The 274854-nt window shown below is 45.2% G+C and overlaps 9 protein-coding genes and 1 pseudogene across 19 annotated transcripts; 3 read left to right on the top strand and 7 right to left on the bottom strand.

The window, feature by feature from the left end:
- Nucleotides 1–4299: 4299 nt before the first annotated feature.
- LOC125446202 lies at nucleotides 4300–8784 on the bottom strand (annotated as a pseudogene).
- Nucleotides 8785–18299: 9515 nt separating this feature from the next.
- HDC (histidine decarboxylase) lies at nucleotides 18300–35058 on the bottom strand. 2 transcript variants are annotated; one of them, XM_048481849.1, is made up of 12 exons: nucleotides 34963–35058; nucleotides 32097–32269; nucleotides 30011–30124; nucleotides 26707–26829; nucleotides 25730–25864; nucleotides 24085–24228; nucleotides 22399–22465; nucleotides 21152–21314; nucleotides 20766–20856; nucleotides 20109–20207; nucleotides 19254–19355; nucleotides 18300–19059 (listed from the first exon to the last, which is right to left on the bottom strand). In XM_048481849.1, the coding sequence occupies exons 1-12, from the start codon at nucleotides 34988–34990 to the stop codon at nucleotides 18355–18357; spliced, it is 1944 nt and encodes a 647-aa protein (XP_048337806.1). In that variant the 5' UTR covers nucleotides 34991–35058; the 3' UTR covers nucleotides 18300–18354. The 2 variants fall into 2 exon arrangements, with proteins under 2 accessions (XP_048337806.1, XP_048337807.1); XM_048481850.1 differs by lacking the exon at nucleotides 20109–20207.
- Nucleotides 35059–52796: 17738 nt separating this feature from the next.
- On the bottom strand, nucleotides 52797–74725 carry GABPB1 (GA binding protein transcription factor subunit beta 1). 3 transcript variants are annotated; one of them, XM_048481767.1, is made up of 9 exons: nucleotides 74599–74725; nucleotides 68034–68141; nucleotides 66166–66333; nucleotides 65340–65534; nucleotides 63060–63207; nucleotides 62470–62583; nucleotides 58470–58655; nucleotides 57291–57406; nucleotides 52797–53504 (listed from the first exon to the last, which is right to left on the bottom strand). In XM_048481767.1, the coding sequence occupies exons 2-9, from the start codon at nucleotides 68139–68141 to the stop codon at nucleotides 53352–53354; spliced, it is 1188 nt and encodes a 395-aa protein (XP_048337724.1). In that variant the 5' UTR covers nucleotides 74599–74725; the 3' UTR covers nucleotides 52797–53351. The 3 variants fall into 3 exon arrangements, with proteins under 3 accessions (XP_048337724.1, XP_048337723.1, XP_048337726.1); XM_048481766.1 differs by lacking the exon at nucleotides 74599–74725 and adding an exon at nucleotides 74517–74535; XM_048481769.1 differs by lacking the exon at nucleotides 74599–74725 and having other exon boundaries at nucleotides 63096–63207.
- Nucleotides 74154–78717, top strand: LOC125446201. The gene is made up of 3 exons (XM_048519756.1): nucleotides 74154–74235; nucleotides 74293–74946; nucleotides 76491–78717. Exons 1-3 carry the CDS (start codon nucleotides 74154–74156, stop codon nucleotides 76589–76591), a joined length of 837 nt encoding a protein of 278 aa, XP_048375713.1. The 3' UTR covers nucleotides 76592–78717.
- Nucleotides 78718–80965: 2248 nt separating this feature from the next.
- Nucleotides 80966–115180, top strand: USP8 (ubiquitin specific peptidase 8). Of its 7 annotated transcripts, none has more exons than XM_048481777.1 (21): nucleotides 80966–81121; nucleotides 87388–87568; nucleotides 88871–89015; nucleotides 89990–90075; nucleotides 92582–92732; nucleotides 93827–93878; nucleotides 94844–94988; nucleotides 96012–96174; nucleotides 97998–98142; nucleotides 98277–98512; nucleotides 100501–101091; nucleotides 103229–103318; nucleotides 104774–104854; nucleotides 106871–107136; nucleotides 107972–108184; nucleotides 108805–109015; nucleotides 109828–109830; nucleotides 111148–111384; nucleotides 111920–112062; nucleotides 113374–113506; nucleotides 114268–115180. In XM_048481777.1, exons 2-21 carry the CDS (start codon nucleotides 87465–87467, stop codon nucleotides 114451–114453), a joined length of 3381 nt encoding a protein of 1126 aa, XP_048337734.1. In that variant the 5' UTR covers nucleotides 80966–81121; nucleotides 87388–87464; the 3' UTR covers nucleotides 114454–115180. The 7 variants fall into 7 exon arrangements, with proteins under 7 accessions (XP_048337734.1, XP_048337733.1, XP_048337730.1 ...); XM_048481776.1 differs by having other exon boundaries at nucleotides 94829–94988; nucleotides 103232–103318; XM_048481773.1 differs by having other exon boundaries at nucleotides 94829–94988.
- Nucleotides 115181–116216: 1036 nt separating this feature from the next.
- USP50 (ubiquitin specific peptidase 50) lies at nucleotides 116217–127753 on the bottom strand. Its single transcript, XM_048519755.1, has 8 exons — nucleotides 127669–127753; nucleotides 126199–126379; nucleotides 123910–124098; nucleotides 122154–122349; nucleotides 121149–121355; nucleotides 118956–119098; nucleotides 117735–117867; nucleotides 116217–116673 (listed from the first exon to the last, which is right to left on the bottom strand). The coding sequence occupies exons 1-8, from the start codon at nucleotides 127751–127753 to the stop codon at nucleotides 116482–116484; spliced, it is 1326 nt and encodes a 441-aa protein (XP_048375712.1). The 3' UTR covers nucleotides 116217–116481.
- TRPM7 (transient receptor potential cation channel subfamily M member 7) lies at nucleotides 127189–199465 on the bottom strand. The gene is given in 41 exon segments (XM_048481851.1): nucleotides 127189–129078; nucleotides 130470–130576; nucleotides 131033–131084; nucleotides 132419–132624; nucleotides 133961–134043; nucleotides 134308–134591; nucleotides 135306–135371; nucleotides 135695–135745; nucleotides 136729–136754; nucleotides 136970–137007; nucleotides 138273–138343; nucleotides 138941–139037; nucleotides 139171–139230; nucleotides 142244–142320; nucleotides 144069–144757; nucleotides 145971–146103; nucleotides 147656–147840; nucleotides 149722–149848; nucleotides 151890–152064; nucleotides 153678–153962; nucleotides 155149–155277; nucleotides 156759–156902; nucleotides 156993–157148; nucleotides 158948–159176; nucleotides 159570–159850; nucleotides 160863–160997; nucleotides 161667–161732; nucleotides 161735–161818; nucleotides 162942–162995; nucleotides 164882–165016; nucleotides 166422–166522; nucleotides 167547–167619; nucleotides 169218–169341; nucleotides 169570–169744; nucleotides 171821–171992; nucleotides 173315–173439; nucleotides 174668–174881; nucleotides 176126–176324; nucleotides 177180–177218; nucleotides 179250–179329; nucleotides 199158–199465. Coding segments are annotated over 41 exon segments (5661 nt in total). The 5' UTR covers nucleotides 199161–199465; the 3' UTR covers nucleotides 127189–128947.
- An 11512-nt stretch (nucleotides 199466–210977) lies between these two features.
- Nucleotides 210978–235978, bottom strand: SPPL2A (signal peptide peptidase like 2A). 2 transcript variants are annotated; one of them, XM_048481852.1, is made up of 16 exons: nucleotides 235680–235973; nucleotides 230922–231041; nucleotides 228936–229118; nucleotides 227916–228005; nucleotides 225925–226058; nucleotides 225634–225785; nucleotides 224092–224188; nucleotides 223020–223121; nucleotides 222524–222605; nucleotides 221499–221573; nucleotides 221170–221226; nucleotides 220789–220842; nucleotides 220203–220302; nucleotides 219584–219661; nucleotides 219303–219463; nucleotides 210978–213209 (listed from the first exon to the last, which is right to left on the bottom strand). In XM_048481852.1, the coding sequence occupies exons 1-16, from the start codon at nucleotides 235731–235733 to the stop codon at nucleotides 213135–213137; spliced, it is 1614 nt and encodes a 537-aa protein (XP_048337809.1). In that variant the 5' UTR covers nucleotides 235734–235973; the 3' UTR covers nucleotides 210978–213134. The 2 variants fall into 2 exon arrangements, with proteins under 2 accessions (XP_048337809.1, XP_048337810.1); XM_048481853.1 differs by lacking the exon at nucleotides 220789–220842 and having other exon boundaries at nucleotides 235680–235978.
- A 7971-nt stretch (nucleotides 235979–243949) lies between these two features.
- Nucleotides 243950–253949, top strand: LOC125424533 (nicotinamide riboside kinase 2-like). Its single transcript, XM_048481854.1, has 8 exons — nucleotides 243950–244216; nucleotides 247316–247406; nucleotides 249880–249925; nucleotides 250118–250301; nucleotides 251079–251150; nucleotides 251812–251918; nucleotides 253138–253229; nucleotides 253761–253949. The coding sequence occupies exons 1-8, from the start codon at nucleotides 244191–244193 to the stop codon at nucleotides 253764–253766; spliced, it is 624 nt and encodes a 207-aa protein (XP_048337811.1). The 5' UTR covers nucleotides 243950–244190; the 3' UTR covers nucleotides 253767–253949.
- A 1185-nt stretch (nucleotides 253950–255134) lies between these two features.
- Nucleotides 255135–274205, bottom strand: SQOR (sulfide quinone oxidoreductase). Its single transcript, XM_048519754.1, has 9 exons — nucleotides 274116–274205; nucleotides 266006–266176; nucleotides 265091–265144; nucleotides 263932–264126; nucleotides 260605–260814; nucleotides 258804–258987; nucleotides 256803–256870; nucleotides 255773–255951; nucleotides 255135–255339 (listed from the first exon to the last, which is right to left on the bottom strand). Exons 1-9 carry the CDS (start codon nucleotides 274203–274205, stop codon nucleotides 255282–255284), a joined length of 1209 nt encoding a protein of 402 aa, XP_048375711.1. The 3' UTR covers nucleotides 255135–255281.
- Between the last annotated feature and the right edge of the window lie 649 nt (nucleotides 274206–274854).

Below are 274854 nucleotides of genomic sequence, written 5' to 3'. Positions count from 1 at the left end.
ATGGGACCACCTCTCCCCCTATACTCCATTATGACAGCTTTGCTCATCTATGTCGGGCCTTCTGCAGATGCCACCGACATGCAAGGGGGCCATATCCACTGCCTGAACACAGACCTTCTCTGCTGTGGCACCCACGAATGGAATAACCCACCCGAGAAGGCCAGGAGGGTTCCCACTCTCCTGGCTTTCCACAAACTATCCAAAACCGAGCTATTCAAAAGGGCTTTTCTATGCAAATAAACGAGTTTACATAAACGTTTAGAAAGCTACTTGGGTAAATGGTTAGCACTGTGGCCTGTACTACTGCCTGGTGCCAGAAGTACGATCTTACTATCCTGCCAGTAAACATAATCCTTCAGTGTAATTTCTGCATTGTTTAACATGCCACGTTTATATCTATGCTTGCTTCACCTCTATTTTCAGATTTCTATCATTCAAATCTTATTGCGTTGTTTAGTGGATATCCCTTCCTGTAAACTGTATTGGCTTACTCTGGTTAATCCATTTTCAGTCCTAGAGAGAACGGTGGAGTATAAGTAACGTAAATAAATAACACTTCAAGTCCATGAGTTGACTCAGTCCTCCCATGGACTCTGAGTGACTTTATTTATATCACAGGGTGGTTGAGAAAGGTTTTCATAAGTTTATGTACATGTTTCAAGAACACAGCGGTTCCACTGGATATGGCATACCGAGGACTTTTAAAAGCTGATGAGGCAGGAGGCATTTTTTTCTCCGGGGGGGGGGGGGGGTACACAAAATCTTCGAAGTCATCTTCATCCTCAAGGTCTATGCCAGTGGTGGCACTCAGAGCCCTCTCTGTGGACACGCGCAAACAGAGTCGCTCCCACCCCCACATGCTAGGCTGGCCTGGGCCTCTGGGCTCAATTATTAGCATTAAACCTAAGACCTAGTTTTGGGGAAGCAGTGTAAGTAACCCTGTTAAGGGCTGTTAAACCCCACTGATTTTTCTGCAAACTAAAGCACAATCCTTTACCTGGGAGTCAGCTCAGTTGCTGACAATGGGGCTTGCTTCTGAGTAAACCCTCCTAGGTTTATGATTCACTCGTTGGAAGAGTTGCACGGTTGCTTCAAAGCAAAGCCACTGACTGCCACCAAGCTTACTCCTGAGTAACGCACGCCTTGGAGTCAACCATTTTTCTAAACTAAAACCTCAGTATTCAGGTTAAATTGCCGTTTTGGCACTTTGTGATAAATAAGTGGGTTTGGGGTTGCAATTTGGGCACCCAGTCTCGAAAAGGTTCGCCATCACTGTATGCAAATCATTGGGCCACTTGACTCTCCCCTGGGCTCTTCACCTCCATTGCAGTCAAAAGCAGTCCGGGCTTTAGCACAATCATCACACAGCAGAAATATTTTATTGGCTTCACACTATAATATAATCCGTCTTCAGAGCCATCTCAAAATATTGCCAAAGGCTTTCACAGCCAGAATCACTAGGGTGTTGTGGGTTAGAATCTTTACACAGAGGTAAGGCCATCTTCCCAGTTCCTAAGTGGCTGGCAATTCTGAAGAATGAAAGCGGTCACCTGATCGTTTCCTTCAAGCAACTTTTGCCCCCAGGGTTTCAGATTTTAGTGTGCTTTGGAAGAACTGAAGCACTCTTCTAAGCCTGCAAAGGGGCAGGAGACACACAGCCAGCCAGCACTCTGCAGAAACAAATTCCCAACAAAGACCCAGCTCCAAGGAGCTGAGGACACACCACCACCCTTGACCAAGCCGCCTGTGCTCACTGACATTTGCTTAGTGCTAATTATGACATTAAAAGGGAACCTTCGGGGGGAGTTCCCCCCTCCCATTTTGTATGTGCAAAACAGGAACCATTTTTTTTTAAAAAAAAATCCATTTGTGTAACAAAGGCCCCTTCCGCACACGCAAAATAATGCGTTTTCAAACCACTATCACAACGGTTTGCAAGTGGATTTTGCCATTCCGCACAGCTTCAAAGAGCACTGAAAGCAGTTTGAAAGTGCATTATTTGGCATGTGCGGAATGAGCCAAAGTAATCTTAATCTGAACCGGGCATGTTTTAAGCTCCCACTCAGCCCCTGCTCTTGGATAAAGAAGTTGCAGCGGTTGAAGGCAGAACTCAAATCCACACCTACAAGTGAGGCAGTAAATAGCGGTGGACAACAACCACAGACCACAAAGATCCTCGGTGCCTCTGGGGCCGGCTGGGTGAGCAGTCTGGCTTGTGAAATGGGAAGCAGTCCACCAAGAATCACAAGGTACTGTGAATACTTTGCTAAAGTTTGCTTGGGAGGGGCAAACGCTGTGGGCATCAGGTTCACCTTCAACTGGGTGCCCACAGCATTTTCCTCTCCCACACACATTTTAGCAAATTTGGCTGGTTCCTTTCAGGAGACTCACACCAGCAGCCCTACAGGAAATGCCCCCACCCAGAGCAAGACCCCTACCACAGTGCCTCCCATTGAAACCTCTATACCACAGAGCCATCTGGTCATAACAGAAATCCCCACTGAAGTCTCTGATGGGAAAAGTAATTTTTCCTACCACAGAACTTGCTGAAGAGTCTGGCAGATTCTGGGGAATTTTTGTGAGTGTGTAAGCACTGGATGCATATTTTTGAAGATAGAGGCTCCAGACTTTCAAGGTGGCTCCAAGAGGTCTCCTGGTAATAGCATCCAAGCTTGGTGAGCTTGGGGTGGGGTGGGGGCACAAGTTGAGAGAGTTCTAAGAGAACCCAGCCAGCAATCTTTATGTGCAGGGGCAGGGAAACAAAATAAGCCTTTTGGGGGGCCATAAAATTGAACCCCCAGAAGCAAAGGTCTCCAAGTCTGGATGCTATTACTAGGAGAGCCTCCTGAGCCACCTTGAAAGTCTGATGCCTCTATCTTCAAAAATGTGCAGCCTGCCTACACACTCAGAAATTCCCCATTGGCTACAATGGAGCCAAAGCATTGCAAAACAAAGAATCTTAGGCAAATATCGTGGGGTGCCTGTCAGAGGTGTATTTTTAAATCTAGTGACACTAAAATTTCAGGGTATCACCTGTTAACTGTTCTTATGATACCACCCAAGTTTGTTGAAATTAGGTTCAGAGGAGCCAAAGTTATGGACTCTCAAATGGGTAGCCCCATCTCCTGTTAGCTCCCATTGGAAACAATGGGGGATGGGGCACCCTGTTTAGGGGTCCATAACTTTGGCCCCCCTGAATCAAACCTCACCAAACTTGGGTGGTATCATCAGGACAGTGTCTGGATGATACCCTGAAATTTTGATGCCTCTAGCTTTACAGATGCGCCCCCTGCAGGCCAAAATGCAAAAAACACTAAAAATGGGGAAAACACACAAATGACCCTGAAATTTTGGCGCCCCCTAGGCAAATAGGCCACTGCAGTGAACAAGATTGGGCCAGCCCTGTTTATTCCTTTCAACTTTATCCCTCCCTAAGAAGAGCCGAAAAATGAAAGTCCCCCGGGGAGCCTTTGCCCAAGTGCTGCTCTTGTGGCAATTGGAAGACCACTTCCTGCCCCCTCAAGCTGTCAGCCTGCCCTGCCGTGGAGAGGGCAGATGACGGGCCAGGACCAGTCTTAGCGGAGAGGGTATCGCGTCTTCTTCTTTCTGCTCCAGTTGTAGATCAGCAAAGCCCAATCGTGGAATGTTTATTCCCATGCGAGAAGGGTGACTTCTGATACTGGCAGGCAAGAAAAATCATGGTGGTTTTGACCCAGGAACAAGGCAGCCAAGCCTTTACCCTGTCACGCATGGGTGCATCCCTAGAATACTTTGCTTTCATTCTAACAAACATGGGCAGGGCCTTGTGGCTCAGGGAACCAGCAGCGCCCTCCCCAGCCGACCTCCTTGGGGGAAGTCCACATTCTTTTCACCTTAATTTCCAGCCTCCAACCCCAAAACAGAAGGGGCTCTTCGGTCCCTGCTTTCCCTGGAAAGAGGAGCCATCCGAGAGTCTGCCCCCGCCCCGCCCGTAGCTCTTTCCAGGTCTCTGGTCCTGCCCAGAGTGCTTCCCGCCCCAAGGGGATTGTTGCGCCTGGTGCCCTTTTCCTTTTCTGATGCTGATTTGCACAGTTGCTACTCACATTTTCCATGGCTGCATGTACCTGTTCAAAACAGGCCCAGAGTGGCATATATGGTCCCCTGTCCTCTCCAGCAAGTAACCATTGGCTGAGGGGTGCCATAATGGAACCATCCCATTATGATGTCATATAGAACCTGAGCGACTGCCTAGTGTAGCATCTTAACTGGCAGGAAGGGACTTTAACTGTCCACTTCAGGAGTGGTTGGTTGGACTTTAGTTCACTGCCTCTTGTTTTCAGTTGTGGACTTGACTGGTTGGAAGGTGAAGGGAGATGACGCTCCGTAAATTCTTGAGAGGCCTCCTGTGCTGTTGCGGTACACAGAAACGGTATACGTTCTTTCTGTTCCTCCAATGTTAAAACCTAATATTTTTAGGGAGGGAGGGAGAGTGGGTGGGTGGGTGGGTGGGGAGTGTCAGCGGAGGGCGGCAGCTGGGAGGAAGAATCCTCCCATAGGGAATAGGAGACCACAAGGCTGGCAGCTGGGAGGGACTGACCCTGTGGCCTAAGGCGTGGTTGGACAACAGGCCCCCTAAAACCGGGGCCTCAGATGGGGACAACACCCTCCCCCCCAGAGGGAAAGGGAAGGAGAGATGGTGCAACCCCCCCCCCCCGTCACCCGGGGAGATAAAACACAAAAAGTGGTTTGCCATAATCTTCCTCTGCATCATGACCCCAGTATCCCTTGGAGCACAGGTGTCAAACTCGCGGCTCTCCAGATCCCGTACCAGCATCATGCTGGCAGGGAATGATGGGAACTGTAGTCCATAACATCTGGAGGGCAGCTAGTTTGACACCTATGCCTTGGGAGCAGCAGTGGTGCAGGAGGTTAAGAGCTCGTGTATCTAAGCTGTGGAGGCTTATCTGGGGAATTCAGATTAGCCTGTACACTCCCACACAGGCCAGCTGGGTGACCTTGGGCTGGTCACAGCTTTTCAGAGCTCTCTCAGCCCCACCCACCTCACAGGGTTTTTGTGGTGGGGGGGAAGGGCAAGGAGATTGTAAGCCCCTTTGAGTCTCCTACAGGAGAGAAAGGGGGGGGATATAAATCCAAACTCTTCTTCTTCTTCCTATCCAAATACTAGCCAGGACCAACCCTGCTGGGCTTTTGAGATCTGATGAGATCAGGTTAGGCTCGCCCCCCCAACCCTCTGCGGCAAGCAAATCCACTTATAGCACGATATTAATTTTGCTTTGCTGCCAGAGCGGGACAGATTTGCCAGTGGGCACAACTTTGCCCCAGACATCTTAAGAACAGAAGAAAGAGCCTGCTGGATCAGACCAGAGTCCATCTAGTCCAGCACTCTGCTACTCGCAGTGGCCCACCAGGTGCCTTTGGGAGCTCACAGGCAGGATGTGAAAGCAATGGCCTTCTGCTGCTGCTGCTCCCGAGCACCTGGACTGTTAAGGCATTTGCAATCTCAGATCAAGGAGGATCTAGCCATAGATTGACTTCTCCTCCATAAATCTGTCCAAGCCCCTTTTAAAGCTATCCAGGTGAGTGGCCATCACCACCTCCTGTGGCAGCACATTCCAAACACCAATCACACATTGTGTGAAGAAACGTTTCCTTTTATTAGTCCTAATTCTTCCCCCCAGCATTTTCAGTGTATGCCCCCTGGTTCTAGTATTGTGAGAAAGAGAGAAAAATTTCTCTTTGTCAACATTTTCTACCCCATGCATAATTTTATAGACTCCTCTTGAAACTAAAGAGTCCCAAACGCTGCAGCCTCTCCTCATAAGGAAGGTGCTCCAATCCTTCAATCATCCTCGTTGCCCTTCTCTGCACTTTTTCTATCTCTTCGATATCCTTTTTGAGATGTGGCGACCAGAACTGAACACAGTACTCCAAGTGCGGTCACACCACTGCTTTATATAAGGGCATGACAATCTTTGCAGTTTTATTATCAATTCCTTTCCTAATTATTCCCAGCATAGAGTTTGCCTTTTTCACAGCCACCATGCATTGAGTTGACATTCCCATGGAACTATCAACTAAGACGCCCAAATCCCTTTCCTGGCCTGTGACTGATAGCACTGACCCCTGTAGCGTGTATGTGAAGTTTGGATTTTTTGCCTCTATGTGCATCACTTTACATTTTGCTACATTGAACTGCATTTGCCATTTCTTAGCCCACTCAATTTATCAAGGTCCGCTTGGAGCTCTTCGCAATCCTTTGCGGTTCTCACCACCCTACATAACTTGGTATCATCCACAAACTTGGCCACCACGCTACCCACCCCTACTTCCAGGTCATTTATGAATAGGTTAAAGAGCACTGGTCCCAAAACAGATCCCTGGGGGTTCACCACTCCGTACATCTCTCCATTGTGAAAACTTCCCATTTACACCCACCCTTTGCTTCCTGTTTCTCAACCAGTTTTTAATCCATAGGAGGACTTCCCCTCTTATTCCCCTCTTCCCTCTACCCACCGCCAGCCCACCTAGTCTTACCCCCCCCAACTCCCTTGCACTGCCTGCCCCACAGCAAACACTGTCAGTCCTGGTTAGTTCTTGCTTGGGAGACCACTAAGGAGGTCTAGGGTCACTATGTGGAGGCGGGAAACGACAAACTGCAACCTGATGCCACTTTTTACCATCAGAGGCAGATTCTGCCCCCAAAGTTGGCGACTGGAGCGGTTGCTGTTAAATCTGGATTCATAACAGGTGCTTGAAAGGCAGCAGTGTGCTGGGATTTGATTAATGTCGAAGGGCAGCCTGAGAGAAGAGAGAAAAAGAAATTGTATTTGGGCTGCTAGAGAACAGGTTATGTGCACACTTTGAAATGTGTCTCTCTTGGCTTCCAGAAATTCTGTGCAGCCGATGAAGGACCTGCCTCCAAGTGGAGAGCAAGTGAGTCGGACCTTCAGTTTTGGGTTACTGCTAAGATCCTCCGCAGCTGAGGGGGGGAAATTCTTCATGTTCATCGGCAAAGATTGTCCAGGCCTGTGGAACATGTGTGCTCCATTGCTTCCCTTGCTGTTAAATAATCTGTGCCATAAAATGGACTCCAGAGCATGGTAGCGTGTTTAAATTGATTCCTGCTCTCGGGAACCTGTGAGAACCTGCTGGATCCCACCTCTGATCTCACCTCTAGGATATGGTTTATCAGTGTTAAAGTATCCACCTTCTTCCCAGTTCACTAGTTTGATTTCACAGCACACCAAGGGAGCTCCCACTGTGCCTGGTGTATAGTCCCAAACTTCAGTTATTGTTCCAGCCCCAGAGGATTCTGTCAGGCCATATCCTTGTCCTGCAGGGCAGCAGAAACAGATGTTCATAAATCTTTGCGTTGCTGCCGAAAGTAGAGCTCCTCCACACGACAAGACCCGAATCTTCCCACCAAGGAGCATTCAGACTTTCCAGAAAATAAGTCTGTCGCAGAGTGGAGTTGTGTAGCCTTTTGAAATCTATTCCATCTTGTAATTGTAAGCCAATATAGACAGATTACACTGGAAATTGGACATTTCATTAACTCTATTCATTACATTTTTGTAGATTCGACCCATGATTTCCAGCATAGCAGCCATTAGAGTTGGCTTCAGGGGAGAAACATCACCTTTATTTCCTTTCTTTATTTTAGATGACTGATCACTTAGAGTCTGAGGTGATGAGTAGCCAATACAGCATCCATGGGCCAAGCAAACAAGCTCAGCACTCAACTCCAGAACATGAGCAAAAGGCAGGTATCTTTCTCTCCCAGGTGAGGAATCCTTTCAGCCATTCCAGTTATACCAGAAATAAGGTTACAATGTGAAATCATAACTCCTTTGGGAATTCCTGTAGAACCACGTGTGTACATAATGGTTGCAGTGTCTGATGGGACTGGTCTCATCTTCTGTTGGTTGAGTGACATATTTTCTGCTTTCACTCCCATAGCTTCGACAGATGTCATAGTATGAACAATTACACCTGGGGGGAATTCTGCTCATGTTGTTGGTTTGCCATCCACAGTAATAATATGATGTAGCAGCGGAACCTGAGATGCAATACTCTTCCATTTTGTTTGCATCAGTTCCCTACTAGTAATGATAGTTTCATTTAATCCATGTACTATTGCAGGGCAGCCCAGAGTGGCATATAGTATAGCAAGCTGATAGTTGTTCATGAAACATGCCTGTGCAGCGATCATCCACTCTGCTCGAGTCTCACAGAAGATGGCGATGGTTGTCTTTGGTTGCTGACCTAACACGGCCAATCCTTTGCCAAAGTTACTGGCTTTATTGTAAACATCTTCATATGAAAGCCAAGGATGACCTTTTAAAAAACTTTCCCAGATGGCTGGATTTCATCTTCTTCCTTTAAGACTTCCCGTGTTCCCAAGAGTTTCTTATCCTTAAGTTTGCTTGTGGCATACTTGAAAACTTTGTCAAGAGTATCACATCCAGGATATAACACAGATGCTAAACAATGCAAACTGTTAACAGATCTGTATGCACTACCTGGCTCGTTATTCACTGGTTTAGCTTTAATTTGCCTTGATTTGGCAATGGTATATCTTGATCCAGAAAATATATACCATGGGATATAGGTTACGATTGTATAAATCAGGACTACAAACTTTATAAGATGATGCAGAAAAGGGTTGATGCTTCTGCTTCTGCTTCTCTCACAGTATGAAGAAAGTGTGAGCCTTGGTGGCAGTATTTCTATCACTTCATTTGTGAGACCGTTGACACCTATCCCCTGGCATTGCTGTGCCATGGGGAGTTGCACCAGGTAAGAACATGGCACAGGTCCCAGGCTAAAAGGGTCTAGACGAGGGCAGGAAACAGCTGTTCCCCTCCAACTCATTTGGCTCCTGGCTGCTCCTGGTCGTGAAGTTACGTAGCAGAGGACCAGAAAGGGAAATGGTTTTGGGGCGGGATATTTGGAAGTTTGTGTGTCAGCGGCCGCTGCCCTAAAGCCTTGCTTGATGTGGCAAACATTGCTGTGCAATGTGATTTCAACATTCTCCCCTTCTTTTCTCCCTTCCTTTCCCAGAGCCTCCCTTGCCATCTGGGGCTTAGGCAGAAGAGGAGGAGAGGAGGAGGAGCCAGGCCCAGGAGAAGGTAAGTGTGTTCCTGCCCTTGGCAGGTTGTGGAGCAAGCCCAGCAGGACTCATGTCTCTGCAACCCAAATGTTCACCTATCTTTTGGATAGGTGAACTTTTTCATCCCTATTTTAGTCTCACAAAAAAAAAAACCCCTGTGAGGTAGTTTGGGCCAAAGGGACTACCTGACATAAGGTCATCTGTTAAGGAGGTTTGAATCTGTTTTTCACATCTGGTAGTTTTTGTTGCCTTGTATAGTGACATCTGGTGTGGTGTCCTAGTGCTATTCCTCTGTGTGTATGTGTATGACATTTTGATGGCCATTTAATTCAGATGAGAGGATGGGAGGGCCAAATGCATTGCCTTCTTGGTTCCATCCACCCTGATAAGATACGTTTATATTATTTTACGAGGCATTACAAACATGCTGATAAATACTTGGGATGCCTTTTTTTCTGCACTGTACTGATTGGTTGGGAAAAGTCCATGTGTGCAAGGGAAATAATGTTCTCGATTTTGTGTGTCATGCATGTGGGTAGATGGCCTACACATTAGGTAATCATGAACTCTGCAGAGCCATTTGGGAAAATGGCTGTTTATGTACAGTAATTCAATACTTACTTAAATGTGTTTTCTACCTCAGCTAACACACAGTGATAATGTTGCTGAACATCTGTAACATTGTTCTCTGTAGGCATGAATGTACATGAAGTGTTTGAGGAGGAGCAGGAGGGACCTGCAGAAATGTTGGAGGAGGAGCAGGAGGGACCTGCAGAAATGTTGGAGGAGGAGCAGGAGGGACCTGCAGAAATGTTGGAGGAGGACCAGCAGGGACCTGCAGAAATGTTGGAGGAGGAGCAGGAGGGACCTGCAGAAATGTTGGAGGAGGAGCAGGAGGGACCTGCAGAAATGTTGGAGGAGGACCAGCAGGGACCTGCAGAAATGTTGGAGGAGGACCAGCAGGGACCTGCAGAAATGTTGGAGGAGGACCATCAGGGACCTGCAGAAATGTTGGAGGAGGACCAGCAGGGACCTGCAGAAATGTTGGAGGTGGCTGCAGGTACTGTTCTGGCATAGGTCACTAACTCCCCCTTATTTTTCCCAAAGAAATCTTTGCTGAAGCAATGGAGACAAAACCACTTGGTTAATACATTGTCCCTCTTGCAGTGCCCACAGGTGCAGAAGGCCAGGAAGTGGAGAGGGAGAGGCCTAAAAAAGTGCCAGCAAGAGAAATTTGTAGGTACCAGGGTTTTTTGGGAGGATGAATGTGTGTCGTTTTGAATGGCCTGTGTGTATCTGTCCAGGTATCTTGGGGCAGATATGGGCACTGTGTTCCACCTCAGTACAGCTTGCCATGTCTCTAATGTCAGCAGGTGCGACGACCCGTTGTGCAGTGAGCAGGGCCAGTGGTGTAATGTCCATTGGGCAAAATGGGCAGCTGCCCAGGGCTCAGGAATTTTGCAGGGCATGTTCCTGCGTGGGGGTTTTTTTTTGGTGTTTTTTCACGTTTTGGCCTGTAGAGCGCGCATTTTAGAGGTATTGGCACCAAAATGTCAGGGTATCATCAGGAGACTGTCTTGATGATACCCCCCAAGTTTGGTGAAGTTTGGTTTAGGGGGTCCAAAGTTATGGACCCCAAAGCGGTAGCCCGTTAGTTCCAATGGGAACTAAGGAGATGGGAGCTGCACATTTGAGGGTCCATAACTTTGGCCCCCCTGAACCAAACTTCACCAAACTTGGGAAATGTCATCAGGACAGTCTTCTGATGATACCCTGACATTTTGGTGCCACTAGCTTAACAATTGCACCCCCGACAGGCACTCCCAGAAATTTACTTCTGCATTGATTTTTTTTCCATTGATGGGGGGGGGCATCAAACTCAGGTTTTGCCCAGGGCTCCGGTTTGCCTCGTTACGCCCCTGAACTGGGTGTACCACTGGCCTGTAGGCGGTTGTGCTGCTTAAGAGACTGCAAGTTGATCCTTTGGCTGAGGGACAAGACAAGCTTACACATGGCTTGCATGTATCCCATCTTCTAATAGTAAAAAAGAATCACCTCAATGGATACTGATATCTTATCTCTCCCTTACTTCTCACTTGCAGTGAAAGATCTCCGCAAAAGAATAGAATGGCTTGAGAAGCTCACAGAAAACCATACGCAACAGCTGAATGACGTGAAGTACATCCTTGCATTGTTGGTGGATGAGCCAGGAGAGATAACATCTGAGGAGGAAGACTAGGCTTGTTTTTTTGTAAATGTTTGTAAATATGTGTTATGTGTTTTAGACAGTTTTGTAAATACAGTTATGAGTTTTGGACAGTTTTGTAAATACAGTTATGAGTTTTGGACAGTTTTGTAAATACAGTTATGAGTTTTGGACAGTTTTGTAAATACAGTTATGAGTTTGGGACAGTTTTGTAAATACAGTTATGAGTTTTGGACAGTTTTGTAAATACAGTTATGAGTTTTGGACAGTTTTGTAAATACAGTTATGAGTTTTGGACAGTTTTGTAAATACAGTTATGAGTTTGGGACAGTTTAACAAATGCAGTTATGTGTTTTGGACAGTGTAATAAATATTTATGATTTAACATCTGTTTAAACAGAATCACTCCATCCCCCAGTCCAATGGTGTGGTTATGATTTTCTGCCTGGTATTGAGCCAGCGTGGGGTAGTGGCAAGAGCAGGTGTACTCTAATCTGGAGAACCGGGTTTGAATCCCCACTCCTCCACCTGAGTGGCAGAGGGTTATCTGGTGAACCAGATGTGTTTCTACACTCCTATATGCCTGCTGGGTGACCTTGGGCTACTCACAGTTCCTCAGAACACTTTCAGCCCCAAAGAAGCATCTGTTGTGGGGAGAGGGAGGGGTAGGCGCTTGTAAGCTGCGTTTGAGACTCCTTACAAGCGAAAAAGGAGAGGTATGCATTCCTTAAATTAACATTGTTTGCTGGTTGTGTGGGAACATTCTTGCTGGGTGACCTTGGGAGGCAGGAGAGGACCTCCCCCGTGCACGGTGCTTGGATAAAACCAGCCAGATTGGTCTTTTGCTGTTATTAGCACACCATTTTAAGATAAACTGTATTTTACGTATTTTATCAAGACATTCTTTCCCATTTAATTTGATCCCCATTTCGTCAATTTCTTGTTTTTACTTTTATTCCCTTTTGGATCCTATGCATGCACATAGTCTTCAGTCCATAAGCAACCAAAAGCCTTCTTAATTCTAGTTTGCTAGATACATGTTCTCTTTAATCAGAATGTACACACTGTTGCAGATATGTGTACAAGAAAATCCAGGAGGTAAATACATAAACATGTGAACCACTGAGAGTAGCAGCTTTGTTTTGGGGGGAAGGCTCCTTTGCGATTCAAGGCAGTACGACAGGCAGACCCTAACCCGAATGGGCCAGGTGACACCGATCTTGTCAGATCTCAAAATCTAAGCAGGGCTCGTTCTGGGTAGTACTGAGATAAGAGACCACTAAGCCAGTCCAGGGTTGTTATGCTAGAAAAAGCAAACCACCTGTTAGTCTCTTGTTTTGAAAACCCTACTGGGTTACTGGAGAGCCAGTGTGGTGTAGTGGTTAAGGGCAGGTGGATTCTAATCTGGAGAACCTAGTTTGATTCCCCCTCTGCTCCACCTGAGTGGCGGAGGCTTATCTGGTGAACCAGATATGTTTCCCCAATCCTACATTCCTGCTGGGTGACCTTGGGCTAGTCACAGTTCTTCGGACCTCTCTCAGCCCCACCTACCTCACAAGGTGTCTGTTGTGGGGAGAGGAAGGGAAAGGAGCTTGTCAGCCACTTTAAGTCTCCTTACAGGAGAGAAAGGTGGGGTACAAATCCAAACTCTTTTTCATCATAGCACTTTAGAAGCACTGGGGATATGTAGAAACATTAATGTGTCGTTGACCTCAACAGTGTGGCTTTCGCTTGCCATAAACCGGCCTCACTGGGGAGGAATGTTTCAACAGCTAGGTTTAGCCATCAGTCTTGTAGAATTGTTACAGGGCTTGCAAGAGATATATCTTGCACTCGCTAAATAACAAGGAACCCAGACCCAGATAGCCCCAGGCTAGCTGCATCCCAGTATACATAGAAGTTAGTAGGCGAACCTTTGGCACTCCAGATGTTATGGACCACAATTCCCATCAGCCTCTGCCAGCATGGCCAATTGGCGAACCTGATGGGAATTTTAGTCCACAACATCTGGAGTGCCAAAGGTTCACCACGACGGACATAGGCTATCGATTCCCTTGTGTCTCTAGTTAATTCTCCCAATTTAAATGGAGGTTGCCTATTCAGGGGAACACTTTGGATCCTCAAAGGAGAGAAACGTGGGGTGTAAATGAAGTCAATAAATAAAAACAAATGATATAGTCGACTCACACCCAAGACACACCTACAATGCAAATGAAACAGTAGAGAGATTCCAAAATGAAAACCGGAACTGCCAACGCCATGCTGAATAACTTTTATTTTTTTATCTTAAACTTATAAATATATCTTAAACTTATCTTAAACTTATAAATATACAGGCTCTTTAAAAAGTGGCACAAGTATAGTCTTCCGGAATCAATGTTCCCATTCTCGTCGGTATCGAACAAGATCATCAGTTGTAATACTAAAGCTGCAGGGTCCAACCAGCAGAGAGGAGTAGCAGCAGAAGAGACTTGGCACAGGAAGAGCGAAAGATTGACCTGTTGGTGTTCATTTTGGAGGGCTTTTTTCAAAGCCACAGCTTTTAAAACAGTGTATTTTAACAGGGGTTATCTCTTTTTCTCCTTGTAAGGCTGCTGAATCTGGAAGGTGGGGCTTACCAGGGGTTAAATAGAGTTCATCTCTTTGTCTTCATTGTCCTAACAGGTGGGGCTTTTGTCCCAGTTAAAGGTGGGGCTTTAGTTCAGTCTCTGGAACCAGCAATTTTAATTTCTAATTTTTTTAAAAAAAAAAAATTAATAAGGACATATTTTGACAGATAGTACGCATAGATAGCTCCTAGGGGGGCAGTGACTAAAAGTTTAATATTTAAATATCTAAACAAATCAGATATGAAGGCAGAAAAGCCAGTAGGGGGACAAGCTTTCCAGTGTTTTGCACTGAGTGTCACATGTATGACTATTATCTGCCACTAGGACAGAAGGTCAAGGGTGTGCCCCTCGCTGTAATGAGCTCCTACACCTCCAAGGAACGTGTATGCGTTCTCTCAGCCAAGGTGGCAGACCTGGAGAAGCTGAAAGAGGCAGAGAGGGTGACAGACGAGGCTTTCAGGGACCTAAACAGCCGGGTCCCACTCTCCCAAGGTGACATCTCTTCAGATGTCAGCGGAGAATGAAGGCCTTGGGGATGGAGGGGGTGCCAGGCTGAGGTGGGGGAAGATGCTCCCTTAGAGGGGATCCCTTCCTTAACTGGTGATCAGCTATCCTCTCGCACTGAGGATACCCCTCGGGGAGGTGGGGGGCTCCTTGTAGTGGGTGATTCGATCATTAGAAATGTAGAGAGTTGGGTTTGTGAGAGGCGTGATGACCGCATGGTGACTTGCCTGCCTGGTGCGAAGGTTGCGGATGTCACGCTTCGTCTAGATAGGCTTTTAGACAGTGCTGGGGTGGAGTCAGCAGTTGTGGTCCACATTGGCACCAACGACATTGGGAAATGTAGCCGGGAGGTTCTGGAAGCTAAATTTAGGCTGCTAGGAAACAGGTTGAAGTCCAGGACCTCCAAGGTGGCATTCTCAGAAATGCTACCCGTTCCACGCGCAGGGCGAGCTAGGCAAGCGGAGATACAGGGTCTCAATGCGTGGATGAGAAGGTGGTGTAAGGCAGAGGGTTTCAGATTTGTCAGGAACTGGGGAACCTTTTGGGACAAGGTAGGCCTGTACAAACGGGACGGGCTTCATCTTAACCAAAGAGGAACCAGGCTGCTGGCGCTCAACATTAAAAAGGTGGCAGAACAGCTTTTAAACTGATCACTGGGGGAAAGCCGACAGGAGCTGAGGTGACTTCGGAATACAGTATCTATGGGGGTGCAGACAGAGAGGGAGGTTTTTCTAAATCAACCACATACAAGCGAGGAACATAGCAATGTGCATGTGACAAGGGATAGTGTCTACAAAAGACTTGAGGGTAAAGCACATCAATCCCAGGTTAAGGACAGAGACAGGGTATACAGGTGTCTCTATGCTAATAGTAGAAGCATTCGACCTAAAATGGGGGAACTAGAGTACAGAGTTTTGAAGGAGGACTTTGATATAGTGGGCATTACAGAGACATGGTGGAATGAGGAGAACCAGTGGGATGCTGTTATACCAGGCTACAGGCTCTATAGGAAGGATAGGATAGGGCGCATTGGGGGTGGAGTTGCCCTTTACATCAAAGAGAGCATAGTATCACATAAAATAGACAATGCAAGGGGAGCTGGTTCCTCTACAGAATCACTGTGGATATCAATACCAGGTGTGAAGGACAGTTTAATATTAGGAATATATTATCGTCCCCCTGACCAAAGTACACAAGAGGATTCTGAGATGGAAAAAGAAATTAGAGAGGCCAACAAAAACAAAATTGTAGTGGTAATGGGTGATTTTAACTATCCCCATATAAACTGGAAAAATGCATGTTCAGGTCATAGTAAGGAGAGAGCATTCCTGGATATGCTAAATGACTGTGGCTTAGAGCAGATGGTTGTGGAACCAACCAGGGGAGAGCTGATCCTAGATCTAATTCTATGTGGGACCCAGGACCTGGTGCAGGAAGTCAGTGTTGTTGAGCCGATAGGGAACAGCGACCACAATGCTGTCAGATTCAGTATCTCAGCATGCGAACAAGTGGCAACTACTAATGTAGTTACATTCGCCTTCAGAAAGGGAAATTTCTCAAAGATGAGGGGGATAGTGCGCAGGAAGCTGAAAGGGAAAATCAAGAGAGTCAAAACTGTCCAGGATGCTTGGAGGTTATTTAAAAACATAGTAATAAAAGCTCAGATGGAATGTGTTCCACAGGTTAGAAAAGGCAGCACCCAGTCCAAAAGAAAGCCACCATGGTTAACAAGAGAGGTTGAGGAAATTATCAGAAAAAAGAAAATGTCTTTTAGAAAATGGAAGTCCAGTTTGGCTGATGAAGAATATGAGAGGGAACACAAATGGTGGCAAAAGAGAAGCAAGTTAGCTGTAAGGGAGGCAAAAAAGGATTATGAGGAACGCATGGCTGCGAACATCAAGACCAGCAACAAACAGTTCTTCAAGTACATCAAAAGCAGGAAGCCAGCAAGGGAAGCGGTAGGCCCGTTAGAGGACAAAGGAACAAAGGGTGTGCTAAAAGATGGCAGGGAGATTGCAGAGAAGCTGAATGAATTCTTTGCGTCTGTCTTCACCCAAGAGGAGGTGAGGAACATTCCTGCACCTGAACCAAGCTTCTTAGGAGGCGAATCCGAGGAACTAGCGAAGATAGTGGTAGACAAGGAAGAAGTTCTGGCAGCCATTGATAAACTAAATGTTACCAAATCCCCTGGCCCAGATTGCATTCACCCAAGAGTTCTTAAAGAGCTCAAGCATGAAATTGCTGATCTTCTCACTTTAATATGCAACTTATCCCTGGAATCAGGCTCCATCCCTGAAGACTGGAAGATGGCCAATGTCACACCAATCTTTAAGAAAGGATCTAGGGGGGACCCGGGAAATTACAGGCCAGTCAGTTTGACATCTGTTCCTGGTAAATTAGTAGAATCTGTCATTAAAGATAAAATTATAAAACATGTAGAAAAGCAAGACCTGCTGAGAAAGAGTCAGCATGGCTTTTGCAGAGGCAAATCCTGTCTTACAAACTTACTAGAGTTCTTTGAGGGTGTAAACAGGCATGTGGACAGGGGTGAACCGGTGGACATTGTCTACTTGGATTTCCAAAAGGCTTTTGACAAAGTTCCTCACCAGAGACTGTTGAGAAAACTCAGCAATGAAGGAATAAGAGGGGAAGTCCTCCTATGGATTCAAAACTGGTTGAGAAACAGGAAACAAAGAGTGGGTGTAAATGGGAAGTTCTCACAATGGAGAGATGTCGGGAGTGGTGTCCCCCAAGGATCCGTTTTGGGACCAGTGCTCTTTAACCTATTCATAAATGACCTGGAAGTAGGGGTGGGTAGTGTGGTGGCCAAGTTTGCAGATGATACCAAATTAGGTAGGGTGGTGAGAACCACAAAGGATTGCGAAGAGCTCCAAGCGGACCTTGATAAATTAGGTGAGTGGGCTCAGAAATGGCAAATGCAGTTCAATGTAGCAAAATGTAAAGTGATGCACACAGGGGCAAAAAATCCAAACTTCACATACACGCTACAGGGGTCAGTGCTATCAGTCACAGGCCAGGAAAGGGATTTGGGCGTCTTAGTTGATAGTTCCATGGGAATGTCAACTCAATGCATGGTGGCTGTGAAAAAGGCAAACTCTATGCTGGGGATCATTAGGAAAGGAATTGATAATAAAACTGCAAAGATTGTCATGCCCTTATATAAAGCAGTGGTGCGACCGCACTTGGAGTACTGTGTTCAGTTCTGGTCGCCGCATCTCAAAAAGGATATTGAGGAGATAGAAAAAGTGCAGAGAAGGGCAACAAGGATGATTGAGGGACTGGAGCACCTTCCCTATGAGGAGAGGCTGCAGCGTTTGGGACTCTTTAGTTTGGAGAGGAGGCGGCTAAGGGGGGATATGATTGAAGTCTATAAAATTATGCATGGGGTAGAAAATGTTGACAGAGAGAAATTTTTCTCTCTTTCTCACAATACTAGAACCAGGGGGCATTCATTGAAAATGCTGGGGGGAAGAATTAGGACTAATAAAAGGAAACACTTCTTCACGCAACGTGTGATTGGTGTTTGGAATATGCTGCCACAGGAGGTGGTGATGGCCACTAACCTGGATAGCTTTAAAAGGGGCTTGGACAGATTTATGGAGGAGAAGTCGATTTATGGCTACCAATCTTGATCCTCTTTGATCTGAGATTGCAAATGCCTTAACAGACCAGGTGATCAGGAGCAACAGCCGCAGAAGGCCATTGCGTTCACATCCTACATGTGAGCTCCCAAAGGCACCTGGTGGGCCACTGCGAGTAGCAGAGAGCTGGACTAGATGGACTTTGGTCTGATCCAGCTGGCTTGTTCTTATGTTCTTATGTTCTTATGTTCTTATGTATTGCATGAGAATAAGCAGGCTTTGGTTCTCACCTACGCGGGGAAGGCGGCGCGCGCTGAGGCACTAGACGATGGCTTGCAGGGGGCAGCAGGGGAGCTGGAGGCCGCACTGAATGGTGCATTCGGGGAAACTCGGAACCCGGTAAAATTTCAAGAATTTCTTGAAGGCACTTTTCTCAAGCATGAGAACCTCTTCAGGTAACTTGGAAAGGAGTTTCTTCCCAGAACCCTCAAGGCTTGCTGACTTTGAACAGCTGGGCTCCCACAGGCCCGCGGTCGGCACGCTAAGGGAACGTGTCTTTTTCTTGTTGTGCGCAGGCAAGTTCAAGAGCCCGGTGGTATCCAGGCCATCTTCCACAAAAGTGTCTTCCAAAGGGGGCACTCGGGCACACTCGGTGGACAACCACCCCGTAGAACTGAGAGACGCCCTTCGCGGCTGTGCTGTTACTCGCCTCGGCAACGACATCCGGCGTTCTCCCTTCTCCGTGAAAAAATGGGAAGCGATGCCAGTCGGTTTAGGACGGGGGTTAGTTATCACGTTGGGGACTTCCTCCGTGATAACAGGTTTGGGAGTGCAGCGCTGATCAAAGACTCGTGCCGCAGCACGTTGGATGAGGGTCCAGTCTCGCAGGATGTCTTTTCGGGTCGTAAACTGAGACGTTACAGTGAAGCGAATGATGAATTTGTCCCGAACCATCGCTGGGATAAGGCAGAGGCTGCCCGACTTGTTGAGATCTTTCAAGACCTTTTCTGTCATCCAGTTAGGACCCTGTTTAAGAAATCGGGCATCTGTAAGAATCCACGTGCCGGTGCGTTTCAAAACAAAGAGGCAGCTTTTCCTGGCAAGGCATGGATGCTTACTAAACTAGTCCCCCCCTTGATTGGCTCAGGATCCGGCTATACCATGACACCTTCCCTTCCCGCCAACCTTTTATAAGAAATGAAAACAAAATGGACTTTTACCTTTAAACGAAATACAACCAATCCCAGGTGTCTCTTGGCTGGGATCTCAAACAGGGGGTCGCTTCTGACCAGTGACTCAAAGTACTTTGCCATCTCCGCACCCTGTCGTTTCCAAAAAGCACAAGTGGTTAGTTAGTTAGTTAGTTAGTTAGTTAGTTAGTTAGTTAGTTAGTTAGTAAGTAATTGATTGATTGATTGATTGATTAGTTAATTAGTTAATTAGTTAATTGGTTAATTGGTTAATTGGTTAATTGGTTAATTGGTTAATTAATTAATTGGGGTGCCGATCCCAAGGACTGGCACAGGGCGATGTACAAACAAACAAAGTTAAATTAAATAAAAACTGTCTCAGCATAAAGTACCCTTGGTTTAAAAGTCGAAGGCAGTACCCAAAATAATTAGCTAAAACCACAAAATCTATAAAATCAATAAATTAATAAAACCAAACTTTGCTGAAGTCCACAAAAACCAAGCATGAGGAGTTATTTCACAGCACCTACCTAAAATAGTAAGCTGTCTTATTTTTGCCATCTCATTGTCCAAAGCAATTTTCCTTTCAATGTTCAAAGCATTTAATATAATAGGGGTGGAGATATCCATATACCCCATAGCTGTTGCCATTTACCCCATAACTTGTTAAGGCGACTGGCACCTGATTGCTGCACAGGTCAGGAGTTGGGTTTCTTCTCACGTTTAGCAACATGAACAAACTGTTGTCAAGGTGAGCATTTTCAGGCAGGAATACCCAATCTGCACATTTAATTATTTACATAGTTGCACCCTAATTGTGGTTTCACGGGCTCAGTTCACCATGGAGATGGACAAGGTCTACACCTGTAAATGTAATTCACTTACGTGTCTGACATGGGCCTGGAGCTTTTTCACGCCAAAGGAACGAATCACAAACCAGAGCTTCAGCGAGCGAAACCTTCGGCTCAGAGGAATTTGCCAGTGCTGGGAATCAAAATATGTGGCTAACTTAAGTCAAAGCTTGTATTTCCAACCTGCCATGGCAGCAAATCCAGAATTGCATCCCACTCCTTCGACAGAAGGAGGCCAATTTACAAATTGTGTTAAGAAGAAGAGTTTTGTGTTTATATCCCCCCCCCCCTTTCTCTCTTGTGAGGTGAGTGCGGCTGAGAGAGCTCTGAAGAACTGTGACTAGCTCAACATCACCCAGTTGGCATGTGTTGGAGTGCACAAGCTAATCTGGTTCACCAGATAAGCTTCCACAGCTCAAGTGGCAGAGCGGGGAATCAAACCCGGTTCTTCAGATTAGAGTGCACTTGCTCTTAAACGCTACACCATGCTGGCCCCTTCCGCACATGCAGGATAATGCACTTTCAATCCACTTTCACATTTGCTTGTAACTGGATCTTGCTATTCCGCACAGCTGCAAAGTGAATTGGAAATGGATTGAAAGTGCATTATTCTGCATGTGCGAAAGGGGCCTGAGACAGAGTTTTCCCCCTACCCAGGAAAAGGTCAGCCACAAATCTACTGGTCGCTCACCATGAAGTCAGTCGCTGATCCCGAATTAGGATGTCTGAGGTAGATGGGATTAACACTGAAGGTTTGCTGGAGCTTGAATTTATCCTTGACCCTGTGGAAATGAAAATGGGCTCAATTCACTGGCCACGGGAAGCAGAAACTGATGTATGTAAACAGAGGCGTATCTAGCCTGATACAAAATCTGAGTTTTCCGCCCCCACCACAACCAAACAACATTTTTTTGCACCAGGTCTTGAAGTGTATGGACCTGAGTGGAGGGAGCGATTTTCCACCCTCCACGTGACTAAATGGCCACAGCCCGGAGACATTTGACCCCATATGTCCCCCTGGGTGGTACGCCCCTGTACGTAACCACACTTAGGGCCCGGCTTTGCCAATTCACTCACCAGAAGGCTGTGCAGTCAAAGTGAACCATCATCCATTTGGAAGGGTTGAAAGTAAAAGAATCGGAATGCTCAACGCCCTTCAGGAACGGCCGGAATTCGGGGCACAGAAATGCCGTTCCTGCATAGGCAGCGTCAATGTGAAGCCAGAGCCCCTCTTTAGTACCTATAGGGAAAAATGATAAAACTTGGGGTTTGTGAAAGTTTGGCTTGGGCCCAAATTCCAAACGTATTGGGGAACAACTGCGGTGGTAACTTGGGACTGTGGGTCACAGAGCCCCTGTGAGCTCCCAAACACCCTCTCCTCCCATTTCTGAGGTTCAACTTCAGACTCATCAAGAAAATTAAGCTGTGTCAGGGCTGTACCACTTAGGTTAGCAGCTTGACCTCCTGTAAATGGGAAACTAGCGCAAAAGAAGCTGACCTGAATTTTTCCTTCCCCCTGTGCTGACCTTCAGCTGCATTGAGATAGATATTTATTATTACGGCCTTTTGGCCAGCCAATAGCTGCATTGAGAGTTTTACATGGGGAGAGCATTGAAAAATGGCATCCTTCCCCCGCAGGCTGAAGGGGTGCAGTCACTCAGCTTTTGGCCTTTGACCCCCCCCCCCCACCAGTCCGGGGTACGGGAGGGTATGTGGGTTGGTAATACTATGGTTTTATGCAGAGGTGGGATCCAGCAGGTTCTCACAGGTTCCCGAGAGTAGGTTACTAATTATTTGTGTGTGCCGAGAGGGGGTTACTAATTGGTGATTTTGCCATGTGATTTTTGCCTTAGTTACGCCCCTCCTCTCAGCAGTAGTGCGCAGAACTGGAAGCAGTCTAGCAGGAGGTACATCGGCGTGCGTGGTAGCCTGCGCCTGCGTGCATTCGTTTCCCGCCCAAGGACCGGCGCAGCGGCTGTGTCCTTGCCACAGCCCCACCCAGGAATGCCCCACCCCCGGAATGCCCGGCCACACCCCATCGTGCCCCACCCAGCCCCATTGGCGCTACGCCACAGTTTGACTCCCAAACTGTTTAATATGCTGATGCCTTTATTGTTGTTCTTACAGTTGTTTTTAATTCTGTAAGCCGCCCTGAGACCTCCATATAGGGCGGGGTACAGACCCCCAAAATAAACAAGTAATAAATATATTCTACGGCTTTATCCTTTTGCCATGTTTACACCAAGCTCTATCAGATGGTGTTTCTGGGTTTATCCCCTTAGTGAGCTAAAGGGCCCTTTTGAGAAGGCAGGAAGATTACTTACATATCGGACCCAACTCTTCAAGGTTGTCGAAAGAACAGACACCTGTGCTACCCAGAGTTGCGCAAACCTAAACAAAAACCAGAGACTTGTCAAGAAAGGACAGCAGACCCTCAGACTGTAAGGATTGGATATGTACTGACAAATGACAATGTCCTGTCTTAGAACAAGAAGAGTTTTGGATTTATATCCCGCCTTTCTCTCCTGTAAGGAGTCTCAAAGCTGCTTACAAACTCCTTTCCCTTCCTCTCCCCACAACAGACTCCTTGTTAGGTAGGTGGGGCTTAGAGAGTTCTGAAAGAACTGTGACTAGCCCAAGGTCACCCAGCAGGCTTCATGTGTAGGAGCAGGGAAACAAACCCAGTTCACCAGATTATGTGGAGGAATGGGGAATCAAACCTGCTCCTCCAGATTATAGTCCAAGTCAGGGTTCAAAAGATTATACCCCAGAAATTTTGTGGTCTCAAACGTGTGACTGGACTCAAAACTAGCTGTTCTCCCGTACCAACATGGCTATCCTCTGAAACTATAAACTAATATTGACTAAACATTAGGCTAAACCAGTGATTCTTAGCAATGATTTACAAATCTTGAGGGGCAAATGAGGAATGTTCAGGATATCAGATGGACCAGTTGTTCCCAACCTGGGGCCAGAAACCCTTGGGGAAGGGGGTGGAGGCTGCAGAGTTATTGCAAGGGGTATGCAAATCCACAGGCGCATGAAGCATTGTCATTTTGATTTTGTTGTCATTATGTGCTTTCTCAGCTGGGTGTGCAATTTGTTTTTATGAGAACCAGCGTAGTGCAATTGTTAAGAGCAGGTGGATTCTAATCTGGAGAACCGGTTTGATTTTCCACTTCTCCATTTGAGTGGCAGAGGCTTATCTGGTGAACCAGATGTGTTTCTACACTGCTACCGGTACATTCCTGCTGGGTGACCTTGGGCTGGTCACAGTTCTTTGGAGCTCTCTCAGCCCCACCTGCCTCACAGGTGTCTGTTGCGGGGAGAGGAAGGGAAAGGGGTTTGTAAGCCACCTTGAGTCGCCTTACAGGAGAGAAAGGTGGGGTATAAATACAAAACTCTTCTCTTCTTCTTCTGTGTTAAAAAGGGGTCCTCCCAATTGGAAAGGTTGGGAACTACTGAGGTAGACTCTTTTCCACATTTGCAATGACTTCTGGCATCTAGTGCAGGAGAATTCTGTTCTCCTGCCCAACCTCCCTTGTAGATAAATCCCAGATTTCTCCCTCAGGCCCTTTAGACCAAGTGAAACACAGCAAAAATAAAACTGAACTTTTAGGAATTGGCTGAGGGCTGCCAGACACAAAAGTCTCATTGAATGCATGTCTGAGATCTATGCCTTGTGTGCATATATCACAAATACACCTATAAAAATAAAAAGTGCCTTGTCTAGAGAGGAGATCAAAATTCCCTCCTGTGACCTGTGGAGCTTTTGATGATAACACTGTACTCTAGAAAGGCAGTAGAGGAATGAAGGTTAAAAAGTACATATGGAAATGATAACCCTGAGCCTGTGTCAACAGCTTTTTTCGGAATGGTAAAAAGTGAAGCAGAGACTGTACAAAATGGAAACCTAATCATCAGTGATATGATGACTACAGTAGCAGAGCTGTGTGTGTTTGAGAGAGAGAGAGAAAAAGAGAGAAAGAGACAGAGAGAAAGCTACTCACAAAAAAAGGCACTAGTCCACAGCTTCTGTCTCTTTCAATGGCTTCTCTTAGGGCTTCGCCTCTCAAGGAAAAATTCTCATCCACTGACAGAAACCTCATCTTCACGAGGGAGATCAACCCTGCTTTTTCCACCGAGGAGTGGGCCTGAGAAGAGAACCAGAACAGATTTCAGCCACTGAATAGGTGCTCAAGAGGCATTCAGGCTGCAGGCCGATTACAATGTTCGAAGGCATTCGGGCATCGCAAATAAGCCATACCCCCATCATGCTTGATGTTTCAAACCATGGGCTAGCTTCACACACACACAAAACCCCACGATCACCTGTCCTCCTTGAAGCCTTACAGGTACATGCGTAAGAAAAATTAAAAAATAGTCCTATAAACCTTCACTATTGTTCAGCAACTGGAGGATTTGGGGCTAAATGTTGCCTCTAGAAGATGGCTTCCTGCTTTTCCAGATTGTCAGCTCAGGAAGTAAACAAAAGGGGACAGAAGAAAATAAATTTGCAATGGAAGGTAATGCAGAATAATGCACATTCAATCCACTTTCACAATTGTTTGAAAGTGGATTTTGCTATTCCGCACAGTAAAATCCAGCTTCAAAGTGCATTGAAAGTGGATTGAAAGCGCGTTATTCTGCATGTGCAGAAGGGGCCTGGGAGAAGCAGGGCATACTTTCCCAAAGCAGTTCTCCAGCAAAAACTTTGGTTACTGACCCTGGGTGCAAATACAAATGCGGACAAATATAAAGCATGTTTCTGAAGTGCTCAATGCACTTCACATTCATTACATCAGCAATCTTTGTATCGCGCTTAGGAGTTAAGCCATCATTAATTATTCATCTTTAATGATTCCAGAGCCCATAACTTGATCCAGGGCTTATCTATTAGATCAGTGGTGGGATCCAAAATTTTTGGTAACAGGTTCCAATGGTGGTGGGATTCAAACAGTGGGGTAGCACCAATGGGGCTGGGCGGGGCACGACGGGGGCGTGGCTGGGCATTCCGGGGGCGGGGCATTAATAATTTCTCTGTTACTGTAAAAAACTCTTACTGAAAAAAAAAGTTCCTAATTTCCAGCTGGTATCTTTCTGTCCATAATTTAAACTCATTATCGCAAGTCCTATAGTCTACTGCCAACAGAAACAACTACTTCTCCTCTAATTGACTGCCTGTAAAATACTTAATACTTTCAAATACTTAATTTTGTTTCTAGAAATCAAAAGAAGGATACTTTCCTTAAACAAGGAACTTTGCCATATTTCTAACACATGTTTTTAAAACAGCCCAATAGGGAGAATTATCCTGTTTTCTACCTTCGCTAACCAGCCACATAGGAAACAACAGGACTTTATGATTTTTGGACCTAATGGAATTTCTAACAGAAAAGCAGACGCAATTAGTAACCCCCTCTCGGCACACACAAATAATTAGTAACCCACTCTCGGGAACTGGTGAGAACCTGCTGGATCCCACCTCTGTATTAGATCCCATATGCTTTTCACCAAAGCATCTTGTCATCTTACTGTTACACACTTGAGATATGGCTGTCATATGCTCAAGCCCTGGCAGGACAGTTTTAGGTCTGAGATGCACATCCAATAACATAACACAAAATTAGTCTACTTGCATCAGCAGCGAGCTACCTGATCTGAGGCATAAGCAACGAGCCGCGAGTTCAGAGTCGATTCATCCATATCTGGCTCCGATGCTTTCATTTCCAGGATTTTATTCTTTCTTGCAGCCAGCAGAGCAACCAGAGTGGATTCGCTAACAGTGCTCTGCAAAGAAAGAACAGATTGTTAGCTGCAGAATAGATCAGAAAATTATCATTTTTCCTCTAGAGCACAGGTGTCAAACTCACGGCCCTCCAGATGTTATGGACTACAGTTCCCATCATCCCCTGCCAGAATGATGCTGGCAGGGGATGATGGGAACTGTAGTCCATAACATCTGGAGGGCCGCGAGTTTGACACCTATGCTCTAGAGAATGGGTGGGGTTCCCAGTGCTGGCTGTGACCTACAAATTGTAAACTAACCTTCAACTAACCAAGATGAACATAATGGATTATGCATCAAGTTTCTATGATACTTGAAAAATGTATTATGACTTTTATATCCAGCCTTTCCTCAGTCACGGAACAACAGGAACATAAATGGGGTTAGGTAGGATTCCCCAAAGGGACCAAAACAGGGACCAAACAGCCCTGGAACTAGATCTAGCAGCAGCGTGGTATAGTGGTTAAGAGCAGGTGCACTCTAATCTGGAGAACCGGATTTGATTCCCCACTCTGCCACGAGCTATGGAGGCTTATCTGGAGAACCAGATTAGCTTGTGGTTAATTTCCAACACATGCCAGCTGGGTGACCTTGGGGTACTCACAGTTCTTCGGAGCTCTCTCAGCCCTACCTACCTCACAGGGTGTTTGTTGTGGCGGGGGGAGGGAAAGAAGATTGTCAGCCCCTTTTGAGTCTCCTTACAGGAGAGAAAGGGTTTTTTAATCCAAACTCGTCCTCCTCCTCCTCCTCCTCCTCCTCCTCCTCCTTCTTCGCAGACTAGATCTTAGGCCCACTGATTTTTTTAAAAACCCACACAAGAACCCTCCAGTGTTCAGCTGTTTACCTGTAATATGCCTCCTCCAATGCTATCTGGATGATAGTGCATGAACATATCAGGAAGACCCAACATTTGAGCCAACCAATCCATCACGTTCATTTCCAGTTCTGTGCAAGCGGGGCTGGATGCCTGCCAACAGGGAAGAAACACAGAATCACTTACACAGCCCAGATTCTCTCTGGTAAGGAATCTCCACATGTCTACACCAGCGTGGTGCAGTGGTTAAGAGCGGTGGATTCTAATCTGGAGAACTGGGTTTGATTCCCCACTCTTCTACATGAGAGGCAGACTTTAATCTGGTAAACTGAATTTGTTTTCCCACTCCTACACATGAAATCTGCTGGGCTGGACACTATTCTCTCAAAACTCTCCCTGCCTCCCCTGTGCCACAAGGTGTCTGTTGTGGGGAGAGGAAGGGAGTGTGTGAGCCGCTGGCTTATCCAAGCTTTCAAATCCAGACTTCCTGGGAACTGCATGTGGTAATTTTAGAAAAGGGGGGGGAAGGAAGATATATAACCCACACACGCCATATTTAGCTCAAGCCTCAAACTCCCACTCACCCACCACATTTGGAATGGTTGATCAAGAGTACAGCTGCCACCATTGCTTTTTATACCAATACTAGCAGGGCCTGGCCACGCGTTGCTGTGGCAATTGTCCTTCTCATCACAGTCCGCAACCCACACAGATGTCCATGCAGGTCCAATGATCCGCAGCATAGCCTTTTGGGGTGGTCAAATGGAATCCCTCTTTCCCTTTTCAATTCACATTGTTATGTGGTGGTGTCTTGTTTTTTTTAGTACAAGGCAGGGGTAGGGAACCTGCGGCTCTTCTGCCCTTGCACTGTGGCTCCACGAGCTGAGCCGCTGGCCCCATCCTTGCCCGCCCTGCAGGCAACAGGGCGGGCGCACCAACTGCCCACGGTCGGCTGCGCCACACTGCGGGCTTCCCCTCTCGCCCACCCAGTTGGAGCGGGCGGGTGCTTTCCCGGCGCCCGGCGAGGCCGAGCCGCCGGCTTCATCCTTGCCCGCCCTGCAGGCAGCAGGGCGGGCGCATCCATGCGCTTCTCAGAATGAGCGGAGTAAAAGGTTAAAAAAAACCCTATATATATAGTGTAATCTTTATTTTAAATGTCAAAAATTATTTGCGGCTCCAAGTGTTTTCTTTTCCCGTGGAAAACGGGTCCAAATGGCTCTTTGAGTGTTAAAGGTTCCCTACCCCTGGTATAAGGTAACCCTTTCCATTCCACAATGGAACTGTCCAGAGTGCGAATCCCGCTGTCCCTGAGGCTGGTTGACATGCACAGTCCTGGCTTGGGTAAGGCAGAACTGGGGCAAGCAGGCTATCCCAGTCAGGCAGCAGAGGCAGGGTGGCGAGGCGCTCAGATCGAGGCCAGCTCCCTGGGTTCTTAAAGGACCACGTGCAAAAGAAGCGGAGCAGGTGGTGTAGGTTCGCCCCCACCCCGTGGATTTTCTTAGAAGAAAAAGGCAAACTCCAACTTCAGCTTTTTTAGTAAAAAAAAAAGGAGAGCTGTGTGGCGAATATGGGTGAGGAAGTGGGTAAGTGGTGGTTGGATGTGAGGGAGGGCAGAGTGAGGTGTGTGAGGATGAGCTGGATGTCTGTTGTGTGGTAGCAGTGGGTGAGGCACAGAGAGTGAAAGTTACCTGCGTGTGAGGGGGGGAACCCCACCTGACGTCTCACACGGCAAAGTGTGTATGTGTTTCACTTCCACTTGTATTACCTAACAGTATTACTTATTTACTGTTTTCAATGCTCATCTCTGCCCATCTGAGTGAACATCCTAAACTCTCATCCCAAGCCCTCAGGCCACAGACAGACAGGCTGCACGAACATTCTAAGGGTGACAGTTAAACACAGCCAGCTTCATGGCCTGGTGCGCCCAGAAAAAGACGTTTTACCTGGCTCAGGTATGGATTTTCGGCGATTTGAAGGTCCGATTACCAGCCTGCAACAGGGAGGGACGTCATGTGAAAATTTGGGGGCGAGCCGTCCAGCCGTTTTGGCTAACAAAGTCACTGTTAGCTTTTTATATATATGGATTATCATGTTCCAGATGTTACCTTTCTCTTACATTGTATATCCTTTCTTATAACAGCATTTTCTCAGACCCAGCCAAGTTCTCTTTCAATGCAACTGTGTCTAGACAAAAAGGCTTGTCCACCTCATGGGGGAGGGCTGGCATGGACCAACGTTTGCCCTGCCCCACAAGTGCTCGTGTTTGCCAAGCTGCTAGATTTTATGCACCAGGGCAGTCTTGTATCTCTCTGGCCTGATAAACAGTGTGTGTGTGGGGGGGGGGGGGAGTTGGGTTGTACTGAGCCACCCCCCTTCCTATCCTTCCCAGAATTTACAGAAACAAAGAAGTCAAGCTGAGCTACAGCTAATGTTCTTTTACAGTTGGCAATAGCTAGACCTCCCACAGCGACTGTATTGTGCAAAACATGGTATGCTCGTGCCATCTAATGTTCGTTTGCCTCATTCATGATAGGAATTAAATAACGTTAACTAGGAAAATTGTTAACACCAATTTTCACCATGCTAAACCTGTATGCTCTTAAATTTTGATTAGTATGCCAAATACCTTCCATATTTCAAAGTTATTGCTTTCTGTGTATGTGAATATATACCTGCTGACCTAGAATTTACATCATACACCTGATGAAATCAGCACCAGCCAATTAAATCTTATGCTTTCATAAATATGTTGTTCTTTAAATTGTCAGAGGACTGGGCGCTGTTGCGTAGATATAAGTTCCAGTGAGCTAAATGGGATTTACTTTCAGGTAATTATGCACAGGATTACGTCTTTAGTTAAAACTAACTCCGAGGAGATTCCACTCCTGTAGAAAGAAATTAAGAGATATCTTCCAGAGATGGGTAACTGTTTGTTAGTTTTGTAGGAAATCTATCCCCTACGTTTCAGCAAAAAGTATAAGAATTAATTTAGTGATGATTGTGTGTGTTTTATATAATCGTGAATCAGTTTTGTGTGTTTTTTAACAGTGAATTAGTTATGAATGTTAATCACAATCTTTTACCCCTTTTACAGAAATAAAATCCTGTGAGAGTAGCATTAAAAATAAGTCAAAAATTATGCCATCATTTCAAAAAGACACCTATAACAAAGTTCTAAACAATTTGCAGAACTTATAAAAATGCACTACAAGGATGCTTTTAAGAGACTAGTCGACTACAAAGATCTCTAGTCAGTCAACAGCCCTCATTTTAGAATGCCAACGAAAGCCATCAAAACAGCATCGGAATTCTTAAAACAAGGCTCGTGATTTACCCAAGTGAATCCCAGGCAGTTAATTGCATCTGCCAGCATGTCTCCCAGAAGAGAAGGCCACGAGGTGAGAGCCGGAAAGTAGGCGTGCATGTGTGGACTCTGCCAATGGACGACCTAGGTTAAAAAAGTCAGAAAAACATGAAATAAGAGCCAGCGTGGCTAAGAGCAGGTGGATTCTTTCATCTGAGTGGCAGAGGCTTATCTGGTGAACCAGATGTGTTTCCGCACTCCTACATTCCTGCTGGGTGACCTTGGGCTAGTCACAGTTCTTTGGAGCTCTCTCAGCCCCACCTACCTCACAAGATGTGTGTTGTGGGGAGAGGAACGGAAAGGAGCTTGTAAGCCACCTTGAGTCTCCTTACAGGAGAGGTGGGGTATAAATCCAAACTCTTCTTCTTCTTCAAATGGTTTGGTCAGAGTGTTAAAGAGCAAAAATCCAGCTAAGAAATGAAGGCAGTTAGGATGCAAAGCACAGTGGAACTCTGAACATTTTATGCAGAAAAGGGAAATCAGTCCTGCAGAGGAAAGAAAATCTACCCCATCCAAAAGTCTATCTTTTATACAACTTGTGTAAAGTGCTGAAGATCAGCTCCTTCTTTGCTAACCGTGCAGGAAAACGGAATACATCTTAGATCTGGTCACTGACTGCGGTAAAGGAAATGTAGTCGTGAGAACAGAAGATAAATCACAAACTTAAGCAAAAGAGTTTATCTCAGTGAAACATATGGATGAGATACAGTTGTTAAAGAGGAAACACCAATCACATTCTCCATCGGTGTCAAATATCTTTTTGTTATGTCCAACGGTTCCTAGAGGTTTGATTTCAGATCTTAATGCAGCAAAGGGTGCTATGCAAAATGAGACATTTATTTGTCACTGTTATAAAAAAAACCAAATCTCAATCTCATGTAGCATGGCATTAACCTAGTCTATCCATTTCCATCTCCTCAGATAATACCTTTGTTTTCGCATCTGTTTTCAGGTGCTCTCCAGTGAGTCTGGAGATTTGGACCAATAGTCATTCTACAAAGACCAGCAGTGGTGTAGTGGTTAAGAGCAGGTGCCCTCTAATCTGGAGAACCGGGTTTGATTCCCTACTCTTCCGCTTGAGCTGTGGAGGCTTATCTGGGGAACTAGATTAGCCTGTGCACTCCAACACAGGCGGAGGACTGGGGAATCAAACCTGGTTCTCCAGATTAGAATCCACCAGCTTTTAACCATTACACACTGGAAGTGGGGGAGTAACTTTAAGTCTTTCCTCCCAATTGCAGACTTTTCTTCTATTTCCATACAAAGCAGTTGTGACATTAACTGGACCAGATGAAGAACAGCATCTGGTCCAGTTGGTTTCTTTCATAAAACAGACATTTTAAAGGCTTTTCCTAGAAAACACTCCTAGAGCAAGAAGTGGTGTGATGGGAATGTGCTTCCAGAGTCATAATTTGCACCAGGGCCATTTTTCCAATGCTATGTCTAGAAACTAATAAACTACGCCTGCTGTGGACCACATATCAGGATGCTTAACTCTGACCTTTATATTGAGCTAGAATTCTTTTTTTTAAAATACAAAACTTTATTAGGTTTTCAAACAAATCCATACAAAATAAAAACTCAAATAAGTTGAAAATTATAAAGAATTTGGACTAAAGAAAGAAGAGGAGGAGAGCAAGCAAGCAAGCAAGCAAGCAAGAAAGGAAGAAAGAAAGAAAGAAAGAAAGAAAGAAAGAAAGAGAGAAAGAAAGAAAGAAAGAAAGAAAGAAAGAAAGAAAGAAAGAAAGAAAGAAAGAAAGAAAGAAAGAAAGAAAGAAAGAAAGAAAGAAAGAAAGAAAGAAAGAAAGAAAGAAAGAAAGAAAGAAAGAAAGAAAGAAAGAAAGAAAGAAAGAAAGAAAGAAAGGAAAATATAGTGTCTTGAGTAGAAAGAAAAAAGACAGCAGGAAAGAAAATTGAAAAAAAGATTTTTAAAATATGCATTACATTAATCAGTCCTTTGTCAATCCTTGAAGATATGTTGAGCTGAGAATTCACAGCCCCCCAAATCCTAGCATCCTAAACATGCCCCCTGCACTGGGCGACTGCACGCTCTTACCCCAGGCATAATGATCTTCTCGATGTCTTGGAAGATATCGTCCCAGCTTTCTGACTCCAGAGGAGCTTTTGGAGGCAACTGGTCCCTCATATATCCCGGCTTCACGTCAGGGGACACTCGTCTCTCTCTCAGCGTGGTCAGGTACTGACAAATGTAGTCCACCATTTCTTTCCCTGGAAGGAGGAGGAGGAGGAGCAAACTTTGAACAAACTCTGTCTCCTGGTTGAGGCCCGGTGGCGTAGAGCAATCACCTTAGCTAGGTGTAATGCCCTGCCTTCTTCCTTTAGCCTTGGACGCCACCTTGGAATCCCACATAAAGAAAGGAAATGCCCGTGTGGCATGGGTTCTGTGGAAACAGTATCTCATATGCTGTTGAATTGTCCTTTTTATGAGATAGGTAGGAAGAAGCACATAATCCCCTTCCTGCATGGAAGTGAAGGCATTACAGATAAACAGAAGGTTATATATCTTTTAAACAGCCACAACTACCAGCTGTTGGAAGCGGTGGCTAAATTTTTAAATGGTGTTATTTTAACTCGTCAGAAGTTGTAAAGGCTGTTATTATCTTGCAATGTTAATGTAAACCATTCATATGCCATTAAAGGTATTCGTAATCGAACAAACTCTGAATCATCATGCGTCAGGTCTTCGACTGAAGTCAATAAACAGGCTCTGGATACTTGACCATAAGTCTTTATTGAACACAAAGCCAGTTCTGGTGGGCTATGGCAAAATGGTTACATTTATCCCTGTAGTTTTCCCGCCAGAAACCCCCTCCCTGGTTCCCATGGAACATGAGAACGTCATAACAGAAAGAAAGATGTATTGTCGAAGGCCTTCACGGCTGGACTCAACTGGTTTTTGTGCACTTTCTGGTCTGGTAGATCTTGTTCCTTACGTTTCACGTTTCATTAATAGCTGGCACCTTCAGAGGTGTATCATACTTCTCTCTGGGATACACCTCTGAAGATGTCAGCCACAGATGCAGGCGAAACGTTTGGAACAAGATCTACTGGACCACGGCCACACAGCCCAGAAAGCCCACCAGGAAAGAATGATGTTTGGGAGTCGAGCATCCCAAGGACAGCGCAGTGATAGAGTCCAGCCACCTGCTGTCTCCCCATGCTGGGTGGTGGGCACCAGGGTTGCGTCTAGCTTCACTACAGTTGCAAGCATCAAAGGAAAACAAAAGAGCAGGAAAGAGCCATTAACATATCAGAGGTGAAGACAACTTTCCCCCTCCCCACAGGCAGGTGAGTCCTTCCACCTTAGTCCCATTCATCAATGTCAGGCCCCATCCTGACATCAAGCGACTTACCTTTGAACAGGGCAGAGTTACATTCCCATGAATAACCCCACTGTACTTTTAGGGTTATTTTCGTCAGCCTTTGTACAAAATGATATGAAAGCCCAGTAGGATTCTTGGGACTATTTTTGTTTTGATTTACAGAGCTTTGATAACCTAGCCCATTGGATGCTAGCAGCGGCACGCTGGGGATGTTTTATTGCGTATTGCAGACTGGAGGCGGAGGCTGGAGTTGAGAGACAGAGGCCCCTTCCGCACAGGTAGAATAATGCATTTTCGACCCACTTTCAATGCACTTGGAAGCTGGATTTTACTGTGAGGAATAGCAAAGTCCACTTTCAAACAATTGTGAAAGTGGATTGAAAGTGCATTATTCCGCATAGTGCGGAAAGGGCCAGAGAGGGAGAGTGCCTTGTTTTGAAAAGTTGAAGGCGAGGTGAGACTTGATTGTCGGGTGCCGGGTAATCATTCAAAGCACAGTTTCTAACATTCTTTCTGCTAGCTAAAGTCAGGAGGTGCCGCCAGTGCGGAAAGCAGGCAGGCGAAACAGGAAAATTTCTGGCAAAATATTTCAGCCCAAAGCCCTGTTGCGTAGGACCTATGAGACCTGAAGTTTACCTTTCCGTTCCCAATAGGGGCCATTCAAATCAGTAAGGAAGGGGGGAATAGAAACCACCGTGATATTCAGGAAAAGATAGAAAACCAGAAACAACTCTACTAGGAATGACCAAAAATAAAACAGTAAATGGAAATATCAGCTTATTTATCAATTAATTAACAACAGCCAAAATAGAAACAGCAAAGATACGGAAAACAAATGAAATACCAAAGTTAGAAAACTGGGAAAGAAATATAACTAATAGGCAAACTTACATGGAAATGGAGAGGACACCCTGAGAAATTTTATAAAACATGAAATTTATTTGTAAATTATTTGAACAAATAAGTCAGACAATAGCAAAAATATGTATATGATGTTTTGAAGTTTAAATTCTGGTTCATTAAACTTTGCACAACTGTAATAATTCAATATATGAAAGAAATGTTAAATTGAGAAGGATTGTAAACTATTAACTGAATATTTGAATGTTATCTGTGAAGTCTGAAATTTTAAATGTTAATTGATATGTTTTGAAATCAACAAATGAAGTTATATATACCCTGTTTCCCTGAATATAAGACATCCCCAGTAAATAAGACGTAGTAGAGGTTTTGCTGAAGTGCAAAATATAAGGCATCCCCTGAAAGTAACATAGCAAAGTTTTTGTTTGGAAGCATGCCTTGCGAACAGAACACAGAAAAATAAGACATCCCCCGAAAATAAGACATAGCGCATCTTTCAGAGCAAAAATTAATATAAGGCACTGTCTTATTTTCGGGGAAACACAGTATATTTTAAAAGAAAAATATTATCTCAGAACAAACGGCTTCACTTTATCTATCAAGGCAAGCTGCAGGTCCATTAATCTGCCTTTTAAAATACCACACAAAGTTCCACTTAGCTTAGGATACCACCCAAGGTGGGTGAGCATTCCTACCTGCAGGCACCTGTTTCCTCACCTCTTTGTCTGTATTCCTCTTGATCCATGATGCCTGTCTCTGAAAATCACTTCTTCCCAAATTGGTGAAAATGGACCACAGACAGCTCAGTTTCCCGTCAGCTAGCACCCATTGATTCCCTTTGCCTTTTATACCCTCTTTATCTGCCAATTAATGCCCCGCCTCCGCATCTTTTGGAAATTCTGACGTCATCAGCTTTTTAGGAAATAGGCATCCAAATTCCCCCCTGCTTTGCATTTTCGGAGTGGAGCAGCATGCCTTTGATGTCGAGCATCACCGGAGCTGCCCTTAACCCTTTCAGTACAAGGGGAAGCAATGACTGAATGGCCAGCGCTTGTCAAACCAAGCCAAAGCAAGGAGAACATCGCCAACAACAGTAAATAAACTAAGGATTTGTTTTTAACTGTGCAATGCAATTTTAAGCTGCACTCAAGTTTCAGCCTCCGTGGATTTTTGAATTGCTCTGTTCAACAGAAAGGCAAACACAAGGTCAGGATTTTTGTTGGCTATAATGAACTACGTTCTCAGACAAGTAGGATTTGCTGTCCTTCAGACTTGGTTAACGGTTTGTTACTGATTGGGACGGTGAAATCTTTTACACTGGAACATAGAGTGAAAACTGGTTGTTGTGGGCTTTCCGGCCTGTGTGGCCGTGTTCTGTTAGATCTTGTTCCTAACGTTTTGCCAGCATCAGTGGCTGGCATTTTCAGAGGTGTATCACACTTATCTCTGTGATGCACCTCTGAGAGATACCAACCACAGATCACAAGCAACAGTTAAGAACTCGTCATTGAACCAGACCACGGCCACGCAGCTGAAAGCCCACAACTTAACTCTCGAGTTGAGTCCCGATACGATGAAGAAGCCTAGCCGACAATACATTGAAAACAAGTTCAGTTTTATATCTGAAACAATGGCCCCTTCCGCACATGCAAAACAATGCACTTTCAAACCACTTTCACAACTGTTTGCAAGTGGATTTTGCCATTCCGCACAGCTTCAAAGAGCACTGAAAGCAGTTTGAAAGTGCATTATTCTGCATGTGCGGAATGAGCCAATGATAACTAAATGGCTTGGGCCCTGCTTACCTGAAGGAGTACCTGCACCTGTACGTACCTACCCAGACACTGAAGTCACAGGCAGAGGCACTCCTGGTTGTACCTCCCCTACTGAGGTGTGAGGGGCAGGCACACGTGGGAGGAGGGCTTTCTTCATGATTGCTCCCAGGCTTTGGAATAGTCTCCCCTTGGACTTCCGCCCTGCACCAACCCTTTGTGGCCCAGGCCTTTGGTTAGCCTCTCTGGAAACCTCTACAGCTGCTGGGTTGGGGAAGTGGAAGGGTTGGGGTTATTTTAATGTTATTTTTATTATTGTTTTAATGGAGAGCCAGCGTTGTATAGTAGTTAAGAACAGGTGCACCCTAATCTGGAAAACCGGGTTTGATTCCCTGCTCTGCCACTTTGGAGGCTTATCTGAGAAACGCGATTAGCTTGTGCACTCCAACACACGCCAGCTGGGTGACCTTGGGCTAGTCACAGTTCTTCAGAGCTCTCTCAGCCCCACCCACCTCACAGGGTGTTTGTTGTGAGGGGGGAAGGGAAAGGAGATTGTAAGCTCCTTTGAGTCTCCTTACAGGAGAGAAAGCAGGGATATAAATCCAAACTCTCTTCTCTTCTTCTATCCACCATCTATATTTGTAATTTGGAGAGGGGAGATCTTGGCCATGTTTCTCTAAAACATCCTTCTCCACCTTGAACCTTGCTTTTAAAAAATCAGATCGTCTTTTTTCCAGAAACCAAAACCAGCTTAAAAATGTAATGGGATAAATATTTACGGTACAGTTGGAGGCTGTGTGGGATATCCCTCCCCCACTTCTTATCCTTCTGTTCTCATTGCTCTTATCAAAATTTCCTCTTATCAACGAATCACGATATTATACCAGTTCCTATCTCAACTTCACAGTCGTACCGGCTCACATGACTTTGCTGTACTAACCCACAGTCTGTGCAGAAAGAAAACCAGATGTTGCAACAGAAGGGTTTAGCCATCTTTTAAAAAAAAAGTACTACTTTTTCACACAATACACAACTGCCACCAATGCAAAATGGTTGGCTGCATACTGGAGAGTGCACACATGTTCATTTAAGATGCATGCAAGATGCCCCCACTCCACCCCTTCTGAGATTTCACTACTGTCATCTATCTTAGGGCCTTTCCCCACTCTCTTCCATCCCCCCTATGCCGCACGCCTGGGATCCCCACGACCCTGCGCTCTGCGCGGGGTCATCAAAAGGCGCCCTTAAGAAGAGTGCCTGGGATGCCGCGCGCTGAGGGGGCGCGGCAGCGGCGGGGCGGCTGCGCTGTTGCCGCCCCAGTCGTGGGGAGTGCCGGGGGACCCCGCGCTACTCTCCTCTAGTAGCGCGGGGCTTAAGGTAAGTGGGGAAAGGCCCTTAGAAAAAGAGGCTAGTAGGCTTGTATATTCCTCCGCCATAGAATTCCAATCTGCCGGACCTTCTTTGGTGTAGAATGCTCCACCTGGGACTTGGGCCTATCTAGCCCTGCTCCCTACCTCCTCATCCGTTTGAAAGTAAAAACAAATGCTCTTGTATCAAACTACCACGTTCAGTAACGCACAAAATAATGGTATTGGCAAAGCTGGCGGATAAAAACGAATGATAATTCTCATATTTGTTTGGGACTATATTTTGATGCGGAAGCATACAATTTTCTCAACTACTTCACCTCAGCTGACCATACTGCCATCTTTTTCTGAGACAGAGTATACTTGGTTAAGTTGAACCTGCCTCAATTTGACCTCCTGTACAGTGGTGGGATTCAAATAATTTCCGGTTTCCGGTTCCGGTTGTGGAATTCAAATAATTTAACAACTGGTTGTTTATGAGCACCATTTTAACAACCGGTTCTGCCGAAGTGGTGCGAATCTGCTGAATCCCACCACTGCTCCTATACCTTGACACTGTGAATTATCTCTAAGCCAGCAGAGGGGAATGATTAAGGTGCTGGACTAAGACTGTGAAACCCGGATTCAAATTCATACTCATGCCACAGAAGTTTGCTGGGTGACTTTGAACTAGTCGCACATACTTAGCCCTGAACCTGGCAAGTGTTTGGGTGGGAGACCTCCAAGGAATGCAAGGATTGTGAAGGCGGTGGCAGGCAATGGCAAACCACCTTGAAACATCTTTTGCCTTGAAAACTCCATGGAGTCGCCCTAAGTCAGCTGTAACTTGATGGCATGCACACACACACACAAAGACGCTGTAGGAGCCAGAGAGGGAGAAATCAAAACCTGAGATAATTCTCTGTGTGTTGGTTCAGGCAGTTAAAGCACCATCTGTTCAAGCTATGGATCAGTTCAGGTTATGTTAAAAAGAAAACCAAGGTTTGGTTCTGGAATCAGTTTTTCAGCCACTGGAATTCTTCATTAAATAAAAAGAAGTCTGTCAAGGGGAGGAGTGGTATCGGGAAATGGAGCTTAGTTCTGCCATTTTGAATGTGGAGCTGTGTCCTCCCCCTCCCAGATTGGTGTGGGCCACACATCCACGTGGATTCTTGACCACACAGCCACTCAGCCACTTACGCACTTGCATTCTGCTTCCCTTCCCTTTGGCCCTTTCTGCACGGGCCATTTACAGTGCCCTAGGGACTGCAAAAACGCCATCCCTAGAGAGCTGTTCGCATGGGGGGCACAGCTGCATCGCAGCCACGCCACCCTCGCTCCCCCCCAGTGGCGCGAAGCCGCTGTTTCCAAACCTCGCTCCCCGAGCGAGGTTTTCTGGAAACAGCAACTTTCAGCCACCGCCAGGCGAATGGCAGCGGCTGGAAGATGCCACCACCCCCCTTTCCCGATCGCCGTAACTTCCCTGTGACCTTCCAGCGCGTCGCCCAGGCCTGGGGACACGCCCCCCGACGTCCCTGCGACTGCGCCGTCTTCCCTGCCCTTACTGGGACCGTTTGTGCGAACAGTCCCAGGGGTGTGTGTCGGCGTTGCATACGCCGACACCCTCCCCCCCAGTGTGGCCATGCGGAAACAACCTCTGATATAGACTTTCCTTTATACAGTATCCTTTCCACTTTGAACAGGAGCCAAGGCGCGAAGGGGAATGCCCCGGGAACCACACGCCACGTAAGTCATTCTTGGAATGGGATAACCACAATTTCTCATGAAAAAAAAAGGGTGTGGAATTTCACAGTTGGGGAAGAAAGGCAGCTCAAACACTCTGAGTGAAAAGGGTCCTGTTGGGTAATCTCTTAATTCTGTTGCTTAGAAAGCAGAAGTTGAAAGTCGAATGCATAAAATGGGGCTATCTAGGGATAAAATTCATGCAGGCCACATGTTTGCTTTTACAGTGATGCTAGAGCAGTGATGGCGAACCTTTTCGAGACCGAGTGCTCAAATTGCAACACAAAACTCATTTATTTATTGCAAAGTTCCAACATGGCAATTTAACCTGAATACTGAGGTTTAGAAAAAACGGTTGGCTCCGAGGCATGCGTTACTCGGGAGTAAGCTTGGTGGTAGTCGGTGGCTTTGCTTAGAAGCAACTGTGCAACTCTTCCAATGGGTGAATCACGACCAGAGGAGGGTTTACTCAGAAGCAAGCCCCATTGCCAGCAACCGAGCTTACTCCCAGGTAAAGGATCATGCTTTAGTTCTTCGCATGAAAATCAGTGGGGTTTAACAGCGCTTAACAGAATTACCTACACTGCTTCCCCAAAACTAGGTCTTAGGTTTAATGCTATTAATCGAGCCCAGCGGCCCAGGCCAGCCTAGATGTGTTGGGGGGGGGACTCTGTTTGCACGTGCCCACAGAGAGGGCTCTGAGTGCCACGTCTGGCACCTGTGCCATAGGTTCACCACCACTGTGCTAGAGCCACTGTAGCAAACCTACTTTTGGTCAAAGTTACGGATTCCAGCTATGGTTGCCAACTCTGGGTTGGGAGCCTGGAGAGGCCTGGGTTGGAGGAAGGGAGGCAGCTGAACATGCCATGGAGTCAACCCTCCAAACAGCCATGTTCTCCAGGGAACTAACCTCTCTAATCTGGAGACCAGTAGTAATTCTGGGAAATCTCCAGGAAGTTAGCAATCCTAATTCTAGCCCGTCAACTAGCAAATTGCTGTTTTGCAATTTGAGTTTTTTGGGGGAAGCGAACCCTCAACTCTCAAGAAAGGAGAAGCTGCAGGAGAATGGGGAAGTTATTTGCATTTCTGAAATTATCTGAAAGATTTTTCTGCAGATTTCTTAGTCACTCACGCATGTTTTATTCTGTTTTATGATGTCTATTAATACCGTAGTACACAATTACATCCTGCCTTTTCATCTCGTTGATGAAATCTACACTTACAAATTTCTGTTTGCAATATGCACATAAGCAGAGGTGGGATCCAGCAGTTCCCGAGAGTGGGCTACTAATTATTTGTGTGTGCCGAGAGTGGGTTACTAATTGAGTCTGCTTTTCCGTTAGAAATTCCATTAGGTCCAAAAATCATAAAGTCCTGTCGTTTCCTATGTTAGCGAAGGTAGAAAACGGGATCATTCTCCCTGTTGGGCTGTTTTAAAAACATGTTTTAGAAATATGGTAAAGTTCCTTGTCTAAGGAAAGTATCCTTCTTTTGATTTCTAGAAACAAAATTAAGTATTTGAAAGTATTAAGTATTTGACAGGCAGTCAATTAGAGGAGAAGTAGTTGTTTCTGTTGGCAGTAGACGATAGGACTTGCTATAATGAGTTTAAATTATGGACAGAAAGATACCAGCTGGAAATTAGGAACTTTTTTACAGTAACAGAGAAATTATTAATGCCCCGCCCCCGGAATGCCTGGCCACGCCCCCATCATGCCCCGCCCTGCCCCATTGGTGCTAACCCACTGTTTGAATCCCACCACCATGGGAACCTGTTACTAAATGTTTTGGATCCCACCACTGCACGTAATGTTTTGGAAGTAGTGACTCCCAAGTTGGTTGGTTTTTCTAAATATATTTTAACAGGCTGAAAGCGTAGCTGTGTCTGTCCAGCTGCCAATTCAGAATTATACTGATAGTTACTAACGCATTTGATGCGCTCTGTAAAACAAGAAGACCAAGGGCCAATGAGGGAAATGTGGAAAAATGTTGAATAGGTCATTTAAAAAAAGAATTCAGAAGTTTGCAGGTCTACTCCAAATTTACAAAGCAATGTTCCTTCTACAAAGAGTTGGCCATTGCCTGCAATTAGGATTACAGTTTGGAAGAACAAACAGGAAGCAATCTCTTAGTCACAAATGTTTTCAGAATGAAAGCACAGCACAGGCAACAAAATATTCGATGTGACATTTCCCCTTGTATCTTTGATTTTGAAAGGAGACACCGTAAAGCCAATAGGGACATTCATTGAAAAAGGCATTAATTGGAAAAAAGAACAAATAACCATCAGAGGGACACATGTAAAAAGACTTAGCAAATATTACCTGATGCAAACAAGGAGTTGTTACAGTTTACCTTCCTTTCAAGCTGAATGGGACACAAGCAGAGGAAGATGTATTTTCGACAATATGTTGACGATGTATTTGCTCAGTGGAAATGGCATGAATAGAAATGCTGTTTGGGGCTAATTGTTAAAAAGAGTTGAGCAGTCAAAGCCCTGGGAAAAATCCCATATGGTCATCCTTTCTGCCAAATCTGTAAGCAAGTATAATAGATGTTCGCTATTCGCGTCAATGGTCCTCCCATATCTTACATGCTGGGTGTGGTCTGCATGCCTTCCCAAAAGGTTAGTGATCGGCCAACTCCATTGCAGGAACTACCCTGTTTCCCCGAATATAAGACATCCCCTGAAAATAAGACGTACTAGAGGTTTCGCTGAAGTGCGAAATATAAGGCATCCCCCGAAAGTAAGACGTAGCAAAGTTTTTGTTTGGAAGCATGCCTGACAAACAGAACACAGAAAAATAAGACATCCTCTGAAAATAAGACATAGCGCATCTTTGGGAGCAAAAATTAATATAAGACACTGTCTTATTTTCGGGGAAACACGGTAACAAGAAATGATGACCACTTTTCAAATCCAAGAAGTAAAAAGCTAGGATTTCCATTTTAAATGAAGGATGACCCAACTGGAAGCCCACAATAGAATTAGCATCCCAGTTACAAAGGCAATGTCGTAATTTCTTTCCTCTTAAATTGTCCCGCAAATATTCTATCATCTGCTATGAAACATCAGAGGTCTTTTCTGGTGTTTCATTACATAAGTGAGCACCAGATCTCTGAATTGCTTGCAACAGTTCAGCGTTTCTGCACCAAATTGACCATTTAAACCCAGCAAGGAAAAATCAGACTGACTTCTTCTTGCACAGTGTATTAGAGTTTGTGGTTGCATTGCACAATGAACCCAACATGGAAGGAAGTAAGAGCCCCATCAATTTCCCAAAATATTCTATTCACAGGGAAAAACCTGATGTTCCTTTTTCTGTCTGGAGGCAACAGCGTATCAATACAGTCACCTCTAATTTGGAGACACTAGACTGGATGATGCAAACAGAATTTTCCTGTAATTGCACAGGATGGTGCCATTCAGACTTAGGGCAGAGGTTTTAGGATTGTCATTGCTCCCTTATTTCATCAGATCTCAGAATCAAAGCAAGGTTAGCCCTGATTAAAATTTGGAAGGCGGACCTCCAAGGACTACCAGAGTTGTGATGCAGAACATGGCAAACCACCTCTCAATGTCTCTTGCCTTGAAAACCCTTTGGGGCTGCCATGGCAGCTGTGACTTGATGGCACACGCACGCACGCACACGCACACACAAACGTGTTTGTTTATGATATGAATGCACCTGGTCTTGCTGGCTCTCACTCTTAAATTGTCCCAGAAATATTCTAGCATCTGCTATGAAACATCAGAGGTCTTTTCTGGTGTTTCATTACATAAGTGAGCACCAGATCTCTGAATTGCTTGCAACAGTTCAGTTCAGGGGCGTACCACCGGGGGGACATATGGGGTCAAATGTCCCCAGACTACGGCCATTTAGTCACGTGGGGGGGGGGGGCGGAAAATCCCACACACACTCCTCCTCCTTCCCCCCAGGTCCATACACTGACTTCAAGACCTGGTGCAAAAAAACATTGTTTGGTTGTGGCAGGGGAGGGCGGCTGCCCAATAATAAGCATAAGCATAAGCATAAGCATTTTTATTGTCATTGTGCACGCACAACGAAATTTACAGCAGCATTCCTCGATGCACACAATTTCAGACTCATACATCGTCCTCACTTTCCCCTTCCTCCACCCATCCCTACACAGCCCCAAATACATCAATATGAAGCAGCGGAGTTTAGCATAGCCACAGCCTCTCTTAGAGTAGAAGCTGTCTCTAAGCCTCTTTGTGTCCCTAGTTCTGAGGGCCCTGTATGCGTCCTGCCAGATGGTAACAGTTCAAAAAAGAGAGTGTGCTGGATGGAGACCAGGGTCCCTCAAGAATATTTTTGGAGCTTTTATTTAGGCTTCGGGAATTATAGTAGATTTCTTCCAAGGAGGGAAGAGGGCAGCCGATAATCCTTTGTGCAGTAGTCATCCCCCTCTCGACCGCCTTCCTCTGCGCCACTGTGCAACTGCAGAACCAGACCCAGATGCAGTAGGTCAAGCCACTCTCCCTCGCACAGCGGTAGAAGGACACCCGAAGTTTCCCATCTAGTTCTTGCTTCCTTAAAAGTCTCCAGAAAGTACAGTCTTTGCTGGAGCTTTCTTTATTTACCACTGCAGCAGTCTATACGCCCCAGGTCAAGTCCTCTTTAATCATAGCAGCCCAGAAATTTAAAACTAGCCACCCGCTCCACTTGATCTCCATTTACATGAGTCAAGGGCTGAATTTCCTAGAGCTATTCCTTCTATAGTCCACTATGAGCTCCTTTTGTCTTGTTGAGTGTTAAGAACCAGGTTATTTTCCCTGCACCATGAGGAGCAGTCGGTCCACTTCATTCCGATAGAGCAGATTCTCATCCCTCCAGAGATGGAGCCCCACCACCGCGTTGTTAATCATCCAAGCAAATTTGGTAATGAATTGTTAGCCTATGATAGACAGGAGTACAGTCCATATGTATAAAAGAAGGGTGAACAGTAAAAGGACTCAATACACAGCCCTGTGGGCGTTCCCATATTTAGAGTAAGAACTGAGGAAACCCGATTTCCCAGTCTAACCCTCTGGGAACGATCCAGACAAGAGAGTCCCTAATCCACAAACAAGATTGAATGCTTGAGGAGTCCAAGATCCACAAGTTTCGTCACTCAGTCTTTGTGGCTTAGAGGGTTGTATTAAATGCGGAACTAAAAAGTCCATAGAAAGAGCATTCCGCACACATAATTCCCCTGATTTTCCAGATGCGTCAAAGAGAAGCAAGTGTGTGGAGAAGTTCTTAATGGCAATGGCATGTTCTCTTGCTCAGTAGATCTATTAGGTCCGATATGCTCTGAACTGATGTTTTATCAAATGTATATCTGGAAGGCAAGAACCTAATATGCCTATGGACCAGTTTTTCAAAACACTTCCATGATGAGTGGGGGTGAAGTGCCACTGGTCCTATAATCCCTGAAGATTGTCAGCAGGAAATCTCTTTGGTATTGGTGAAACAATGGTGGAAGCTTTCAAACAAGATGGGATGGTGGACTGGGATACAAGATCGATTAAAGATCCCAGTAAAAACACCAGCCAGTTAGGTTAGCTGCATTCCAACTTTAACACCCGACCGGGAGATACCATCCGGGTCAGCAGCAGCCTTCCTTGGATTCACAGCCCTCAAGGCACTTGCCTCACCTCATGTTCCTCCACAGTGAGGAGGTTGTGAGCTGCAATCACCTAGTGGCTGTGTGTGTCAATCTCCTTCCCCTGATAGACCTGTTTCAAAGCTGGCAAAAGAAATTGTGATTTTAGCTCCTCTGCCAGAGAGAAGAATCCCCCATCTACAGAAATGTCATTTGATTTGATTTATGATTGGTAATTTGTTGAATCCCTGCCACACCTGCCTCTAATATGTTGTTATTATTGAAATAATCCCTCTAATTTTTCTCTTTATAACTCATCTTGGCTTGTCGAATACCTCTCTTGAGACCTGGCTCTCGCCGCACTATATTTTTGCCTCATCACCAGATCTGAAAAGCAATATTCCTGTCATGCAAAAAAAAAGTCAGCTTGAACCCTCCTTTACATCATCCAGGGTTTTATGGTTGGAGAGTAAATCGGATGCGCTTTTATCCCACAGTAAGAGTGTCTGTGCAGTAGGTGATATAACTCAAGGGAACAGCAGTGGGTATACTCTTCCAGATCTGGGTGGTAGAAAACATCCCAATTTTGTTGTCTCAAAACAATCTTAGAAGTAGTTTAGAGGCATCATCAGGCCAGGATTTCACAGGCTTTATTACAGGCAACACCCGCCTCCCAAGGAATGGAATATATGCTGGTGCTAGAAACAGTGACAAATGGTCTGACTGACCCAAGTGTGGTAATTGTATCACCTATGTAGGCATCCCCTTAATGTTGGGTATACACTTTATCTAATGTATTTAGGATCCTCTCGTAGGGCACCTAACATGCTGGGTAGAGGAGTTTGAGGGAGCACTGTTTTTAAATTAGGTATGATTAGAAGTCTCTCCTCCTACCATAATGCCCAGGCACAGCATCAGGATGCTTTTTCTGCTGGTTGTCAAACAATGTTATTTGTACAGAGAGCTCAAAGCTATGGTAGCATTAGCATCAGGTGGAATGTATACTGCAATGATGATAACCACACTGAACTCCCGTGGCAGATATATGGGTCTACATCTAACAGTCATACTTTCCAAATCCTTTGAGCAGTGACCCCATTGATGCTTCTTCTGCATTGAAGTGCACCAGCTCTTGTTCACATAGAGACTTAATCCCCCTCCTTTCTGCTTGCCAGAATCTTTACTGCTTCTGTCCTGCCAGAACGAAGTGAAGCCAGGTAGCTCAACTGCTGCATCGGGAATGTGTGAGTGAAGCCAGGTTTCTGTAATTAATAAAACGCAGCTGTTCTTGCCAAACCTGCTCTTCACAGTCTGTAGCCTTAGTTCATCCATTTTGTTGTTAAGAGAACGTGCATTAGTAAGAAAAATGCTTGGAAGTGCAGACTTGAATTGATACCTTCCCAGCTTAGTAAAAACACCAGCCCGGCACCCTCTCTTTCTCCTTCTGTCCCGCCTTTGTCTCAGCCTCCTACCAGGAATTGTAATCCAGGGTTCCCCCAGGGTCCTAGCAACTGCCTCTGCCGGTATATTGTGAAGACGTATGAAATCGTCTGTAATAGCCATTTCACATTTCAGCCCAATTTGCATTAAGACTTGCCGACTATAAAAACTCCTTGCTCCATGTAGCATGTTTAAAGAAGCAGGAAAACACAACACAAAAACATAAAATACAAAACATCCACACTACATCAAGGGAAAGCAGCCAGCCGCAGCAGTTTTTTTTTTTTTGCGCAGCCTTCCTTGCCTGGGGATGGGGAACCGGGAAGCTAAGCCTAATCACTTGAGTTGAAGAGTGTCAGTGGCGTTGGTAAGGGCCGTAGTTACGGGGGGGAGGGTTGAGACGTTACCGAGCTTGCCGCTCTTCAAGTTTCAAACTCCCGCGCCTCCTGGCTGGCTGCGATGACTCACGGCTTTGTGCAGCGCGCCCTCCCAAGCTTGGAGAATGGAGAAGGCTCTCTCTCACCGTCTCTCTCTCTCTCTCACCGTCTCTGTCTCTCCCAATCTGGGGGGAGGGGCACGGAAAACTCAAGATTTTGTACTGGGCTACATTTTCCCTAGATACGTCTCTGCTGTCTGGGCATTATACTGAATTAAGCATTATTTCTAGAGAAGCAAGGAAGAAATTGCTTTGTTCCATCTTCGCTTGGGCCAGAGAATGGAGTGGACCCAACCATCCTTTTACTTAAGTGACGCTTCCTCCAGTCCAGAGAAAAAGGCTAGTTCCTCCAATGGAAGAGTTGCTTAATCTGGAGGAAGGTTCTTGAGATTGGAGGAAGACATTAAACTTGAGCCAAAACGAAAGGTGAGGGATAAATATTTTAATAAACAAATGAAGATACTTTGCTTGGTGGAGTGGTAAAATAGGGGTTAGGGTCCACTCTGATTGTCTCTGGTCGATTCCGCACTTGGGTTATCAACCTAAGTTCGAGCTGCGTTCGACCTAAGTGCTCCGAACAACCACTGGGATCGACGTGGTTTTGTACCAGCTTCGCCCCATGTAATGGTCAAATTTCCGACTCCAGTTGCGAACTCAGCTCGATTCCAGTAAAGTGCGGAATCTCTGGTGCCAGGAGTCACCAGCCAATCACAGCTGAGTGTTTCGGGCATGCATACAGCTGGCCAATCAAAAAATGCCACCTTGGTCCCTCCATTCCTGTGGCAGTTTTTTTTATAACGTGTGTGGGGATAGATGGAACATGGCCGTAGAACAGTAGCCAATCAGAACGGAGCGGCAAAGAGGCACAGGATGATTCCACCCTCTGAGCTGGGATCAAGCTGGTTGCAGTGGGGAACAACAATGGCTTCGACCTAGGTTAGTTCCCTTCTCAGGGAACTGGGTCGAACCTATTTTACTCCTGTGCGGAATTGCCCTCTGCCTTGACCTGCCCGGTCTGGCCACATGGATACATGTATAGAAGGAAAAATATGAAGGACACACTTGTGGAAGGCAACCAGGCTAAATGCTACAAATCGAACAGGCATCAAACTGACACATCGTCTGACACAAACCAGAAAGGTGTTTGACTCATGTGGGAAACAAGTGGCTGCATCACAGCAACTTCAAATATCGGTCGCGTTTCTTGCAAAGTCGACCAGCGCTCATAGTTGGTGCCAACGTCCACTTCAAATGTTAGCAATTGAGCTCTTCTTGAGACTAAAAAGTTGGTCTCAGCTTAAAAGAAACAGAATAGACTAGCAAAAAAAACAAGCTTTGTTTTTCTGCTGGATCTTTAAAAAACTATTTAGAAACATACAGGTAAAACTTCTCACAGCATGAGAAGAAAAGAGGAGGAGGAGGCGGAGGAGGGTCTGAGAGAACTATGACCAGCCCAAGGTCACCCAGCAGGAATGTAGGAGTGCGGAAACGCATCTGGTTCACCAGATAAGCCTCTGCCACTCAGGTGGAGGAGTGGGGAATCAAACCCGGTTCTCCAGATTAGAACCCACCTGCTCTTCACCACTACACCACGCACACATTGGTAAAAGTATGCTGGGGAGAGAATTAGGACTAATAGAAAGAGAAACACTTCTTCATAGCGATGCTTGATCAACAGGAGGTGGTGATGGCCACTAACCTGGATAGCTTTAAAAGGGGCTTGGACAGATTTATGGAGGAGAAGTCGATTTATGGCTACCAATCTTGATCCTCCTTGATCTGAGATTGCAAATGCCTTAACAGTCCATGTGCTCAGGAGCAGCAGCCACAGAAGGCCATTGCTTTCACATCCTGCATGTGAGCTCCCAATGGCACCTGGTGGGCCACTGCGAGTAGCAGAGAGCTGGACTAGATGGACTCTGGTCTGATCCAGCTGGCTTGTTCTTATGTTCTTATGGCTCTCAAGGAAGAGACAACAGCCTATAGTACTTTCTGCAGGTTAGGTTGCACGCCTACCTCCCTAGTTTTTGATTATTTAAACATTTGTATCCCACAGTTAATGGCAGCTCAGTGCCAGCTAAGCAAAATCTACCCCTTCCCAGCATCTACCACACTGAATCCTTGGTCACTGCCAGAGGTCCACATGAAGAAGGTAGTCTTACAACACTGAGCCAGGACAATGTGGGTGTCTTTCTCACTTCCCATCAGGTGTCTGGACAGAACTCAAGATCAGGGGCATAAGGGTCAAGATGAGGTTGAGAGTCAGAAGAGCAAGCCACCAGCCCAAACCACTCGAGATAGGAAACAGGGCCAAGATCAGGCTAGGGGTCAAAAATATAAACAAACAACCCAAAAGGCAAGAGTTGGAGGCATCATCCAGGGCAGGTGGGGTTACACCCTTCTAGGTCAGGCCTGGACTTCTCCCAGAATCACAACGGATCTCCAAAATGCAGACAGCCGTCCTCTTGTCCACCCACCCCGCAAAAGACAAAAGCAGCCACCACAAAGAAGGTCCGGGAAGATGTGGCGGATTTATTCGCACAACTCCTAAGATCTTTTTGTGGGGAAAAAGGTATAGTCTGGCACTATAATGATCACACTGACCCTCAAGTGAATGAAGAGCCTTCACAAAATGACTGTTGGAAAACTGTACTCACAACCTATCATAAGAAACTGATGTATTGAGGACACTGAATGTAAACGGGCCCAGAGAACAAACTATTAACTACCAATATATGACTTTTCTTTCAGTTAATGTGAAGATGTTGTTCTTCTTGGTCTACCTAAGCTCAATCCTTCAGGCAGCCTGCAGCCTAGCTGGCTCTGGTTGTCCACCTGGGAGCCCAAGGAGCCAGAAATCCAGTAAGGAAGTAAGAAGATTCTTCTTCAAGGGCTTTTGTCTCCAAAACAGATACAGGTCCATAGGAGCAAATCCCCCAGGAATCCTGGGAGTTGTAGTTTGGCAGTGTCTTGTGCTGAAGCTGGTGTCAAAATGGGAAGAAATGCTGGGAGCCTGCACAAAGAGTGGCCTTGAAGGAGAACCAGGGTTGCCAAAAGAGAGAGCCTTCGTTGTGCTACCAGGTCTAAGTTCAGCTGAAGGGCTCAACAGGAAGACGTTTTGGACAGAACAGGAGCTGCAGGGGACAAAATGCTGACGTGCTCCAGTTAATGTGCGAGGTGACACCAATCACGTTCTCTTCTGCGTATCTCGTTCTACTGTGCAATGGTTGCGTGCCTAATTGCTGCCTCCCGCTCTGTTGAGCCAAGTCTGAAGCAGCCCCCCAGCCTTAAAGAGCTTTCTCTTGAGAAATTGTGGAGCCAAATGCAAGGGCCACACCTGTTCACAGGTGCTTCCAAGTGATTCATTAGTGCCATGCTAAACAGAATCACATCATTCTAGGGGTCAAACTGAGATGCCAGTGGCCACGTGTCCTGCCCTTGGCTACCAGAGCCATTTGACACATTCAACTATTCAAAAATGTTTGCTTCAGCACTTGGAAAGAGTGGCGAAGACATTAAGATTCCCGATTTATGCAGCACTGTGCAGCATTTTTAAATGGCAGAGTTGTCCCTAAAATGGCATTAGTGGTCAGAGGTAGGACAATGCAATGTCTAGTTTTGGTCCTCAGTCTATTGAAGTCAGTGGGCTGAGGAAGGGTCTAACTATGCTTATTTAGACTGTGCTGACAAGGGGCTGAGCACCCTAAAAAGCCATTTCAAGACTCTGATCGCACCAGGCATAAGAACATAAGAGCCTGATGGATCGGACCACAGTCCATCTAGTCCAGCACTCTGCTACTTGCAGTGGCCCACCAGATGCCCTTGGGAGCTCACATGCAGGATGTGAAAGCAATGGCCTTCTGCTGCTGCTGCTCCCGAGCACCTGGTCTGCTCAGGCATTTGCAATCTCAAATCAAGGAGGATCAAGATTGGTATCCACAGATAGACTTCTCCTCCATAAACCTGTTGAACACAGAACGCAAACTTACAAGCACGTGCCGCTTTCTTCAGGTATCATATTTACAACGGAAGTAAAATAAAAGCAATTTAAATAATTATAACCGTGTTCACAGACTTGCAATAATTGGAAAGGGAAGGAACCCAACGCCATGTGTGGAAAAGATATTTAATCGTAAATAGAAAAAGTAGGCCAGAGTACAGTTTTAAGGGCAATTATTTCGTATAGGTAATCTAGCGGATTTATAAAGTTATACATATTTTTCATAAAAGCACTGAAACATAGATACAGCAAAGCACAAATCAAAAACAAAAGTATATTGTGAAACAGGAGCTGACAGCAGTTCAAAGTGTGATGCAATACAGCACTCAATCGTTAAGGCAAGTATGGTCTGAGTGAAAGTCTAGAAGCCACAAATATTGTCTGAAGTTTATTTCCTTGTTTTGCCACTACAGTAGGTGGCAGAACCCTGAGGTGGTAGAATAGGCTATTCCACTTGAGAACGTTTTTTTTTTTTTTTTTTGGGGGGGGGGGGGGGCCGCATTTCAGAATACTCCCCGGCGTAAAACCTTTCTTGCAAACAGAAAATGAATGAGTAATAAAGTAATTAAGGTAGGTTTTTTCCTCCAAGGGGGAGCATTCAAAATAACATCATACCACCTGCAGTCTCAAGTGGTACAGTCCCCTACCATCTAATTCTGCTGTATATGTAGACCATGGGTCTGCCACCTGCAGCTCTCCAGATGTTCATGGACTACAATTCCCATCAGCCCCTGCCAGCATGGCCAATTGGCCATGCTGGCAGGGGCTGATGGGAATTGTAGTCCATGAACATCTGGAGAGCCGCAGGTGGCAGACCCCTGATGTAGACAATGCCTGAGTTGTGGGGCTCCACGTATGCCACTTAACAGGTATTCCCATTAATCCCAATTTGGGGATAAATGCTTACTTACCTACTTACTTCGCAGGGGTATGCTAAAGACGGAGGTCCCAATCCTAAAACACACACACACACACTTCTTTCCAATAATCCGTCAGGAACTCCAAACATGTAAGAGCATTTAGGATTGTCCTCCTATAAGCTGCTATTACAATGCCTTCTTTTTTTCAAAGTCAACTTTATGCTGGAAATGCTAAATATAATGCCTTTGATTACCGCGCAAACACAAAACATTATCATAGAGACAACTGCATGTGACAACATTGTCAAACCAGAACTAAAAAAAAAAGACTGTTGCTTTAAGTGCAGAAATCTGCCTTTAGACCTCATGATGGTTTGCCGAGTAAAGAAATCAACGAAAAGAACATTTCTGTCACTGCTGTGTAGAGACAAAGGGCACACAAGCATCAACAGAAGGAGGCTCTCTTCCGCAAGCCCCACACTGAAACGAACATGAACAAAACTAACGGAGTAGCGAAACAGCAGTCATGCATGAGCACGGGAGGTTTGGCATGCAGTCTCTGTATAACTGAATGCAAGCCATTCTTGTAGGAATCTACAGTCCTGCAAGTTATAAAAGGGGCTCTCTAGAGGGGCCCCTAGTTCACCTTCTCCTCGTCCAGCTTGCCTCCGCCATTCCACTTATGTGTTGCATGCAATGAAATTCATTTGTGAGTGACTAGCGGAATCCAGAGCCACCTACAAATGGCTGTTAAAGAGGATTCCTTTGGGGAAGCCCACAATCCCTGGCACACCACCCTCAAAACAGTAGCCCGTGTCTTTTGGGGAGTTCACCACTTCCGCCCTTATTTGTTATGCTGTAAAGCAAATGGGTCACCAATCTGTGGCAGGGCCCGGCATAGCTTATCAGCCACAGAGGTGGCGTGGCAGGGGAGGGAAGGTTGAACTAAGGTTGAACTAGAAGCTTGCCGACAGCACCTTATTTTGAAATCTGGTTCCCAGGTGCCAGATTTTCAAATGATTAATATATTGCAGGAATACTGATTCAGGTTTTTCTTTTGTTTTCCTCGCCAACATACGTTCTTCCAAGAAAAGCCACTCCCAATTTAAAAAGAAAAACAATCTGCCTACTGACTTGCAGTCCTCCGTGACCTATAGGTTAAACATTTTTTGTCATAATTTCCCCCCACTCTTTCCTGAAAAATAAGTAAGATGTGTATAGAAATTATAAAAACATGCAGCATATGTACAAACTGAAACGTTTAAAAAATATCAGCTTCATATACATGTCAATCTAATTGAATATATCAGAAATTAAATATAAAAAAAATTACAGTTTTTTCTAAAAAAACACACACACTCACACACATAACAAATGAAACATGGTTTTCAGAGGTTGGGGCCACTACTTGAAGCTGTACAAAAGTTTCCCATCAGAAAATCCACTTTTTTTTACAGGCTTAAGCTGCTAGCTTTCCAGATTGGTTGTGTCGCATAATTCGTTTTCACCCTGTCAGTTTAAATCAACATCACCCTTAAAACTGCTCTGCATTTCAGCAATTTTGTACTAAAATCAAAAAAGTCACAAAAACATTGGCTTTGCGTATTTGTGGATCCCTTCAAAAAGATTAAGCAACTAATTTTGGAACTGTAAAAAAAACAACTATTTACAGTATTTTTTTAAATATTTTTGCACAAAATGTCTAAATTTGAGTAAGTTTTTTTTTTATGATACAAGAAAAAAATTCATCAGAGCCCATGGCTTTTTAAGTCCAGTTTCGACCCCCCAGCGTCTTCTCTTGCGCATAATTCCTGGGTCTGTGCCTGTTACAGCAGACAGGTCCAGATCGTACTGAGGGTTTTCTGAACCGGCTTTAGAAAAATGCTCCCTTCAAGCCATTCAAACAGCTTCTTTGTTAGTCTGAAGGCGAGTCATTGCTTCCAGCTTCTGCCGATAGGCCTCCGCCTCCTGCTCTTTCTTTAGTAGTTGCTGGCGGTACTTCTGCGCCTCCCGGTTGGCCTCATCCAGCTGTTTCTGCAAATTTTCTCTTTCCTGTTAAAGCAGAACACAGAAAGATCTCGTCAAGCATGTAAGTAATGTAAAAATAAAAATAAAAAAATTCTGTGGCTGTGTTTTTCCTGGAATCCCCAATATAAACTGTTGTAGGTCTGGTAAGGGGGATTAGGGCCAGCAAAACATCACAGCTAAAGAGGATGTTAAGAACAAGGAAATGAGAGAAAGCTCCATCATCTCTGCTACTCTTTTAATTTTTTGTGAAATGTGTTTTGGATTACTGTGGTCAGACTTGATTCAGGTGTAGGGATACACTTAAGAAGCCCTAGGTTTCTAGTTAGCTTTTCTACACCTAATCATTTAACTCCTAGCTAAAGATACACCACAGTAGTACTGTGTATAGTACACATATATAGTATACAGTATAGTACACAGGTAAATACCATTATAGAAATTCTGCTTTCATGCTAAGCTTGAAATCTGGAGGAACCGACTTTGATTCCTTGCTCTGCCACTTGAGCTGTGGAGGCTTATTTGGGGAATTCAGATTAGCCTGTGCACTCCCACACACGCCAGCTGGGTGACCTTGGGCTAGTCACAGTTCTTCGGAGCTCTCTCAGCCCCACCCACCTCACAGGGTGTTGGGGGGGGGTGAAGGGAAAGGAGTTTTGAGTCCCTTTGAGTTACAGGAGTTTGTAAGCCCCCTTGAGTTACAGGAGAGAAAAGGGGGGGGGATATAAATCCAACTCTTCTTCTTAATAAAAGCATAAGTATTGCATAGGATAAATTTACAAACATTATACCATCCATTCACCATTGCTACATATATAATGAAAGGAGATCAATTACGTGTGTCCATAATAGGCTACTTTGGATTATCCAGGTGAGGGCCGCCACCACCAAAAAGGGTTCTTACCCCCCAAAAAGAGCAGGTCACCGGCAAGGAGCCACTCTGACAAAAAACTCTCAATCAATACAACTTCCCCTATTTATAGGATTTTAAAATCATCTAGCAACAGCTAACTATCCCACTTATCTCACGTTATTGACTATCTCATTATCCTACAACTTTAAACACCACACAAGGTTATCTATACTTAAAATATCTTCTCAGAATATATAAAAAGGTCATTCTTGCCACTTGTAACAAGCCTATTTTGAAAACAACGATTACAAGTTTCTCATATCCACAACTATCTTTTGTTGTGGATATGACAATACCACCATCCTTGAATCATATCTTCACTTCTCTGAAGTTGGATATTCTTGTGATTCTCAGACACTTCTGCATCTGGGTTTCAACAACTGTATCTATTGGTAATGGGATAGACGGCTTCTAATCTACACAAGGGCATATAATTGTTGCCGCTCTGTCGTCTTCTTGCTGATTTTCAAGGCTGTCCTATTACAGGTCTCTAAAATCCATTCTTGATATGCTTCCCTGAGAGGCCAAGTCTGTTCTGTTTATGTGCGCCACAACATCCTATATGTTCTTTATGGTCCAATCCTAAAACCGATCCCCTCTGTTTCTGGCCACATTGGTGACAAATGTATTGCCTGTTGCTGCCCCAGCCTAAGAATTCTAAACACAGAGCCTAGTGAAACAGTCATTCTCATTTTTTTTACAAAGCTTCTGGGATACAGGAAAACTATATCCTTTCATCAGACAAAAGTATCAGCATTTCTAAAACAACAGACAGTGACTTCTGGTGATTCAGACAGCTCCAGCCAGGGATGACAGCAAGATAAGCATCAACTCGCCTGCAGCCTTCAAGGAACAATAAAGTTTTAGGAAGTCACAAATGTGGCAAAATGTTGGGTACTAAAACTAGAAGACCACGATCAGACAAAACTAAATTATGGAACATACCTGCAGCCCTTATCTTCACTCTCAAACCTTGGTCTCTCTACCCTAGCTCCTTCCCTTGCTGCAGGGTTTGATTTCTACCAGGGGTGGCAAACCTAGGGCACTGCAGATGTTCACGGACTACAATTCCCATCAGCCCCTGATGGGGCTAGAGTTAAAAACTAGAGTTTTTAAAAACTAGAGTTTTTATTCTAAAAACTAAAATACTTGAGTTTTTAAGTTTTATCTGGGTGCAGGACATTGGGGGTCCTTGCTATCCTGTTTTAAGAAAATGTGTAGTTTTATTATTTAATTTATAGTGACAAGTTATATATTTCATTGTATTTATTATATAATTGTCTTATTGAAAACCACCCTGAGCCCAAAAGGGGAAGGGAGGTATAAAAACCTTGATAAAATAAATAAAGTAAGCTGCCTGTTGAATGTATTTATGTTTGCTTGCAAACTACTGGAGGATTATACTTGTTGGAAACTTTGTGTTTATATAAGACTGCTTGTATGATTGTTTGAATCACAGTACTAGCATACTTAAAGCAATATTGGTGCAGCTCCCTTTCTGTATAGCATGCTCCCCAATGACGGCAAAAATATTCCCCATTCTTGTTGTAATGATCACACAGCACAATTATCAAAATGTTACTCGGAGGTCCTTCTATATGCAGCCAGGTGGCTATTAACACCTGCTGTGATCTTTGATAATTTAATTGTGTTCCTGTTCTTTTATCTGAGATTCTTACGTCAAGTGATTTTTTTTCAAAGGACCTTCCTCTTAAAATGAAATTTTGTTCAGGTTTTTATTTAGGAAACAAAATGACGTGAAGTCGTTCACCAAGTCATCAGCTGAGCCAGTCTTCCTGGTTTAAAAAAAAATAATAATGGCAGAGAATGGATTCGCATGATACTTGAGTTCAAAGCGACAGATGTTTCCTCCATGCTATAAAATAATCCCAGTTTGGGGGCTTTTTGTTTGTTTGTTTGTTTTTGGTTGAAGACAAAGAACAGATCGTGGGATTCTGTCATTTTACATGATGCAAAAGGCAGCATTTCTACCTTGTTAAAAATAATTGCCTTGGAAGTGGCTCTGTTTTGATCCTTACCCAAAGCAAAATTCCCTGCCTTATTTAAAAGTACTCCATGCTCTTATGAATAAGTGAGATTCAGCCCTGGCTTCCACTTTAATCACGGAATGAAAGCTACTGAGGAAGCTCAGCTGCAAACCCAGCTTTACTGAAATGAGACTGCCAAAATAATGACAATAAATCTAAACCCCTTTCTTCTATTACATCAGTTATTTTAGTCCCTTATTGGGCGAGTGTAGCTGTATTGACTGGGAAGTAAGGCTCATTCATATTTTTCTGTGAGATTTCCTTCCAGCTGACCTGGATGGTCCCAGGCCAGCCTGAGCTCCTCAGATCTCAGAAGCTAAGCAGGGCTAGCATTCAGATGAGAGACTTCCAAGGAATCTCAGGATCACGTTGGGGGAGATAAGCAATGACAAACCACCTCTGAATGTCTCTCATCTTAAAAACCCTATGGGGTCGACACAAGTCAGCTGCAATATGACGGCTGGGGAAAAAAAGCATACTTAGGATTACAGCCTAACCAGGAAATCCCTGCAGTGTTTGAGACCCTCTGCTTATCTTGTTCCCCACTGCTATGGATCTGCAGGGAGTGGTGATGTTCTCTGCCAAATTCCTATTCTATTTTTATTTAGCTCCTATAATAATACTGTGTTCTGGGACAGTGCCACAGATATCTTTTCATAATTTCTTAAGAATCAAAGCTCACGTGAGGGGACATTTGGAACAGACACATGCACTAAATATTACAAACAAATAGATGTCCATTCCTTATTTGGGAGCAGTACAGAGAACCAAACTGCTTCCTAGAAAGCAAGGGAAAAATATCAATATTCACTTGAGAAAAACCAAACAAAGCTTTTTGTAGCTTATCCTTACTTCAATTTCTGCACACTCCACCCGATTTTCAACTATCTCAATGCATTGCCTCTTGAGTGGCGGTTCTTCACTGATCACCGTTTCTTCAGCTATGTCCGTTGCTGGTACTGTAAGTACTGGAATTAAGAGAAGCTTCTATTATAGTTATTTAAAATACATAATATATGCAAATGAAAAACTAGAAGGTAGAGGAAAGTATTGGGGGGAAAGAACAGGCACTCCTAGCTAGTATTAAACCTCCACCAAATCAAGATGTTGCAGATACAAAGTATGGGGAAAAAACACACTGAAAATAACAGGAGCCAAACATTTACAACAGGCTGCTATGAAATTATACTACACTACCATTGTGTTTGTTCAGCTAAAAGGGGAGTAGAATTGTCTGCCAATGTTGATCCTTCCAGTATAGATGGATTTTAGTACATTTTATTGATTGATTGATTGATTGTTGCAGTCAATTGACTTGTAAAACATACATACAGAAAAACAATATCTGATCAACAAAAACAAACAAATCCACAGATTAAAAGAACAGAAGGAGCAAAGTTACATAGACTTGGGAACAAAATATTACAACAGGGGAATGGTTGCGGGAAATCTCTGGTTTTTAATTCTGAAAACCTCTGCCAGAAATTTTAGAACCCCTAAGGTGATCCTAATTTTTTTCTTCTTCTAACAAGAAAATTATGCGGGATTGTTCTGCACTGCCTCTAAATTTTGACAAAAGAGGAAAAATCCTCTGTTGACGCTCACAATGATAAAACTTGCAGATAAAAAGAATATGAGGTAAAGTTTCAATATCCTGCGAGTCACAAAGGCATAGTCTATGAGAATGAGGAATACTTGTGAGCCTACCGCGAAGGTTTTCAGATGAAAATACATTTAGCCTTGCATTTATGAAGATTTTAGTAAATTACTATATCGGTCAGCCATTGCAGCAAAGTGATTGTTGGAAAAAAAGTAATGTAGGGAAACCTTCATGCATTCACTCAGGATGCATTCTGAAGAAAACATGAACTTCCTAACTCTGTACAGCTTGTAATTCTAATACATATGTGTGAAGAATACAGTAGATTCTTTTGAAATGTGGTGACAGGCAATGACAGGATGAAAGCAGATTTCTTTGAAATGTGGGGTTGATTTGAAATTCTCACGTGACTATTAATTCTTCAGTCTCACCTTGCTGGCCATCTGGCATGGTCACAATAATAGGCTGACCCATTCCACTGGTCGGAATGGAATGGAGGTTTCCAAGCTGAATGCCGTCCGTTACTATGGTAATAACCTGCTGACCACCAGAGCTGACAACCTGCTGAATTGCACCATCCACTGATTCTGCAGTCACTACTTCCTCCGTAGCCACAACTGTTAAAAAAACAACAACAATACAACTGATCAGGACATTCATCATCAGCAAGACTGCTTTGAAAAAAAGAGAGAGATTGCCCAATGCTTCCAGAAACTAAGTTTTTTGTGCTTTCATGCTGTGTTATGTTCCCCTAGTCAAAGTATGGTTTTGCTCAGCAGAAGCAACGGCCACATGAGACACAGCCCCCAGTTTTAAGCCTGTGATTACACTATCAAAGTGATGAATAAATAAATATGTAGAAGAAGAGGAGTTTGGATTTATACTCTACCTTTCTCTCCTGCAAGGAGATTCAAGATGGCATACAAGCTCCTTTCTCTTCCTCTCCCCATAATAGACACCTTGTGAGGTAGGTGGGGCTGAGAGAATTCTGAGAGAACTGTGACTAGTCCAAGGTCACCCAGCAGGAATGCAGGAAGACAACTGGTTCACCAGATAGGCCTCCGCCACTCAGGTGGAGGAGTGGGGAATCAAACCCAGTTCTCTAGACTAGAATCCACCTGCTCTTAACCACTACACTACAATGGCTGCAAACGTTTGTCAGCTTGAAATAAATTATACAATTTCTTGCATTGTTTAACATGTCATATTTAATAATACTTATGCTCGGTTTCAGATTTCTGCAATCCTGTTACATTGTTTATTAGCTGTCTCATCCTGTTGGCTCAGCCAATCAGCCAATTGATTAACACGGTCAATGACCAGAGAGTTCCCCTGGCAACACAGTAATAATATACATAAGTTAAAAATTTGCATGAGGCCTAATGATTGCATCCTATTGGTTGCATTGACTCGCATTATCCAATCTCCCTTGAATCTCAGTGAGAAAGCTGGACTATACACGACACAGACAAAGCTGTGATTTTTATCCTCACCTTTCATGGAGTTGTCTGATAGAAGGCCAACTGGCTTGGGTATTAAAAATTGTTATAGTGCCTCCTAAGTTGTGCAAGGTACCTTGAGGTCTGCAAATTTAACGTTTTTTTTCTCTTCCGTCTCTCAAATCCAGATTGGAAACCTACTTTGTAACAGCAGCCAGCATCTGAGGACAATGCCAGCCAAGGCACAGACACAATGGAATGCTGGCCTATAGCAACTTTCCCCTTCAAACACAAGTGGAGGAACTTTCAGTGGCAATCAGGAACATAGCTACGCTTGCAAGGCAAGCTGAATACTCATCCTCACTCACTAGGGCCATGGTGGCGAACCTCTTTACAGCACTCAGATATTATGGTTCTGAGAATTCCCCATCAACCCCTGCCAGCATACACTGGCCAGTGATGCTGGCCATGCTGGCTGATGGAACTGTATCCATAACATAACTGGAGCTATCCAAGTGGGTATCAGTCCACCACTGCACTAGGGGTCTAAAAATAAGTGTTAGACCAAGTCTTTACGGAGGTAATCTCAGTAATAATTTTTAGAAGAGCCCATTTCTCCAGTAGAACGACTGATCTGCTCAGGAATTCCACCACTGTTTCCAACAGCACAAATATTTCGGTAAAGGGCAAAGGAAATCTTTTCAATTTTTTCCCCTAAATTCAGCAGCTACTGACTGGTCTAATTTTGTTTGACACTTCAATTATACCGAGCGGTTAAAATTTTACTGGACCCTGAGGAAACACAATAAAACTCAGCAATAAAGTTCTCCAGGCTTCTGAGAATTTATTAGCCCTTTAAATGGGCATAAGGTAGAGAAACCAGATTTTCTGTGGGTTTTAAAAGAACAAACACTATCAAAAATCAATGAAACAAAGATGAAGCACAAAGAACGTCACACGCAAAAATTTATCCGAGCTTCCACATTTACATTCAAGCAATTTTATACTAATATCAGGAGCTTTGAAGTATTAAAAAACAGGAAAGATGCCCAAAGGCTTTCTATCAATAACAGTAGAGAACGTTTCATGTCAGAAATATCAGGCACACAGCTTTCATCTTTGTCATTAATTACAATTCTGTTTGCAAAAATATTTCCACTCAGACAATCTTTGCAATTACATGCCGTCTAAGGATTTCCTTACCATTGGGACTGTTGTAAGAACCATGCCAACACTGGTCATGATTTTAAGGGACAGCCAATGACATCATGGCAATGCACAGAAATCGTTTCAATTTAAAATCTCAAAAAATGAATATCTACTGTCTTCAACCTGTTTGCTCTGAACATCTACAGACTAAGAATGTCACCAATCGCCTTCTCACTGTTGTATCTTCATGAGTACTAATGTAAAATAACAGCACCTTCTTCAAGGTATCATTTCTGTAGCAAGTTCTAACAGCAAGGGTATATGGAGGAGTAGAAGAAGAGTTTGGATTTATACCTCACCTTTCTCTCCTGCAAGGAGACTCAAGGTGGTTTATAAGCTCCTTTCCCTTCCTCTCCCCACAACAGACACCTTGGAAGGTAGGTGGGGCTGAGAGAGTTCGAAGAGAATTCTGACTAGCCCAAGGACACCCAGCAGGAATGTAGGAGTGTGGAAACACATTTGGTTCACCAGATAAGCCTGTCATTCAGGTGGAGGAGTGAGGAATCAAGCCCGGTTCTCCAGATTAGAACCCACCTGCTCTTAACCGCTACATCACGCTGGGTTTTGCAAGGTCATGGTCAAAAGGTGCACAGCTCCCCTTCCCTTAGAAATCTGCCGTAAACTCAACCTGTGCCCTTCTGCAAATGAGCTGTTGATCTTGCCCCTTCAGGCTGTTACTCAGCAGCCAAGATTAAACAGGGAGGGGGAAACCGTAAGGTGCTTTTTAAAAAAATCATGTCTCTTGTTTTTAAATAGTTGTCAGCGCTGATCATTTGGGGGCCAGAATTATATAAATGATAGTGATCCCATAACAGGAATGACTTTAGAAGACACCACGTTCCTTATCCTGAGTTTTATGCGTTTTTAAAAACAAAGCATCTTTATCTTGTGTTTATACTGCACTGACAATTATACTTGTGAGGAACAAGACAAATGCCACCTGAAAAAACCAAAACCATCCGCTTAAAACTTTGGGATACTCTCTCACAAAACAGTTTCAGTTTTTCTGACATTTACAAATACTTACCTATCTGCAGATGTTAAGGTTTTACTAGCCACATTTCTAGCCACATTTTAAGGTTTTACTAGCCACATTTCTCTGTGACAGCAAAGCCAGCAATACATACAGCACCTTAAAGACTGACATGTTTATCTGGCGACTGGCATAAATTCACACAGGTGACAAAGCGGGTTCTAATCCACAATAAAACTGTTAGTCCTTAAGATGCCGTAATTCAGTTTACTAATTTTTAAGAAGAAAAAGAGTTCGGATTTATATCCCCCCCTTTCTCTCCTGTAAGGAGACTCAAAGGGGCTTACAATCTCCTTGCCCTTCCCCCCACAACAAAAACCCTGTGAGGTGGGTGGGACCAAGAAAGTACCAAAGAACTGTGACTAGCCCAAGGCCACCCAGCTGGCATGTGTTGGAGTGCACAAGCTAATCAGATAAGCCTCCACAGCTCAAGTGGGAGAGCGGGGAATCAAACCCGGTTCTCCAGATTAGAGTGCACCTGCTCTTAACCACTACACCACCACTTAACCACCTGCTCTTAACCACTATTATAAAATATAACCACAAACAAAAGACACCTAATGAACATCTGCCCTGACCTGGCTAGCCTGATCTCATCCGATCTCAGAAGCGAAGTTCTAGCTAGAATTTGGTTGGAACTGCACTGAGAACTGATTTTGCATGGTTGTTTGTTTGTCTTCTGAAAATCAACATGAATGTATTTTTCTGAGAAGCAAATAACACAGACGTTATAGCAGCTGCTTTTCTCACCTGGTGTTTCTGATGAGTTGGACAACGGAGCTGACGCTTCTGCGAGGGCAGCCAGTGTCGCCAGAACGGAAGTCGAGGAATTGCCAAACTGGACAGCTGACATCCCTGTATCGTCTGCAAAGCAGAAACGTGAAGTTAGTTTATGAACCGCATAGAAACTTACATAACACTCCTCTGCCTCAAGTTTAACGTGCAACAAAAATGTCCGGTCGTACCCTGACATGACTTCCACACTCAAGTCCTGCATAAGCAGGCCTCCCCATCCACTTCCACGCCAGCTCTGCGTACATGCCTGCAAGTGTGAGGCTGTAACCGCTATTGAAGGGAACGGGAAGGCACCTGCCAGCAGGAGAACTCCACACGTCTCTGCCAGAAGGATGCAACCTGAACTACAATTCTAAAGCTGAGCTTTTAGCTAATTTTAATCACTTAATTTAAAAAAAAAGTTACTTCAAGAATAAAAATATCTCTAACGTCCAAGAGACAAGAAGGACGTGCTTGCTACAGTCTTACCATCCACTTCGTCCCTCACCGTTTTCCTTAATATTGTGACATTCAAATCATGTACAATGCACTGTGCATCTGAATACCTGTTGCACGTGATGTATGGGCAGAAGATACCAGACCTGTTAGGTTTACCACCCCGCCAGGTCCAATGATGAACTGCGGCGTTGCTGCGTGTATCGTCACAGTGTCGGGACTTTCAGGATTGGTGTTGATTTGGCTCTGCATTGCGATCTACAGCAACACAAAAAATGCGACAATAGTATCTAGGATCCACGCAGTCACTAAGAACATCATGCTTTTAAAAATCAGCATGAAAATGAGACATTTGGAACTCATACTGGAACTGGATCTCAAGGATTGAAACTGGAACAAAGTTAAGTGCTGTGCAAAACCACAGTTCTAATTCTACTGCCATTTGACAGCAGAAAAGCAATGCGACTCAGTGGCCCCTTCCGCACATGCATAATAACGCACTTTCAATCCACTTTCACAATTGTTTGCAAGTGGATTTTGCTATTTCGCACAGTAAAATCTAGCTGCAAAATGCATTGAAAGTGGATTGAAAGTGCATGATTCTGCATGTGTGGAAGGGGTCAGTGATAAAAGATACCAGTTTAAACAGGATCCAAGACCCTTAGATACAAAAAAAATAAATTAATTAAGCAGGCCTATTTAATTGCAAAAAGCATGTACTCCATTACAAACAGCAGGAGTTCTGGCATTCACATCTAGAACATGCCCAAGCCCACATAAAGACACAAAACCACCAAACCTAAAAGAAGAAGAAGAGTTTGGATTTATACCCCACTTTTCTCTCCTGTAAGGAGTCTCAAAGTGGTTTACAATCACCTTCCCTATCCCAAAACAGACGGCTTGTGAGGTAGGTGGGGCTGAAAGGGTTCTGAGAGAATTATGACTGGCCCAACGTTACCCTGCATGCTTCATGTGTAGGAGCAGCGAAACAAATCCAGGTCACTAGATAAGAGTCCGCCGCTTATGTGGGTGAGTGGGGAATCAAACCTTGTTCTCCAGATCAGAGTCTGACCCTCTTAACCACTACACCACACTGGCTCATTTAAGGCTAATAATCCTGTCGATCACCAGCACAGGAAAAGAACATTGTTTCAGAACCAATGAGCAATAGATTTGTTCTTTGTTTGATCTGCAGATTGAAATAATGTCTACTCCACCAATAAACCACGATCTTATTCTGGATGCCACAACACAGCTGAATGGCCTTATCCAGAAAAATCAGAACAGATTTCTCCCCATCAGCACATTAAATCCCTGCCAGAGAAATCTATGGCTTTCAGCCAACCTATTGCTTATAAATCATGTAATAACAATTGTTATTACTAGTCATTGTTGTTATTATACCTAAGAGTGCAATAGGATGCAAGTCTCAAAAACTGCACAACCAGGCTGCCCACAGACAAGGAAGGAGTTCAACTTGTTAAATCCCTGGGTGTACTGAAAAATATGGGGAAAACCCCCACATATACCAGCATGATGAAGTCTGGATATAATCGAACCTGAACAGAACATCGAGAGTTAATAAAAAGAGAAAATGCAGAGAGACGGGGAAATTAACCTACTCAAACCCCTGGGACTTTTTAAAGAGTTGTGGGTGGACAGAAGGTCAATTTCCAAATCATTATTCCCACCCGTCCTTCGTCTGTTCCTTCTAATAGCAAATGTGATCGTCAAACACCTATAGTGCTACCCACAGACAAGGTAACAGATGCCTCCCCAGGTATTCAGGGATACATGACTTAGTAAATTAAAAAGGACAGGGGAAAACTCCAAAATGCCCTTATGAAGAAGTCGAGAATGGTATCATATGCTGAGGGAAGCTGAGGGTATTATATGCTGAGGGAAGCTGAGCATAGTTAAAGTAGGAGGGAAGTATCAGAGAACCTGTGGTATTTTTGAGGGGAAAATTTTAGTCCAGGGAAAATAATCCCAGGGATTTATTCCCTCTATGATTTTCCATGGATTCCAAACATCCAGAGTTTCTGTCAGATGCTATATGGCCGTGGTGGCGAACCTTTGGCACTCCAGATAAAGCTATGGATTGCTACTTCCCATCGGGGCCCCTTCCAAACATGGGCCAATTACGGCATGGCGATGCTGGAAGGGGCTGATGGGAATTGTAGTCCATAACATCTGGAGTGCCAAAGGTTTGCCACCACTGCTATATGGAGTGTAATAGCACCATGTCCCTTTGCTCAGAGATCGACAGACAGCGCACAGGGGAAGGGAGACTGTAGAGCCCAGTAAAAGAATACAGAACGGATCAGGGGAGTAAACAGCATAGGGAAAAGGGTTCACAAGAGACTCTACTGAAGAGATCCTTAGGTTACCTGTAATATTTCTGCCAGGTCATCAAATCCATTGTCCACCGAGATATCTAGTGCCGTTTTGCAAAATTTGCTTTGCGTGTGGACATCCGCTCCATATTTTATTAAGAGTTCCACTACTTCTTGATGATTGTGTTCCGTAGCCCAATGAAGCGCCGTCATCTTGAGCATGTCCTTTGCATTTACATCAGCACCATGCTGCAATTAAAAGAAGACCGAGAACCAGTTCAAAACTGTGCACAGGTTTAAGAGCGGAAAGGCACAGCCAATTAAACTGTGATTGCCCTTCATGCTGCCTTGCATTTTTCAAAATTACAGTAAGCGCTTTTTTAAAAACAAAAATTGGAGGGTGGACTCTGTGGCATTATGCCCTGCTAAGGACTTTCCCTCCTCAGACTACTAAATCTTCAGGAATTTCCCTACCTGGAGTGACAACTCTAGGCCTGGCTCCAGTGAGTCCTCCCTCAAGAACCAATAGGCTTGGAAAGGACCCTTCCCCCTCCCCTTGTCTTTCACTCACAGAAGCTTGAGCCTGGAATGCTGTGACTGCCTAGCAACAGTCACTGAGGGAATCTGATGCTTAAAGCTGCAGGTGGTCCTTTCATCCCTTTTCTGATTTGTTAAAAAACCCCAATGTATTTTTTTTAATTTTAGATTTCACATTTTTCTGCAAACTTGGGGACCTTCTCAGGTTTGTAGAAAGATCTGTCCTGCCCATTCACAGCAGATTTCAGTATATAACTGTTTGGCAGACTTTGCTATAAGATGATAAGGACTGCAGCTTCAATTGTAAGCTGCTGTTCGTATAAAATGAAGAATTTCCATTTACCTTGAGTAAAACTTCTACTATGCTTGCATGGCCTTCAGAGGCAGCCATATGCAAGGGAGTTCTGTCCACTTTGGTCCTGGCATCCCGGCTTACACCAGCTCGAAGTAACACTTCAGTGGTTGAGTAGTGCCCGTACTGTGCCGCTAGATGAAGTGGAGATGTTCCCAACTGAAATGTGACGGACAGTTACCAAAAATTCACGGAACCGGCAAGCAATGTTCAGTTAAAACAAACGGCCATTTATTGTGATGGCTGAGCCCAAACAAAGCAAGAAACCCCCCTTTTTAAAAAAAAGCAGATAATCTTCCTTAGTAGAGGATAATTTTTTAAGGAACCCTGATCATATCAAATTATGCAGTGGTTTCATAATGATGACAGCAATAATTAATAGTGCAATCCTGTCAGGATTGGATTGGACGGCAATCCTGTCAAATTTATGTTGCTCTAAGTTCACTGAAGTCAAAGGATTTAGAAAGATACAACTCTGCTTAGGGTTGTGCTGTAAGATATCAGCAACTTCCAAAGCTGGCAATATAAAAAAAAAAAAGTACAATATAGACAGCAAGTGAATGCCATCAAAGTCCTAGCAGCGGAGTAAGCTTATCAGTAGCTGATTTACAGGCCAATCCTTGGGGGGGGGGGGGGGGGTAGTGTGTGTGGGCGGGGATAGGGGGGAATGGGCTGATGGAGATGCTGCAGAGCTGTGCCAGTGCATTTGCCCCTTCTGCCAGCATAAGGAACACCCCTGCTGGCAGAGAGGGCAAACATGCCAGCATCCAGTCACCCCACAGCTCTGTACCAGCGCAGGGAGGTCAAGCTGTAGTCAGCTTCCTCCCTGCGGGGTGGGGTGGGTGGGTTGCTTTTTCTTCCCCCGCCCTGCCCCACCCCCCCGCGCACTGCCTGAAAGCCCTTTGGCGGCAGCCAGCAGTGCAACAGTGGTGACATCCCTGGCCACCAGAGGTTTGTGGATTGTGTGTGCCTGCCTGTACCTGAAGCAAAAGATCTCCATCTGGATCAACTCAAACTACAGACAAAATTTAAAGAAGCTATAACTTGGGACAAATGAAATCATACCCCAAAAATGTATATTCTGTACATCCATTAAAACAATGCACAAGAACAAAATTTGGGTTCAAGAGAATCTGAACTTTCTTTTTTTTTAAAAAAAAGTGTTTAACCCACACAGTTTGCACTGATGAGCTCAAACAATTGTAAACAATGACAAAAATTTGAGGAGGATTACTCTCAAAAGGAGACTTTGCCCCCTTCCGCACATGCAAAATAATGCTCTTTCAATCCGCTTTCACAATTTATTGTCGAAGACTTTCACGGCCGGATTCAACTGGTTCTGGTGGGTTTTCTGGGCTGTGTGGCCGTGGTCTGGTGGATATTGTTCCTAACGTTTTTGCCAGCATCTGTGGCTGGCATCTTCAGAGGTGTATCACAGAGGGAAGTGATACACAGTGTGTAACAGACTTCCCTCTGTGATACACCTCTGAAGATACCAGCCACAGATGCAGGCGAAACATTAGGAACAAGATCCACCAGACCACGGCCACACAGCCCGAAAAACCCACCAGAACCACTTTCACAATTGTTTGCCAGTAAACAATTCCACACAGTAAAATCCAGCTGCAAAGTGAATTGAAAGTGGATTGAAAGTACATTATTCTGCATGTGCAGAAGGGGTCCAAGAATGACGTGTGCAGAATCTGGACCTTCTTTTTAAACATATACCACATCAGCACTTTCTACGCACATGATTAATTCAAAAGAATTTCCCCCAAAGAACATTCAAGATCAAAATTGCAGAAAACAAAAACAAAACCCCATGTAATTTAAACAACAAAAGAGGAAATTTCCATTACCCAGTCTGTGGTAAACGGTGCCCCATTTGCCATCAAAATCCGAACTTCGTCATCTTGTCCGGCTCGGGCTGCTTCTAAAAGCTTCTTCCCCAAATCTACTAGGGACATCTAATAAAATAATTCAGGCAAAGAACATTTAGGATAATTCAACATGCCCTAAGCGTGAAATGAACAAGCATCTTAGAGACGTGACGTCTGCTAGCTTTTATACAAAATTCTTCAAGTATGAGACAACTTGGAATTTAAGAACACATACTTCATAGCCAGTTTCTGTATGGAATTCTGGACAACGTACAACAACCAAGACCAATCTGAAGACAGAAACTATTGCATGGTGAACAGTTCCACCGTTTCTTATGTTTTTTTCCACCCAGACTCTGCAAATTCTTCCGTAAAGTTATGACCAACTGAGACCTACAGCGACATCTCTTGGGAGGTTTGAATTCTTTTGTTACTGAACTTCATTTATTAATACTTTAGCAGACGAAGGGGTATCTCAAATGCCACAGCAGAAAATCCTTTGAGATGATTTTCATGTATTATTCTGTTTAAAGATTATTCTCTCCTTTAAATGAGGTTTCTTACTTTGGCTGGGTTCAGCCATCACAATAAATGGCTGTTCGGTTTAACTAAACATTGCCTGAAATTAGGGTGTTGTGGGTTTTCCAGGTTGTATGGCGGTGTTCCAGTAGCATTTTTTTCCTGATGTTTTGCCTGCATCTGTGGCTGGTATCTTCAGAAGATCTGATGGTAGTAAAGCAAGTGGAGTATATATACCTGTGGAATTGCACCCTTTTACACTTGTTAACCAACGCAAATGATTCTTTCTCCCACCCTGGACATTCCAAAGGTATATATACACTTGCTTTACTACCATCAGATCCTCTGAAGATGCCAGCCGCAGATGCAGGTGAAACGTCAGGAGAAAATGCTACTGGAACATGGCCATACAACCCAGAAAACCCACAACACCCTAGTGATTCTGGCCATGAAAGCCTTCGACCATACATTGCCTGAAATTCTAACGACAACTTTTCTGGGAGTACGCCTCAATGAATAAAACTCAAAATTGACTTGCGTAGGATTGCTTCCTTTGTTGTACAAGCCATGTTAAGACACCAGGAGCACACAAACAGCTATGGTTTATTCTGATGATGCCTCTTTCCTCTTCTCTCAGCAGAATCCCAGCACGTGACCCTGTTCGCTGGCTGATGGCAAAGGCACGTTAAGGACCGGTCCCTCACTACTGGCCAGTCGCATCTAAAGAATAGGGAAGGTAAAGCCAAGTTCCCTCAAAGATCTTACAGAATGGTCTGCCCAAGGTCAGAAAAGCTTCCTCTCCTGGCTTTCCGCAAACTACACAAAACTGAATTATTTATTCAAGAGGGCTTTTTCTGCACAGGTAATAGGGCTGCCCTGCATAAAATGGTTAGGGCATATTGCAAATGGGAACCTGTTACGTCATTTTTGTACCGCTTAATGTGTCATGTTAGTACAAATGCTAAGCTTCAGTTCTTTCTAGAGGCTCCGGACTTCTAAAATCCTGATGCATTGGTTAGTGAATGTCCTAATGTTGCTGACTGTACTGATACACAATCAAAGGTAATATTTATGGAGCCATCTAGTGGAGAAAACTACTTTGTCACAATATTCTACACAGGGACATAATATGAAAAGCATGGATGTTGTGTGTTTTTTCATGAAGTCACAACTGATGTATAGCTACCCCATAGGGTTTTCCATTGCAAGAGACAGTCAGAGGTGGTTTGCCATTCATTGTCTGCCTCCTCACACTTCTGGTATTTGCTCTTCTATAACTGACATTAAGGTACCTTGGATGCTGCACAGAGGAATGGATGGTAAGTGGGTAGGTGGGTAGCAAGTGGGGGGAGGGGGAGAAATGGTCAACTTGCCTTGACTAGAAACAGATTCATGAAAATTCTAGTGAGTATAAAGGTGCATTCAAGACTGATTTGGTTAAAATAAATCAAATTCCTATACCTGATTTCTAACACTGCCATAGTATGCAATTTACTTCTAAAATATGTCACAAAGATCAAGCCAGCACTGGATTACAATATATCACAGTCCACATAGGAATAACTGAGATTTCATTAACCAATACACAAATGTTCTACAACACGACACTTCAGAATCAGTAATAGATTCCCCTTAATAACAGAGGAAGGATGGGTTTAATTACAGTGAATATTACATGTTACTTACTGGCCAATCTTATGCATTATTACCGGCAAGTAAACATGCAAAAGAATGCAGCCATAGATAAGACCGTTTAAAGCACACTTTTTGGAACCGATTCAGTTCAGTGAATCATCCTCAAGTAAGTTTGGATAAAGCATTCTGAAGATCTTTGTAGGAACAATTCCAACAGCCAAATTCTGTATGCAAAAATTCTGTAAACAGGAGAAAGGAACTGGCTCTTACGACTTGAATTATACTTGATAGCTCCGAAAAATACAAGCCTCAACCATTTACTGTGGAAGGAGTCTTACTGAAGTCAGTAACTCTTCTAAAGTGTTTGTAGATGGCTCCCCCAAGAAACCACAATTTGAGAGTGAAGCATTTATAACATTCATTTACAAAACATGCAAGCCCCTACAGCCGAGGCAGGGGTGGGGAGGACGGGAAGGTCAGCAACTGAGACCTCAGGCAGTAGAAATGGTCGAGGAGTAATTTTGAGTGTATATGTGTTTTTTTCTTTCCAAAACAATCCAATGCCTTTTGGAAGCAGTTAGAGAAATAGAAAGAATCATAAATAAATATAATCCATCACACATTTTAAACTTTACGCTCCACACAAATCCCTGAAATTTATTTGCTAATTCTTGACAACTATACCTCCAAGTGAGTATCTTCCTAGAGGACTAACATCAACATGTACCCCTAAACCAGAAAGGTGCATATTATAATGTATTTACTTTATTTATATCCCACCTTTCTTCCCAGTGGGGACCCAAAGCAGCTTATGTAGTTCTTTGCTCCTCATTTTTTATCCTCACAACAACCCTATGAGGAAAGCTGGGCTGGGAGTGTGTTATTGGCCCCAGGTGACTCAGGAAGCCAATATGACAGTGGGGATCTGAACTCGGGCCTCACAGAACCTAGCCCAACACTCTAACCTCTATGCCACACTGGCTAAAACCCAGTCAAGCAAAACTAAATGAGAGGGCAAGCTTATGTTCTGAAGCTTATGTTCTGAAGAGAGAGGGCAAGCTTATGTTCTGAAGATGCTAGGGATTGCTAGGGATCCAGGATCCAGTGCCAACAAGAGGAAATGCTTTAGAATACATGGCTTCTGTTTTGAGGCAGCCAAAGAACTTCTGTGGAATCATAGTTACCCTGTTACAGGCCTTGCCACAAGTCTCATTTTTTAAAATGCAGCTATAGGGATCTTGTACCAGGGACAAAAGAGGAAGAGGGAATTGTTAACTGAGAGACTGTTGTGGTTGTAATGCTTGTCAAAATTATGTCTTGTTTTACAAACCAAAGGGAGAGGGATGATATTTGATAAGGCTCAGTGGGAACAAGAGAAAGAATTGTCTATTTATGATTATTGGCCCAACAATGAACTCGTTATGGAACAGAGGCATATTTATTCTACAGGGCTCCATGTTCAGGGATTGTCTAAAAATGTGACTACTTACAATATTTTTAAAAAACTTTAATAAAATTGAAAAATATGGGGGGAGCTCTGAAAACAACGAATGGAGTGTATGTTTGTGAATTATTAAAAGTCACACAAGAGGGGCTCCATTTGATAGAACTCAGTGAAGGGCACAGAAGATCAGCAGTCAGTAGCAAAGACACAGCCTTCTGCAGCCTAGTACTAATTGAATCTATGTACAAAGATGCCAGATAAGCTGGCACAGGATTGTACCCTGATCTTCTGTTCCTTTCCTCATCATTTCAACCAGACTGTCTTGTCCAAGCACACCTAGGATCACCCACTACTGAGCCCAACTGCAGGAGCATTTATGGAAAATTAATCACAGTTCTCTCAGCCCCACCTACCTCTCATAAGGGAAAGGGAAGGTGATTGTAAGCCGCTTTGAGACTCCTTACAGGAGAGAAAAGTGGGGCGTAAATCCAAACTCTTCTTCTTCTTTGAGGTTTGGGGTTTTTGTGTTTTTATGTGGGCTTGGGCATGTTCTAGATGTGAATGTCAGAACTCCTGCTGTTTGTAATGGAGTACATGCTTTTTGCAATTAAATAGGCCTGCTTAATTTATTTTTTTAGTATTTAAGCATCTTGGATCCTGTTTAAACTGGCATCTTTTAACACTGGCCCATTCTGCACATGCAGAATCATGCACTTTCAATCCACTTTGCAGCAGGATTTTACTGTGTGAAATATCAAAATCTCGGATGGCTATCAGCAAGACTTGCCCTTTTCTAGAGCTGTGCTCGCCATTTTCTTTCTTGTTCAGTAGGCTCCATGCTGCTGTGGGAAAGAAAATGGTGGGCGCAACAGTAGAAAAAGGCACAATTACTGGTAGCTATTCAAGGCATTATAAATGCTCTTTTACCAAAGTTCTGTTTAAAAATGTAAAAAATAATGGTTTTGGTGAAGGCAATGCTTAAATAAGATCCAGACTCTTTTAAAATGTGGAAACACGCTGCTTTAACTTCCGCTAAAGAGGGCATGACTGCACTTGGATCTTTTCGTGGAAACAAGTATAGAAGTTTTCACAATCACTCCTGATTATTTCAAGAGTAAATGCAGAAATGAATCTGGGCTCCAGCGAGCTACAAAACGATTGTGTAACAAGTAGTTCAAATGAACACACCCACAAACACCCGAAGCTGATTGGTCCACTGAAACTGACTGACATTGGCTCGCTAGGGACTTTCACATCACCTAATCCACGGTTCTCTTAGCTGCAAAGATGCCAGAGATCTACAAAGCCCAGGTTCTACCGATGCGCTAAGACGTCCACCTCCTGAACAGCCAACTTTGTAGAACCAGCGCAAGACTTATTTTAAAGTCCACACTTCAGAAACAATGTGCAAACAGACACGTAAGACAGCTGGCGATCTAGCTGGTGCTTGGTCCCCTTACAACAGCAGTCTGACAAGTAAGCAAGCCCTGACTACAGAGTTTCTGGGGATGGAAGGAGCACGGTTTTCAGATCCAGGTTGGGAAACTCCTGGAGATTTGAGGATGGAGACTGGGAATGACAGGGGTATCAGAGGGTACACTGCCACAGACTCCTCCTTCTAAAGCATCCATTTTTCCCCCAGGGGAACTGATCCCTGTAGTCTGGGAAATGAGCTGTAATTCTGAGGAGTCCCGATATCCCATCTGGGATACCCCAGACTTGACTGCACTTTGCACCACCCGATTTTCAAGTGCCAAAGCATACCTTTCCTCCAGGGGAACTGATGGCTGTAGAAGAAGAGTTTGGATTTATACATGGTCCCCCTTTCTCTCCTGTTAGGAGACTCAAGGTGGATTACAAGCTCCTTTCTCTTCCTCTCCCCGCAACAGACACCTTGGGAGGTAGGTGGGGCTGAGAGAGTTCTGAGAGAACTGTGACTAGCCCAAGGTCATCCAGCAGGAATGTAGGAGTGCGGAAACACATCTGATTCACCAGATAAGCCTCCACCACTCAGGTGGAGGAGTGGGGAATCAAACCTAGTTCTCCAGATCAGAGCCCACCATCTCTCAGCCACTCCACCACACTGTAGCCTGGAGAGGGGTTGTAACCCCAGTCCTCACCAGGTTGGCATCCCTAGCTTTAACTCACCAAAGCTTATGTTGGCAGTGACATTTTGCTTCCTAAGTGGCCACATACACTTGGCACGACCATACATCTACTACGCCAGGCCTCAGCCTTTCATGAAGCCAGCTCTTGCATAAAGTTTTGTAGGTCCTGCTTTTATATATTATTTATCTATATGGCATTTTTACCCCGCCAATCTCCCTACGGACTCCGTGGCAACCCCCCACATCTGCTGCAGATCAAAACCCCGGAGGGAAAAGCGGCGGAGGAGCAGAAGGACCCTCCTTAGCAGGCCTAACCCGTTTCTCCTGCTTGCCACGGAGGCCAAAGGAGAGTTTGGAGCCGGGGAGCGGGGGGGAAGAGGAGAGTGTCGGCGCATGCTCAGAAGGGGGGAGACCCAGAACCCCGACTCGGGGTTGAGGACACGTGTGAACGCCTCCCCCAGGGACAGGGTGCCAAGTACGTTCACAAGTGACTGCGCCCTCCCCCATTAAGGGACGCGTTCCGTCTTCTCAGGTGCAGCCCCCACCCCCCTCGGGCGCTTGCTCCCCGGAAGGCCTCTGCGGGTCCCGCTTTTTTCCCCGACAGGAAATCCTGGCTGGGCTGGGCGCCTGAGGAGCGGAGGGAGCCGCGGTCTAGCGCCGGGTTCCGGGGGAAGTGGAATTATTTTTTACCAGCGAAGAAGAGATCGACTTCCACATCCGGTAACGAGGGCCCTATACAAAAAGGCGCAGACTGACCTGGAAAAGCTTGGCCGGACCGGCCATTGGGGGGAGGGTGGCCGGGGAAGGGGCCCGGCCGAGGCGAGTAGGGGACGCTTACCGTGCCGGCCCGCGCCTGGCTGCCGCCGCCGCTCGCGAGACCGCCGAGCCGGGGCGCCCGAGGCCTCCGCCGCTTCTCATAGGCGCCCAAAAGCCCCGCAAAAAAGTCCCCCGCGCGCGCCCGGCGGAAGAACACGGCGGCCGCTCGCGGTAGTGAAGCGGCCTCTGAGGGAAGGAAGGAAGGAAGGAGAGGCCGAGGGGAGGGGCGGCGGCCTGAGAGGATCCGCGCGGCGGTTCGGGCCTTCGACGGCCGCTCCTCTCACCGGAGGAGGGCTCGACCCGCGCTTCCCTCCCGCTCTGTTGTCGGGGAGCGGGATTATTTTACGGCCTGAACGGGCCTCGGCGAAAGGTGTGGGGGGAGAAGGGAGGGGGGAAGGCGGCGGAGGGATACGAGGGCTCTAAGCGGCGCATGCGCGAAACCCTGGAGGAGGGAGGGAGGGCTGAGGCGAAAAGGGGAGCCGCCATGTTCTAGCGTTTGGTTTTATTTCCCGCCTGAAAAGTGGGGCGGGGGGCGGAGCGCAGCGGCGTCCCTCAGGCTCAACCGTCGCTTCCCCTATCGTGAGGGTGTTTCCATTGACAATTGAAATGACAATTAAAATTGTAATTCTGTTGATTTCACGTTATATCTTCATTTGGCTTTCCCCTTCAAGCAGAAGACGAGGAAAGTTTACAATTTGTTTTGCATTTATCAAGGTCAGTGTAACTAGTTTAAATAAACATGTGACTGTGAAGTCTAGTTTAAATACCAAGAATTTTTACATGAGCTTCGATCAGTCATATTCTGATGGGAATACGAGTTCTAGATCATGGGTACAGCTGCAGCCATCCACATACATTTCCTGTGGACATGACAGATGGAAAAATAAACTACTGCACTTGCAAGAATGAATGCCAGGGAACTGCAGCAATGTCTGCAGACGACCTGGGTCAGACGTAATGTGCATTATGCAAATATGTTTTTGGAAGCAGGCACGATGGACCACATAAGGAACGTATAATGTCTGACCGCCAGTGAATGAATGGTATTTACAAATGGGACATATCCCATTTTTCATGCACAAACTTAATTATGTCTTTAGGTGCACCACAAATATTTTGCTCTGTAGTTCTTTTGCACCGTAACTAGGTTGTTACTCAGGTCTTAGTGATCATTGACCAAGTTTGGGGGATGGGTGTATGTTTTCAATGTGAGTTCCCTTTTCTTTACATCTTGTAGCAACTCGTGTTTATAATGTGCAGGTCAAAGTCTTATACGCTATTTTTACCATTCTTTTCTACTCAACAAGGCTGTTTCAAGGTGGTTTACAGAATCGATATAAAGAATGCGACAAATCAGCAACGCAGGGAAAAGAATCTAGTACCTTAATATGTGTTCCCGCACTGCAACAGAACATTTGCTGTTGCATCTGTGGAGATTACCTACTGGTCATAAGATAAATATTTCCCTACACTTTTGCCCCTAAACTGAAGCAGGTTGTTGACCTGAGATAGGTCACAGTCTCTGTTTCCCCTGGGTTCTGTCACTGCCACAGCTATAGCTATTTTTCCTTCAGACCTTGGGATATGTGCATAAACAAAACAAAATCCAAGCTTATCCTCCGCAGTGTGAAACCCCCAAACTCTCAATGATGGTTAACCAGTAGGTATGCCTGAAAATCTGTTTTTGGCAGGGCCAGGTGTGTTCTTCAGTCAGTTTTCTTCCTGTTTGCATCACTGTCTGCTCCCCGCATATATGATATTGTCAGAGGTTTTATTGTGACACAGAAAAGGTTGCTGTAATTTCACTACTGGGGGCAAAACCAAGTGGTGAACAATATAAACCACTCGGTATGAACTCTGTCTGGGATTAATATCAAAATATCAAATTGCATTTGCATTGCTCTTTTCGTTTAGGCACACATGTGCAACATCGGATCAAACAACTATTGCTGCTGCTGAGGATTCAGCTACCAGCTTTGCTAAACGTGACCCTGAACTTAAGATGGTCTTTTTGAATCTACAAAGGAGAAAGTATTGTCAATGCACCAGGAGCATGAACTTGAAAATGAATTGGGTGTGTTAATGATGGCATAACTGAGCAGATGGAATTAGAAGAATGGGACCTGAATGGCTCATTTGATGACTATTTCATACGGCTGTAATTGCTGCACCTACGTAGCAGAATTTAAGATTAAAAAGCCACCACAAAATCTAACTGACCATATGGCACGAGAATTCAGATTATGGTGACCAGGTTAATTACAGTCTCGTGTGAAGTTCTGGATTGTGCAAGAACTTCTAACATTTGGTGCAACCCTAACATTACTAACATTCCTTAAAAGACACTATAGTTCATGCTTCTCAGGACTGAAGAAGCAGGAACTGGTGACGCTCAAAGAAGGATTGATTAGTGGATATAGTGTGCATTGTTCAGATTGTTGTGAAAGCTCATGTTTGTTTACAACACGGGGGAAAGAAGGCCATTCAGAACAGGTATATTATGGTTTATGGTCTATTAGATTTGTATACCGCCCTCCACCGGAGGGCTCAGGGCGGTGGACAACAGCTGCAAAAATGACAATATCAATAACATAATATCAATGGACATAAATAATTAACATAACATTGTAACATCATCCTAACTACAATGAATATAACATTCTACAGTTAGGATTATAACAACCAACATCATTATAATATCACTTAGAATTATAATAACAAACACCAACATTATAACATATAACAGTATCAATAACATCTTAAATTGCATAAAGCAATAATACTCAATAACAAGCATAATTAACAGCATCATAACAATAATAGGGTAGCTGGTGACTTTTTCCAATTACAGCCACACTCTGATGAGGTGAATAAAGGAAGCCCCTAATTTCAGTCTGCAGGACCTGAGCAAGGGCATTTTGGTGGTGACTAATTCATAAGATCATCATAAATTGGAGGCGACTTATGACACACAATATAGTAATAAACAAAATCTGGTTTACTCATAGATATCAGTACTTGTTTACTGATCTTTATCATAAGTATGAGCAGATCGTACATGAATATTGATAAAGAAGTTAGGGGCAGGTATGATGAACAGGGGTGGGGATTCCATGCTGTCTACCGACTGATGATTCCAAATCTCTTCAGAACTTAATTGATTGGCTACATATTCATGTTGAACATGAAAGGGAACGAAGTAAAAATCTGATCTCTTGGGAAAACCCCAAGGGGTGAAAAGGATCCCATGTAATATTTCTCCACTATGAGACATCTTTGTCAAGTAGGATGTCCACTATGAGACATCCCCCTATGAAATTGACAAAGTGAGGGTTTGCAGATACCTGCCAAATCTTGCTGATGTGGCCATTACCTGGTTAGTATTGTATTTTTATTGATGTTTCAGCAAAGAGAAGGCTAGTGTTTATATGACTGGGAATCGACAGCTAATTAGCACTAGGACAAAATGTATGTTCTCAGATTGCTGAAAGCTTTGTTCTCAGATTGCTGACACTCCCTCTAACCTGGCCAAATGCAGCTACTACAATGCAGAGCTTGCACTTGACAGTAGAATGGTTGATTCAGGAGCTGGATTTGTTAAACCTGATTAACTCAAATGATAAAAAGTTAATCACGTTAAAACCTATGGGCACACAGCTGATGGTCAATTCTTCCTTTTTGTGTAAATTGAGAACATTTGCACAGCTCTTATTTTTATTGGAGGAGTAAATAAGTATTTTGGCATCCTTCTACTTAAGTTCTGTTTATAGTAATTTTTATCTCACTTTAACTAAAACGGTTAACAGCGTTTAAAATCCAAATACCAATTAAAATATATAAAAAGCAGGGAGAGGTTATTGCCAAGTCTAGGCCCAGGAACAACAGAAGAATGGCTCAGTGCTGCTCCTTTCTCTCTGATGACTGACTGTCCCCTCCCTTGATTTTTCAACCCAAAATACTTCATAGGATGGACAGATGAATGTGAATCCTTCTGAGCCTATTCCCTTGGTCCCTCAGTTGTTTTGTGGTTCCCTAAAATGAACCAGATATTACACTGTACATTCTTGCTACTCAAGCACACTCATACCTCTATTCACTGTATTTATTATTACTAATTTTTAAATAAAGAGAAGTAATTTTATTCTAGTTTTTATTCTAACTTTTGTGGACTATATTTGTACATCTGACAAAGGTTCTAAAGGAGCAGCAGTATCGTAGTGGTTAACAGCAGGTGCATTCTAATCCGGAGGAACTGGGTTTGATTCCCCACTGCTGCTTGAGCTGTGGAGGCTTATCTGGGAAATTCAGATTAGCCCGTACATTCCAACACACGCCAGCTGGGTGACCTTGGGCTAGTCACAGTTCTTCTGAGCTCTCTCAGCCCCACCTACCTCACAGGGTGTTTGTTGTGAGGGGGGAAGGGCAATGAGATTGTAAGCCCTTTTGAGTCTCCTACAGGAGAGAAAGGGGGGATATAAATCCAAATTATTATTCTTCTAAAACCCAAAAGCTTGTTCTACAATAAAAATGCCATAGACTTCAAGGTGCAAATAAGACTATTTTGCTCCAACTTGCGTAGCTATGTGCTGGATCCATTTCTATAAAACAGGATTTTAAATTATACCCAGCATTTTACATTTCTTGTCTCTTGTAATACAACTGTCCAAATGGCTCTTATATTCTGTAACTGCTGACAGAATCAACGACAATAATATGCATATGTGAAGGTTTGTTCTACATTAGTTATGTTAAAAATAAATCACTGTTTTATAACAAGCCAGGACATTCAGGATAGCAGGTTGTCCCATTTCTCCACCCATCTCTGCTTCATAAAGTAATCATCATTCCTGAGCTACAATGGACCATCCTCTATTGTTGCAAAAAAATGTTAAGGTATACAAACTACTTGCACAAGTTTCAGTTTTCCCAAAAATGTTATTTTCAACTGTGGTGATGGGAGATTTGTGGTGATACACAATTCTTTTTTTCACATGAAATAAAAGAACAAACCCTCACCCACTGTAAACTTCCCAATTATTACAGACAGGCAGTTGGCATCTGAACTTTTTTTTAATGGCTTAAATGAGCATAGATAAGAGCCCGCCTCATCAAACATGCTGAATCTTCTATGGAAAATTATGATTAGATGATATAAGGAGCTCTGCTGGATCAGACCAGTGGTCCATTTAGTCCAATATCCAATTGCATGCAGCAGCCAACCAGTAGTCCTAGAGGGCAAACAAACAGGGCCTATAGCTGAGATCACTGAGTCATGTCACCTCCTCACACTGCTCCTGGCTGTGGAGGTTTCCTTCAAGAATCTATCTTTTTGTTTGTGGCCATCCTGTCATCCCCAGCTGTGAATTTGACAAAACCACTGACGTGCTAATATTTCCTTTTGTTCTGCCTGCACTTCCTTCGACATTGTCCACTTCATTCGATACAGGCTGCCACACAATTATGTGCTTCTCCATGCTGGGAACCCACAAAGCAGAATTCTCATATCTCCGACAGTCTGCACACTGAATGCTTGGAAAAGATTGATCGTGACAGGCAGAGAAATCCCTCAAAAATTAATTTTATGCTTTTTGTGGCTAGCCTCTCACCCAGCATTCGTGCATTTGCAGACGCACTGTGAATTGAGAATTTGTACACATCTAAACAGTACTTGCAGATGCATTGTGACTGTGTATGCATATAGATGCTTTAGCAAAGAAATGGCAAGTGGTTATATGACTGGGGGTGGACATCTCATTAGCAGTAAGCCATTATAAAATATTAAACACAGCAGGACCCCCAACCCCCCCTCCAAACCCACCTTGGGGTGTCCTTGCAGCATGCACACAAACACTCACACAAACCCCATTAGAGATGGCAAGTGGTTATACGACTGGGGACTGGGGATCAATAGGCCATTATAAAGTATTAAGCACAGCAAGACCCCCAACACCCCCCTGGAAACCCACCTCGGGGTGTCCTTGCAGCATGCACACAAACGCACACAAACACACACACAAACCCCACTGCAGGTTTTAGAGACGGCAAGTGGTTATACGACTGGGGATCGGCAGCTAATTATCAATAGGCCATTGCAAAGTGTTAAGCACAGCAAGATCCCCCAACCTCCCTTCGAAACCCACCTTGGGGTATCTTTGCAGCGTGCACACACACGCAAAAACCCCATTGCAGTTTTTAGGAGGCCACCTCACCCCACTATGCCGTTTGTGGGCCCCTGTGTGACACAGGACAACATGGACCACCCGGGCCTGATCCAGCCCCCACCACTCCTGTCCACGAAGTGCCCCCGACCCCCCAGCGCTCTCTTCCCCCAGCCCCGGAGCTCGCCTCCCGGCCGTCTCCGGCAGCCCAGCCCCTTTCGGGCAAGAGGGCCGAGCAGCTGAGGAGGAGGAAAAAACCCATTTCCCCGCCCACAGGCCGTCTCCTTCATCCCGCCTCGGAAGCCATGGCTGCCTGAGAGGCTGCGTTCCTCCGTCGCCTCATCTCGGGGACATGGAGGGCGAAGAGGGCCAGAGACCCCCCGAGTGGTGAGCGAACGGGCGCCCGCGGCCTACCCCGCGGCGAGGCGACCGTGAGGGGAGCTCGAGTAGGCCTTGTCGCGGGGAAGGAGGCGACAGGCCGGGCGAAACGGGGCCTGGGGGAGGAAGAGGCGGCCGCCGGGAAGCTGGGCTCCTTGCGGGGTCTCGCCGCGGAAGGAATGGGGGTGGGTGGGTGGGTGGGTTGGTTGGGGGGCTGGAGAGGCCCAGGTGGGCCTGCCAGGTGTGGCGAAGGGGGCGGGAGTCGCCTGTATTGTCAATGTCATTGGTCACAAATTGCATTGAAGTGTGTTTAAAAGTGTATTGAAGTAGATATGTTTTTTTTAAAATCCCGGCGTATTCGAAATATACAGAAGTGTATTAAAAAAAAACCCCCAACAGAAGTATCTTAAAAGTATATTAAAACATCCCAACAGAACCACCCTGCGACAGGCCAGACTGAGCGCTGTATCTTCTTGCCAAGTACTGAAGCAGATTTGTGGCGTCAGGTCAATTGCGAGGATATGGTCAAAGACTGCAATTGAAAAGGCAGGGGGAAAGTTTTTGTAAGCGTAAATAAAGTTATAAGGAAGTGAACGTTGGTTCATTATCTTTGACAGTAGATATAATAACACTATTATTCTGATACCAGCTTGAACCCATCATTTTAACTTGCAATTCGTTGCAAGTTAAAATGATGGGTTCAAGGCAGGAAAGAAATGGAATTGTGGGTGTTTTGTTGCATACAAATAATGATACTTATTCATTAGGATATGTATTAGAACATCAGAATCTTATTCATTAGAATATATATTCATTAGAATATATATATATATAATATATGTTCATTAGAATATATGTAGTAAAACTTATATAATGTATGATATATATAGCTAACCATACATAATGGTTTACTACCCTGTTTCCCCGAAAATAAGACATCCCCTGAGAATAAGACGTAGTAGAGGTTTTGCTGAAGTGCTAAATATAAAGCATCCCCTGAAAGTAAGACGTAGCAAAGTTTTTGTTTGGAAGCATGCCCGACGAACAGAGCACCAGAGCATGCAGCTGTGGAGTGGAAAAATAAGACATCCTCTGAAAATAAGACATAGTGCATGTTTGGGAGCAAAAATTAATATAAGACACTGTCTTATTTTGGGGGAAACACGGTATTGTTTTTATTTTGAATTACACATACAGTATAGGGGGATACCATAATCTTCTCGGTGCTTAGGGCCTCTAAAGGTGGCTCTGCGAATAAAATGAAGGCTGGGGTGGAAGGAAGGCAGTTCTTGCCAGAGAAAGGCAAATAGACAGCAAATTGGTCCTGCAAACCTAGTGCCCACCTAGGTTTGCAAAAATGTGACCTTGTTGAATCCCCAAAGACTCTTTCCACACATTACACAGCAACAAACATGAGGTGTTTTGTTTTTGTTATTAACTATGCCTAGGCCACAGCCCATCCTAGTTTTCTTGTAAATTCTCTTGGTCACATTCATTCTTTACCTTTTCCCAAGTGTCTGCTTAAGAGAGGATGACAAATAAGTGTGTTTTGGAAGCGTAATGTGTTTCTGCAATTATGAGAAAGTGCAGTAACAGTTTAAACTTGGCTTAGCAGCATTCACTGCAATAGACGTTTCAAAAAATTCCACAATAAATATGCATAAGTTGCTGCTGGATTTCTGATTAATTTGGGAATTAAATAAACACTAAAACAGTAAGAGATTACCACCATTTTACAGTATTTCTTTTTCGGTCTTTTGCTGCTGTTGATCTTCTGATTCTTCAGGTTTCTTCTGTATGTTTTCTTACTCTGACTGGCTTGTGCGGTTAATACTTTCTGGAGAGTTGTTGTAATGCTGTTTTAACTGTTAAGAAAAAATAAGGAAACAAGTTCACTAATTACGTTTTATTATTGCATAAGCTTTCATGAGCAAGACCCCTTTCATCACATAGGAGGAGATGAAGTCTAATGCAAAAAAAATTATGCTAAAGTAAAATGTAGTTAGTCATGCTGCAAGACTCCTTATTTTCACATGTGTGGAAATTTCTCCCATAGGCACATGACGGTCACACATTTAAGCACTTGTGGGTGCTGCGAACCCACAAAGCAAAATTCTCATATCTTTGACCGTCTGCAAACTGGGTGCTTGGGAAAAAACATGGACTGGTTGCACTAATGTACTGACAAAGCAAAATTTTAATTGGCGGTATTCTGGCTGCGTTATCCATTTGATGGTACGTAAGCCTGTCATAGTGATACAGGAATTGCTTAACATTTCCTCAGTCATATGACCGTGGAAGCCACATCTTTAAAGAATGCAGGAAGCTCTTCCTTTTGTTCTAGTAAAGATTTTGCATATGTGAGTCCAGGAAGTAGCAATAACAATAAGTTACTACTTATTTTAATTCTGGGACTTACACACGTATATAAAAAATGATTCTCCTTCATGTATACAATGTGATTAAGGTATAAGGAGTCAAGTATAGAACTTTTATCTACCAATCTCATTGCAGGATGTATGGTTATCGGTAGTGCATTCATGTAAAGCAGAGGGAAATATTCAGCCTTTGAGAATTGTATATGTTAAAATGTTTTGTGGGTAGACTGGATTTTTTATGCCAGCTCTGAAGTTGCCATGGGTAAATAATTACACTGAATCAGTGTTGGGATTGGTTAGACAGAATTTAGCATTTCGACGTTAGCTTGCCTGTATTGGCATCTTCAGAGGATCTCCTCTGAAGATGCCAGCCACAGATGCAGGTGAAACGTCAGGAGAGAATGCTGCTAGAACACGGCCATACAGCCCGGAAACCACACAGCAGTGGCGTAGGAGGTTAAGAGCTCGTGTATCTAATCTGGAGGAACCGGGTTTGATTCCCAGCTCTGCCAGCTTCGAGCTGTGGAGGCTTATCTGGGAATTCAGATTAGCTCCATGCACTCCCACACACACCAGCTGGGTGACCTTGGGCTAGTCACAGCTTGGAGCTCCCTCAGCCCCCCACCCACCTCACAGGGTGTTTGTTGTGAGGGGGGAAGGGCAAGGAGATTGTAAGCCCCTTTGAGTCTCCTGCAGGAGAGAAAGGGGGATATAAATCCAAACTCTCCTCCCTCCTCCTCCTCCTCCCTCCCTCCCTCCCTCCTCCTCCTCCCTCCTCCTCCTCCTCCTCCTTTCTCTTCTTCTTCTCCTTCTTCTTCTTCTTCTTCTTCTTCTTCTTCTTCTTCTTCTTCTTCTTCTTCTTCTTCTTCTTCTTCTTCTTCTTCAACACGGCCATACAGCCGGAAACCACACAGCACCCCAGTGATTCCGGCCGTGAAAGCCTTCGACAATTACACAAACGTTTGTTTTTGAAAAACATCACAAATAATACTTTTATAAAAATTCCTACTAGAGAAAAAATGGGATGTGAAAAAAGGATTGACATTTGGAAAGTTATAAGAACAGGGGGAGACTGCATTCGCTTGGGTGGATTGTTGACTATGGAGTCCTACACATAGTTATACCCTGCTAAGCCTGTTGACTTCAGCTAACTTAGAGGGGAGTCATAACACTGTATTAGAATTTCTGCATTAACATTTTAAAAAAGAAAGGTGTTGTAAAAATGTCTGGCACAGATGTGTGAGAACTGAACAGCGCTTGGCTTGATAATTTTGAATCATATATAGTTGTGGTCTTCAAGTTCTGTGCAGACTTTTATTGCATGTCTTCAATTTACTGCATTAAGCAGAATAGCTTTTTAACAAGGATGGTGGTTGATATTTATTAATATTTTAACCAGTGTTCTTAGTTTTGTAAATCTTATCTTCATCTGCAGATAAAGAGTATAATCAACATCCTATTGAAGGCAGCCACTAAATCGCCTTTGAACTTAATGGACTTGGGTTGCATTCAGATAGGGTTTTTAACCATACATTTTATCCATGATGTGGTCTAGGTAGGAATAAATGCTAATGCAGGATCTGTGTAGCAAGTCTGTTCCTGTAATCGAACATGGTTCGTAGAGGGTGGAAAGAGTGTTTTAAAAATCAAGAATGGACAAAAAGATAAATGAAGCATAGGTCACGTTATTTTGGTGGAGTGGAATCAATTTTATTATTGTTCTTTAAAAAAATGTCAGATCACCAAGCATTTTCCTACTTCTTATGGGAGTCTTCGTTAATGAATGCACTGCATCTTACTTGCTCTAGTGAGAGAGGGGGAAGGGGGAAGAAGGGTAGCCCAAAGCTTTCCTCTTTTGCCCTTAGGAATGTCCATATAAGCACCCAGGGAGAAAAACTGACAGATTTTGACTTCATTGGAAGTCATTCATGTAGCAGTGAGTGAGAGAAGGTTCTTTGGAGAGGGGGAGATTCACTAATAGGAATTATTCGCTATTTATCTGCTGACTAAATTATTTGTTTAGCTGGCAGATATAACGTTCTCCTTCCTCCGCTGTATGCTGTTCTCCCATCCTCCGTTCTGTCAACCACTCAGTGAAGTAGGTTAGTCAAAAAGAAAGTGATTTGCCCAAGGTCAACCCAAGACCTTAGTGGAAGGCTGGAGAACGAAACTTAGGCCTCCCAGATCCCACTGTGACACTAAGCGCTATACCTTGCTTCTTTATTAGTATGCTGAATTTAGCATTTCACGGTGTGGTTTACACAGATGGCAATTAAATGAGACACACAGGGGCATAGGGGGAGAAAATGGCGTCCGGCCACCGCCTCCCCCCACACAGCCTCAAGTGGCCCCCCCCCACTCTTACTCTCTTTCTGCCATCTGAAAACAGCTTTGTCCTGACTGAAAACAGGCCAGGCTGGTGGCATGGGTCCAGGCCTGATAGGGCAGGGTGAGAGGGAAAGGGGGTGGGGGCAATTTTTCGCCCCCACCAGCATGCGCCCGGTGTGCAGCACACTCCCCATCCCCCATATAGCTACACCTCTGGAGACACATGACGTACCCTTAGTAACATTGGAAATCTGTCACTTAGAAATAGAAGAAATCAGTACCTACAAATTCCCAGGAGTAGAGTGGTGCCCAGTTTGTTTCTTTAAAAAGATTTATGGATATTGAGACAAACTTGAAAATCCTCAGGGTGCCAGGTCTCATCATGTGAAAATCACATTAGCACAACAAACCTTGCATTTGGACACGTGGAAGGACCTGTAAACTTCTGTATTTGCTTCACAAAAGTAGCTCTAGATTTTCGAATGTACGTTTTTGACTGATGAAGTTGCCCAAAGGTTTTGAGGCTGTTTTTGAAGATCAGAATCAGTCTTAATGCTGTGTTGCCTGTTCACAACTTTGGGCTGTGGAATATTGCTTTAAAATGTTCGCTCTGCTTGCCAAGGACACATTATGGTCTCGAAGTAGCATTTCATGTTGCACATCTCCCGTGAAATAAAAGGGGTAGACATGGCATTACGTAAAAAAGGGCAGCTTCGTGTATTGGGATTGAAGGCCTCGCAAACTTGGCTTGTGAATTTCCTATGGGTAGTTGTGATTTCTGGAAACAGCACTATATTTTCCCTCTTAAAAAAAAATTCTCACATGAATATTAATAACTGCAATTCAATTTGATCTTAGAAAAGTCTAATTACCCACTGCCACTGGTGGTGAAGAATAAAAATTACGTAGTGTTGAATCTTGACAATATATTTAGAAAGGACTGGAAGATTCCAGAATATGAAGGCTTTATCAACAATCCGTAGCGTGTTGGAGAAAAACCAGTCAAACGGACTGTCTCCAGATTAATTAAACAAGGAAGACGTACGCATTAGCGGATGGAGAACGCGGGCGGGGGGCGGGGTATGTCCCCATACCGGGAGATGGAGAGAACAGTTCATCACTGTGGATAGCATCGTCTTGCCAATCCATATGTTTCAGAACATTTCTTAATAAGCATCCAGTGCTGTATACAAACCGTTCGTAGCTGGGAAATGCAATAATTAACTGCTAACTCTGAAAGATATTGGGTTGAGTAGAGCCAGTGTGGTGTAGTAGTTAAGAGCAGTGGACTCTAATCTGGAGACTCGGGTTTGATGTCCCACGCGAACTGGATGTGTCTGTTGCGGGGAGAGGAAGGGAAGTGTAAGCCGCTTTGGGATTCCTTGAGGAAAGTGGGGTATAAATCCAAACTCTTCTTTTTCAGGAACAAAATGTGTTTAGAACCATTTTCGGTGCCACGATTTCTGGCTTTCATTTCAGAAACACGTACAAGCAAGCGTTCAGAATGTTGAAAGATGTTGCTTTTTGAATAAGCTTTTAGGATGCATTTTCTTTTTTTTTTCTCTCCAGAAGACAACCATTGTTGACTGTTAATTTAAATACCTGCACTATCCTTATTGAAGAGGCATAATAACCTCAATGCCATCATGCCTGCCGTGGCTTCGGTACCTAAAGACCTGTACCTCTGCACTTCGTTGAAAGATTTGAACAAAAAGACCGAAGTAAAACCTGAGAAAACCAGCACTAAGAGGTATGGGAGTTAGCTTAGCTGACTTGCATCACCACCAGTGGATGTAAAAGGATGTCACTTTGGTTACGATTGGACTATGCACCATCTAGAGAGCCAGCGTGGTGTAGTGGTTAAGAGCAGATGCACTCTAATCTGGAGAACTGGGTTTGACTCCCTGCTCTGCCACTTGAGCTGTGGAGGCTTATCTGGTGAACCAGATTAGTTTGTGCACTCCAACACATTCCAGCTAGTCACAGTTCTTCAGAGCTCTCTCAACCCCACCCATCTCACAGGGTGTTTGTTGTGGGGAGGGCGGGAAGGGAAAGGAGATGGTAAGCCCCTTTGAGTCTCCTTACAGGAGAGGAAGGAGGGATATAACTCCAACTCTTCTTCTTTCTTATAATTATTTCCATTCTATCACTGTTTGGTTAGATTCTGCACTCTGTACATGCACAGTAAAAGCATTTTTACATCATAAAAAGAGTTACTACACCCGTTCTAGCTGTTCCTTTGCTAATAGATAGGCTCTGTTGATCAACATTCACTTTTTAGTAAATAAGGTTTCTTCTCCCTTTATAGTATTACTGTGAGTTTAAAAAGTGAGCTTCTTTGAAGAGGAGCATGTGATCACTTTGCAAAAATGGCACTTCTTGGCAATTTTTAGGTTACCTTTTCAGCATTCAGATTACAGTTCAAAGCATAAAACTGCTGAATATTTTTGTTGATAGAACATTTAGGCCTTTCATAGGGCTAAATAGGCAGTCAGAATCCCGGGCCCTGGTGTACCTGCACAGTGTACCTGGTAGAACAGCTCTATCTTACAGGCCCTATGGAATTGCATCAGGCAGCTGGTGTACCTGCCTGCAAAGCTGAGGTGAAAACTGACTAACATTGGCTCCAGACCTGGGAACGTACCCTGACTTCAGGGTTCCGCTGCTGCAGAACCTTTTTCCCCTTCCACCCGTGGGGGTGCCCCATGGACCAGCGGCAAACAAGTTGGTGTGAGGCCATGCCACTCCCTGAAGCTGTTTCTACCCTTCCCCAGACTGGGCTGTTAGTGTTTAAGTATGTGTGTGTGTGGTAGCTTTCAGTGTCTCGCTGAGGTTTTTTTTTTTCCAGCACTAGAAGAAAATAATCATAAGAGGTAAATAATAAAATGAAAGCAACTTCATCTGTCCTGCAGGAGAATTTGTGTCTTAAGCTTGCTCATGATAAAAGGTTTGCGCTAAAGAGAGAATTTTGCTTAGAGTCCCGCTCTTGTGCATTCTCTTGTTTCTGAAAGCAAAACGAACTTTGAAAGAATTTGCTTGTTTCGATTTCAAGCTATGTACAGAGTGCTCTGAAGATTTTCAAAGCAGCCGAAGAATGCCGCTTGGACAGAGATGAAGAGAAAGCATATGTACTTTACATGAAGTATGTGACTGTGTATAACCTTATTAATAAGAGGCCCGATTTCAAACAGCAACAGGTATGTATCCAGTTCCCAGTAGAGTAACTTATTTTCAGATGTAAAGATAAGCATTGCATTTGGAGATTTGAGGGGCTGTTGACAAAATTGCAAGCAGTGATTTTTTTTAAGCCAACAATATTATTTGCGAAGACTCTTCTACTGTAGTAGTTGCATAGTGGTTAAGAGCAGGTGCATTCTAATTTAGAGGAACCGAGTTTGACTCCCCTGCTGTTTGAGCTGTGGAGTCTTATATGGGGAATTCAGATTAGCCTGTGCACTCCCACACATGCCAGCTGGGTGACCTTGGGCCAGTCATAGCTTTTCAGAGCTCTCTCAGCCCCACCCACCTCACAAGGTGTTTGTTGTGAGAGAGGAAGGTTGTAAGCCCCTTTGAGTCTCCCACAGGAGAGAAAGGGGGATATAAACCCCAACTTTTCTTCTTATGCTACTGAAAACTATTTTCAGTTGTGGTTCCTTTAATTTACTGTAAGCATTCAGGCCGATGAGTTGTATATCCATAATAACCTGCTTATCTACGAAAATCGTGCCACTTATTCAATGCACCCTAACCGAGGGATGTTTCTCTGGAAAGTTGCTAATAGCCTCCTTTCTAAAGGGCCTCTATGGCAGTTTTTAGGAGGAGTTGCAGGGCTGTTTTATTTGCTAGAGCAGGGGTCTGCAACCTGCGGCTCTCCAGATGTTCATGGACTACAAATCCCATCAGCCCCTGCCAGCATGGCCAATTGGTAGCGCTTTTTCATGAGGTGTAAGCTGCAGGTGTTTTCTTGGGGGAAGGTGTTCAAGGGGTTTTATGACATCATGCATGTTTTAAATTTAAATCGTTAGCTGCTTTGAGCTGTGAGACAAAAGGCAGAGTATAAACGTTATTGTCCTGCTAAACCTCCCTCAGCCGTTATCTGAAGACGGTTCTGAGGCGTGTGACTGGGAACAGGAAGTCCACTAAACATTTGGATTGCTTCTTATCATTTCAGGATTACTTTCATTCATTACTTGGACCTTCAAACATTAAGAAGGCTATTGAAGAAGCTGAAAGGCTTTCGGATAGTCTTAAGCTCAGGTGTGTATAGAAAAACATTAAATGGTGATTTGTGCTGCTTCTTCTGTTACATTTTCTCACTAACTACTCAACCTTCAAGGGCCTCTTGAGAATAATGTGTCTTGCCTCGCTACAAACTCTCCTGTCCCCCCTCTCTCCTCTGTCTCACATGCTTGGATTTTTCCCTTCTTCCTCCTTGAGAGCCAGTTCGGTGTAGTGGCTAAGAGCAGGTGGATTCTAATCTGGAGAACCGGGTTTGATTCCCCACTCCTCCACCTGAATGGCAGAGGCTTGTCTGGTGAACCAGATGTGTTTCCGCACTCCTACTACACTGCTGGGTGACCTTGGGCTAGTCACAGTTCTTTGGAGCTCTCTCAGCCCCCCCTACCTCCCAATGTGTCTGTTGTGGGGAGAAGAATGGAAAGGAGCTTGTAGGCCACCTTGAATCTCCTTACAGGAGGGAAAGGTGGGGTATAAATCCAAACTCTTCTTTTTCTACAAACCGTAATTTGCATATTAACCAGGCAAACCGTGGACAGATGCAGCCATGGTTCACCTGCCAGTCAGAATTACAAACCTCAATCAGAACAGACAGTTTGGAAATCACTGTAGTATTTCATGCCATAGGAGAAACCAACGTTAAAGAACTGAAGTACTGAAGAAAAGGAACTTTGTGACTGTACGGATTTCCCTCCAAGTTATTCTGAGAATTCAAAGTATTCTCTGTTTGGAATACTGGTCATATTTTGAAAGGGGGAACTGATATAGCGCCTTTCCCCCCCTATGGCTGGATTATCTCTTTCTTTCTTGAAAAATTGTAGCTTATTGTTATAATTTTTGTCATATGGTGGGGAAGGAGGTAACAGCTAGATTGAAAAAGAAATGAATTCGTGTGCAGATGGTGAGCAAACAGGTTCCATTAGAGCATAGGTGTCAAACTCGCGGCCCTCCAGGTGTTATGGACTACAGTTCCCATCATCCCCCTGCCAGCATGATGCTGGCAGGGGGATGATGGGAACTGTAGTCCATAACATCTGGAGGGCCGCGAGTTTGACACCTGTGCATTAGAGGGCAGAAAATAGTGATGGAATTCGTCTTTGATAAACCCAATGTGCAAATTGTACAAACAGAGGGAATCTTTCCTGTATGAGCCAAACAGACTTCCCATTGCTGAAAACTCAGTTAACTGTTTCTGAATTTATAATGTTTCTGGTGTTGGGCAAACAGCAGTTTCGTTACCTTGAAGCAACTTGGGTGTTCCAGTGAGTTATTCAAATTAATTAGGTACTCTTTACTTGCATAATACCCTGTTTCCCTGAAAATAAGCCCTAGCATGATTTTTCGGGATTTTTGGAGGATGCTTGAAATATAAACCCTGCTCCAAAAATAAGCCCTGCAGATTCCTCAGCACAGCTGATCTGGTCACATGGAGGGTGGGGGGTGGGGGGGCAAAATCAAGGGAAAAAATAAGACATCCCCTGAAAATAAGCCCTAACGCATCTTTTGGAGCATAAATTAATATAAGACCCTGTCTTATTTTCGGGGAAACAGGGAAAAATTAAAAGAGAGTTTAATTTTGTTTTGTTTTCAACTTTAGGATAGTAGCTTTTATTATCTTTTTAGTGAAGGTCTTGGCTTACCCTTTATTCCTGTGAAATATTCACCCAACCAAGGAGACTGCAAGGGTACACAAGGCATATTGTTGGCCTCTGTGTGAACTCGTTCATTGTCCGGTAATTCCTGTTTTTATCCACTGCAGTGCAAATAATTAGACTGTCCTTCAAATCATCATAATTATCTAGCATCCCTTCTGCAGGTGGGGTCACCTTTAAAGTTTTGGCAGTTTATTATATTTTCAAGTCACACATGAAATGCTCTGTCCTAAAAATACTTAGTGCTATTTCTTAACGAAGTCAGAACTAGTTGAGGATTTGCCACCATATTTTGTATTTTTTAACCATGAGGGGGTGTTAAGTGAAGGTTAAGGGGGGACATGATAGCTATGTTTAAATATCTGAAGGGATGCCGTGTCAAAGAGGGAGCAAGCTTGTTTTCTGCTGACTAGAACACGGAGTAATGGATTCAAGGTGCAGGAAAAGAGATTTCACCTAAACATTAGGAAGAACTTCCTGACCATCAGGGCTGTTCTACAGTGGAATACACTACCTTGGAGTGTGGTGGAGGTTTTTAAACCTTCTTCGGAGGTTTTTAAACAGAGACTAGATGGCCATCTGTCAGGAGTGCTTTGATTGTGTGTTCCTGCATTGCAGGGGGTTGGACTTGGTGGCCCTTGGGGTCTCTTCCAACACTATGATTCTATGATTATCATCTGTTATTACCAGATTAGCCTTTGAATACAGTGTCCCAAAAGACTGCTCTGGCCGCTGTCTTCAATAAGCAATGCAGATTTGAAACTACATTCACTCTTTTTCAAAGAACGCTGCTTGTTGGGTTTTTTTTGCACTCAGAAAAAGCAAAACCGTGAGTTAAGTGGGAAAAAAAACCAAATGTTTTTTTTCTTCACTAGATATGAAGAAGCAGAAGTACGAAAAAAACTGGAAGAAAAGGAGAGACAAGAAGAGCTGCAGTTGAAAAAACAGGAAGCAAAAGATGAGGGGAAGGCATCGGCTAAAACCTCTTCAGAACCATCCTCGGATTCCAAGGGAAAAATTCAAATGGTGAATGAGATGGTTCTTCTACTCACCAGGCTAGGAGCAAAGTCCTGGGCAGCAACAGAGTTCCACAGTAACCAGACCTGGTGGACAGAATTCAGCAATCATATTGCCCAGTTAGGGCTCTCCGGTCATTGGAGGAAAACCTATTAGTGATCCCTGGATGGAAGGACATCAGGCTGGCCTCCATGAGGGCCAGGACCTATTCTGTCCTGGCCCCAACCTGGTGAAATGAGCTGCCAAGTATGATCATGGCCCTGCAGGATTAGAACCAATTCCGCAGGGCCTGTAAGACAGAGCTCTTCCGCCTGGCTTTTTCAGGAGGCCAGCCGAGTTAATAGCTGTCAACATTGGCCTCCCGTGGGGGAATTGGGGTTGAAGTTGCCATCTTTTATCTGTTATGTTGGGTTTTATTTCGTTTTAGAGTTGTTATTTATTGCTGTTTTAACTTCATGTCTTTTATCATGTCCTTTGCTGCCCTGAGCCCTTCGGGGATAGGCGGGGTAGAAATATAAAAATAAATAAATGAAATAAATCAGGTCCTGGAGTCACAGTCCAGGGCCAGACAGGGTCACCCAAGGTCCAGGCAGTACATGTTCACACCACCAGCTTGGTAACTGTATCAGCAAAGTTGCACACAAATTTATCCCACAGTAGCTCCAACCTCACTGCAGACTTCTATGGGGAGTTTCCCTGCAGGTGATGTTGAGTCTGGCATTAGGCTTATCTCACAAGCTGAGTCAGCTCCTCGACACATGAGGAGCCGTATGGTCCAGATCCTTCAGTGGTCTGTCCTGGTGCTTCCTCCACAGAGTGGAGGCTTTGAGCCAACAGGTGCCCATTCCTGCTCTGGGCAAAGGTCTTGGCCCTGGCTCTTCACCTTTTCTGCTTCTAGGATCCTGGGGAGAACACCACCACCACCACCTTTCTGATAAGTGGTACAATCCATTTTGCCACTTTTAAATCCCTCGACATCATTCTGCTTCATATAGAGACCAGGTCATATTCACTCAGGAGCTACTGCTTAAGGAAAGAGTTGTGTTCTTGTGTGCGAAGTATATTCACAAAGCGGTTTCTAATGTTTCCCAAAAATAATTTAGATCAATGGTGAGAAGAAGGCTTCGACAGAAAAGAAGGACCAGCCTGGAACTGGTGAGTGACATGTATAAATTCTCTCCTGTCCCCAAATCCTGTCTGGGCAAGCCGGGCTTCAGCAGACCGCTGGCAAAGGGAGCAGGCGTGTTACAGAAGATGTCCATAGAAATGACCCCAGATGCCTTAAGCAAATGAATAAAGCATGCTTGAGAAAAGAAAGCAACTCTCTTCTCCATAAAATATCAGTTGGGACCTAGGGGAGAATTTCTTCCCACCCTGAAATACAGGTTCCAAACCTTGGCTGTGAGCAACTGCTCTCTCATAAACATACCCAAGGCTCCATCTTTATTGGGTTGTTTATCCACGCCATCCAGCATTCTGTTTATACTTATGACGAGCCAGTGTTGTGTAGTGGTTAAGAACATGTGGATTCTAATCTGGAGAACCGGGTTTGATTCCCCACTCCTCCACATGAGTGGCGGAGGCTTATTTGGTGAACCAGATGCGTTTCTGCACTCCTTCATTCCTGCTGGGTGACCTTGAGCTAGTCACAGTTCTTCGGAACTCTCTCAGCCACACCTGCCTCACAAGGTGTCTGTTGTGGGGAGAGGAAGGGAAATGAGCTTGTAAGCCACCCTAACCCTTACAGGAGAAAAAGATGGGATATAAATTCAAACTCTTCTTCTTCTGAAGGCAGTGGAAATAACCCCAAGAGCGGGGAAACAACTCCGTGTTCTCTGGCCAACATTTGGCACAAGGCTAATTTTCCCTTTTCCATGACATCTCTCTTGGGAGGGAGGGATTGCACCTTTTTTTGTTTTTTGGGCTCTGCCTGGCAGTAGACAGAAGCTGGCGTACCTGTGCCATCACTGCCATAAAGGGGTTTCCGTGAGACACCTGAGAACCTTCTGTCTTCCCTTTTTCAGGAGAAACACTGTGTTTCAGTCATTTTCAGAAGTCCCTTTAGGAAACGCTGTGCCGCGCTTTACTTTGCCCTTTTTAAATAGCTGCTGTTCCTCAAGGTGGCATCACAGCGGAGAAATTGTTTACCATGATGATGGACAAGAGCATCAAGCTTATGGTCATGGATGCTCGAAGCATGACGGATTTCCAAGAGTCCTGCATTGTAAACTCCATCAGCGTTCCGGAAGAGGCTATCAGGCCTGGGTACGGAGCAAACGTTTCCTAGTCAAATCTTCAGATTCGTGCAGTGGGTGTTTATCATTTCTCCAGAGTAGAACAGGGAAGAAGCAGAGGCATCAATCAGTTCTGGGAAGGGAGGAATGTTCCAAGGGGGTGAATGAAAGCATCCGTTGGTTCTGGGGGTTGGCTGGCCCGCTCTCTCCCCCCGCTCTTTCCGTCTGCTGCTACAACTCTGGCTCCTTCCGCACATGAATAATGCACTTTCAATCCACTTTCACAACTGTTTTCACAATTGCTATTCCACACAGTAAAATCCTAGCTGCAAAGTGCATTGAAAGTGGATTGAAAGTGCATTATTCTGCATGTGTGGAAGAGGCCTAAGAGTCTCTCTGATCAGGAGCCAGTGGGGGGTGAGCAAGGAAAATGGCAGGCTGATCTTCCAACTCAGTGTAAACTTAAAGTGCATGCCAAAATATAGGGTTGTAGTCTTGGGCCTTATTATCAAGGCCACACCCAATTATTATTAGAAGGTGTTTTAGTACTAGTAGCTAAGAGAGCCAGTGTAGTGTAGTGGTTAAGAGCAGGTGCACTCTAATCTGGAAAGCTGGGTTTGATTCCCCGCTCTGCCACTTGGGCTGTGGAGGCTTATCTGGTGAACCAGATTAGCTTGTGCACTCCAACACATGCCAGCTGGGTGACCTTGGGCTAGTCACAGTTCTTTGGATATCTCTCAGCCCCTCCCACCTCACAGGGTGTTTGTTGTGAGGGGGGAAGGGAAAGGAGATTGTAGGCCCCCTTGAAAAGGGGGGGGGTATAAATCCAAACTCTCCTTCTGAGTAATCTCAGAAACAGTGTTCTCTAGTTGACATGTCATAGTCAGGCTTCCAGATTTGGGCTGGTTTGATTTTTATTTTATTGCATGGTGGTTTAGACTGGAAGCTGGGATCAACTAAACATGTCTCCTTCCCTGCTCTTCCCAATAAGTGGCAAATTGACCTCTTGAGTTGAAATACTACCCTGTCTTCTTTCATTGCATACTTGCTTCAGTGTGACTGCCAGCTGGATCGAGGCTAAACTCCCAAGTGCCTCTAAGGAGCCCTGGAAAGAGAGGGGGCAAGTCACTTACGTTGTTCTGCTCGACTGGTTCAGTTCTGCAAATGACCTGCAGTTAGGAACACCCCTGCAGAGCCTCAAAGATGCACTTTTCAAGGTGAGCAGATTGAGGCTGATGTTTGTCTAATGACCTTGATCAAGGAGAACCCCAGTATATGTAATCTTGTCATACAGACATCAGTATTTTATAAACCCATTCAGCAAAGGCTGTTAAGCAGTAGCGTAGTGGTTAAGACCAGGTGCACTCTAATCTGGAGAATAGGGTTTGATTCCCCGCCCTGCCACTTGAGCTGTGGAAGCTTATCTGGGGAACTATATTAGCCTGTGCATTCCAACACACGCCAGCTGCGTGACCTTGGGCTAGTCACAGTTCTTCGGAGCTCTCTCTGCCTCACCACCTCACAGGGTGTTTGTTGTGGTGGGGGGTGGGGGTGGAAGGGAAAGGAGATTGTAAGCCCCTTTGAGTCTCCTTACAGGAGAGAAAGGGGGGATATAAATCCAAACACTTCTTCTTCTTAATTAAGTGTATATAGATTTCTATATGAGATATTGGCCTCATCCAAATGGTCAAACTGTAGTCTAAGATTGGCCACCCACTAGAAAGTGAGAATAGCTTGAGGTGAGTTTCTGCTAACTGTGGTTAAACCTGTATTAAAGGTAAAAGTAGTCCCCTCTGCAAGCACCGGGTCATTACTGACCCATGGAGTGATGTCACACCTCAACGTTTACTATACTCCGTCTCAACAAAAGAAAGAAACGTGGTTTGCTTGGTGCAGTGGAATTGACAGTTGCGTCTTTCCTCCATTCAAAGAAGTGCGATTCTCTGGTTGCATTTAAAAAGCTATTTTAAGTACAACTTCTGTCCAGACCTTTCTTCTGTGCGCTGTTGAGCTTGCTGTTTTAATAAAAGCATTTCTAGTGCATCTAAAGTCTATTAGCAGAACTTGCCTTTTGCAACCATTGCACTCACCATTTTGAGTGTGTGTTGGGCAGAAATTGTAACCTGGGAACAAGGCAGGCATGAAAAAAGTGCCATTTCCTCCTTCAGCTCCTTAAGGCTTCTGTTCAAACCCATGTTACGATATGTGAGACTCTGAGCCAGCCTTCTGAATCAGCCTTCTTGCATTTAGAATAACCTGCACCACAGACAGAGGTGTAGGGGGCAAAATGGCGCCCGGGGCAAAACCTGCAACAACCCAGCCAGGCTGCTCCATCAGCCTGGCGGGGTGGGGCCGAGAGGATGGGTGTGGGGGCGATTCTCCACCCCCCACATGACCAGCTGGCGTGTGCCCGGGGACATGTGACCCCCACGTGTCCCTGTGAGCGCTCCGCCACTGGCCACAGTGTAGACAGCGAGTCCTGCACTAGCCATTATTTTTGTAGAACCAGGGGGCATTCACTGAAAATGCTGGGGGGAAGAATTAGGACTAATAAAAGGAAACACTTCTTCACGCAACGTGTGATTGGTGTTTGGAATATGCTGCCACAGGAGGCGGTGATGGCCACTAACCTGGATAGCTTTAAAGAGGCTTGGGTAGACTTATGGAGGAGAAGTCGCTTTATGGCTACCAATCTTGATCCTCTTTGATCTGAGATTGCAAATGCCTTAACAGACCAGGTGCTCGAGAGCAACAGCCGCAGAAGGCCATTGCTTTCACATCCTGCATGTGAGCTCCCAAAGGCATCTGGTGGGCCACTGCGAGTAGCAGAGAGCTGGACTAGATGGGCTCTGGTCTGATCCAGCTGGCTTGTTCTTATGTTCTTATGTAAAAACGGTGTTACGCACCTTTTTGTTGTGAGACGTTAAGTCTGACAAACTTGTTCTGGGCCCTGTGCCTCATTTTATATAGCAAGGCGGCCTGACTGAGCTGTGATTTGGAAATTATTTTGTTCGTAAGACATTTCTTCTTTTGCCTTCAGTGGGAAAGTAAAGCGGTCCTGCAGTCCGAGCCTTTGGTTTTAGACGGAGGGTACGAGAACTGGCTGCTCTGCTATCCCCAGTACACCACCAACGCAAAAGTAACTCCACCCCAACGCAATAAGAATGAAGCCGTGTCCATCTCTTGTGAGTATGAAAGACACGTACTACGGAACTGTGCATAGCGCCATATCCTCCTTTATCTCTTTATCTCTGTGAAAGTTTTATCTCTTTTTTCCGACTCCTCTTTTAAAAAACACCTCCTTCTTGTGGTTTTTCAGTGGATTTTACTTACCCATCCTTGGAAGAACAGGCTCCACCTGTGGTACCAGTTGTCCGTGTGAAACCTTCCATCATGGAAATGACTGAGAGACCTGAAACAGCCAATGACAAGGAAGGGAGAGGAGAGCCATTGAAACCAGCAACTCCTACTGAATTGGCGGCTGCTGCTGCTGCTAAGTCAGACGGCTCACCTTCTGTAGGCCAGCCAGCACCCGCTGTGAAGATTATTCCTCAGGTGAGCCATATAGCACTTTTCAGTAAGGGGAGAGGGAGAAATGGGGTGACAGAAGTTTGGTCAGATAGGTTGTTCCTACAACACAAGGTGCTTTTCTTCTTTTTTACTGGGGCAGCTGCTTACCTGTCTGAGAGCCAGCGTGGTGTAGTGGTTAAGAGCAGGTGGACTCTAATCTGGAGAACCAGGTTTGATTCCCCATTCCTCCACCTGAGTGGCAGAGGCTTATCTGGTGAACCAGATGTGTTTCCGCACTCCTACATTCCTGCTGGGTGACCTTGGGCTAGTCACAGTTCTCTCTGAACTCTCTCAGTCCCATCTGCCTCACAAGGTGTCTGTTGTGGGGAGGGGAAGGGAAAGGAGTTTGTAAGCCACCCTGAGTCTCCTTACAAAAGAAGAAGGTGGGATATAAATCCAAACTCTTTTTCTTCTATCCCAAACCACGAACTCCTTTTGAAACTTGAGACCTTCTTTGTGGAAGGAGAACTGCTCTTTGATACAGAGCGGTCTCACCAAGGGTCTGTTCAAGCCTTGTTCCTGTCCCCACCTCCTGGGAGTTTTCCTGAAAAGAAGGGGCTCTGATCTCAAACCCTCCCCCTAGTAAAGAAAGGTCTGAATGATCTTCAGTGGTCCCTCCTGACCTAGAGAAACTGATAAAGGTAGCCTTTTTTTAGCCCTTCAGAGTGTTCACTAGCCCAGTTCTGTCAGAGCTTCTAAGCTAAGCAGGGCTGGCCATAGTCAGTACCTGGATGGGAGACCATCAGGCATGATAGGGGATGCTGGGCGGAGGAAGGCAATGGCAAACCACCCCTGCTCCTCTTTCTTGGAATACCCTGCGGATGAGGACTCCATGAGTCGGTTGCAACTCGATGGCTTCTTCTTCGGAGAGTGCAGATTGCTTCATTTATCTTGTTACAATCCTTACAACAGCCCTGTAAGCAGAGGTGGGATCCAGCAGGTTCTCACCAGTTCCTGAGAGTGGGTTACTAATTATTTGTGTGTGCCGAGAGGGGGTTACTAATTGGGTCCGCTTTTTCGTTAGAAATTCCATTAGAAAGTACAAAAACCATAAAGTCCTGTTGTTTCCTATGTGGCTGGTTAGCGAAGGTAGAAAACGGGATAATTCTCCCTGTTGGGCTGTTTTAAAAACATGTTTTAGAAATATGGTAAAGTTCCTTGTTTAAGGAAAATATCCTTCTTTTGATTTCTAGAAACAAAATTAAGTATTTGAAAGTATTAAGTATTTGACAGGCAGTCAATTAGAGGAGAAGTAGTTGTTTCTGTTGGCAGTAGACGATAGGACTTGCTAGAATGAGTTTAAATTATGGACAGAAAGGTACCAGCTGGAAATTAGGAACTTTTTTTTTACAGTAAGAGTTTTTTACAGTAACAGAGAAATTATTAATGCCCCGCCCCCGGAATGCCCAGCCATGCCCCCGTCGTGCCCCGCCCAGCCCCATTGTTGCTATGCCACTGTTTGAATCCCACCCCCATGGGAACCAGTTACTAAAATTTTTGGATCCCACCACTGCCTGTAAGGTAGATCAATATTGCTATCTCCAGGTGGTAGATGTGAGGAACTGAGAGGGGTGGCTTACTTGAGGTCACCAGTGAGTAACATGTCAGAGGTAAGATTCTGACCTGGCATTTTCTGATTCATAGTGAAGTCTCTGAAGTACTATGTCACGCTAGACTGAAGGTACATTCTTACAGAATCAGGAGAGAACTTGTGTTTCATCTGATCTCCCAGCACAACTGTGAAGACGGAAGGGCCATTGATACCATTCTAAGAGAGCATGGATGTGTTCAGTTAGTTGTATGTTTTTAAATGAGCTGTTTGGTCAGAGGAAGTTTGAGCTGCACAAAAACCTTTCATCTCGTGAAAAATGATAGTAAAGGCAAGTATTTTTTTTTTAAAAAAAGAGAACACAGCAAATAGTTCTTGTGACAGACTTTCATCTGTTTCTTTAAATTTTTTACTATTGATCCAGATTGATCGCACAAAAAAGCCTTCAGCAAAAATTCCAGACGATGCTAATAGGTCAAAAGCTGAGAGCCCGGCCATTGGCAAGCAATCACTTCCAAATGGAAGAGTAGTTCCAGATCGTTCTACAAAGCCCCAGCTGGATGCAAAACCCAGCCCGGCAGAGGAAGAGAAAAGCCACGGGCTGATGGAGAGGGAGAAGAGCAAGCCAGAGCCAGAGCCTCCGGAGAAAAACCAGGAAGAACAGAGAGAGAGGCTCAGACAGGAGAAGCAAGACCAGGGGCAGAAAGCCAGAGAGGAACAAGAAGAAAAGGGAAGCAGGGAGAGCCTGTACAAAGCAAAAGAAGAAATGGAGCGGGGCGAGAGAGAACCACAGGCCGGCAAAGAGGCGGATGAAAAGCAGGTGTTGGAGAAAGCCCACACAGAACTGGTGGAGGCTAAAAAATCAAGTCAAAGCGGAAGCGAAACTCCGGAAGGGAGGAAAAAATCAGCCATCGGGAGCAGCTTTGTCAATGAAAAAGAAAAGGTTACCCGGACACCGGAAGCGCAAAGGCGGAAATTTGCAGAGGAGTCTCGCGCAGCTGTGATCTCCAGTAAGGTGAGCAGCAAAGTCAGCATAGAAAACACAGTAAAGCGCATCGCTTGCCAACTGCTCTTATTCGCAGACCACTCTCTGAAAAGGGATGCGAGCCAGCGTGGTGTGGTGGCTAAGAGCAATGGACTCTGATCTGGAGAACTGGGTTTGGTTCTCCCCTTCTTCACATGAGCGGTGGACACTTCAGATTAGAGTCCACATGCTCTTAACCATTACGCCCCACTGAGTCCCCACATCCAGGGGCTGTAAACCTAATACCAAGGCCAATACCTGTAACCCTAATACCAGGTGGAAGCGTATGGTATTCATCAGGTATTTAAAGCCAAAATTTTAAAACAGCCAGAGGCAATGAAATACACCATGATGGCAAGTACATTAAGACGGCATTATACAGAATGTGTGAAACAGTAATGAAGTGCCTCTGACCATGGACAGAGGACTCTGCCTCTCTCATCACAGACGAAATTAATACCCATAGGCTGATTCCCAGACCAAGGACGTAGGTAAGGGGCGGGGGCGGGGGGGGTTCCCGGGTTTAAATCCCCCCATTACATGTTCGAACCTCCGCCCCCCATTTGTAGGTTTTTTGTATTTTTAAAGTGTTTTTCCAGTTTTTGACCTGCAGGGGGCGCGGTTTTTACGCCAGCAGCACCAAATTTTCAGGGTATCTTTAGGAGACTCTCCTGATAATACCACCCAGGTTTGGTGAAGTTTGGTTCAGGGGGTCCAAAGTTGTGGACTCCCAAAGGGGGTGCCCCCATCCCCCATTGTTTCCAATAGGAGCTAATAGAAGATGGGGGCTACACCTTTGAGGGTCCATAACTTTGGACCCCTTGAACCAAACTTCACCAAACCTGGGTGGTATTATCAGGAGAGTCTCCTAAAGATACCCTGAAAATTTGGTGCTGCTAGCAGTTGCACCCCTGACATCAGGAACCCCCCCAGATCTCCCCAGATTCTCCTTTTAAATCCACCCCCTTCGGCATGGATTTGAAGGGAGAATCTGAGGTCCCCAGTTTAAACACTGAAAGTGATGCTGTTTCAGGGTGGGGGAGAATCCACCCCAAAACAGCATCACTTTCAATGTTGTTTTAACTGGGGACCCCAGATTCTCTCTTTAAGGTGGATTTAAAAGTAGAATCTGGGCTCCCTAGTTGAAACACCATTGAAAATGATGCTGTTTGGGGGTGGAGTCCAGCATCACAGCAGCTGCCCATGGGGGGCATGTGTGTGTGCAAAACTCAGATTTTGCACCAGGCTCCATTTTCCCTAGTTACACCTCTGCCTAGAGGCGAAGGCAGAAGGGACTTCCAGCTGCCGGTTGGGAGCTGGCAGGGGAGTCTGCCGTCCCTGGCCTCGGAGAGCTGCTTTTATAAGCACTAGGGCGGGGCTTGGGGAGGCGGGGCCACGCCCCAGGGGTGGGTGGGGGTGTGGCCCCACCCCGAACCCCACCATAAAAAATCTATACCTACGTCCCTGCCCCAGTCTTCTCTGATTAAGAAAAAGAGTTTGGATTTATACTCCGCCTTTCTCTCCTGTAAGGAGACTCGTGGCTTCCAAGCTCCTTTCCCTTCCTCTCCCCACAACAGACACCTTGTGAAGTAGGTGGGGCTGAGAGAGTTCAGAGAAAACTGTGACTAGCCCAGGGTCACCCAGCAGGAATGTAGGAGTGCTTTGGTTGACCAGATAAGCCTCTGCCACTCAGCTGGAGGAGTGGGGAAATCAAACCCTGTTCTCCTGATTAGAATCCACCTGCTCTTAAACCACGACACCACGCTGGCTCTCAAGGTAAAGAACAGGTCTTCCCACACAGCAGGCATGTATTTGAGGCAGATTACAGCCTCAGTACTTAATTAAGGTCTTCTGAGTGCCTCCAGAACAACCTTCCCATGGCAAAGGGTAAGCAGAAGGTAGCCTTAACTTAAAGAGCAGTGTCATTAAACGTATTCAATAGAATTGTTTGGGTTGTGTCTGTATTCTTTTTAGCAATGAAAATGGGCTCTCCTTAATTTTTTATTAAAAATCTAGACCAGCCGTTTTAAATACAAAGCATTAACCCCAGTGTGGATCACTCTTTCTGAAGCTTGCTAAATTTATATATGAAAACTGAAAGTATCCCTTTCAAAATCTTTTTTTGCAGCAGACTGGGCTTAAAGGACCTCCTGAAACAGGATCTCAAAACCCAGGAGCCAGTAGAGAGGATACTGAACGAGATTCAGAAAAAAATAAAGTAAATGCGTTGTGCATAGCTGAAGAAATCTAGAGCAGTTGTCATAACACCAATTCATTCTGTATCTGTTGTCACATTCTGTATCTGACTTCCTCTTTGAGAATCCATAACCATTTGTGTTATTTGTCATAAAATACTTGTGTTTGCCACACAAAAATAGATTCAGGGGAATTGATTTTGTGGGATTCCTGTAATCTTGCTGCTTCTTTGTTCAAAAGCGCTTTAAAACTTTGGTTTCTTCCCCGTGCAGTATCTTTTTTGTTGGTCTGGATTCTCTTAAAGGCACCAGACGTTCATATAGGAAGTAGTCTGGTTTTATTGTTTTGTAGATCCAGGAGGGCTGATAATATTTAGCATTTAATGTAGCGCCCTCAGGTGGTCACCCTGTTGTCCAGATAACATTGTCAGGTAGGCCAATTTTTACCTGTATTACAGGTGAGGCACTGAGAGAGACATTTTCTGAGGCTAGGCCACCTAGTGAGTTCTGAACAGAGATTCAGTTAGAATAATAGAATCATAGAGTTGGAAGAGACCCCAAGAGCCATCAAGTCCAACCCCCTCAGTGCAGGAATACATAATTAAAGTACTCCTGACAGATGGCCATCCAGCCTCTGTATAAAACCCTCCAAAGAAGGAGACTCCGCCATACTCCGAGGTAGTGCATTCCACTGTCGAACAGCCCTGACAGTCAGGAAGTTTTTCCTGATGTTTAGGTGGGATCTCTTTTCCTGCACCCTGAATCTTCGTGTGCATCACTTCATGTGCTTGTCTCTGAGGCAGCAGAATACAAGCTTCTCCCGCTTCAACGTGACATCCCTTCAAAAGTCTAAACATGGCTATCATGTCACCTCTTAACCTTCTTCTGTTTAAACATCCAAAGCTCCCTATGTCTCTCCTCGTAGGGCTGTGGTGGCGAACCTTTGGCACTCCAGATGTTATGGACTACAATTCCCATCAGCCCCTTCCAGAATGGCCAATTGGTTCGCCACCACTGTATGTAGGGCATGGATTCCAGACCTTTTACCATTTTGGTCGCCCTCCTCTGGACCCGTTCCAGGTTGTCAATATCCTCCTTGAATTGCGGTACCCAGAACTGTACGCAGTTACCCAGACCGCATCTCATTCGCTCAGCCAGAGTTTTCTAACGGATCCTTCTCACCCATAGAGCTCAGATCTTCAGAAATTCACCTCCAGCCTCACCTATCTTGCTGTAGTAGCCAATCCCAGGTTAACAAACGGCCCATTCCATGGCTCAGCCCAGCGTCTCACCTTCCAGATCTCCTCCTGCGCTGCTGTCCGTTCTCTGACTCTGTGGGAAAGTTCCCAGATAGGGTTTTGCATTTGCCCAAATCATTCCTGGCCTCTCCTTTTGTGTGCCCAGTCCCAAAGACAGGCAAAGTATGCAGTGTGTTGTGTTCTTGTATTTTATTCCCCAACTTTCTTTCTTTTTTTAAGTCCCAGCGGGAGCCACTAACAAGGGCACGGAGTGAAGAAATGGGTAGAATCGTACCAGGACTGCCTTCTGGTTGGGTTAAGGTAAGCTGATTTTCTAACAGTCGCATCAGTGACACAGGTATAGATTTTTTATGGGGGGGTTCGGGGCAAGGCCACGCCCCACCCGCTCCTGGGGGCATGGCCACACATCCCCAAGTCCCGCCCCTGGCCTCAGTGCTTATAGAAGCAGCTCTCCGAGGCCAAAGATGGTAGACTCCCCTGCCCTGCCTGCCCCACCCCCATCAGCTGGGCTCCCATCTGGTAGCGACAGTCCCTTCTCCCTCCCCTCCATGTGGAGGGGTAGCTAGGGAAAATGGAGCCTGGTGCAAAACCTGAGGTTTGCGCCCCCCCCCCTCATAGGTGGCTGTTGTGATGCTGAAATCCACCCCCAAACAGCATCACTTTCAATGGTGTTTAAATTAGGGAGCCCACATTCTCCTTTTAAATCCATCTTCTTCTTATTATTATTATTTGTTTAATTTAATATACCGCCCTATCCCTGAGGGGCTCAGGGCGGTGTACAACATAAAAACATCATACATAAAGGGAGAATCTGGGCCCCCCAGTTAAAACAACATTGAAAGTGATGCTGTTTTGGGGTGAATTATCCCCCACCCTGAAACAGCATCACTTTCAAGGTTTAATCTGGGGACCTCAGATTCTCCCTTCAAATCCATGCCGAAGGGGTTGGATTCAAAAGGAGAATCTGGGAAAATCTGGGGGGTCAATTTTCCTGCTGTCAGGGGTGTGTAGTAAGATTTGTTTACGGTCTTTGACCAAAGCATTTACAATACAATTTAAAATAAACCATCTTAGAACCTTCTTAGCTAATATAAGATAACAATTAAAGTAATACTCCTGCATATCTCAGCAGCCAAGATGGCCAAAACTTATAATGGTGTTTCTCAGTATCTATTTAAAAAGTCACTTCACCCTATTTTTCATTGTTCTTTAAAATTCTTAAATTTACACAAGTAAACACAAAATCTTGCAACTGATTATGTAATATTAGGGTCTGTTCCCTGAAGTAACCTTCTTAATATATATTTATTATTATTACCAGCATCACTTTCAGTGTTGTTTAAATTAGGCAGCCCAGATTCTCCTTTTAAATCCATCTTAAAGGGAGAATCTGGGGTCCCTAGTTAAAACAACATTGACAGTGATGCTGTTTTGGGGTGGATTATCCCCCACCTTGAAACAGCATCACTTTCAAGGTTGAATCTGGGGAAATCTGGGGGGTCAATTTTCCTGCTGTCAGGGGTGCAATTGTTAAGCTAGCAGCACCAAACTTTCAGGGTGTCTTTAGGAGACTCTCCTGATGATACCGCTCAGGTTTGGTGAAGTTTGGTTCAGGGGGTCCAAAGTTATGGACCTTCAAAGGTGTAGCCTCCATCTTCTATTAGCTCCTATTGGAAACAATGGGGGATGGGGCACCCCTTTTTGGGAGTCCATAACTTTGGACCTCCTGAGCCAACCTTCACAAAACCTGGCTGGTGTCAGCAGGAGACTCTCCTGACGATACCGCCTAGGTTTAGTGAAGTTTGGTTCAGGGGGTCAAAAGGGTAGCCCCATCTACTATTAGCTCCCATTGGAAACAATGGGGGATGGGGGCACCCCCTTTGGAGGTCCATAACTTTGGACCCCCTGAACCAAACTTCACCAAACTTGGCTGGTATCATCAGGAGTGTCACCTGACGATAGCCTGAAATTTTGGTGCCACTAGCCTAAAAACAGTTTAAAATACAAAAACCCCCACAAATGGTGAGCGGAGCTTCGGACATGCAATGGGGGGGGGGGGGTTTGAACCCAAGAAACCCCCCCTTACCTACATCCTTGAGCCACGTTGATTCTCACTCAAATGGGATGGGAGGGAAATTAGCCAGCTCAAGGCCATGAAGATTTATAGAATCCTGAAGGATGAAGTCTGGAGACGTGGGCCTGGAATTTCCAAATTGTTTCTCACAAGCTTGTCTCCGTGGGTTAACTGCTCTGAACCACCTTCCGAGGCTCCACTGAACTCTTCCCCGTTTCTTTTTGTGCACCTTTCCCTCGAAGTTTCTCGATCTGGTCACCGGCACTTTCCGCTACTATCATTCCCCAACCAACACTGTCCACATGTATCCACCCGAAATGACTCACTCAGCCACGCCTCCTTCTACGCCGCCAACTCACAAGCCAAAGCCTCAGGCCGTTGTGGACCAGCGGGAAAGGGACCACTCCAAGCTGAAACGCTCTTACTCTTCGCCAGACATCACTCAAGCCATTCAAGAGGAAGAAAAGAAGAAAATCATCCTCACTCCTTCAGTTAATCGCGAGAATAAGTATGTCTGTTGCACCTGCCCTGGATAGCCTTGTGCCGTGTTTCCCCAAAAATAAGCCAGGGTCTTATATTAATTTTTGCAGCAAAAGCTGCATTAGGGTTTATTTTCAGGGCAGGTCCTTTTTTTGCGTCCCAGGGGGTGAGGGCGTTCTGTGGCTTTTCGTGGGTGTGGCGGGCACATTCTGACGGTGGGCAGGGGCATGGCGGGCACGTTCGGGAGGTGAGCGAGGGCGCTTTAGGGGCGTGGCGGGCGCATTACAGGAGTGGGCGGGGGCGTGGCGGGCGCATTCTGGGGCGTTCCGGGGAATCTGGGAGTAGGGCTTATTTTTGGAGTAGGGCTTATATTTCAAGCCCCCTCCAAAAATACCAAAAAATCACGCCAGGGCTTATTTTCAGGGTAGGACTTATTTTTGGGGAAACACGGTAGGATACAGCTCTGTGGGGGTTTTGCTAAGCAGCTTGGCAGTTAGCAGGACGTATGAAGGAGCCTAGTTGCCTGACGTAACTGGTTTAGGGTTTTGAGGTGCATAAAATCTATCAGCCACCAAACATAATATTTTAAGATGAGTAAACCCTTAGAGATTGCTCATCATGACCATAGATGGGGATATGCTAATTATATAGTCTATACCACTTGCCTAAAACAATACTGTATCTAGTTATTGAAAGCATGTTCATCTATATTCACTTCTTCTCTTTCCTTCCTTGATATAATTTATTTCTGAGAGATGTGGGAGAAAGCTAACAGGGAGCATACAATTAAAATATGTCGTAGGCTTAAAGACAACCGAGAATGGGGCAGGCGCCTTTTTAATCGTTGTCCCTTTTCCTTACAGACCACTAAACTACACTAAAGCTGAAATATCGAGACTTTCTGCTACTCAGATTCGTAATCTCAACCCTGTTTTTGGAGGATTGGGACCAGCCCTTACAGGACTTCGGAACTTAGGGAACACTTGCTACATGAACTCCGTCTTACAATGTCTTTGCAACACGCCACATCTGGCTGATTATTTTAACAGAAACCTCTATCAAGACGACATCAACAGGTAGCAGAGTTCTTCCTTTCCACGTTACTTTCTGTAACCCACACTTGAGTGCAGAAAATTAATATCTTTTTCTGAAATGCTGCTGTCTCTTTAGTCAAACAGTGTATTTTAATCCCTGTAAGGCTGGTAGCAGGGACCGTAGGTGGAAAAAACTGCATTCTCAAGTAAGTCGGAGGTGGATGAACAACATAAGCTATTCAGTGAAGCAAAGAAATTTTGGGTCTTACCGCTCCAAAGCAGCAGTGTAGTGGTTAAGAGCAGGTGCCCTCTAATCTGGAGCACCTGGTTTGATTCCCCGCTCTGCCACCTGCACTGTGGAGGCTTATCTGGTGAACCAGATTAGCTTGTGCACTCCAACACATACCAGCTGAGTGACCTTGGGCTAGTCATAGCTCTTCGGAGCTCTCTCAGCCCCACCCACCTCACAGGGTGTTTATTGTCGGGGCGGGGAGGTGAAGGGCAAGGAGGTTGTAAGCCCCTTTGAGTCTCCTTACAGGAGAGAAAGGGGGGGTATAAATCCAAACTCCTCCTCCTTCCATTGTTCTACTGTTAACACTTTTTGTTTCAGGTTTTTCACTTTGTTCGGCTACTAGATCTTTGCATTCTTGTGTCTGCTGTAGATCAAACCTCTTGGGACACAAAGGGGAAGTGGCGGAGGAGTTTGGCGTTATCATGAAAGCTCTCTGGACTGGGCAGTACAGATATATTAGTCCAAAGGATTTTAAAGTCACCATCGGGAAGATTAATGACCAGTTTGCCGGGTACAGCCAGCAAGACTCTCAAGAGCTGCTCCTGTTCTTAATGGATGGTCTCCACGAAGACTTAAATAAAGTAAGTTATACTCTTGTCAGCATCTCACATGTTCCGTGTGGCAGTGTAGCATTGTAAAACAGGAGTGTGAAATCTCACACTGTATCTGTTCCCCCCTCCCTTCCTAGATGCTGGATTTGTAAGTGACTTGCATAACTTGTAGAACAGGGTTAGGAAACCTTTAACACTCAAAGAGCCATGGGAAAAGAAAACACTTGGAGCCGCAAATAATTTTTGACATTTAAAATAAAGATAACACTGTATATATTGGGGTTTTTTACCTTTTACTCCGCTCATTCTGAGAAGCGCATGGATGTGTTCGCCCTGCTGCCTGCAGGGTGGGCAAGGATGGGGCCAGCGGCTCGGCCTCATCGGCCGCCGGGAAAGCGCCCGCCCTGCTCCAACGGGGCAGGTGAGAGGGGAAGGCCGCAGCATGGCCCAGCCGGCTGCGGGCAGTTGGTGCACCCGCCCTGCTGCCTTCAGGGCGGGCAAGGATGGGGCCGGCGGCTCAGCTCGTTAAGCCGCAGTGCAAGGGCAGAAGAGCCGCATGCGGCTCTCGAGCCGCAGGTTCCCTACCCCTGTTGTAGAAGAAGAGTTTATATCCCCTCTTTCTCTCCGTGGATCTCCCATGTTCAAATAGCTCACCTTTAAATTCAGGGCTGTCATATCAAGGACGCCATTAGTTTCAGCTCTTCTGAACTTAATGGGTCGGGGGCTAGCTTGACTCATTCAACTTAGCTAATGTGAAAATCGTCTTTGCCTGGCCTGTTAAAGATCTGCTTTTCAGTCTCTTCTCCCCTTCCTATTTTTACAAATACTCTGATGCCTCTTAGAGAGTAAGTACACAAAAAACTGTTTGTTCATCTTGTGTCTGGTGCGTACGGTTTTTAGTGTGTCTGGCCATTTCACCCCTGCATGCCAGTCTAACTACACTTTTCAGCCAGAGGTCGGCTCCCAAACCACATGTAGCCGTGTAAAATGCCAGTTAAGTAAAAAAGAAAGCAGAACTCAGTGAGATCTCAAGGTCCAGGCATATGGAAAGAAGAAGAAAAAAAAGAGAAAGAGTTTGGATTTATACCTCACCTTTCTCTCCAGTACGGAGACTCAAGGTGGCTTACAAGCTTCTTTCTCTCTCTCTCCCCACAACACGCACCTGGTGAGGTAGGTGGGGCTGAGAGAGTTCTGTGACTAGCCCAGGGGCACCTAACAGGAATGTAGGAGTGCGGAAACACATCTGGCTCACCAGATAAGCCTCCGCCACTCATGTGGAGGAGTGGGGAATCGAACCTGGTTCTCCAGATTAGAATCCACCTGCTCTTAACCCACTACACCACGCTGGCTGCTTCATGTTCTCTTCCTGGCTTCAGTGGTGACCGATGGTATACATGAGGTTTCACCCAGCACAGGTAGGGTCTGGTATAAATCATGATTTTGTGAAGCTGATAAATCCCCATTCTTAAATGGCAGCTATATACCATTGACAGTAGAGGAGATAGGTTTCCTAATGCCAGGGTTTAATTGTTGGGGTGGGGGGGGTGTTTCTGGTTTGCAGAACTTCCAAGTAGGTAAGGCACCTTACTCTTATTAACCTTTCTTCCTTTAACCCGCAGTGTTTGACACTCTGTGTGTGATAGTTCTCCAAAAATTTGCTTTCTTCAAAGCCCTGCCTAGAAGAAGGAGAGAGTAGGTTTGGAATATGCTGCCACAGGAGGTGGTGATGGCCACTAACCTGGATAGCTTTAAAAGGGGCTTGGATAGATTTATGGAGGAGAAGTCGATCTATGGCTACCAATCTTGATCCTCCTTGATCTGAGATTGCAAACGCCTGAGCAGACCAGGTACTTGGGAGCAGCAGCAGCAGCAGCAGGCCATTGCTTTCACATCCTGCATGTGAGCTCCCAAAGGTATCTGGTGAGCCACTGCGAGTAGCAGAGTGCTGGACTAAATGGACTCTGGTCTGATCCAGCAGGCTAGTTCTTATGTTCTTATGCAGGTCAACATACTGGGACGACTCAGAGCAGGGGCGTATGCATGCACGTGTGTGTGACATGTTCCTTCTGTCTTTCTACCACTGCACATACTTTTGTTCTTATACATGAATCTGTTCCGTGGCCCGGGCAGGCTTCATAGCATCCTGTTTCTCTGCTTCCCAGGCTGACAACAGGAAGCGCTATAAAGAAGAAAACAACGATCAGTTGGATGACTTCAAAGCGGCTGAACTTGCCTGGCACAAGCACAAACAGCTCAACGAGTCGATCATCGTTGCGCTCTTCCAAGGCCAGTTCAAATCAACAGTGCAGTGTCTGACCTGTCACAAAAAATCCCGGACGTTTGAGGCTTTTATGTACCTGTCTTTGCCCCTCGCATCCACTAGTAAATGCACTCTACAGGTAAGTCCTGTGGGAGAATTTAGGTCGGCAGTTAAGTTAGGCCTGTTGTGGGTTTTCCGGGCTGTGTGGCCGTGGTCTGGTGGGTTTTGCTCTCAAGAGGAGGGGAAAAAAACTAGAGCTGTGTGGGTTTTCCGGGTTGTATTGCCATGTTCCAGTAGTATCTTCTCTTGACAGTTCTGGCTGGCATTTTCAGAGGAAGATGCCAGCGACAGATGCAGGCGAAACGTCAGGAGAAAATGCTACTGGAACACGGCCATACAGCCCGGAAATCCCACAGATTCCAGCTGTGAAAGCCTTCAACAGGAAAAAAAAACTGTTTCTGCCTCAACCATATACCTGGTGGAATTACAGTCAGGCGGACTAGAAATATTCCTCCTTTTTATTTTTTAAAGGAATGCAGAGACAATTCGGTCAGGATGGTGTCCCTAGATCAGCCATGGAATATTCAGAATCTTGGCAGTCCCACACCATACGGATACTCATTCTTGTTCCGAAGCTTTGACATGAGTCTGTCTTTGTCCTTTTCCCCCTTCAGGATTGCCTTAGATTATTCTCCAAAGAAGAAAAATTGACAGATAACAACAGATTTTATTGTAGCCATTGCAAGACTCGAAGAGACTCTTTAAAAAAGATTGAAATTTGGAAGCTGCCTCCTGTTCTTTTAGTGCACCTGAAAAGGTAAGTGTAGATACGGTTGTGAGCAAAATACCATATGTACTCGAATATAAGCCGACCTTCTGCACATTTTTATGCTGAAAAAGCCCCCCTCGGCTTATACGGTAATTCCAAGATGGCGGCCGGAGCTGGGGTTGCTGTGGGGATCCGGTAAGCATGGTGCGTTGCATTCTAGATGAATACAATTCTTCATGCAGTAGTTTACTGCCAAATACTGATGTTGCTGAAGACAAAGACTTTCTTTGGAGCAAAGTTTCGGCTGGCTTGGCTATGAATCCCAGAATAATTCTACATTTGGAGGAAAACAGTGGTTCATTTGTGTTCCTAGAGTGCTGGAAAGCTACTCATCCCTAATGCAAACTCTGTTAAGCAACTCTATCTCATCTTGCTCCCAAATCTTCTGTTTTTAGCTGCTATGGAGTCAAGTTCGAAGGCTTATACTCGAGTCAATAAGTTTCCCAGTTTTTTGTGGTAAAATTAGGTTCCTCGGCTTATACTCAAGTATATATGGTAGGTCAAATCTAGCCTTTCTGAAAATACTAAGAAGTCTGTGCAAGGAAATGTTTGGGCGTTGGTTCTCTCTGTGAGATGTTAGGACAGTTATCCCTTTACCCATCGCAGTTTTGATATATTGCGGGTCGGCATAAGAAATTAAATGGGAAGTTTTGCAGAAGCCACAGACAACACGCAAAGGCCAACAGATGACACAGAAGTAGTTTAGAAGTGCATAAAACATATGTACCGTATTCTATAAAATGAACATATTTTATATTTTAGTACCATAAATGCACACTATGTCTTTTAAGTTAAAAGACAAAGGAAAATTTTGGACTCATTCTCTGGTGCAAAGGGAGGGCCAAAATTTTTTTACATGGATTTCCAGATTGCGAGTGATTCTTCACCTCTCACCCTAGCAGGTGAGATATCTGTATAGGAAATTACCTAGGATACATTTTACTCTACAGGTGAGGAGGGGTATTTGAATGGTGAGGAATCCATCGCTTAACCAGTTTTGCCAGTGGGACTGCGGATGGAATCACACTGCATCCCCGTTCTGTTTTTGCAAGTTTCCATCTGGTTATGACGGGGGAAATGCCTTTTATAATTTTGTTTCTTGATGTGAGCTTTCTGTTCTTGCAAGATATGGATGGGGAGGCTTCTTAAAGAATTATTTTCAGATCCTTTTGGGGGGTATTAGAATAGTTCCCCCCTTTTAAAAAGTACCTTGTAGATTGTCAGGTTGATATTTTTAAAGATACTTTTAGTGGACTCCTACTTCAGCAAACCAGATATTTTTGTTGTTGTTCTCCGTAGGTTTTCCTATGATGGACGATGGAAGCAAAAGCTACAAACGTCTGTTGATTTCCCCCTGGAAAGCCTTGACCTTCAGCAATACGTTATTGGTCCAAAGAGCAACCTGAAAAGATACAACCTGTTTGCAGTATCAGTAAGTGATACTTTACAGTTTTGTGCCTTGCAAAGTATGTTCTCTCCTGAGCTAGGGGACATCTTGTGGGTGGTTCCCAGTGTCCAATCAGGGAGGCAGGAAATGAACTTTCTTCCTTTTCCTGTGGCGTGGGACTGCACGCTCATCCCCAGTTCTGTTCCTGCCTCCAAGGGGAGTAGCACATCTTGGATTACCTGCTTCACCCTGCACGTTTTCTTTGCCCTCTCTGCACATTTGCGCTTTTTCCCCCTTCCCTGGCTGTCCTCATTTCTAATTCCTCCAGCCTAACCCTTCCCAGCTGGCCCGTTTTCTGCCCCCTTTTCCGCCTCTTTCATCCGGAGCCTCTCCATGCAGCAGAGGTTTACCCTCCCTCCCCACTCCGGAGCCTCTTACAATGCAGCATGGCTCTGACTCTGACCTCCTCTCAAAGGATGATGGCAACTGCCCTCTGAAAGCCAGGGCTGCTCCAAAGGCAGGCCTGTAAGGAGACTCAAAGGGACTTACAATCTCCTTTCCCTCCCCCCCCCCCAAACAACAAACACCCTGTGAGGTGGGTAGGGCTGAGAGAGCTCGAAAAGACTGTGACAAAGTCACCCAGCTGGCGTGTGTTGGATTGCACAAGCGAATCTGGTTCACTGGATAAGCCTCCACAGCTCAGGTGGCAGACGTGGGAATCAAACCCGGTTCTCCAGATTAGACTGCACCTGCTCTTAACCACTATAAGAGAAGCTCTCTTATAGTTTCTTCCTATTCCCTTTTAGAATCACTACGGAGGGCTGGACGGAGGACACTACACCGCATACTGCAAAAATGCTGCCAAGCAACGATGGTACAAGTTTGATGACCACGAAGTCTCTGACATCTCGTCGTCATCCGTGAAATCCTCAGCTGCTTATATCCTTTTTTACACTTCTTTCGAACAGCGAGTAGCGGACTTCGCCACATAAAGTGACGTTACTGGAGAACGTTGGCCTCTGCCTTTTTTCCTGGGAGTAAATGCACCGTAACGCACTAAACCACGCCACGTATAAGGTCACCGAATGAGAAAGGAGACGGCTGCAGCGGTTTCTTCGCCAAGACCCTCTTTCTTTTCTCTTGGCGCTGTTGCTTGACACCCCAAAAATCCAGTAGTTAACAAGGCTGTCTAGCGCTAAACCATTCATTTCAACAGTTTTATTTCATAACGCTGCGCCCAAACGATAGATGCAGCTCAGAAATTCTGAAGCCATTAAACATACAGGGTTTTTGACGTGTCCCCAAACCCAAAGCATATCTTTTAATTTTCTCTCTCCACGTTAATGGCCTTTTCACACTTCTAACCTTAAGCTTGATTCTACTGTGAATATCCTAGAAATGATGCAAACAGGTAGGAATGTAATGTGTATATATCGATTGCACAATTGCACATGCAAACTATTGTATATAAGAGGTATGTGGTCCTTTGGCGAACACTACTAGACTGGGAAGGATTGCTTCTTCTGTTTGGTTTGTCGAAATGCTTTAATTCTTACGGACAGGGAAGGGCAGAGCTGTATTTTTCTGTTGAGCTTTTATCAATCTGTGCACATACTAATGTATTCTAAAGAACGGAGATGACTTTTCCTTTTTAATATTTAATATAAGAATTTCATGTACTCCTGCATTAAAATCTTGAAAAAGTTATTTGAAAGCAAACGGTTAGATCTCTGTTTATTTTCAGACTGACAAGCTTAACTCCAGGGATTCCTGCTCGGGAGAAAAGTCTGTATACCGTATATACTGGCATATAAGACTACTTTTGAACCCTGGGAAATCATCTGTAAAGTCTGGGGTCGTCTTATACGCCAGGTACTGAGCCGGTGGTACTGAGCACCCAGGATCTGGAGCAGCAGCTCTGCTGCTGCTACCGCTACCCCGCGCACTGGGTTCAGTTCCTCACTCCTGAACACGAAACTTGCCCTACTCTAGCTTGGCCAGCCGCCTGCCTGCCTCCCTGCCTGTGCAACTGCAGCCCGTCGCCACCACCTGCCATGATCCTAGTGCAACTGTCAGTGCGCCCCCCCCCCCCCCCCCGAGGGAGAGATGATCTGGAAACTTGGTGAATGTGAAAGGGCAGCTTCTCCTCTTCCTCTGAGTGGGAAAATTTCCCCAAGTTGTTCGGGGCACGATTCTTTGGAGTTCTCCTAGAGACGTCCAGCAGCTGCATGCCATAAGCATTTGACGTAGTCTTATACGGCGAGTATATCCCAAACTCTATATTTTAACTGGAAAAGTGGGGGGGTCGTCTTATACGCCCAGCCGTTTTATACGCCGGTATATACGGTAGACCTCAATTCTGTTGAGTTACAAATGGCCAAGGAAGTTTAGCATCAGGAGGGTAGAGCTTTGACTTCTTGCCCGTCCTCTGTCACAATTGTAGCTACTTGGGGAGGCAGAGTAGATGGCAGACCAAGGTAACGATGCAAGAGCCCCACCCCTTTTCTGAGGTTTATGGGATGTGACAATTCATCAAACCTCCCTTGGCAAGCAAGAAAAATTATTTTGTGACTCATTTTATGATACCTCTCATGTGTTTGTGGAGCTCGGTTCTCACTGACCATAATTCTGTATTAAAATTACTTCTATCCTCAACCTTCCTGCCTTCTACATCCAGGACTTGTAGCGGCCAAGTTACTAAAAAGGTGTAGTTCATCTTGGATTCTGTCCCAATAAAAACCAACTCTTCCGCCGATTGTCCGGGAACCATTTATTTAACTTGGGCTATGCTACATCACGTGGCAGATTAACAAACACATGTTCAAATCCTGCATCTGTCCCTTCCCTGCAGAAAGTAGCGGTGCTTCCTGGATCTGGTTTCTGAATCGCTTTCTTACAGCCAAAACACAGGGACAGGAATGCAGACATATCTTCTTTTAACAGTCGTTCAAAACTCGACTCACCAGTTTGCGCACGTTTATGCTAACACTGTCACCACTTCGTTCTTGTTCTGTCTGTTCTTAACAGCTTTGGTTTTTCACTGGCACAGAGAAACTTTGGTTGCTATAGAACAGGAGATAAGCGTCCGGAGTTTGGAGAGCCGACTCTGCAATCTCACTAATGCGAGAGTCGTCGAAGTTGTACCAGTTTTGGGAGATGGTGTGCTTGCAGAAGGCCGTGTAGTGGCCGCCGTCCAGATCTCCAAAATGGTTCTGCCACAAACAACAACAGTAAATCAGAGCTGTGCTAGAGTAGCCGTTTTATAATTGGCAGCAAAGTCAGAGAGATTAGGACTGTGGTGGCGAACCTATGGTACTCCAGATGTTCATGGACTATAAATCCCATCAGACCATGGCCAATTGGCCATGCTGGCAGGGGCTGATGGGAATTGTAGTTCATGAACATCTAGAGTGCCATAGGTTCACCACCACTGGATTAGGATATGCTTGCTGCCCTTAGAAACCCAAGCCATAAGGAAAACAAAGGAAAGTCCAAATGAGAGCCACCAAAAACAGGCAGAACTCAACTTTGTAAGGGGGAATAGACATTTCATGCAGCACTTCATACTGGGATACCGAGCTCTTCACCCCTAGTTCTAAGAACCCCAAGGTTTTTAAAAATCTGTCCAGAAGGTTGATCAGAGATGGGGCTGCCTCCCAGCACCAGCCAGCCTGTTCCACCCCTCTCTTTGTCACAGAGGCCCACCCAGGGACCCTGGAGCCCCCTACAACCAGCAGCCTCGCTCTTGGACTTACTAGCAGGTGCAGGGATCTCCGGGAAGCCAGGAGCTGGGAGAGACTACAAAGAAATGGCAGGAGAACCTGGGCAGCAATAGCAAGCCTCAGCAGTTCTAGGGAAAAGGGTAGAACTAGCACAGCCCTAGCCAGGTTGCAGTCAGCAGCCCACTGCAGCCTTAGAGAATGGGCTAGGCCTGGCAAGCCCCAACCAGGCTGCAATCAAGGAAAGCAAAATAGCAAGGAATGACAGGCAGCTTGCCAGCCACTAGGAGGCTGGAGCAGGGAGCTCCCAGGAGGGAGGGAAACTCCTGAGAAGTAAAAGGGAGTCAGAGAGAGTGGAAGGAGGCTGGTGCAAAAGTGGGGCTCAAGCTTGCAGGAATGCTGTCAACTGCCTGACTAAAGTAAAGAACTTGTGAACAGAAGCCAGAGATGCATTTTGTTTGATCCAAAAGGGTAGCCAAGCTCCTACAAGGCCAAGATGGCAGGGGTGGCCAGCAGAGTGGGTGCTCACAAAGGTTAGCATTGGAATCACTTACCACCACAGCAAATAAGCTGTATTTTGGATTTTTCCGAAAGAGTGGATAGATATAAGGGGACAGATCCAAGTTGTTCAGAGGGTAGTAGATGTCAGTTGTCAGTTTCTTTTTGTAACTTCCTTGACAATCAAATCTGAAAATAAAAGCCTTTTTTTAAACCACCGGGTCATTTGTTTCCCCCCGAGCTGATTTCTATCTTGCAAGCATCCAAATTAATAGATATGATAAGGTATTTGGAAGGTGCCCATTTCTGCCCCTTAATACATGAAATATGTGGAACCATCATACGTTTTGCTCATTTTCACAGTCTTTTCTGCAAACTAGAGCTTATACTCTCCAGCAGAGAGACGTGGGGTTGTTGTCTTGCATGAACATGCTGGTCACATTAAAGTTCTCCTTTGGTGGAAACAGGACACTGTGAATACACCTTTAAAGCACAGCAAGGGCCCCAGACTGCCTCAGATACAGCAGTTCGGCTACTTCTTTTCTGTTTTGAGCATTACAGGGGGGCAGAAATGAGCCTAAAACGTTATATCTTCAAGCTGCCCTACTAATCAGCGTTAGACGAGGTTGTATGCAAAAAGCTGCCTTTAGCTGAAGGTACAAATATTTTACGTTATTCATTCCACATCTCCGTACAGGGAAGTCTAAATTAGAAAGGAAGCGTGGAGATGGAATGATTATCTTGACCAAATGTTAAAAGGACCGCCACAGAGGTGGGATCCAGCAGGTTCTCACAGGTTCCCGAGAGTAGGTTACTAATTATTTGTGTGTGCCGAGAGGGGGTTACTAATTGGTGATTTTGCCACGTGATTTTTGCCTTAGTTATGCCCCTCCTCTCAGCAGTAGCGCGTAGAACTTGAAGCAGTCTAGCAGAGGTGCACCGGCGTGCGTGGCAGCCTGTGCCTGCGTGCATTCGTTTCCTGCCCAAGGAACAATGCAGTGGCTGCATCCTTGCCACAGCCCCGCCCAGGAATGCCCCGCCCAGGAATGCCTGGCCCCGCCCCCATCGTGCCCCGCCCAGCCCCATTGGCGCTACGCCACAGTTTGAATCCCACCACCATGGGAACCTGTTACTAAAATTTTTGGATCCCACCACTGGTAGAGATGGAATGAGTATCTTGACCAAATGTTAAAAGGACAGCCAATCCAGGATTGGTAACACTCTTCCCATCCAGCATGTGAGATCTTGTGAGTAGCCCCCAAGGGGAAGGCCTGTACCTCTTCAAGTGGAAGATCACCGTCTTGGGTGCTTTGGCGATGCTGGCTTTCACGGCAGCATCTTGCTTCGTTCCACAGCTGGAGCAAGTGATCTGGTTGTTCCAAGTTAGCATGTCTTGCTGAAAGAAACATTCGAGGCACTCCTAGGGACGCAAGAAGTTTCTGTGAGACAGGAGGGCCTCCTCCATTCTTTCGTGCTTCACTCATGGGAGATCCTGCCTGCAGGAGGTTGCTATGGTGTAGAAAAGGGGAGCTACCGCAACCTCTGGACTAAGTACAGGGCCACCTTCTGTGTGCCTCCCCAGGGGCCAGCGTGGTGTGATTAAGAGCAGGTGGATTCTAATATGGAGAACCGGGTTTGATTCCCCACTCCTCCACCTGAGTGGCGGAGGCTTAGCTGGTGAACCAGTTGTGTTTCCGCACCCCTACATTCCTGCTGACTGACCTTGGGCTAGACATAGTTCTCTCTGAACTCTCTCAGCCCCACCTACCTCACAAGGTGCCTGTTGTGGGGAGAGGAAGGGAAAGAAACTTATAAGCCACCTTGAGTCTCCTCATAGGAGAGAAAGGTGGGATATAAATCCAAACTCTTCTTCTTCTATATACCTCTGGGGCAGGGGTAGGGAACCTGCGGCTCTCCAGATGTTCAGGAACTACAATTCCCATCAGCCTCTGTCAGCATGGCCAATTGGCCATGCTGGTAGGGGCTGATGGGAATTGTAGTTCCTGAACATCTGGAGAGCCGCAGGTTCCCTACCCCTGCTCTGGGGGAACAGGCCTCTCCTCCAAATCAAACTTAGCTCTGCCAGCGTGGTGTAGTGGTTGAGAGCTGGTGGATTCTAATCTGAAGAGCCGGGTTTGATTCCCCACCCCTCCACCTGAGTGGCAGAGGCTTATCTGATGAACAAAATGTGTTTCTGCATTCCTACATTCCTGCTGGGTGACCTTGGGCTAGTCACAGTTCTTTGGAACTCAGCTCCACCTACCTCACAAGGTGTCTGTTGTGGGGAGAGGCAGGGAAAGGAGCTTGTAAGCCACCTTGAGTCTCCATACAGGAGAGAAAGGCAGGTATAAATCCAAACTCTTTTTAAGGATCCTTCCTACATCCCACTGACCCTTCTTCCAGCAACTGTGACTCTTCCTTGAGAGGAAAGCTCCTTGCTTGGGAGGAAGTTAGTTTTTGAGTACTGATTTTGAAAGATTCTTTTTTAATGATGCCTGGGCGAAATGTCTAAGGTGCCACCATTGAGTGGTTAAATACAGCCTTTCCAAAAGAAAGGTTTTATGCCCTGCTTTTTCTCTACTGTACAGCATCACAAAGCAGCTTGTGAACCCCTTCCCTTCCTCTCCCAACAGACACCTTGTTAGGTAGGCAGGGCTGAGAGAGTTCTGAGTGAGGACGGGAGAACCGTGTACACAACCTGTGCTTTCAGATGAAGGAAGAAGATAAAAGTCTGACAGAGGCACATAGCGTGTGCAGGAGCATGCTCTTTCTTCCATCGCTACCTGGGAAAAAGCTCAGCCTTTGACCATATGAGATGGATCTCATTCTACTGGATTTATTATGCCCACACATGGGCACTAGAGGCAGGACAGGTGCGCAGGATGAATAAGGAGGGAGAGGATGCTTTTGTTCCACCCCATGCATGGATTGGTGCATGGGTTTTCCAGTCTGAGGATGCAAGCATTCTGTTGCATGGAAAAAAACTCCTTCTATGAAAGCACAGGGGAAAACGACCATGGGTACCTACCCGTGAAAGGTCCTTCTCCTCTGGGCGTACAGAGGACATCTTGTGGGTGGTAGGAAAGGTAAAAAGTAGCAAGGAAGGGCAGGAGCAGCAATCCAGTGTGCTACTCCCCTTGAGGCAGGAAACAGACTGGAGCACAAGGAGCAGTTCCACCCATCAGGAACGGGGGGAAAATGTAATTTCCTGCCTCCCCATGGGACAACCTTGGAGGCAGGAAACAAACTGGAGGATGAGGGACAGTTCCACCCACCAGGAGGGGGAAAAAGTCATTTCCTGCCTCCCCGATAGGACATAAGAACATAAGGGGAAAATGGGAACCACTCCACAAGACGTCCTCCAGCCCAGGGGAGAAAATCACAGGGCAGTACAACTATCCAATCATCAATCATCAAAAGAGAACGGGCTCTATTCTAAGCAATATTTCTCAAGCAGGAAGAAGACATACCTCTAGCGAGCATTCAGTCTCGTAAGGGATAGGGAGAGATAAAACGGTGAAGATCTCATTTTTGTAGGTGGTGGTTTGACACTCCAAACACATGACGTAGTAGCTGAGGTGTCCTTCAAAAAGCCGGGTGATTATAGAGGATTCAGTGACAGAAGGCCTGGATTCCCAAGCAGTCGACGTGGTGCCTTGATTTCTCCTTTTACTCGACTACAAAGGACAACAAAATCATACTGTCAGACACCTTCCCCTTCTGGGACGGGCTACCATCAACAGATGGAAACAATTTCTGAAACCTGAGTAAATTCCTCATTCAAAACCTTCTTATTTCAGTTGTGACAAAAACCAACTTTTTAAAAACACCTCTTGTTCCAGTTGACATTCCTCACTGGAGTTTCAGTATGGCTAACTGCTCTCCAAAACCAGAAATCCAGCCCAAATTATGGTAAAGATTGAACTGATGTGTCTTCATGTGCAGTTAACCATGAGGGGGTGTTTAGCGAATGTTAAGGGGGACATGATAGCCATGTTTAAATATCTGAAGGACTGCCATGTCGAAGAGGGAGCAAGCTTGTTTTCTGCTGCCTCAGAGACTAGGACATGGAGTAACGGATTCAAGGTGAAGGAAAAAAGATTCCGCCTAAACATCAGGAAAAACTTTCTGACTGTCAGGGCTTTTCAACAGTGGAATTCACTGCCTCCAAGTATGGTGGAGTTTCCTTCTTTGGAGGTTTTTAAACAGAGGCTGGATGAACATATGTCAGGAGTGCTTTGACTGTGTGTTCCTGCATTCCTCCATTCAACTTGATGGCCCTTGTGGCCTCTTCCTACTCTATGATTCTAAGTAAGAAGGAGAGTTATAATCAAGTTACTACGTGGGATGCAGCCCCTCACATTCCACACTTAAAACACCAGCGACTTAAAAGTTCTTTCCAATTTCAAATTTTAATGCCAGGCAGGAACCTGGAACAATTCAAAAGCCGAGCAAGTGCATCCAGCTACGCTCACCTTCTTGAGAGCTTCGTGTAGTTCATTCAACACGTGAATCAGAAACTCCTGGGCATCTTGTTGGGTCTTCTTGAGAAAAGTGGGATATTGCTCACCAATGACCAGTCGGAATACCTCCGGGGATACACAGTCAAAGTCCCCAAGCCACATTTCGTTCATCAGGTAGGCAAAAGCCGTTGCGATCTCTCCATTATCTCTTTGAGATTAAAAAAAAAGACAATGCAGACTTATTTCTAAGGGAGAAAATAATCCATGTTCATTGAAAAACACACCACCTCAGTGGCCTCTAGATTGATGACATCAGCCAAATAATTCATGGAAGAAGCAGCAGCTAATTCTCCTGTGAGTTACCACACATGGCCTGCCAATTTCACAACCCTGGACTGGAGAAATAAGTCTCCATTTTTCTTCATGTCCAATAAACGTCAGTTGTTAAAAGAGAAAGATGGCAGCGTGAGATGAATCACCAGCAACAGCCAATGTGATTTTCCCAAGTGGGGGAGTTCAGCATCGTTAGGTCTTGGCACAACGTTCAATAAACAGACTCTGGATATGAAATCGGAAGTCTTTATTGGGTTGGCAACAAGGACTCAAATTGCAGAAAGCCAGTTCTGGGGATCCTGGCTTCTGCAGACACATTAACTATGACAGGTGATTATATAGGTCATTTCCCACAGCCCAGATGTGGCCCCTGGCACCTTGGTGCTCAAAGGCAGGTGACACTCCTGACAGCATAGCATTGTAGAGTCTGGGCCTCCTCTCTCTTTTCTAATGCCACAACAGACAAACAGTCAGACTATGCATCTCTGATAACAGATCATCAGTTGTCACGTATCATTCCTCTTTCAAGTCCTGCCTTACTTTTACTGCGTTATTCATCATTATTGCATGAGGACAGAAGGGGACAAATAAATATCCAAGATGTCACAGCGCCATTGGGGAAACACAGCGCCATTCTAGAGCATGATGTAAGCAGAGGAACCTCCAGGCAGGTGATCAGAGCACAGCATGAGATATCGGCCTCTGAACTCTTTGAAAAGTTAGAAGGCAAAGTTTCCTGTGGTCAGCATTGGCCACAATCTTCAAGAGATGTTCATGTAGAGATATACAATGATATGCTTGGGCAAAATGCCAGAAGAGCCCTGATAAAATCAGTGGTTCCTCCAGTCCAGCATCTTATTTTCCATAGCTGAACACCCCCAGAAGGCCAGCTGGCAGAACGTGGGGGCTGAAACTCTCCTCTTGTTACACCAGCAGCTGGTACCAAGAGGCACGCTGCCGCTGAACAGCAACACCAATATCCAAAGAGTCTAGCAAAGGAGAAAGATGGGCCCATTTGCTCTCCAAAAACTCTTCTCTTGAATGCTCTATTCCTCGCAATTAAAAAACGAATTGCACATGAGAAACAGCAGTTCTGAGCACAGGTACGATTCTTCTGGTTACGTCCTTGCAAATTATGTTTTGGGGACTTATCCCATATTATGCAATAGGAAACTTGAATTGGCTATCAAAAGCCAATTTGACAAGCTATCAAAAGCCACTAGACAAGCAGAACCAATCCTGCCCCCCTCCCCAAATGTACCGTAAACACACGTTTATTTTGTTCACATCGTGTATTTTGTTATATACTCAGAACATCTTTGCAGGAAGGAAGGGACGTAATAGGGAACTCAGTCCAAACCCCCTACTGCTCTCCAAAATAAAGGCACTGTAGACCATAAGGGTGCATTCTTGTTACATAACCCAGTTCACTTACTTGTCCAGGGATGTTATATACTTGCCAGAGAGGAAATACTCCACCAGCGGGGATATGCTGCAGAGGCACTGGATCACAGCATTCATGTAGCATGTATTGCCCAAGTTGCGTAAGCCGGTCAGTCCTTGGTACTGTGGATTGGTCTCCTCGTGGGTCTCATTCAAATTCTCGGAGGAAAGGGCATCCTTACTGCATGACCAAAGGCACACTGTTGTCAAACAGGTCTTGTTTTTGTATAGTCACGCTATTAATAAAACCATTACATTGCAGAAAAGTGTTTTCAAACCTAGAACGTCTACTTCTCTGCCAAGGAACCCTGGTCCTTGGAAGAGAATTCTTGGGAACGTTGGGACAAATGTTTCACTCAAATGACCAAGGGCTTGCCAGGCACACGAGATCTCCTGGATGTTATCCTTGTATTACCTGAGTGACCCGTGAGAGCAAAACCGTCATCAAGGTGAGGCAGTGGCTTAGCATCTGCCTGGAATGCAGAAGGTCCCATTTTCAATCCCTGGCATCTCCAGTTGAAAGGACCAGGTGTTAGTGATGCCAAAGACCCCTACCAGAAACCTTGGGAGACACCTCGAGGAGGAAGCCCGGTAGGTGTAGACTGGGGCAGATAGTTGAGAAGAAAAAGGGTAGAAGGTAAGCTAAGAAGGAGCAGGCAATCCGCGTGCTACTCCCCTTGGAGGCAGGAAACAAACTGGAGGATGAGGGACGGTTCCACCCACCCGGAGGGGGAAAAAGTCATTTCCTGCCTCCCCGATAGGACATAAGAACATAAGGGGGAAATGGGGACCACTCCACAAGACGTCCTCCCGCTCAGGGAAGATCTGCTTGCCACTCTGAGCAGACAATGTTGACTTTGATGAACCAATCGCCTGACTCAGCATGAAGCAGCTTCATGTATGCAGAACCCTGAGAGCCAAGATATATGTAGCCCTCCTGGATTAATGAGTCTGCCACCCTGGGGAGAAAAATCACATTGCCTTCCTAACCAATACAATCCTTAGTAACTTTATTAGCAACTTCCACCTTTTCACATGTGTTCTATGAACGTTGGCATCAGAAATGTGCAAATGGTAGACGTTCATCTATTTTTAGGCTCTGACAACAAGTTCAGCATTTGCTGCGGCAAATCTGGTTGGTCACAAACTAGCCAGAGGTTAAAACCAAGCAATTTTTTTTTCTTTTGTCTGAACTGAGCCACTGTCGGAACGAGAACACACCTCGGACAGTGTGATCTACCGTGATAGCACCCTCCAAAGATTTAGACAGCAGAATTTTCCAACTCCAGTAACCGAGACCCTTTTAAACAGAAGTTCAAGCAACTCAACTTGGGACCAAATGTAAGCGCAATAGAAGAAGAGGAGTTTGGATTTGTATCCCACCTTTCTCTCCTGTAGGAGACTCAAAGGGGCTTACAATCTCCTTGCCCTTCCCCCCTCACAACAAACACCCTGTGAGGTAGGTGGGGCTGAGAGCTCTGAGAAGCTGTGACTAGCCCAAGGTCACCCAGCTGGCGTGTGTGGGAGTGCACAGGCTAATCTGAATTCGCCAGATAAGCCTCCACAGCTCAGGTGGCAGAGCTGGGAATCAAACCCGGTTCCTCCAGATTAGATACACGAGCTCTTAACCTCCTACGCCACTGCTGCTCCTAAGGAGACAGAAGGTGGTTTACAAACTCCTTTCCCTTCCTCTCCCCACAACAGACACCTTGTGACGTAGGTGGGGCTGAGAGAGTTCAGAAGATCTGTGACTAGCCCAAAGTCACCCAGCAGGAATGTAGGAGCACGGGAACATTATCTGGTTCAGCAGATAAGCCTCTGTCACTCAGGTGAAGGAGTGGGGAATCAAACCCGGTTCCTCCAGATTAGAATCCACCTGCTCTTAACCACTACACCACGCTGGTTCTTTTAAACTAAATAAGTGAGTACTCAGGCTAGCAGGATCTCATCCGATCTCAAAAGCTAGGCAGGGTCGGCCCTAGCTAGTACTTGGGATGGGAGCCAGTCAAGGATGTCCGGAGTTGCTGTGCAGAGCAAGGCAATGGGAAACAACCAAAAACCTACTAACTTGTCACACAGTGGCTGCAACTTAATAGCAATTTCCACTTCTAAATAATCTTCTCTATTAAAATGCACAAAAATTTGTTTACTCTCTTCCCACACGTGAAATAATTAGTTCCCTTACAAGGAACAGAATACACACAGGCCTGTCTCTTCACTTCATCCCAATCCCTGGAAAGTAAAGGAAATGGTTATTTTTTAAAATAAAACAGACACTCACAGAAGATAATATATATTGAAGTCGTCAGGCATCTTCATTGACCTGGAAGCCATAGGATGGCTTGCAAGGAGACAAGGTGAAGTCTTAACTGGGGTTTTGGGGCACCGGTTTACCTCCACCTCTTCATTCTGATGCCTGCTGTTTCTGCTTCCTTGCGTGGTCACGTCGCCACATCTTGCTCCTGCTTAAGATGGCCCCAAATATATGGACTCTTCACACTTCTCCCCTGGTATTCCAACATGGATTCTTCGGGCATCATCAATGGACTTTTGCCCTGTTGCTAAGCGACCGCGTTGTGATTTTGCAAACCAGATGGAAGGCCAAGAAGTTCCAGAACACAACACCTGCCTCAGAGAAGGTTCTAGACAGTGACCGAGCACATGCTTTGCGTGCAGAGGCGTAGCAAGGGGGGAGAGCGCCTGGTGCACCGGTGCGTCCTCCGCCCCGTCCCACCCCAGAACGCCACGCCCCTGGAACACCCTCACCACACCCCCACAGGGGCATGCGCCCGGTGCATCGCACACATGCGCCTCCTTGGAGCTATGCCTCTGTTTGCGTGACCTCAGGTCCAAACCCCTGGCTTTTCCACTTGGTTAGTGGGTGCTGCCAATGACCTTCTTGTGGCTTGGATGCTGGAGAGCTGCTGGCAGCCACAGCAAACTACACTGAACCAAATAGGACACCTTCCTCCTGTCAAAGCGGTTCTTCATTAAGCCTTTAACTGGAGGGAGGTGCTGGGGAAAAACGCTTCTCTGACTGAGTCCCTGGAGGGCCACTGACAATACAAAGCTAAAAGGCCAGACAAAAGAGGTGACTTAGCATAACAATAGCAATAATCCTATGTTTGTACATGAACTTTTTGCCAATTTGGAAGTAATTCAGTTCAGTGGCCTGTATCAGGATTCAAATGGTTCTTCAACAAATATATTCACTCAAATCCCCCCCCCCTTTTTTTTAATTAACCAAACAAAAAAAAGGAACTCAGCAGTCTAAACAAGAATAAATTTATTTGGAATTGTTTAAAGATTTATTGATATACAAAATGTATACAGTTTTGTATCTTTAATACGCTCTACCATTCCTTCCCCAGCAACATGAACCACCATTTAAACAGCTATTGTGTTCGTGCCTTATCGTCTGTATCTATAAGATACACTACAGAATTTTTTAAAAAATTACCGGGCTTTATGGTGCCCTTCAATTAAAAATTACAATTAGTACCTACGTAACAAAACAAAAATGCAGCATGAAACTTCAGTGGGACAACAAGGTTCTTCGTGTTGAATATTCAACCAATCTGGGACAGGTAAATTATATTTTATTGGCATAAAGTTGAATTGCAATCTCCCGTACGTGACATAATGTAAATCCATCCCTATTTTCTTCTTAAATAAGTACCATATATAACATTACATTAAAATGTGTTCTCACACAATCTTAAATACAAGTAAGGGGCCCTTTGGACATTACTTTTGTGGAGCGAGTGCCTCGGTAGAGTCAAGCTCTTTCCAGTGCCGCAAAGGTCGACGTTAGAAGATGCCCGGGAGAAACCCATGATGGGGACTGTGGCAGTGCGCCACAGAAAAAAAAGAGGCAACTTGGACTCTGCCTGCAATCCCTACCCCACGGATGCCGAATGTCACCTGAGAGGCGGGGAAGGGAACGCTTGCTTGCAGCTTCCATACCACAAAGGCAACATCGCAAAGGACCCTAAAAAAAGTTCATGTGTACATTCAGCTTTCATATACTGGTTTTAAGAGATCTTTGGAAGGCAAAATTTCTGAAGCAGCCACTATTGTAACAGGAAATAGCTCTTCCCTAACACCTGTGGTTTCCCCCCTCCAAATTCTGGACCAGCCTCGTTGCTATTTTTGCTTCATACCATGTGATTAACCCCCCCCCCCCTCGCACCACATCTTCTCTTGTGGCTTTGCTACTATACGACAGTGACTTGATAAAACTGAAATGTATTTAAAAACAGACACACACACACACACACCCCTAAGGGATTTCATGAAGCACAATTCAACCCCATGAGAACTGGCTCCATACTTCCGAGGCTGAATCCTGATACAGGAGACAGGCTCTTTCTGTCTTCATGTCTGAGAACTGGCCCTCCCTGCCCCAGGCACTGAATGGGGACAGGTTCCCTTAGGAGCAGCTTCGTCCCCCCCGGGCCACATAAAAAACATACATGGCACTGAACAGAGAGAATGTATCCCGAAGACAACCTTCGGTATCTGAGAGGATGAAGAGGAAGGAAAAGGGATCTTTCTGCCGCTGCTCTCGCCAGATGACAGAAGCCAGCTGCCCTAGCCGTCTGCCTTAAAACCATCAGATGCAAAACAAAACAGAAATAATCATTTGGTCAAGGGCATATTGCACTACAGAATGGAGGGGGAGGGGATCCCCCTCCAAGGACCAAGGTAAAATTGTCAAGTTATCCTTCTGCTAAAATGTTCCTTTAAAAAGCCATTTCATAAATACGTAATTTCATTCAGCCTTTTAAAAAACTCACTAACTACCGCTCCGGAGGGGGGTTCTCTGTTATCTCGGCTGTGTCTCTCCCCCTCTTCCAAGTATGGGCCAGTTCGCTGTACCGGAGCCATCACAACATTTCATTCCGCATTTGTGTGGTTTCTCTTTCGATGAACTCATTCATCAAGACGCCAGCGCAGTGACAGAAGGGCGAGAGAACCCAACGACTTCTGCACGCATTTGGTTGAGGTCGAGAGAGCCGTGTGTGATGTCACAGCATCAGGTGACTCGAACTCGCTGAGCCCGATTCTTTGGTGCAGCTTCCAGGCTGAATGGTCAATTCTGGAGAATCGTCCTGGGGCAAGAGGATTTTGCCGGGGGTGTAATCGTTCCTCTTCAAATCTATCCCAAGAAAAAAGGGAGCAATTACTCCAACGGAAACCCCCATTGCGCCGGCAATCTCAGCTCCCATTTCTCCCTCCTAGGAACTGGTAGAAGTGTACATAATTTCTACTGCATCTTGTACTAACAACAACCCGAGGGAAATTAGATGTGGCAGAGAGATGGTTACATGGAAATGCGAACAGTAAGAAGTGGTTGTGGTGGGTTTTCCGGGCTGTGTGGCCGTGGTCTGGTGGATCTTGTTCCTACGAAGTGGCTTTCTAGCACTTATGCTGGACGTGTGACAAGGCGAGAGAATTTTGGAGATTAACACATGCAATAATCCAAAGGATTTTAAAGATGAGTCTGTAATGGTGACCAGAAGCTTTGTTTGTTGGGACTCATGGATGGAAATTTGGAGAGAAAACACGGACCTGGTTTTACATATGACAACAGCAGAAAAAGAATAACATATGGACTAAAACGGAAAATTCCAGTTATTCCTACAATTGAAGAATGGTGGATGAAGGTACCAGAATTAGCAGAGATGGTTAAGCTCTCTCTGTCGTTTAAAGAAAGGAACTTTAATAAATGTTTAGACAACTAGAAACCTACGGCAGGCTATATAATGACTAGCGGATTTGATGGTTAGTAGACTTTTAAGATTTAGTAGAGCAAAGGGTGAAGTTTATCAGTAATGTCTATAAAAATACCTATGTTGATAAAGAAAAGAAGAGTTTTGGATTTATATCCCCTTTTTGTCTCCTGAAAGGATATTCAAAGGGGCTTACAATCTCCTTCCCTCCCCACCCCCAACAAACATCCTGTGAGGTGGGTGGGGCTGAAAGAGCACCAAAGAACTGTGACTAGCCTAAGGTCCAAGATCAGGAGATGTATTTTACAGAATTAATACTTGATGCAGACAAAACCGGAAGTCCTCATGATGAATGTACTTAGTCTTACTTATATTTTCTGTACCTGTTTTAAAATTGTTTTAGGTAAGAATAAAATTTGTTGAACCAGGAGGACAGAGGGTGAGTGGGCCAAAGTCGCTAAGGTTGTCTTGTAAACAACATGAGCAACTGAGGATTGAAGCCCGAGTTTCCTGAGCCCTAAGCCAACACTGCAGTAACTTCGTCAGAGTGTGCAGTCAGGAGTCCATGTGGAGGTGAGAGGCAGGGTTTCCCTGACAGTGGCTCAGAGCTCTTCGGCCTGATCCACAGATGTTAAGCAAATGATCAGACCCAACTGCACCCCTCTGCCGAAAAGGCCCAGAAAAAACAGGGCCTGAGAAACCTGGGAATGAGTTGTTTTGTGTGAAGGGGATGTAAAGACAAGAACTGTTTTATTGTTAAACAGAGCTCTGAAAAGACGACGCTTCTTTGCCCTCAGTTGGGCTCCATTGGTGTTACCTGGGAGCTTCAGCTTCCTGCAGCTTGAATTGCAGTGGTGTTTCGCTCTGAAGTTCTTGATGGCGTCTTCGCCTAGATTGGCCGGCCCAAATACCATATCGCTTGACCTTCAAAAGAAAGCGTGCGTTTTGAAAAGGCAGAAGCCAGCTAGCTGTCCGAAACACCCTGCATGGACTTCTACATATCACAAGGGGGGGGGGGGGGGCTTCTGCCTCTTTTCCTGGTACTTCTGAGAAGGAAGTGAAGCTATAATCAAGGTAGCAGTAGGAATGCAGAAGAGGCTGTTCCCTGTGTGAAGTGAGGCCCTAAGCACGCGCTTATTTTGCTTAACAGTTAATTGAGGGTTGGTGACAGCCACCATTCCATCAACACTGACAGTAAGCTCAATTTAAGTGGTTTATTAATCTTTAAATTTGTGAGTCACCTAAAGACCTCACCCCCCCACCTGACATGCAATCTTCTATATTAGGGCTAAAACTGAATGGGTGTGTGTGACCTCCGTGCATGTCACCGAGACAAGCCCTAGCGCTGTAAAGAAAAAGCTGGAAGCTGGAATTGCTAACCTTTTCTCTCCGGCTTTTATCACAGAGGGGTCTGTCAAATTTTCACCAACCCCTTCAAAGGAAAACAAACAAAACCATGTTAATGATCAGCAACAGATCTTAACATTCATAAACAAATACAATATATAAAAGAAGGGCAGTTAACATTGCGTGAGCATCACTTGAGTCTCCCCGAGGCATGCAGGAGGGAGGATTTGGTCCACTTCCTTTCTTTGGACTCCATTATGACAGAGCACTCAAAACATATGTTCATAACTCCTGTTATGTGAACATTGCATGAAATTGCCTTTCACCTAGTTCGACTATTTGGCCATTTGCTTCAGTATCGCCAACTGTGACGGGCAGCAGCTCTCTGGGGACAGAAGCTGAAAACATCTGGGGATAGATGCTCTATTGATTTGTCAAAACTCTACAGCTCTTGCTTTGCCCTGGAGAAGTCATTTATCATGACCAACATTTCAGGAATTCTTTTTTTGCTATATGGAAACTAGGAAGGCTGCTTTATGCCATTATTCCAGCAGAGTCTACTCCAAATGGGAATGGCTTTCCAAAGTCTTGATGCCACTTGATATTTAGCTGGAGATACTAGAAAGACTGAAACCAGAATCTTCAGCATGCGGAGCAGATTCTCCGCCGCAGCTCCTCTAAATGAACAGCTAAATTTTAGTCCAGTAACTTCTGAAGTTCTTAGGGAGTATCAACTTTCCACAGTCAATGCTTGGACTCTTAAATGCTCGAACCCCCCCCCCCCCAAAAAAAATCTTGTTGGTCTCTCCAGTACTACTGGATTTGAGTCTGCCTGTTCTACTGCTGACGAACCAGAAAAAAAGAAGAAGAGTTGGATTTATATCCCCCCTTTCTCTCCTGTAAGGAGGCTCAAAGGGGCTTAGAAACTCCTTTCCCTTCCATCCCTCACAACAGACACCCTGTGAGGTGGGTGGGGCTGAGAAAGCTCCGAAGAACTGTGACTAGCCCAAGGTCACCCAGCTGGTGTGTGTTGGAGTGCACAGGCTAATCTGAATTCCCCAGATAAGCCTCCACAGCTCAGGTGGCAGAGTGGGGAATTAAACCCGGTTCCTCCAGATTAGAGTTCACCTGCTCTTAACCACTAAGCCACAGACTTATTCTCTGGTACGAAGGGAGACCTCCCAAATTTTTTTTACACAGGTTTCCAGATGGGGAGAGGCACTGCATCCCTAACCCCAGTGATGTGGGACAGCTGTATTCCTCTGCATAATCGCTGATGTAATGAACTCAACTCACTGGAATTTGTCAGTGATCTCTTCAATGGAACAAACTTCCAAGCACAATGCTCGACCTCCCTCCCAGTTACCAACAAACGCTTGTGAAAAAGGACTGGCTACGTCCTTCCAAGCCTCTGTTTACCTTGAAGATCCAGGACCAGCAACTCTCCTCGAGTATATTCGTAGGTCCAGTGGCTGAAGGCCAGCATCATCTCTTCCAGCATGTTGGTCGGGATAATCTCATCTCCGTTGTTGTTATTGTACTTCCTGAATTCCCCTGTCATGCACTCCTCGACCGCAAACCACTGTCCAGCTGAGTGGCAATATAAGAGGAACACTTCCAGGAATCTGGTGAGACAATATATCACAACAAGGTAACGCACGAGCAATTGATCTACGAAAACCTTGCAAAATCCCATCTAATAGGTGCAAACGTTTCTTTGTTTCAATCTTTCCCCCCACGCCATTTGGTATTTCTTTACTGATCTTTTCATACCAACGCTTTTTCTGTTGCTCAAAAATGGCACACAGAGGGCCCCCCCCCCTTATTTCATTTGCACAAAAGTCACTAGGGTCATTAAGGCCCCCAATCAAACCAGGAGTGTCTGGTTGCACCCCTATACACAGTGAGAAGTAAGTGAGAAGGAACGTGAGAATGCCATCACTGAAGCACTGATGTTTGGATACTGGGCTCGGCTGACCAACGTTATGGCCGATTGTAAAAGGTTTTGTACCCAGGGGCGAATCTAGGCAAACTGGAGCCCGGGGACAAAATCTGAGTTTGGTGCCCCTCCCACCCCAGGTATGGACGACCACCCTCCCCCACAACGACCAAACAATGATTTTTTGCACCAGCTCACAAAACACCTCCCACCACCAGCAAAACATACATGGCTTTCTCCCCACCAACTCTCTTTCCTTTGTGTCCCCACACCAACCCTATGAGGTAGGTTGTTAGCCTCAGAAAGAGCTCCAAGCCAGTGCAAGGGGAATTAACTTTTAAGCATGTAAATCTCTCACAAGTCACCCCCATCTGAAGGTTTACCAAGCAAACATCAGCATCATCTCTCACAAATCACCTCCTACCCCCAGCAAAACAGGCATGGCTCTCTCCCCACCACTTTCCTAATTGTGTCCTCTCACCTACCCTGTGAGGTAGGCTGCTAGCCTGAGAAACAGCTCCAAGCCAGTGCAAGGGGAATTAACTTTTAAGCATGTAAATCTCTCACAAGTCACCCCCCATCTGACGGTTTACCAAGCAAACGTCAGCATCATCTTCAGTTCTGCTGCTGCTTCTGGGCTCCCTGCTCAGCTTGCCTTTTCCTGTGCCTGCCGGTGCCGGCTGCCGGGGAGAAGGCTTCTGAGCAATGCCACACTTAATTTAAAAGCCGGGCAGGCATGCGGGTTAGAGGGAGGAGGTGGAGCGGAGCTCCCAGTCCTGCTCCTGGGAGCCCAGTGGGACTTCTCCCCGCCCTGGACACTCCAGGCCACCGTACAGAGTGGGGCCGAGGGCCTCGACAGGCACTGGGAGCAGTGGCTGCTTCAGTGCCTGCTTTCTAGGGCTTGCTCAATCCCTGCAGCTGTGTAGGGAGGATGTTTTGGCCCCGTGACCTCAATCGATGCGCCCGGGGACAAGGGGTACCCCATGTCCCTAGGCAGGAACGCCAGTGTTTGTACCACTCACCTTGGAGAATATGGGATCGATTTGGGCTTCATCTGGTTGAACGCAAACGTGAGCTTCTGGGCAGCCCGCTGCTGCTGAATTTCCTAGGGAAAAAAACACACAGGCCTTTGTATTGAAGGAAAGCATTCCAAACATGAACAGATCCAACAGTTATGTTAAGATCTTTTCTAAAGCAACTATTTTTTGCATTTCCATCTTCATGCACACAAAAGATTGAGGCTACAAGAAGCAGGCTGGCCAAAGTGAAACCTCATGGACCAGATGATATATCTCCTGCTAAAATGATTTCATCCAGCCGCAGACATCCCTGCCAAATTGTAATCCATGCCTGGCAAAAAGCCACTTACTCGTAAACAGAGATGTAACACTGTCTCTTCTTTGTAAATGCTTGACCAAGTATTGATAACTTCAGGTAGAAAAGATTTGATGATATAAAGATGGCCAGACTTCAAGATATCGTACTCCGACCAGGTACACACCACCTTGAGGGCTCGTCGTAAACCTCCACCCATCTCTTCCTTGCTTAGGAATTCAATCTTGGCACAAAGACCCAGCTGAGACCAGGAAGACATGCTATTGTTCAAGATGTTGGGAGAACTTTCTTCCAGACGATATACAGTGACTGGTTCTCCTGCAACGGCAGAAGACGCAAATGTTATATGCAGAGAGTCAGCATGGTGTAGTGGTTAAGAGCAGGTGGATTCTAATCTGGAGAACCGGGTTTGATTCCCCACTTTTCCACCCGAGTGGCTGAGGCTTATCTGGTGAACCAGATGTGTTTCTGCACTCCTACATTCCTGCTGGGTGACCTTGGGCTAGTCACAGTTCTTTGGAACTCTCTCAGCCCCACCTGCCTCACAAGGTGTCTGCTGTGGGGAAATTAAGGGAAAGGAGCTTGTAAGCCACCTTGAGTCTCCTTACAGGAGAGAAAGGTGGGGTATAAATCCAAACTCTTCTTCTTCCCTGAAGTCAGGAAGGGGTTGCAGTATGCAATTCAATAACTAGAACTGCCCAAATGCAATTCTCTATCCTAGACAGCACAGCAGGGACCATTGTGTTAACAGATGCTTTCTTTGCAATTGATATAAATTACTTTCGCAGTTCATTATTATCAGGATGTTTCAGGTCAGTTACACTCAAGCATGTGAGTTGCCCACAGAAGACATGAGGTGTAAGGGAAAACAGTTCCAGCAGATCTTTTCATAATATATTCCTGGTATCCTTTGGCAACTCGTGGCCTATTTTTAGAAGCTCTGAAGAACAAACCTTTAACGTTTGGCTTTCGTAGTCAAGGAAATAATCTTCCTGACCTTTGAAAGCCAGCGTTTACGACAAGCCTTCTTACCTCTAGGAGGCACGGGGGTGAATGGGATGCTTTGCGACAACCTCATCAGATTATTTCTCTCAACAGCTGTGGAAAGGAGAAAAAAAATGTTACACAGAGCATTGGGTTAGAGTGGCGGCTACTATCACAAGCTGTGTCCTGGCAGGGTCCCTGGCTCAAATCTCGTTTCCACAACAAACTTACTATGTGGCCTTAGGCAAGTTGCTGTTATTGTTGCTCATTATTGTCTACTTATCTGCAATACAGGGATAAAAATACTGGTCTACCTTACAAGGTTGTTGTCGATGTTGCAAGAAGACAACGTACGTGAAACACTGAACGTGCTATTGTTATTCTTGACAGAAACGTGCTCTTTCCACTTACTATCGTGACTTTTTAAGGATACTGACCTGAGTAGTAGTAGGTGGTGTCCATGATGGGCTTGAAAGGGGAAGCAATACCTAAAAGAAGATCCAGGTGCTATTATATATTTACATATGCATTATGATCACATTTATAAAATGTATCCTTTTTTTCTTTTATTTAAAGAAAAATAATATAATGTACTGGTTGTTGTGGGTTTTCCGGGCTGAGTGGCCGTGGTCTGGTAGATCTTGTTCCTAACGTTGCACCTGCATCTGTGGCTGGCATCTTGAGACTTCCCTCTGTGATATACCTCTGAAGATGCTAGCCACAGATGCAGGCGCAATGTTAGGAACAAGATCTACCAGACTATCGTATAACTTTCTTCAATGAATCAACGTGAAAGCCTTCAACAATACAATATAATGTACGTCTGGAAAGGGAACAGATTCTATGCCACAGGAGGTGGTAATGGCCACTAACCTGGATAGCTTTAAAAGGGGCTTGGACAGATTTATGGAGGAGAAGTCGATCTCTGGCTACCAATCTTGATCCTCCTTGATTTCAGATTGCAAATGCCTTAGCAGACCAGGTGCTCAAGAGCAGCAGCAGCAGCAGGCCATTGCTTTCACATCCTGCAAGTGAGCTCTCAAAGGCACCTGGTGGGCCACTGCGAGTAGCAGAGTGCTGGACTAGATGGACTCTGGTCTGATCCAGCAGGCTAGTTCTTATGTTCTTATGTTTACCATCAACAAGTACAGATGGCGACCACATATATCAATGGTGGATTCCCTTCTTCCCCAAGTAGGTTATGAAACAACAGTCCCCCAAATCAAAGGACAACAAAATAATCATCTGGTGAAAAATTTCAAAGCATGGGAAGGGAGCCCAAGTACTGATGACATCAAGTGGATGAATGCTTCAATGACTGTAAACATAACACGGGACAGAACTACCCTATCAAAATAAACAGCAAAAAAACTCCAAGAATTTCTTTACAACCAAGCATTGAGTGTATGTAATAGATGTAATAAATATACAGTGATATTAACCACTGCCACCTTAATACCAATCAGCTTACCGTTCAGAGCATCATCTTCGGAAGACCTGCCAGTGACAGACATTTAAATTATTATTTGTAACCAGAAACTAGCAGCCTCTAATTTTTAAGCTGTATTTTTCCTGCTCTGTCATAAATTGTGCATGTTAACAAAACGATTCTGCAATTACCACCGCGGCAGCTGGCAGCCTAAGGCACAGCAGAAGCAGCAGAATGGTTGGAACAAACACGGCAAGTGACGGTATCAAAGGATCTTACTTACATCTGATTGCTGTACGAAGGTCGGCCTTGTACCCAATCCTGCAAGAAAAAAATGCATATTTTACATCTGTGCAGTCCCTTGTCTAGTTGCTGGGTTTTTCGAGTGGAGGAGCCTGTTGAGTCTGTTACACATGAATGAACTGTATTTGAAATAGCACGGACTGGATGATAAGTATAATTGCTGGTTATTGTATCATATGTGTATGTGTATTAAGTACTGATTACTATAAATAGAGTATTCCTATATGATACTTCCTTGAGTTGTTGGCAAGTTTATATTGGGGAGTGGCTACCCCCTCCGTGTTTCTGCTTCAGAAGTTCAGTGCCACTATTCTGCAGAAGCTTTACGCACAGGTGTCAAACTTGCGGCCTTCCAGATGTTATGGACTACAGTTCCCATAATCCCCTGCCAGCATCATGCTGGCAGGGGATTATGGGAACTGTAGTCCATAACATCTGGAAGGCCGCAAGTTTGACACCTGTGCCAGGACTGTGTTGAAGATTCAATAGCGATGGGGGTATTTCTCCCCAAGTTGTTTCCCAACATGGCTTTGCTGATCAAAATAAATAATCTGTGTAGCTCGCCCAAAGTGACTGAAGGGGCCAAGAAGTACATCCATTTAAACATTTCAGCAATCTCGAGCAATGGGGATGTTTTAATGTTGCATGACGTAGTATTTTAATGGGGATGTTTTAATGTCATAGCCACCTAGATATCTTGCACACAGGCAGGGTATCAATTAAAAAAATATAAACAAAGGGTTTGACCTAACAATCCTTCGAACCGCAAATGTCATGTTGTCTGTTAAGGTTCCCGACCTATCCTGAGCAACTGCAAATCACATGATCTGGCTACCTGAAGAGTTTTCTGATGGAACTGCAGAGAGGGAAGTAAGCAACCACAGGCTTAACACAGAGTGGATGTCTGGTAAGAATCACACCATTCTGTCAGCATTCAACACCGTAACAAGAAGGTGCAAACGGCTGCCATCCAAAATCTCTATTTGCTGTAGTTTGCTTAGAACTACACTAGATGACAGCCCTCCTATTAAGCAATAAGAAATGGATAGAAAGGACGCGCCCAGCAAATTCTCCACAAGAATTTCAAGATGAACAAGAGACCAGACGCTTTAAAGATGGTCCTCGTTGCAAGGCGACTTATTTATACAGGCATACAACGCAGTGTGCCTTCGTTGAGTGCTTTTTTCCCCTACTGCCACTATGATTCAACTTTACAGGTATTGCATTCCACTGTGAACACTCAGAAGAAGCACCTAGGAGAAGTATCGCTGCCAGTTCCTCACCGTGAGTAGGGCTGCCTTGGAGTCGGCCTGAGAAGAATCTTCAACTGATGTCCTTCTGCTCTTACTGTGCACTAGAAAATTGAAGGTGGAATTAGGGTTGCCACACAACTAAAGATTTTTTAAAAACTGATCGGTTTTTTTAGTGGATTAATTTCATTTGAATAAATTTGCATGTGACCAGTGCTTCAGTATATAGTGAAGAAAGTGTCAGACAACTTAACAGTTTACTGGTGATTTAAAAATATAGCTGAGAGCCAGAGAATTGTGGACACTTTCATAAGCACATATGAGACAGAAGAGCTTGTATTTCTTCCCAAGAATTACTGTACCCTCACAGCCAGCATGGTGCAGTGGTTAAGAGCAGGTGGATTCTAATCTGGAGGACCGGGTTTGATTCCCCACTCCTCCACCGGAGTGGCAGAGGCTTATCTGGTGAACCAGATGTGTTTCCGCACTCCTACATTCCTGCTGGGTGACCTTGGGACAGTTCTTTGGAACTCTCTCAGCCCCACCTACCTCACCAGGTGTCTGTTGTGGGGAGAGGAAGGGAAAAGGAGCTTGTAAGCCACTGTGAGTCTCCTTACAGGAGAGAAAGGTGGGGTATAAATCCAAACTCTTCTCCTCTTCTTCTAGAGATTAAAAACTAAAAGCTTCTTGCAAATACTCACATTGTTCCGAATGGCCGGCGATCAAGCTTCGATGATATTCAGTAAAGCCACCGCATGAACTAACTTGTCTCAGACTGCCTTCAGTACTGCTGGTGCCCTGCATGTTAAATGCACAAAAATGTTATCAGCCACTGCTCTGTTATGATAGTCAAGAAAGCCTCTTTTGTAAAGTGAACCCTGCCACCTACATTCAAGGAAATGGGGCATAAGGATAAAAGCCATGGTTCTACCTGTTGCCCTGTTGTCTCGATGCCTTCCAAAATTGCTTTTTTGAAATCCTCCTGTTGCTCCTAAAAAAAAAAGTGCAATCAAGGACTTGACAAGCTGGAACGGGTCCAGAGGAGGGCAACCAAAATGGTAAAAGGCCTGGAATCTATGTCCTACGAGGAGAGGCTTAGGGAGCTGGGGATGTTTAGTTTGGTGAAGAGAACATAAGAACATAAGGAAGAGCCTGCTGGATCAGACCAGATTCCATCTAGTCCAGCACTCTGCTACTCGCAGTGGCCCACCAGGTGCCTTTGGGAGCCCACAGGCAGGAGGTGAAAGCATTGGCCTGCTGCTGCTTCTGCTGCTGCTCCCGAGCACCTGGTCTGCTAAGGCATTTGCAATCTCAGATCAAGGAAGATCAAGATTGGTAGCCATCGATCGACTTCTCCTCCATAAATCTGTCCAAGCCCCTTTTAAGGCTATCCAGGTTAGTGGCCATCACTACCTCCTGTGGCAGCATATTCCAAACACCAATCATGCGTTCGGAATATGCTGCCACAGGAGGTGGTGATGGCCACTAACCTGGATTAAGAAGGTTAAGAGGTGTCATGATAGCCATGTTTAGATATCTGAAGGGATGTCATGTTGATGAGGGAGCAAGCTTGTTTGCTGCTGCTCCAGAGATCAGGACCAGGAGTAATGGGTTCAGGGTGAAGGAAAATAGATTCCACCTAGACATCAGGAAAAACTTCCTGACAGGGTTGTTCGTCAGTGGAATGCATTACCTCAGAGTATGGTGGAGTCTCCTTCTTTGGAGGTTTTTAAAGAGAGGCTCCATGGCCATCTGTCAGGAGTGCTTTGATTGTGTGTTCCTACATTGTAGGGGGTTGGACTTGATGGCCCTTGGGGTTTCTTCCAGCTCTATGATTCCATGATGTTTCATATTTAAATGTTGTGTTGAGATGAAAAGTAGTAAGGTGTTACATTTGTGGTTGAGGAATTTTTAAAATACACAATTTCCTTTTCCCACAAGTGAGGCACATTATAATCCTTCCACATTTTGTAGCTTTGGGTATAAATTTCTCTACCATTGGAAGGCAGCACGTAACGCACCTCACAAATCAGGCACGGGCTGACAAAATTTTAAAGCCACGATAAACCTGTTAGTTTTTATAGGTGCCACAAAAGTTCTTTGTTATTTTAGAAGCAGCAGACTAACACAACCACTCCAGTGGAACATGCCATCAGTTATGCTGCAAGTCATTTTCAAAGCTACGCGCATTCTCTCTAAGGTTATGCAGACCAATTAAAACTATGCACTGTGTCTGCTAAACATTCCATGTCTTGACAAGTATCTGAACTTCTCGAACCCGCAGCTCAGGCTCTTAGCCACCGTACTATTCAACTTCAGCTCCTTCTGCTTAGTTAAGATAACTGGAACACTGCCATGAGACAGTAATTAAGCCGCATAGTACATCAGCTGCTGGAGTGTTGTCTGATACTTAGTCCCAGAAGAAGATACTTAGACCAGGTGTTCGGGAGCAACAGCCGCAGAAGGCCATTGCTTTCACCTCCTGCAGATGAGCTCCCAAAGGCACCTGGTGGGCCACTGCGAGTAGCAGAGAGCTGGACTAGATGGACTCTGGTCTGATCCAGCTGGCTTGTTCTTATGTTCTTATGTAAGAAAGAGCCTGAAAAAAGCTCGAGGCTTGCTCTCACAACCTGCACTTCCCCATCCCAACCGTCTTGCCTGACGTTAGTTATATCTTTTCCCACAAGATCTCAGCAGATGTGTGAATTAATCCCTTCTTTGGGGTGGAAGGCTCCGCCGGGATCCTAGTGCCTGCCTGCCCCCTTCCGATTCTCTTTTGCCGTTAGAGAATCTTATTTAAGCGCTGGCTTTGTCAAAACCATTATTCTCTGAACTGTTACACGCAGAACTTTTAAAAACGAGCATTTATACTGCCTTGGACGGTTATCAGCAAGACTGGTCTTTTACGACAGTTGCACCTGCCATCTTTTTTCCCGGGGCAGCACGGAGAAACAACATGGCAGGCACAGCTACAGAAAAAAGACCAGTCTTGCTGATAACCATCCGAGGCAGCATAAACACTCTTTTATCAAAGTTCTACCCTGTTTCCTCGAATATAAGACATCCCCTGAAAAAAAGATGTAGCAGAGGTTTTGCTGAAGTGCGAAATATAAGGCATCCCCCGAAAGTAAAGGCGTAGCAAAGTTTTTTGTTTGGAAGTATGCCCGGCGAACCAGAACACAGAAAAATAAGACATCCCCTGAAAATAAGACATAGCGCATCTTTGGGAGCAAAAATTAATATAAGACACTGTCTTATTTTTTCGAGGAAACAGTGCAGTGTTTAACAGTGCAGAGAATAATGGTTTTGACAAAGTCAACGCTTAAATAAGATTCTTTAATGGTAAAGAGAATCCAGGCTTCTTTTAAATGGAAACCACCGACATGTATTGTCAAAGCTCCGGCGAGGAATCCTTTGGGTGCTGTCAAAGGCTTTCACGCTGTATGGCGATGTTCAAGTTACAGGTTTAGCATTCTCTCCTGACGTTTCGCCTGCATCTGTGGCTGGCATCTTCAGAGGATCTGATGTTGGGAAATCCTCTGAAGATGCCAGCCACAGATGCAGGTGAAACGTCAGGAGAGAATGCTGCTAGAACACGGCCATATAGCCCGGAAACCACACAGCACCCACACCGATTTAACTTGTGCTGAAGAACGCACATGACTCCACTTGGACCTTTTAGTGGAAACCAGCAGAACCCAAGAATTTTTAGTTACCGGAAAGGCAGAATTTGCAGTGACATCCCCTTGTCAAACATGGCTTGGATTCTGTGATAAACCTTCTCTAACATAATGAGGGAATATGGAAAAAGAATTAACTAATATGAGGTTCCTTCTAGGTTTTCGGAGGAGGGGGGGGTGGGCCACTGAACTGTGCCCATCAGCCAGTTACACACATCATTTTGTGCCATTACTCAATTTTGAGAACAAATCATGAACCAGGGGTGATGGTGGTCGGGGGGAGCGGGAGATGGTAATAATTGTACACAGGCATTCCCCTCTTACCTCAATTGTGTCGTTTTTTTCTTTGCCCTTAAACTCGGTGTCTTTAAATCGCTGTAACTCCATGCTGTCTCTGTGACCTTTGGGACATTGCCACGTTAAAAAAAATAGTACAGATTTAGATAGGAGTAGCTAAATGTTTAATACAGAATGAAATGCTGTTGGGATTTGAAAGCACAGAGAAAACGACTATGATGGAAATATAGTTAGGGTCTGTGATTAGACTGAGGAACTATTGCTTTTCCTACATAAAATATGTACAGTGATGTCTTGAAGCCAAACCACCCATCCAAGAAAACAGGATGGGGGAGAAAAACCAACTTCGTAGGGCGAAATATATATATTTAACTTGGAGCACGAATAGTAGAATTTTGACTAGCTAGTAGAAAAAGCAGAGTTCGATATGAGAGTATTTTAAAATATAATCTTCACCCTTCTACATGTGTAAAAAAGAATCTGAATGACATGGGACGTGGGGTCCTTTCTCTGTTTGTATTTAGAGATACGTCCAGTGGGGAATTAGGATTCTACTGGTCTGCCATACTGAAACTCCCCACCACCACAAGTTCCTGTATTTGTATCACAGCACAGAGTCCAAAGACTACTGGCTCAGACCACAGAACTAATACACAGTATGACTGTGCAGTAGTGCCAGGCCCCTACACAAACACCAAATCCCATGTCAGATGGAGAGCGGGGCGAACACACCAAGGGAATTTGCTGAGCCAGCACAATCTTCCACCACGTGCACATCCCCAACGTCAAAACACATTGCTGTCAGGTCAAAGAGAAAGGATGAAGATTATAACACATAACAAAAGATCGTTTCCCAACACCAAATCGTTTCTTCCACGATAAAGGTCACTCTATTCATCCCTCAGGACAGTGATCCTGAATTCTTGCCTTCAAAAGATTAAAAGCAGATATACAATAGTTTACTGTTATCGCCGTTAATATTGACAAATATTGGCAAGGAGAAGGCTAGTTGAAACCACATTGCAAATGTATGTGTATTTGTTTATGGTGGACCATTTAACAAGCCCGGTAAAGGCCTGTGCACAGTGCGGGAGATGGGGAATGTTCACATGAGATAGTCCCAGACTAGCCTAATATCCCCGTGCCAAATATTACACCTGAATATAACAGATAGCAAGGCAGATGAGTTTCCAAAACCAGTTTTGAGAAAAGGAGTCTCCTGAATTACAAACACTGACCTGTAGATTTTATAATTGAAACCTTTTTGTTGTTCGATAACCAAACCCGAAAAAAACATTATCCATTAAGACAGAGTAATAAAAGAAATTACGCTTTAAATAAAGAAGAAACCAGACACATAGCTGGAAGGAACTGAAGGGTTAAAAAGCACCACAGTACCACAAGGTCACCTCCAGCCACGATCTACCCAAGGTACCACACGATTCTTGACAAATCAAACCTTGCAATTTAGATTCGATCCACAGTTTCTGCACTCGGGCAAGGGTGCCAGAACATAAACCTTGGTTCTCGGGTGCGGTTTCTCGAGTGCTGCAAGGAAGTCCTTCAACACTCAGTATCCCGTTCAGATGTTTACTCGTCCCGCTCCTGTTCGTGTTAGTAGAAGGCCTCTGCAATTTATGTGTGGCATTATTCTTCACTGTGTTGGAAGAGAGCCGGGGGTCCCACTGCTCCACGCAGCCGTCCGCAACACCATCGCTTTCATTATCAACAAAAGCATGGTTAACATATCCCTCTACTCCAGTGGCAGCAAGACATACAGTGGGAGAAACAGGATAACTACGGCAACCAATGGCAGCTTTAGGAAGTTCATGTTTTAGCTGGTGATACTTACCCACAAATGCACCAAATTCAACAGCGTTATCTGTCTCGGCAGCCTTCTTGTCCTTTACCGCAGTTTCTAAAGGGCTTTTGCAACTAGGCTGGGAGGGAGTGCTAACAAAAAATTTAGCTGTTGGGGACATTAGATGCGGCATGCTTTTTGAGGAACTGCCCGCCTTTTTGCTTTTGTTACTGCTCCTCGGTGAGTCTGTACCCTGTATTCGTTGACGGAGTTCTGGAGGCGAAAGAGCTCTTGGGATTAAGGCACTGCCAGAGGAACCCGCCTCTGGAAAGTTGACTTCATTCCTGTTGAGGAGATCAGTCATCTTATGTCCAGAATCTCTTTCATCTTGCATAGAAATGTTGCACAGTACAGCATTATTACTTTCAAGGCCTCCTTGGGGAAAAGAAGAACCAAACACGTGGCCGATGCTGTGCTTCCTCCACATGGAAGATCTCAGGGGACCGTCATCGATGAGGTTCTGTGCCAAATGTTTCGAAATACTCAATTCCCGTGTGATTTCGTTGTGGACCTTGCTAGCTTCCGAAGCCTTCTGGGCTGTTAGTGTTTTCAAAGTGTCCACCGTGAGAGCTGAAAGGTCCTGTAAGTGGCCGATTTGTGTATCTAGAGAGTGCAGTGAGCGTTTGATATAGTTGACTCGGTCGCCAACTTCCTTGATTTGAATGCACATTTGCTCCACGCTAGGGGCAAAAAGAGATGAACCAGTTTTAAAAGAAAAGGCAGAAAAAACATTAGGCTTGCTAGTAACACCCAAATGGTGTGCCAGAAGAAGATTGCTAGGTAGTACGTGTAGGTAAAGGTAGTCCCCTCCGCTACCACCAGGTCATTACTGATCCATTAGGGGATATCACATCACTACATTTACTAGGCAGACTTTGTTCGTGGGATGGTGTCCCATTGCCTTCCCCAGTCACCTACACTTTAACTCCTAGCAAGCTGGATAAGAAGAAGATTTTGGATTTATATCCCACCTTTCTCTCCTGTAAGGAGACTCAAGGTGGCTTACAAGCTCCTTTCCCTTCCTCTCCTTGTGAAATGGGTGGGGCTGAGAGAGCTCCAAAGAACTGTGACTGGTCCAAGGTTACCCAGCAGAAATGTAGGAGTGCTGAAACACATCTGGTTCACCAGATAAGCCTCTGCCACTCAGGCGGAGGAGTAGGGAATCAAACCCGGTTCTTCAGACTAGAATCCACCTGCTCTTAACCACTACACTACACTGGCTCCTAACCTCATTTTACCAACCTCGAAAGGATGGAAGGCTGAGTCAACCTTGAGATGGCTACCCGAAAACAACTTCCGTCGGGATTGAATTCAGGTCATGAGCAGGGCTTGGACTGAAGTGCTGCCGCTTACCACTCTGCGCCACGGGCTCCTATAAGCTAGCAGGCCACAAGAAATAGCTAAATGGTCTTGTGATCATAAAGAACCCAACAAAGGAGAGGAGAGGTTCCACACAGATGTAAGGGCTTTGGCACACACATGAAACTCTTCCACCATCTCCATCTAATCCTACAGAGTTTTGAATATGAGAGGCTGTACTTTCACTGAACTACGTGAAGAAGTCAGAAGCCCAATGTAAACTAACCATACATATTTACATCTGTCTGGCCCCTTCCGCACATGCAGAATAATGCACTTTCAATCCACTTCCACTGCACTTTGCAGCTGGATTTTAATGTGAGGAACAGCAAAATCCACTTGCAAACCATTGTGAAAGTGGATTATTCTGCACACGTGGAAGGGGCCTCTGAGAAGTGAAAAAGTTACTCAGTTACAAGCTTCAACCACTCCTGAATACCTAAAAAGGGATCAGTGCCCTTTTAAAAAAAGGTGGCAATGGCTTTCATACCAAACTACAACATTTTAAAACGTTCATTCATTCATGTTTTCTACCGTTCAGAAGTGACTCTAATTCTTTCTTCGCTCCCAGAATGGAACTTGTCGTCTTTTTCATTGAAATACATCTCAACACATAACTCTTCAAAATCATGTAGTTTCTTCTGATCCTCTTCCGTTAAAAATAGTTCTGGAGAACGGAAGAAAGGGTGGGGGGGAAACAGATCAAGCCGACGGATATAGAAAAGCACAGGATAAAGGGACAGATACTGTCATGTCAGCGGACTATCCAAACAGAATTAATCCAAACTTAAAAGTGAAACATATTCATATATACACACCCCAATTGCCAGGCAGCCCAAGGCAACATGATGGTTTGGGTTGCCATCCTCCTGGTGGGACCTGGAGAACTTCTGGAATTACAACTGATCTCCAGACTAGAGAAATCAGTTCCCTTGGAGGAAATTCAAATCCAGTCGCACCTTATGCTGGAGAAAATGGCTGCTTTGGAGGGTAGATTTTGGCATTATGCCTTGCTGAGGCCCCTCCACCCAAACTACAGGCTCCACCCCCTAAATCTCCAGGAATTCTCAAACAAGGAGTTGGCAACAAAATTCAAAATGGTACTGACACCATGGCAAACACAAAACTCAAGTATTGAGAACTCAATTATTGACCATATGTTGGGCTTTACTAGTTGCCCAACTTCTACATTGTGAGTTTACCACCAAATCCTACCTAGAAGAAGTAGAAGAGTTTGGACAAATCTTTTCTCTCCTATAAGGAGACTCAAAGTGGCTGACAGTCTCATTTCCATCCCCCCCCCCCCAACAATAAATACCCTGTGAGGTGGGTGGGGCTGAGAGAGCTCCAAAGAACTGTGACTAGCCCAAGGTCACCCAGTTGGCTTGTGCTGGAGTGCACAAGCTAACCTGGCTCACCAGATAAGCCCCCACAGCCCAAGTGGCAAAGCAAGGAATCAAACCCGGTTCTCCAGATTAGAGTGAACCTGCTCTTAACCACTATACCATGCTGGCTCTCTCATACCTAATAGTATGAATAGCTCCCATTATAATCAATAAATTGCATTGAAAATACAGTGTCAACTATGATGTGAATCTGCAGAGTCATTTAAGGAACTGGACTTTTTAGCTCACATCCCTGCTGACTACCCCCACATCCTGTGGCTTCAGCTCATTCTAGTTTATTTTTTCAAAACAAACTGATCCGCTGAAGATGCCAGCCACAGATGCAGCCAAAAGGTCAGGAGAAAATACTACTGGAACACGGTCGTACAACCCAGAAAACCCACAACATCCAAATTGGTAAAAAGTTTAGTTTCGTTTTTTAATTAAGCAAATAAAGCTCCAAGTGCTGGCTCTAGAACACAGAAGACATGACTAGAAGTATACAAACTGAGATTTGAATATGAGTTCAGATTTCTAGGTTTTTTAAATTCAGCTGCGCACACCTGTTAACAAGACTGGACAGAGCACAACTGATTTCCTTCTACAGACGTGCACTTGGGCCCCTTCCGCACATGCAGAATAATGCATTTTCAATCCACTTTCGTTGCATTTTGCAGCTGGATTTTACTGTACGGAAGAGCAAAATCCACTTTTAAACAATTGTGAAAGTGAATTGAAAGTGCATTATTCTGCACGTGCAGAAGGGGCCTGAGCCCTGAATTTGTCATTATACATAAGAACAACAACACTGCACATTCTCTGCCGTGTCCTTACTTGGTCCATCTGAAGTTTTATCCGTCTTCCTTCGCTTGCATACGCAACAGAACAGGGAGGCCATGTGACTAAGGATGATAAGGGGCGGAGGCAGGACAGGCTTCTCGTGGTAAGCCATAATGAAATGATACCGCTGGTATTTCCATACAATGTTGGAAATTGCTTTCACTTGCAAATACACATTGCTAAAGAAAGAAGCCAAAAACAAAAAGGAGAAACGTTTTAGTACAATTCGCAAGACACTGGCATTCAGAACTGTACATGACTGGAAAATATTACACCATCAAAATATTAGTAGAAAAACTATTGCAGGCTATGCTGTGTGAGAAAGGAATTCCTGATCCCACCAGGTGGGTCAATAGACCACCCCCCACCCCCAGCTTGTAAGCCCCCTTAGTGAGCCACAGCTTAGCATTCCCTGGCTTGTGGTTGGAAACAGAGAGGCAAGAAGAGGGGAAAGGGCTCCCTACTGCCAGCCAATCACCCCCCAACCCCCATCTGAGACTAGACACCTGTTATTGGAGAGATTCGTTGATGTAATCAGCCAGAGCAGCATATTGGGAGCAGGGTATTGCATGAAGCTTTAAAAGGGGCTTGAGCAGATTTATGGAGCAGAAGTCGTTCTATGGCTACCAATCTTGATCTGAGATTGCAAATGCCTTAGCAGACCAAATGCTCAGGAGCAGCAGCAGCAGCAGGCCAATGCTTTCACATCCTGCATGTGAGCAGCCAAAGGCATCTGGTGGGCCACTGCGAATAGCTGAGTGCTGGACTAGATGGACTCTGGTCCGATCCAGCAGGCGCTTTCTTATGTTCTTAAGGGGGGTGGGTGGGTACTCATGAGTACCCGGGTAATTCTCGTGAAATCAGGACAGTACTGGAGGTCTTCCACGGACCCTGTCTCCAAGCTGCGCTGCGGTGAAGCCTGAAAGGACCCACAGTTTGCAGAGTTGACCCCCAAGTGCTTCTAAGGAACATTTAAAATGGCACCTTTCAGGCTCTGCTGGTCCACCAAAAGGTGCCTCTTTCTGCTAAGGTGAGCCCCATGAGCACTATTGGGTGTATTAGCACATTAGTGAACATGGTACTTTGATATTTATTTATTTATTTATTTTCTTCGACTTTTATACCGCCCCATCCCCGAAGGGCTCTGGGCGGTGTACAACACAAGGAAAAACAATGTAGAATAACTAAAACATTTAAAAGCAGCGATAAAAACGTAAAAAACTATTTCTAATAAATACACAGTAAATCTCAATAAAATGAATGGCGTTCAACAGTCTATTTTTAAAGTTCCCTCCCCTCCCCCGAAAGGGAGGAGTGGCGTCCAGCATTCCAATTTTAAAATTCTCTCCCCCCCCACCCCCCAAAAGGGAGGAATGGCGAGTCTCATTAGGTGGCAGTTGGCCCAGATGTCGGGGCCAAAGAAGGGGGGGCACCATCAGCAGCCGGTTCCTCCGAAGGCCCGGCGGAACAGCTCCGTCTTGCAGGCCCTGCGGAACTCACCAAGGTCCCGCAGGGCCCGGACAGTTGGAGGGAGAGCATTCCACCAGGCCGGGGCCAGAGCCGTAAAGGCCCTGGCCCGTGTGGAGGCCAGCCGCATCGCCAAGGGGCCAGGGACCACTAGTAGATTGGCCTCAACTGATTGAAGAGGCCGTACAGGGACATATGGGGTGATGCGGTCTCGAAGATACGATGGTCCCAGGCCGCGTAAGGCCTTAAAGGTCAACACCAGCACCTTGAAGATGATCCGGAACTCTACTGGGAGCCAGTGCAGCTGATATAAGAGCATTCATTGTTCACTGAACAACTATAATCAAACTTTCAAATGGTTTTGGGGGGGATGGACAGGGTTGGATAGGTACTAAGAACCAAGTGGAGCATTCTACCACAAAGAAGGTCTGGTATGTTGAGCTCTGCAGGTCTGCCAGAGGAATATACAATCTATTAACATCTTTATCTGAGACAGAGTATAGAACAAATCAGCATCATCAGAAGAGTTTGGATTTATATCTAGCCACCTTTTAAATGTCTATATAGAAAGTAAAAGTGATGTATATACATACTTGAAAAACGCAATGAGAAGGTTGACCATAATTATGTACTGGACGAAGAGATAGACTGACTGAAGGAATGGAGTCAGCCAGGATCCCATCACGCACAGATGTTTAGCTTCAGAATTGTTTGCGCACGCTCGACCAGCAAAAAATGGAAACACGTAGTTAAAATGAAGTTCTTTCTAAATATAATGAACAGTATATTGCTACTGCATTGAACTGCATACGTTCAAGAAGTACTCACTGCATACCATAATACTTTAAACTAAAAAAGTTTTGAACAGATGGGTAGGCAGGCAAGTGCGGGTGTTTGAGTTTAAGCTATTAATCTCCAAATTCAGACATCAGACTATACTGGGCAACACAGAAGAAGAAGGAGAACAGTTGGATTTATACCCCGCCCTTCTCTCCTGTAAGGAGACACAAAGGGGCTTACAATCTCCTTTCCCTTCCCCCCACCCCCCAACAAACACCCTGTGAAGTAGGTGGGGGTGAGAGAGCTCAGAAGAACTGTGACTAGCCCAAGGTGACATTGCTAGCATGTGTTGGAGTGCACAAGATAATCCAGTTCACCAGATAAGCCTCCACAGATCAAGTGGCAGAGCAGGGAATCAAACCCGCTTCCTCCAGATTAGAGTGCACCTGCTTTTAATCACTATGCCACTGCTGCTCTCTGCATAGGAATTGCATGTCAGGTTTTGAACAAGTTTCCCCCCAAAATTATATCAGAGTCTGAAACATACATTTATATTAAGTGCCCTTTAAAATGAATAACCTGGCTCTAAACAATATCTGAATACAACACAAAATACTGAGATCAACACTCATGACTGGTTAAAACTGAATCCATGATCCTCTAAACAAACTTGCTTTTTCCCATCCTTCCCAACCTAGTCCATAAGGGGAAGGGAGGCTGTAAGTGACCGTATAGGAGCTCTGTCATTCTGCAACATAGCAGATTATGCTCTGCCTCCATCCCGGAGTTTAGGCGAATGAGCTGTTCAGTTTGGGTGCAGCATCCCATGGGGGGGGGGGGGGGTTATACTACAGGTACAGTATTCCCTCTGCTTCTGGCCCCCATATTATAATTAGTTCAAGCAAAGTATCTACAGATCGACTCCTGTTCTTTAGAATGTTATTGGATTTTATGAAAGCCTCGTCTCTTTAATGCTCATGGAACTTCAGAGTCCACCGTTTTCTGTCATGGACATTTTTATTGTGGTTCAGTGTGAATTACTAGGCATATATCCGCCTGGTATCAACCTCCTGAAAGATCAGTGGTTTCTCCAAATTCCTCCAGGCCCGGCCTGTAAACTCATGCACAGTTTGCGTAAACCAGGAGAATCGCTTCTTGCCAAATAATAAAATTTAGTTTTAATCTAACCCAAACTGCCTCTTATTGTCTATACCAGGGGTCCCCAAACTACGGCCCGGGGGCCAAATGTGGCCCCCTGAAGGCATTTATCCGGCCCGCCAGGCATGGCAGCGGTGGCTCCATTCATGTGCAGTGGGGGCTCGAGGGAGAGGAGGAACCGGCCCCAACGGCTGTTGATTGCAGTTACATGATGGCACCCCCAAATCTCCATGAATTTTCTGACCCAGAGTTGGAAACCTTACATGTGGCAACGCCTGCTCCGCCTTTCCCTCTCAGCTACTCCATGTGTTGCTCTCAGGCTTTCTGTTCCGCCTCACTCCCATTGGCATCAGCCAGGCTGGTGAATCGCTCGCTGGCTGCTAGGGAGGAAAGAACCCAGGAAGATACCTGATCCTGGGTTAGATGGAATGCTTCATTGGGAAAGTTCTGCTTTTTTTTTTTTACAGGGGAAGGTATTCCACAGCCTCCCCAACAATATTTGGAGCCCACCCTGTACTTTACATACTTTGGTTACTGTTCTAAAAATAGACCATGACAGAAAGGCTGAAAGGTGAAATCAAACATTTTACAATCATTTGTGCATAGGAATTTGTTCATAGTTTTTTTTAGTCCGGCCCTCCAACAGTCTGAGGGACAGTGAACTGGCCCCCTGTTTAAAAAGTTTGGGGACCCCTGGTCTATACAGAGCTTAGTAAGATGACTCAATCTACAGCCCGCCAAAGGCTGATATCTCCTTCCATCAGCCTACCTTGGCAGCACTAAAAGCAAGATAAAACTGCAATTCTTGCCAATTTCCTCTTACCATCTATTTCATAGGCATAAACTTCACCAAAGATCATCCAGTAGGGTTGAAACACGATATCTCTCGCTAAAACCCAGGATGGTTCCTCGTTAGGGTAAAGTATCGCCTTCCTGGGGACTCCAAAACTGAGCAGGACAACAGCCATGATCACTACAATGTAAAACATGTTGGCCACCTATTAAAATACAGAGGCAGAGTCAAAGAAACTGCAATCACCTCTTAAAAGTCATGAAAACACTGTTAACTAAAAGACTACTCATTTCAATGGGCTTGTGTAACCTCTGCTTGTGGGTTCTGTGGGGCAGAACTTGGAAGGAGTTGCAAAGAACTAAATTTAAAACAAAATGGTTTATTTCTCTTAACAAATAACACTTTTAAAACATCAACATTTACACTTTACAGTCCTGTCAAGTTGCATTTCAAGTCCTTATATTTACAGTCTACTGTAAGTCCAATTCTTCTTTGGTGGTGGTTGGCTTTTGAAGACTTCAGAGGCTTGGTGAACGGGATTCAAGATGATGAAGGTCCCCAAAAGAACCCCCATCAACTATATACACAGAAAGCCCTTAAACAAAGTGTTAAGAGCATATAAAGAAATAAATCAAGGTCCCAGCCTGGTAGCCTTGCTTCCTCCAAGTTTTAGAGTTTTTGCAGTCTCCTGCTGCTTTGAGTCTCCAGCCCTTTCTGGGTCAACCCATTCTGAACATAGGGGTTACACTTGCTCAAGCAATGTACTTTCCTTGGGACACAAAATCTTTTTGGACACTTGAACATGAACGTGTTTACTATGTAGTCAATGCTGCAAGTCAGAAGAAAGAAGAACAAAGCAGTTTGGATTTATATCCCCCCTTTCTCTCCTGTAAGGAGACTCAAGGCAGCTTACAAACTCCTTTCCCTTCCTCTCCCCACAACAGAAACCTTGTGAGGTAGGTGGGGCTGAGAGAGTTCTGAGAGAACTGTGACTAGCCCAAAGTCACCCAGAGGGAATGTAGGAGAAGGCAAGCAAATCTAGTTCACCAGATAAGAGTCTGTTGCTCAGGTGGGGGAATGGGGAATCAACCCAGTTCTCCAGATTAGAGTCCACCTGCTCTTAACTACTGCATCACAATGCTAGAACTTTTCTGTGGAACAAGTAATGCTCCCAGGTCTTCGGACTGAAGACCTGGTTCACATCCAAGCCAAGGAATCATTTTGTCATGGTACATAATTTTATTTTTAAATTTCCTAATTCAAGCATCCACTTTGATTCCTGAAGCTAATTCATACCTGTGCATCATTCAATATGTCTGCATGTTAATCACGACCACTGACCCGCATGCTGCAACTGTGGACTGCACATACATTCCATGCCTGTGCATGAGAGTATGGGCAAATGGACAAATCCAGCCCCATCACAAACAGTTATCTCAATCAACCTAAGTAATCCTAAGCAAAGTTATGCCCTTCTGAGGTCACTGATTTCAGGGGAGCTAGAAGGGTGTAAACCACAGGTGTCAAACTCACGGCCCTCCCGATGGTATGGACTACAGTTCCCATCATCCCCTGCCAGCATGATGCTGGCAGGGGATGTCAGGAATAAATCAGGCCATCTTCTATAATCTTCTGCTCAGGACTACACTAAGAGGCCTCATTCACATCCACCGACTCTTTGGCTACAAGGGACAAGTCAACAAGATGAATTTGCCTTTTGCCTTCATTCCTAGATCTGTTCCACCCAGCTGTAAAAATATAACCCTGCTTCAAGAAACACTGCGAGCATTTTCATCTAAGACCACAGAAAAGACTTACCATTTTCCCAATCATCATAACGTAAGGTCCAGCCTGTTGGTTTACAGCTAGGAAATCCAGCAGCCTGACATACCAGAAGATTATATTCAGGCAGTATGTTATCCTTCCAGCAACAAAAACTTGGTTTAATGAATAAGTAGCTTCGTTGAAGTTCCCTTTCGCTCCAAATCTTAGCACAAAACCGATGAAGAAAGTGATGATGGCAATTGTGTCGCTGACATTGAAGTAGTCGTTAAACCACACTTTTATCTTCTGACTAACCTTCCCAGCCTCGGACATGAAAATCTGTTTTAAAAACAATAAGAAATCAGGCACAGCCAATCACATGTTATTTCACAGGTCCTTTGGTCACATGGGCACACAAACTTTAGTTAGCACAAACCAAACCTGGATTTGAAATTAGGGTCTAAAAAGGTTTACGCAAATCTTCAGCACTGCTCACAGTTGGGACATGTGTTATATGAAACTACAGTTAACTATCTGTGTAGGTAAACATCACACACAAGTCAAGATGTCCAGCAGGCTGGGGAGCATATGGCGTCTTCCTCCCCTGTAACAGGTAAGTTGATGCACAATTCATCTTAAGTAGCCCTTTGATTCACACATCTGGCTGTGAATTTCAGCAAGTTCCATGATAGTTCCATGGGAATGTCAACTCAATGCATGGCAGCTGTGAAAAAGGCAAACTCTATGCTGGGGATAATTAGGAAAGGAGTTGATAATAAAACTGCAAGGATTGTCATGCCCTTATATAAAGCAGTGGATGCGACGCGCATCTTGAGGTACTGTGTGTTCAGTTCTGGTAATACCACATCTCAAAAAAGGATATTGAAGAGATAGAAAAAGTGCAGAGAAGGGCAACGAGGATGATTGAAGGATTGGAGCCCCTTCCTTATGAGGAGAGGCTGCAGCGTTTGGGACTCTTTAGTTTGGAGAGGAGACGCCTGAGGGGGGATAGGATTGAAGTCTATAAAATTATGCATGGGGTAGAAAATGTTGACAGAGAGAAATTTTTCTCTCTTTCTCACAATACTAGAACCAGGGGGCATTCATTGAAAATGCTGGGGGGAAGAATTAGGACTAATAAAAGGAAAACTGCGTTCTTCCATGGCGAATGTGATTGGTGTTTGGAATATGCTGCCACAGGAGGGGGTGATGGCCACTAACCTGGATAGCTTTAAAAGGGGCTTGGACAGATTTATGGAGGAGAAGTCGATTTATGGCTACCAATCTTGATCCTCCTTGATCTCAGATTGCCAATGCCTTAGCAGACCAGGTGCTCAGCAGCAGCAGCAGCAGCAGAAGGCCATTGCTTTCACATCCTGCATGAGAGCTCCCCAAGGCACCTGGTGGGCCACTGCGAGTAGCAGAATGCTGGACTAGATGGACTCTGGTCTGATCCAGCTGGCTTGTTCTTATGTTCTTATGTTAAGTTACACGTAACACAGAATTATGCAAAATGCCAACATACCTCACGAATCTTCTCAATGGCCAATGTGAAAATGTAAGCAATGACAATCCATTCTTGAATGGAAGGCAGCTCTTCCATTCTCACGAGAACGACAAATGTATAAAGCATCAAAAATCCTATATAGGCCAACTATAAAAGTAAGCAAAATAGAGCGTTCATTAAAATGGTCGACGACTGAGAAAGGCAACTGCAAACCACACCGTAAACATAGCCATGATTTGACATCACCCCGTAGGTCAGTAATGATCATGTGTTTGGCAGGGGATGACCTTTACCTATCACCAAACAGCCTTTTCAAAAATTATAATACCACAAAGAACTCACAGAATCATAGGCCCCTTCCACACACGAAAATAATGCGTTTTCAAACCACTTTCACAACTGTTTGCGAGTGGATTTTGCTATTCCGCACAGCTTCAAAGAGCATTGAAAGCAGTTTGAAAGTGCATTATTCTGCATGTGCGGAATGAGCCATAGAGTTGGAAGATACCCCAAGGGCCATCAAATCCAACCTCCTGCAAAGCAGGAACACACAATCAAAGCACTCCTGACAGATGGCCACCCAGCCTCTCTTTAAAAACCTCCAAAGAAGGAGACTCCACTACATTCTGAGGTAGTGCATTCCACTGTCGAATAGCCTTGACAGTCAGAAAGTTTTTCCTGATGTTTAGGTGGAATCTCTTTTCCTTCACCTTGAGCCCATTACTCCTTGTTCTAGTCTCTGGAGAAAACAAGCTTGCTCCCTCACCAACAGGGCATCCCTTCAAATATCTAAACATGGCTATCATGTCACCTCTTAACACGGAACAGCTGGTCCTGTGGCAATGTCAATTCTACTTGCTTTTATATACAAGGGGAATTGCTTACAAGGTGTAAAACAGCGGTTCTCAATCTGCTTTTATATACAAGTGGAATTGCTTACAAGGTTGGAAAATCACTGTAGCAAAGAATTGCAATCAGCACAGATTTTAGGACTAATAGTGCGCCAGAACTGTTATTGTTAAATTCTACCATACCGTGTTTCCCTGAAAATAAGACAGGGTCTTATATTAATTTTTGCACCAAAAGATGGATTAAGGCTTATTTTCGGGGTAGGGGAAATACGGTACTGTCACAATTCATTAAGGCAGACTCTCATTGCTTCCCTGTCATGTGTGCTACAAGCTGCATCCTCATTGGCAGGGAGCACCCTGCTGGATCATACCATCCTGATATGTAACTACCGGTGGAAGACTTGTACTGGAGTAGGGCTTATATTTTAAGCCTCCTCCCAAAATCATGAAAAATCATGATAGGGCTTATTTTCGGGGTAAGTCTTATTTGGGGGGAAACATGGTACTAGCAGCAAAGCCTATTGCGAGGGAGATTCAATGGACCCTAGCAAAGGGTGGGGGAGGGGGCATTTCCCTCTGCAATGGGCTTTGTCGGGCCAGTAGCGGCTCCCCCCCCTCTCCCGGCATGATGCTTCCCACCTACCTGGTCCTGAGTCTGTGGCTTGGGGGAGGGAGAGGTCAGAAAGACGTGGCTTGGGGTCGTAAGGTGAGGACTGGGGGAGGCCAACAGCGCAACAAATGAAGTAATTCCTCGTCGAAAAGAAAAACAAGACTCACCGTATTAAACCAGAATTTCACTATTGGTGCGTGATAAAAGGCATAAAACTTCCGTGTCACCGGAAGCCTCTTCGGTTTTATAGCTGTCTCCATGTCATGCATTCCCTCGTGACTGTCTGAGATTTTTACTTCTTTAAACACTTCCTAACATACAAAAACACACACTTTAAAAATCATTTATGACAACACACCATCAGCATTCTTTGTGGGGGGGAAAGGGCGCACATGAGTTACCATTGGTATTTCGTCTGCTATGTTCTGGAAGTTGTTTTCACTGTCTTCCATGGTCATTTGGTGTGCATCTTGAGACTGGGGAATATGGGACATTTCTGCCTTGGTTTTGTATTCCAGCATCAGTATGGCGGGGGGGACCAAGATGCTTAGTATCACCTGCAAGTTGTGAATGCCAAGTTATTTAAAAATATACTCACACTTGATGGCATACTAAAAATATCAAGAGACACACTGCACACGGAATACACCCCACCCCCACCCCCCGGAATGATCTTAATATCTGCCTGTCAGGTAGCAAGTAAAAGATGTAGAGGACCTTTGGGGTGGGGGGAATGGAAATTGCACTTAGCTGAATTGGTTAACAGACCAAAGATCCAAAACTCAAGAGAGTAATAATTTTTATTACAGCCAAGTAATAGAGCACCCCAAAGCAGTGAACAAGCTTTCAAGTATCCTAGAACTCTTCCGCAGGATGGACGGTAAGCAAAAAAGGAGGGATGAAGGAAGGCCGTAATCCTGTGCAGTAATAATGACTAATGAGGAGAGAAGGCAGCATGGTAGAGCCTGATCTTGTCAGGTCTGTGGTTGGATGGGAGACCACCAAGGAAGGCGCTGCAAACCACCTCTGCCTCTCAACTGCCTCAAACGCCCCTTTCTGGGGTCACTATAAGCCGGCTGCAACTTGACGGCACCTCACACACAACAACCACTAATTTCAGCAGGAGTTACTTCTAAGTAAAAATATGCAGAAGTGTGCTATAAACCTATGTCACACCTCCAAATCTCCATCTCAGGACTGTTAACAATTTGCAAACTGCAATTGCCCATCATGCTTAGCAATATCTTTTCTTCCCTCCTCCTCCCGAACCCTCCCCCCCCATCCCGCCCCAGCCTCAAGAAGAGTTCTAGGAAATTTTAAGGCTTGCTCACTAATTTATAGCGCTTTAGCTAATTGTAACAAACATTACACGTCTGTCACTTGTGTGTGTGTGTTTAAATTCATCGAGGACATACAGAACTCCAAAATATCAAAGGAGAAAATATCTGTGATCTCTAAAACCTTGCCAAACCAAACGGGTTCGAATAGATTTTTCTTTCATGATATTTTGCTGTCACCTTCGGCCAACACGCCTTTACCGGAACCAGTCTTGCTACATCTGTTTAGAAGCTAAAAATTCTGTGTCTCTAAGCAGTAAAAATAGGTGTTACTCTTAGTTCACTGGCAAGCCAAGTGAGAGAGGACAGGTTAGTACGCCCGACAGACAAGAGCACATCATGTTTTAAAACGATGCTTGAGGATTTTTGCCATGTGACACAGCAATTTCCACGGAATTATTGTTTGCAGTGTGATACAGGGGGTAAATTTTCAGTTTGACGATCAGAGAGAAATGCTGCTCTTGTCTTGGTTAATCAAGGCTACATGGCTTGGTTTACGAGTGTCCTTCTGAAAACTTACACCCGCTCGCTTCCTGCTGGCTTGTCTGCCTTCTACTAACCTTCCAACTTGTACATGTTTGTGTCAGTAAACTACAAATATGAACCAGTTTCTACATGGTGTTTTACTTTACTACCTGAAGGAAAGCATAATGGCATTTCAATTTTAAACAAGGCGTTTTCAGTCTGTTAATGTTTCACCACTAAATATTTTTTTTAGTAGCAGATTAGTTTCTCATGAAGATCTAGAGATCCACCTCTGGTTAAAGGCTTACTTGCCTGGTTTCTGCCTTCTACCTTTCTGTACCTTTTTTAAAAAGATAATAAAGCATCAACAAAAGAGTTATTGTTGCATTCCCAATACCACCTTCAGACTTGATTTTAAAAAGTTTTATTTAACCTTACACAAAGACTATTCTGATGATGACTTGATAAGGCTGTGCACTCAAAGTACTGCTCAGTTAACTAACAAAGAAAATACACGATGAAGACTATGAAGACAAATTTGCGGGACTAATTACCTTGTACCATGAATTCTTTCTCATATTCAGTCTTCCCATCCACATATCAGACAACAACATTTGCGTGCACGTATGAGCAACAAAAGGCCGAAGCCGTGAAGACACTGCTAGCTTAAGGCGGGTGGAATTACTCCAGTTTTTTAGCTCGTAAGTTAGCAATTTCATAGCCATCGTTTCATCTTGCCGGAACGAATGTTCTAATAGCTCAACGGCCAGCTGTCCAAAGTCACTGGGGGGAAAAGAATCACACACGTGTTAGAGCAGTGTTTTCCAACCTGTGAATCGGGACCCAAAAGTAGGTTGCAAAGCCTCTGAAAGTGGGTCACAGGCCAGCAGAGGTGTATCTAGGGAAAATGTAGCCCAGTGCAAAATCTGAGCTTTCTGGGCCCCCCGCCCCATGCCCCTGTATAAATACAGTATATTTAAAACAAGTTGCAATCCTCATAAATGAATTCGTTTTCCATTTACAGAAAGGGAAAATGAATTCATTTATAATGACTTTACAACTTCGTTATATCATTTACGCCTTGGGAAAATCCACTGAAGAAAACATGCCTGAAAAGACATGTGAATTTTACATCGGTAGCTCAGGCCACGTATAACAAGACAGAAGGGTGTTTACTCGCAATACTGTTTGAGTTCTTCCGAGGTATCGTCAACAAGGTCACTTTGTTTTGCTTCGTAGGCCATGGAGCGGTAGAGCTTGGAGGCCACTAAAGCTTTGGCCATGGACTCCTCCCCGTGTTGCCAGAAGAAGAGGGCCATTTTCTGCCTTTTCATTAGCACCGCCCAAAGCAGCAGCTCATTAAGAGGGCAAGGAAAGCGCCTTGTTTCCGGGTCATCGATATCTACTATGTCGTCTTTGGTTTTTTTCTTTTTTCCTTCTTCTGCAACAGTGTCGCCCTTTAAAACAAATTAAATCGAAAGAAAACTAATGTAAGGGTTACGTGGAATAAGGAAATGTCAGCCCATGCAATGTAAATGTCTGAAAAAAACAGATTCTGGAAACCATGAGTGAAATAAGAGGATATGTTACCCCACAAAATCCAGAAATAGAACTTGAGATATTTCAAGATTATCCATGGATGCTCAGAATATGAATTAATTATGTCTGTTTTGACAATAAGAGATGAATAAAAGGAGAATCACAAACGGTAGCTGATAGGAGCCAGGGAAGTGAGGCGTAGCTTGCACGGGCCTGTGCACCGTGTAATTGGCGAGGGGCATGGCAGGGACATTCCAGGGCATGTGGCAGGGGCATAGGGCACACACGTGCGCTGGGCACAGTTCCCCCTCGCTACAGGTCCGATCACAAGCATTGACAATTGCCATTTTCACCACTGATCACAGACTGGTCTAACAGAGCTTGGATTGTGGCTGTGTTAACAAAAATGGTTTTGGGTGCTGTGTGGTTTCCGGGCTGTATGACCATGTTCTAGCAGCATTCTTTCCTGACGTTTCGCCTGCATCTGTGGCTGGCATCTTCAGATGGATCTGAAGTTCCAGCTTACAGATGCAGAAATAACGTCGAGGAAAATACTGCTAGAACTACTGTTCCTCCCCTTACAGCCCGGAAACCATAACATAAGCAATGATACCCGCGATTCGAGTGAAAAGCCAACCCGACAATACAAAAATGGTTTTACTCTGGAAGCAGCCACAGAAAGAACTCACAGTGCATGAAAAAGTGAATATCATTTACTGATCTCTGGAACAGTGAACTGAATTATAACGCATGGCAATATGAATTGACCGAACTGTTAAATTAAAATGCTTGATTATTTTAAAAATATAAAACGCTATTTAAGTAAGTCTCTTCACATTGCTGAGAAAATTCTGAAAAGGCAAAAGCCCTGGATCCCCAATACCTAAGTTATCTTCCCTGGAAGTGCTATTGTATGATGTATACTCCTACCTTTGGTTTGTAAGGCTGCGCAGTTTTGATGAAGTGGTTGTGCCGCATTTTCTCCTTTTTATCTGCCCTGTTACCAAAAGGTTCGTGGTTTTTACGCAATTGAGGGGTGCCGCTTGCAGCATTTCGCCCAGACCTCTAAAAATTAGAATGTTAAACCGAGACAGGGAGAAAATCACAAATGAAATTTTAAACAAAAATTACCTGTAAGATGGCGCTGATAAATGAAGTTTTTCTGGGTGTAAGGAGTTAGGACATGCCAGGCTGGTAGCGGAGGCTACAGAAAGCACCCAGTTCAACACCTCCTCACATCAGCTATGAGTTCACTGCCTGACATTTGGAAAATGTCAGTCTCCCCAACCTCAGCCCCCATTCCAAAACACAGGGGTAGGCTGGGATTACTGCTTGTTGTAAGGTTTGTTGAGATAGTGAATGAAAAAATGCTGCAGAATGTCCCAATTACCAACATCGTTAAGAGAGAGCCAAGCAGCACTGACTTAACATCTCTCCCCATCAAAGCAGCAACCCGGACTTAAAAGCTTATCTTTGGCTAAGATTGGCCTTTCAGATGAGCATTTTATACGCATGTTTCCTAAAGTGCACTAAGCATAACTACATTGGCAACAGTTCCACAAGTTAAAGCTGCGGCTTTCACTAAAAAAAACCTTCTAGAGGTTTTAAGGCAAATTCTCTTCTTGGAAGCCTCTTTATGCTATGCAATTCGGATTGCTGGAAATTTTAAATACACTTGAGATTCTGAAGCAGTACGTTAAGTTTTTGTCCCGCCGAACTAAGGAAACCACCTACCCGATTGCTGCCGCTGAGACTGTTGTACACCACTCTGAGTTAGCTTCCGTAAAATGTTAATGCGCGATGCATCTGTAGGTTCCTCCCATCAAATATTCGATAACCAGCCCCACATCAATCAACGTGAGTTTGTAACCTGGAGGAAGGTTTCCCTGGAAGCAAGACAGTAAGAATTGAGAATACTTGAAACCACTCAGCCTCTGCCCATCATTTTCATGTGTATGTTATCAGGAGGAGGAGGAGGAAGAGGAGAAAAGAGTTTGGATTTATACTTCACCTTTCTCTCCTGTAAGGAGACTCAAGCTCCTTTCTCCTCCTCTCCCTGCAACGAAATAGACCGCGTGAGGTGAGTGAGACTTGAGGCTCCAAAAAAAGAACTGCTGACTAGCCAAGGTGCCACCCAGCAGGAGATAATAGTCAGTGCAGAAACCATCCCTGATTGCCAGATCGACTCTGAAAGCCACTCAGGTAGGTGGAGGAGTGGGGAATCAACCCCAGTTCTCCTGATTAGAAGCCATCCGCTCTTAACCACTACACCACACTGGCTATGTAAGGCTACATAGCCTTGGACCAAACCTGCCTAATCCCATTTTACCCAAATAATTTTACAGACTGTTTTATTCAAATGTAAGCCTCCTCCCCCAGATAAAATGGAACATACTTCTAAGTAAGCATATACAGAATTGAAACCCTTGTTCATATTTCATCATTTCATGAACATAAAGCAGGAGCAGCAGTGGCGTAGTGGCTAAGAGCAGGTGCACTCTGATCTGGAGGAACCGGGTTTGATTCCCAGCTCTGCCGCCTGAGCTGTGGAGGCTTATCTGGGGAATTCAGATTAGCCTGTGCACTCCCACACATGCCAGCTGGATGACCTTGGGCTAGTCACAGCTTTTCAGAGCTCTCTCAGCCCCACCTACCTCACAGGGTGTTTGTTGTGACGGGGGAAGGGCAAGGAGATTGTAAGCCCCTCTGAGTCTCTTACAGGAGAGAAAGGAGGGGATATAAATCCAAACTCTTCTTCTTCTTCTAACCATTAATAATTTCCAGACAACATTCAAAGTGTACGCTATGCTAAACAGTTCTGTAAGGGACAGGAACGAAAGAAATTAAACTACTTTGAAGTTTCCCATCATGGTTACTACAAAGAGTAGTTGAAACTCTTTTAGAAACATCATTACATGCGCGATGGGGAAGGGGGGGATGAGTTAACATTTATTTTCTTGTTTGAGTGTGTTTAAGCCATTCAAGTATTTTAGCCACTCAACGTCATACCTGTTTAACATCTCGAACAAGGTGAAACAGCGCTGGATTAGTTGGGCCTTGTTTCTTGAAGAGGAAAGAAGAAGAATGCAGACTCTTAGATATTTTGAGACATGCCACAAATACGCCAGCAGTGTACACAGAACATGTTGTATTAAAGATTCTAAAGGAGGGTTCTGCCAGGTAGCTGAATTCCATGGTGCCTGACAGTATTTCCCCTGGCACCTGCTGAGCTCTTTGGGAAGCAGGCGGGGCCAGTGTAAGGCAGGGCTTATTATTGGCTGCTCTCATTTGAGTGAAAGGACTATCCTCTGAAATAGAATCTGCAGCCATTGGAGGATCAGGAGGCACCTGGGCTTTCTCTAATTATTATGTGGTTCCATTCTCCCCTCTCTTCCTTCCCCTCCCCACTGCTTTACTTCCTTCCTTTTTATTCTCCAATGTCCTTCTCCCTCTCCCTCCCACCTTCCTTGTTTCCCTTTTATTGCCCTCTGCAATTCTTGCGCAAAGTACGTAATTTCATTCTCCCTCCTACGGCAGCCATTTTGGTTTGCCCACACCCGCTACGGAAACCACTTGGGGCAATGCTTGGCACCTCCTCAAAATTCTACAGGTGTTCACAGGCTTTAAAATGTTGGGGATCTCTACTCTAAGCTACCTGGAAAAACGTCTATCAAATAGAGATGCTCTCTCTAAGGCCCCTTCGGCACATGCAGAATAATGCACTTTCAATCCACTTTCACAATTGTTTGAAAGTGGATTTTGCTATTCCGCACAGTAAAATCTAGCTCCAAAGTACACTGGAAGTGGATTGAAAGTGCATTATTCTGCGTAACGGAAGAAAACTTATATATATAGCAACACAACGCTTTTGCTTGCAAGGTACTGTAACGACGACTTAGTTGAAGTTTTCAGAAGCAGTGCTTCAAAGTCTCTTATAGGCAGGCGTTAACTGAAGAAACGATCCTATGCAAATGACAAAAACTGTTTTTTTGAAATAATGTTCACCTCAGTGTTCTAGGCGCTCAAAACAATTACCCGAATTTCCCAGTCACATAAGGGAGGTTATTCAGAAGAAGACACAAGTAGGAAGCTTCTAGTGTCTAGCACAGGGGTCTGCAACCTGTGGCTCTCCAGATGTTCATGGACTACAATTCCGAATTGTAGTCCATGAACATCTGGAAAACAGCTATTATGTTCCTAGACAATCTAACAGGAAAAGCTCCTCCAAACATATATTCCCCCCTTCCCCGACCCGCCAGTTTTTCTTTACTAATTTTGAGATCAAACAACTGAAATCTGGGTAACATCTACAAACTCAGACCCCCACTTCATCCTAGTCTATCATAGCTTGAATTTTGTATCATCAAACTGCTTTTAACCTTCCAAACTGGGCTGTACTTATTAGCTCGGTACGAATTAATGCTTTAGATATGCTTTTCACCCTTCAACTATTTGACCCCTCCAAAGAGGCAGCGAGAACTGCCAGGGATTCCTTGCGCAATCTATAAACGAGAGACCGAGAAGATGATGTGCAGCAGCATTAAGTGAAGTGTGTTAAATAATTTATTCTACTTAAGCTTCTATCTTCAGTAAAAGCTTAATCTGGGATTCAGTTCCAGAGGACACAAGGGCCAGAAGCGTAGCTGGTCTGGTAGCTTCATCGGGGATAAATCCATCAATAGCTACTAGCCATAGTGAGCAAAGGCTATTTTACCTGCAAAAGCAATTCCTCTTCCCACCCTGAACTATCTAACTCAGGGGTCTGCAACCTGTGGTTCTCCAGATGTTCATGGACTACAATTCCCATCAGCCCCTGCCAGCATGGCCAATTTGGAGAGCCGCAGGTTGCAGACCCCTGATCTGACTACATAAAAATGTCCATACAACAGAAATTAGAAACATGCACTGGGGTGAAAAGATACCTTTCAAAAGAATTGTTGTAAACTTACAGTGTTGTAAAGCTCTTCCAGTCTGGGAATGGTAAGAAATTTGTGCATGCTTACTCCGTTCTCAATAAGCAGTTTCACAAAGGCAACTCGGTCCATCACAAGGGCATCTAACATAGCCTGCTCTAGAGATCCAACCTGAAGACAAGAGACCATGATCTTTATATTGAAATTAACTGACAAGCCTGCAACGATCTGCGTATCTCACAGATTGGGACATTCCCAACTTTGCCTTCCACTGAAGCTCTGAGTGAGTCCTCCAGCCTACATTTTGTTCCTGGGGGGTCACTGGACTGTCAAGAAGAGGAGGCTCTTACTCATACGATCTTCTTCTGTCCTAAATATGCGAGCATCAGATATTTGCTACCACAAGCTACATTTACTAATTTTCTCAGCCAATTCAGGAACTGCTCTACTTCTAAACAGTGAAAAAAACATAGAGATACTGGAAAAGACTGCAAAATTTCTTCTGCAAGTACTTAAGAATAACAGAATTGAACTTGATCCTGTTTTAATACTCATCTATTTGTATATTTATCCCTTTATTTTTTATGCCTAATAAAGGTTATAAGTTGAAGTTGAAGAAGAAGAACTGGATTTATATCCCCCCTTTCTCTCCTGTAGGAGACTCAAAGGGGCTTACAAACTCCTTTCCCTTTCCCCCTCACAACAAGCACCCTGTGAGGTAGATGGGGCTGAGAGAGCTCAGCAGAACTGTGACTAGCCCAAGGTCACCCAGCTGGCACGTGTTGGAATGTACAGGCTAATCTGAATTCTCCAGATAAGCCTCCACAGCTCAGGCGGCACAGCGGGGAATCAAACCTGGTTCCTCCAGATTAGAGTACACCTGCTCTTAACCACTACGCCACTGCTGCTCCTACAAGAAGAACAAGGAGAACAGTGTAGGAGGCAAAGCAAAGGGTCTGCCACAGGAATTAACACCCCCTTTTCTGAAAACTTAAGCGCCCCTTGAATCTTTGGAACTCTGTGGATGGATACAGGCTAAGAAAAAACAGAAGTCTGAAAACTAAGTAAGGAAAGGCAAAAGCAGCAAACGCCACGTTCTCCAAACATGAAATTCAAACACTGTTGAAACTCAGTAACTTTTACTAAAATGTTTTATTAAATTATTCAAAATAAAATGCACAGTAGTTCAGAGAGCAAGCTGTGAAACAGGACACCCATATCCCATTCTTCTCAGTTGTGCTCTCATAATTAACTGCTGCAGACATAATATTGCCTGCTCAACTGCAATTGGTTAGAAAAAAGTTTTAGTACAAAATGGGAATTGGTATGTTGCCACAGTTACAATCCTGAAGCATTCATTCTGCCCAGGACTTATGTTGTGTAGTTGTAAGATGTTTAAAAAAAACCCCTCAACCCTGAAGCTCTCTGGGGGATTTGGGCCTAACCTACCTTGCAGGGTTTGGGGGAAGATAAAAGGAGTTGTTTAGAAGGTACAATTCTTACTCAAAGCTATATCTACAGTATTAGCAGGCTGCTTCTTAACTGTAATTTTGCTTCTTCCGTCACATTTACTTACCAGCCACTGTTGGCCATACACAAAAACATGATTTTTGGCAATGTCGACTCGGTCCCAAGCAAGAGTAAGGACCAGCTGGTCAAATGCAGAAGCATTTGTTCCTAAAATGAAACCAAAACACAGAAAGCAGATCTGTATTTCAACAACTCATCTGAACAATCTTATGTTCACAAGTACCATTTCCTTTATCTCAACTATAAGATGTCGTTTTTATCATTATACTTTAGCAACAGAACCAGCTTATTACAAATCCACCTTGCAATGCCCTCTATAATTAAACACTGCAAAAAAATTTGAGTTGGAAAAGATTAAAACTTAAAACACACAATATGTAATTTCTAAGTTAGACAGACTCTGGCATTATTACTAAGGACAAGCAAAAAAGATGTATGCGTGTGTGCTCATTTTTGGGGGGGAATCTGCCAGGTTCAAAAGTTCTCTCATTTTCAACAATGTTTCAGGCAGCGAAAAAGAAAAAGAAGAAGAGTTTGGATTTATATCCCCCCTTTCTTTCCTGTAAGGAGACTCAAAGGGGCTTACAAACTCCTTTCCTCTCCCCTCCCCCACAACAAACATGCTGTGAGGTGGGTGGGGCTGAGAGAGTTCCGAAGAACTTTGACTAGCCCAAGGCCACCCAGCTGGCATGTGTTGGAGTGCACAAGCTAATCTGGTTCACCAGATAAGCCTTCACAGCTCAAGTGGCAGAGCGGGGGAATCAAACCCAGTTCTCCAGATTAGAGTGCACCTGCTCTTAACCACTACACCATGCTGGCTCTCGGAAAAAAAGGAGCCAAAGCATTTGCTACTAGCCTCATTCTGAAGCAGCCTTCTGGCCCTGGCAACAGTGTTTTTCTCATGTTCATCATGCAAAAGTAAGAAGAGCTGGGATCAGTGTTGTTAATGACAAAAAGGTATAGTTAAAATAAAGGGAGAAAATCCAGCAGCAGATGCTGAGTGGGGAATGAAACAGCAGCAGGAAAGGAAAGTAGCTTCTCCGTCTCCCTTGCTCCCCAAGGCAGAATGTCTCACCTGTAGCCACCGCTGCTGCAAACACATTCATGGGACCACATTCAGGGCAGCCCTAATTATTTATATGCTTTTAAAGTTGCTGGTTTTTCAACTGACCTTTTAGCAGCGCTGTAAGGATTGCAACATCGATATCTTGATGCTCATCAGACCCAATATGGAACACGGTGATCTGTAATAAACACATTAGCATTTTCGTATATTTTAACAGCTCCTCAACGTAATATATTATTTAATTTCTCGACCAAAGTAACCTTTAAAAATGAATAAAATAGAATCTTAGAAGCAGAAACAGCCCGCTTTATTTTATTCATGGTGTTTTCATTCTGCCTTTCAACATGAAAAGCTCTTGGGTGACTCTCAAAAAATAAGTGATAATATACAACCTAATATACTAACTCACACAAACCACAATAATAGCAGCAGCAGAAGTTGGCATCTAACAAAAACAGTGTATAAAATAAAACAGCAGCATTTAGAAGAGCAAAACGGAAACAATAAAGCATCACAAAACATAAATCTCAACATTATCTATATACAATATAGCAAATAAATATTACAGCATTAATAAGAACTAAAAAAATCAAACAGCAAATTAAAAAAAACATGACTATATAAAATAGGAATGTGGGAAAGAATGAGAAATTTGCAAACAGTCTGAGCAAAACAAATATATCTTTGCCTGTTGCCAGGAGTTCAAGGAACTCAGCACTAGGTGAAGAGCCAAGGAGGCAGCGTAAGAGGTGTAACAACTGAGAAGGCACGGCTTCTTTGCACCGACCCGCCTTACGTCAATTATGGGACGTAGATGGAGGAAGACCTCCGATGAAGATGCTGTTCTGAGCTGATGGGCAAGTATGTGCACAGTTTAAACCAATAAACCCTCACACAGTTAAGCACTTACGCCCAAAGATAAACAGAAATAAAACACACTTGACTGTTTCCCAAATTGTACCTGAAGTCTTTATGTCATGTACTTGGGATTGCAAAAATGGGAAAACCAAACGCTAATTCTCACTTCAACACAGCTTGCTAGACATGTATTCCACAACTGATCAGAAAAAAAACAGGTTTTATGAATTTGGTAAGGAAGCCCCTTGGTAGGTCTAAAGAACTTCTTTGAGGGCACTTTCGCACATGTAGAATAATGCACATTCAATCCACTTTCACAACTGTTTGCAAGTGGATTTTGCAATTTCACACAGTAAAATCCAGCTGAAAAGTGCACTGAAAGTGGATTGAAAGTACACTATTCTGCATGTGAGAAAGTAACCCTAATCACTTACCCCCTCCCACAAAAACCAGCACGCTACATCATACATCATTTCTGAAAAACTACTTTGAGGTTTGACAAAAGAAAGAGGAAGGATCTGCCATTCAACAAGGGGATGGATATTCAGGAAGCACCAGTCCAAAGCATGATTGGGTTCGTAACTCGTTAAGAAGATCTTTTAAATGCTGGCCACGATCCCAAGCAAGAAATACAAAAACCAAATTTCAGCAGTTGACAGAGAACCAAAATGAAAATCAATTACAAAAAGAGAAAAGGTAAGCATTTTTCAAAGCAGATCATTTGACCTGCAGAAAGAAAATTTGCCCTGGCCTCATAAATAAGTCAAAGTTATTTTTGTTTTTTTTAAGTCAGATTGCAGCTGTTATTTTTTTATCCCACATAGCTGGTGAGATTCCTCCTCATTTTCAAAGTGTTTATGGAAGAGTGTAATACTAACAAAGTGCTTCCTGAAGAAGGCAAAGCAGACAATGACTTACCAGTTCTTTTCTTTTCATGCACTCTAGCAGTGTTTGGAACAAGTGAACCGCTTCGCTCTGGCCAAAATTAAACGTCTTTTTGATGGTCGAAATTATTTCGAGTTCTGCCCCCTCAGGAATGCTTCTGAGAAAACCAGAAAGCCCAGTATTATTCACAGAAATATAGTATATTGCTTGGGTGCAAAGGGGGGGGGGGGGCTTTATGCAGCACCAAAACAAAACCTTATCCTCCAGTGGATAAGCCAAAAACCTTATCTTCCAGTGGATTCTAAGCCAAAAACACCTCTCAAGGAAGTGTGCTTCACTTCACAATGTGACGTATTCATAGCACCGGACGTTTCAACAGGCTTACCCTCCTTCTTCAGTTTGCTTATGGACATAAGCCAGGATGTCTGCAGCTCTGCCAGTCCCCTCGCAAACCACCACGGGCACTGGGGGGCTTTCCTGCAGGTAATCCAGAACAGTGAGGATAACGTTGGGACCACCTTCAAAGATGAGCGCCACGACAGGAACACCCTGGCCGATTCCTAAAGCAAGCAGGTAAAAGAAAATTACGTGTATCAATTACGCATACACAGTTCTTGGTCTCGAAAGAATAAGAAGAATCCTACTGTATTTTTAAAATTCAGAGAAGCAGAGTTACTATGTGGGCTGCATACACTCTGAAGTTAAAACACAAAATTAAAAATTTACATTCAAGCATGTTGGATTTTTCTGCACAGAGAAGCAGCTAGCACACTGATTAAAAAGGGTGAAAGAAAAAAGGGAATTACATTTAGGAGGAAGAGGAAGAAGAAGAAAAGGAGGAGGAAAAAGAAGAAGAGGAGGAGGAGGAATAGGACGAAGTTGGATTTATATCCTCCCTTTTTCTCCTGTAAGGAACTTACTAAGGACTTACAATCTCCTTTCCCATCTCCCCTCACAACAAACACCTTGTGAGATAGTTGGGGCTCAGAGAGCTGAGACTAGCCCAAATGGCATGTGTTGGAGTGCACAAGCTAATCTTGTTCACCAGATAAGCCTCCACAGCTCAAGTGGCAGAGCGGGGAATCAAACCCGGTTCTCCAGATTAGAGTGCACCTGCTCTTAACCACTACAACACGCTGGAGCCTGGGGAGGGACTCAGCAGAGTATAAAGTCATTGAGGTCATGCTGTAAAGCAATCATTTTCTCCAGGAGAACTGATCGATGTTAACTGGAAATCAGGCGTAGTTCTGAGAAATCTTCAGGCCGCTCCTGGAAGTTGGCAGCCGCACAACATAATTCCAGGCTCAACACATCCCCGTCAGTTGCACAAACAAGTTAAAATGCTGAGAAAGCCATTTTAAAAGCAGCTAATCATACACAAGGGCTTGAAGTGTGGTTTATCCCTGATGAAGACATAATTAAAATGCAGTCAAGTCAGCAGAGACACAGGCAGAACACAGGCACCGAAAACATGTCATAACATTGCACGGTAAAATGTAGCCCATAGGTACAATAAATGCAGAAGACGTAAGCACTCCTCCTTATCACCCACTTCATCAAAACGGATCTTTTGTTTGTAAGAACGTTAAGTAGTAAATGTGCAAACATAAGTTATCACTGATTAACAACGCAGTACGAAATGACGCCTTTAATACCAAGCTTCTACAGATGACAAAAAGCTCTGAAAAAACCCAGATCTTCCCCTCAGTCCCCTACAGGTACAAATTCACAAATTGCTTCTATCACCACCTCCACCCCAAGCAGAGAGCGGGCTCTGGGCATTACATAGCACCAAAAGAACCAACCACTTCTCCTTCATCTTTCCTGCACTTCTTCTTAATGACTGAAACCACCTCAGGGAAGTCAGTCAGAGGAGTAAATTAAAGTTTACACGTTCAGTAGAACTAAAGCTTTTCAAGGATTTTTCCATTTTCTACTGTAGGTGGAGAGTGGTTGCCTATGTAAATGCTCCCCCTCAAAAAAAAATCAACACAAAGGAAAATAAGCATACCAGCAACAAGACTTTGTGTAACTCTTCTCCACTTCGCTATTTTTCTAGGTGTAGAAGAGTTTGGATTTATATTCCCCCTTTCTCTCCTGTACGAGACTCAAAGGGGCTTACAATCTCCTTTCCCTTCCCCACTCAAAACAAACACCCTGTGAGGCGGGTGGGGCTGAGAGAGCTCCAAAGAGCTGTGACTCGCCCAAGGTCACCCAGCTGGCATGTGTTGGAATGCACAAGCTAATCTGATTCAGCAGGTAAGGCTCCACAGCTCAAATGGCAGAGAGGGGAATCAAACCCAGTTCCCCAGATTAGTGTGTACCTGCTCTTAACCACTACACTAAGCTGGCTCTTATTCTACATGTAGAAGTCAAACTATTAACCCCTAGTGGCCACTGTGGGTTTTCCAGAGGGTGGGTCATGGCTGAACAGATACAGCCACACAGTCTGGAAAAGGCACAGCAGCCAGCTGATTCCAGCGGTAAAAGAATTTGACAATGCAAATTAACCCCTACCTCACCTCCAGCTTGAAGTGACTCAAGTGTCACCACTTTACTGTGCATTTCTTTCAGAGTTCAACAAACCAAACAATAACAAGACCATGCCACAGCCAGGCTGCAAAACACCCACATACTTGCATGGATTCTTTGCAAATTGATTGTTTTTTCCAGTTCTCTTCGAAGTTTCACTTCTGCCCCATATTTTCCAACGGTTCCATCGTCCACCAGTATGAAATGGGAGTGAAGATTGTTAAGGACGTTTAATTTACTCAAAGGGTTCAGCAGGGTTTGATAGGGAGCAACCACCTAAATGTCAAACACGAACAAACAAGACCCCTGTAAAAATCCAGCAGAGGGCAAGGGGGAGATAAAACAAAATTGCTTTGAAGATCTGTTAGGTTTTAAAGGGTCTTTCAAGTCTGCTTCCTGCTTGTTCTGTTTATCAGTCAGCTGTGGCTCGAAAAGAAGCTGCACGGCTAAGCATGATTCCCCTGCCCCTGAGTGGGCTACTATTTCCACCATACCTCACTGAAAGCAAAGTAGATTGGTTTGATTCTGGCATGCCCAAAGTCAGGTTGGAACAGGCCCTTGGCACAGCAGGCATGAGGTACCCCCATTTACAAGACGAGTCTTTACAACACCAAGTCCAAAATGAAGAGGAAGAAGAAGAGTTTGGATTTATATCCCCCCCTTTCTCTTCTGTAGGAGACTCAAAGGGGCTTACAAACTCCTTTCCCTTCCCCCCCTCACAACAAACAAAGAGGCGGGTGGGGCTGAGAGAGCTCCGAAAAGCTATGACTAGCCCAAGGTCACCCAGGTGGCATGTGTTGGGAGTGCACAGGCTAATCTAGTTCCCCAGATACGCCTCCACAACTCAAAGAGCGGAGAATCAAATCTGGTTCCTCCAGAATATGTTAAAGTATTGGACTTGAATTCAGATCAAAGCCTCACACCCCAATCCAGAGGGGTGAATTCACTTATGGAGGCGGTGCAGGGCTGCACCCGTGGATTTGCCCTCGGGTGGTCTGGAGGCGTGGCTGAAGGAGAAAGTGACATTAGTTGGCTTCCACCCAGCCTCTGCTTGCCAGAACGCCAGCACCTTGGGCTTATGGCACCCTTCTGGTGGTGTAGGCCCATAGAGCCCCATGGAGGGAGGGCTTTTTGTTGGTGCAGAGGCTTTTTCTGTTTTTTGCCTCTCCATGGTGCCGAGAAGCTCTAGTAGGGTGGTGCCGAAGCAGTGCTGCCTCCTGCCGCTGGGAACTCTGGATTGGGCCATCAATGCAGTTATGAAGGACCCTTCATAATAGAAGAGTTTGGACTTTTACCCCACCTTTTTCTCCTGCAAGGAGACTCGAGGTGGCTTACAAGCTCCTTTCCCTTCCTCTCCCCACAACAGACGCCATGTGAGGTAGGTGGGGCCGAGAGAGTTCCAAAGAACTGTGACTAGCCCAAAGTCACCCAGCAGGAATGAAGGAATATAGAAACACATCTGGTTCACCAGATAAGCCTCCGCCATTTAGGTGAGGGAGTGGGGAATCAAACCCGGTTCTCCAGATTAGAATCTCTGAACCACTACACCACGCTGGCTCTCGATTAAAAGTACAAGTACAACAAATGGATCAGCTCACATCTCTCCCAACGAGGTCGTTTCTGTTTTCAATCACTCCCCACGAAGGTATTCCAATAGTGCAAATCTTTCGAGATGATCGAGAGGCGTGTTCCTTGAGGGCATCACCAACATGTTTCGCAACACCTGCCAAGAAACAAGGAACATCTCTAAGATTCTGTCCTATCAGCACAAACAAATCATCTGGACCAATTTACCACCTAAAAACCAGCCATGTCTATCAAACCGTCCTCAAAAGAATTCTGACCAGGCTTTCTGTGAAAACTTCCTAGGAAGGTTGGAGAATCCCTCAAATTTCCCTTGCCAGTCAGAAGTTTTACTGTAATTTAATCCCATTGCTGTACACAATGAGTGGTTATTTTCCTCCTTTAAAACACTTGTGGAGAAACTCGGTCAAGATGACCCCCTATGACCTTAATTTCCTCAACTAATCACACACTGTTCTTTCAGCCTTTTAAAAAAACCTTTTCTAAAAAGTTTGACTGGAAGCTTATGCGGTCGTGACGCATCTTAATTAAGACATTACCCAAAGTGATGTTCTTCGCAAGAAAAACACCAAAATATTGTGCCAAATATTGCACGCTATTTTTAGCTGTGGCAGCAACACCCATGCTCAAGTAAAAGGTGTCTATCAACAATATCGAGCCACATCTAAAACTGAAAAAAACAACCGACATGTTTTAGCCAATTCTGAAATATTACTGAATGGATCGCCTTTACGTGTTGAAGATACAAATACGTAAACACTAAAGCTGAGATTTTAGCTTTCCCATATACAAGGCATTCAAAAGAATATGAACCGAATCTTCCAAAGGCAGATCCATAATATGTACCTATTCACATTCTTTATTTATTTATTTATTCTTTAGATTTTTACACCGCCCTATCCCCAAGGGGCTCCTGTTTTTCAAGAGGGAAAAAAATCTCAAAGGGGCTAATGAACATGAATATAAAGTAATGAGATTAGGCCAATGGAAGGACTCTGTCCTCTCTCCTAAAAGTTTTAGCGGGGACCCAGTTTAGTGTTACACTTTGGTCTGAGGTCAGTTATTGGTATTAACATCTATGAGGTCTTTTATCCTGTGGGAATCATAGAGTTGGAAGAGACCCCAAGGGCCATTAAGTCCAACCCCCTGCAATGCAGGAACACAAAATCAAAGCACTCCTGAAGGTACAGTGAAAAGTGTTGCAACTTTAGTAGTATATATGCAAGGCTCAGATCTTGTATGGTGGATTATAACGTTACACCAAGGCCCAATATTCCCTTTGTCATTCATGGTTTCCAAGGCTGCTACCTCCCAGGTCCTGCACAATCGTTGCACCTATGCCATCTGGATACAGAGTCGAACATTACCTGTATTCACCCCTCCAGTTATAATCCAGGCTCCCGTCGTCACCGCAGCTTTAACAAGGCCTTTGCCGAGCAACTGTTTGATACGTGGGTGAAGCTCAAATTTCTGCATCCCTCCGTGAACGGAGATAACAAGCTTGGGCAGTTCCATCTGCCATTCTTTAAGCATAAGCTGGAGGATGGCTTCAGGTTTGGTATCATAGGACAACCGCACATACTGACAACCGAAGAATTAGGAAGTGTTAGCCACCTTCACATGACGTAACAATGCAAACATAATAAAACACTTTTTGTGCAGGATAAGATGCAAGATAAGAATGAGATGCGGGGATGAACAGGTGCTCTTCCCACATCTGTAATTTCTAAGGGGAATTTCAGAACCCGCTGCAAGATTTTGAACAATATACACCTCTGCAGAAATAATGTTCCAAAACTTGGATTTTAATGACTCGCTTACTTCATCATATTCTGTCTGCAAATATCAGGAAAAAAACCAATGAAAAGCCAGAGCCATATACCAAAGTAGAATTTATTAAGCTCACTGCAGCATGCGGTCATACAGAATAGTTCAGAGTCAAATTATGACTTCTGCAAACCAAGAAGTAAAAAAAAGAGAGTTGGAGAGAATGGAATGCATTCGGACCACAGACCCGGTGCACGCTGCCTTTCCCCCTGTAATAAAAGGGGAAAGGGAAAGCCAAAATCTCTGCTATGAAAACCAAAAGACCAAAACACATGCTAAGATTTGTAGAAGACCATCCTTTTGTAGAAGACAGATGACAAAAATTGGAAGAGTTGATAATCATACTGAGAAAGAGGCGGATTTATCCTTCTTGCTTGTCAAGGGACAGAATGCCAACAGTCCACAACTCCATTCATGTCAAAAATTGCAGATTACTCAGACAGAAAATGAGTTTCAGTAATGGATACGGCTTCAATCGAGCAGCCGCTGTGTCCCTTAAGGCACAAGTCAGTCACGTGAGAACTTGATTTCTCTATATGCTATCACTTCTATGGCTGGGTGCTTCACTTGAACATTTCATTTTATTTTTAGATTTGTACCCCACCCATCCCCGAAGGGCTCAGGGCAGCAATTTTTTTTACAAAAGTACCTACCAAGCCCAGGATGAGAAGAAGAGTTGGATTCATATCCCCTCTTTCTCTCCTGCAAGGAGACTCAAAGGGGCTTACAAACTCCTTTCCCTTCCCCCCTCACAACAAACACCCTGTGAGGTAGGTGAGAGAGCTCAGAAGAACTATAACTAGCCCAAGGTCACCCAGATGGCATGTGTTGGAGTATACAGGCTAATCTGAATTCCCCAGATAAGCCTTCATAGCTCAAGCGGCAGAGCAGGGAATCAAACCCAGTTCCTCCAGATTACAGTACACCTGCTCTTAACCACTACACCACTGCTATTAGGTGACAAACACGTGTGGGGCATTGGGAAATGTGAAACCTACCTTAGCTCGGTAAGAATGAGACCCTCCTTGGAAGTTAATGACTCCATAAGCATCTGTTGGACTCTGTTCTGTATGTTTTTCCACTGACCATTCTTCTATCTCCTGATTGAAATTTTCACCCAATTTCACATCTGAATATTTCATGGCAAGACTTGCTGTGAAGCAAGCATGTTGCCGGACCAAACGGCCGCAGCAGCACCTGTAGAGAATTGCAACAAGCCAGGGAATTAATGTTATTTATTTAAAAAATATTTGCACGCCACTTAGTCCATTTTAGCTGTCTCACGCACTTCACATCAAAACGACAACAGACAATAAAATTAATCACCGGCACACGACTTTAAACACAGCAAATAAAAAAACTTCAACACACACACACACACAAACAGCAGATAACCACAGCCAAAAAAAGAGAGAAATTCAACCAAAAGGCAGATGAAACTGAAAGATTTTCACCTGAACCTGAAAGCAGGCAATGAAGATGCCAGGTGGACCTCTCAGGGGATGTGTGTTCCAGAGATACAGCACCACCACTGAAAAGGTCCTATACCTGGTCACCACCTATCTCACTTCCATGGATGGGAGCATCTAGAGAAGACCTCTGAAGAAGTGAACAGGCAGATTCACACCAGTGGAAAGGCCCTTCAGGCACGTTTGGCCCAGACATTGCAGGGCTTCAAAAATCAAATCTGGCTTTGAATTAGGCCCGGAAACAAACTAGAGCTTATGCAGAGCTTGAAATACACGGTCACTGTGGCACTTTCTTAGCAATATCCTTGCTGTAGTATTTTGGACTACGTGCTGTTCCCAAGAGCTCCTCAAATGCACCCCTAAATAGTAAGCACTACAGCAGCCAAAACCTGCATGTAACCAGAAGAGGATAAACATTGTGAGATCTACCCCATTTTCCCCAGTTGAATAAGTTTCCATGCATTTCGTTTCCAGTTATGTTCAAATACCATAGCCAATTTTCTAACATTTCACTAACATCAAAGCACAGCTGCATATTTCAGAGACCAAATTAAAGGGGTAAATTGAACAGAGTTCTACTTACCTGACAAGTTGCTGACAAATCTGACATCCTGGGAGACATCTGTCAAAAAATACAAGACAGTATTTTAGCACTTTGCCCTCCTCACCTTCACACCCAAGAATCTATGCCTTGATATGAAGAAGATTGTCCTTAAATATTTATGTTTCCACTTCTTATAGTTTACCACAATTTTTTTTACATTTATAATTGTGGGAAAAGGCTCTAAAGAGAAAAAGCACTCATTGTCTACTGGTATAATTTTGTAAAGGTGTTCAAGAAGTAAAATGGCTGCTTATACGGATACAAAATAAGTATCACTATGCCTTTAACAGTGCAATCCTAAGCAGAAACCAATGTGTTCAGAAGGGTAGAACACTGTTTAGAACTGCTCTGTACAAGAAAACATGATGTGGTCATGACAAGCCACGAACCTTCATGGCTTGTGACAAGCCATGAAACTTTTTGGATCATGGCAAACCATGAACCTTCATGGCTCATGACTAGCTCATGACTTCATGGGTTTTCAATGCAACCATGACCTTCAGTTGGCAGTCCCCATTTTTATGCTGAAATGTATACTGACTGCAAATTCCTCACAAACTGCTCATATTCAGAAATCACAAGAAACATTCGTTTGCCCACTGGAGGCTAAGACCAGCCTCTTCTTGTGCTTGTATGCTCCCTCACAACTTGTTCCTCTCTCCTCCCCTCACACATAAGAACATATGCTAGATCAGACCAGAGTCCATCTAGTCCAGCTCTCTGCTACTTGCACTGGCCCACCAGATGCCTTTGGGAGCTCACATGCAGGATGTGAAAGCAATGGCCTGCTGCTGCTGCTGCTGCTGCTCCCGAGCATCTGGTCTGCTAAGGCATTTGCAATCTCAGATCAAGGAGGATCAAAATTGGTAGCCATAGATCAGGGGTAGGGAACCTGCGGCTCTCCAGATGTTCAGGAACTACAATTCCCATCAGCCTCTGTCAGCATGGCCAATTGGCCATGCTGGTAGGGGCTGATGGGAATTGTAGTTCCTGAACATCTGGAGAGCCGCAGGTTCCCTACCCCTGCCATAGATTGACTTCTCCTCCATGGACCACAATGGAATGTTTCCTGTCTTCAAAACCCTCCAAAAGCCAGTATGCTGTGACATACAAACAGAAGTAAAACTGGAGTTCTTTTCTTACCCACAAACTTCAATTAAACCTTAATCCAGAATCCCAGTTTTGCTTTTGTGAGAAGGGGAAAAAAATTCCCACACATCTGAATTAGGATGTCACAACAAAATGGGAGTTTGAGCGAAGACTTCCCATACTTGGAAACGCTTAGTCATGCTCCATATATGAGGCGATTGTGGAAGGGGGTGCATAAGAACATCAGAACAAGCTGTGTCCGAGATCATCACAGGCAAATAGGCTTTCAATGATGTCAGAAGGAGGCCATTGTTAACCCAGGTTTGCCACAAATTATACATTCCATAGGGAGCTGCAACCAATCACCTGGATGAATGTCCCTGTATGAAGTATGTGTTTACTGCATTAACACTTTGGATTTATACAGGCATATTTCAAATTTTAGGTCAATCTTTTTTGGAAGTGTGATGAAGCCATTATTGTCTGGGGTGAAAAACGAGAAAAGGGTCAAGAGGCGACCTAGAATTGTGCTTCCGGAAAGGAAAAGATGCTCACAAGAATAAATAAACGGGCTTTACAAATTATCTTTTCTTTTCCTTGGAGCAATTCCTATCTTTATTGAGGAATCTTTTTTGCTTCATTAAGTTTCATTCACAGGAGCACTGTACCACAGCAAAGTGCTGGCTGGGAAAAACTCAACATCAGCTTCTCAATTACCCATTCCACATTTGCAAATTTTCCATGCATTTCAGCCCGATCGTAGCAAAATCTTCTCAGGCTCGAAGGATTCATGAACTGCAGTAAACTCGCTGTGACACTTTTTACAAACTAGAACAATTGCTGGCTAGATCTCGTTCAACTGTAAACAGATTCTGAGAAGCTGACATTCGGGTTTTCCCAGAATGAACAAATATTTCTGCTAGTCTATACAGAGAAACCCTGTACCGTTTTATAATTTACCTGTGAGGGTCCTTTGAACTTGGTATAATATACACACATTCCCGCTTGGTAAAAGTATTTTCTATCCAAGATTTCTGGGACTGCAAAGTAAGATATTCCGAGTGTCAGACACAAATATTGTCAAGCATAATTTAAAACAGCATTTTACAGAGCACACTCTTATAGGGTCAATCCATTTTTACCGGCAACAGATTAATTCTTTGCTGCGTATTTTGGTTCAACAGTTCACACATTCACTGAACCAACAGGATCGAAGCACAAATTAGTAGCCACCACATTTCAAGGTCTGTGAAATGTCCAAAAAAGCTGTCAAAAAGTTTTTTAAAAAAAATCTGTACAATTGAAGGTGTGGAAAGCCTGAGGGAGAAAACGCACGCCAAGCAGTTGTAGGGCAAAAAACACAGGGGTTGAGCCAAACCATTATGAACGGGAAGCAAACAGCTACTACTGTTTTCCCCCAAACATTTGAGCGGGAGCTGGCAAGAGTCCAAGCAAGACTTCTCACACTTCCACTTCCACAGAAGGTCACTCTAGCGCAGAGGTGTCCAACTCTGGCGCTTCAGGTGTTCATGGACTACAATTCCCATCAGCCCCTGCCATGCCAGCATTGACCATGACAGCAGGGGCTGATGGAAATTGTAGTCTATGAACATCTGAAGCGCCAGAGTTGGACACCCCTGCTCTAGCGCAGGGGTCTTCAAACTATGGCCCTCCAGATGTTCATAGACTACAATTCCCATGAGCCCTACCACTTGGCCATGCTGGCAGGGGCTGATGGGAATTGTAGCCCATGAACATCTGGAGGGCCATAGTTTGAAGACCCCTGCTCTAGCGGAACCACACAATAGTCTTTGGATTTATCCTGCAATCCAAAAAAACACACACAATCTAATGGGAGTATACCCTGTGAAAGTAAATGGGATTTGGTTTACATCAGACCTATTCAGGACTGCTCTGGCAGAATACACATTCCACATATGGAGGGGAGTAGGAATCCTATGGTACAGCCAACTGAAAGCAAAAGCAGCAACATGAAAACATGCAGAGACAAACATCTGCCCCACATCATCTCTTGCACTGACAACCTATGGGTCTCCATAAGTTAGCTGCAACTTGACGGCATTTAACACCCCCAGATTTCTTTATGTATATATTTATGGGCCTAGTGGAAACATAAAACAGCTTAAAACACCATTCTCCTCCTTCCCCCTGTTTTATCCTCACAACAATTGTGGTTTTTTTCTTATGTTGAATGTTGGGATGACATTGTACACTGTGTACGGCGAAACTGGCGTGGGTTTTTCTCTCTATTTTTTAAAATGCTGCTCAAAGGCCATAACAAATAAGCAAACAAGCAAGCTAAGGATGAGGGAGACTCCCTGGCCCAAGGTAACCCAGAAAGTTTCCAAGACAAGACAGAGATTTGAAATGGAGGCTCCCAGATCGTGATCTGAAACTCTACCTTGTACCAATATCTAGCACAGAAATATTTGCATTTTCAGATATATCTATAATGGAACAGCACAGAAATTCTATATTATTATGAAATACAGCGGCATATGACAAAAATAAAATGTTCTGTCGTAACAGAGACAATATAAAACTAGAATGTTTAAAACCAACAAAGGGACTTTTTCCGCTGACCACTGACAGTCTCACAAACATTCCATCACTTACACAGACTAAAATGCAACAGTCTAGGCTGAAATCCTCTATAGAAACCGCACAGATACACGAAACTGCTTCATGCCAAATGTGGCTTATATTTCCACCAGCACTGCGCCTATTTTCCAGACATTTGGTACACATTATGGAGAGGTGAATTTTTTCTTGCATCGCCTTTCCAAAACTACAACGCGTCTCACCAAGTTAACAGGGGAACAGAGTGCTTTCAGCAAACAGAAAGTCTTTCTTGGTAGCTGAGGTTTTTCCACACTTATCTTTGTGGCTAAACATAATGAGGCCGTTTTCTATATGCCAACAGGATACAAGGATTGTAAAATGGGATATACAAAAAGATTACAGGAAGTACTTACCACTTGAACTATATCTATTGTAAATGACATAAATGACGAATTTAGAAGCATCTGAACTGAAGGTATGGTTATACCAACCTTTAGAATATTTAATATAGTCTGAAGCACGGACTTAACTGGAAACAAGTCCCATTTCTGAGTAAACATGCTGAAGACTGCTCTATAAATTTTAAAAGTAACCATAAAACCAAGCACAGCACAAGAAAGATTTGAATGTAACAACAACAACCACCACCTTTATTAGGCATATAAAATAGGCTCCAGAGCGTTACAGACATTTCTGAGGTACAAATTAAAAATCACATTCAAAACACAGACAGAGAAACTGTATCTAGCATTGGATGTTACTTAGAAAGTTCTGTCACTTGTAAAAGAAATTTTACTACTTTTTCCAAGAGCACGCATCTGTATTATTTAACAAGAGCTCCACAACAGAGTTGTCAGAGTCTCTTTCAGATTTGTCTAGGACCAGCCCAGGAGAAAAATTCCTAACACCCACATATCTCGGACAGTCGAGTCTCCACTTGGTTTTGCAGTGTGGACCCGATCCTGGAGAGGGATAGATAAGTAGCGACCCTTTGTAATGGCTGATGGAAAAGTATTGCATCTGGCCCTTGTAATAATCCATCTCTGTTGGGGTTCAGTTAATAGTTCAAACAAGAACGATTTTCTAAATTTCAATCTCAAGGAGAAAAGGTTCGTAAAAACTCCGTTTATGGAGTACAGACAAATTTCATATACCTTTTAAAAAGATGCTCTTTATAATTATTTGAATCCGTAAACATAATACCTGTTCAAGATACACGGTCCACCTTATTTTTTCTTTGCAGAAATCCATGCTGAGCCACAACTAGCAAGTCTCCTTCGAGGAGCAATCTTATACCACACGGTTTACTCTAATTTAAGGCTTGGAGATGACAGGTTAGAACAACACGTTGCCTCTAAAGTGCAGGATGAGATCAGACTTTCACAATAATTTCATGTTACATTAAAGGGACAATCCTATTATTGCCTTTGAATGAAATGAATATTCAGACAGGCCAGCTCTAACCACTGCCCCGTTCTCTAGCTGCAGCACTTGAAAGTCAATCCGCTACGAAAATACACTGATGCCTCAGAATCGGTGAAAAACACTAATGTGCGCATTGGGCCAATTTTAACCAAGGCTAGGATTGAATGCATGAAGGTGCTTCCTACTGAGTCAGACCACAGACCTATCAAAATGAGTACTGCCCAGTCTGACTGGCAGATGCACTCCAGTGTCTCAGGGTAAGACCTTTCATATCAGTATTCTTTTAACTGGAGAGGCCAGAGACGCTCTTCATAGAAAACAAACTTTCTACCACTGAGTTACAGCCTCTACAATTTGTGGTGATCAGTTAGTTAATATTTAATATGCAACAGTCTGAAAATGTTCACCGTTACTGAATCATGAAGCGGTGTTGGGCTGTTATGAGGCTTGTGAGGTATCTGTCAAGAAGTACCGCTGACGATACGAGATGGCCGGCTGTCCAGATGGCACCCACCTACACTGTGGGATTACGCATCTGAATCATGTTTAGCAAATAAATTGTTTGATTCAGAAAGGCCTAGGTGAGTTTGTTCCTATATAGTATATATGGATCTTTCCACTTCCAGTACCAAGTGTGTCCCACTTTTGATCAACAAATATATTGTGACACAGTATGGAGGGCTTGTATCATTAGACTATTACTGTGCTGAGAGCCAAATCAGGACTACAACCCTGCTTCCTGTAGCCACTTTATTAAGCTGGCCTTAAAAGAATTTACTGCAATACTACTATGTACACTCCCTCAAACATTTAGAGAGGCACTTCAATAAAATTAAAAGCTGCTTTGTGATGAATAAAACAGTCAAGTAAACCAAATTACGACCCCTATAGATAATTCTCCAATACACGCCATCTAGTACAACTCAAACTTCTGCGCTGTGTTAGAACTGGAGATGCCTCTGTGAATGTTTATGCCTCCTATTGTATCTCTAGGCACACCTAGGAAAGTAGGCTCTAGTTCAAACGAGAGAGGAAGAAGCTACACAGGAAGACACTGGCTGTAATCAGATCACACTGAAGTTAGGAGGAAGGCTGAAAAGCTGGGCAAAATGTTTACTTCTTCAGTCAGTGCAATCTTGTCTGTTCCATAGTCTTGGGACTCAGAAGGTTCTCTGTCAGCTCACTGGGGTTATTCCCAAGAAACCATCCATAAGGCACACAAAGAATTGCAGCCAGTTTCAACAAGACACATTTTATTCCTTCATCTGCCCTTTCCCTAAATGCAAAATGAGCATTAGTGCCCCAACCCTGATCCCAGCAATGAAAGCTCCCAGCTCAGAAAAGAACAGCAGCATGCAGTCAACCTGATGGAAAAACAACAACACAACAACAACAGCACCTTTTATTGGCATGTAAATAAGTTAAATAGGCATAAAACTACCCTCATGATCAACGTAGGTAGGAAAAAGAAAATAAAAAGACAGGTTGTGGTAGGTTTTCCGGGCTGTGTGGCCGTGGTCTGGTAGATCTTGTTCCTAATGTTTCGCCTGCCTCTGTGGCTGGCATCTTCAGCGGTGAAACACCAGAGATGCAGGCGAAACGTTGGGAACAAGATCCACAGCCAAACAGCCCAGAAAACCCACAACAACCAGTTGAATCCGGCTGTGAGTTTGTAATCAGTTGTCGATATGATTAATCAGAAGTGACTTTGAGATTTCGAATCCATCGCCCTCGTTAGAAAAACAGCAACATCTGTGGTTATCAGGAAGTTTTTGTCACAGAGAAAGTATTTAACTTTTCCTTTGTCAGCAGAGCTACGTTCAAATGGGGTTTTACGAACATGTCTCTTAAGGATGTATAACATTTACAGTGTATGAATACATGTTCGATGGTCTCTGTACGCCCCTGTGAACAAGGACAGAGCTGCTCGCTGTTTGCGAATCTTGATGGAGAAACAAAGGCATTTTGGTGGTTAATAAATAAGGTCAAATTATAGTTGCTGTGTGGGCAAGCATGAAGCTCATGCACTCCCTTACAAATAACAAATGTGCACCAGCCATTCACAAAAAGTCTCAGCTGAAGCTCTCAACAGCTTCAGAGAAGATACATGGACTTGGAAAAGTCTATTGTACCTACGGGTATAACAAACATTTCAATACTGTACATAAAAAAAAATACTGTACATCAGTGGTTCTCAACCTGTGGGTCGCAACACCTTTGGGGGTCGAACGACCCTTTCACAGGGGTCGCCTAAGACCATCAGAAAACACATATTTCCAATGGTCTTAAGAACCGAGACACAAATAATTTTGTGGTTGGGGGTCACCACAACATGAGGAACTGTATTAAAGGATCACGGCATTAGGAAGGTTGAGAACCACTGCTGTACATTATCTAAATATGTATACTACTAAACATGGCAAACCAAAACATATCAGCTCTTCTTTGAATACTGTAAAGCAAATGGCAAAACCCTTCTGGAAAAACAGATCTTCATAGTCAGCATGGTGTGCCAGTGTGGTGTAGTGGTTAAAAGCAGATGATCTCTAATCTGGAGAACCAGGTTTGATTCCCTGCTCTGTCACTTGAGCTGTGGAAGCTTATCTGGTGAACTAGATTAGCTTGTGCAGGGATCTGCAACCTGCGGCTATCCAGATGTTCATGAACTACAATTCCCATCAGCCCCTGCCACAATTCCCATCAGCCCCTGCCACATCAGCCACTTGGCCATGCTAACAAGGGTTGATGGGAATCGTAGTTCATGAACATCTGGAGAGGCGCAGGTTGCAGACACCTGAGCTTGTGCATTCTAACACATGCCAGCTGGGTGACCTTGGGCTAGTCATAGTTCTTCAGAGCCTTCAGCCCCACCCACCTCACAGGGTGTTTGTTGTGGGGGGGAGGGAAAGGAGATTGAAATCCCCTTTGAGTCTCCTTACAGGAGAGAAAGGGGGGGATATAAATCCAACTCTTCTTCTTCTAAAACAGTTCCAAAACATTTTGTTGTATATCCCTGTATATATTCCATTTACACTGTCACTGCCCAGCTGAACAGAAATACTTATTAGCCAAACACATGGTTATCATGGGACTGAGATGTGATCCATGCCCAGTTGACTGTAACACCTCAAATGTGTAACAGGCTCCAACAGCAATAGCCGCAAGGCAGTAATTCTGAACATAACCTCCTGTTATCTCCCTATCATCACTTAAAACCAATGCATCTCATTTTAGAAACTGAGCGCCTGATGCAGACGTTATGGCATGCTAAGTTCACACGTACAAAGCAGTTAGTTAACAACCGCATTTTTCTTCCTGCTGCCGGAACACAAACGTGAGTAATTGCTTACAAGGTTCATTTATTTTAAATTAGGATACGCACAAAGTATTAGAACTTTTCCTGAGGTATCCTTAATTGTGCGTAATGTCGATACTACCACAAAACCATACCCTGGGGATGCCCCGGAGAACATTATACTCTTGTAATGTATTTTTTTTTCACTTCAATGAGCTGCTTTCCTTTCTCAGAAAGGAAAGGGAGGCTTGACATGTTATGAGAACTACTTCACTCCAGCTTCAACTTCAGTGGACTAGAGACTGAACGCAGTGTGGCGGTGTCCTTTTTTCAATGCAGTGTGGCGGTGTCCTTACCAGGTTTGTTATAAACCAGGGCTCTGAAACCAGGTTGTCTAAGGGAGGATCAAGGCAATCACTAACCCTGAGTTAGTCCTTAAAGCTGCCGCTGATGCAAAGGGTGGGCGGGAGAGGGAAAATGGCAATCTCATAACCTGCAACTACTGTTAACGGATCTAGAACAGTACGTATGCTATAGGCCAGTGCTGGCGAACCTGTGGAATGTGTGCCAGAGGTGGCACTCAGAGCCCTCTTTGTGGGCACATGTGCCGTCTCCCCAGTTTGGGCACTCGACAGTGGCATAGAGCCAAGGAGGCGAGGGGTGCACTGGGCATGCGCCCCTACGGGGGCGTGGCATTCTGGGGGTGTGGTGGCATTGTTTCAGGGCGTTCTGGGGGCGTTCCAGGGCAGGGCAGGGGTGGACGGGGCATGGCAGAGGTGCAAGACACACGCGTACCCCGGGTGCAGTTTCCCTTTGCTCCGCCCCTTGCACTCGGACTCTAAAAGGTTCGCCATCACTGCTATGGGCCTTCATATTCCAGTGGCGCTTTTCCAAAGTCAAAGTGCTCCAACGCATCTTATTTCTTTAAACTTTACAATGGGGTCCCCAACCTTTTCAAGCCCTACCTGGCTTCACCTGCTTCCTAAAAACATTTGCAAGTTTGGATTTGGATTTATATCCCCCCTTTCTCTCCTGTAAGGAGACTCAAGGTGGCTTACAAGCTCCTTTCCCTTCCCCTCCCCACAACAGACACCTTGTGAGGTAGGTGGGGCTGAGAGAGTTCCAAAGAACTGTGACTAGCCCAAGGTCACCTAGCAGGAATGTAGGAGTGCTGAAACACATCTGGTTCACCAGATAAGCCTCTGCCACTCAGGTGGAGGAGTGGGGAATCAAACCCGGTTCTCCAGATTAGAATCCACCTGCTCTATGGGAACTATGTTGGGGTACTTATGGGGAGCTCTATGTTGTGGGGGGGCGCTACCTTCCAAAAACATCATAGATACATTTGGGTTTGCCATGTTGTTCTGTTTACCATGACATACGATGTCTCAGATACAGAAATACAGAAAGATGGGGCCAGGTAGAACTTTTTAAAATAAAGCAACCTTTGTCTTAACTACACTACCTTGATCAAATAAACATTTGTAAAGTTAAGCAATTGCCAAGAAGTTGGGCTTCATTTGTTTTGAGACACACATTAAGGGAGCAGAATTGTTATACGTTCCTGTATCAACACTCCTCGAGGCCTTGCAATTGGCTATTCTGAGCTTTCAGAAATATTTTGCTGAGAAATTCCACTTCTATTTAAAAATAATCCTGAATGTTTTACCTAACCAAAGAGAACAAAGTTAAAATTTCCCATTTTCTACAGCTGTCAGTTTGAGGCTCCAAGGAAAACCCCACAGACGTCTCACTTCCTGGTTCTTGTTGCAATTCTGAAGTTACCTATTTCTGTAATTACTATGTCTTAAAGACAAGGAAGCAATAGCCAGCCAGCGTACAGACCAAGCTATACTTAAGCTCTTCTCCAAACACAGAGATCCAAAAAGGACCAAAATATAGCCTATGGAGGGGGGCGGGAACATAATTGAGATTTATGTCAAAGAGTTGAATGAAATCTAAAACAAAACCATCAGCTGATCGAATAAAGTATTTTTCAGCAAGCGTATCGCTTTTATCAAAGCAAAACTCTGCCCTTCCCGACTGAGTAGAGAAATCTGTCCGACAAGGTGAATGAAGCCCAGGCCTCCATTCAAGATCACGTGAACCTGAGTTTTGTCTCGTCTCACTTACTGAAGCTCCTCTTTGATGATCAGATAGCGATGAAGGGGCAAGGTGATAAATGCAACATATTACATACAGGGCAACTATGGAGACATGATAAAACAGGTACTCCGCATTTATCCTTCACCAAACTCTCCTTCACCAAACTCATTCTTACATAGATGCGTCACTCTAGCTGCTACTTTTAGTTTTTTCTTTTTCTTTTTTTCAATCTTCTTTTTTAGCTGTTATGGGAATTGGAATCCTCACATCAAGTATCATCTTTCCATCCCCAAGTACACAGATCCCTTTTTCAAAGCAAAAGCAGAGTGTTTAAATCTCCGGACTTGCCAAAGGAGTTTAAAGGGTTTTTGTTCTGATGCTGCCCCTCTTCCCCATCACTGTGTCAAACGGAGAGTCAGAACGAATACACCCCTAGTATTTAAGAGACTAACGGCTTTCTTGCAGAACAGAAAGTGTATTTTAATGCCAGCTTCACACAAAGCTTGCTGGAGGCAGGAACGGTTCAAACAGCTGTGCGGCGTGGAAGTTTATCTATGAAACTCCTTTTCCTATGTCACGTGATCCAAGATATACCCCTATAATCTGGCTAAACAGACAGCAGAATAGTCAAACACTGCATGTTTTCCAGATCCCCTTGAAGTCTCACACTCATATCTGGGCAACTTCACAACCAAAGGAGTCAGCAGCTGCGAAAGCCTATGAGGAATTCCACTACATGAACAAACTGAACAATTACCTTTCTTATTTTTAAACAATTAACAGCCCAATGCGGGAGGGGAGGGCTTGGGGAAGCAGCATGGCCTTGTGCTTACCCCAACAGAGAAGGAGACGCATCGGCGGCTGCCCACCCCTCAGCTGCCCACCAGGCTGTGGCAGGGCTCGCTGGTGTCCCAAATGGATGCCAGTGGGAGGGGGGGTGTTTCTGGAGCGGGCCTTTCTGGGGCGGAGTCAACGTTCCTCGGCTCCCACCTGGAGTGTAGAGCCTGGAGTGTGGTGCCCCAACCCTCAGACTTTCCTGTAAGCCCTATGACCTTTCTGGTGGGGAGGGGGTTTCTTTGTGTTTTTTGCTCCCCAGGCTGCTGGAGAGTCTTCTTGGAAGTGGACAGATGGTGCTGAAACAGCGCCACATCCCACCTCCGACGGCTTTGGATGAGGCGGCCCAACAGTATCCATACAAAGTCCCAGAAGCTTAGTGATAAGTATAAGCAACTAAAAATAAATCTTTCCTTAGGTTATAAAAGTTAGTACAAGGAAACACTTGCACTGCAAAGAGCTTCATTATATAATGAACTAGCAGCAGAGACATAATTGAACTCTGTTTTGTCACCCTAAAATCATTCATATTAGCCACTTGCCAAGCAAGACAAACACAGTCAGTGCTGTTCTCTTACATGTTTACTGTCTGAAGATTAACCGTATTACTTTAGTAGCTCATCTGAAGGAAAAACAAATGTATTTACTACAACCCCAAGTTCATTGGGAATGTATTCCAGCCCAAATCACTTCCTCTAGGAACTAAGTTCTTAGACAATCAAGACAGCAAAGATTACGCCGATAGGGCCTACACTACAGAATCAGCTGCTCTCTGTATCCTGAGCTTGTAGGGCATGTACAGGCAATATCAACATTTTGTTCAACAGTTGTTTTTAAAATGAAGATAACTAAACTTCCTACTGTATTGTTTTAAGAAAACAGCAAGTACAGTGATCTCTCCAGGAACTCTTTGAAGAGGGGCTGTCTAAGAAAAAATAAAGTTCAGGGATCCATGAAATTTTTAAAACTCAAAACAGGTGATTAAGTCTGAGAATCACTGAGCTTGAGAAAAGACTACAGTCGTCAGAAATTAGATCAGGGGTGTCCAACTCTGGTGCTTCAGATGTTCTTGGACTACAGTTCCCATCAGCCCCTGCTGGCATGGCCATGGGGCTGTTGGGAATTGTAGTCCAAGAACATCTGAAGCACCAGAGTTGGACACTTCTGAATTATATAATCTATGTCAAGAAAGAAGGCAATATGTACTGGAAGGAAGCATCCAGTTTTACGTAAGGCTGTGCAAACAAAAACGGAGCCTGGGCTGTTTTAAAGGAATACTGCAACATTAATTTTTGCTTGATGTGGGAGTCCGCAGTAGCCGATTAGGAAACTGTACATTATAATCAGGGTGGGAAGATGATGACATATTCAGTACAGGCCCAGGCAGAGAAACTCAATTTTGTGATGGCAACAGGACTCATCTAAAGAAACACCCCCCCAACACCCCGCTCAAACCATACATCAGTTATTATGAAAGGCCAAGATGGGTGGGTGTAGGGTAGAGTATCTAAACAAATCCTTACAACCCATTATTTCATCAGCCTTTTTTTGAAGCCAAGAAAGCAGGCAATCAAGACAGCAAACACTTGTTAAACATCATCAATCCAGGTAACAGTGCAAAGACCAGCCACATGAGCCATATTTAGAACTTGAAGGGAAAATAAGGAATGTTTTCATCAAACATTTTATTATATTACACAAACACAGAATTAGATGCAGAAAATAACATTAAGTCAAACTACCGGCCACATTTAAACCAAAGCTTTAAAGCACTGTTTGAAGACTTTCATGGCTGGAATCACTGGGGTGTTGTGAGGTTTCCAGGCTGTATGGCCATCAGGAGAAAATGCTACTAGAACACGGCCATACAGCCCAGAAACCCCACAACACCCCTTTAAAGTACTCCTTAAAGACACAAAGCTTGCCAAAGCATCTCGCCTATTATTATTAGAAGAAGAAGAGTTTGGATTTATATCCTACCATTTATGCCAAATAAAGGCTAAATGAATGAATGAATATATCCTACCTTTCCCTTCTGTAAGGAGATTCAAAGTGGCCTACAAGCTCCTTTCCCTTCCTCTCCACACAACAGATGCCTTGTGAGATAGGTGGGGCTGAGAGAGTTCCCAAGAACTGTGACTAGCCCAAGATCACCCAGCAGGAATGTAGGAGTGCGGAAACACATCTGGTTCACCAGATAAGCCTCCCCCACTCAGGTGGAGGAGTGGGGAATCAAATCCCGTTCTCCGGATTAGAATCCACCTGCTCTTAACCACTATACCACGCTGGCTCTCAAACAGTTACTATCCAGACATATGCAGTGCCTCTGAACATCCAGGTTGCATTTAGTTATCCAGATTATTGTCCAGGAATTTCTATAATCCTCACTTGAAGCCAAAAGGAATACTTGGGAAACAAATCCCGACATTAATTTCCTTCAGGAATTTACTCAGAAGTAATAGATTTTCATATCTTGCAAAGATAAGATCCAGGTATGTAATTGAGCTAAGAGACACTTCACACAAAAGCAGGGTCCTGCATTTGATAAGTGTGGAATCTGTTAGCTCAACTTTTGCTCCCACTTATGTTTCAAACAGATGAAGAATCAATATGAGTTCAGTGAACATGGCCCAGCGCAGATGTAATTCAACCACTCCCTTTCCTACTAGATCAGTGATGGCGAACCTATGGCACGGGTGCCAGAGGTGGCACTCAGAGCCCTTTCTATGGGCACATGTGCACAGAGTTCATTATGTTGGGGGGCGGAAAATCACCCCCCACACATACCCCTAGGCTGGCCTTGGCATGATCCTTTACCTGGGAGTAAGCTCAGTTGCTGGCAATGGGGCTTGCTTCTGAGTAAACTCTCCTAGGGTCGTGATTCATCCATTCGAAGTGTTGCACGGTTGCTTCACCAAGCTTACTCCCGAGTAACATGTGCCTCGGAGCCAACTGTTTTTTTCTAAACTAAAACCTCAGTATTCAGGTTAAATTGCCATGTTGGCACTTTGTGAAAAATAAGTGGGTTTTGGGTTGCAATTTGGGCACTCGGTCTGGAAAAGGTTCCCCATCACTGTACTAGATGGTTTTTGAACACATGAAACTGCCTTATACTGAAACAGATCATCTGTCCAGTAGCATGGTGTTACTGTCTAGTTTGGTGGCAATTCTCTGGGGTCTCAAGCAAAGGTCTCTCACATAACCAATTCAACTGGAGATGTCAAGGATTGAACCAGGGACTCTACCACACTTCTAAGATGGGTTGTTCTGCTGAAGCCTCTGGATTTAGGGTCTATAAGCTGTTCCTAAATCAAACCCTAGAGGGATCCTGACACTCACCAAGGGACTATGGCCTGGGTTTTACAGCCTTGCCCTCAAAAGAATACCCAGTGAAGGTTTTCTTGTTCCCTTATGAGATGCATATTCAGAGAAAATCCAGTTGAATCAAGTTAAAATAGTCACTAATGCAACCACTCATAGTACTTTGTTTAGTTTTTTAAGACTATAAATATGGAATAGCTTTCTTAAGTCACTTTATCTACATCTTTCCAAGTACTTCTCAACAAATGTCCACTGCACGCTGTCCCCTTTCCAAAATCAAGCTGCTCAAACTGGAAATGAATTTTTAATCTCAAGTTCAGCAACACATTCAATTTCACTGCCAACTCCCATTATTAAATCTCTGCATCAGACTAGCAAGAAAAGGCATTTGTTTCTTTGAAATCAATGTAAAATGCAAGTGCTTCAGCCAAAACAGAAGTGAACTAAAGGTTTTGACAAAGCAGATCTTGATACATCAGACAGAAACAATCACTGGCTAGAAGAACAGATGAAGACCACAAGAGTGGCTCTTATTACCAAAACCACCCATAATAGTGTCCCATCCTACAAAACTGCTCTTGGGAAGAACTGTTAAGTCTGAAGTGAATGCCGGAGTTTTTAAAAAATGCTGTATTTACCTTCTCTATGTCACAGCGCTCTAACAATTGTATATAAATACCACTAGCCTTTCCTTGCTCCTGCCATTCCATGCAAACCCCCATATACTATCTAAGAAAAAACTAATTTTAACAAACAAGTAACCATGTTTGTCCACTGGAACAAAATTCAAAAAGACAGGAATATGTCACCTTCATTAAGGCCAACCAACATCTACAACCCTATATATAAGCTTTTGAAGAACACCAAACTATCCGGATCTTCTTGGCTGGCCCTCATAAAGCAACGGTTGTTTATTTAGTTTTACACTGTTCCTAATAATGCGGAGAAAGAAGTCAGACCAAAAGCTACTAGCCGAGTATACAGCTTGTAAACAAGTTGCCAAAAAAAGCTTGCATTCTTATCGTGTCAAGTTAAGCACTTGTGAGCGTCCGGAGGAAATGTGCATGCTTCAGATTATTGCGGACTTCTCAATATGAGCAATGAAGTTCCCTGGACTGAAGCCTATTGAGCACATGTATTCCTACAGGGAACTTTGAGATCAGTCGTGCATTACGCACTTAACAGAAAAGCAGGCCTTTCGGACAAGCTGCGTTCATCAAGGCTGTTATTACTTTTTAATGCCAACGCGAAGGCGCCATCAACTTAATAATCATAGCAGAGAGACTAACTGCCCTGAGGAAAACAGCCTAGGCGATTGATTTTATTTTAAACGAGTTCATAATTTTTCATAACTTATTTACACAACATGAAAAAAAACCTCATGCTGAGTCACGCCAAATGAAAGAATCCACTGAATGCTGCCAGCCTGGTGCCGATTGGGAAAAGGTGAAATGAATTCCAGTTAAAGCTGTCTGCTACATAAAGGGTCCAAACAAGGAAGTCTTATCAGACCATCACAGAGGCGATTATCTATACTGAGGACAAGGGGTCACATTTTAAAATGTTCCCAAGTATTTCCAACACCCACAATGAAAACAGAGACAGTTAAATTATTTCTAAGAAGTTTAACCTTGCAATAGCTTTGAGCCTCTATATAAGCGACACACACAATTCTGCAGATGCATGAAGAAAATATCACTTTCGTCATGGAATAGTTGCATTGACTTTGAGAAATAGCTGACACAAAGTTTCTCATCTGATTTACTCTCTGCAGGGCTATTTCTTTACAGTCTTTTAGAATTAGTTCTTAAAGAGATATAACTGAAATAATTCATTTCCTACAAAGAGAGTTGCATTATAAATTTCAAACCATTTGAGAACACTTTGTTTAACATGTGTGCTAATTTTTTAAGGAAAGCACAATACAAATATAGGTAACACTTGAAAGTCACCCTGATTGGACTTCTATATGCTATTTTGAATTAACTGCTAGCATGCACACACACACGAAAATTACCACTTAGTCCATAGGTGTCAAACTCGCAGCCCTCCAGAAGTTGTGGACTACAGTTCCCATCACCCCCTGCCAGTATGATGCTGGCAGGGGATGATGGGAACTGTAGTCCATAACATCTGGAGGGCCATGAATTTGACACCTGTGACTTAGTCCAAGTCACATGGTGCGCCAAATATTTAGAAAAGAACTATTTGTCACATCTAACTTATTATTGAAATTTTAAAATATGCAGGAATTTCATAAAGGTACTCCCCTATGCAAGCACTGGGTCACTACTGACCCATGTGGTGATGTCACATCATGACACTCAGTAGGCACAGTGCATCTACGGGGTGGCTTGCCACTGCCTTCCCTGGTCACCTACACATAAACACACACCTAAAGCAACTAGAATGAAAGCAAGTAGAAGTATACATCCTTTTCAAATTGCTTCTGGCATAGTTTCATTTAACAACTTTAATGAAACTAGCAATTTGCATTATTAAATCCTGTTTGCTCAAATCACTTAGCCTGGGATAACAAACCCTGAATTCACTAATGTATACAGAGCTGTAGAGAGTGCATGCGTGCATACGTGTGTGCGTTGTGAAAGCTCCACAGAAGGGTAGTTCCTAATTCTGACTTGCATGTCCCGCTGCCTCCAAGAAATTAATGGCCTGACCCTATCCAGTGTTAGGTGTACTTAAAATTATTTCAGAGGGCATAGGTGCACTTAACTCTGCACTGTGAGATAGTAAAGTGCACTTTGCATGAAGCCAGTGACACCTTTCCATCTTTGTCACTGTGCCCAAGTACATATTGGGAAACACAGCAGGAGATATTTTACTTCCAGAAAAATCACAAAGGATGGAAAAACTGCATTAAGAACTCTGTGAAAAAAGTGAAACACAATTGGATTGAAGAAATGTACACGAAGAACTGAAACCAACATGAGAATGCTTCCTGCATTATAAATTGTCAGTCTTGTACTATAATCCTAAATACACTTTCTTAGATGTGAATTCTGGTCTTCCAAACAAGCCTTTTGTCAGTAAATATGTTTAGGGAGAAAGCTCTAACTTTTCAGCATGTAGTGGAACCTTCCCCTTCCTGCTTAAGTAAGTTCTACAACTGCTATATAAAGTTTCCCAAATTAAGGGAGATGTACAAGAATGTTAAAGGGTTGTGGGAGCAGAAGTGACGTAGGAGGTTAAGAGCTCATGTATCTAATTTGGAGGAACCAGGTTTGATTCCCAGCTCTGCCACCTGAGCTGTGGAGGCTTATCTGGGGAATTCAGATTAGCCTGTGCACTCCAATACACGCCAGCTGGGTGACCTTGGGCTAGTCACAGCTTCTTAGAGCTCTCTCAGCCCCACCTACTTCACAGGGTGTTTGTTGTGAGGGGGGAAGGGCAAGGAGATTGTCAGCCCCTTTGAGTCTCCTGCAGGAGAGAAAGGGGGGATATAAATCCAAACTCTTCTTCTGCCCCATAAAGTCCCAACGAGCTGAGAGAGACCCCTTACTTGGTTGCTCTACAACTGTATTTGTAACTGGCTTGGAAATGTAAGGGGCTGATCGATTTTGGGGATGTCTCCTTTACTTTGGGAAACTGCAGGATCCAAAAGGGGAAGAAAATGACCTCCATGGAACTAATTTTAGGAACATGTCAGAGAAGCCCATTTCCGTTTTAAGAAATGCTCGCTTCTGTGGTACTGTGGCTGATCCCATTTTGGAGTGTGTTCAAGGATTCGGAGTCTATTTGGCACACAAAATATACTCTCACAGAATCTAAGGGTTCCTATGAGGTCTGAGTTCATTTCATCACCCCCTACAGAAATCTACATCACGTGCGCCCAAAAGAGAGGCGGCAAAAGAAGACTTTAATGGGTCTCTCTGCATGGTGGTGTGCGGAGGGGACACAATTATGTTGACAAGAGTACAGAAAGAGCTCCCTCCTTTGCCTTAATTTGAGATGTGGCCTCAAGGAAAAGGTGGAGATGTATTTAATGGGCCAGACACTGAAAGCATCCCTCCTTTAGATTGTAAATTCCTTGCAGACAGGCACCCATTTTTGCCTTTCACATAAAGACATCTTTACACCACTGGATGTTTGAGAATTAGCCAGAGCACATATTTTTATTACAGCTTTCAAGGTGTGTAAATCTTAGTTTTGTACACTTTTCACTTTTTATAAACTTGTGCACATGAACTGATGAAAGATAAGTCTACAATATATTGTCAAAGGCTTTCACGGCCGGAATCACTGGGGTGCTGTGTGGTTTCCGGGCTGTATGGCCGTGTTCTAGCAGCATTCTCTCCTGACGTTTCGCCTGCATCTGTGGCTGGCATCTTCAGAGGATCTGATAGTAGGAATGGAAAGCAAGTGGAGTATATATACTGTGAGGTCAAAAGGTGAGGCCCTCTGAATAGAGTAGCCTGGCATGTGAGTCACAAAGAAGTCTGTAGCCTGGGAGTAACAATGACTGTAGCCCAGGAGTAACACTTGCTTTCCATTCCTACTATCAGATCCTCTGAAGATGCCAGCCACAGATGCAGGCGAAATATCAGGAGAGAATGCTGCTAGAACATGGCCATACAGCCCGGAAACCACACAGCACCCCAAGTCTACAATACATTGTTCAATAATAACAATTAAGAACAGTGAACAATTATGTCACTAAGCTAAAAATACAGGACTGGCTATTACACATTCATGGGCAAACAGATGCTTAGCAGCCATTACCCATGAATGCCATGTATGTGAGAGATGCCTATGATTACTCAACAGTATAGAGCCCAGCACATGTTCAGAGGTTCTGCTGCCTTTACAATATGATTTGGGGAGGGTAAGCCTTAAACTAGGTTCTGGAGATGAATACAAATTCTGATTCAAAGCTACGCTTAGGGCTAAAGCATGCAGCACAGTCTTTAAATTCTAATTGTAATAGGATCCCGGTTTTAAAGCGCATCATATACTGAGACCCCTATATAGCACCAGAGCCTACACAGGTCCAGCAAAACAGTCTCTTGTGATGTAGGAGTATGCACTGGTTGACAGAAAAAATTCACAGGATCCAAGAGCTATATGACATACACCATGGTCTTCTTTACATATCAAGGTTCATGGACTCAAACCTGCCTAGAAGCCTTTACCCCTTTATGTCATATGTCTCAGCACTGCCTGTGGTATGGCAACTACATTTCTGCCCATTCTCAGAGGCTAATAACCTTTAACAACACCAACAAATAATAGTAACTAGGGAACATTCCAGGACAAAGTAGGGATTGACCAAAAGCCTGCCCCCCCCCTCCCCACACACAAAAAGCAGTCTCAAATTGTAAGCTTTTGGGGGCAGAGTCCCACATTTCCGGCTTATAGACTAATACAATGGGTTTACCTGCTGCCTACTTTGACTGATGGCAGCCCTGAGGCAGGTCTTTCACAACACCTGTTCTTCAAGATCCCTCTTGGCAGGTTTTCAAAACCTTATTCCTTAAGGCCATGCGAATAAGGATGAGCAATGATTATTCAAAGGTGAGACACTGCATAGCATAAGATGGAACTCAAAACCCTGCGCTGAGGGTGTCACAAACAGAACCGCCAAGTAGACTACTCCGGGAAGAACGCTGTCTTTTTATTGTGTAAATATTACATCGGTAATCAGCGTTATCTATATAGGGCAGTGATGGCGAACCTTTGGCACTCCAGATGTTATGGACCACAATCCCCATCAGCCCCTGCCAGCATGGCCAATTGGCCATGCTGGCGAAGACTTTGATATGATAATCTATAACAATTCCGTATCCTGGAGATATGATTATACCACAGATATAGGGAGTCGGGTCACTGGCCTAATTATTGTAGTCCTCAGGCACGTCTTTCTCACCACTGCTCTCCAAACGCCATCAAGATGATAAGCGGGTTGCCAAGAGCTTAATCTTAAGGCCACAAACATGAGGATGAGCAATGGTTATTCACTGCCCAGGCAATTAGACTCTGTATATTCTCAGAGGCTCATCATCTTTAACAATACAGGCCAGCAAAAGATACTAAGCCACATTTTACGTGCAACCTCAACTCAAACTCATCCTCAAGATGTTGCACACAGAGCAAGCCTGAACACTCCTTGGCAGAGGGGCCTGTCTTTTTTTTTGCTAAGGCGTCGAACCATGAGTCAACTCCGACAAGTAGTAGCTTCCCCAACACTTTCCCCCCCACCTAGAAGGAAGATCAGGTTTCCAAAGCCTTTCTCTTCCTTGCCATATGCAAAAGGATGGGTAATGATTCATTCAAGATGTGGCAACCGTACCGCTCGTTCTCAGAAGCGCATGAGCCAGACCCCTACTAGGAATTAAGCCAAGTTCTAGGCATGATCTCAGATTGAAACTCACAGTTAGAGCGTTGTATGCATAACGATATTCAGACTGGAACCTCCTTGGGGCAGGATCCTTTTTTGGGCGGGTGGGATTTAATCTACTACCTTCCCTGACCTGGATCTTTGCCCACAGTCCTTTAAATCCGACCCACATCTAATTTACAAGTGGAGGATCAGCAGTGGGTTTTTAATTACAAGACTGATTTATGTCAAGACTGTTTGTGGGCATTTTTGTGCCCTGAAAGGAAGGCATGAAGCATATGTTGGTTTAGACCTTAAGCTATTAGGATTGTAAATTGCTTTAGAGAAGAAGGTCATTATATAACTGTTAGAAATCTCAGTCTGAAATATCAGTCCAACAACAGACATCAACATGTTTTTGATATCACAGCGTTGTCTCTCCAGTAGCAGACTGAAAGGAAAACTGGACTGTTAAAAGTTGCTGCATTTGTTAGCATTTGTGAAGTTGCCACCCTAATTTGCCGTTGCACGTTTGAAATTATCCATTTTGGGGGCATGTTTATGGTATGCATTTAGTAAGCCTGAGGATGCAAATGTTTTTGTTTGAAGTGTTGGTTGCATCCACCCCAATTCTGCATCACGGTGCAACCTCCTCGGGGCAGCATCTTTTTAAGGGGGTGTGAATGTACTACCTGCCCTGGCCTGGGGCACCATCTCCCCTCGGCTTCCACCCACCTCTCCCTCAGCCCGGGGAAAACCTCCGGAGGGAAAACCCAGATACCATCCATGCCAGGAGTCAGAGCTTTGGCCCAGCTCCTGGCATCAGCTTTCCCCAAGTTTCCCCTCAAGCCACGAGCATGATCGAAGGGGGAGCGAGCAGCACTCTGCACGAGCTCAGAGCCCCGTCGACTTTTGCGAGCATGGAGGAAGGAGGCGCTGCGAAGCCCTCTCTTTCCCCCTTTCCCCTCACCATTCTCCTCAGGGTCGGCGGCTCCGGCTCTCCTCCCGCCTTGCGATGAGGGCGGCAGCGGCTCCTGCTCGTGGTTCGGCTTCGGCGGTGGCGGGGCCTGTCTCCATCTATCGGCGCTCAGCTCGGAAGCTACGCGGGGCCTGGCGGGAAAGAGGAGGAGAAGCAGGCCGAATCCCCGGGCTCTCCAGAGGCCGCGAGCCGGCGAGGGCGAGAGGGCGGCCGCGTCGAGGGTAGCGGTGGCGGCGGCGACGATGGCGGTAGCGGCGGCGGCGGCGGCGGCAGGAGAGGCCTGGCGGCTCTTTCTCATAATTGTGCGACTGGGCCGGCTGGAGCGCAGCGGCGGTGGCGCGTCCAATGGCGCCGCCTCCCCTCAGCCGGGCCGGCCCTTTTCGGGCCCTCGTGAGGCGTTCCCCGCGCTGAGGCGAAGGCGGGCGGGAGCTGAGGGGGAAGCCGGGCTCGTCAGTAAGGAACTCTTTTATAAAGTGAGGAGATATTCCTTCCCCCTGCACTGTATTTACATTGTTATTGACGTTATTACATTTATTATACTTATTTTATTATTATTATTATTATTATAGTTATTATTATACTTATTTATTATTATACTTATACTTATATATTATTATTATTATACTTATTATACTTATTATTATTATTATATTGATACAAAAACAGTTATACACAGCAAACAAGACCAATATGCTGGATTTTGTATTACATCACTTATTATTATTATTATTATTATTATACTTATTATTATACTTATTATTATTATTATATTGATACAAAACAGTTATACACAGCAAACAAGATCAATATTACATCACTTATTCTTATTATTATTATATTGATACAAAAACAGTTATACACAGCAAACAAGATCAATATGCTGGATTTTGTATTACATCACTTATTATTATTATTATTATTATTATACTTATCATTATTCTTATTATTATTATATTGATACAAAACAGTTATACACAGCAAACAAGGATCGGCAATATTCAACATGCTTGTGTCGCTTATTATTATTACCTATTGATTACAAAACAGTTATACACAGCAAACAAGATCAATATGCTGGATTTTGTATTACATCACTTATTATTATTATTATTATTATACTTATCATTATTCTTATTATTATTATATTGATACAAAAACAGTTATACACAGCAAACAAGATCAATATGCTGGATACTTTTTATTATACTTATTATTATTATTATCATCATCATCATCTTCTTCTTCTTCTTCTCATTTTGGCCTTTTAAACATGTTTTCCATTTGTTGCTGAGCTTTGGTGCATTGTCAACCGACACAACTCAGCCAGGAAAGAAAGGGGAAAGGGGGCTCCCGACTGGAGGCAAATAGCACGATTGCTGTCACATCTGTGTTTTTCTTTTCTTTTTAATTTTTTTACTGTATCATTTGAATTTTACAGTTTATAATAATTTCCTTCTTCATACATTTTCAAGCAATACATTTTCCCCCTTTTTCTCCCTCTCCCCCTTTCATCTTCCTCATAGTTTTGTCACACAAACAGCAGTAAGAGTTCATTTTCTGTAGCCTCTTCTCCCATATTTCTTCATTGACTCGAGCTTCTTTCATCCAGTCCATGTATATTATCCATATCTTCAAAATTTCATTCTGTTTATCTTGCCATGTCTTATTTTTGGTTAATATATCGAAAATATCAAGTGTCACTTGTTCCCAGATATATTCTAGCCATTTCTGAAGTGTCCATCTGTGTTTTTCAAACTGGAGTATTTTAATCACCAACTTGTTTCAAAGTGACGGGACTTCTTCAGTCCAATTCTAGTGCAATCCCACAGCAGTATATCAAATCCGATTATTGTTTAGCAAATCCCAGCTCACAAATCTGGACCGCACAGACTCAGATCCTGCTGATTTCTGTACATTCTTTTCTATATCTTTGTGGTTGAAATGTGTCCCTGGTAAGAGATCTCTTTTGGATGAGGAACATTCTCTTCCATAAAAGATAAAAGCTCTGTCAGCTGTAAACAATAAACCTTATTGTGGTTCCCCAAAGGCACCTTTCCTTTCTATGTTGAAAGTGGTAGCACACTGCAGCTATATCCCAAAATATTTACTTGCAGAGTTTATGAAAAGCATTTGGTCATTCTTAGTTTATTTCTTTTCTGCTTTTCTGCCCAAGAACCTTTCAGATATCCCAGGCTGATCTGATCTCATCAGATCTCAGAAGTAACCAGCGTTGACCATGGCAAGTAATTGAATGGCAGACCTCCATTTCAGCCATCCCTTTATTGAAAACAAATGTAATGTCCATTGTCCAGCAAACTGGTGTACCAGGAAGTCCTCTACATGCCAGTAAGTATGGTTCCATTTATTTTGTTAGTTTTATTTATGTATATTTTGCTATGCCAATAAAGGTTTGACTGACTGACTGACTGACTTCTATTCAACCCACATAATCTTGCTTTATTAAAAAAAAATGCACATTCTTAGGTGTCAGTTTTTATCGATTGATAGTTCCAAACTGACAGATCTTCCAGAAGGGTAACGAGATACACAGCAGAAGTGAGGAAAAATCAAACCTAAACAGAGAAAAAAATTGCACTCTGCTGAAATTTTTCCCGTGAGATAGTCCATCAGGTACACTGAAGCTAATCTCAACCAAATTGTCCTAGGTCTGGGTATCTCTTATCTTGTGGGTTTATAACTTACTAAACCGGTTGTAACTTGATCTTGCTGCAATACAGCAACCACACATAGCAAAAAAAAAGAAGCCTCTAACGTAAATGTGTTACGAGGACAAGGGGCGATTGTACCAGAAACGCACCAAAAAACCAAACAAACAAGGAAAGGGGGCTTCCTTCATGCTGATAAAATCGCTGTACAGTTCAGACTTCAAATTTCAAATTTGCTGTAACCAGAGGCAGTCATGCCTTAATAATAACATTTTGTTTCCAGTGGCTGTAAGAGCAAGTTATATGCAGAAGAGAGGAGAAAGAGCATTTAGCAAAGTACAAATTAAGTGGGGAGTATTCCAAAGTGGTCCCCATGCTAGAAATCAGAGGGTAACTTTAGGCCAGTCACTCCTAGCCTAAAGAACCTCACTGGACTGTTGTATGGATAAAATGGAGGAAGGGAGAATCATGTATATCGCTGTGGGCTTGGAGAAATGGAATAAAACTGGAAGCAAAGAAGTACTACTGGGCTAACACGCCAATTGCCTAACTCAGTTTAAGGAAGTTGTGTATCTTAAAAATACAGAGTGGCATACAAATAGTTAAATCAAATCAAGGTTTAACACTTTGCAAAAGAGCAAAATGTACTTCATTTTAGCCAACCAATTTTTTTCAAGTTCCTTGATGTGCATGTTTGCCAAAACAAATTTTAACAGCGTGGTCAGATGTGAGAACTGGATCGTTCTGTGGAGTGCTGTTCATTTTAATGACTGGCATCAACTTATATTTGCTTTTCATCCTACCATTTTTTTATGTAAGACACGAGATAACTGTTCTTGGAGACTGGGCGAGTCATTTTCTGCTGGGTAATTTCCTGGAAGACAGGCTTGTAGTAGTATATTGGGGGTGTAATGTCCTTAGAGTTACACCTGGGTGGCACACAAACTTCTACTACAGCCCTAGTAACAAGAAGGTTACACCATATGAACTAGGCTATGGCTAGGTATGCCAAACGAATGCGTCATAACTTTTAAGTGTTTTCCTGTAGCGTCAAGCTTACATAGGGCCAAGTCTCCAAGAGAAATTCTGAGGGCGTTTACCTGGAAAAAGTAAAACTGCTAAGTCATCACGTAATATGGGCAATTACAATCATGTTAAATTATTCTTGGTAAGGCCTGGCTTTATGATGCTTCTGCCTTGCCTCCTCTTCAAAAATTGGTTTACAGCCTAAAACGTATTGTAAGAACTTGTCCAATGGTTGTTTCTCAAGGAAAAACCTTGTTCCTTCTCCCAGTGCTCTTTGTAGAATAAGAATTCTTATATTATTTGATGTATATATGCTGTGCATTAGTAAGAACACCTAGATGTGGACCTTCTTAATGAAAAATGTTAATATCGCACCTCAAAATCCCACAATGAGTTCTAAAATTGTTTGGAACTCATAATTATCCTAATTCTTGCATTCAGAAATATTGTGAGACCCATCCATTTTTTTGTTAGGAAAGAAAATGATTTACAGCCCAATCCAGTGCTGACGGGAGGGCAAGAACAGCACTGTGACACCGCCCCATCTTCTCCAAAGTGCTTTCCTGCCGTGCGGGAAGCCTGAAAAAGGGAAAACAAAACACTTTCCCATAAAGGAGAATAGAGACACAAAAATTGTGACATAGAAAATGTTCAGAGAAGGGCAATGAGGATGATTGAGGGATTGGAGCACCTTCCTTAGGAGGAGAGGCTGCAGCGTTTGGGACTCCTTAGTTTGGAGAGGAGACGTCTGAGAGGGGATATGATTGAAGTCTATAAAATTATGCATGGGGTAGAAAATGTCGACAGAAATTTTTTCCTCGTAATGTTTAGGTGGAATTTCTTTTTCTGTGCTTTGAATTCACGTCATGAGCTATCCTGTGTCCCCTCATGGCAAAAAATGGGGCTTGTGCTTTTTAGAACAAACAAGACATGCCATTGGTTAGTCTAGCTCAGTATGGCAGAGAAATTGCCTTTAACTGGAAATGCCAAGATTGAATTTGGGACCTACTACATGCAAAGCAGGTGCTGTGCCTATGAGTCACAACCCCTCCCTGAGAACCACGAATTCCTGTTCTCCTTGAAAATCAGATAGCTCAGGGGAGCCACTTCCACGTGCAGCTTCAAAGGCAGTCTTCTGACAGCTTTCAGAGGAGATGAGGCCTATTGTCATTGTCCCATTGCAACTATTTGCCAAAAGTCTACTTAGAAGAGTTTGGGTTTATATCCCCCCTTTCTCTCCTGTAAGGAGACTCAAAGGGGCTTACCATCTCCTTTCTCTTTCCCCTTCACAATAAACACCCTGTGAGGTAGGTGGGGCTGAGAGAGCTCTGAAGAACTGTGACTAGCCCCTTCCCTCCCCTCCCTTGCATGCCACCCCTCACTCACTCCCCTCCCCCTCCCTCCGCTAGGGTGGGTGGGCCATGTCCAGATGCTAGGCCCCCTTCCCCTTCCTCCCTTGCATGCCTCCCCTCCCTTGCATGCCACCCCTTCCTCCCCCTCCCTTACATGCCACCCCTCCCTCCTTCTGGTGAACTGAATTACATGCCAGCTGCAACTCTAGACTCCAGAAGCCTGAATTGAATGTACCATGCTTGGAGAAGTACCATCCTGAATGTGATAAATGAATAAAAATGAATATTACCAAATAACCCAAGGGGCTACAAGCCCTCGCCACATAAAAGATTCTGCAACATGTCCCAATGGGGAAAGGAGGCAATCCTAGCATAGGCCCTGATCCTCAGTGCAAAGGAATCCCAACCATGCTAACTAATAATCAGAGCTATGAAAAAAATCTCACCACTGAAGATCATTGAATGCAAGGGAGGGGAGGGGCCGGCATCTGGACATGGCCCACGCACCCTAGCGGAGGGAGGAGAGGGAGGGGGAGGGTGCCGTGCAAGGGAAGGGGAGTGAGTGAGGGGTGGCATGCAAGGGAGGGGATGGAAGGGGAGGGGAAATGTCAGGCAGGTAAACTGGTTTAGGGAAATTGAAAAGTTATCTTCCCAGGGCTGGTAAAATGACAGACTGAACCTGTCCCATGCTAGAGTATCCTGAGCAGGACTAATTTGCTTTCACTGATATGGCATTTGACAAAGTAGGCTTTCCTGTAGAAGTTTAGGGAAGGTATATGTGGAGAACAAAGGCGGCTCTCTAAAGAGTAAATGTGCCTAAGCTCAGGTGAGCTATGTACCAAAGGAACTGTACCAAACTGGAATGTGGACATCGCCCCAATACCAAGAACAGAGCTTGAAGAAATCATCTTTTATAGGCAAACATTGCTGGAACATAGTATTTTCAAATTGTGCACGGACAGTCAAAAGTTCACACCACCAGGAATACCCCTGACATTGTTTATTTTCTTAGAAACTTGTGAATCATCAAAATAGACTAATGCTAGAGCAATCCAGAGAAAGAGAATTGGGAGAGGAAACCACTCAGCCAAATAGAAAGGCTTAGAATTGACAGGGGAATTCTCCCCTGCCTTGCAGCAACAGTTCTGATATGGCTGTGGGATCAGTAGCCTCTGGTATCTCTCCTGAGAAAAGGAATAGAAAAGAACAGTTTGAGTTTATATCCCCCCTTTCTCTCCTGTAAGGAGGTTCAAAGGGGCTGACAATCTCCTTTCCCTTCCCCTCCCCCTCCCCCCACACAACAAACCCCTTGTGAGGTTGGTGGGGCTGAGAGAGCTCCAATAACTGTGATTAGCCCAAGGTCACCCAGCTGGCATGTGCTGGAGTGCACAAGCTAATCTAGTTCACAAGGTAAGCCTCCACAGCTCAAGTCGTAGAGTTGGGAATCAAACCCGGTTCCCCAGATTAGAGCGCCCCTTTTCTTAACCACTACACCACGCTGGCTCCCTAGCTTCCATCTTCAAAGGAACTGAGAAGACATGGCTAGCTTTTTATCCTTTTTTTTAATCCACCAACAATACTGTTAGGAGGTCTCCAAGGAAATGTCTTCCTCCAAAAGAAATGCTAGCATGGTTGGCCCATGCCTTGCCATGTTCTTTTCTGGTTTAAATCCACACATTCTGATGAACTACTGAAACAAAAGAAAGCATCTTGCTTCTAATCTAGGTGTGAATGACCAGTAAGACTGAAGTAAACCATCTTCCTGAAGTGCTCTTTATCTAGAGCAGGGAGGGGCAGACAGTTTTGTAGAGGCGTTAGAGATTGGCCCAGCAAAGATAGACGCTTGTAGAACTGAGAGCTCAAATTCTTGTTTCAGCACAACTTTAAACCTGGGAGATAGCATGGCTTCGGAAACAAGGCAGCAACCTTTGGAATATTAATGCCTTGATGATGCCTTTATGAAGAGAATATGGCTTTTAAAACAAGCAGCAAGATAAATTATACCTTCAGACAACCCCCCCCCCCCCCCCCAAAAAAAAATACACACACCTCTCCTGACTTGAAAAGAGTTAAATGTAGGAACAGAAAGAATGGATGGGAATACAAAGGCATAAAAATAGGGTTGGGGAGGGAGGAGTTGTTTTTTTGGCTGTCAAATCACAGGTGATATATGGATGCCTCAAAAGTTTTCAAACCAAGGCTGATTCCGCATGGGCCAAAAACAGCGATGTGAAAACGGTGTGAAAACAGTATAAACCCTTTTACACCGTTTCAAACCCTTTTACACCATTTTCACACCGTTTTCACACTGCTGTTTTTGGCCCATGCGGAATCAGCCCAAGAGACATTCATCATTGCCCTCCACTGTCTGTAGTTTCCAGGGCTGGCCATGCTTAGCATCTTAAGTTAGCTTGGGCTACTTGGGTCAGACTGGTATAATTAGTCAGATTTCCCTAATTAGTCAGATTCTGTGTGGTCTACAACCTTATAAAGGAGTTTAGGAAAGAGACCAGGAAGAAGAAGAAAAATCTACTCTGAGGGGTTGTAATCATGCTACTAAGTTCCCTAAACTCAGGACCATTGCTGGAAATGGGCTGATAATTCCAGCAGGTTCATTTATGTCTTTTGAGTCTCCAGTGAAACAACAGAGTTCTCATCCCCAATGCAGTGACTTTTGGTAGATTCGATAAAATTCCCTATGAGGATAGACTTTGCCCATGTGAACTGAATGAAATCGGGACAATTCAACAAGTCCTCTTGGCATCCCCAATTCATGCCTTTCATAGGAAAATGTATATGTCTCCCCTCCTTGTTGGGTTAAATGAAAATTCATTGGCGGGTTTGATGAACTACTTAATAGTTTGAATCCCGGTAGTTTAATTTGTGAAAACGTTTCTAACTTTTTAATCTCTGTTATAGCTAAACGAAACCAACTTCTGAAGTGTTGGTAGACTGAATTAATCCATCTTATTAGGTCCGTACCAGTCAATCTTATTTCAGGTTGAATCTTCTTTTTATGTTTTGTATATAAATTTAAATTTTACTGTATTCCTAATGCCAATAAAGGCTGTGATGATGATGAAAAAAGTTCCCCTACTGTATTGTCTCTCCCTGACACTTGGTAAAAGTCTTTCTACTCTTAGGATAAGAAAGATGCTCACGAAAGTGCCTTCACGCCAGCTGCCTGGTGTCTGCATTCCCATTCTTCTTCCCTGATAGATGCAACATGATGTTAAGGGTGCTGGATTCTCCCCAGGCCTTTTTAAAGGTCAGTCATTTTTTGGAAATGTCAGGTTAATGACGATCCTAGGCCTGTTCTGCACAGGACCCCGCAGCAACTGCACATCGGCATATATGATGCTGGTGTGGTCCTGGGACCGTTCGCATGCTGAGGTGCGAGCGGCCCCAGAGCAGCCACGGCCCACAGAGGTGTCTCCATGTGGAGGCACCTTCATTTTGTTTCCCCACACTTACCTTTTCTCCCTGTGGAGCTCCGCAGGGACTAGGATACATGCCCACGCTGCCCTCCAACCCCTGGGGGTCAAACAGCAGTGTCTCCCCGTGTCTGCGGAGCTCCACAGGGAGACAAAGTACGTGTGGGGAAAGCAGGAGGCACCTAAAAGCTGCATCTCCAACCCGGTGCCATTTGCATGGCGCCGGCTGGAGCGTTTCCCCTCCAGTTTCTGGGGGAAAGTGCAGCGCTGCCTCGATGCAGAGTCAGTAGCCGTGTGAACAGCGCCCTTTAAACAGTGTTTTTACTGTTCCAGGGGTGCTGTTTTTGGGCCATGTGGGGTGGGTCCTAGAGAAGTTCTGCCTTGTTGTTTAAAACTCCCAGACTAATCTTAGCAGGACATTTAAAAATATTTCACAACGCTATCAATGGAAAAAACTACTTAATACCTTAATAAGCTTAGCATACTTGGAGAGTGGGAAACCAACCTTTCTATTGCATAGTTTTCCAAGTTACCAGCTGTTTATGTTTCCATCTTTAAAGAAGAAAGTTTTCAGAGTACCAATTAGTTGTTAGCAATCTCCCAAAGTGTTAATTCTGTTTCCTAAACCTCGTTGACTTTGTCGCCCTTTTATTTCCAACTTTTGACACTCTGAGAACCATTCCCAACAACACAGGCTTCCTTCTCTTGAATAAATGGTATATATGAATGTTAATCTCAGATCCTAAGCGCAGTTATACCTTTTAGAGTCCATGCAGGTTAATGGGCCTAGAAGGAAGTAACCCAGTTTAGGACAACATTGTAAGTAAACACATGCACAGCAGCCTTTCATAATAGCTGTGGGAAGTCTGGTATGCAGTAGTAATAAGGTCATTGGAACCTATTTTTTCCCATTTTAAGTTGTTCCACATTCTTGCCAAAAACTGTGTAAAATCAAGTTGGCAAGTATTAAATGGAATGCATTTATAGCTGTTCCTTGCCCTGTCAAGTGATTTTGCAACTTAAAATCCAGAAAAGGGGGGGGGGATAGCATTGACCAACTCCTCCAGCCTTTCCACAACCCCCCACCTGGATATGGTTGGTTTCCAGACAGTAACCAAATAAACCTGGATTTCAGAATGCAGACAGCTCGATTCAATAGTGACAGGTATGTAACCTGAAACTAATTTCAAGTTCAGTGACATTTTTTTGTGTGCCGCCCTGACATGCAGAATAAGGATTGCTATAAATGCAGGATAATCATCCGCTCCATTTTTTGTGCTTCACAAAGGGGGTGAAGACGGATGTGTTATTAAAAGAGCAATCGTGGCAGAATCTTCACCTGCTATGTGAACCCGGCTCATCTCCACAGCGCAGCTTAGATGATAATCACATATAGGGGAAGGCTCAGAAAACTCAGCAATGAAGGAATAAGAGGGGAAGTCCTCCTATGGATTAAAAACTGGTTGAGAAACAGGAAACAAAGAGTGGGTGTAAATGGGAAGTTCTCACAATGGAGAGATGTCGGGAGTGGTGTCCCCCAAGGATCCGTTTTGGGACCAGTGCTCTTTAACCTATTCATAAATATTATGACCCTGGAAGTAAGGGGTGCGGTAAGCGTGATGGTGGCCAAAGTTTGGCAGATGTGATACCAAATTATGTAGGGTGGTGAGAACCACAAAGGATTGCGAAGAGCTCCAAGCGGACCTTGATAAATTAGATGAGTGGGCTCAGAAATGGCAAATGCAGTTCAATGTAGCAAAATGTAAAGTGATGCACATAGGGGCAAAAAATCCAAACTTCACATACACGCTACAGGGGTCAGTGCTATCAGTCACAGACCAGGAAAGGGATTTAGGCGTCTTAGTTGATAGTTCCATGGGAATGTCAACTCAATGCATGGCAGCTGTGAAAAAGGCAAACTCTATGCTGGGGATCATTAGAAAAGGAATTGATAATAATAAAACTGCAAAGATTGTCAAGTGCCCCTTATATAAAGCAGTGAGATGCGAGCACTGCGACTTGGAGTACTGTGTCCAGTTCTTGGTCGCCGCATCTTCAAAAAAAGGATATTGGAGGGAGATAGAAAAAAGAGGTGCAGAGAAGGGCAACAAAAAGGATGATTGAGGGACTGGAGCACTTAGCCTTTCCCTATGAGGGAGAGGTGGGCTTGCAGCGTTTGGGACTCTTTAGTTTGGAGAGGAGGCGGCTGAGGGGGGGATATGATATGAAGTCCTACAAAATTATGCATGGGGTAGAAAATGTTGACAAGAGAGAAATTTTTCTCTCTCTTTCTCACAATGCTAGAACCAAGGGGGGCCATTCATTGAAAATGCTGGGGGGGGAAGAGAATTAGGACTAATAAAGAGGAAACACTTTCCTTTCACGCAACGTGTGATTGGTGTTTGGAATATGCTGCCACAGGGGGGTGGTGATAGCCACTAACCTGGACAGCTTTAAAAGGGGCTTGGACAGATTTATGGAGGAGAGAGTTGATTTATGGCTACCAATCTTGATCCTCCTTGATCTGAGATTGCAAATGCCTTAACAGACCAGGTGATCGGGAGCAACAGCCGCAGAAGGCCATTGCGTTCACATCCTACATGTGAGCTCCCAAAGGCACCTGGTGGGCCACTGCGAGTAGCAGAGAGCTGGACTAGATGGACTTTGGTCTGATCCAGCTGGCTTGTTCTTATGTTCTTAAGGCTGAATATTGAATTCCCTCTTTCCCTTCTTTCCTTCCCTTTATTTTTCCCATCCCCCTGAATTAGTTGGTTTTAGAACCATTGTGATGTTTTAATGTATGTATTCATTGTAAGTTGCCCTGACCCCATCATGGGAAGGGCAGCCTATAAATCAATTGATAATGTTATTTATAAATCAATCAATCAATAAATAAAATATTTTTAACATGGGATTTTACACTTGTATCACAATGAAAAAAATTAAATTGGATGCTCTAGAGAATGTGATAGATTTTGTGATGTTTCAGGACCAGCTAATAGGCTCCCTCCACAGATAGAGCTGCCCTGCTCAAATTCAGAACCACAGAATAAAAACAGCTCACATTGGAAAATGTGTGCATTTACCCAGAAGCAAAATTGCTTCCAATGTTCACAGAAGAGTACCTTTGTATGTAACGTACAGCCCAATTCAGAGGCTGCTGTGGCTGAGGACTGCTCTACTGCCACATTTCCTCCAGAAAGCTTTCAGATGGTGTGGGGGTGCTGTAAGAATACAGTCCAGGAACAATTTTACCAACTCGTTTTCTGTTTGTATGAACTGGGCCTTTTGCATTTAATCTACTCCACAAACACACAATGACAATACTCCAGGTTTTGTTGAAAAGTTTATTAAATACCGGATGTTGTTTTAAATGCTAACATTCTTTTTTTTTAAAAAAATTACAAAGTTCCACAGTTGAAATGGGTAGTCAGTACTGATCGCTCTAATTAATAACAAAAAATGATCGTACCATTGTGCTACTGAATTACTATGAAGGCTCCTAAATGTAACAAAATTTTTAAACATGTATAATTTCCAATAAAAGTTTCCAAATTCAGTTCTACACTACAATCCAGAACAGAGTTACTCCATTCTAAGCCAATTGAAGTCAGTGGGCGTAGACTGGGGTAACTCTGTTCTGGATGGCACTGCTAATCAACTAACTATCCAACTGTTAACTTTTTATAATCCAAGCAATTGCTTTAATTTTTACCAGCTTCTAAAATGAATTACACCACACACAAATTTCCAGAGTAGCCATCAAAGGTTAAGCAATAGAGACGCCTTTATATTTTGATAAGCCTTTTGCCAAACAATTCCTTTTCTGGATCCCTTCCAAAATACAATCTAACGTGGCTTAGAAATGTCAGATTGAACCAGGCAGATTTTCTACCTGCCAGCATTTTGAAGTAGTTTGCGTTGTCTAAAGAATCACCTGAAACAGAAGCATGGAGTTGTGGTGCTGGGATGGGGCCGCTTGGTGGCCGTCACTTCAAGTTTCTCAGGCATGCAACACTGCTTGGTCAACTACGTGGCTTAACAGCTGCTTCGTGGCCTTGGTTACTTCAGATGCATCTCCCACACGCAACTTATTGGTGAACGCCCAATGAAAGAAGGACATATGGCTGACTGGAAATAGCTTACCAAAACATAGTGGATTGTCCCTGCACTTGAGGAGATAAGAAAACTACGTCTCTTTCCGCCCCCCCCCCCCCTCAACACAGAATTGAGGACTCTTTACAACCTGATCCAGCAAAGAACCTGACCAGCATCACTCACCGTAGAATCTGATCTTTGGATTATTGATCTTATTTTTGCTTTTTGTACTGGACAGGAATGGAAGGTGCTGTTGCTGTTTTGAATAAGGCACTAATAACAGTCCGTTGTTTGCAGGTCGCTTCCAATATCTTTGGCTTAAAACACTTTACGGCTCTGAAAGATCTGGTACACAATTCCTCGCACTTTTTCTTAACTTCCATTTCCAAAAGAAAAGAAAAAACTGAAAACACGTTTTCACGGTGACTACATCTTTTCAAAATCCAAACTGATAATTTTATTTTCTTCACCAGATGCTTAAAAATGAAACCGAGAACGTGCAAAATAAGCAAGAAATGACAAAAAGAAGGTCTAGCTTTAGTTTCCATGCGAAAGCACCCTACTTAACGTTTCACAAGAAATATTATGATTAAAAAAATAGTTTCACAAAATTCCAAAAAAGAAGCCCTTTGTTTGAAAATATAGGAACTGCTGAAGGCGGCCTCATTCCACCTAAACAGCATGGCAACATTTCGGAATCCCTGCCATAGGAATTTTGTTTTCCAAGAGGAAAACAAATGTCTGTTTTCTTTGTTCTCATCTGCTCTAGGTGTATTTAGTATTTTTAAACCACTTAGTCTGTATGCAACTGGATGGATAAAAGGTTCTTGGTCTTCATGCAACTGGGTTGAAAAAATAAAGCCGCTCGACTGGACAGGGTATTAATTGGATTAAAACAAAGTTATGGCAAAATAACAACCCATCTCTACCGTTTCGTGAATTCCTGGCGCTCCAGAGTGTCATACAACTGAACTGTCACCTACAGTCCAAACCATAATTGTGCATTTATTGCTGGAAACTCTGTGAAAGACTTCTAGATCTTGCCAATCTGCAGCAAAAAAAAAGTCTTTTAAGTATTAGCCAGAAAGCCTGCTATATGGCAGAGACTGAAATCATGTGTAAAAAACGTTTTCAATTTTGTAGGCAACTATCTTTGAAAATGAGGCAAGGCACGGGTTTATTGAATGTATTCCAACAGCACATCTTAAGCATTCTGATAATGTCAATCACGTATCATTTTCACACACAAAAAACAACCCCAACGTGAGCAAATGTAAAAACAAGGCAAGTTTTGTCATAACAAATCGTAAGAAGTCTTCAGATTTTAAAAAAATCAACCGAGTTTCTATTATTTGCGTAGAAAAATCTTTATACATTATTTTGGGTGCCCAGTTACTGTCCTCCGCATTGTTCGCTGGATAGTGTTGAGTTTTCTTCAGCAGCTGCACAATCCATGGGATCCATCACCTGGATGTAAATTGAGAGCATTTTAAAGTTGGTTTGTCTACGCTTGTCAGGCAATTTGCAAGGAAAATGTTATCAGAGTAATGAGCAATGAGTTTAGACATCATATAGCAAAGGAAGCTTCTAGGACAGTGGTGGCGAACCTATGGCATGCGTGCCAGAGGTGGCACTCGGAGCCCTCTTTGTCAGCATGCGTACCGTCACCCAGTTTGGGCACTTGGCAGTGGCACAGCATCAAGGGGGTGAGGGGTGCGCGACGCACTGGGTGCACATCCCTGCGGGAGCATGGCAAGGGTGTTTCGGGGCAGGACGGGGGTGTGGCAGGGGCACAGGGCGCACGCGTGCCCTAGGCGCAGTTTCCCCTCGCTCCGCCCCTGGCACTCGGTCTCTAAAAGGTTCACCATCACTGTTCTAGGATGTAAAAAAAACATCTGCAGCAAAACAATCAGTCATTCGCTGTAATCCAGCAACATGGGGGGGGGGGACCCAAATAAGGAAGCAACTGCTCAAGCACTTTCAGCAGATCTTCCGTCAAACCTATAATCTAGTAGGGAGAAAAGAAGAGCATAGTTCTGCAAGCAAGCCAGAAATCTCCAACTGAAATTTAGGAGCTTCTCCACGCACTATTTGTGGGATTCTTTAGGGGAAAGAGACGGCAGTACAAAGGCACAGAATCAGTACCTATGTAGTATAGATCCCACAGTTTTAAAGTTTGGTAAATTTTTAAAAAAGCAAATGGAACATTCAGTGGAAGGAATTTAACAACAAAGCATCAGTACATATGAGAGGATCAGGATCGCAGGCATTTGATTTGCTTGAAAAGGCTCTGAAATTATCACAAAGCCCGATTTGAAGCGAGAAATCAATCCGTAGCACTTTTTCATTCGATTAAGTGAAGAAACCTGAGGGGTTAAGGACAAGCGATCTAGTGCTTTCATCCAAGCAACTGGAAAAAAATGGCAAAAAAGTACCCTTCTCTTAGGACAGAGTCCTGTACTACTAACTAGCCACGCTGGGTAGGTGAAGAGCAAGATTAGAGTCTTTCAGGTGTCACTAGACTCGAATCTTAACCTGTCCAGAGGTCTGCCCTCCTGTGAGCCCTTCAGTTGCTACTTCCCACTGAAGCAAAGCCTGCTCCCCCATCATGGATTTCTCTAAAATTCTTGCAAATCATTGCCAAATATTCTTTGCAATGAAGAGCCAGAGTTGTAGGTAACAGAAAATGGAATAATGCACCTTTTTGGACACAGAATTGACACATGGTTTTGCTTCAAGTGCGTTAAAAAAGGAAATGGTGCAGACCTTTGTCACCCCTTTCAACTGCTAAGAATGTGCCCTTCGATGTGCTCCTAAAACATCATCCAGAGTATAGATGGAATATGCAGTTCACGTACTGTGTCAACACGCTCAAATCTCTTTCACTTTGACATTATTGAACACAGAAAGGTGCGTGCAGAACTGCCCAATTCACAAGTCAGTGGCTAATAATTTAGAGCTGAAAAAAACAACTAGGGATTTAAAAAAAGCAAAAACAAAAAGTGCCTGAATCCCCTGAAAGTAAATATAAGTCGTTGTTTTTCTTTCAGTGGGCAAAACGTCTGCTCAGAGCCAATGGGAAAGAAAAACAACCAGAAATGATTCAATCCAGGGTCTATTAATACTTTTGCCAGGAAGTCTGCAAGCAAGGAGGAAAAATAAGCAAACCTAACAAGCTCCCCTAATAAACATCTGGTCAGATTCAGTAGCTGAATATTAATTTGAAACTGGAAGGGGCCCCTGATAATGCATGCGAACGTCGACTTGGAGCTCGCAGCAGCTTGTCCTGATTCCTTTGTCGCAATTTCCTCTGCAAGCCTGGCAGAGCGATCTCTCTGCTTCAAAGGTGCCATCCAGACTGCAGTATCTGGGCGCTCAGCAGATCCCAAGGGCCAATCCCAGCCCATAAGGTCCAAGAAAGCTCTAGCCGCCTCATTCTGAGCAATCCATCTCTCAGCTGCTGCCCTGGCTAGTGGTTCCTCTTTCTCTCCCACCTGCTGCCCTGGGGACTCCTACCTCTGCCTGCTGCAGACTACAGACTACGCACCTGGCCCTTTTGATCTTCAAAAGCTTCCTGGGGCCTCGTCCCTGCCTGCCTTTTGGTTACATTGTGGTTGCGGCTCTTCCTCAGCATATGAACCTGACTGATCCTGACAAAAAAAAGAAACCGTTCAGGTTAACTAAGCACGTGAGATAGGAATGATCCAAAATGTTATTCGCCTTTTGAATTTTACTAAGAGAAGCCTCTTGTGATGCTGCAAGGTAGCGTTTGCCAGCCGTCAATTTATTTTGGAAGCCAGCATTTTCCTGCCTGTGATGACTCATAGCATTATGAAACAAGAACAGGAAGGTACAGAAGTGGGGTGGATTTGAGTCATGTTCTACATTCAGGGCTAGACCACGCTAATCACATGGGGTCAGTGCTGAAATTGCACTGGAAGCATTTGGGAACCCATGCCAGTGTTGCCATCCTCAGGAAAGCAGCATTTTGTTTAGGACTGCATTGTTAATATGGAGTAAATTAACGATAGCCATTTTATAGCAGCATGAAGAAGAAGAAGAGGAGGAGGAAGAAGAAGAGGAGGAGGAAGAAGAAGAAGAGGAGGAGGAGAAGTTTGGATTTATATCCCCCTTTTCTCTCCTGTAAGGAGGCTCAAAGGGGCTTACAATCTCCTTTGTAGGAGCAGCAGTGGCGTAGGAGGTTAAGAGTTCGTGTATCTAATCTGGAGGAACCGGGTTTGATTCCCAGCTCTGCCGCCTGAGCTGTGGAGGCTTATCTGGGGAATTCAGATTAGCCTGTACACTCCCACACAAGCCAGCTGGGTGACCTTGGGCTAGTCACAGCTTCTCGGAGCTCTCTCAGCCCCACCTACCTCACGGGGTGTTTGTTGTGAGGGGGGAAGGGAAAGGAGATTGTAAGCCCCTTTGAGTCTCCTGCAGGAGAGAAAGGGGGGATATAAATCCAAACTCCTCCTCCTCCTCCTCTTCTTCTCTTCTTCTTCTTCTTCTTCTTCTTCTTCTCCTTCTCCTTCTCCTTCTCCTTCTTCTCCCCCACCCCAACAAATACCCTGTGAGGTGTGTGGGGCTGAGAGAGCTCCGAAGAACTGTGACTAGCCCAAGGTCACCCAGCTGGCATGTGCTGGAGTGCACAAGCTAATCTGGTTCACCATATAAGCTTCCACAGCTCAAGTGGCAGAGTGGGCAATCCAACCTGGTTCTCCAGATTAGAGTGCACCTGCTCTTAACCACTACACCTGGCTCTCATGGAAAGAAGATAACACACAAGAAGCTGCAGGACGGAGACTTTCTCACAGAGGGTAGTTCACTGCTTTGTGGATGGAGGATATACTCTGAAGGCAGAGAGAGCCCTATGAGTCACACAACTTCAGTATACCCAGTGCTTGTAGGGATAAATACCTCTCTGCTCTTGTTTAAAAAGTAGAATCTGGCTCCACACTGACACGTTATCTAATGTCACTGGGTTCTCATACTGGCAATGCACAACACCGGGCATTCTAAAAGTCATGCTGACAAATTACTGGTAGGCCAAAAATAAACAAAGCTAAGCCAGTAACGAAGAGGGTTGAGTTGAACATTGAGAGGAGCCATCGTTTTTGTTTAGTTGACTGAGTCAACTAGCAAACAAATAGAAGTTGACAGGACGGGAGAAGCAAATGTTCTGCTTGCAATTTGCTCTGTTATAAGATCCATCGAGAACGGTACAAAAAAAACGAAGAAGAAGTTTTCTAGCAACAACTGTAAAACCTCTGGGATCACGTGGGTACTTGTTCAATTTGGAGATACGATCCACAGTGCTAGGAACATGCCAAAAAAAGCCTTAACTCACCTTGACTGTGCCGCCGCTAGGGTGTACGAAATAGCACAAGGTGAACACAGCAAAGAAGTTACAGGCAACACCACATGACCAACAAATTCTCAGTACCGTTTCCGGTTATGTCTTGTCTTACGACCAGCAATCTTCAACCCAGCTCACGATAGTTTTAGAAGCACACCAATATCACTAAAAACAGCCGTTCCAGAATAGAATTATCGATGTTTACTTACCAGGTCAGTGTAATGCAGTGGTCAGTGTGTCAGACTAGGATCTGGGAGAACCAGGTTCAAATCCCCAACTCTGTCACAGAGACTCACAGGGAAACCTTGGCCAGCCACGCACCCTCAGCCTAAGCTACCTCGGAGGGTGGTTATGAAAGAGGAGAACGAGGTACACTGTTTTGGGTCCTCAATGGCAGCATGGTGTAGTGGTTAAGAGCACTCTAATCTGGAAGACGGGGTTGGATTCCCCGCTCTGCCACTTCAGCTGTGGAGGCTTATCTGGTTCACCAGATTACCTTGTGCATTCCAACACATGCCAGCTGGGTGACCTTGGGCTAGTCACAGCTTCACGGAGCTCTCTCAGCCTCACCTACCTCAAGGGGGGTTTGTTGTGAGTGGGGAAGGAAAAGGAGATTGTAAGCCACATTGAGTCTCCTTACAGGAGAGAAAAGGGGGATATAAATCCAAACTCTTCTTCTTCAATGAAAATGGTGATCTATAAATTACATTACTGCAACAAATGACAAACAGGGTCACTTTTATTCTCCCTCCAGCTGGAATTAATTCAAACAAATGTTGACCCTCAGACTTTTTTCTTAAAAAAAAAAGGAAATATGCTGCTGTATTAGTAGTACTGTGTGTACACAAGAGCCCTGCAAAAAAGCAATCTTGACTGAAAATGAATGGCATAAAGTATAATTAAATGAATGGTTCTTGAAACTGTGCATGAATTTAAAAATCATCTAATCTATGGACAATGTCTGAATTGCAATCAGGTTCCCAACTTGTGAGTTTTAAGTTTCATTCCAAACTAAATCAAGCTGACTCAACAGTTCAAAGTTCAAAGCAATTTTTAATCCTTTGAAAAAGAATGCACTGAGAACAGCATATGAAACAATTGCCATGGCAACATAATACTTGCAAATAATGAACCGTGTCACTTGAGGTATGAGTGGTCTTTTGTTAGCCAAAAACTAGGACTGAAGTATTTAGAGCAACTCTGGTAGCAAACTAAGGCAAAAACTTCACTCAGAGCAAAAATATGTCTGGCTTCAGCCTCACACTCAAGAAAGCATAAACTGCACCCTGGAAAAAGGTGCTGCTCCTTAGCTGTGAAACTTGTGGGACTCCTATGATTCTTCATCAAGTGGGACTCCTATGATTCTTCATCAGATGCATCAGAAGAGTATTCCATTCTAAGAGCATCCCTCACCAGCAATCTGAAGTTGTACCACCCACTGTTCCAGTGGGTTCTAGACCTTTTTTGTTTCCACAGCAGGGAAGAAAATCTGCTCACATACAGCCACACTGGCCCCAAAGAAAATTAAATACGAAATATGCCAAATGTTATCTTTGGTACTACGAAATGCCGTGTTTCCTCACTTGCACAAGATAAAAGATTTCATACCCCTGTGTGACCAAGAAGCTGAAGCACCTGTTTTGTATCAGGTATTTTTCAAGAGTCCGTATTCTTCCGCTAATAGCCGTTTTCCTGCCCTTTGTCGTTGCCACAGCTGACTTAACGGTAACCCCATAGAGTTTTCAAGGAAAGAGACTTTCAAAGGTGGTTTGCCACGGCCTGCGTCCACATTGCACCTCAGGCCCTCCCATTCAAATACTAGCAAGGGTCGAGGCTAAGAGTGTGTGACTGGCCCCAGCAAGATTCCATGGAAGAGTGGGGAATCGAACCTTGGTTTACCAGGTCCTAGTCTGACCTTTTAACCACTACACTACGCTGACTCTTACAGCCGTACATACGCCACAGATGCAAAGGCAAACTTGATAACGATTCAGGTTACTCCATCACCACTGAAAACAGCATAAAGGCCCCTTCCGCACATGCAGAATAGTGCACTTTCAATGCACTTTGCAGCTGGATTTTACTGTGTGGAATAGCAAAATCCTCTTGCAAACAATTGTGACAGTGGATTGAAAGTGCATTATTTTGCATGTGCGGAAGGGGCTACAATTTGTTCATATGCAGACAGACTGTATTCCACCTACCTGATAGTTGTTGCCTTCCCAGAACTTTTTCATCTCCTTGCGACTCCATGCTACGATGGCACTGGTGGCAAGGATGCATGGCACCAAATAAAGGAGGGCTGGTTGCGCCATCTTCATCAGTGACAGGACCACAAACGTGAGCACCATGCCAACAGCATAGGCTGCGCAAAAGACAAACCATGAGAGTTGACAAATGACATTCGGCTCTAGGCTCACGGATGTTGTCACAAGCACATCAGCACTGTCCAACAAGAATGTGTGAGACCTACTTACTTACTTACCTAAAGAGCAAGAAATATAATACACAGAGGAAGAGCTTGTCTGAACGTCGAACCTGTGACAATAGGCCACCAGGAGACCTAAAATAAAAAGGCACAAACAATATCTGACAGATGGGAAATACAGTAATGGAAATAACTAATAAGATACTTTTCTGTAGAGATGAAGAGCACAGTCCTAAGCAGAATGCCAGCCGCCCTTCCTGGTCAAGTGCCGCAGAAGTCCACAGTGCCCACCCGCCTCTCAGGTTGTCCACCCCACTGGCACATTCATAAGAACATAAGAACAAGCCAGCTGGATCAGAGCAGGGTCCATCTAGTCAAGCTCTCTGCTACTCACAGTGGCCCACCAGGTGCCTTTGGGAGCTCACATGCTGTTGCTGCTCCCGAGCACCTGGTCTGCTAAGGCATTTGCAATCTCAGATCAAGGAGGATCAAGATTGGTAGCCACAGATCGACTTCTCCTCGTGCTGGCTCCAAAGAGCCATTCACACACACCCCCTTTGGATGGGGCTGTTAGAAGCTGGGAGCCTCCAAATCTCAGCCTTTAAAGAATCCAAAGCGATGCTAAATTAAAACTCAATCTAAATCTTGGTTCTTTTTTTTTTTAAGAAATAATTACCTGGTAAAATAATGTCACCAAATCCGAGTAACGAAAATGGCAGGCCACATACCATTGGAGTACAGAACTGGAGCCTGGGCACTCTCATGACCACTGGCAACTGTAAAACAGTGTCGCAAAGCCCCACGTAAGTCCCAAAGGACGTTTGAGAAAGAAAGATTTAAATTATGTTTTTATCAGAACTATTTACTCATCTACTTTATGCAGAACTTCAGATCGGGAGGGGCCTGAATTCAGAAAACAGGAACCAAGATGCTGAATGTAAAATCTATTCTCTAAGCAGATAAGCCAAGAGAAAACTGCATGTGTAATAGAAACTTCAGTAAGCCTTTATAGGCATTAAAAACTGCATGTGTATGATATACAGACAGTATGTATGGCAAGATTAATGAAACACACTACATGGTGAGAAAGGAAAACCTGAATTTTAGCCTGCTTAAAAAGAAAATGATGGCCAAGATTCAGGCTCTGAAGAAATAAATTTGGAGACAGAGAGTTATCAGATTTCCCCCCCCCCAAAGGCTACTATTCTTTTCAGAGGATATGATTTAAAATCCAGTGATCATATCTGAAATAAAATCCTTACTTTCTCATGAGGAGCTGACTGCTGAACAGAGGCTTCCAACATGTTTCCATAATTCTAGGATCAAACCCAAGTCAACAAGCATTTAATACTTTTTTTTTAAGGAAAGAAAAGATGGCTACATTTTGAGAGCAAGTTATACTTAAATATTTGAGCATGATCCAGCCAAAATCAAGCACTGGGACGTTACAATTTTTGTTAATGGAAAATAGTTAAGAACACGCTTAAATGCATTCCGGCTGACTCGAGTGAGGCTTTACAGTGCAAAACTTTAGCTGAATTATGCGTTTACCGTAACAAAAGCTATGAAAACTCAGTTATTGCATGCCTACTGCTTAATAGTATGAAAAATAATTATGTAATTTTTAGGACTATAATGCCTACCTTTTCACTGTTTTTAAAAGGACCTGTTGCCACTTCGACCATTATACTTTCCCCGTTCTGAAATTATGAAGAAATAGTTTCATATGGGATCATTTATTTAATACAAACATTAAACTCGCACATGATTAAACACTAAAAAGCTGCACATGTAGTATAATGTGACACTCTTACAGTGTATTTCTAATATATTCCCTAGAAAATGAAAAATGAAAAAATCCCTAGAAAAAATGCTTTTTTCTGTTGAGTTCTTTCATTATTCTTTGATTACTAAAAATAAACACTGCCAATTTAGATACGTGAAATATCATGTTGCAAATCCATGGACTTACTTTAGTAAGGAATGGTGTGATGAAGACAAAAAATACATCATACAGAAGGAGAAGGCCTAGCAGAATAACACATGACTAGAAAACAAAAGAGAATGTTGTTATTTTATTTACTTACAATAACTGAGTAATCTTTAATGCTTTACAATAGTATAATTACACCACAGACACTTAAATTAATAGACAACAGCTTGCTAATATTTCAGCTTCTCATAAGCATAATAAGCATTTTATTGTCATTGTGCACGCACAACGAAATTTACAGCAGCATTCCTCGATGCACACAATTTCAGACTCATACCCCATCCTCACTTTCCCCTTCCTCCACCCATCCCTACACAGCCCCAAACACATCAACATGAAGCCGCAGAGTTTAACATAGCCACAGCTCTAGAGTAGAAGCTGTCTCTAAGCCTCTTTGTCCTAGTTTTGATAGACCTGTATCGTCTGCCGGATGGTAACAGTTCAAAAAGAGAGTGTGCTGGATGAGACGGGTCTCTCAGAATATTTTGGGCTTTTTTTAGGCTTCGGGAATTATAGAGTTCTTCCAAGGAGGGGAGAGGGCAGCCGATAATCCTCTGAGCAGTAGTGATCACCCTTTGGAGCACCTTCCTATCTGCCACTGTGCAACTGGAGAACCATACACAGATGCAGTAGGTTAAGACACTCTCTATAGCACAGCCTATTCTCCTAACTACTTTCCTGGTTACGGTCATTTAGTATGTTTTTTGTCTCGTTCCAAACTTATTTTTGGCTCTAAAAATGTAATGAATTTTGAAATTAGGCCCATGCACACAGAGCAATAAGAAACATTTAGGCAGCAATTTTTAATTGGGAGTGTACACAAACTAGAGTTCAGTGGGGTTTGGTTCATCTTTTAACAACATATGGCTTCGTGGGCTACAGCTTATGTTTTCCACACGTACACAAAAATGTCCTAGCCTTTTATGGCTCATTTTTGCTTTCATTACAACAGAACAATAGTGGTACATGTCTGGAAGTTGTATATAGTAAACAGTTTACTATACCTTGAAGTTGGGCATTCTGAGAGTTCTAATGAAGTTGAGGCAGAAAGAAATTCCCAAGATATCTTGTAAAATCCAAGCCCAGCTACAACAAACAATGAATTTGACTCACTTTAAAATAATAAAATGACACATACATTTTCTACAGTAACAGTGCTACTTTAAGCAGAGTTACACCAGTCTAAATCCATCAGATTCAATGGGCTTAGAAAAGTATGGCTCCGTTGAGAAGTGTGCTGCAGGCTGGGATCCAAAGGAATTTATTTACACACAAGAACTTACAGGTAGGCATCATTTTCAGGAACCAGTTTCTTAAGCTATTAAGAGGACAATCTCAGGCTTTGGTGGTAGAATTTGGAGACTGAACAGGGAAGTGTAACAGAAAGAGAAGGCCAAAAGCCGCTATGTTTGTACCGTCTGGATCTTGCCCTTGGTATTTTTAAAGGCATCCAACCAACATTTATCGTTTCAATTCTGAATCTTGGAATTCTTCACCTACCTGTCTTCATTCCGAAACACTCCCCAAACGACAGCTGCTGCTATGCATAATCCAGCAAGGAGAAAGAGCCTTACTTCAAAAGCTGTGTTGAAGCATGAAATCCTTAAAAAAAAAATCACATTATAGATGTTGCCATAAATGCAGCGCACATCGAAACCACCAAGTAGTGCAATCCTAACCAGAATTTATTCCCTTCTGTGTTCTCAAACAATAATGGACTTAAAAGGGTGTAACTGTGTTTAGGCTTGCAACAAACAATGCTCAACTACCCTTGGTCTTCCAAAGAACCATGAAATGCTTTACAGCAGGGGTGTCAAACATGCAGGGCAGGGGGCGATTTGGCCCGTTGAAAGGGCTTATCAGGCCTGCCAGCTAACTGAGGCACACGTGCACGCTCCCGATCTCAGCACCCAAGGGTCCTGACCAAATTACATTTGTGTCATATCTGGCCAGAGGCGGAGCTACCAGGGGACTAGGGAGTGCACATTGCACCAGGCGCATGCCAGGGGGGGAATCCCCCTCCACGGCTCCCCACTCCCCACAGCGCCCCCTCTGCCCCCACACTTACATTATTAAAACAGTGCAGGCTGGAGAAGTGACCTGTTACCTTCAGGGTGAAAACGGCCTGATGGGAACTACATTTTCCAGGAGTCCTTGCAAGACCCAAGGTCTCATGGGAAGTGTAGTTCCCACCAGGCCGTTTTCAGCCTGAAGGGAACAGGCCACTTTTCCAGGCTGAAGTAAGGTAAGTGTGGGGGCGGGGGGGTAGGGTGCCACGAGGTGGGGGGGGGGGGCAGAAAACATAGTGCATGCCGGGCGCACTCTCGGCCAGCTATGCCTCTGTATTTGGCCCTCATAACAAATGAGTTCGACACCTTTGCTCTACAGCCTGTAGAAAGAACCAATTAAATGGGGAGAAGTGCAGCCAGGCAAGGCTGTTCCTCTTGTCTGCACAACATAAATATATATTTATGTCACGCACAGCCCGAATAAAGTTGTTCTGAAACCATAAACAGTTTCCCTGCCGCTTGTAACAAAACCGTTAACAATTACACAAAGGAACGAACAGTACCTGCATTGTCCAAAAGGTATTTTTCGTATTAGTACCTGAAGACAGTTGTATAAGCTTATTGAGGACGCCAAGCAGAAAATAGCAATAATGATGTATACTGTGGGGGGAAACAATAATAAATAAATTGGTAGAAAGCTACGAGAACCACACAGTCACAAGTTTATGTGCAGGCAAGGATGCATATCTCTTCAAGACAATCATCCTAGGCATGTTTGTCCAGAGGCTGATCCCACTGTGGCCACCGAGACTCACATCCGAATGACCATGCTTATCATTGACCCCACTGCCATATTTACATATTGGCGTACATTTTTGCTGCATGCCCGTCAAATAGTTTGATCTTGCTATTCAAAAGGAAAACCCAAACGCTTCAACCTCAGGGATGTTTCTACAAATGCTTGCCTGATATGCTTACTGGCCTCTACCTGTGCTCAAAACCCAGTCCCCCTCCCTTCCCCCCTCAGATCAGTGGTGTACTGGGCCTACATGGCGTCCGGGGGCATGACTGCCTCCCCGCCCCACTTACGGGAGCCAGCAGGGAGGGCGGGGCTCAGGGGTGGCTTGGACAGGCCCACAGCACCCCGTCCTCCCTGCAGGCTGACTTCTGCCCTCCCCAAGGAGGCCGAGAGGGGGGCGGGGCTCAGCAGCATGCGCCTGGGGACAAGGGCGGTACGCCACTGCCTCAGATATTGTGCACAGGCCAGGAACTTCTCATTTGTGCCGGGGTACCGAGATGATAAGAAATGGCAGCTTTCCGTTCCCCCTCCTGTGTCTTATCCAAATTTTAGTGCAAATTAGATAAGACCCCTTTCTCTTCGGAGACAGAGTCTTCTGTCCTTTGTGGTTTAGGGAAGATAAAGAACAGTATTTGCATTTTGCCTTCTCTCCAGATATCAGCTCAAATGAGATAAGTCCTCTGGCCTATGGGGAGAGCTTCGGAGAGGGGTCAAGGTTCCTCTCACCTAAGCAGTGAGAAGAAACAGCAGGTTGAGACTTCTGCTGTTATTTTTTTTAGAAGAGAGGAGTTTTGGATTTATACCCCACCTTTCTCTCCTGTAAAGAGACTCAAGGTGGCTTACAAGCTCCTTTCCCTTCCTCGCCCCACAACAGACACCTTGGGAGGCAGGTGGGGCTGAGAAAGTTCAGAGAGAACTGTGACTAGCCCAAGCTCACCCAGCAGGAATGTAGGAGTGCGGAAACGCATCTGGTTCACCAGAAACCTCTGCCACTCAGGTGGAGGAGTGGGGAAATCAAACCCGGTTCTCCAGATTAGACCTCTTCCTGTGACCCTGGAGAGCCCCTGACCATCTAAGCAGACAGTACTGAAATACTGACCTTGCTTGACCAATCGGCTGGCTCAGCATAAGGCAGCTTGGTAGGTTCGTGTGGAGAAAATCACTTTGTACGGGTGACAACTGTGAGAGCTCCCTTCCCTAGCCCCAGGAGCGAAGCCACTGGTTGGATTCCTCTGTGCAAATGAGGCTTGGGAAAGCATGCTTAAACTGAAAAGTAAAACCTTGGTAAATTCCAATGTCTCCTTACCCAGCCACTGGTAGAAATAGTACAGCAGGACTAACATGACGCAAGAGAGGACAACAAACACGACAACTTTCACTGGGTTCAAAATGATACTTTCCGAAGTCTTCCTTGACACCGGGGTGTTATCTGAGCTCGCAGCTGCCTTCAGTTCCTCTCTGTGAGGATGAGCAAAAAACAAAAATCAGTGCCATTCAAATGATACAACCCAGGAAGAAGTAGTAGTTTGGTACTTTTAATTTGAAAAACAAACAAACAACGATTCAAACTCTTGAAGAAGGGCTTGTAATGACTTACAGCTCCTCCATTCCACTCCAAAAGCCTCCCAGTGCTACCGTAAGCACAGCGATTAGAAATATGACCACCATACTGAAGTCAAATTCTGGCAAAGGCGGTGAATATAATGTCACGCTAACATTATTTCCAAGACTCTGGAAATTATAAACGTGTCAGTTAGGGAGGAAATGAACAGCAGACAATTAAGACACTTATGGTCAAAACAATTAAAAAAAAAAAACACCCATCCTCCACAATTGAATACTGTGCCCAGCTACACTGCACCTGTTGAACAATAGATTTAGAAAAACAGAGCAAACAGAAAACACTGAAAATGATTACTGCAGGGATGTGCCACAGGCCCGGCCTCAGATGCTGGCAAATGGGGCCCAGGCATGTGCTGGCCAGGTCACCACACCAGAGAAAAGGCTGGGTCAGCGCCTGGCGCCCTCCCACATGACCCAAAGGCATGCGCCCGGGGACATGGGTGTCCCCATGTCCCTACAGGTGGTACATCTCTGCACCCAGGTTTGAATCCCTAGACTGCCATGGAAGCTCATTGGGTGACCTTGGGTCATTCTGTCGTGGACTGACCTACCTTGTAGGGTTGTAACTGAGAGCATACAGTGGATGAGCAGTGACATTGGAAGCTACTTTGGGCCCACACTGGGAAGAAATGTGTAGCGCATTAATAAATACTTCCACCTCAAATCCACTGCATTCCTCAGAGAAATTAATCTCACATTCTCCAAGGGCTCAATTCTTACTTTTTCCACTATCTCTCTCTTTCTTTTTTTGTTGACTATTCTGTTTAATTTTTTTTAAAAAAATGAGTTCAGTTGGATCGAGAAATCAGAATTTGTCAAAATGCAACGCTGCAGGTCCTGCACACTGCAGAATGCTATGCAATAATTTTTAAAGAAAGACGAATTATTTTACGAAAGGCAATAAGATTTAAGAAAACAGCTCTTCTGCTGCAAGCAGTCTGCCGTGCTTTTTAAGAGTCCCTTTTCATTTTATTTAAATATTTATTTATATGTTTGATTTGATAAACCGCTCTACCCCCGAAGGGCTCAGAGCGGTGTACAGGTCAGACAGAACAATAAAATACAAATACAAAAAACAAAAATCGAATAATGCCATTAAAATCAATTATTGCAATAAAATCAGTAGCAGCGATACAATACAACCCACTTATAATTTGATGGATGGCGTCTGGTCCTAAGCCCTGGGAGGGCACCGGCAGACTGTTTAAGATGAAGACAGATGCTACATAGGGCATCAGGAGAGGCAGTGACTCAGCGGCCAGCCCCCCCAAAAATCCGGTGGAACAGCTCAGTTTTGCAGGCCCTGCGGAATTCATCAAAGTCCTGCAGGGCCCTAACAGCTGGAGAAAGAGCGTTCTACAAGGCAGGGGTCAGGGCCATAAAAGCCCTGGCCCGGGTGGAGGTCCCCCGCCTCATAATCGTCCCCTGCATCATAGAAGGGCAGGGGACCACCAGCAAATTCGCCTCTGCCGAATGGAAAGGTTAAGTCGGGACATAAGGCTGTGCCAAGGAAAAATATGCACAAAATTGAAAGCACTGACGGGCAAGCATGAATACAAGATGAAAGAGAAGAAGTCGGCAGTTAAATATTGTAAAAAATCTTGATTGATGTGCTAGATATATATCGATATATAGATATCACTCCAATCAAAATTTGTGTGTGTGTTCAGGGGAAATTGTTTCATGCACTATATTTTTAATTTTATGGAAAAGACCAGAGTTCAGGAAAACAAGCTGTTAATTGATCGTGATATACAGCTGTAAAATGAAGGAAATGCCCTTAGAGGATATTTTCAGAAAATGTCAAAAGAATGCTCCACAAAAGCACAACCTGGTAATAAGCAAGGAAAAAAATGGAGGCGGAAAGGTTGAGAGACAGCCTCCTCCTTATTAAACCACAATCACATATTTTATACAAATTGATATTTTCAGTGGTAAAAGCAAGCAATTTTGAAAACTCCTTACTTTATTAATATCAAGAACATCCACATTAGAGATAAGTGCAATTGGAATGCTGAGATTTTTATACATGGTCCTGTCGCCAGAAGGAGTATCCTGGAAAAAGAAACTTCATGGTAAATCTACATAATTGGACCAGCTACTTAACTTGCTGCCTAAAGTCTAACAGGCAAAACATCTCCCTCTAACACAAGCCCTAAGGGGATACAGTGGGAATATACATTAAATTAAATTAATAAGCTGTACATTACAAGTACATTGCTTCAAGTACCTCTCCCCAGCACTCTGACTGGAAAAATCCACAAGGTGGGCCACATAATCTTTTCCCCCAGTTGTTCAATATTGAGAAGATGCAGATTGATGACAGCTACACATCTTCCCTCATTATGGACTTCACCTTCACGTTATGGACTGCAGCTCTGAGGCCACAGCTGTAGTTTCAGGGTTTCTCAGCATCTGTCTCCATCACAACCACTAGGAATCATGCACTGTTAATCCACTACTGCTACACCAACGTGTTAGTCGTTCAGAGTGGTGGACTCTGATCTGGAGAACTGGGTTTGATTCCCCACTCCTCCACAAGAGTGGCGAACTCTTATCTAGTGAACTGAAAATCGCAAGGGTGATATAAAAATAGTAAGGAGGAGGAGGAAGAGGAGAAGAAGAAGAAGAAGAAGAAGAGTTGGATTTATATTCCCCTTTCTCTCCTGCAAGGATACTCAAAGGGGCTTACAAACTCCTTTCCCTTCCCTGCTCACAACAAACACACTGTGAGGTAGGTTGTAGGCTGAGAGAGCTCAGAAGAACTGTGACTAGCCCAAGGTCACCCAGCTGGCATGTGTTGGAGTGTACAGGCTAATCTGAATTCCCCAGATAAGCCTCCACAGCTCAGGCGGAAGCAGGGAATCAAACCCGGTTCCTCCAGATTAAAGTACACCTGCTCTTAACCACTACACTACTGCTGCTCCTAACTGCAGTTTAGACTTTTTTCCTCATCTGAAGACAGCCACGAGTATTATAACTTACCAGACCAGTTTGGCTGGCGATCAGGAGTATTTTAGCGCCCAGGCCTTGAGCAATCCATGCCTTCTCCAAAAATGAGCAGTTTCCCCTCATCACTACAGCTGCCTTGTCCCTCATGATATCATGAGGAACATCAGAAGAATTGCAGAGCAGCTTAGGAGTCAAGATCGTCAATTTTGTAGGAATCTACAAAGATTTAAAAACCTAATATTAAAACCTGGAAATGTAGAATTATTCTGTCATCATTCAGATTCAGATTTATTTACCAATAAAATTCCAGATTTAAAATTGCACAGATACGATAGAATATATAACAAATTCAGTATAAATAATACCAAGTAAGCGAAACAATGTCCACCTAAAAGTAATAAAGAGGAATTAACTAGCATACCCAATGGAGTTCTGTCACACCTTCCTGATTCTACTAGATATCCACACAAACTTAGCAACAGAATATGTTCAACGTTTGTTTGTATCTGATAATAGTATTTTTATCCTATCCCTCTTTGCCAAAGAGCAATTTGTCTACACATAGGGCAGAAGCATCCTGCGTGTCTCATTGTAAAGCGTGCACTCAAATAGAATGTGTTCTGTGGTCTCAATACCCCCTGATTGGCAAATACATCATTAAAACACTTTAAACAATTTATTATGTCCTGGAAAAGAACAAGCCAAAGATTTTTTTTTCTGCAATGTGGAGCCAATATTGTGGGGAGAACTAGGACAGGGAACACCTGGTTGAGATTTCTGCTTACCATGACACATGCTGGGTGATTATGCCATTCTCTCTCAGCTTCACCTACCTCGCAAAGTTGTTGTGAAAAAACTGATTTTGATCAAGGAAGAAAAGGCATCTAGATTCATAAATATATAAATCTGGTTTTAAATAACTATGTAGAGAGTATTAATTTATGAGCTGTTTTTAGTTAATTGTAGTAAGGACTCTAGTGAACTATGTAGTGGTTTCTAACTAGAAACTGCTGGTGAGTTTCCTTCATTGAAAGGTTGTATAAATGTATAAATGACATAAATAAAGAACAAGATATTTCACAGAAATATGACAAAACTGAATTACATAAAAAAGAAAATCAAACCATTCAATATAAACTCCATAAATACCAAAGACATTTTAAACTTTTAAAAAAATTTAAAGCTTTTTTTACATTGTAGAACTGTGTACCTGCACTCTTTTGCTTCACAAAAAAACCCTTAAAGGTTAAAAAAATAACTTTTGCAGGATTTCCAAAAATGGGGATTTTATGTCTTTTTATTGTATGTGTTCCAGAAATACAGATTCAGAAGAACTCCAAATCCTGACATTATGAGAATGAGTCCAGTAAAGATTTCCAATTCCAATAATGCAAAAAAGCAGACGTCAGGGAAAACTTAAATAGAGAAGAATGCCATGAATACTGTGAGTTTTGATGCATCTTTTCAAATGAAATTTTCTTGAATCTTATGAAATGTCATATGGTCATTTCAATGCCCATGTAGGACTCAGGAGACGTCCCACAAAGCTTACTGAGTGACACTGCGCTACTCACTCTATTTCAGGCCCCTTCCACGCATGCAGAATAATGCACTTTCAATCCATTTTCACAACTGTTTGCAAGTGGATTTTGCTATTCTGCACAGCTGCAAAGTGCATTAAAAGTGGATTGAAAGTGCATAATTCTGCATGTGCAGAAAGGGCCTCAGTTTCATCTCACAGGGTTGTTGTGAAGATAAAATGAATGAGGGGGACCACTATTTGCTTCAAGGAAGAGCAAGGATAATTTGCTTCAGAATAAAGATGAGTTAACAACAGGGGTGGCCAACCAATGGTGCTCCAGATGTTCATAGACTACAATTCCCATCAGCCCCTGCCAGTATGGCCATGACCATGCTGGCAGGGGCTGATGGGTATTGTAGTCCATGGCAATCTGGAGCACCAAAGGTTGGCCACCCCGATGTTAACTAAATAAGAACAAAAGAAACACCATTACTTACAGCACTACTTAATGAACTGGGAAGAGAAGTCCAAGAAGGATTATAGGTTATGCAGTAGTCCTTTTTTAACAGAGGATTATCATTGCTAAAAGCATGAAGGATTCCCTCTTGGGCACTTATCTAATATGAAAAAAGAAAATGTCAACATTAAACATTGTTTAGACTGCAGATGGATAATATGGTGACCTCAACAAGATTAATGTGTCACTAGTACAATAAAGATTAGAAAATTGCATTAGCAAATCTCTTGCCACATCATTTTTTATGCTCAACAACTTTAATACAAGGAAATTAATTGCAAAGAAGGAGGGTAGAACTGTAAAATATGTTCCAGCAATAATAAAGGCAAGTGTAATGTAACTATAAAATATGTTTTCCTTTTAATATATATATTAAAGGAGGGTAGAACTGTAAAATATATATATATAAAAAGATATAAAGTGACCGGGCATTCCGGGGCTGGGGCATCAATAATTTCTCTGTTACTGTAAAAAACTCTTACTGTAAAAAAAAAGTTCCTAATTTCCAGCTGGTATATATATATTTTACATATTTTACAGTTCTACCCTCCTTTAATATATATATTAAAAGGAAAACATATTTTATAGTTACATTACACTTGCCTTTATTATTGCTTTTTCGTTTGACTGTTTTGTTGATTTTAGGATGGTTATTTTATTGATCATGCTATTGCTTCCCATTGATGGGTAGGTTTTATCAAAAGACAATTTAAACATAAAACATAAGGTGAAACCATCCAAATCCCACTATTCCATGTCATAAACACATTAATCCCATTTCACAAGAGAGGTAGAATTAAAACCAAAACATCATCAACCATTTTTAAATGCTCAGACGTTCCCAAAGATACAAACACTTCAATACTAATATTTACCAAGACTAACAGTGAAATTCTAACAGTGTCTCATGCTTCCAACCCCACATATGTCAACTGACTTAAAAGGCTGTACTTATACTTTGGATTTCTCTATAAAACGCCATGAAAATATAAGGAAGAATTCAATATTACCAAAGAAATTTAAATAAATACTCATTGTTGAACTTCAAAAAGAGCATACAGCTCCATCCAATGGGTCGGGTGCCCAGCTGTAGTGCCACAGCTGTGCCAGTCTGCCACTCCCAAGGAGGCTCCATGGCAGCACAGGGAGGCTACAGACATGAAAAAGCCTCCCCACTACCAAAAAGCCCCCACTGGGCTTCATGGGCTTATGCCACTGAGAAGATGCCATTAGTCCAAAGCTCCAGTTGCCAGTGCAATAGGAGCAAAGGTCAGGAGGAAGCCAACTACCGTTAGCTCCTTCCCCAGGCACACCCACGAGCCACACTGCCAGTGGTGGGATCCAAAAATGTTAGTAACAGGTTCCCATGGTGGTGGGATTCAAACAGTGGCATAGCGCCAATGGGGCTGGGCGGGGCACGACGGGGGCGTGACCGGGCATTCCGGGGGTGGGGCATCAATAATTTCTCTGTTACTGTAAAAAACTCTTACTGTAAAAAAAAAGTTCCTAATTTCCAGCTGGTATCTTTCAGTCCATAATTTAAACTCATTATAGCAAGTCCTATCGTCTACTGCCAACAGAAACAACTACTTCTCCTCTAATTGACTGCCTGTCAAATACTTAATACTTTCAAATACTTAATTTTGTTTCTAGAAATCAAAAGAAGGATACTTTCCTTAAACAAGGAACTTTACCATATTTCTGAAACATGTTTTTAAAACAGCCCAACAGGGAGAATTATCCTGTTTTCTACCTCCGCTAACCAGCCACATAGGAAACAACAGGACTTTATGATTTTTGGACCTAATGGAATTTCTAATGGAAAAGCAGACCCAATTAGTAACCCCCTCTCAGCACACACAAATAATTAGTAATCCACTCTTGGGAACTGGTTAGAACATGCTGGATCCCACCTCTGCACACAGCTATGCTGAAGGCGGCGGGGGCACAGAACTCTGGCATGGTGTTCCGCATTGCACCTTTGGATGGGTCTGATAAGAAGCTAAAAGTAACTGAACGGCAGACATATACAAGCACAAGTCATTCAAAAGTTCACTGTCTTTTAAGAAAACACAAATGAACCAAACAAGTCCATACTTGTGGGAGGAAGAAGCCCAAATGTGGGAAATGTGTTCTGAAGAGTAGCAGGAAAGCAGGGGACAAAAATTAAAAACAAAGTTCAGCAAGAATGCTGATCTGAGTCATGCATCGTTTAGGGATACAATCTTCTTAACCAGAGAGCCTTTCCATATTTGCAGTGAGCACAAACTATTTAAGGATCAGGGTGCTGTGGGCTGTTTTCCGGGCTGTATGGCCGTGTTCCAGTAGCATTTTCTCCTGATCTGAAGGTGCCAGCCACAGATGCAGGCGAAACATCAGGAGAAAATGCTACTGGCACATGGTCATACACAGAGGTGGGATCCAACCAGTTCTCACCACTTCTCTAGAAGTGGTTACTAATTTTTTCTGAGTGGCGAGAAGGGGTTACTAAAGCAACCTCCCTGCCCAATGGGGACTGGAGGTGCGTGTGTGCGGCGGCACCACTGTTTGAATCCCACCACCATCGGAACCTGTTATTAAAATTTTTGGATCCCATACAGCCCGGAAAACCAACAACACCCTAGTGATTCCGGTTATTTAAGGACTGTAAAAGCAGATATAGGCTCTGGAAGTGATTTTAAAAATATAATTCCTGAAACATTAAAACAAATTGTGTGGCTGGGAAATTACTCAGCAGTTATGACCCAACTGGACACACAATCTGGAAGCATTTTTAAAATTATCTTACAATTCAGAATAACTTTCCCATTGAAATTTGACATTTCAGAAAGTTGCCTGGAATTTAGGGCAGGATCACAACCTATATCTGCTGTGCACAGATTATGAAGGACTCATTGCTACGCATTTTGATGTGCAAGTAGGTCTTACTGAATTACTTAGCATGGGTAGGTTCCGATAGTAAGACATAAAAACACAGTACAGTATATCCTGTACTTTGCCTTGTTTTGTTAATGACAAGCCCCAGTGAAGTGCACAATGGACCACTTTAATGGAAGATGGAAAGGATGAGGAACACCCTGTGTTTGTTTTGTCTTATTTTGCCTCACCTGCCCTCTGCCTCCACATTTTTCAGCAGACAGGTTTTAAATGTCAACAATTCTTGTTCATGAGATAATAAATGTCAGCAAAGGATAACTTCAGAAGATCAAATATTAGAGATGGAGTATGTTGTTACAGCACACTGGCGTCGCTCCCTGAACTACCCCTAAACTTCCGTGTAATTGTCCGGAGTGTTGCAGTTCCAGGTTGGATTGATAGGAAGCTTTTCATGGGATCAACAAACAGGAAACAGCTCATCTTGCCCCAAACAAGAATGGTACAATGTAGAAAACAGGAACATTAGCTTCCCTGCTGAATTGGGAATAACCTAGGTTTGGGGGATGCAGGCCTCATAATATGCATTCCCCCAAACCTAATTTCATGCAGTTCTTGGATACTATGAGCAGTTTGGGCATTTGCCTCCCCCAGGATTGGAGGAAGGGGCAGGGCTGTAACTCAACTGCCTTGCATATGGAAAAGCCCAGGTATAGCCCCAGCATCTCTAGTTGCAACAGTCAGACAGCATACAATGTGAAACACACTACCCTAGCAGCTGCTACCAAAGAGAATCCTGACCTCAGTTTAAGGGCTTCCTAAATTCTTGATGCCCGTTTCCCCCATCCTGATTAATCCCTCTGCTAGGATTCTTTCCTGCTTCACAATAATCAATGGAATGGTGGAATACAGGCTGATCTGTCAGATCTCAAAAGCTACACAGGGTCAGTACTTGAATAGGAGACCACCAAGGAGCCGAGTGCAGAGGAAGGCATGAAAAACTACCTCTGCTTAGTCACTTGCCTTGAAATCCCTAAGAGGCTGAAGCTTGACAGCATTTTACATACACACAATCTGACAGGAGGTGACCGGGTTTGTATTTGGTGGGGTTGCCCACTTCCACCTCCAGAAAGGCTCAGGAAAGGCCAAGGGACTTAAGCAGGTGGATTTCACATCTCTCCTTTCCTTCCACTACCCTGCATGTTTTGTGGGACTCCAGAAACAGCGTGCCTTCTTTATGGCCACTGAGCGGGTACTTCAATTTTAGAAAAAGTGGCTTGCTGGAAGACCAGCTGTCCATATCCGGTCCCTCATCCTGTTTCACAGAATGCCCAACCAAGGAAGTACAAGATCAGTGGTTTCCTGTCGGGTGATCCCTCCTGGCAAAGAGTCCAAGGTCTGCTCTGGTCATGCCTCCCAGCACGGGCATATTCCACAAAGGGGAGGAGACATTTACCTGGCGAGACTCTCACCTGGTCTGCAGGTAGCCCTGTTTCTCTGCAGGTTCCCCAACAGGGTTCAAAACAACCCCGAGATCCAGTCCCACCTTCAGATAGACTCCCTGCAGTCATGGAGGTTTCCTCCTCCTAGATCACAGGTGTCAAACTCGTGGCCCTCCAGATGTTATGGACTCCAGTTCCCATCATCCCCTGCCAGCATGATGCTGGCAGGGGATGATGGGAACTGGAGTCCATAACATCTGGAGGGTCACGAGTTTGATACCTATGTCCTAGATTGTAAGTCCAACGTGACCCCCCCCAGAGACGCAGCCAGACCGAGCCCCACCCCACCCCGGCAGTCCTTTGGCACTCGCCCCCCAAGCCGCGAGCCCCCAACATGAATGGGCCGAGCCGAGCCCCCTTACCAGCGGCAGGAGCAGGGCCCAGAGGGCGGCCCGCAGCGCCCCGGAGGGCCCCATCCTGCGCCCTCCTCCTCCTCCTCGGCGGCTCCCCCCTGCAAACGGCCCGCCGGCTCCTCTCGTGCCTTCCCTGCGGCCTCTCCCGGGGAGGGGGTCCCTTCGGCGGCGGCCGCCCCCTGTCCTGCCTTGCCTTCCCAACTCTCCGCCGCCCAGCCGGGTCACTTCCTCCTTTTCTTCCCCGGCTGGCTGCCGGTGCTCTGAGCCGCCTCTTCTGGGCGGGATTTTGCGCTCCCCATTACGAAACTGGAGGCGTCTCGGGGCAAAGGCCCTGCGGGGGCGGGCGGGAGTCGAGCCGCCCACTTTTTTTCCTGGCAGGTCGAAGCGGGTTTCCCCCACCCACCCGGCCGGCTTTTCTCTTTTATGACCCCTAAATCCCCTGCCCCACAGCCCAGCAGCAACAAATTGGTCACCTGTGCTAGAGGGGAAGGAGCATTATAGAAAGCCCTGTTCAGGTTCACCTGAACGTTTTGTTTAAAGGATCTTCTTAAGGGTCAGCAAGAAGAAGAATTTGGATTTATACCCCACCTTTCTCTCCTGTAAAAAGACTCACGGTGGCTGACAAGCTCCTTTCCCTTCCTCTCCCCCACAACAGACACCTTGTGAAGTAAGTGAGGCTGAGAGAGTTCTGAGAGGACTGTGGCTGGCCCAAGGTCACCCAGCAGGAATGTAGGAATGCGGAAACACATTTGGTTCCCCAGATAAGCTTCTGCCACTCTGGTGGAGGAGTGGGGAATCAAACCCGGTTCTCCAAATTAGGATCCACCTGCTCTTATCCACTACGCCACGCTGGCGAAGGGGCTTATTTTGGAAGACCACAAGGATAAGCTTCTGCCACTCTGGTGGAGGAGTGGGGAATCAAACCCGGTTCTCCAAATTAGGATCCACCTGCTCTTATCCACTACGCCACGCTTGTTCTACAAGGGTTGTTCTGCTTTTGCTGCAGACTTTCTGAGCACAGAACTAGGTAGGTAGGTAGGTAGGTAGGTAGGTAGGTAGGTAGGTAGGTAGGTAGGTAGGTAGGTAGGTAGGTAGGTAGGTAGGTAGGTGCTTGGATTTATACGTCACTTTTCTCAACCATAAGGTGTCTCAAGGCATCTTACAAACTCCTTTTCCATTCCTCTCCCCACATCAGACACTTTGTGAAGTGGGGGGGGGGGGCTGAAAGAGTTTGGAGAGAACTGTGACTAGCCCAAGGTCTCCCAGCAGGCTTTATGTGAAATCCAGTTCACCAAATAAGAGTCCACCGCTCATGTAGAGGACTGGGGAATCAAACCTGGTTCTCCAGATTATAGTCCACTTTTAACTGCCACACCATGCTAGCTCTGGATAGATTCAAGCCTCCAGCCATTCTAGGTTTCACTATGATGGCAGGAAACACAAAATGAAAAGTCACAATCCATCTGATCAGTTTCACTTTGCTCCATTTCAAATATGCAGGCATTCCAAATTGCCATGGAGCAAAAATGGTTTGTCGATTACAAGGCTTGCCATCCTCCCAGTGGAGCTTAGAGATCTCCCACAATTACAAATAATTGCATTTTTAGCTAGATCGAACTCGTATTTGTGCCTGCTTCTTTGCTGTTTGAATTCAGTCTCGTCTAGCATATTCTAAGAACAGTTACGTAGGCTCTGCTTATGCATTTTGCTGACAAGGGCAGTTGAATCCACACAGTACTATTGAGTGACGGAGATTCAAACAAAACAAAAATCCAAACAACTCCAACAGCGTACAGTTTCAGCGTACAATTATGCAACGCTTTGCAATTTATGTCACTCAACTGCATATAGTGACAGTTCTAATTACCAGAATGTTAGTTCTGAAAGAATGTTAACACTTGAGGCAATGTTGAGTTTCCAAAAAAGTTTAATATGCATTAAAACTAAATCAAGAACAAAACCATTTGTGCCAAGTTTACCACTTAAGGACTTATACCACAGTTGTTTGCATGCAGCAAATGTTGGAATGCTACTTCTGATAGCTGCTGGAAATTAACATTGGGCCGTAGTAATATCTAGTGTCTATTCTTTATTTGGGAGAATACAGAAACTGGAATGCTTCAATGGTACAGAATGAAGTTACATACACAGGAATTTCAGTAAGACTGATTTATGTTTAAAACAGCATACGGATCACGCGTTTTAAAAAAATGCCCATTGAAGATTGCAGGGGCTTAACTTGGTCTTCACAATAAAATTTGGTACAGGATCAGTCGTTAGGATGGAGAAGAATCTATTGTCCAACGCTATTGGCAAGCTTCATTAAAACTAGGATGTCAGCCTCACTGTTTTCATTTAATGGGACTGAAACACAGTTGTTACAGTTTTAATGTTTAAGCTCATAGCTCATGGCTCACCTTGTGGTAACTAAATCAATTTATGCAGGAGTACATGGAATACTCAACTCATACTGTAGCCTCCATAACATATCAGTTACTCAGAAAGTTACGGCACAGGCACCAACTTGGACAAAGTTATTGCCAAAATCTAGATATGACTCTCCTTTCTAGAATATAAGCATGACAGCTTCTGTCACAACAGCAGTAAGGATCCCATCACTTCGTATTTCTTGAAATCCTTATTTTGTACATGAATATCCTTCACCAAATCCATTTTACACCCATACATATTTCCCATATACTGCGTGGTCATGGTGCAGAAGTGCTTTTCAGAATCCAGCTCTTCTCAGTGTTAGAACTGCTCAAGCAAAGCATTCCCAGAGTTACACAAAGGCAAGGGGTTGAGTCAATTTAATTGTTTACAGCCATTCTAGGGGAATTAATGGTCCTGTGGTTGGAGACAGCCGGCCAGTTCTGTTTCACAATAGCTGGCTTCTCTCCAACTGAGCAGGCCACAAATGGCCCTCAAATCATCCAGGGGCATCCTAGATCTGTGCACTTGGAGAATTGTTGTGGTCATAGCCTCCTTTGGACTTCATCTGTTCCTGCATTGATTCAACCTGGAAAAAACATATTGCACCAGTACCTTGAAACTTGCTTCAACTCACCATCTTGCCTTAGCAGCCCAGGCCAATTAATAAAGCAGTTTATTAAAATAAGCTCCTTAATTCCATCCCAAACATAGCTGGCTGCTTCATTTAGGTCATGGCTCTGATCAGCTTCTGGCAGAATTTCTCCCAAACACGCAGAAAGGCCTGACCGATGCAGACAAGCTTGATTTCACTAGATCAGGGATCTGCAACATGCTGGCAAGGGCTGATGGGATTTGTAGTCCATGAACATCTGGAGAGCTGCAGGTTGCAGACCCCTGCACTAGATGCTTCATTAATACTAAAAGTCATCTTTGCAGGAAACACAAAGCCCAGTTTTCTGCATGTTTCTTCAATGCAGTTTCCATTGTGTTGAACTGAGTTCATTGTTCCATCTAGCTAGATTATGTATGCGTTTTAGATCTTTGTTGTTTATTGCAGTATAAATTTTATTATTTTATACTATTGTGAGCCACTCTGAGCCTGCTGCAGTGGGGAAACAGCAGGGGGAAAATCAAATAAATAATAATAATTCTTCATTGTGCATACAGTTGCAGCATATAATGACTTGTTTGGGCACCTCACAATTTCAGTTTTATTAGCTTGGTAAACAAAATTAAGAATAGACTTCCCCATAAGTTATTTTTAATATCAGTACTAGTAAAAAGGCAAGGTATAAATATTAAAAGTGCCTATGAATCAATTAGGCACAGTTGTATCAGCAGTACAGAGGCAACATGGAGATAAACTAGTTATTCCAACAAAAATTAAGTCCCTCACCAAAAGTGCTTCACGCCATGTAAAACACTTTAGTAAGTTTTCCCTGAGCTTTAGATATAGATATTTATTTAAAGATTGATTATCTTGCTTTTCTCCCCAAAAGTACTTAAATGTGCTCATAACAGTGGCAAAAATATAAAAGAACGAAAAGGGGTAGTGAGTTATATTTCAGAACCCAGGAATAATCTCCCATTTTATTCTATTGTACTAACAGTCTGACGGCCACATCTACATATGGTGATATCTATCTATATTAAGTTATCATGGATATAGTTTGACTTTTTTCAGGTAGCATATACTTACAGTTGGAAAGCAACTAGCAGTTTCTTTTGTTCCAACATGGGTGACGTGTACGAAGTTCATTGGCACTCCTATCATGTTTCTGTCAAGCCTTCTACGCTTCTTCTGTCAAATGGGGAGGGAAAAATGCAAAAGTTTTCACCCAGGTTAAGAACATAAGAAAGAGCCTGCTGGATCAGACCAGAGTCCGCCTAGTCCAGCACACTGCTACTCTCAGTGGCCCACCAGATGCCTTTGGGAGCTCACATGCAGGATGTGAAAGCAGTGGCCTTCTGTTGCAGGTGCTGCTGCCGAGCACCTGGTCTGCTAAGACATTTGCAATCTCAGATCATGGAGGATCAAGATTGAGATCAAGGTTAACTCATAAATTATTACAGCTGTTACAGTTAACTCTGGACATGCAACTCAGCTGCTATATTTGTTTTGTATATTTGTTTTGCTAGTTGTTAAGTGAATCATAATTTTTCTGTATTCTGTATTCCCTGGCTAAGTTTGCCATCATATCATTAAGACAACATTCACATCTTGTGCTTCCCATTCCCCACTAGCACCACCTCCCTCAACAGTTAGAACATATTAATGAGCACTCCTCCAAGTCTACACGTGGGTTCATAGCCTAGATACCAATAAAAAACTTCCACACTTGTATCTCTGTGAGCCTGCCAAGTCAAATGATCAGATCATGCATAAACAGCAATTAAACCTATTTCACCCCTGAAGATGCTAAAATAGGTCTTGCTCAATTCAAGTCCAATAGCACCTTAGACCCCCTACAAGATTTTCAAGGTATACGCTTTAGAGAGTCAAAACTCCCTTAATCAGATACAAACAGGAATGGAACTTCATGGTCCTTATATCTCAGTCAGAAGATAAGAAGGATGTTGCAAAGAAAGAGTTGTTCTTAGGTCAACTTACTGGCTGGGGCTGGTCACCAATGCAACAGGTAAAACAAACCAGAAATTCTGCCATTGTGGTGCTTAGCCTTGAGAGTGAAAAGCAAGAGCTAGAATTAATCTTCCCACTGTTTTACACAGGTTACTGAAAAGCAACATACACTTTTGCACGAGAAAATGTTACCAACTATTTTTTGTGTGATTTGGCTTAACAATTCTCCATTTACATATCTCACCTAGAGTATGTATTTGTAAAAGACAAGCCGGAAACTAGACATTAGTTGAAGAGAAGTTGCTGAATTTTGTGTTGTATAACATACCACATTTCCAAGTGCTAGAGTAGTATGCATACTGCTAGACTAACCCCCCTTGCTACTAAAAAAGCAATGAAAATATACTTTAAAATAATGTATTTGTATCATATGTATTATGCCCCATAACACCTTCTAAGTAAACATTTTTAAAGTTATGACTGCCTCAAACTGAAGTCACGTATGATATTGTAGTACAAACAAAGAATCCTAGCCTTCCACTTACTCCACAGCCAGTTATTATGCTTTAATTGATTTTGTTAAACTTTGTGGCTTTTTAAGAACATAACTGAGTTCATTGTACTTTGGATAACTAATTTATTAAATAGCATATTATGATTAATTAAAAAATAACTTACTATAGCCTACTTCATTACATATATTAAAACTTCCACAAATAAAGAACAATAACAATAAACTCCCAACCTGATCTGAACTAACAGCTTGTATAACTATAACAATTTTCTTAAAAAGAATTTGTGAGCTCATTATAAATATACATAATTACCCACTCACCACATGTATCCCCTTCACCTAATCAAAATTAGTTTTCCATGTCTCTTCAATACCCTAGTATTTTAAAAATCTTCTAGGTAAAGTATTTGTTCCTTCTTTTATCCTGTAATCCTTGGCACATTTATTTGAAGGCAACTTTTGCTGAGTTCAGTGGCACTTACTTGCAAGCATCAATGCATAGGTTTGCAGCTTTAATTGCACCTTGTTTCTCTTAATTAACTCCTTAAAACTACACTATTGCAGTCAGTTGTCCTGCTGTAATTGTGCGTCCACAGCAATTCTGCATGAATGTAAGAAGGTGGAACTATTAGGGACTACATTTTATTTTGAATGTCTTATTTCAATAATTGAGGCTTTTTAAAGAGTATTTGTTACATAATTTTAGTGAAGGAAGTGTAGGGTTAATCTGCTTGAGTCTTATCACCTCTTGCTTTTCCTGTCAGGAGACCTGTGCCTTTAAGGATACATTTCAGTTGCAGTCAAATATTTTGTAGTTCTATTGTTCTATTGTCCATTAAAAGCTGAAAAAATTATTGTGCTTTAAGATTTCATGAGCCTGACTCCACTTGGTCAGACTGTTGGCTGAAAAGCAGAAAATCAATATTTTTTTATTGCAGGGTATAAATGTTTTCATAAATAATAACAATAATAAATGTATTGTCGAAGGCTTTCACAGCCGGATTCAACTGGTTCTGGAGGGTTTTCTGGGCTGTGTAGCCGTGGTCTGGTGGATTTCTCCGTGGTCTGGTGGATTACTCTCTCGCTCCTGGCTCCCGCCTCCTGACTACTGACACTTGAGGGAGCATCACTGGCGCCTTGGCCCACCATGCAAGTCATCAGAGACTTTTCTCTGTGATACACCTCTGAAGATGCCAGCCACAGATGCAGGCAAAACGTTAGGAACAAAATCCACCAGACCACGGCCACACAGCCCGGAAAACCCTCCAGAACCAATAATAAATGTTCTTGCATCTCTGGATGCAAACAGAGGCAGCATAACCTCTTCTATTAAAACCGACCAAAATGACATGAATGTGTGTAGGTTTCTGGCTTCTGCAGAACCCTTCCTCCAGTCCAGGTGAACATTTAACCTAGCACCAACCCCATTTTAAGTCTGCATTCCTGCTCAGCATTTCAGACAAGGATGCTGGCAAGGCAAAGGACTTGAGATCTTGGCTTGAAATATAACTTCTGAGTTAGGGAAATCAACTGCAGTCATACTTTCTTGTCTAATTTTGTGTGCAAAAAGTTCTCTGAAGTCGCAGTTGATTTATGGTGACTTCATAGGGTTTTCAAGGCAAGGACCAAACCGAGGTGGTTTGCTGCTACATGCCTCTACATTGCAACCCTGTACTTCCTTGATGATTTCCCATCCGAATACTAACCATGGCCAACCCTGCTTAACTTCCATGACCTAAATAGCCTGGATGATCCTGGCAAGGCATTTTGGTTGGTGCTAATAAAAAGTGCTTCTGTGACTTCTGTTTGAGCATCTTGCTTTGGACTAACCATCTGCCATCAGCCTCTTTCTTCTTCTGAAGCATCAGCTGTCTTTATCCTATAAGAACTGTGACTTTTGTATAATCAGGGCGACTCCTCTGATTCTAAAACAGACCCTCTGTGGGTTTGGAATAAAAATTATTTATTTATTCCTTGTCGGCTCAAGCTTATTAGCTTACTCTTATTAAACACGTTACCCCGTGCTAACACCAATGGCATATTTTTCTCCAAAGGCATGTTTTCTGTACACTGCTCAGGGTAGTTTACTTGGTTCTGTGGCCTTCCCAATTAAAAGTAACTATAAGCAAACAGTGAATTGTGCTTTGTGTTCACAAAATAATTTTTAAAAGGAGCAAATTATCAGTTGCCTTGGTATCTCTCTAGAAGGGAAGATAATAAGGGGTTTATGTTCACCTCTCGTTTTTCATCTCAGACCACTTTTTTGAGGAACTTAAAAGGTTCCTTCCAATTTTTTTTTTGTAATTTTAACATTTAACTTTGTTGTGGTTTCCTATTTTGTTTAATATTATCATTTAACTCTGTTTTTAGTGGTTTCCTATTTTTTTGTAATACTAACATTTAACTTTATTGGTTTTTTGTTGATTTATTTAGAGGGGGGGGGTGGATCTGACCACAGAGCACCAGCACCTCCCCTCGGCCAGCCCTTCTCCGCCGCCTTCCTCTTCCTCTCTCTCAGAAAGAAACATGAGGGGAAAAGACATCACGAGGTCCTGAGGGGGCGCGACGCGGAAGGCGGGAACTGCGACCACGAAGGAAAAAGCCGGCGACCAATGGGCGCTCGGCTCACTCCTTTCTGCCTCTCATTGGTCGCCGAGGCCCGGTGCGGCGAACAGACCGGCTCTTGGGGCCCTCTATTGGCTGTAACGGGGCTAACGTTAGCCAATCCCGGCGTGCGGGTGTGAGGAGAAAGGAAGGTCTCGGCGCTGCCGGGCGGGCTTTTCCCTTTCGCCGAGCGGCGTCGGCGGAACGCGGACGGGTCTTCCCTGCGGACTGTTTCTGGAGACTATGGCGGCCCCGGGCAGTTGACGTTGGCGCTCCTCCCCTCTTCTCTTCCTTGTCCTTCTCCTCTCTCCAGCCGCCGGCTCCGCTCCTGGCTCCCGCCTCCTGACGACCGACACTTGAGGGAGCGTCACCGGCGCCTTCGCCCACCATGCAAGTCATCATCGGCATCGGCGGGTGAGCAGAGGGAAACTGTGTGTGTGTGTGTGTGGAGAGGGGGGGTGGGGGGTGAGCCAGACTCCCTGCAAGTAGAAAGCTAGTGTAACCTCAGCTTGTGGGTTCTGTGGGGCAGTACTTGGAATGAGTTGCAACAACAATTTTTAAACAACAAAATGGTTTACTTTTCTTTACAATTAACACTTTTAAAACATCAACATTTAACGTTACAATTCAAGGTCCTGTTCAGGTTGCATTTTCAAGTCCTTCTATTTACAGTCTACTGATATTGCCAAGTCCAAATCTTCTTTGCAAGTTGGCTGGCTCCTGAAGACTCCAAGGGCTTGATGAACAGGTTGCAACATGATGAAGGTTTCCAGGAGAACTCTCACCCATTACAACCACACAAGAAACCCTGAAACAATAAACTCCAACATTTACAACACAGCAAAACAACAACTACCTTCCCAGTAGTTCCCAACAATATTGAAATTACCTTAACAAGGTGTTAAGGGCTTATAGAAATCAAGGTCCGAGTCTGGTAGCCTTGTTCTTCTGCAAAAGAGCTCTTTCAGCCTCTCTGCTGCTCCGAGTCTCCACCCCTTACTGGGTCAACCCATTCTGGGCATGGGGGTTACACTAGCTCCTCATGGACGAGTGGGACTCCCTGTAAGAGGAAGGCTACCTCCTCATGGACGAGTGGGCTGGGGGAGTCAACACGGACGGGTTGATGACTTCTGGGGTGTTTTTCCATAGGAGCAACAGCGGGTTGGGTGTAAACTGTGCAGTGTTATAAAATTTGGTGGGTTTAGATCAGTGATGGCGAACCTTTTCGAGACCGAGTGCCCAAACTGCAACCCAAAACCCACTTATTTATCGCAAAGTGCCAACACGGCAATTTAACTTGAATACTGAGGTTTTCATTTAGAAAAAAAAATGGTTGACTCCAAGGTGTGCATTACTCAGGAGTAAGCTTGGTGGTAGTCGGTGGCTTTGCTTTGAAGCAACCATGCAACCGTGAATCATGACCCTAGGAGGGTTTACTCCTAGCAAGCCCCATTGCCAGCAACCGAGCTTACTCCCAGGTAAAGGATCACACTTTAGTTCTTCACATGAAAATTAGTGGGGTTTAACAGCACTTAACAGGGTTACCTACACTGCTTCCCCAAAACTAGTTCTTAATGCTAATAATCAAGCCCAGCAGCCCAGGCCAGCCTAGATGTGTGGGGGGGGGGCACTCTGTTTGCATGTGCCCACAGAGAGGGCTCTGAGTGCCACTTCTGGCACCCGTGCCATAGGCTCACCACCACTGGTTTAGATGTTGTAAGCTGCCCTGAGCCCGCAAGGGGAAAGGTGGCCCGGAAATGTAATAAAAGTAAACAGACAAAAAATGATGATAGAGAAATGTTAAGAAGGGCGGCCCAGAAATGTGATAAAAGTAAACACATGAGAATTAATAATAGAGGAACGTTAAGAAGGAATATAGAATGGTTGAAGTTAAGTAAATATAAGAATTCGTGATGGGATTGTAAGAGAACCGAAAAGATAGAATTATAACTCTAGTGAGAGTTTTTATTTAAACTGGAAAGTTTTATAGTATGATTTATGTGCAGTATCGAGGGAAAGTAAATTGTGGTTTCTTTAGGCTTTGTATGTGTCACATTTCAATATTGAATGTGATTAAAATTAATAAAGATTAAAATTTAAAAATGAACCTACCCTTGCACATGATACTGTCTTTCCTACCTGGAATTCAACCTAACCCCCAGCACGTGCTTGGGAGAAATTCAGGAAATCTCGGTTCCCACGTGCAGAGCTCTTGTTTCCTGTTGTGTTGCTGCTAAGATGCAATGTTTCCTGTTGTGTTGCTGCAAAGATGCAATGTGTAAAAGGTCCTTTCCCCGCTCCGGGTTCTCATAGTTCCTTCTTTCCTGATGTTCCCTGGGTAATCATGTAGGGCTTGTTTTATCATAGGATTGTCGTGAGGATAAGAGGGGAAAAGGGGAGATCATATACAGAATTCAGAGTTCTGTGGAGGAAGATGGGGGAGGTGGGAAATTATATAATCTAATATCTCAAAATAGTAACACCTTCTTTTTAAAAAGTCTGAAATGAACTGACCTCTTATTACACATCCTTCAAAACAAATGGATTTTAACCATTAGGAGGTCAGGAATGTTGTAAGGTTGAGGAGGTATAAGTTTGTAAAGGGTTAAGAATCAATTAGAGTTATTATGGAAGTTTTGAACACTTAGTTAGAGGAAGTTAAGAAATTTTAGAAGATGCTTTTAAGCTCTCTGATACTAATCTTGTAGGTTGATAAATAAATCCAAAATCCAAAAAAAACCCAGATATTTGTAATGACCTCCTCTATTCCTCTGTCTCTGCTTCCCTCTGCCAACTGATTTAAGTTTGTGGGAATAGCTGTTCCATTTTCTCCCATGTACAACCACAAAAAATCTGTTGTACTTTGCCATAAGTGAACACCTAAGTGCTGTAGTGTTTAAGAGTGGTGGACTGGAGAACTAGGTTTGATTTCCCACTCCTCCACATGAGTGGTGGACTCTAATTTGGTGGATTTGTTTCCCTGCTCCCCACGCAAAGCCTGCCAGGTGACCTTGGGCTAGTCACAGTTCTCTCAGAACTCTCAGCTGCACCCACCTCACAAGGTGTCTATTGTGGGGAGAGGAAGGGAAGGAGTTTATAAGCTGCTTTGAGACTCCCCAGATAGAGAGAAAGGCAGGGTATTAAATTTTAATTTTTCTTCTATATGTAGTTGGATTGCACAAAACACCTGAAGGAAAGAGAATGTCACTGGCAGGTTGTAAGAAAGAGTGGGAAACACAGTGGATGGGGACTAGAAAGTGTAATTTTTAGTAAGAATGTATTTCAGGGTCGCTGTATCAGGATACAGGAACGGCAGTTGTCATGGAGAATGCAAAACAGGGCTGCTATGATCTTAAGGTTTATGGAGAATTTTTTCTTTAACCCCCCCCCCCCCCTTAACCAAGTTGTCCATAGTCTACCAACACTGGATTTTGTTTGCATACTGGCTTTTGTATCCTGACAGAACTCACAACTTATTTCAACCTTCTTCCCCCACCCCCATTCCTTTTTCAGGGTCACCAATGGTGGGAAGACCACCCTCACCAACAAACTAATGCAAGCTTTACCCAACTGTAGTGTTGTGCACCAGGATGATTTCTTTAAGGTAAGGCTGGCGGTGAGGTTCGTATGCTCTCATATCTCAGGCCCTGCATTTCCTGCAACGGCAGATAAGGTTGACCATCACATGACAACTCTGCAGGAAGCTTCCTTATTAGACGCCTGATTTATGCCAAGCTCAGATAAGGAACTTGCCTTAGTGGCCGTGGAATATTTGCCTGTATTGAAAATATCTGGCTGGCTGTGTCTGATTTCTAGCAGGTTGTATGCTTTGAAGTTAATAAAGGAGCAGCAGTGGCATACGAGGTTAAGAGCTCGTGTATCTAATCTGGAGGAACCGGGTTTGATTCCCAGCTCTGCCTCCTGAGCTGTGGAGGCTTATCTGGGGAATTCAGATTAGCCTGTACACTCCCACACATGCCAGCTGGGTGACCTTGGGCTAGTCACAGCTTCTCGGGATTTTCTCAGTTCCCACCCCACTTCACAGGGTGCTGCTGAGGGGGGAAGGGCAAGGAGATTGTAAGCCCCTTTGAGTCTCCTGCAGGAGAGAAAGGGGGGATATAAATCCAAACTCTTCTTCTTCTTCTTAATTACCGAATGCTGTGACAGACTAGCTGGGGTGCACTGTGCTGTGGGCTGAATTCTTAAAAGTGTGGGCTGTGCTTTGTGGAAATGTTAAAGCAGCGTCTGTTGGTTGGGATAATGGCTAGAATCTCTACTGAACGGCGAGATGCTAAAATACTTCGAACAAGAAGAGCCTGACCTCCCTCCCACAAAAAATGTGGCTTAGTTTATAATGTGCACCATTGTGACATTATGGTGACGTCAGACTTTTCTGAGCTCAATCATGCGCACGCTGATCTTGGCACACTGCTGATTTTCAGTTTGGAGGGAAACGGAGGCAGAATTCCTGTTATGACCCTGCCAAAGCAGCCTCCCAGGTGTCACTGTGCTGAATAGCAGCCACCATAAGTAAAAGCAAAATGGACTCGCCCTGATTTGTTTAGTAACCTCAGGTGCTGCAAATACATTCATTTCAGTAATGTCCACAGAAGGAGTTGCCACCCTTTTTTACATTGCTGTAGTAATTTGAAACTTAAGGTAGAACTGAGCGTATATGTATGGGGGATGTCCAGTATATGTGTTCAGTATGTCCTCGGTAGCTTTATGGTACTACATGTGTATTGTGTTTCCATGCAGGTGTATACAAACATACAAATCTCTGCAAGGTTTGGTACCAAGTCCATCTTGGCAAGGCTAATTTTTAGTCCTTAGGATTGGTCGTTTTGCATGTGGGAGGCAACTGGTGTTTGCAAAGGTTTCAGAACTGGGTTATGTGCTTGTCAGTAACGAGAAGAAACAAATTAATATGGGTTTTCTGGTTTTATTTATTTTGTTTGCAAATACAGACTTCCCGAGGCTTTGCCCAACTGAAATGTAGGCTCACTGTATGACAGATTGACATGCTTAAATTGGGAATTTGCTCTCAGCAGTGGCGTAGGAGGTTAAGAGCTCATGTATCTAATCTGGAGGAACCTGGTTTGAGTCTCCGCTCTGCCGCCTGAGCTGTGGAGGCTTATCTGGGGAATTCAGATTAGCCTGTGCACTCCCCGCACACGCCAGCTGGGTGACCTTGGGCTAGTCACAGCTTCTCGGAGCTCTCTCACCCCCACCTACCTCACAGGGTATTTGTTGTGAGGGGGGAAGGGCAAGGAGATTGTAAGCCCCTTTGAGTCTCCTACAAGAGAGAAAAGGGGGATATAAATCCAAACTCTTCTTCTTCATCACATAGAAAGGAGGAGGCGAGGAATCTCTGAATTTTAAAAACCAGTGGGGTCTACATGTGGACAGGGCTCTCTTAAATTTGCACCAGTGACCATATTAATACTGCAGGAAATTATTCTGTGCCCTACTAAAGTCCCCAAGTATGCAGTTTTTACACACTGGCCCCTTCCACACATGCAGAATAATGCACTTTGAAGCTGCATTTTACTGTGCAGACTAGCAAAATCCGCTTGCAAACAATTGTGAAAGTGCATTGAAAGAGCATTATTTTTCCATGTGCAGAAAGGGTCACTGTGAGTTTTGCCTACCCCATGTTCAACATACCTTTATTTGTTGCTTGAGAATTAACGTGTAGTTTTTGCTATTCCTGTCTCAAGTCTGAATTTTTATTGTTCTTGAAATTGTTTATATTGTGAAGTGTATCAGTTTACTTCGGGAGGGTTGGAGCAGGAAACTCTGCTCTGCAGCTACCTGATAACACCTTGGTGTGCTATCTGAATGATTTTTCTTTTGCAAATGCGTTAGGCTGTCTCAGTGCCAGCAGAGAGATAAAAGGAAAAGTGTCATGTCACAGCTTTGTAGTTCTGGGCTGCTGCCTAGGTTTGCTGAAAGTCCAGCTTTAATCACTGTTTGACAGCAGCGGGTCTACAGATACGTTGCCCTTTTTTTTCTTCTTCTTAAAAAGGGTGTTGAATTTGTGAGCAGCTCTGCAGATAGTTTTTGTTCTGTTTCAGCCCCAGGATGAGATAGTGGTTGAAGATGGATTTAAACAGTATGATGGTAAGTTCTGTTTATATCCGTGCAGTAATTGGTTTATTTTGAGATGAGTCTTATCGTTCTAGTTTTGGAAGGGGGCATCTTGCATGATTGACTGTGAGTTGATAGGCTCTTAGAAATCAGGCTGCTTCTGTGCTGTGCATCTGGTGAATGAATCGGCCCTAATGACGTTACTGGGGGTTTTTTTGGTCTTAGTTATCAGTGCTTTGGATATGGATGCTATGATGAATACCATCTACGCATGGAAGAAAAACCCAGTCAAGTTTGAACGATCACACGGAATTAACACACTAGATTCCAGAATTATAGAAGGTTCAGAGGAGAAGGACAACACCATCCATATCCTTATTGTCGAAGGATTCTTACTTTACACTTACAGGTAACTGAAGCACTCTAATATTCTGTTAAACAAGTTCTCAGTGGATTAGTTCAGAATTCCAAGCCATGTCACATAGAGTTCTGCCAATAAGAAGAACTTCAAATGCCCCTACAGCTGTACTGAGGCTACATTACCTGATCAGGTGCCTGCTTATTCTCAGGAAGTATTCAGCTGATATAATGGGTGCTGTGCGGGAAATTTTGATTAGAGAAGCACTTGAAAACAGGTTGCAGTAGGATAAGCTTTCACTGTTCCTGTGTCTTCTGACTGTGTGAAGAATTGCTTGCCTGTCTGTTTACTGTGGCATGTGACCAAGACACAAAAGCAGAGAAGAGGCGGCTGGGTGCCAGTGCATTGGGCATAACATTGTGGAGAAGCTTGTCCAAAGATAATCCCTTTGTAAGCAGTCCTCTGTGTCAGTCATAGGCTTTAAAGCACAGCTAGTTTAACAAGCATTTGCTTTAATCAGAGGTTTTCTTTGTCCCTCTGCCATAGCTGTAGACTAGGATGGAGCGGTGCTTGCTATTGTGGTCCATTGTTCTGGTATAAAGTGAAGGTTGGCAGGGATAACGTGCCAACTGACACTGAGTGGAAAAAACCAGTTGTAAAGTGATTTGCCAGAGGCCAAGTAAACTTAGCAGGGATATAGCAAGTTGGCTCTTTTTGTGGACTAATAATGAATGAAAGAGGATGTGGGCAGTTTTCACAGTAAAGGGGGGTAAACAGTGGGCTTAACTTGTGTTCTACTGTATAGAAACGGGTATTTTTATTTTGCAGACCCCTGATCGATGTATTTGACTACCGATTCTTTCTTTCTATTCCCTATGAAGAGTGCAAGAAGAGGAGAAGGTAGGCCTTTTTTAAAAAAAGGACAGAAGCAGCCATTTCAGGGGGGGGGGTTGCAATATTTCTATGTTGCTCCATCAAAGCATTCAAAAACAGTGAAATGGAGAATTTGTGAAGGCTTGGTATGGACCCCTCTCCCTGTGTTACTCTTTTTAACACTTGGCTGGCACATCAGGAAAAGGCTATCAAGTATATAACATGCCGAAATGCTGATTTTAAATTGTCAGCTTGATTGATACAGAGGTGGCCATCTCTCTTGATACCCTCAGGGCCAGATTTCCCCAGGGGAACTCTGTTGGGGCCACACAGTAGGAACAACCAATGCACAGTAGGAACAACCTCAAGAGCTGCATAGCCCACAGTCAAGTCCAAGGCAAATCTCTTGAGTCGCTGATGTTTCTTGATGCACTTCAAGCATGTCTGGCCATGTATAGCCCTGCCCCCTGTGCCCCCACCACTTTTGTTTGCTAGCACACCCAACCACCCAGCAAGTTGGACCACAAAATGGTTACCTACCCATGTCTTAGACCTGTGCTTCTCTTCATGGGATTAAGGAGGTGTTCCTAGTCTGAATATTCATTTTATGCTCTGCTGATGAACTTGATGCAAATCTAATTAACTTGCTTGAGTTGAAATTATTTTTTTCCCCGCCTCAAATGTCTAGGTCAAGGAATTACACCGTACCAGACCCACCTGGGTTATTTGATGGTCACGTCTGGCCCATGTATGTCAAACATAAGAAGGTAATGGAAGATCTTCAAATTGATGTTGGTAAGTGAATTGAGGAACAGGAGCTTGATTGTTCGTTTATTAATTTAAATGTTATCTACTGTGTTGTACACAATCAGAAAGTACATCACCAAAGCTGTCACTGGACCAATGATTTTGGTTCTGACCATAAGCATCGTCGGCTAATAGATCTTCATAATTGTCTATGTGTCTATTGAATAAAGTCAAATTAAACTAACTGCTAATAATGCTTTAGTGCGGGTTGTCTGCTTGTTAAAAATGTGTATTTCAAATTAAGCTTGTTATCTGACCTGAGAATTGATGTGGGTGGAAAGGCAGCCCGTAAACGGGATAGCTACATATTTGCAAGTACTTATTCCCCCAAGTGTGACTTTTGCCAGTGCACGTCCATAGAGTTCTGACTCTGCAGAGGGAGAAGGGCGCTGTCTTGTGCTCAGCCTCCATGGCCAGTCCCCATAGCCCAGGGGTCTGCAACCTGCGGCTCTCCAGGTGTTCATGAACTACAATTCCCATCAGCCCCTGTAGTTCATGAATATCTGGAGAGCCGCAGGTTGCAGACCCCTGACATAGCCCATTATCTGCATCTGAGTTTGGAGAATATGTATAACCCCCCCCAGCCGCCACAGCCTTTTGGTCAGCCGCCGAGGATCTTCCCTGATGACCCTATTTCCTCATTGCCTCTAAGAATGTAGTTGCTCCTTAATCTGTCTCAGTCTTCAGCACTGCTCTGAGACATTCAAAGTGCAGTTTGCGACCACCCCAAGAGCTCGCCTGTTTGCCCTGCCTCGGGCAGATCGCCAGAGTCCTAAAAAAGTTGTTTCCCTGCAGTTGCCTGCCGTGTAAGCCGTTTAATCACTGTAGCTTCCCCTAATATAAGACAGTGTCTTATATTAATTTTTGCTCCCAAAGATGTGCTATGTCTTATTTTCAGGGGATGTCTTATTTTTCCTGTGTTCTGTTCGTCGGGCATGCTTCCAAACAAAAACTTTGCTATGTCTTACTTTCGGGGGATGCCTTATATTTCGCACTTCAGCAAAACCTCTACTATGTCTTATTTTTCGGGGATGTCTTATATTAGGGGAAACAGGGTAGATTAAAAAACCATTGCTTTATGCTGACACCCATGGCTGGTTTAAAAAATCAAAGATAAACAAACAAAAACTGCCGCTTGCACCACCGCACAGACATGCTGAACAGGAAAAGAATTTCCTCTTCCTAAGCAGCAATTCTTCCTTTCCAGTTCAGTTGAACGGAACACGATCCAGGGAGGAGCTCTTTGATGATGTCTATGGATATATTCAGAACAGCTTAGAAGAACTGATGAAAATGCTGGTAAGTGTCACGTACATTACTCGTAGATTGCCTGGACGGGAGAAACTTGGTGTATTTGGCTACCTGTGTTTTGCACTTCTGGAGTTTGGTAATTCCAGACCGGACAAAATGGAAACGGCAAAAACAAGAATCCCTGTACATAAATCTGTGCATTTTTGCACCTGTAGTAATATCACAGGAGTCACTTTGTGGTCTTTTGGAGGGTCTTGGCCGCTTACATCCGACAGCGAAGCTCCATTTTACTGTTGCAATTTGGGCTTCTGCTGAAGAAGCAATTTCTTCCTTAAGTAAAGAAATAAATTAGCCATACTGCTGGGCGGGGGTGACCCATAACTGCCGCATGTTGTTAGTGTACTTGCGCATTGGTAGTTCTGGTTGTGTAGGCCATATTTCGCTTTAAGGTTCGAAAAGCAAAACAGCTCTTTATCATCAGCACCCCGTCCGTGCAATTCTAATTCAACTGCCTCTGTTTGATGTGCCTCAGAAGCGTGCTCAGCAAACATTCACAGAACAGTTTTCTTACCATTTCAGACCTAGAGAAGCAGCTGGTGGCGTCTCGGAAGCCTGAGACGCATCTCTTTGGTAACTTATTTTTTTACACGTGCCTGGCCTGGCAGCAAAGTTCCAACTTCTGTGAAGATTTTTTCCTTTGTTAAAGGTGTTGTTGACATAGATCTCTGCCAATGCGGCCTTGATTAAAAAGTGGTCCTATAAAGCTTCTCTGAGACTGACTTTGTATTGGTGTTTCAGTTGCTCCAAAATTATATACGCATGTATTGTCAAAGGCTGTCTCAACTGGTTGTTGTGGGTTTTCCAGGCTGTGTGGCCGTGGTCTGGTAGATCTTGTTCCTAACGTTTCGCCTGCATCTGTGGCTGGCATCTTCAGAGGTGTATCACAGAGAGAAGTCTGTGTTACACACTGTCCAGTGAGAAGGGAATGTTTAGTTGGACACAGTGTGTAACAGACTTCTCTCTGTGATACACCTCTGAAGATGCAAGCCACAGATGCAGGCAAAACGTTAGGAACAAGATCTACCAGACCACAGCCACACAGTCTGGAAAGCCCACAACAACCAGTTATGTACTCATCCTTGGGAGTGGGCTGAATTAAACGGTTGTGACATGTAGGAAAACTTTAACTGCTTTTAACTACACTTGGATCTGTTAAAAGGGAATACTTCAATTACATCTGTAGTCTACAGGCAGTTCCTACCTGTTTGACCACTTAGTAAAAACAAACTTTTACCAGAAATTAATGTACAAGAGGCTTCCCGTAGTGAATCTTGAAGGACAGATCTTCATTGAGAATAAAAACAGATACTTACCTAGGACACAACTGAAGTAAGTATTGAAATGTCAAACAAACAAACTGCCCTATCAGTGTCAAGCACTGCTTATTAACATTCGAAGGAAGATTATCTCAGCAATCCTTACACCACACTTACAAAGTGGACCACATGACTCAACTGGTGATTGAAGGAGATAGTGTGGCAAAGGCTGTGCTTATAATTGCTCGTTTGAAGTCACCCAGAGTTCTTGGGTGACCTGAGATCTGGAGTCTTTCCAGGTCACGCTGTTAGTTACTGCAACCACTTTGAAAGCTGAGATCCTATGTAGTATGCAGACAGCAACTTCGCATTACCCTGATGGGTAGAAAAAAAATAGCAGCAGGAAAGCGGCAGACATGCAGCTATTGACTGAATTGTGCTGAACACTGATTTCTCACTTCTCAGCTAGAAATTGTTTACAGTTTCTTCCCATAGAAACCCATTACTGGTAATCCGATGCTTATTGCAAAGCGACTTCTACTGAGTCAGCGAATGTAACATCTTCTGAAGTACACCCAAAGCAGTTTTAATATTTTTTTTTTTTTGGATTTTCAATTATTTGAATACCATTTCAAGAGATGACCCTGAAGCACAGGTTCCTGCAGTGAAAATGATTTTATTTGTGCAGAAAGAAATGAATATCCACCCCCTGGATGCTTCCTGGAGGCTGTGGTGCCTGTTAAGATATGCTGGAGTTGTTGGTTATTGAGACAGAAAATGAAGATTATTTCAGCCCTAGGTGTAGCAGTTTCCTTATTGGAGCAGGACCTCCCCAGAATCCCCTGCAAGGGAACAAAAAGGAAAATGTTTTTACCGTGAGGATACTGAAGTAACTGAAACATACTTTGCATTTCTTTGTAGTAAAATTAATCAGCAAATCAAGCGCTTTAGGGTGACCATGTTTGCCAATAGTTCTGTGCAACACAGTGGATCTTCTAAGAAGAGGTGTGTGTGTGTTTACACACAGACACATGTACAAACATACACAACAGAATGTGTTTGTATAAATAAATAAAATAATTAGTAGAGGCTGACTCATAAATAAACAAAAGCTATTTGAATTGAATTCTAATGGAAAAATCATTAAGTAAAATCTCAGCAGTTGCAAACCGCTGAAGCACTCTCCTTCAAACTCACACAAATGCCGTTTCTTAGTCAATATTCCTTGTCTGTCAACTTATTCTGGCTTAAGTAGGGTACACACAAAATACTTACTTCAGCAGCCCATGCCAGTAAAGAGGCGGCATCATGTTGGCTTTCATATGAAAACTTGTCAGTCTTTCCTTGCTCTGGTCAATGGGGAACGTTTCTAAAGGCTGTGCATTGTAATCAAACTCTGCAAGGATTGCCCTGTTGTAGTTTGTTACCAGCGGACAGGACGTGTAGCCGTCGTACTGCGAAATGTTGGACAACGAATGTAAGGTGCAAATCAGAACTCATCTCAATAGCATTTTCGAAGGCTTTCACGGCCGGATTCAACTGGTTCTGGTGGGTTTTCCAGGCTGTGTGGCGTGGTCTGGTGGATCTTGTTCCTAACGTTTTGCCGGCCACGGAGCCCAGAAAACCCACCAGAACCAATCAATAGCATTTTGTTTATTTCAGCAATCCTAGAACTGGAAGAGTCAAAGTATGTCTGAGCTGACATTTTGGGGATAAGCATTTGCTTCATTATCTCAGTATTTTTTTTTTAAAAAAACCCCACCACTTTCTACATAAAAGGTGTCTCCCCAAAATGAAAAATAAAAATCAAATGAGTCCAGAGAATGCAAATATTCAACAACCAAATCCACAGACAGTTCCCAGATACTCAGAATCCAAGCTTGATGTTCATAAAGAGAACTGCAGATGGGAACAGAAATTTGCCTATTGAAGTTAATAATACATTCTGCAATGTTCTAAAGCCCGTCCATACTTGATCATATTTCACCGCTATCTTTTGATGAAAACCGCTTTACCGTTCTATCTTAAGCAAGCTATTATAAGCCGTTGCGCTACCGCCCTTAGCACGCATTGCATGTGACTTGAAATGCACACATTGAAAAGGAGGAAAGAGATACCAAGTTATTGTTTTTAAGCTTTTACATCTGCTGAGAGAATATATGGAGGTTGTGCTGTGAAAGCAAAGCACCCCTTTTAAAGTTAAAACAGTTGCTGTAAGGGTTACGAAGTGTATGGGTTTAGAAATCCCGTGTTTCCAAAGATACTTCTACCCATTTAAGGACAAATCCATAAAACTACTTATTACCTTCTTAGTTGGAGTTTTGCCTTTCATTATGGAAGAAATGGTTTTATCAAGTACTCCAGACTGGCCAGCTACGTCAGAGATAAAAATAAGAGTTTGTTAGTGAGCGATGAAACTTTTTTCCTGCTGACATAGCAATGCTGATGTCTTGAAGCTATATTTCAAGTCCCAGCTCTGTTGATTTGTATTACTATTTTTTTTACAGAAAGGGCATGAAAGGGCAAGATCGCTTTCTGTAGGCTCCAAACGTTTCTTAATTGCACAAGATAAGCTTTTGAGTATATTCGCAAGAATGCTGTGCCTGCTAATGTAACCGTGCTTATCACTCGCCCTTGTAGCTTTCGTGTCACTAATTTACAGAGGGGCTATGATCTAGCTAAAGTTAATAGTTAAGTCCCATTAAACTGAGCTACTTAAATCCCACTGCTAGTAATGGGAGCATTATAGGGAAGGGCTAAAAGGCTATAGCATAGTTTAATTTTACGTGGCATAGGTTCTAGCTAGCATATCTCAGAGCTGGGAACATCCTCTGCCTTCTCAATTAAAGCAGAGGAGGCATTACCCGGCTAGAATGATTTGCTTGGTAAAGCAGATGTATCAGTTGGATCAGAGCCATTAGTTGGAAATAACTCCCTCTGGCTCAAGGGTAATTTATTGCCAAATGAGTGCCTGCGGGATTGCATTCTGAGATATGAACACTATCAGTTTGCCACCTTGACTGCTCGACTAATATGAAAAATACTTGCTTGAAGTTCAAATAGGGTGAGTAGAAGTGCGGGATATGAGATTCACTAAGTTTCGACAGTTATCTGGTAACAAGCACACATTTGTGATACAGTTAACAGCTGACTGACTGAATTAAAACCTGTTTGGCAGCTGTGGGATAGGGTAGCCTCAGAGCTATTTATAGGGCGACCCCACATATGTTGGATGGTTACAGCCAGGCCCCAGAGAACTCAGGTATCAAAGTGTTCCTGACCTATACCAATTCATTCTCATGCATTAAGAGGCAGATCTGTTTCCAGTTGCTTTGCTATCCTCTGATTTCTCTTTCTTTAATTGAGAATTTCATCAACATTATTTGGGTATGTGTGTGAAACCCCTAATTAAAATGTAAGGGAGGAAGTAAATCACCAAGTAACCCAAGTTACAATAATTTGTGACCAAATGCCAGTGAACTTAGTGGGGAGTAAACTAGTCTCAGAACCAGACTGAATCGGGTTGTATTTCCTCCGCCACAGAACTCAACACGCTGGACTTTCTTTGTTGTAGAATGGTCTGCCTGGATCTTAGTAACATACCTCGCCATGCTCCACCCCCCCCCCCCCAATCCATTTGATCGTTGTTTGATGAACTATAAATGCTCATGTCTCAAAGTACCATGTTCAGTAACGCACAAAATAATGGTTTTGACAAACACAGTCATAGATTTTAAAAGGGCATTCTTGTTTTCTCTAATCTCTCACCCTGATGAACCTCTGGAACGCCCCACTATTCACGGTTATCCTGATGATGCCACCCAGGTTTAGTGAAGTTTGGTTCAAGGGGTCCTAAGTTATGGACCCTCAAAATGTAGCCCCATCTACTATTAGCTCCCATTGGAAACAATGGCGGATGGGGGCACCCACATCGGGGGTCCATAACTTTGGGCCCCCTGAACCAAACTTTACCAAACTTGGCTGGTATCATCAGGAGAGTCTCTTGAAAAATCCCTGAAAGTTTGGTGCTGCTAGCCTAAAAACTGTGCCCCCTGGTGGCCGACAAAGTAAAACCCCTAAAATATTTTTTAAAATACACCTCACTCACGTATAAGTCGAGGGGGGCTTTTTCAGCACAAAAAATGTGCTGAAAAGGTCGACTTATATGCGAGTATATACGATATGCACAGCACTCCTGCTTAGCTTTTGAAATCTGGTGAAACTGGCCTGGGCCCTCCAAGTCACGGCCTAGAACTTTGTACCATCTGTTCCAAGAATACAATTAAACCCAAGACGCTCAAGTTACCTATAGCTGCAGCTGTCTTTGAGGTAGGGAGGTTAGTGCAGTCTCCAATCCCAAACACGTTTGGGTATTTTTTATGTTGCAACGTTTCCTTGTCTACATCGACCCAGCCAGCAGCATCAGAGACCGGGCTGTTGAGGAGTACATCAGGGGGGCCCATAGGTGGCGTGACATGAAGCATTCCATACTGGTTGGAAAGAAGAAAGATCGCTGAAGCATATGGCCGCAAGTATTCGGAACAAGTAGATCAGTGGCCCTCAGCTAGGAGTCAGGAACCTCCCCCTACAGAACAACTCGTGTATCCTGATGCTTGTGCATGAGTGTAGCAAGCAAGAGTTATGCTTCTGGCTTCTTTGCATATGTGCAGGGACAGCAATGTGGTGAGGCTGCGTCACTCAGTAGCAGAGTGGACGATTCCATGCCTCTGATCGCTGCCTAGTCCCTTGCTGTGCTAGGATGTTTTCTGTCCTGACACTCCTGGCCCTGATACCAGTGAGGTTATAATTGTTCCTATCACATGAAGAAGAAGAGAAGAGTTTGGACTTATGCCCCACTTTTCTGTCCTGTAAGGAGACTCAAGGTGACCTTACAAGCTCCTTTCCCTTCCTCTCCCCACCTTGTGAGGTAGGTGGGTGGGGCTGAGAGAGTTCTGAAGAACTGTGACTAGCCCAGGGTCACCCAGCAGAAATGTAGGAGTGGGGAAACACATCTGGTTCACCAGATAAGCCTCCGCCACTCAGGTGGAAGAGTGGGGAATCAAACCCAGTTCTACAGATTAGAACCCATCTGCTCTTAAACACGCTGAAGTTCTTGCTTCTCTCAGAAGCTCCTGTGCTGTTCCCTCAAGCTTAAAGATGGATCCGGAGTCTGGAAAGGTATTTCTCCTCACACCAAACTGAGAGCAGAAAACCATTTAGCTTGAGATATCCTTCCCAGAAAGTCAGAAGGATGCCTTGCAAGAGAAAGGATGTATTTACTGTTCTCTCAGTCTGGTGGTTTGGCTTATGCCGGCTGGCCCGGTGGGGAATGAATTAGAGCAGGAGTCTCCCAACATTTTTGAGTCTGCAAGCACATTTAGAATTCTGACATGGCGTGGTGGGAGCAGCAACAGAACGACTACCACAGGAGGCAGATTCATCCACTGCCTAACTTCAGTAATGCAATGCAGATCATTGTGGTGCGCTGGCAGCTACTACCAAAGCAAAATTGAGCTGTGGAGGCTTATCCAGTGCACCAGATTAGCTCATGCAGTCCAACACATGTCAGCTGGGTGACCTTGGACTAGTCCAGGGGTCTGCAACCTGCAGCTCTCCAGATGTCCATGAACTACAAATCCCATCAGCTGAGAGCCGCAGGTTGCAGACCCCTGGACTAGTCACAGTTCTTCGGAGCTCTCTCAGCCCCACCCACCTCACAGGGTGTTTATTGGGGGGGGGGGGGAAGGGAAAGGAAATTGTAAGCCCCTTTGAGTCCCTTTACAGGAAAGAAAGGGGATATAAATCCAAATTCTTCTTTAACAAGCTGGGCAAAGCCTTGCTGGGCAAAAGCCCTACTTGGCCCCACTCACTTCCTAAAAATACCTGCTGGGTGCCCATGGGCGCTATGTTGAGGATCTGTCAATTAGAAAGTCTCCTGTTTTAACATACCAACTAAATTCAGCTTCCCATATAATTCACCAACATGTGCTGTTTTTAAGAGGAAACAGCACAAACATGTCCTGTCACACCATGATCAGGAAGATGTTGAGGGGCAAGATCCTACCACACTTACAAACAGAAGTACTGGAAAGATTACATTTCCTGACCTGATAGACTTCCGTCACTCCAGGTTTGTCCAAGTTCTCAAAGACAGCTTCCTGTTTATCGGCTCGAACCTCTACGAGGTTATGTCGGTAGTTAACTGTAATGTTCCTTGACTTGATTATCTCGAGCAGGGCGTCAGCGTACTTCTGCACACCAAATATTACACCGAGCGCTGTGTTGAAGGTTATGTCGGCTTTGGGTCGCTTTCCGGTCTGGGGGCGAGAGGGGAAAAAGTGCTAACTGCAAAAATGGTTTTAAGAATTACAGTTTTTGTTTACCTGTGCATTAGGCTTATAAAAACTAGGCACAGCTGCCTGAATGTTCTTAATACAAAAGTGAAGGCATCCATCTACTATGCTGCCATTCAAGAGCTGTCTGTGGATCTGTTTTTATTAACAATGTCATATTACAATGCAAAACTGACCCATGCCCAACAGGACCTTAATTCAGCGTAACCGTCAGCAGATGTTAGCCCACTGAAAAATCAGCTGCTTAATACCAGAGGAACTGGGAATCTCCGGTTCTGTCTACAGGCAAAGTCATCCTGATAAACAGGTGACCTATGGATGAAAAAAACCCAGCTGTCTGACATTTTAGGAGTCATGAAACAGCTGTTTGATTATTTGTCTCATTTTGTGGGACATTCTTTCATTTGGAGGATATTCAAGGCAGCATACACTGATGCAAGCCACACACCTAGTAAATGAGTCTTTCCCAACATTTTGTGGACTCATCCAAGAATCATTCGATGGAGGAAAGTGACTAATGGTGAGCATTTCTTTTTTGATTCAATAATAAATAAGTTGCATTGAATGCTAGTGGGTCAGTTTTATTGTCTCATGATACTGATGTATCATGACCGTCTCACCCCATATGTCCCAGGTAGGCCTCTGCGGTTGGCAGAGGCAAATTTACTGGTGACCCCTGGCCCCTCCATGATGCGGCTGGTCTCTACCCGGGCCAGCGCTTTTACGGCCCTGACCCCTGCCTGGTGGAACACTCTTCCATCAGAGGTGTGGGCCCTGCGGGATCTTGGTGAATTCCACAGGGCCTGTAAAACAGTTCTGTTCCACCGGGCCTTTGGTGAGGCCAGCCATGGACTTCCCCTCTAGGATGCTCTTGTGTTGCGTGCCATCATTGGTACGCCTGATACCATCTAATTAGCACTGTCCCCTCCCGGCCTTGGGATCGGGCGCCACATATATTATCGCTGCCGCCGTGCTTTATGGTTTTAGATTTGTAAATTGTTTTAAATTACCTTAGTTTTATGTATAAAATGCTGTTTTTAGCCTGCTGTGTTTTAATGCTACTTTGTATGGTTGCTGCAGGCCTGCTGTGTGCCGCCCAGAGCCCTTCGGGGATGGGTGGTTTAAAATCCAATCAATCAATCAATCAATCAATCAATCAATAAAATGCTGATCCATCTACAACATTTGCTGCTGAAGCTCCATCAAGAGGTGCTTTCCAGGCGCGAATGCTTGTGAAACATTTCGAACGGAATTTCTTGAAATGGGTACAAAGCGTAGCATTGATTATTATAGTCACAGTCTTTAACTCTTTTGCACCTAGGATTCCCCTTGACACCACTCTATAATATATGACCACTTAAATCATACACATTCATCCCATGTTAAGGGCTTGGGCGACCGCATGAACAGTTGCTGTGCTTACCACTGTATAAAAGAGAACTTGTCAGACAAGTGTGATGCCCCTGCTGAATTTCCTTTTTCACAACTATTAGCAGTAAAAGCCTTGTACCTTGTTTATCTCCTTTTCTCTGTTCTCTCTGTCTCTCTTACACAAAATTGTTCTTTAGGATGTTGCTGTCACTCAGGCAAAGTCAGGGTATAACCAGCCTCTTGAGCAGACCTGGGCATTATACGGCCCGCGGGCCACATCCAGCCCGCCGGATTACCCTGACTGGCCCCCTGCAGTGCTGGGGGGTAGTCTTTGAAAGCCCGCAGAAGCGGTTACCTTGGCCTTGCGGCTTCTGCGAATCGCATCTCGCCTGCTGGCCCGACCCTCCACAATATTTTCTGTTTCTTATGCAGCCCCTGTAGCAATTAGAGCCACGCTTGGTCAATAGAAACGGAGACGAGGCGGGAGGAGATAACATCTAGTGGAGATAGCCAACTAGCCCGGAGACCCGGAGGTCCGTGTTCCTAGCGAGTCTCCGATCTGCCAGTTCCTGGCACCTTGTGTTACTCTATCGGGGGAGTGTAGGAGGGAGGACTGGGGGGGAGTTCCGGGAGAGCGGGAGGCCGGGAGATCATCATGTGATGCATGATCTCGGCATCTGGCCTACGTGCTTGGAGAAGGGCGTCAGCGTCTGAGGCTAATCCTCACCTAGGGGGCAAGACCATTGTCCCTGCGCCCGGTGATTGAGCCAGACAGTTCATGACCCGTGACTCATGGGGGGATGAGGAGTGGGGGTGCGATGCGACCGGCAAGGCCGCAGGTCCGTTGGCGTCCCAACGTTCTACTACGGCACTGCTGGGTCGGCGGTGCACTACTACATCCCCATGGAAAAATTAATTGCCCACCCCTGCTCTTGAGTCTCTATCTACCACTAGAAGTCCAATGGGAGCCAGAATGGTGTAGTGATTAAGAACAGGTGGATTCTAATCTGGAGAACCAGGATTGATTCCCCACTCCTCTACCTGAGTAGCAGAGGCTTATCTGGTGAACCAGATATGTTTCCGCACTCCTACATTCCTGCTGGGTGACCTTGGGCTAGTCACAGTTCTTCAGAACACACTCAGCCCCACCTACCTCACAAGGTGTCTGTTGTGGGGAGAAGAAGGGAAAGGAGCTTGTAAGCCATCTTGAGTCTCCTTACAGGAGAGAAAGGTGGGATATAAATCCAAACTCCTCTTCCTCAATACACTAAACTAAGCCTTTAACCGTAGGTTTACCTTTTAAGGATCTCTGGAGTATTGGCCTTAAGTCATTGCTGTAGTCGAACAAGGCATCTCATCTTGTCAGATCTGTGCTGCCCCACAAATAATTTATGAAACATTACCACCTCTACTGGGATTTATGTAACATCTTGAGATCTTCCATGGATAGGTTACATGTCAACATTCAAGCCATCTGTTTACCAAGCCCATAAGAAGACAAAGTTATATAACAGTAAATGTGAAGTTTAGAGAAGTCATAACATCTCACTTAGAGCTAAATGCTGTGTGAACAGATGGAGTATTGCAACTGTTAACACTGGTATCTATATAACTGAAGATCTGACTTTTAAAAACTCAACTATTTTAAAACGTCAGACAGCACCACAAATCCGTTAATCGACGATGCCTCCAGTTGCAGCTGGCCCATACCTTTCTGAAGTAGGCATCTGACAGGTACATGATCTTTTGGGGTGCGCCTGCGCACTTCACCGGCGTGTTTGGAAAAGTGAAAATGGCATTTCCTTCCTCGAAGTCTTGGAGAGCTTTCCACGTTTTCTCTACTGTGTGAATGGAATAATTGGAACCTATTTTAGGGTATTTGAAACCTTCAGGCAAGCCTTTGATCTGCAACAGAACAAAATTAGCTGTGCTGTATTTAATAAGGCCAGGGGATGTCATTCTTCATGCTTTATACTGGATCTGTCTCATTTTAGTGGATTTAGATCCAGGATCTGACTGATCCTCCATATCAGTCATGCACACAGCCTGGAGCTACATTTATTCTGACGGTATGTCTCATTTAAATTAGCCCTTTTTTTCTTTTACACATTAAACCACTCCAGTAACTACTAATAATGTAATGCTATTCTATTGCTTCTATGGACCGAATATCCATAGAGGAAAAAATGAAAATGCTTAATATGCTTCCCTAAACCCAATCTTTGGTGGTTATTCTATATCTACTATACCTGCTTACCCACCCTATATATAAAACTTAAAACACAGTTCTTTCAGTCAAGCAGTGATCTTGTGCTAGAAATTTAAGGCACTAGAGCATCATTAACTGAAGATATGTCACCAGAGGCCCCAAAGGTCCCATAAGAATATAAGAAAGAGCCTTGTTGGATCAGTCCAGAGTCCATCTAGTCCAGCACTCTGCTACTCGCAGTGGTCCACCAGGTGCCTTTGGGAGCTCACATGCAGGAGGTGAAAGCAATGGCCTGCTGCTTTTGCTGCTGCTGCTCCCGAGCACCTGGTCTGCTAAGGCATTTGCAATCTCAGATCAAGGAGGATCAAGATTGGGAGCCTGACACATGTTTCGCATGTTACATAAGTTCTTCCCAGAAAGCACCTGCTTGTGGAATCTAATGCAGAACTATCATATGTGTTGTGGACTAGTAACTTGTTAACCTGGCACCTGTATACAAGGGCACCCAAGAGGACTTTAGACCTGTGTATCCCAACATCTGAGTGGGTGGTGCACAAAAGACTCCTTTGGAAATGTCTCAAGGCTTTGAGGAATCTGTATGTTTAAGTCCTGGCCATAGTTTACACTACTAAAGAGAGAAGATCTTCAAAAGAACAATACCTTTTCATAGTGTAGCTGGAGCCCAAGAGCAATGATAAGATACTTATAAGATATCTGTAATATAAGACATCAGTTATAACATAGCAATGTAAGAAGAGACACTTATGTACATTAATAAACAAACACGTGTACTAAAGACCTGCATGGTAGCTATGAGCATCAGCTGTGACCTGGAAGCTCCCAGTCCAAACCTCTCCTCCGCCCTGAACTTTCTTGGCAGTTACAGGGAGACTGCTTGGTGTCAGCTAGCCCCCAGTCTGCAATATGGAGATAGCACTACTGGTCTACCTTGCAGAACTGTTGTAAGGATTATAACGTGGTGATGTATACGAAACTTCTTCAGCAATAAAAGTGCAAAGCAATATTTCTAGGTATTATTCCAGGATGCAAAGCTGTTTTACCAAAGCCAGTCACTAGCGTGACTTGACTTCAAGACAGTTTCCATTTTCAGTTTTAAATCTTTTGTGTTACAGAATACTGTCTGCATCCAGACTGCTCAGTGTTCCCAAAACTGGATCTATAATTACTGAAGGGCTTATTTTACATTACTTTTTTTTACAACGAGGACTACTGTGTTTACTGATCACATTGAGCCTCGTTAACTGTTACACAAGAGGTGAGCAGCTACTGAGAGTTGTGTCTACACGTTTCAGATCTTTTCAGTTCAGGTAGAGGTCCTGCAAGAGCTAGAACACGTCCCCTTCCTTCTCCCTGATTTCTACAGCCCCTGCCCTCTACACACTCAGGAGTTTCACAGGACACAGGCGTGGAGGAGCTTCTATTCAAGTTGGAAACCCACAGAAACTTTGACCAAGACTCAAGGATGCTTTTGGAGTTGGCGGGTCTTTGTAAATATTTAAAGGTGGTTGAAGAATTAGCTAAGTTGGCAGCTTTTTTTTTTTTAAAGGGCATTACTTTTTGGTTGTTTTCCAAGTAGACACAGTTCTCGTCTGGATCCAGCTTTTGAACTCTGGACTGGATCCACTTGACACCAGAAGGAATCACAAGTGTTGTTGCTTTTGCAGATGTTGCTAGCTGCTTTGCCCCTGCCCCGACCAAAGTCCACATCGGTTGATAGTAATGTTTCTGAAACATACAAGTAAGAACAAAAACTCACCATCTCAAGGAGTTTTGGACAGGATGAGCTACGCAGCAGAGGGATATTTATATATATTTTTTAAAGTGTGCCGTGGCGCCTTCCGTAAGTCCAGGGCGTCTCACAAAAACATTTAAAATGTACAGTCAATTCTTAAGGATAGAACACGAGCCCAGCAAAATGAACTAGATTCCAGACAGGCCTCATGAAACAGACATGTCTAATCGAAGAGTTTCATGGCCGTATTCAACTGGTTCTGGTGGGTTTTCCAGGCTGTGTGGCCGTGGTTTGGTGGATCTTCTTCCACGGCCACACAGCCTGGAAAAACCACCAGAACCAGACATGTCTTACTTCTTAAAGGCCTGGGAGAGAGTTCTAGAATAGCTTCCGGAAGAGGTATAAAAGAGAGGGAAGGAGCAATGGGAAAAGGCCAAACAAAAGAGTAGGGAAGAACAATGGGGGAAAAGGCCATGGAAAAAGAGACCATACAAAAGAGTAGGGAAGAACAATGGGGGAAAAAGGCCATGGAAAAAGAGACCATACAAAAGAGGGGGAAAAGCAATGGGGAAAAGATTGTACCCATGTGGCGGACATAAAGACCCATCTAAGCTAGGGCATAGGCAGCCATTTTTGCTGAAGTAACCCTAGAGCAGTGGTGGCAAACCTATGGCACGGGTGCCAGAGGTGGCACTCAGAGCCTTCTCTGTGGGCACATGCAAACAGAGTGCCCCCCCCCCCCCATCTAGGCTGGCCTGGGCTGCTGGGCTCGATTATTAGCATTAAACCTAAGACCTAGTTTTGGGGAGGCAGTGTAGGTAACCCTGTTAAGCGCTGCTAAACCCCATTGATTTTCATGCAAAGAACTAACGCGCAATCCTTTACCTGGGAGTAAGCTCTGTTGCTGGCAATGGGGCTTGCTTCTGTGTAAACCCTCCTAGGGTTGTGATTCATCCATTGGAAGAGTTGCATGGTTGCTTCAAAGCAAAGCCACTGACTACCACCAAGTTTACTCCCGAGTAACGCCCGCCTTGGAGCCAACAGTTTTTTCTAAACTAAAACCTCAGTATTCGGGTTAAATTGCCGTGTTGGCACTTTGCGATAAATAAGTGGGTTTTGGGTTGCAATTTGGGCACTCGGTCTCGAAAAGGTTCGCCATCACTGCCCTAGAGGGAGGTGGGGGGATATGGTTCTTGCTGAATAATTCTTTGATCCCAACCCAGAACTTTTCATTGGACAAATGAGCTCAATGCAGCGGCTTGAGATTTTGGATCATGCCTGTACTCCCCAGATCACTTTGAAAGACCAGGAATGGGCCATTCTGATTCACAGCCCATATTAGCTTAAATTAGAACGTTTCTTGTGCAAAAGCAATTGTCATCCGTTTTCTTTCTCCCTAACAGCAACAAACACTTGGAAGTCGTCGCCAAAAAACAAACCATTCATTTTCTCTATGATAATTTCAAACAAAGTGGCGTCTGAACTTTTTTTTCCAAATGGGCAGTAAAAAAAACCTGGTTCTATGTTTGGGAGTGACTGGCAACTTTAGTTATTACCTGGTCACCCTTGCGTTTTTTTTTCTTCTCATTCCTTGCTTCTTGGGGAAACAATCACAAATATCAATTAAGGAGGTACTGAGGCTCTGGGGAAAGCATTACTCTCAAGGCAGGGCCGCAAGCATGGGGATCCAAAGGATCAACAGCACACTCTTGCGCAGACTTACTCTGCAAGGGACCGCATTAGCTCTCCCGACGATTTCCAGCAGGAGAGAAAATGCTGAGTTAGATGAATAAAGAAATCTCAGTCTGCAAAAAGCAGCTGTCGCTGTTGACCACCTATTGATGAACGCTAATACTAAGAAGTGCACAAATTCATTTCAGGTCCCAGATTTTCCATTCTTGGTTCCAATGGGAACACACAGACCCTCTTCCCAGATAAGGATGTCTTGTTCTAAGCGTAGACGTAAAAGGATACTACACTGCTTAGATGCCACTCAGAAAGATCAAAAATGGTACAGTCTGTGTGTGAGTGAACAGCAGAGGCGTAGTCCAAGGGGGTGGCGGGGGAGTGCGTGATCCACCGGGCGCGCGCCCCTGTGGGGGCGTGGCAGAGGCGGGACATGGGTGGAGGGTGCACCGGGCGCTTTCCCCCTTGCTACGCCTCTGGTGAACAGCAATTCAGTCTCACCCTAATGGCAAGAACCTACCCTTCAGGACACCTTGTTCTTTTTGCATGACTGACCATTTCCCTAAAACTTGCCATCTTTTGCTCATTTTAATTAAAGTTGCTGTGAGTTTTGAGCAGGAATTTTCTCTGCAGCTGACCTCACAACAAATGGAAACAATGGTCAATTCAAACGCCATTATGTGCATTTAATTCTGTCTTGAACAAGGATCTGCCACCTGCGGCTCTCCAGATGTTCACGGACTACAATTCCCATCAGCCCCCCCCCCCCCCCCCACCCCCCCCCCCCCCCCCCCCCCCCCCCCCCCCCCCCCCCCCCCCCCCCGCCCCCCCCCCCCCCGCCCCCCCCCCCCCCCCCCCCCCTCCCCTTCCCACCGCCCCCCCGACCCCCGCCACCCCCCCCCTCCCCCCCCCCCCCCCCCCCCCCCCCCCCCCCCCCCCCCACCCCCCCCCCCCCCCTCCCCCCCCCCCCCCCACCCCCCCCCGTCCCCCCCAAACCCCCCCCCCCTCGACCTCCCCCCCCCTCCACCCCCCCTCCCCCCCCCCACCCCCCCCCCCCCCCACCCCCCCCCCCCCCCACCCCCCCCCCCCCCCACCCCCCCCCCCCCCCACCCCCCCCCCCCCCCACCCCCCCCCCCCCCCACCCCCCCCCCCCCCCACCCCCCCCCCCCCCCACCCCCCCCCCCCCCCACCCCCCCCCCCCCCCACCCCCCCCCCCCCCCACCCCCCCCCCCCCCCACCCCCCCCCCCCCCCACCCCCCCCCCCCCCCACCCCCCCCCCCCCCCACCCCCCCCCCCCCCCACCCCCCCCCCCCCCCACCCCCCCCCCCCCCCACCCCCCCCCCCCCCCACCCCCCCCCCCCCCCACCCCCCCCCCCCCCCACCCCCCCCCCCCCCCACCCCCCCCCCCCCCCACCCCCCCCCCCCCCCACCCCCCCCCCCCCCCACCCCCCCCCCCCCCCACCCCCCCCCCCCCCCACCCCCCCCCCCCCCCACCCCCCCCCCCCCCCACCCCCCCCCCCCCCCACCCCCCCCCCCCCCCACCCCCCCCCCCCCCCACCCCCCCCCCCCCCCACCCCCCCCCCCCCCCACCCCCCCCCCCCCCCACCCCCCCCCCCCCCCACCCCCCCCCCCCCCCACCCCCCCCCCCCCCCACCCCCCCCCCCCCCCACCCCCCCCCCCCCCCACCCCCCCCCCCCCCCACCCCCCCCCCCCCCCACCCCCCCCCCCCCCCACCCCCCCCCCCCCCCACCCCCCCCCCCCCCCACCCCCCCCCCCCCCCACCCCCCCCCCCCCCCACCCCCCCCCCCCCCCACCCCCCCCCCCCCCCACCCCCCCCCCCCCCCACCCCCCCCCCCCCCCACCCCCCCCCCCCCCCACCCCCCCCCCCCCCCACCCCCCCCCCCCCCCACCCCCCCCCCCCCCCACCCCCCCCCCCCCCCACCCCCCCCCCCCCCCACCCCCCCCCCCCCCCACCCCCCCCCCCCCCCACCCCCCCCCCCCCCCACCCCCCCCCCCCCCCACCCCCCCCCCCCCCCACCCCCCCCCCCCCCCACCCCCCCCCCCCCCCACCCCCCCCCCCCCCCACCCCCCCCCCCCCCCACCCCCCCCCCCCCCCACCCCCCCCCCCCCCCACCCCCCCCCCCCCCCACCCCCCCCCCCCCCCACCCCCCCCCCCCCCCACCCCCCCCCCCCCCCACCCCCCCCCCCCCCCACCCCCCCCCCCCCCCACCCCCCCCCCCCCCCACCCCCCCCCCCCCCCACCCCCCCCCCCCCCCACCCCCCCCCCCCCCCACCCCCCCCCCCCCCCACCCCCCCCCCCCCCCACCCCCCCCCCCCCCCACCCCCCCCCCCCCCCACCCCCCCCCCCCCCCACCCCCCCCCCCCCCCACCCCCCCCCCCCCCCACCCCCCCCCCCCCCCACCCCCCCCCCCCCCCACCCCCCCCCCCCCCCACCCCCCCCCCCCCCCACCCCCCCCCCCCCCCACCCCCCCCCCCCCCCACCCCCCCCCCCCCCCACCCCCCCCCCCCCCCACCCCCCCCCCCCCCCACCCCCCCCCCCCCCCACCCCCCCCCCCCCCCACCCCCCCCCCCCCCCACCCCCCCCCCCCCCCACCCCCCCCCCCCCCCACCCCCCCCCCCCCCCACCCCCCCCCCCCCCCACCCCCCCCCCCCCCCACCCCCCCCCCCCCCCACCCCCCCCCCCCCCCACCCCCCCCCCCCCCCACCCCCCCCCCCCCCCACCCCCCCCCCCCCCCACCCCCCCCCCCCCCCACCCCCCCCCCCCCCCACCCCCCCCCCCCCCCACCCCCCCCCCCCCCCACCCCCCCCCCCCCCCACCCCCCCCCCCCCCCACCCCCCCCCCCCCCCACCCCCCCCCCCCCCCACCCCCCCCCCCCCCCACCCCCCCCCCCCCCCACCCCCCCCCCCCCCCACCCCCCCCCCCCCCCACCCCCCCCCCCCCCCACCCCCCCCCCCCCCCACCCCCCCCCCCCCCCACCCCCCCCCCCCCCCACCCCCCCCCCCCCCCACCCCCCCCCCCCCCCACCCCCCCCCCCCCCCACCCCCCCCCCCCCCCACCCCCCCCCCCCCCCACCCCCCCCCCCCCCCACCCCCCCCCCCCCCCACCCCCCCCCCCCCCCACCCCCCCCCCCCCCCACCCCCCCCCCCCCCCACCCCCCCCCCCCCCCACCCCCCCCCCCCCCCACCCCCCCCCCCCCCCACCCCCCCCCCCCCCCACCCCCCCCCCCCCCCACCCCCCCCCCCCCCCACCCCCCCCCCCCCCCACCCCCCCCCCCCCCCACCCCCCCCCCCCCCCACCCCCCCCCCCCCCCACCCCCCCCCCCCCCCACCCCCCCCCCCCCCCACCCCCCCCCCCCCCCACCCCCCCCCCCCCCCACCCCCCCCCCCCCCCACCCCCCCCCCCCCCCACCCCCCCCCCCCCCCACCCCCCCCCCCCCCCACCCCCCCCCCCCCCCACCCCCCCCCCCCCCCACCCCCCCCCCCCCCCACCCCCCCCCCCCCCCACCCCCCCCCCCCCCCACCCCCCCCCCCCCCCACCCCCCCCCCCCCCCACCCCCCCCCCCCCCCACCCCCCCCCCCCCCCACCCCCCCCCCCCCCCACCCCCCCCCCCCCCCACCCCCCCCCCCCCCCACCCCCCCCCCCCCCCACCCCCCCCCCCCCCCACCCCCCCCCCCCCCCACCCCCCCCCCCCCCCACCCCCCCCCCCCCCCACCCCCCCCCCCCCCCACCCCCCCCCCCCCCCACCCCCCCCCCCCCCCACCCCCCCCCCCCCCCACCCCCCCCCCCCCCCACCCCCCCCCCCCCCCACCCCCCCCCCCCCCCACCCCCCCCCCCCCCCACCCCCCCCCCCCCCCACCCCCCCCCCCCCCCACCCCCCCCCCCCCCCACCCCCCCCCCCCCCCACCCCCCCCCCCCCCCACCCCCCCCCCCCCCCACCCCCCCCCCCCCCCACCCCCCCCCCCCCCCACCCCCCCCCCCCCCCACCCCCCCCCCCCCCCACCCCCCCCCCCCCCCACCCCCCCCCCCCCCCACCCCCCCCCCCCCCCACCCCCCCCCCCCCCCACCCCCCCCCCCCCCCACCCCCCCCCCCCCCCACCCCCCCCCCCCCCCACCCCCCCCCCCCCCCACCCCCCCCCCCCCCCACCCCCCCCCCCCCCCACCCCCCCCCCCCCCCACCCCCCCCCCCCCCCACCCCCCCCCCCCCCCACCCCCCCCCCCCCCCACCCCCCCCCCCCCCCACCCCCCCCCCCCCCCACCCCCCCCCCCCCCCACCCCCCCCCCCCCCCACCCCCCCCCCCCCCCACCCCCCCCCCCCCCCACCCCCCCCCCCCCCCACCCCCCCCCCCCCCCACCCCCCCCCCCCCCCACCCCCCCCCCCCCCCACCCCCCCCCCCCCCCACCCCCCCCCCCCCCCACCCCCCCCCCCCCCCACCCCCCCCCCCCCCCACCCCCCCCCCCCCCCACCCCCCCCCCCCCCCACCCCCCCCCCCCCCCACCCCCCCCCCCCCCCACCCCCCCCCCCCCCCACCCCCCCCCCCCCCCACCCCCCCCCCCCCCCACCCCCCCCCCCCCCCACCCCCCCCCCCCCCCACCCCCCCCCCCCCCCACCCCCCCCCCCCCCCACCCCCCCCCCCCCCCACCCCCCCCCCCCCCCACCCCCCCCCCCCCCCACCCCCCCCCCCCCCCACCCCCCCCCCCCCCCACCCCCCCCCCCCCCCACCCCCCCCCCCCCCCACCCCCCCCCCCCCCCACCCCCCCCCCCCCCCACCCCCCCCCCCCCCCACCCCCCCCCCCCCCCACCCCCCCCCCCCCCCACCCCCCCCCCCCCCCACCCCCCCCCCCCCCCACCCCCCCCCCCCCCCACCCCCCCCCCCCCCCACCCCCCCCCCCCCCCACCCCCCCCCCCCCCCACCCCCCCCCCCCCCCACCCCCCCCCCCCCCCACCCCCCCCCCCCCCCACCCCCCCCCCCCCCCACCCCCCCCCCCCCCCACCCCCCCCCCCCCCCACCCCCCCCCCCCCCCACCCCCCCCCCCCCCCACCCCCCCCCCCCCCCACCCCCCCCCCCCCCCACCCCCCCCCCCCCCCACCCCCCCCCCCCCCCACCCCCCCCCCCCCCCACCCCCCCCCCCCCCCACCCCCCCCCCCCCCCACCCCCCCCCCCCCCCACCCCCCCCCCCCCCCACCCCCCCCCCCCCCCACCCCCCCCCCCCCCCACCCCCCCCCCCCCCCACCCCCCCCCCCCCCCACCCCCCCCCCCCCCCACCCCCCCCCCCCCCCACCCCCCCCCCCCCCCACCCCCCCCCCCCCCCACCCCCCCCCCCCCCCACCCCCCCCCCCCCCCACCCCCCCCCCCCCCCACCCCCCCCCCCCCCCACCCCCCCCCCCCCCCACCCCCCCCCCCCCCCACCCCCCCCCCCCCCCACCCCCCCCCCCCCCCACCCCCCCCCCCCCCCACCCCCCCCCCCCCCCACCCCCCCCCGCCCCAACCCACACCCCCACCCCCCAACCCCGCCCCCCCCCCCCCCCCCCCGCACCCCCCCCCCCCCACCCCCCCCACCCCCCCCCCCCCCCACCCCCCCCAACCCCCACCACCCCCCCCCCCCCCCCCCCCCCCCCCCCCCCCCCCCCCCCCCCCCCCAACCCCCCCCAACCCCCCCCACCCCCCCCCCTCCACCCCCCCCCCGCCCGCCACCCCTCACCCCTCCCCCCCCCCCCCCCCCCCAACTCCCCCCCCCCCCCCCCCCCCCCCCACCCCCCCCCACACCACCAAGGGAACCTGTTACTAAAATTTTTGGATCCCACCACTGCACACATATATATGAAATAGATAAACACACTAGCAGGGGCTTGTCATCCTACTAACAATAAAATGAGAAGGGCTAATAAGGAGTTAGTGATGAGATTACCAAACAGAACACAAAAAGAAAACTCTTTGTCCTTTAATTACACATGAACTTCAATCTTTCTTTCCACACGTCCCAGCCACGCCCCTCTTCTTAGCTCAGCCGGTTATTCCTCTACTTTTCAGCTCCTTCCTCTGATGTTCTGTTTTTCCCTGTGTATTTTCTAAGTTCTTCCCCCCTCTTGCTTTGACCTCTTTTTATGAGCAATATATTTTAACAATGCGCAGTTAAACGTTATCAGTAGCAACAATAACCAGGGGGAAAGGGGAAGTTGGATGGCCTGCCGAAAAGCTCCTTCCAAGCCAGCAACTCTTTGTTACTTTAAACAAGTCCTTGGGGCCGAAGACTCCCCCTCTGCCCGTCTTTTCGCAAGAGCGGAGATCAGTGTTAGCTCTGCCAAGAGCAGTCATTTTAGGGAGTTTTAACTTCTTTATCACGCCAGGTTTGCAAGTCACTCCCTTAGTTCGGAAGCAAACCGTGCTGAAATCTGTTGAACTTGCTTCCACGCAGGTACACAAAGGATCAGGTGAACGGGAGAATGGTTTGGAGCATTGTGAGTCTGACTTCTCAGGTTGCCACTTATTCATAAAGAGGAACCGTGCCATTAGCCACTACATGACAGGCAGCAATTCAACTGGCAGGTCTCTCTTAAGGAAAAAGCACCTGATGAGTTATTGCCTGCCCATTGCTGAAAGCACAGTGACTGTCAGCAAAACAGGGTCAGTTTCAATGGCTTTTGGGTGTTCTCTCATCCAGCTTGAGCCAGTTTGTAGCTCTGTGAGATAGTGGCTTCCAAGAAAAGGAATAGGATATACCCTCGTGAAATCCTGCATAGCAGTTCCCTTAGGAACAGAAGAGGGCCGATTTCCTGAAACCCCTATGCACTAATTTCCAGTGCACAAAAGATACCCATTATGACTAAATACCATTACTGGATCTAAATAGAACCTCCAGGTTCAGGGGCAGCGTACCTCTTAATACCCCCTTGTCTAAGGCGGATGCAGGAATATCCCGCGGACCATTGTGGGAAAGAGACTATCAGATTAGGTGGAACTGGCA

This window comes from Sphaerodactylus townsendi, linkage group LG17 (assembly GCF_021028975.2).
Source record: "Sphaerodactylus townsendi isolate TG3544 linkage group LG17, MPM_Stown_v2.3, whole genome shotgun sequence".
Taxonomy (NCBI): Eukaryota; Metazoa; Chordata; class Lepidosauria; order Squamata; family Sphaerodactylidae; genus Sphaerodactylus; species Sphaerodactylus townsendi.
This window is presented reverse-complemented; position numbering and strand designations above follow the sequence as displayed.

Bases quoted from the DNA above. Each gene is read 5' to 3' on its own strand.
- USP8 (XM_048481773.1), top strand. From the start codon at position 87,465: ATGCCTGCCGTGGCTTCGGTACCTAAAGACCTGTACCTCTGCACTTCG. The intron at 93,879-94,828 runs GTGAGTGACATG...CTTTTTAAATAG, and splicing joins GAAGGACCAGCCTGGAACTG to CTGCTGTTCCTCAAGGTGGC. The intron at 103,319-104,773 runs GTAAATGCGTTG...TCTTTTTTTAAG, and splicing joins GAGATTCAGAAAAAAATAAA to TCCCAGCGGGAGCCACTAAC.
- LOC125446201 (XM_048519756.1), top strand. From the start codon at position 74,154: ATGCTCAGAAGGGGGGAGACCCAGAACCCCGACTCGGGGTTGAGGACA. The intron at 74,236-74,292 runs GTACGTTCACAA...CCGTCTTCTCAG, and splicing joins CCCCAGGGACAGGGTGCCAA to GTGCAGCCCCCACCCCCCTC. The intron at 74,947-76,490 runs GTGTGGGGGGAG...CTTTTCGTTTAG, and splicing joins TGAACGGGCCTCGGCGAAAG to GCACACATGTGCAACATCGG.
- SQOR (XM_048519754.1), bottom strand. From the start codon at position 274,205: ATGACTGCTCTTGGCAGAGCTAACACTGATCTCCGCTCTTGCGAAAAG. The intron at 260,815-263,931 runs GTATGGGCCAGC...TCTCGCCCCCAG, and splicing joins CAGATGCCTACTTCAGAAAG to ACCGGAAAGCGACCCAAAGC. The intron at 256,871-258,803 runs GTAACTTGAGCG...TCTCTGACGTAG, and splicing joins AAAGACAGCTGCAGCTATAG to CTGGCCAGTCTGGAGTACTT.
- USP50 (XM_048519755.1), bottom strand. From the start codon at position 127,753: ATGGGTTTCTCCCGGGCATCTTCTAACGTCGACCTTTGCGGCACTGGA. The intron at 121,356-122,153 runs GTGAGCGTAGCT...TGTCCTTTGTAG, and splicing joins TACACGAAGCTCTCAAGAAG to TCGAGTAAAAGGAGAAATCA. The intron at 119,099-121,148 runs GTATGTCTTCTT...TTGCGTCCCTAG, and splicing joins AGACTGAATGCTCGCTAGAG to GAGTGCCTCGAATGTTTCTT.
- LOC125424533 (XM_048481854.1), top strand. From the start codon at position 244,191: ATGCAAGTCATCATCGGCATCGGCGG. The intron at 250,302-251,078 runs GTAACTGAAGCA...TTTATTTTGCAG, and splicing joins TTCTTACTTTACACTTACAG to ACCCCTGATCGATGTATTTG. The intron at 251,151-251,811 runs GTAGGCCTTTTT...TCAAATGTCTAG, and splicing joins GAGTGCAAGAAGAGGAGAAG to GTCAAGGAATTACACCGTAC.
- SPPL2A (XM_048481852.1), bottom strand. From the start codon at position 235,733: ATGGGGCCCTCCGGGGCGCTGCGGGCCGCCCTCTGGGCCCTGCTCCTG. The intron at 221,574-222,523 runs GTATAGTAAACT...TTTGTTTTCTAG, and splicing joins TCAGAATGCCCAACTTCAAG to TCATGTGTTATTCTGCTAGG. The intron at 219,464-219,583 runs GTAAGTAAGTAA...TCTTTTGCGCAG, and splicing joins TTATATTTCTTGCTCTTTAG to CCTATGCTGTTGGCATGGTG.
- HDC (XM_048481849.1), bottom strand. From the start codon at position 34,990: ATGGATCAAGAGGAATACAGACAAAGAG. The intron at 32,270-34,962 runs GTGAGGAAACAG...TCCTCCTTCCAG, and splicing joins AGAGGAATACAGACAAAGAG to GGAAAGAAATGGTGGACTAC. The intron at 19,356-20,108 runs GTAAGTGAATTA...TGGAAACGACAG, and splicing joins TCCAGGCCCATGTCAGACAC to GGTGCGGAGATGGCAAAGTA.
- GABPB1 (XM_048481767.1), bottom strand. From the start codon at position 68,141: ATGTCCCTAGTAGATTTGGGGAAGAAGCTTTTAGAAGCAGCCCGAGCC. The intron at 66,334-68,033 runs GTAATGGAAATT...GTCACATTTCAG, and splicing joins CACCGTTTACCACAGACTGG to TTGGGAACATCTCCACTTCA. The intron at 62,584-63,059 runs GTATTCAGATGC...TCTGCTTTGCAG, and splicing joins CCATACATCACGTGCAACAG to ACGATACAGGGATGTCAGCT.